We start from the raw sequence: 283,522 nt of genomic DNA on the forward strand, positions 1-283,522 counted from the left end.
CTGTCTGTCTCTACCACAAAACTTGTCTTCATCTCTGTGCCAACCTACGGACTGCCCTACATGGCCCACAGCAGGTGCTCAGCAGGAAGAAGCCTCCATGGGAACCCCAAAGCCAACCAAAGTCTGGGAAGACCGTACTCCCAGAACCAATGCCCTGATACTTAAGTTGATCACAGGAACTGTAGCGGGTCAGCAGAGGGAGGGGCTCTTTGCTGTGTCCCACTGTGGGGGATGGGCTCTTCCTTTCTGCCTGTCACTGTTCCCAGTCCAGACACAGGCTCACTTCATCCTCTCACCCCCACACACTGACCTCTGTGCCCTGGGATGTCACCGAGGGGTCAATGGGCCATGGAGCTCCCAATGGCCAGGGATGCCAAGCATGCCAAGCCAGAACTCTTCACCCCAGTTCCCCAGGATTCTTGCCTTTCACAAGAGCAGCTCTGCAGTGGGTGTGTTTGCAGTGGAGACTCCTCCCCCAGGACAGCTGGGTGGGGAGATGAGTGAGAGTAAGACCTGGGGGCACCTCCCCTCACAGAACTCCAGTCACAGCAGACTGCTTGTCATTCCCTCAACACTTCCTGCCCTTTCCAGACTCTGTGTTTGCTCACTCTGGTTTTGGGGGTGCCCTTCCCCATTTCTGCCTAATTAAACCCTACTCATTCTTCAAGGTCCAGCCCAAATACCTACATCTCTTTCAGGAAACCTACATCCTAAAAGAGCTCCTCCCCCTTACCCCACACTCCTCATCATAGCCTCTGTTGTAATTTAGGACACAGGGTCTCACCCCAACACTGCACAAAGGTGACATGGATCAAAGATCATGCCTGAGAGTCAGGGAGATTGAGGTTTGATTCCTGCATCAGTCAACTGTCAGCCCTATAATCTTGGACAAGTTGCTTGGCTTTCTTAAGCCTCCTTGTAAAATGGGGTGGTGGTGGGGGGGAATAGGACAGTTCTGAAAAGTAAATGAGCTAATGCTCATTAAGCCATCAGCATCATGCTTTGCACACATGCAGCTCTTAATATATGTTAGTTGTTATTACTGTCTCTGGATCTCCTCTACCTTTAGACCCACCCTGCAGTATGCCAGTCAAGGCCTTGACCAGCTCGATATGTGAAAGGGGAATATTATTGGACCAAGTCTTGCAAGTTCCAGATGTGAAGAGGCTTCCTCCTGAGAGAAGTGGAGATGCTGAAAAGAGACTGGAATTTCTGACAACCAGAGATCCCAAGAAAGGAAAAGGATGAGAGACCATGACTGTTGGTCAGATGGGATGTAGAGGTGAAGATGGAGGGTTATCACCCAATGAAATGGCAGTGCTTTCGTCAGGGGGAGAAATCTTTTCTTTACCCTCTTATGTTCAGTATCTGGAAGCCTGTGAATTAAACTAACAAAAGACAGATTAACAGGAGAAAAGGCAAAAATTTTATTAATATTTACCTGCATTGGAGTTTACAGAAAAGAAGTGAAACTCAGATAAGACCCAGGATTAGATTAGGGGTCTTATGTGCCCTTCTAACAAAGTAAAGAGGGCTTAGGGCCAAAGGGCAATACATTGTGGGGAAGTGACTAGGAAATATATGGGGGAACTATTTTAGGAAGAGAAGGGCTATTTTAGGAAGGTCTGTTTATGCAAACTCATCTTGGTGTTGACTCCCCATCTTTAATTATGCCCTGCTTTCAGGCTGTTAAGGGGAAGGCACAGAACTCTTCCTGCATCTATTGCTTCTCTATTGCCTTCAGCTCAAAATCATGCTCATGCCAAAGTGGCATATTTTGGAATGGCATACTCTGATCCCCTTCACTTTGCCTTACTCAACTGCCAGAAACAAAAATCTAGCAAAGCCTCCTTCTGCAGCCATAAAGAACCTCCACTCAGATCTAGCTCCAAGGGTGCTTCTCACACCCAAGGAGCCACAGCACCCAGTCTGTGTTCCTACATTCCCATCCCTTCAGGGCATCCAAAAAGGAAGCTCAGAGAAGACACTCCAAGGCCAGGAAGGAAGCCACAAAAGAAGGAAAGCTGGGCCTTGGGTGATTAAACCCCAATTCCCTGACAAGAGTCTATGCCTTTGGGGGTCCTGCTGAGCCACACTGTGTTCTCTGAGAAATGTCCTCCACTAATAGACCTGGGACCCTGTAATTACTTTAGTAGTGTGTAGCTCTGTTTCCTTTACCCAGCTGGTAGGCCTGGGATTGTGCCTCAACCCAGAAAAGCCAATCTAGAACCTGTGCATGGACAATCAGATTTCCTGTGAATTTGGTAATAGGATGGGAGATCATTTAAGGTGAAGTCGCTAGACCTGTAAGGTCATGCACAAGAAGGTGGCCTGCAGAGAGAATAAAGTAGATGGTTCAAGATGTCTAGGCCTTCAACTGAGAGCAGTCAAGACTGGTTCCTGACTCACCAATCTCAGTACTGCAAGGCCTGGCTGAATTTCCTGGGATTGGAGTACATGACATTTCCCTTTTACTAAGCAATTCCAATGTTTCTGTTAGCCAAAAGATCCTTGACTAAGACACTGACTTTCTTTGACTCCATGTCTTCTTATCCAAGGTCCCTCAGACCAGAGATACAGACCCAGAGCTCTGGCTTCCATCTTGGAGTTCAGAGCTTGAATAGTGAGTCTCCCAGGAGCAGCCCCATCCAGAATTCAGCCCAAAATTGGAAGGAGAGCCAGCACCATCACTCACCTGCTCCAGAACACCTGGTACCCACAGATCCCCTCCTGGAGGAGATAACAGTAATAGTTACTATCTATTGAGTATTCATCCTGTATCAGATGCTGTACCAAGTATCATTTCCAGTCCTCAAAAGAACACTGATTGTTTTTTTAATTGGTTTTAAGTACTTTCACTATTATCTAAGTTATATATACATGGAGAGCAAAACAAGCATAAATTCCTCATGTTTACAAGCTTTTCTAGAAATAGGAAGCCAAAAACTTGCCAACCAAAACCATTAAAATTGATATAAACAATTGAGGTCCAGCTGTTAAGAGTCCTGGGCTGCCCTTCACCAAAATGGTAGCTCATGAATGGTCAGGGAAAGGTCTTGAAAAAATACTCATAACCTGGCACAGAGCAAGTGCTTGCTAAAGGTTTGTTGAATGAATGAATGAATGAATGAATGAATGAATGAATGAATAGGTGAGTATGAAGATAGTCATTTAAAAGACAGTCTGCTCTACCCCCGACCACGGAGAAGCCTGCAATTCAGCACTCACTATTTACCACTGCAGCCAGTGGCCCTTCCTTCCTTGTTACCCAGGAGCTAGTCTAATGGCAGTCACCATTCTGCTCAGTCAGGATACAATTAAAAGCTGCAGTCCAGCCACTGTGCCCCCACCCCAGGTCTTGGCTCTGGGCCCTGGGCTCGGGGAGTGGTCTGGTTGTTTACCAGAAATTTGGACCTTCTTCAGAGAAAAGCACAGATGACCTATTAGTCTAATTCAAGCACTTAGCAAGGAATGACTGCACCATTCACACCCCCAGCCCCAGGCTAATGGAGCCAAAGCAAATGGAGAGGCTTTGCCAGCTCAGAGATCTTCCTGGGAAGGGAGGAAGGGGAAGGTCCCACCCAGTGCCCCACTGAAGTTTGCAGGGAGACACGCTGGCTGAGCATTTCCTGGGGGCAGGGTGGGCTGTGGGGATACAAAATGTATAAGGAGAGGCTTCCCTATCCCACCCACACTCTGGCAGCAACTCTGCTCATCCTATCCCCAGTCACCTCCTCACTACCTTAAAACTTCGTTGGGAGAAAAATGAGAAGACAATCAAATACCCATTGATGTAGAACTGGTTAAATAAACTATGTATGAAGGAATAAGCATCCATTCAAGTCATGTTCTGCTGCTGATAAAAAGGATGATGTACTCATGCATGCTGAAAGATATCTGTGACTTACACAAGGATACCTCATTTACATAAAATTATACATACCCACTGATTCTCATGTGCACAGAGATGCAGAGAGCATTTGGCAGTTTGCAAGTAGGAATTTAAAGATTTTACTTTCTTCTTTATAATTGTCTGTATCGCCCAAATCTTCTACAAAAACCACTTACTATAATTGCTACCTTTTTTCAGTTCTTACTAGGTGTCAGTCCCAATGCTTTTACATGGGTTATCTCATTCCTCCTGAAGTGGGTTCTATGCTTTTTCACGTTACAGATGTAGATAATGAGGTCTAGAAAAGTTGAGCCCGAGGTCATATAGCTAGTAACCGACAAAGTCAAATGTTGTTGGAGGATCCAATGAATTAATGCATATAGTAGGGGCTAGATAAATGAGGGTTATTATTATAATTATTGTACAGCACTCATCACACTACCTCATTCTTCTTGTCTACTCCCCTGCTCTGGTGTGTGAAAGACTTGAAAACAGGATCTGAATTATGACTTCAGAATCTTCTACATCCAGCATAGTGTCTTGCACAGCCAGCACTCAGGAGATGCTTTGGAAAGAGTGAGTGAGTGAATTAATAGATAAATGTCCACAGCTCTATAAATATATTTTCCCAACTACTTTGTTTCCTTATCCCAACAGGATTACAAATGAGATCAAGGACCAGTCTCTCCTTTCCTCTGGCCCCCATTATGGTCTGGAGCAAACCAAACACAAGCAGGTGCTCAATAAATGCTTTGGTTGACTAAGGACACTCCCCTCTCAGCTGCTGTGGCAGATCCAGACAGTATCCTAGAAATGGCTGGATCCGGGACAGATACAAGGTCCACAGCCTCCCATAAGTGATTTGTTCTTCCAGCTCCATGTCAAGTACACAGAGAGGTTGAGAAACTTGCCTGGAAGTCACACAGCAATTGGTGGCAGGGTTGCTGTCTCACCTGGCCTCTACTCTTGTATCTGTAACACTCCTAATTCTGTATAAATTCACAATGTGAGAAAATGGGAAAGGAGCAAAGTTTTTAAGTCAAATGTTTAATCATGATCCAAGGGGATGGGGGTACTTCAGGACAGGAGCAGGAAGAAAGCAAGACCCAAATGCTCTGGCTCCTGATGCTCAAATGCTCTGCAGGATCCCCGGGTAGGGCAGGCAGCAGGTTCCCATCTGCCCTATTTAGAGGAGGAGACAAGGGGGTAGGAGTCTTGCCCCAGCCTTCCTCACAATGGGGAATGTCTTTCTAGGCTGCCTCAGAACATCCAGCCCTGCCTACCTGGAGAATGCAATAGAGAATGGCTGATTTGTTAGAGCCTGGGTGATTCTCGTGGGCAGGAGGAAGGGATTAGAAGAGAGCTTAGTAGAGGTGGTCTCCACCAGAAGATGACTAAACCACAGTCACCAAGTCCTAAGAAAGGGCAGCCTGAGTCAGAAGCAGAGGGAATGAGAACTTAGCTAGTCAGTTTCTACTATGGCCCCATCTGGAGTCAGCTGGATATGTGGGGTGCAGTCAGGGTCGCCATGTTGTTTACCGCACAGGACTCCTTCTGGATGCTGCTCTTTCCTTAGCCCTTGCAGGCTGCAGGTCAACTGGGTGTGGTTGAGGGGAAAGGGGCCCAAGGGAAGTCCAGCTACCAGAGGCTCAGGAGCAGAATCAAGGAAAGCGTACAGGAGAAAAGAGACGGCACCCACGGCTGTGGCCTCAGAGCAGGGTTTTTGTTCTGTAGAAGAAATGGAATGGAGTCAGCTCCACCCCCTTCACCACCTTGGCCTCAGTCAAGGCCTTGTCTCCCTCCCCTGAGGTATCCATTAGAGGTCTATAGTATTCATGAGGTCACCCCCTCTGTCCCCTTCTCTGGGTTTCTCCCAGCTAGTCCAGTAAAGGTTAAGAGGTGTGTAATAGAGGAGGCCCTACCTGGTGTTCCATCACGGAAAAGGTAGAGTCCGCCCAGTCCTGGGAGAAGAGTTGGCTGTGAAAACGCATCTTAGCTGCAATGGCCTCCACTGAGAAGAGGAGAGAAGGTAGAATGGAAGCAGGCAGATGACAGAGATTTCTCAGGCTCCCACGGAAGGTAAGGGAATGTCTCAGGGACCCTGACATATAGCAGGGCAGGTGGGAGTGGGCTATTGTCTCATTCTGCTTGCTTGTTCCTTGAGTTGGAGAGTGTCCCTGGGGCCAAGACAGGTAGAACAGGCAGCCTGGGGGGGTAATTCAGGGAGTGGGAGAAGGAAGAAAGGCCAAGACTTCGGGGGATGTAAACCTATGCTGAGGAGGGGGCAGGAGATGTCTGCAGGAGATGGATGGAACCAGGATGGACCCAGAGCTGACCCTTTTCCTCTCCTGGGATCCAGCTGACAGAACCATGGGGGCTGGGAGCAGGTGGAACGTACTCACTGAGGCAGGGATTGTGGGAGAAGGACTCTTCCAGCTGCTCACACTCATCCTGCAGGTTGCCGCTGCCTCGGCAGGTGCAGCTTAAGGCAATACTGGTGTTGACACTGCTGACAAAATTGGGAGTCATGGCAGTCCCTGTGGGGTGAAGAGAGGATTGTCAGGGCCTTGGCCAACCCAAACTTCAGTCCCCACTCTCTGACACCTGTCTCAGGAGTGCTCCATCTCCAGAGCATTCTCCATGGCCCTCAGCCTCACCAATCAGCCCCACGTATGCTCGCAGACATCTGGAATGTTCTGTTGCACAGGTCCCTAGGATGTCCAGAGGATGGCAGTGGGTCTGAAAATCGACCAGGCGAGATCTGGAAGAAGGGAAATTTTAAGAGTCCTCATTGAGGGTCTGGCCTGCAGGCTTCCCCCTTGATACCCCTTTAGCGGACATACCCGTCTTCATGCCAAATCCTCCTCTGGTTTCAGGCCTGGCCCAGGGCTTCCCCCTCAGTGAAGCCTGTTCCTGTCACGATTAAATGCACTGTCGCCCCATCCATCAAAGCAGACCACTTTGAATTTGGGCTCCATAATACCTAGCTATGAGATTTCAGGCAGCTTCTTTAACCTTAGTTTTCTCAACTGTGAATAGAAATGAAAACAGTACTGGGAACCTGCGTGGCTCAGTTGACTGAGCGTCTGACTCTTGATTTCGGCTCAGGTCATGATCTCAGGGTCATGGGATCGAGCCCTGCGTTGGGCTCAGCACAGAGTCTCCTCTTCCCTCTCCCTCTGCTCCTCCCCCTGTTCTTTCTCTCTCTGTGTGTGTCTCAAATAACTAAGTAAAATCCTTAAAAAAAAAAAAAAAAGAAAGGAAGAAATGAAAACCGTAGTTCCAAGTGGGTTTTTGTGAGGATGAAATAAGAGATTGCATATACAGCATTTAGCATAGTGGTTGGTACATGCGAAGTGTTCGTTATATGTCAGATATTGTTATTATTCACACTGATCCTATAATAGGTAAAGCTGGTTATCTTCAGGTGATAGAATTACAAGTATGTTTTTCTGTACATACTTCTGCAGTTTTCCTTACATTTTGCCTTTTGTTAGATGGGTGGTTTACTTCTCTGTCACCCGCCCCCCAAATGCAAATTCCTCGAAGGGAAGGACAGTGTCTTAGCCATCTATCCGGGCACTTGCTACGTAACAGTAGCAGCTACGAACGTAAGAGGCAGTGTAGCCAAGCGGTTAGGCCAGACTTCATTCCAAACCTCATTAAGCAACCCGACTTATTACCTGGATGAACCTCAACAAGCTATTTAAACTTTCTCTGCTGTGGTTTCTTCTTTGTAAAGTGAAGATGATAAAAAACGACAATACCAGCTATCTTACAGGGTTCTTGTAAGGTTTACATGAGTTAATACATAGTATCTAAAACAGTACCTAGTCCATAGTAAGTACTCAGTAAGTGTTGGTGTACCGATGATTGAGAGCTTTTGTGTAACACTTTAGAGAAGAAGGAAGTGGGGCTCAGAGAGGTTAGGTAACTTGCTCAAGGTTACATAGAAATAAGGGCTAGAACCAGGCTGCAAAACAAGGTGGGGTGACTCTCATTGTCAGCAAATGCTACTTGAATGGGTGATAACTTCAATTTGGTGAGTGTTTTGTCCTGAGGAGGCAGAGGAAAGCCAGATCGGAATTTCTGGAGAATATGTATCAAACATCTTACAGATCATCACATACTTTGATTTGGTATTGGCATTTGTAGCAACACGTCCTAAGTAATAATTAGATTTGTGCGCAAAAATGAACAAGAGTGAGGGATGCCTGGGTGGCTCTGTCAGTTAAGCGTCTGCCTTTGGATGGGGCCACGATCCGAGGATCCTGGGATCGAGTCCCGCATCAGGCACCTTGCTCGGCGGGGAGCCTGCTTCTCCTTCTGCCTGCCACTACCACTGCTTGTGCTCTCTCTCTGTCTCTCTGACAAATAAATAAATAAAATCTTAAAAAAAAATGAACGAGTGATATTTATTGTAGCATTATTTATAGCAATAAAGAAAGCAACCTAAATATCCAACAATAGAGGAAGGATTAAATAAAGTATGGGGCATCCATAAAACGGAATACAATGTAGGCATTTAAAAATCAAGTTGTGGAAGGACAGTAAAAGACAAAATAAGCACCACCATTTATTGAGCACTTACTCTGCACCAGTAAGCTAAGCATCTACATAAATTATGCAATTTAACGCTCACCAGAATCCCATGAGATCTGTATTATTATCCCAGTTTTTACAGAGGACTAAGAGGAACGTTAGGTTAAGCGATGCAGTTTTAGGCTAAAGTGATGGGCTCAAAGTCACACAGCCCCAGGCTTTAAATTCACATCTGTCTGACTTCGGAGCCAGTGGTCACCACTATCCCATACTGCCTCCAGAGAAAAACGCCCATGAGATATGCACATAAGTGGGGGCGGGGCGGGGGGAAGCAAGGTACAAATATATTTCTAGAATATCGTTTGGTTTATCTGTATACAGAAAAGACTGGAAGGAAACCCTCTCCAAAGGATGTGGATTATCTTCAGGTGAGGGATTCTGAGTGCTATTTTATATGTTTTGATATTTTCTGAAGTTTTTACACAAAGTCTTTACACAAAGCTTTTTGAGAAAAGGGTTTCAGAAAATTCTGAAGGGAGCTACGGGGTGAAGTCATTCCACGGTCCCTGGGCGGCAAACCCGGCCCCGCACAGGCAGGCGGCCATCGGAGAAGGAGCGCTGTGCACGGCGCCCTCGCCCACCCTGCCCGCCCACACCCGGCACCTGCACCTGCACAGCGGGTCGGAGACGCAGACGCGCCGCAGCTCCAGGCAGTTGGGGGCCTCGGACGGCAGCGCGCAGCTGGGGGCGATGGTGTTGTGCCTGCGTTGCCCGCAGCCCTGGTCGGCGGGTGCGCACGGGCACAAGAGCAGGCCCTGAGCGTGGGGCTCCGACGCCTTCTCAAAGAAGGCACGGAGCTGCCGGAGGCAGGTGGGGCGTTGGCAGCGGGACCCCGAGCACGCCTCCACATAGGCCTTGCGCAGCCGGTCACACTTGTCATTAAGAGTGCACAGCATGGCGAACTTGAGGCAGAGGTCTGAGTCTGGGGGGGAGAAGGGCACCAAGTCACCAGTCGTCTCTGCAAACGGGCAGCCCAGTGTTGCTAGGAACCCCTGCAGCCCTCCGATTTAACATGGACGGTGGTGGGGATAGGAGGAAAGTGACGACTACCCTGAATACCGCCACTGCTAATCCGTGGCTTTCCCACTACCCATAAATTGTATCTGTTATTTGTGAGCTTCCCTCATCCTACTCCTCAGTTTGCCTAGGTGTAAAACAAAACAAAACAACAAAAACAACAAAATAATAATAAATAAAAGAAATAGAAGCTATCTATCATCTGTCTATCGCGCTCATTTACCTAGAATTGAAGCGGCCAGAAAGCTCAACTGAAACGCCTTCTTCCTCAGTTGTATGCAGTGAGTGAAATTTCATGGTAGAAATCATTAGCTAGAGGCCCCCTAACATTCTAAAGCACTTTCTGAACCATCAGAAACAGATGCAACCGAATTCTACCTAGAATATCTGTTTTGTTTTGCATCTATTCTGCCCAGTTTTAATAACACCTGTTTTTAATGACTGATGTATGCATAAAAGCTCCCCATACTCTGAGTCTTGGGAAATTATGGTGCTATTACTATTAACAGAATATTCTAGCAGTCAGAACAATGGAGTGACTGGAACAGGTTATTCCCAGATTCCTTGTAACTAAGAGTTTATGTATAAATCTCTATGCTTTTCTCTGAAAATTCTATTTCCAATATATAGGACTGATTGTACAACAAAGCTCACATCTTTCTCAAAAAGCAAGTGCATGTGTGTGTGCTCCTTCCCAATTAACACAACAGCCCCAATGTCCTGAAAAACATGCATTTATTTATTTATTTATTTATTTATTTATTTATTTGTGTGTGTGTGTGTGTGTGTGCAAAATGGTGATTTTATTAAAGCATGGGGACAGGACCCATGGACAGAAAGAGCTGCCAAAACATGCATTTTAATCCTTGCCAGACAGATGGCTCCCACCCTGAGTCACCCCTGAGGAGTCACATTCTCTCTCACCATATTCCCAGTCCAACACCTCGCCCATCCCATTAGAATGGTTTGAAAACAAGCAATTTCCTAGTCTTCAGGGACAAAAAGCTACTTTCCTGGCTGCCTCGAATAAGGGTAAATACTTCATTTCAGCATATTTTTTTCTGGGACTACTGCCACTCCATCAGACCCTTTGTAGAGACCCATCTTTTGGAACCCTAATGGGCTCTCTTCAAATGCCTCCCTAATACCTAGTGCTCTTTGTTGACTCATAAGACCACACCATGCCCACAGCTCAGACTCCCACCCTGACACAATGCTTCTTTAGTTACCTGGCAGACTAGAACTCTCCCCCAACATGCCCTCTGGTTTGTGTTCCCCACCAGCCACTCTTCCTTCAGGGTCCAGGCCCACCCCTCATGCCCCAGCCTCAGCTTGCCCTCCATACCTGGTTTGAGCATGTTCAGTTTGCTGAGATTCATTTTCCAGGGTTTTCTGGTCACTGTATCTTCATAGGGGGAGACATCCAGTTCAAAGTCACCTAGAGACAAGGTGACAAGAATCCTGAGGACCGGGCTGGGGGGTGGGAGCAGGAGGGGCTGAGGCTGCTGGGTCAGCCCTCAAAGCCCTGTGGAAAAAAGGAAAAGGCACAGTCTCTACCGAACTAGCTGCAAGCAGTTAGAGGTGAGAAAAAAAAGCAAGGCCATAAAGGTATGGGCTGGGCTCAATGAATACCACGAGTTTAATGATAAGAATAATAAAGCTAATATTTGTTGAGTACACTGTGCACTGGGCACCACGGCATCAGTAAAAAAGAAGAAAAAATTCAATCTCAGTCCTCCTAGAAGCCTTTGGGTAGGTAAGAAGAAACAGGCTGAGAGAGGTTAAGTCACTTGCTCAGGCTCACAGAGGCTAAAAAGTGGAGCTGGGACTTGAAACCTGGACTATCTGATTCCAGAGTTTCCACTCCTAACCACTAGACATATGGCCTGTGGGTACAGAAGCAGGCAAGGGGACTCTGTCTTGTTGTCTCTTACTGTTGAGGAAGGGGCAGTAGTAGACTCTGTTCTAGACCTGACCACCTAGCTATGGAGACACATCGCATGCTGAGGACGTGGCTTTGAGTCCCGGTCCCAAACTGAACCAGACTGGGAAAAGCAGAGAACTCTGGAAGAGACAATGATCTCAGAGGTAACATACTTTTCCCAGTCACTCGCAGGGTGCTGTGGGCTCCTTAAGGAGACATAATAGGTCTTATAAAGTCACTGCATAGCTCATAGACATGGTAGGTACTCAATAAATGTTGGGTAATAAATCTTGTTGGAAGAGAGAGGTGAGAGGATGCAAGGTGTCACCCAATATGCCTTTGAGAATGCATCTTCAGGAGGGAAGAAATATGGATGATGTCAAGCAGATAAGAAAGGATGGTCTGGATATTTGGGAAGACCTGAAAGACTTTTCTCAAGGGAAAAGTTGGGAAGGCAAGAGGATCCAGGGAGAAGTCTCTGGGGAAGCTCTCAAAGAGAACTGATTAGGACGAGGAGTGGAGGGCGCCTGGGTGGCTCAGTTGGTTAAGCGACTGCCTTCGGCTCAGGTCATGATCCCGGAGTCCCGGGATCGAGTCCCACATCGGGCTCCCTGCTCGGCAGGGGGTCTGCTTCCCCCTCTGCCCTCTTCCCTCTCGTGCTGTCTCTCATTCTCTCTCTCTCAAATAAATAAATAAAATCTTTAAAAAAAAAAAAAAAAAAGGACGAGGAGTGGAAAACAAGGAACAAAAAGTGTGGTAAATTGTATTACTGTTTCCAGTTACATGCTAGCTACCCACCCTGTGGGAGAATTATACACCACCACCCCCACCACCCCTTGCCATGTGACTTTCAGGCCCCCTATGAAAGGAGTATACTTCTACACCCTACTGTAAGGATTACCCATGTGACTTGCTCTGGCCTGTGGACTGTAAGCTAAACTGACATAAATCACATCTGAGCAGAAGCTTTACGAACCATTACATTATCCTGCTGCTGTTCTTTTCCCTCTACCAGCCTGGGTCCTAGAAAGAGGAAGACAGGTAGAGCAAAGACAAAGCTAACTCAAGGAACCCCACAGCAGATGTGTAATGAGCAAAAATGAAAATTTTGTTGTGGAAGGCCAGATATGTGGGGGTTGGTTGGTTTTTACTGCAGCATAACCTAGCAAATTCTTATTAAAAATGTAACTGGTATCTAGAAATGATTGCAGCAATAACAGCAAAGAATCTAAAATGTGTGGTTTTGGCTTTGGAACTGGGCAGTGAGTGGATGGTGAATAAGCTGTTCCTGGGATATGAAAAATAGCAGTCCTCAATATGCAGTGGCAACGCATTTGGTAAAATTGTTGCCCTGCAATAACTTGGAAGAAAGATGTACTGAATGACATTGTGCTTTAAGGGAAAGAAGCTGAGAAGCAGAAGGTTCTAGTATGTCTTGATCGCTATTGGCTGCATTTTGCAAGGTCTACAAGAAAGACAAAAGCTCAGAGAAATGGCCAGTTTGCAAATAGGGAGGAAAAAGAAAAGAAACAATCCAGAAATTTGAGGATTTGTAGGATTAAGATATGCAACTGTTTTTCATATTCAAATAGTAAAAGATAAAATTGGAAGATGCTTTGTGTAATAAGGTCGATTACAACTCAGCCTTAGGGCAAAGACCAATTCAATGATATGGCTATCATGCCCTTTGCGGAGATCTCTCATTGATTAAGATGGTATCAATAAATCCTGCCAGTTAGACAAATATGCTCAGAGACAAAAGACTAGGGTAGTGACTCTCCCACAGAAGCCTGGTAAGAGCAAGATACTTCTTTTTTTTTTTTTTTTTTAAAGATTTTATTTATTTGACAGAGAGAGAGAGAGACAGTGAGAGAGGGAACACAAGCAGGGGGAGTGGGAGAGGTAGAAGCAGGCTTCCCGCTGAGCAGGGAGCCCGATGCGGGACTCGATCCCAGGACCCTGGGATCATGACCTGAGCTGAAGGCAGACGCTTAACGACTGAGCCACCCAGGTGCCCCGAGCAAGATACTTCTAATTAGGTCTAGATAGAGACACATATCTTGAAAAGAATTATTGGGAAGGCTACTGGCACATGGGGTGACAGGAACCAAAGATATAAAAAGCAATTAAGTTTTGAGAGAGTTGTACTGCTAAGAGCCACCAGCCTGGATTCAAATAGACTCTACTGGAGTCTGAAAATGTTCCCAACATTCCTCAGGTAGCAAGCAAGCTGAGAATGCTGTTCACTCCTCAAGGAAGTGGGAGTCTCCAATATCCTTAGACATGGCCAAAGAAAATAATGGGAAAGGAAGGACCTGCCAGGGGTAGGGGGGCTGGGCCAAGAGCCCTGGTAAACAACAGATAAAGCAACTCTCCTAAGGAGCAAAAGCAGAGCCTTATTAAAGAGCAGTGCCGGGACCCCTGGGTGGCTCAGTCGGTTAAGTGTCTGCCTTCGGCTCAGGTCATTATCCCAGGGTCCTGGGATCGAGTCCCCCATCAGGCTCCTTGCTCAGCGGGGAGCCTGCTTCTCCCTCTGCCTGCAGCTTCCCTAGCTTGTGCGCTCGCTGTCTCTCTCTCTCTGACAAATAAATAAACAAAACCTTAAAGAGCAGTGCCCACTACCAAGGGAAGATGGCCCTTACAATGTTTATGTAGTAGGACATCAGAACAACTATGAGCAATGTCTGCTGTGTGCCTCCCATTCCTCCCCTTCCTGAGAGTGTTGTGTTCTCCTGTCCCTGTTCCACTGTTGTATACAGAATATATATTGGAGGCAGATGACCTGTCCTTTTTGTCCATAGGTAGATAGATCAAGAAGAGTCATATCCAGACCTGACAGAAATTATCACAAGATCCTAGACTGGGAACCTGATGTACTGCTTGGATAGAACACTTAGGGTATCTTCCTTAGAAAGTGGGTTGATAGGCACCTGACTGGCTCAGGTAGAAGAGCATGCAACTCTCTTGATCTTGGGGTTGTGAGTTTGAGCCCCAAATTGGGTGTAGAGATTACTTAAAAATAAAAAATCTGAAAGAAAGAAAAGAAAAGAAGGAAGGGGGTTGATATATTTTGCTTGTGGAAGAGAGAGAAATGAGTATTTTAACCAAATAGTGGACTATGGTAGCTTGTATATTATCTCCGACTATTTTTGCCCTCCCTGTAAGATTATATATCCTCACTTATTGCCATGTGATTTTCAGGGTCTCTTGTGGGAGGAGTATACTTCCCCCTCACCAGGGATGTCAGGCTTGGTCATGGGATCTGCTTTGTTCATGGAATGTGAGCATAAGTATTTCATGTAACATCTGTGTAGAAGCTTTTAAAGGCATCACATACTTCTGTCATTGCTTATTTCCCTCTGCCAGGAGAAAAGAACTTCCCAGATGGAGGCGGTACCTTCAGCCTGGATTCAAAAATGAAGAGGACACATGACACAGCTAACACAGAATATGAGCAAGAACTAAACTTTTGTTTTACAAGTCACTGTTTTGTTATTGCAGCATAGTCCAGTAAAAACTGGCTAATACAGAAAGGTAGACACCTTTCTGGAAAGAGTAAGAGGAAGCTCTTCTCTCTTTGGCTATTCCAGTGTCTTCTCTTACTACCTTCTGTCTGGTTAATGAGTATCCTTTCTGTTAAAGGCAGGACCAGGACGCTGCCTCCCAGTCTCTCTGACCTTATGGATTACATTGTATTTGGAATCTGTGAATGGGTTAAGATCATTTCCCTCCACATCCTGTCCATACGCTTCTTCTGTTCCAGGAGCTGCCCAGGTTGGGCCTCAGCCTGGGTCAGATTTCTGCCAAGAGGCAGTTACATGTGACCAGGTAAGAAAGGGGGAAGTAGGGAGAAGAGAGGGCAGTGTTGTGGGTGCCCAGAAAGATATTGCCAAGTCTTCCCTCTACTTCTTACTGATGTCAAATGCAGAGCTTCATTACCACCCTAGTCAGAATCTACCCATCTGGCCTATATTCTGCAGGATTAAACAACAACCCACAAGAGCCATCTTCCTTAGCTGAGTCCACTCTATAATGGGGGCCTCACCAAGGCTGCGGGCAAGGTGAACGGTCCAATAGATGTCCAGGCAGGCAACTTGGTTCTTCATGCGGCGGTGGCATGTACAGCTCATCAGAGAGCTATTCCTGAGGTGCTGTGCTGCCTCCCTGCACTCCTCAGGGGCCAAAAGCTCCTGTGAAGGTGATGGGGTGCTTACACTAGAGGTGCAGGAATTCAGGTGGTGGTAGGCAGCATTGCAAATAGGATCGACCTGGCACTTCCTCCTGGCCTGGATACAGCTGTTCACCAGCCGGCCCTCGGTGGGGAGGGGGTCTGTTGTGGAGGAAGAGAGACCAGGTGAGGCTCACATGAGGTCAGAGTAGCTGCCTGGGAGTAACAAGTTGTAAGGTAGAGTAGGGGGGATTCAAGACCAAACCTTGGGCAGGAAAGTCTTGGGGTGGCACAAAGGCCTTTAGGAATAAGTGGGGAGAAAAGCCCCGCAGGAGTAAAGAATCTGTAGCTGTCACAATTTGGACAGAACAGATCAGGTCCAAGAAGAGGCAGGTTTGAAGAGAGGCTTCTCAGCCCCCTGGGAGAAGGGAGACTGTTGTTTGAAGCTGAGCCTCATGACCCTGCCAGGCACAGAGAAGAGGGCCCTTGGCAGAGCAATGCATGGGCAGGGCTAGTATAACCAGAGAGTTGACCGTGTGCATGGTAGTGCTAAATGACACTTAACAACAACTCTGAAGCTTCCATTAAAAGTCACTTAAAAATACCTTCCAGGGGGAAAGGGTCAGTGTTGGAGTTGGGGAGCTTTTGCTGATTCTGTCACTCAAGAATACTAAGGTTGGTTATAAGTCAGCCCTTGTGGAAGACCCTACAACCTAGAACTTAGCATCCCTATCAAAGGGTACCAGAATGCCATCATGTCATCAGTTTTGCAAGGCAAAACTTCTGGGAATCATTTTTAATTCTTCTCTTTCCTGTTTAATCCAACAAGTCCTGTCAACTCCACAATATATCAGGAATCTGTCCACTTCTCTCACCTATCACTGCCTCCTTAGCTCAAACCACCATCAACTCCTGTCAGAACTACTTCCAAGACTTTTTATTGGTCTCCCTGATTCCATCTTCCAAATTCATTCTCCCATACCATTCAGCCATCTTTCTGTTTTGTTTTGTCTTCCAGCTTTATTGAGATAAAATTGACATACAACATTGTGTAAGTTTTAGGTATGCAATGTGATGATTTGATTCCTGTATGTACTGTGAGGTGATTGACCCAATAAGATTAGTTAATACATCCTTCACCTCACGTAACTACCATTTTGTTGTTTGCAGCCACCTTTTTTTTTTTTTTTTAAATTTTATTTATTTATTTGAGAGAGAGAATGAGAAAGAGCACATGAGAGGGGGAAGGGTCAGAAGGAGAAGCAGACTCCCCGCCAAGCAGGGAGCCCGATGCGGGACTCGATCCCGGGACTCCAGGATCATGACTCGAGCCGAAGGCAGTCGCTTAACCGACTGAGCCACCCAGGCGCCCTGCAGCCACCTTTTTTAATGAAAAATTTTTAGGCTGGAAATCATTTTCATTGAGGTGAAATTCATGCAACATAAAATTAACCAGCTTAAAGGGCATAACTAAGTGGCATTCAGTATACTCACATGTTGTTCAACCATCACATCTACCTAACTCCAATATATTCTCATTACCCCAAAAGGAAAGCCCACAGCCATTAAACGGTCACTCTCCATTTCCCTCCCCCCTAGTCTCCGGCAACCACTAATCTACCTTCTGTCTCTACAGATTTACCCATTCTAGATATTTTATACAAGTGGAATCATAAAATACATCATCTTTTGTATCTGGCTTCTTTCACCTAACATACTGCTTTTTATGGTTCATCCACATGGTAGCATATATCAGTACTTCACTTTTTTACGGATGAGTAATATTTCATTGTATGGATATACCATGTTTTGTTTATCTATACACCAGTTGATGAACATTTGGGATGTTTCCATGTTTTAGTTAATGTGAATAGGGCTTCTGTGAGCATTCATGTACAAGTATTTGCTTGAATTCTGTATAAAATTCTTTTAGATATATATTTACGTGTGGAGTTGCTGGGTCATATGGTAATTCTATGTTTAACTTTTTGAGGAACCACCAAATTGTTTTCCACAGTGGCTACACCATTTGTCATTCTCATTAGCATTGTACAAAGGTTCCAATTTCTCCACAAACTTGCCAACTCTTGTTATTTTCTGATTTGTGTGTTTTGTTTTTTTTTTAACCAGCCATCCTTACAGGTGTGAGCTGGCTGGCATATCATTGCGGTTTCCATTAGCATTTCCCTTAAACTTATGATGTTGAGCATATTTTCATGTGCTTGTTTATCATTTGTATATCATGTTTGGTAATAATTTTTCACTGAAGGGCGCCTGGGTGGCTCAGTTGGTTAAGTGACTGCCTTCGGCTCAGGTCATGATCCTGGTGTCCCGGGATCGAGTCCCGCATCGGGCTCCCTGCTCGGCAGGGAGTCTGCTTCTCCCTCTGACCCTCCTCCCTCTCATGCTCTCTGTCTCTCATTCTCTCTGTCTCAAATAAATAAATAAAATCTTTAAAAAAAAAATAATAATAATTTTTCATTGAAGCACAACATACATAAACATGCATTAATCAAAATGTACAGTACAATGAATTTCAAATTGAGTAGACTGTGTAACCAGACCTCAGATAAAGGACCAGAACATTACCAGCTCCCCAGATGCCCTCTGCCAGTCACCAACCGCTCCAAAGGAAATCAATGTCTTGATTTTCTAACATTAGAGATTAGTTTTGTTTGTTTTTCAGTCATACAATATGTGCTTTTGGTGTCTGGGTTTCTTTTGCTCAATATTATGTTTATGAAGTTCACCCACACTATTTTTTTTAAAGATTTTATTTATTTATTTATTTATTTATTTATTTGAGGGAGAGAGAGAGAAAGCATGTGCGTGCACAAGCAGGGGGAGTGGCAGGCAGAGGGAGAAGCAGGCTCCCCGCTGAGCAAGGGGCCCGATGTGGGACTCAATCCCAGACACCCTGGGATCATGACCTGAGCGGAAGGCAGACGCTTAATGACTGAGCCACCCAGGCATCCCCACCCACACTATTAAGTATGGTTGTAACTACCTTATTTCTATTTTTCTTGCTGTGTATCATTCCATTATGTGAATATAACATAATTCTACATTACATGGGATCATCTCTTAAATATTGTAAATGAGATTATCTCATTTCTCTGCTTAAATTTTTCCAACAGGTTCCAATGCACTTAGATTCGGATCTAGTTTATGCACCCTGTTCCCTGCTCACTTATCTAACCTTACCTCCTAGCCCTCTCTTCCTCTCCCACTTCCTTCCACCCACACCAGCCTTTTTTCTGTTGCCACTGAACCAGACAAGCCTGTGTCAACCTTAGCATTTTTGCCCTAGCCTTTCTGTTTGGAATGCTCTTCCCCCTGATCTTCACGTGGCTGGCCCCTTCTAATAATTCACTTTTGAGCCTAAATGTCACTGCAGAAAGACCATCCCCAACAAACCAATTGAAAATAACCCCCTAGCTACTCTACCACATCATTACTCCAAAACTCTGCATAGCACTTTTTTTTTTTTTTTTTTAAGATTTTATTTATTTATTTGACAGAGAGAGACACAGCGAGAGAGGGAACACAAGCAGGGGGAGTGGGAGAGGGAGAAGCAGGCTTCCCGCGGAGCAGGGAGCCCGATGCGGGGCTCGATCCCAGGACCCTGGGATCATGACCTGAGCCGAAGGCAGACGCTTAACGACTGAGCCACCCAAGCGCCCCTGCATAGCACTTTTCATTACTTGATTTTTTAACTTGATTTTTTATTATCTCTCCGTCTAGACTTCCACATCTATCTTATCACTACTCTATTGCCAGTGCCTAGAACAGTGCTTGTTTTTTATGAGCTCCTCCTGTTTAAGAAATAACCAAATAACAGAGAAATTCTGCCACCTCTGTAATTTCCCTGAGCCCCTTCCCTCTACTTAAAATCAAAGTGCCCGGGTGCGCAGGTGGCTCAGTCAGTTAAGTGTCTGCCTTTGGCTCAGGTCAGGATCCCAGGGTCTTGGGATTGAGCCTCACATTGGGCTCCCTGCTGGGGGGAGGCAGAGCCTGCTTCTCCCTCTCCTTGTGCCCCTCCCCACTGCCTGTGCTCTCCCTTTCTCTCAAATGAATAAATAAAATCCTAAAAAAAAAAAAAAATCGAAGTGCCAAAATTAGGAGGAATCTGAGTTTAGTCAGTCCAACCTTCTCTTCCAATCAAATGATAATCAAGTAGATTGCTTATTAAAATGCAGATTTCTGACCCCATCCCAGAACTACTGAATCAGTCTCTGGTGATAATGCCTGGGAATCTGAGTTTTAGCAAGTTCACTGGAAAATATGATGCACCCTGAGAACTGGTCACATCCAATGCACAAACAAAGGCAGGATCAGTAGTATTGATTACACCTTTTGCTTCAGGCTCCAGTAAGCTTCAGCATGGCATTGTCACTCTTTTTATTTAAATTTTGATATTTTGCTCACCATGGATTTTGGGGGGGAGCACTGATTTTGATTTTTAGTATATGTGCTGCTGAAGCGAGCACTGATTTTGATTTTTTAAAAATACTGCATTGAGGGGCACCTGGCTGGCTCAGATGGTGGAGCCCCATGTTGGATGCAGAGATTACTTAAAAAAAAAAAAAAACAACTAAAAACTCTTTTAAAAAATACTGCATTAAAATATTCTTTATCTTGACTACTGTTTCTTTGCAACCCCTTCATTCATTCACCTTAGTCCCAGTCCTGCCTTCACTTTCTGGACCTTAGTTGCCCAAATGTAAGGTGAGGGATTGGATTAAACCAGTGTTTCTCAAAGGAGGGCTAGGGAAGAGACAGGTTAGGCTCCTTTAAGGGGTGTATCAGAATTTCCAAAGGTAATGGGTGGTTCAAAAAAACACATTTGATCATTATATATGTGGAAGATGAAAAAAGCTTTTAAATTTCAAAAACAGATTTAGGGAAGGCATGAGATATTTATCTTTACCAAAAGGGAAACAGGGATTTCAGCAGTTTGAGAAATACTAAATGTTTAAGAGGTTACTTCTGGTAGGTACCCAGTAAGTGCCTAATGAAAGAAATGTAACAAGTATAAGTCTCATTGCTTAAACTGGACTAAATATTGAGTCCCAACAATTTTCAAAAGTAAACCTCTCTTATTTCATAGCTGATAGTTCACTGAATCTGAACAGTGGTGGATTTAGGAGCAATTGCAGCTAAACAAAAGAAAAGTAGGGGCAATGTTAAATTTTATCATAACAGGGGGGAACCTGCTACACTTAACTGGTTAATGAGGAAGGTGTTTAATGTTTACCCCTGATCTTGATGTGCAGCTATACTGTTAGGGCTAATGAAATTTTTTGGGCAGTCAAATCAGACTGGCGATACCTTGCTGCCCTGATTTACTGATGGAGTTAATCTGGACAGACCAGCGTTTCCCTTCCATATCTGTTTTACAGTCAAGATTGTATTTCTGCAGTACCACTTTGTGGACCGAGGTGATGGGTCCATGTGTGATCTCTGCCTCAGGATTTCCTCCACTCAGGTTCTGTGCAGGAGTCCTACAATAAGATTCCATGCACCCATCCCACTCCCAAAGGTCATGGGCATATTCCCTGGGATCATGGCTCCCAGGCTACCCATCCCGGCGGAATGGCAATGGCAGACCTTGAACTATATATTCCACAAAATACCTATTGTGTATCTATAATAGGGCAAGGCACTGTGCTGAGCCATCTTCCCCTATAGCAAGTCTTCTGCTCCAATTAAAACAATAAAAATATGTCCTGAAAGGGTAGGGGGTGGGAGTAGGTTGGTGACGAGAAATATTCCCAAATAATGATGTTAGCAAATTTTAGCAGCAGTTTACAACCCTAATTTGTGACAAGTCGGTTTCAACAAAAATTTCTCTTTCTTCATCCGTACCTAGAGTCCACTTCCCCAGTCCTTACAGGGAGTGGAAGGCTTGAAGCCCATGTGGAGCAAATGGCAGTCCTGCTTCTGATTCTTCCCGCCTTCTAGAGATGCTCTCGTGGAAGTAGCCTGGCTTTTTGCAACTGTTCTGTCTGTGCAGATCCCCTCAAAAGAGGTGCGTCTGGACTGGGCGCGGGGGGTGGGGGGTGGGGGAAGAGGAGATGCTTGGGTGTCCTGGCCATGGCTAGCACTCCATCTATAATAGTTCAAAAACTGTATTAGGCATGGAAGGCATCCCCTTCCCGGCACCCTGGGCTTCCTTCCTCGGTCAGATGGACACCTGTGACCGGCGCCCCGCCTACGCTCCTCTCCCCTCCCCCGAACGCCCTGGCCAAACCGGCCCGCTTACGCACAGACGACACTCACCGGCTCCGAGCGGCAGCGGTACCAGCAGCAGGAGCAGGAGCACGGGCGGCAGCGTTCGCGGGTGCGGAGGACGCGCCATGGCTCGGTCCGCACGCCGGCCGGCCCCCTCCGAGACGCTGTGCCAGCGCCGGGCGCCGCGCTCCCCCTCGCTCCTCGCGCCGAGGCTCTGCGCGCGGGGCTCTGGACCGCCGCCGCCCCCCGCCGCCTCCCGCCCCTCCTCGAGCTGAGCCGACACTCGCCCACCAGGGTCCTGGGCGCCGCCCTCCAACTCCGAAGCGCACGGACGCACCACACCGCTGCTTCTACTCTCTGGAGAAGGCGGCGGGGGTGGGGGCGAGCGAGGTCAGGCGCCGCGGCTTCCGCGTGCAAGAGGGTGCTCTACCCGAGCCTGCCCACCTGCGGTCCGCTGCCCACTTCCCTCTGGGAGAATTCTGCCCAAGACAATTGTGGCAGCTGCCGCTGGAGAGCCGCCATCTGGGGGGTCCAAGGAATTATCAAAAAAAGCGCCATTTCTCACTTGCTGGACCCCCACCCCCTCCAGGAACCACAAGTGAAATCTTGTAGCAAAAGTTGAATAAACCAGCACGAGGGCAGTTTCAGTTTGGTATTTATTTTTCCTCTTAGAATTTGCACATCCATGCCTCCATTTCCCCTTGAAGTAACTTCAAGGGTAAGCTAGGGCTGTTATCATTAACTCCATGATTCTGCAAAGATAGGTCCCGGACAGGTGAAATGGCTGTGCTGAGGGCAATTCTGGGGCCAGATCCCAGGACTTATGCCAGACTAGCTTCCTCCAAAAGTCAGTGTCACGAGGGAGCGTGGAAGGATTAAACTCTCCTCGGATTAGGGAATTACCTGGAGGAACACAGGATCGCTGAGGAAGATGGCTAGAAAGGCCACTTAGGAGTCTCCTCATCTTTTTATTTTTATTTATTTATTTATTTTAAAGATTTTATTTATTTATTTGACAGAGAGAGAGAGACAGCGAGAGAGGGAACACAAGCAGGGGGAGTGGGAGAGGGAGAAGCAGGCTTCCGGCAGACGCTTAACGACTGAGCCACCCAGGCGCCCCTCTCCTCATCTTTTTAGGTGATGTTTCAGAAAACAACCTACTCTACTAAGATTAAACAGCGAGGTAGAAACACAGCTGTGCCCAAAGCCCAGGATTTCTACCCACAAGGTAAGGGTATTTGTTGGGCATAGGGTTGATTCCCACGTGCTCCCAGGGTAAAAACAGAGACACAATGACTTGGAAGAACAACTAAGTGCTTAGAAAGAGATAGGATGATGAAAAAAGTGGAGGGTTTCACCCCCTATCCCTGCAGCCCAAGCCCTTTCCTCACTTGTACAGAGGCCTGGCAGAGGGCCAGGAGGAGGGTATTGAGAAGTGCAGTATAAACCTCTGAGATTTATTGGCTGCTGCTTCTGAATATGGCCATCCTACTATGGCCTCTGGGGGGCATTTGCCGATGTAATCAGCCCAGAAAGAGAGTCATTCCAGCCAGGGGTGTAAATCACCCTTCACAAAGCTGGGAGAGAGACATGTGGCCCTAGATAAGGAAGGAGAAATGTGGCCTCTTGTGCCCTTTCCTCCCTTCTCCTGCCCAAGGGGAGCTAGTTCCTGAACTGTAATGCACTTTAAATGGAGTTTGTTCTTCGTTTTAATCTCTATCTGCCCTGCCAGTCTTCCAGGAGAGCTGTGAAAGTGAACATCTGGCTCCTCAGCTTTTGTACAGGGCCTGTTTTCCCCAGCTCCGCACTACCTCCCTATGCCTTCTCCTCCAGTAAGGTCAGAAAGCTGTAGTTGGGCACAGAAAGCCCCCACTGTCCACTCCACTCTGGCAACGATTTCAAAATGGGATTTAAAAGCAAAGGGTAACTTGGGGAGCCTGGGTGGCTCAGTCGGTTAAGCGTCTGCCTTCAGCTCAGGTCACAATCCCAAAGTCCTGGAATTGAGCCCCATGTTGGGCTCTCTGCTCAGCGTGGAGTCTGCTTTTCCCTCTCCCTCTGCCGCTCCCCCTACTTCTGCTCTCTCTCACACACATAAATGAATAAAATCTTAAAAAAAAAAAAAAAAAAAGCAAAGGGAAACAATTTCAAAATTTTATTTATTTATTTGAGAGAGAGAGAGAGAGAGAGAGAACGCATGGCAGGGGGAGAGAGAAACTCAAGCAGACTCAGTGAGCACGGAGCCCGACTTGGGACTTGATCTCACAGCACCGAGATCAGCCCTGAACCAAAACCAAGAGTCAGACACCTAACCAACTGTGCCACCAAGGCGCCCCAAATGGCAACCATTTCAGATGGTTGGGATGCTAGGAAACAGCTGAGAGACCTATGAATCAACAGAGGTTGGGGTGGAGGTAGTTAAGAGGTATCACCTTTGCTCTTCCCCTCTTTCAGCAACCAAGCCCAATCAAGTTTGGGTGGGAGGATAGGCTGGGAAAAGGCATGTGTTCAGGATGCATACTCTAAGTGTCTATTCCGTGCCATCCCCATGGAATGGACCAGGAAGGCAGGAACAAAGTCAGACTGCTAGGCTAAGAGCAATGCTCAATTCCACCTGTAATAGGCAGAATTCTCACCTTTTTGTGAGAATGAGATGCTGGAGTGTCTTTCTATCTGGGCACTGGAGTAGAAAGCCTGACATCACCGAGCCTTGGATGACGATTGGAAACCAAAGGTAGGGGAGGGATGAGGAAGCCTCTGTAAATAATTATGACTCCAACACTTATATTGCCAGCTCTTCCAGCACACCCTCTCCCCACCAACCATGTCCCCTGTGACTGCCAACACCTGCTAGATAAGCAGTCTTGTCTTTGGGAACCTTGTGGATAATGACAAATGAGCCTGTCCTTTCTACAAAGATGATGCTATTCAGCCATCATTCAATAAGGTCTTTTGAGACTGATTATGGGTTCAACTTTGAACCAGGTGCAAAAATGATTAAGAGACAAACCCTGCCCTGGGAGACTTTGCAATCCACTGATTGGGCTCAACAGTCTAAAAACCTTGTATCTTACTCCACTTTCATTTGTAATCATGTTTTTCTGCCTTCTATCAAGCCTTCTCTCACTGAAAGCTTTAATTCCTCCTGCTACCCTCACTTAGGATATTAGCAGTGTGCTGAATAGTCAAGAACACAAGCTTTGCGTCTGCCTTTGGCTGAGGTCATGATCCCAGGGTCCTGGTATCGAGTCCTGCATCGGGCTCCTTGCTCAGCAGAGAGCCTGCTTCTCCCTCTGCCACTCCCCCTGCTTGTGTTCCCTCACTCGCTATGTCTCTCTCTGTCAAATAAATAAATAAAATCTTTAAAAAAAAAAAAAAGAACACAAGCTTTGGGGCGCCTGGGTGGCTCAGTCATTAAGCGTCTGCCTTCAGCTCGGGTCATGATCCCAGGGTGCTGGGATCGAGCCCCACGTTGGGCTCCCTGCTCTGCGGGAGGCTTGCTTCTCCCTCTCTCACTCCCCCTGCTTGTGTTCCCTCTCTCACTGTGTCGCTGTCAAATAAATAAAATCTTAAAAAAAAAAAAAAAAGAACACAAGCTTTATAGACTGCCTGGATTCAACTGCCATTTCCAACAAAGCCTGGATGACCTTGGGCACAGCACTTAATTTTTCTGTGCTTCAGTTTCTTCATGAGTAAAATTAATAACAGTATCTACTTCATATAACAGTTGTGAGGATTATTTAAGTATATTGAGTACAGAGTTTAGCATAGTGCCTGGCACAGAGCATGCACTGAATAAATGTTATCATTCCAGGTAGCGTGCAGGAGTTAATTTTTCTGCGAACTTGGCCTGCCGCCACCACCAGACTTGCTGCTTTGGAGCTGGAGGCTACAGTACTTCTTTTCTTTGCAGTGGGCCAGACTGCGTATAGGGATGGGAAAAAAGGGAATCATTCTCTACCTTGCCAGTCTTTTGAGGGAAGGGACAGTTTCATAACTGAATACCTGTGGTACTTAGAATTGAGAACCCCAGATATATGTTTAAAGGAACTGGTGTTTCCTCAACATTTGCCTGAACTGAATGGGGAAAGGGAATCTTCCATACCTCCCCCCACTTTATACTCCTGATGAGGAAAGGAAAATGCTCCTCCCTTCTCTATGGCAGAGGTCAGCCAGGTCCTGGACTAGGACTGAAAACCATGTTTTTAGAAAGAACGGTTTCCAATCTTCATTTCTTGACTTTATGATAAACAAATACAGTCAGTGTTAGTGTAGAGCTAACCCGCTATATGCTTCATGCCAAGGTCTCCAGCCTGGGGTCTTAACACTTAGCCTCACCTGCCAACCCCAAGCAACAACCTTATAGCCCTGACTTCTTAAGAATCTATAATTGAGGGCGCCTGGGTGGCTCAGTTGGTTAATCGACTGCCTTCGGCTCAGGTCATGATCCTGGAGTCCCGGGATCGAGTCCCGCATCGGGCTCCCTGCTTGGCGGGGGGTCTGCTTCTCCCTCTGCCCTCTTCCCTCTTGTGCTCTCTGTCTCTCATTCTCTCTCTCTCAAATAAATAAATAAAATCTTAAAAAAAATAAAGAATCCATAATTGAGGATCTTACATATTTAAAGTCTAATACAGTGTCAACTCTAGAAAGGCACACTGTTCTTTGATGAGGATTTGGTAACAGCAAATCCATTCAGGGTATAGACACTGGAGCCATACTGTCTAGGTTCAAACCCCAACTCCACTGTTCATTAGCTGTGTGATCTTAAACAAGCTACTTAATCCCTCTGTGTCTCAATACCTTTATCTGTAAAATGTGCAAAATAATAAGTACCTGCCTCACAGAATTGTTGTGAAAATTAAATTAGTTTATACATATAAAATGAGTTCATAAAAAGACTTGCATATAGTAAGCACCTGAAAAATGTTAGCTACCATTATTACTCCTAAAAATAACATGAATCAGGGCGCCTGAGTGGCTCAGTTGGTTAAGCGACTGCCTTGGGCTCAGGTCATGATCCTGGAGTCCCAGGATTGAGTCCCGGATCGGGCTCCCTGCTCAGCGGGGGGTCTGCTTCTCTCTCTGACCTTCCCCCCTCTCCTGATCGCTCTCTCATTCTCTCTCAAATAAATAAAATCTTCAAAAAAAAAAAAAAAAAACATGAATCAAATCGCATGGCACCTATGCAATGGGAGGATATTATAAGAAATGATATAGGCAAATGGTGCCTTTTAGGCAAATACAATTTTTTTCACAAAGTAGATAAACTAATTAAGCCCTAGTTTTTGTTTTGCAACTCAGAATTTCCACTTAATTAAGATTACTGAAATGTGAACATGTGTACCAGTCTCTTCCTTGGGGGTAGGGAGGGTTGGTTCTACTTTTCTGGGGAAAATGATCAGGAAATGACCCACTAGGTTAGGCAGTGAGTCCTGGGACCCCCCTCCTCATACTTGGAGGTGGAGGTGCATCAAACATTTTCCTCCTCAGGCCACCAGGAGTACCTGTTTGGCAGGTAAGTATGTGGGGGTGGGACAGAGGAGCAGCATCTCCCCCTCAGCCATCTGCACCTACTGTGGAAACAGCTTTTCGCTCCTTTCACTCTGAGCTCAAGGGCTTGGGGAGAAGGCCAGGTAGCTTCCCTCTGGACAGAGGCAAGAGCAGACAGTGGAGGCGGCGGGTCCCAGAAGCTGTGTTAAAGAATGCAGCAGTGCCCTCTGCTGGGAGGCACACGCGCAGCACTCCAGGAGAAGAGCCCTGGCCAACCTTGCAAACATCAGTCCAGCAACAGCCCTTCTTCCCTCCCACTCACTGAAAAAAGGTGTCCCTGCTCCAGAACTCGGGAAGAGGTCATTTTTATTTCTATTCTGTCTCATCCAGGTGTCAGAGATCTTTGTCCTTTTCTAGTCCTGGGCTAGCATTCCCACTAGGTTAATGTGGGAGAGTGACAATGTTTAGTCAATTCCACTGCCACCCCAGGCCATAGGGCTGTATCTCACTACGAAGACGAAAACCTACTTGTCTAAAGAGCTCTAAGAATGGAAAGCCTGGGATAGTGCCGAAGAATGCACTTTAAAAGGTCTTCCTAAAAAAAACAAGTAAATAAAAGGTCTTCCTTAAGTCTAACAGCTCGTTTGCTACTTTTCTATCCTTTTATTCCTACCTTCAGACAGAACATATCTCTACTTCCAACTATCCCAAGTCATCTCTGTGAGATGTAAAATGAAGTCAAGGAAAGAGTTGGGAAATGGGAAAAGTCAAAATTCCATTGAGGTTGTAGATAAGGAATCTTTTAAAGCCCAACTCACCTATAACCTGATTTAGAGATGCCAATCACCTTGGTTTTCTGCGCCTAGTTATCACAGAGTGCTGAGTGTGGGGCACACTTTTAAGGTATCCCATACTTGGAATGGTCCAGGAAAGGAAAGCTGAGATACCGCTAAAGAATATAACTTGAAAGGTTTTCCTTAAGGGGCGCCTGGGTGGCTCAATTGGTTAAGTGAGCCCTGCCTCGGGCTCTGAACTGGGCAGGGAGATTCTTTCTCTCTCTCCCTCTCCCCACTACCCCACCCCTTGCTAAAAAAAAGAAGAAAAAAAAGCTTTTCCTTAATTCCAGAGCAGTGGTTTTCAAGCCTCAGCATGCATCAGAATCACCTGAAAGGGAAAAATTTTAAAACCCCAAATTCTGAGCCCTCAGAGGTTTTGATTTAGTGGGTCTGCTGTGAGGCCTGAAAATTTACATTTCAAACAAGTTCAGATGATCCCTATGGTCTAGGGCCCAAATCTGAGAACCACTGGTCTAGAGAAAAGCACCTTGGCCTCAGCTATAAATCAAGATTGTTACACCTTTGTCTGAAGGAGACTAATTTGGTGATCTCTTTCTCATAAAGATCTTCTAGGAGTAGACTGGGCTCACAATCAAATCTCTCATTCTGTAGTGTTTATTTTCCCATTTAAGAAAAAGAGAAAGAAGGAAACAAAGAAGGCAAGTATAGAGAAAGAAGATGGGCAACTCTTTGCACAGGCAGAAGACCAGGGAAAGCGCTGGCTGGCTTGTGAGAAGACAAGTCTAAATGGGAAGAGAATGCAAACACTTCCCAAAGCAACAAATCCCCATATAACTCAAGGCTACAGCCTTCTAGAGCCAGCTCCAGGACTCAGTCACCAGCCAGCAGCTCTGCTAAAACCAACACCCAGGCCTGGAATTTCATTAGCTTGGCATCTTGTTGGTTTGCAGACATCTTTTAACAATCTTGGGTTTAGCCACATACAACATGGCCTCTTTCTGCTCAGCATTTCTACAGTGTCTTTTGGTGACTCCTAGACAGCCAACCACTGACCCACTATCATGGGCTCACATCCTTCACCAGTAAGGCAATCTGCTCCTGCAGCTGCCGCTCTCCTTCCCATGCTTTGCTCTGGCTTCGACACTTCAGCAGCTCAGCCTTATGGTCTTGATGATGCATAGGGCAGTAGCTCTGTGGTTCGCACAGCTCCTGAAAGGTAGGGGACAAAGTAAGGGATACTCTAGTCTCCAGAACTCCCTACGAGGTATAATAGAGATGCTGCTGGTGGTAGCTAAGAAGGAGCAGTAGTTTCCTCTCAGAGGGCTTTGCAGGCCATGGAAGTTGCATGCTCAAGTTGGCTCCCCCCAAACCTGAGCTCTCCTGTTGCCCCATATGCCCCATCCTTTACCGTATATTCTGGAAAGAAGTCTTTGTAGCCCCCTTTGAGGATATATAGTTCTGGATAGTACAATGCAGGATACTGGTTCAGAGCCCTGTCCTCTTCTCTCAGAGAGCGGCACCTTTAGAGAAAACCCAGAGGTGGGTGGGTGGAAAGAAGCAAAGTCAGGATTCCATGTGCCATTCACTGGGGAGGGGAAGGAAGAAAAAAAGACTATGGGTAACCCAAAAGGACCTCCAGATCTGTCTTTGCAAAACAAGATTCAAGCAGTCACTCTTTCTCCTCCTCATTCCCAATCCTTTTTCCTTCACTGCTCCAAACTTTTAAATTGTAGAAACCTTTCTTTCTACCTCCCTAACCTTTAAACTACAATGGAAAGAATGCATTCATTCATTCCAGTCTCTGTCTGAACTGGTCTGGGAAGGTTCTCTGCTTTTAAGTCCCAATTCAAGGGCCATTTCTAACACCCACCCAAACCCATGTAGACACTCACATTCGGGGACCCCTCTCTGAGGAGAATTCACAGTGGAACACGATGATTATTCTTTTCTGGGTGTCCAGAGGGACAATGGGCTTCTTCAGAAAGAAGTCATACAGTTCTTCCTGACTGTACAAGTTTAAGGCTCCCTGTAGAAAAATTTCAGTATTTTCTTAAGGGGCTGTGGATAGTTCCAACACTTAGAAATAACTGGGATACCATCTTGGGATATTTGGGCCAGGAAGTCTAGACTGTAAGCACTTTCAGGGCATAAGATCTAATTATATCTCTGTGTCTATCCCCAAGGTCTACCATGAGCTTGGCATGTAGTAGGTACTCAATAAATGTTTGTAGATCTGACCCCCCCTAAATCTGCAGGAATCATTGTGAAGAATGTCTATGAGTGTCTGCAAAGTGCTTCTCAGTCTTTGGATTAATATTTTATTTCCAAGTAGGAGCCCTTGGCTCCAACAGAATAAAGGGAGATTGGTCTAGGAGGGAAAGGGAAAGTAAATTGCCCAAGGTATACAGAATTAGAACAGGAATGAGGACTTGCAGCCTTGATGCGCTCCAAAAGTAGAACCTCTGCCTTGGTTCTGGAGTTCATAGGACTTTTGTCCACATACTCTTCTCATTAAAGAGCTACCTCCAGCCCCTCCCCACTAATGTCCCCAATGTAACCTCACCTGGATGTGTCCTCCCAGGTACTCATATGGATAGCGGCAATCGATGATATAAAACTTCTCAATCAGACTCTGGAACTTCCCTGACAGTAAGGCAGCCACCTACACAGAAATGTTCCCTATCACTCTGGGAGACAAGAGTCAATCACACAATTCCTGATTTGCACTCCCTTTAGTCACCCAGGATTCCACTGTATGCCCAGTCTCCAGAGGTCCCCTATATTTGAAATGGGGCAATGATTCATCCCTACCGCTCATTCAAGAGGATAAAATATGAAATGGTCTTTCTGGAGCACCAAAATAGCTGGCATTGCCAAGACACCAGGGAAAAGCATATTCAAGGCACTCATCTGGAGGCAGGCATGGCTGCAATCAGCCCCTCAGGAGACACCCAAGGACTTCTGTAGTAGTACAGGTAGCAGCAAGTGATTCCGACTTTGCAAGAAGAAATGGGAAATGGTCCCATCATAAAGGAAGAAAGCAAGTCTGTCAGGAAAGGATATGGAAGGACAGGGTTGATATCCTTAAGCTACTTGTAGGAGTATACATTGATTCAACCTTTCTGGGGCGAACTTTGTAATGTAAATGTAATTATACTTTGACTCAGCAATTTCTTTCCCAACATCTTTAGTGAACAGAAAAGTATGCAAAGATGTGGCACAATAATATTCATCTTAGCCATTATTTTAGGTTATCAAATAACTTAAATATTAGTTAGCTTAAGTTATCCAATAATTTAAAAAGTTACAAATAACTTAAATGTTCAAAAATAAAGGGGCGCCTGGGTGGCTCAGTCGTTAAGTGTCTGCCTTGGGCTCAGGTCATGATCCCAGGGTCCTGGGATCGAGTCCCACATCAGGCTCCCTGCTCCGCGGGAAGCCTGCTTCTCCCTCTCCCACTCCCCCTGCTTGTGTTCCCTCTCTCACTGTGTCTCTCTCTGTCAAATAAATAAATAAATAGATGAAATCTTTAAAAAAAAAAAAAAGTGATGATGAAGGGACGCCTGGGTGGCTCAGTCGTTAAGCGTCTGCCTTCGGCTCAGGTCATGATCCCGGGGTCCTGGGATCGAGTCCCACATCAGGCTCCTTGCTCCGCGGGAAGTCTGCTTCTCCCTCTCCCACTCCCCCCGCTTGTGTTCCTGCTCTCGCTATCTCTCTCTCTGTCAAATAAATAAAGTCTTTAAAAAAAAATCTTTTTTCAAAAATAGGGGTTTGGTTAAATTCTACATGCCAATATAATAGAATATTATATAGTCATTAGAAGGATAATATAGATTTGTTTCACTGAGGTAGAAAGATGTTTACAATGTCTTGCTAATTTCAACACTACATGGTCATTACAATCCTATTTTTATCAAATATATTCCAGAATAAAATCTGGAAGGCCATAAGGAAAATATTACTAGTGGTTATCTCTGGTGGTGAGATTATGGGTAGGGGACCAAATAATTATTGCACAAACTAGGACACTTTTGAGAGTGAAAGAGAATACTATTAATAATTACCATGCGCTGAAAGGTGTCAATGGGATTGTAACACCTAAATCAGGATGTGAGATCGCCCAAACTGAGTGATTTTGACTTTTTTCCTTCCCTCCCTTCTTTCCTTGCTTTCTTTCTTCCATAACAATTATCTATCCTTTGTTTAATTAAAAACAAAGGCAAAAGAATGGGATAAATGGGAGTTCTTTAACACAGCTTCAGTTGAATGAGGAGCCTATGTGAGTGGACACAGTGAAATACAATGGAAGTAGGGATTTTAGGGACAGAACAGAACAGATGGTAGCTTATGTAACCAGGTACCATCTCCAGAAATCTGCTTACTGTTTCTGGGTTGACGTACTTCAGATCCTGGTGTCTCCCTGACACGGTTGGCAGCACACATACCTAGAAATACCCAAGAACTGAAATAACAGCAAGTTTTCTACACCCCAATTTGAGATCAAAGACCTATATGTTGTCCTTCTTTCCAAATGACCTTTAAAACCCCATGTGGGACGTGCCTGGGTTGAGTTTTTGACTCTTGATTTCAGCTCAGGTCATGATCTCAGGGTTGTGAGATTGAGCCTCGTGATGGGCTCCGCACTGGGCGTGGAGCCTGCTTAAGATTCTCTCTCTCCCTCTCCCTCTGCCACCACCCCGCCCCCTGCTCTCTCTCTCTCAAAAAAATAATAAATTAAAAATAAAAAATAAAACCCCAGATGCCTTCAAAAGAATCAATGGTCTCTATAATGCACATATGCAGCAATTCCATTTCTAAGAAGTGCTTCTAAGGAATGAATTAAGGACTTACACAAAGTTTTAGATTTAGCTGCAAATATGCCCATCTTGGTATTGTTCATAAGGAAAAATTGTAAACGTAAATATCCTACAAGAAATTATGAGCAGGGGTGCCTGGCTGGCTCAGTCAGTATAGCATGCAACTCCTGATTGTGGGGTTGAGTTCAAGCCCCAGAATGGGTGTGGAGATTATTTAAAAAATGTAAAAAATTTTTTTAAAAAATTATGGGCAGCCCAAAAAATGAAATACTGTACTATTAAAAATTATGAAATGGTGAAGCAGAACTGTTTATTGACATGAAAAGATGTTCCTGATACAGGGCGCCTGGGTGGCTCAGTTGGTTAAGCGACTGCCTTCGGCTCAGGTCATGATCCCAGAGTCCTGGGATCGAGTCCCACATCGGGCTCCCGGCTCAGCAGGGAGCCTGCTTCTCCCTCTGACCCTCTCCGCTCTCATGCTGTTTCTCTCTCCCTCTCTCAAGTAAATAAATAAATAAAATCTTCAAAAACAAAAATAAAAAACAAGATGTTCCTGATACATTAAATGATGGGGGGAAAAAAACAGTGGATCACAAAACAGTATAAACCATTTTTTGTGAAAGAACAAAAAAATGTATTTGGGTATGTGCATGTGTGTTTGTGAAAATACATAGAAAAAAGTCTGGAGGAATATGTACCAAGATGTTAAAAGCAATAATATTTTTAAAAGACTTGAGGTATATTTCATTTTGTACTTTTTCTGTAATGACCAAGTATTATTTACATAATTTTAATTTAAAAAGAAAAAAGTAAAAAGCCTCATACCTTCCCCAGTGCTCTGCATTTTCCCAGAATGAATAAGAAATACTTTCTCACTGGAAAGGCTTAGGGTCTAAATCCACCACCATAGCATCTTCAGTTTATCAAATAGTCCTTGGTGAGGATGCATAATTATACCTAGTGTCCTCTTCAAGCAAAGAAAAAAAGACTCAGATCCAAAATGACTCAATGGAATATAGGATGAATATAACCAAACTCACCTTGGAGAAATCACCAATCAGAGAGCCCTGGTTAGAATCTTCCTCCAGCATCTGAGTGATATTAATGTCACAGAGAGAGACTGTCTTCTTTAGACCTAAGCCCTAAGGATGACAAGATGCCCCCCACCGCCAATTTTCACGTTAAAGGTTTAAAAACCAGGAGAGGAAGGAGTGGAGACTTATTAAAAATACACACACCCTTTGGGGAAAAAAAATGCACAAAGATTTGGCTGTAAAAATGAATATCCCAGCAAGTTTATAGTAGAGAAAGATTACTAATAAATAACAGTCTTGGTTAAACAAATCATATTTCACATTATAGATTACTATTATGCAATAAAAAGTTAGGTTGTAGATTAATTTCATTGACATGAAAATAAGTTCATGATATCCTTAAGAAAGTGAGAAAACTCATACTTTGTAATATCACTTTAATAAAAGAAAAAAGCCTGCATCAAAGAGTCTAGAAAAACATATACCAAGTGTTGACAATAATTATCTCTGGCCTATGGGATTATGGGCATTTCACAATAGCTTCTTTTGTTTATGTATAAATTCTATACTATCATATGCTGATTTTATAAAAGAGTATTCAGATTTTTTTTTAAAGGAGGGGTAGGGAATGACAGCTAAATTTTTCAAAAGTTGCCTCCCACCAAACCAGTGTGCTCCATGATGCTGTTTCTGTCAGAATGCAGGTAAAACAGCTGTAAATATCCTTACCATTCCCAGTTTCCTTGTGTCCTCTCAAATCTTATAAAAGAAGGTTGGGAAGACAAGTATGCCAACATCATTTCCAAAAGTGTAATATAACAGATATTTATTGTTAAATATTTTATATATGGGTACAGATGTAAAAAAGACAAGAAAGACATAAAGAACAAGGAGATAAAAGTAAAAGTAATGAGAAAGAAGACAAGATATCCTAAAGCAATCCTCATACCAAAAAAGCAGAGAACACAATGAGATAGAGGATTAAAAAGACTCTCAAAAAATTCTTACCTTCCTGAGCTCTTTGTGGCTAGAATAATACTTTTTTTCTTTATCTGGTACTGGGTTGTCCTTGAATTTTACCACCTGCTTCAGTCTTGGCCTGTTCAAATTCTCTGGCAATGAAGGAGAGCGATACAAGGAGCTTCTATTCAGAGATGCCTGTATGGGAATATGAACCCCATATGTTCTTATTCCTCTAAGTGTGTCTGCAGGCCAGCAGCACGAACATCTCCTGCAAACTTGTTGGAAATGAAGAATCCTAGATGTTGAGCCTCACCCCAGACCTATTGATTTAAAATCTGCATTTTAGCAAGCTGCACCAGTGATTTCTAGCAACAATCAAGTTTGAAAGGCAAAACCCTAGGTAAGCAACCACTCTTCCCCTCCTCATTAACATCTTTCTCCTCAGAGTGCATGCTGTTCCATCTCCCCAAGATGTATTAAATCTAGCCAAACCAAATTCACCGCCTGACCATCTTATATGTACCAATTCTTGTAGGAGAAAGCAAATGCAAGCTCAGTTCCTCCAGTCAAGTGAAAACCAAACAAACCTAATCCCACAGTTTCTCTATGGGATCCTAAGACTCTGACAATCAAGATTTAAGGACCCCAGCAAAATTGAAGATGACAAACCAAAAAGGTCAGCCTACGTAAAAAAATACTAAGCAGCAAGAGTATGTGTCACTTTTTTGGGGTAGTAGTTTCTTTGAGGAAGAAAGAAAAAAAGCAACTCAGCTTTCTTATAAAGTGGGTTGTTAATGGGAAAGAAAAATAGCAAAATAAGCATCATGCAAGGGAAAAGGGAACACCAGAATCTAGTATCAGGATGACCATTATAGGATTGATATTATGAAGCGCATCAGGAAAAAATGGATTAAATACCACGAAGAACTGGCCTTGGAAGTTAGTAACTCAGACTAAAGTGCAAGAAGATGGACTACTGTCTCCCTGAAAGCCATGATTTGAGTGTTATAAACAGAAGCAGGGAGATAGAGTAAACGACCTCTGATAACAACTTTCAACTAATCTAAGATTCTTTTTTTAATTTTAATTTTAGTTATCTCTATATCCAACGTGGAGCTTGAACTCATGACCCCAAGATCAAGAGTCCCATGCTCTATTGACTGAGCCAGTCAGAGACCCTTCACCTAATCCAAGATTCTTATCCTCTATTCCCAGATACCTTCTACCTCTGCCCTACACGAAAGGCAGAAGTTCCTACTTTATACACTCACCTCGCTAACTACTATGGATTGATAGGGGGGCTAGATAATAAGAGAGCCTAACTAGAAAACAAGTAGATGGTCAATGGTTTCTGGGAGAATAAAATAAAAACATCAATATTTTACTTTATAATAACTATATTTATTACAGTGTTTGTCACATCTGTGGTCCCATCTAAGGGAAACTCCACTGTTCCTGGTACCAGCCGAAGGTACAGTTCACATTTTTTTTTTTTTAAGATTTTATTTATTTATTTGACAGAGAGAGAGACCACAAGCAGGGCGAGTGGAAGAGGGAGAAGCAGGCTTCCCGCCAAGCAGGGAGCCCGATGTAGGGCTCGATCCCAGGACCCTGGGATCATGACCTGAGCCGAAGGCAGATGCTTAACAACTGAGCCACCCAGGCGCCCTGGTACAGTTCACATTTTACATACCAATATTTTACACCTACCTGTCCCCTTGGATCCCTGCCAGTCAACTCCCTATGTCCTCACAACCCTAGAGCCACTGACTGGCCCAGAGTGCTGTTTTGACATATCCATTTAGTAGACTAGAACATTTAAAAATAATCTGGGCCAATTAAGTTCTCTCTCCTGGGAATCTAACTTAGAAAATGACAAAATAATTAGGCAGCAACAGAAGCCAAAACTTAAAAGGAAAAGCTAAAAGATACGGTCAAGGCCATGACACCAGTGATGAATGCATGGATGAACCAAAGTTATAGTGGCAGAAGAGATGTGGTGAAAGATTGAGGAACAGGCTAGCCAGACTTCTTGACAGACTTCCCTTCATATAACTTCAATTTTGCCCTAAGAAGAAGGCAGGAAGAAGCCAGATCAGAATTTCAAATTTGATGGCCTTAGTGCAAACTTTGTTTCTCTTAACCAAAAGAGCTGCTCTAGAACACACCAAATTACTAAGCTAAGGGCTCATTCTATTTTATTTTATTATTTTTTAGAAGATTTATTTATTATTTTAGATGGGGGGAGGGTCAGAGGGAAAGGGAGAGAGAGAATCACAAGCAGACTCCCTGCTGAGTGAGGAGCCAGATGCAGGGTTCAATCCCGGGCTGGACCTCATGACCCCGAGATCACGACCTGAGCCAAAATCAAGAGTCAGACACTCAACTGACTGAGCCATCCAGGCACCTCTAAGGGCTCATTGTAAAGAGTCTGGAATGAATTAGCTACTAAGGAAAACATTTCCATTTTTTAGTATTATATCTAAGAAATCTTTACCTAACCCACGGTCACAGAAATTTTCTCCTATGTTTTGTTCTTCAGATGTTTTATAGTTTTAAAATTCATATTCAGGTCTATTATATCCATTTTGTACTAATTTCTATATAAGGTATAAGGTATGGATTGAGGTTTTTGTTTTTCATATAGATTTTCAATTGCTCCGGCACAATTTGTTGAAAAGACTGTTTTCTCCATTTGATTGCTTTGTATCTTGGTCTAATTATCAACTGACCATATACGAATGAGTCTATTTCTCAAATCTCTGTTCTCTTGCATCAATGCTTTAGGTTTCTGGTAGCTATTATCATGGTGATAATGAAGCCGATAAACATCTTTATGGGTTTCATATGGTCTAAAGGCAAGAATCCAGAAATAAATGATAGGAGAAAACTACTTTAACAAACAGAAACAGCCACTACTGTCCTGACAGATTCTTTCTAAAACATTTATATAAAAACAAATGGCAACTTACTGCAAAGAGCATACGTGTTTGGTCATGAAGGGATGATGATAGTGAGGATACTGTAGCTTTGTCTAGTCACAAGTTTCGCAGTTCTCAGAAGCTGGGGTGGGGGGAACCCAGGACCAGCTGGCTTAGATTGCATTCAACATCTACCCATTAGAGACTTTCCTTCTTTAAGGAATCAATCAACATTTTCAATATCTGGGAGTTTTAAGCATTGAAAAGGCCAGGAAGAAGAAAAGGAAACTTGCTAAGCTCAGTTCTACCTGCAGATTTTATAAAAAGGTTTAAATGAATAATCATTGTTTTGTAAACTGAAGAGACATCACCATTTCCTCATGGCCTACACACTCTTCAACACACGTAGACTTGCATCTGTTTGTACCACTCTACCGCTCTTGTCAAGGTTCTCAACAATCTTCATGTCACCGTATCTGAGTTGCTTCTTTAGACATCTATTTTTCTGAACTTCATAGTGGCTTCCACTGACTTGGCTACTGCCTTCTTACTTGGCTTCAATGGCACCTCCTAGTTTAGTTTAGTGCTAGTGCAGGCAACCCCTTAACTAAAAGAACCATGATGATTCTACCTCTCTGTTGCTCCTTCTCAGTCTTCTTTGTTGGGCCTCCTCACCTACCAAACCTCTAATAGATGTTGGATTCATCCGGGTTAGGTCCTGGCCCTTTTTTATCCCCTCACTTTTGTCTTACATGATTTTTTCTACCTGTGAATTCAGATTTTCCCTCTATACAGATGACTCTCAAATATTTATTTCCAACCAAAACTTCTGCTCTTATTTCCAGATTTCCATATCCACATACTTGACTGACAATTTCTGAGTACCTACTAGGTGACAGAGCAGTGAATAAGGGAGTGGAAGAAACAAATATATGTACTATGAGCTTTTATGTAGTGGCATGTTCTATAGGTAAAAAATAGAGGAGAATGAAAAGATAGGAGACATATTTGGGTGGAAAGCTTGTCAGGAAAGGCCGTTCTGATAAGATGACATATGTGGAGAAATGAGACTAAATTGAGGGAAAAAATCCTGTTTTGCCTAGGGGAAGAATGTTCCAGGCTGAAGGAACAACAAATGCAAAGGCCCTGGTGAGAATAGCAAGGCCAGTAACGGCCACATTTGGTATGGTACCATTTTTAGAAAGCTCAAAAACTAACTGAAGCAATACCACAAACCAACTAGACCTAACAGACATCAAAAGAACACTGTACCCAACAATAGAATGTACATTCTTCTCAAATACACATGAAATATTCTCCAGGATAGATCATACACACTAGGTCATAAAACAAGCCTCAGTAAATTTTAAAGGACTGAAATCATACAAAGTATGTTCTCTGACCACAATGGATTCATCAGAAGTTAATAACAGAAAAAAAATCTGGAAAACTCGGTTAGGTGGAAATTAAGCAACACAATCCAAAATAACCATTGGGTCAACAAAGATCTTAAGGGAAATTGGAAAATACTTTTGGATGAATACAAATGAAGACACGGCACAGCAAAATTCATGTAAGGATAAAGCTAGAGTAGTGTTTAAGTGAAAATTTACAGCTATAGGGGCGCCTGGGTGGCTCAGTCATTAAGCGTCTGCTTTTGACTCAGGTCGTGGTCCCAGGGTCCTGGGATGGAGCCCCACATTGGGCTCCCTGCTCGACAGGAAGCCTGCTTCTCCCTCTCCCACTCCCCCTGCTTCTCCCTCTCCCACTCCCCCTGCTTGTGTTCCCTCTTTCACTGTGTCTCTCTCTGTCAAATAAATAAAATCTTGAAAAAAGAAAAGAAAAAAAAATTTACAGCTGTAAAGGGCCATAACAGAAAAAAGAACGATCTCAAGACAATGACCTAACATTCCATCAAAAAAGACTAAATCCAAAGCAAGCAGAACCAAGGAAATAAAGATTACAGCAAAAACTCAATGAAGTAAAGAACAGAAAAACAAAAGAGAAAACAACAGAACGAAACCTGATTCTTTGAAAAGATCAACAAAATTGATAAACTTTTAGCTAGACTAACCAAGAAAAAAAGAGAGAAGACTCAAATTACTAAAATTAGGAATAAAAGAGGGAACATTACTAGCAATTTTTCAGAAATAAAAAGGATCATGGGGGATACTATGAACAACTATATACCAATGAATAAGAAAACTCAGATTAAATGGGCAGATTCCTGAGAAGACAAAAACCACTGAAACTGACTCAAGAGGGAACAGAAAATCTCGGGCGCCTGGGTGGCTCAGTTGGTTAAGCAACTGCCTTCGGCTCAGGTCATGATCCTGGAGTCCCTGGATCGAGTCCCGCATCGGGCTCCCTGCTCGGCAGGGAGTCTGCTTCTCCCTCTGACTCTCCCCCCTCTCATGTGCTCTCTCTCATTCTCTCTCTCTCAAATAAATAAATAAAAAATCTTTAAAAAAAAAAAAAAGAGGGAACAGAAAATCTGACCAGACCTACAAAAAGTAGAGACTGAATTAGTAATTTAAAAACTTCCCACAAAGAAAAGCCCAGGTCCTGATGGCTTTACTGGTGAATTTGGGCTAACATTAAAGGAACAAAAACAAAAAACAAAAAAAACCACACCAATTCCATACAAATTCTTCCAGAAAATTTAAAAAGAGAGAATTCTTTCCAAATGATGAAAGACATTACAAGGAAAACAAAACACTAAAGATCAATATCTCTCATGAAAAGAAATACAAAAATCCTCAATAAAATTTCAGTAAATCAAATTCAACAACATATAAAAAGGAAAATACATCATAACCAACTAATGTTATCATAGGAATGCAAGGGTGTTTTAACATTGTAAGATCAATGTAATTGACCATATTAATAGGTTAAAAAAAAGAAAACTCACATGATAATCTCAATAGATGCAGAAAAAGCACTTGACAAAATCTATTATCTGTTCCTGCTAAAATCTCTTAACAAACTGAGACTAGAAGGGAACTTCTTCAGCCTGACAAAGAGCATCTCAAGGAAGCCATCACTAGAGGTGCCTGGGTGGCTCAGTTGGTTAAGCAGCTGACTTGATCTCAGCTCAGGTTTTGATCTCAGGGTTATGAGTTTGAGCCCCGCGTTGGGCTCCATGCTGGGTGTGGAGCCTACTTTGGAGAGGAAAAAAAAAAAGAGGGGGCACCTGGGTGGCTCAGTTGGTTGAGCATCTGACTCTTGGTTTCAGCTTGGGTCATGATCTCAGGATTGTGTGGGGCTCCCTGCTTAGCATGGAGTCTGCTTGAGATTCTTCTTCTTCTTCTTTTTTTTAATGATTTTTATTTATTTGTCAGAGAAAGAGAGCACAAGCAGGGGAAGTGGCAGGCAGAGGGAGAAGCAGGCTCTCCTGCTGAGCAAGGAGCCCGATGTGGGACTCAGTCCCAGAATCCTGGGATCATGACCTGAGCTAAAGACAGACACCTAACCGACTAAGCCACCCAGGCATCCTATCTCCTTGAGATTCTTTCTCTCTCCCTTCTCTGCTCCTCCCCCTACTTGCACTCTTTCACTTTCTTTCTCTCTCTCAAATAAATAAATAAAATCTTTTTTTTTTTTAAGATTTTATTTATTTATTTGAGAGAGAGAGAATGAGAGAGAGTGAGTACATGAGAGGGGGGAAGGTCAGAGGGAGAAGCAGACTCCCTGCTGAGCAGGGAGCCCGATGCGGGACTCGATCCAGGGACTCCAGGATCATGACCTGAGCCGAAGGCAGTCGCTCAACCAACTGAGCCACCCAGGCGCCCTAAATAAATAAAATCTTAAAAAAAAACAAAAAACAAAACTCATAACTAACATCATACTCAATGGAGAAAAACTGGATGCTTTTCCCAAAAGATCAGGTACAAGGCAAAGTGTTCTCAATAATTGTTAAGATCGCAAAGGAGTCCTGATACCAAAGAATTGGAGAAGTATTAATCTAGGAGAAAGGGGAAAACTGAGAGCAGAAGAAGGAGAAAAAGAAAGCAGATTACCCCAGGAGCAGACAAGAGGAGATGCTTCCATGTGACTCAGGGGTTTTGCAAAACCTTTACAATGACCTACAAGGCCCTACATGACCTGTCCTTCTGTTACCTACTCTCTGGCCTCATCTACCACTGTGCACCTGCTCACTCTGCTCCAGCCACACTGGCCTTTTTGCTGTTCCATGAACATGCCATGCACACCCCACTTCAGAAGCACTGCATTTGATCTTTCTTCTGCCTAGAAAAATTCATCCCTTCTGATAACTGTTTGGTTCCCTCACTGCTTCAGATGTCTGTTCAAACAGCTGCAAGGTGTTCTCTAATCTATACAACCTATCCAAAATATCAATTCCCACTCTACACCAGCCCAATCCAGGTATTCCCTATTCTCTTTACCCTGCTTTTTTTACCATAGTATTTTACCAACTGTCATATTATAAATGTATTTGTTTCTTTATCTGTTTCCTCCTGACTAGAATGTAAGCTCTACAAGAGAACGGACTTTACTGCGTTGTTGTGTTCAGTACTGTATCTCCAGCATTCCTGAATGAAGGAATGAATGAACAGGAGGAAGTGCAGAGGGAGAGGGAGCTTCAGATAGGAGGAGGGACACTTATGCAGTATAACAAGAGAAATGGCAGTTATAAGGGTATGAGAGCAGATATGATGCTCTATTTGGTGAGAGAAGAAGGTAGTTTTCTTCTGACTGCTTCTGTTTTCCCTTTGAAATAAAAACACTTCAAATTCAACATGTCTAAAGTCATCCTTGATCCTATCCTTCCTTTACAACCTGTCTCTTCTGTATCCAAAATACCTTCTGAATTCATCCATTTCTGTCTCTGTAGCCACCTTAGTCCAGGCTATGACCAACCCTCCCTGAGACTACACAAGAGCTTCCTATCCTACTCCAACCTGCTTCCAACAAACCCCCACATTCGAACTCTTAATCCTCTCTAATCCTTTCTTTATCCAGCAACAAGCATGGTCTTCATAAAACAAACGAGGTCCTATTATTCCCCTGCTGAATATCTTCTAACGGCTTCCCAACGCACTTAGAATAAAATCCACACACTCACCATAGCCCTAAGGCCCTGCATGATCTGTCTCCTGCTTGCCTCTTCCGTCCCACCTCAGGCAACTCTCCCCCTCCCTCACAATGGCTTCTCAGTTCCTTGTACACACCAGGATCTACTCAACCTTGGGACCTTTGCACCTACAATATTCCCTCCTCATGGAATGCTCTTGTCTCTAGTCATGTCATGTATGACCAACTCATCCAAGTTTGTCTGGGACTTTCCCAGTTTTAGCACTGAAAGTTCCAGGTTATAGGTGCCTCCTCAATGGCAGGCAAACTGGGACAGTTTATCAACCTGTTCTCAACTAAATATCTCTTGCTCAAGGAGGCCTTTCCTATTTATTCCCATTTATTTATTTATTTTTAAGGATTTTATTTATTTGTCAGAGAGAAAGAGAGAGAGCACAAGCAGGGGGAGTGGCAGGCAGAGCAGGCAGAAGGAGAAGCAGGCTCCCCACTGAGCAGGGAGCCCGATGCATTATTCAATCCCAGGACCCTGGGATCATGACCTAGGCCGAAGGCAGACACTTAACTGACGGAGCCACCCAGGCGTCCCTATTTATTCCCATTTAAAGGTCCCCTTCTATTAGTATTTATCTCAGTCCCCTTTTTGTTTCCTTCATTACACTTAGACAATTTGCAATAATTAAATTATCTTGTCTCTTATAGCAGTCATTTGCAATTTGGCTAAAATTGGAGATTTAGTAAAATCTCAAATTCAGTGGGAGGCAGCCCTGCCTCCTAATAAGGAGGCCAAAGGGGGACAGATATTCCCTTTTCCATTTTCTTATAATCAACCAGATATTCCTGACTGGACTTTGAAAATCGAAGAATAACACAAAGCACAGGGTTGGCTGAGTCTTTTTTATGGTTGCAGCATCACAGTAGAGAATATAATAAGTGGTAGCAAATGGTCCTGAGCAATACAGTCCAGCAGCAGGTTGGATTACCTTCTGGGGTAGGGGGCCAGTAATGGTGACACTGAGAATCCAGCCAGTAGGTGGTGACATCCCAAGCACAATGACCCCACAGCAGCATTTGGCCAGGCCTTACCTTGTTTTCCAGGCTTCCTGGTAATTCTGAATTCCTCAGTACCCTCCAGAAAAATCCCTTTTCTGCCTGAGGTAACTAGAAATTGGTTTCTTTTATTTGCAACCAAGAACTCTAACTAGAACATCTATTAACCTGACAAACCTGAGTTTGTTGTTGTTGTCGATGTCTCCAGAATATGAACTCCGAGAGGTCATAAACCTAGTCTGTATTGTTCACCATTGTATTACCACTGCCTAACACAGGGCCTGACATTTAACAGGTACTCAATAAATATTTTTTAAATGAATGCATCAGAAATCACTAAGGTTATACAAATCTCCTTGCTTTATCAGGTATCTATTTCCATTTAGCATCAAAGAGATAAACCCAATAACAAAAATCCCTACTCCTTTTCTATTCTTTTTTTTTTTTTTTTTAAAGATTTTATTTATTTGACAGAGAGAGAGAGAGCACAAGTAGGCAGAACAGCAGGGAGAGGGAGAGGAAGAAGCAAGCTCTCCACTGAGCAGGGAGCCTGACGTGGGGCTCGATCCCAGGACCCTGGGATCATGACCTGAGCCGAAGGCAGCCGCTTAACCGACTGAGCCACCCAGGCGCCCCTCCTTTTCTATTCTAAAATCTACTGCTCTGCATAGTCTTATACAGTGTGCCCTCAACTGAAAATAATGCTATAAGAGTCACAATGCATTAAAATGAGCACATAAGGGGACTTAATATTTTTTAAACACCAAAAAAATACCTCAAAAAAAAACCTCACAGCCAGAACAAACAAAATTTCCAGATTATTTCCTGGGGTCAGTCTATTTTAAACCTACTCTTCTATACTGTCTATATCATGCAACTCAGAATGATGTTTCTAAGATGATGAAAGACCTTCACTAAGGAAAGATTCAATCAGGTCCTCTGTACTGTACTTATTGTTTCATAAAAGATATTAAACACATTAGATAAATTCTCAACAATAAAATTGAAAACAAATATCTTTCTTTTTAATCAACATTAAATTTAATTACTAGTTAATACTAGTTGAGACTTAACTGTATCAGCTACATTTTAGAAATATGAACACTAACATATATTTTTTTTTCTTTTTTTAAAGATTTTATTTATTTATTTGAGAGGAGAGAATGAGAGAGAGAGAACACATGAGAGGGGATAGGGTCAGAGGGCAAAGCAGACTCCCTGCCAAGCAGGGAGCCCGATGCGGGACTCGATCCAGGGACTCCAGGATCATGACCTGAGCCGAAGGCAGTCGCTTAACCAACTGAGCCACCCAGGCGCCCCACTAACATATATTTTTAAGAGCCCCGCTGAATGTTCACTTTACATTGCTTTTTTTTTTTCCTACAGAAGGCCTAGCAACCTTTCCCCATGCTAACTATCCCTAAACTTGCTGTTTTTCCACAGATCTACCCTCCATTATCAGCGAGTCCTCAAAAATGTTTGTCTCAGGAAGGTCACTGTCAATTCTCCCTTGTCTCTTTCAGATTATATCTTGGTTCTCTTTTTTCCCACAAACCAATGACATTAAAATAGGATTTAATATTGCATTATATAGCAGGGTGCATCAAAATCACTTGGAGGGGTTGTTAAAACAGACTGGTGGGTCCCGCCCTCACAGTTCTGATTCAGAAGGTCTGGGATGCGGCCCAGAAATTTGCACTGCTGAGAAATTCCTACCTGATAATGATGGTGCTGATCCAGGGACCATACTTTATAGAGGGTTCTAGATCTGACTACCCATTATAGTAAAACCAATGACACATGGTTATCTGCATTAGTTAAAACTCAAAAAAATTAAAACCTCAGCTTCTCAGTGGCACTAGCCACATGTTAAGCGCTCAAAAGCCATGTAGTGGTTACTGTATTGGACAGATATAAAGCATTTCCACTATCTCAGAAAGTTTTACATAATAGCCGTGTTCTAGATCACATATTTACCATCCTTCCTAACACTTCAATCCATTCAAACTCTGGGTATTCAACCTTACCAAACCTACACAAAAAGCAAATGTTGGGACGCCTGGGTGGCTCAGTCAGTTCAGTATCCAACTCTTGATTTTGGCTCAGGTCATGATCTTGGGGTTCTGGGATTGAGCCCTTGTCAGGCTCTAAGCTTGGTGCAGAGTCTGCTTGGGATTCTCTCTCCCTCTCCCTCTGCCCCTCCCCCTGCTTGCTCCCTCTTTCTCTCTCTCTAACAAATAAATAAAATATTAAAAAAAAGAAAAAGCAAATGTCATTATTACATGTTCCTGGGACAATTTTTACCTCCCAAGCATATTCAGCAAAAGACACCATGATAATGGGGCGCCTGGATGGTTCAGTTGGCTAAGCCGCTGCCTTCGGCTCAGGTCATGATCCCAGAGTCCTGGGATCAAGCCCCGCATCAGGCTCCTTGCTCAGAAGCCTGCTTCTCCCTCTCCCACTCCCCCTACTTGTGTTCCCTCTCTCGCTGTCTCTCTGTCAAATAAATAAATAAAATCTTAAAAAAAAAAAAAAAAGACACCATGATACTGCTAAAAACACCAGCTCAGGAGTCAGGCAGATCTCAGCTTAAATCCTGACTCTGCCAATGGCTAACTTTGTGACCTTGAGTAAGAGCCTTTAACCCATGGTCTGATGTTCTCCTCCTAAAAGGGGATAATACTAAAGAAAAAAAGGGGAGAGAAGAAAGAAAATAAAAGGGCAACATACTCCTATTTCAGGATTGACATAAAAATTAAATGCGATGATGGATATAAATAGCTCAGCACACAGTGCCCAGTACAAGTAGTCAATAAGCGGAACCGATTATTACCTGCCTCTCATTTTTCTTTTCTACTCTTGTCTCCCAAGACACTACTCAAAACACTAAAACCCAGACTACTTCTTTCCCCACACTCATACCATGTTCTGAAAACTGAAAACCCTTCAGAGAGGGACTTCATAACTTCTCAAATACTTGCACTAAGCTTCTCCTGCACTCCACATTAGCCTCTCAATAAGCAGGGACAAAAGAAAGAAAGAAAAAATAAAAAATCTGGGCGCCTGGGTGGCTCAGTCGTTAAGCGTCTGCCTTCGGCTCACGTCATGATCCCAGGGTCCTGGGATCGAGCCCCGCATCGGGCTCCCTGCTCCGCGGGAAGCCTGCTTTCCCTCTCCCACTCCCCCTGCTTGTGTTCCCTCTCTCACTGTGTCTCTCTGTCAAATAAATAAAATCTAAAAAAAAAAAAAAAAATCTGCAATCCTCCTCTATTACTCTACCACCAAGAATTCAAACTTGGCATATCCTCAAACTACAATTACCCCTAGCTCTCCAAAATTTCTAAACCAGATACTTCCTCCTCGGCAACTTTCAACCATATTGCCGTTCTCACTTTACCGAGTCTACCCAGTGAGACATTGGGCTCCTTATCCAGGCTTTGATTCATCATCATCTACTTTTCGGCTACTTTCTTTTTTTTTAAGATTTTGTTTATTTATTTGTCAGAGCGAGAGAGCACAAGCAGGGGGAGCAGCAGAGGGAGAGGGAGAAGCAGGCTCTCCGCTGAGCAGGGAGCCCGATGTGGGGCTCGATCCCAGGACCCTGGGATCACGTCCTGAGCCGAAGGCAGCCGCTTAACCGACTGAGCCACCCAGGCGTCCCACTCTCTGCTACTCTCACCATCACCTATGCTAACTCAACCCCATACGACTTTTTCATCTGCCAGTGGCACCTCCAATCCTCACCTAATCATCCCTGGAGTTCCAAAGTTTCCAATCTTGCTTCGAGACAACAGCACACTATGCCATGCAGATCTATCACATAAAACCTTACGAATGTCATTTTATTAGCCTTTTAATAATTTCCTCTGTGGTTTCCAAAAGTTGATTATAACCTTCTCCAAACTCTTCAAGACTGTCACCTAACACTCTCCTCTGAGTCATCAGATTACTGCAACTTCCACTTTGCTAAGGACATCAAGGCCATCAAGCATCCCTTCTCTACCAGTCTTTGTAACACCACACATTTTGGTCCTTATACTACAGTAATTAAGAACTTATACTACACTACATTATAATAATAAAGCATTAGTAATTGGCAAGTATTGTTCTAAATGCTTATGTACAATTAACTCATTTAATGCTCACACCAACCTTATGAAATAGTTATCAAAACCTTTTATTTTTTGTAGATTAACAAAGTGAAGCATGTGGGACGCCTGGGTGGCTCAGTCAGTTAAGCATCTGCCTTCCTCTCAGGTCATGATCCCAGGGTCCTGGGATTGAGTAAGGCACAGGGCTCCTTGCTCAGCAGGGAGCCTGCTTCTCCCTCTGCCTGCCACTCCCCCTGCTTGTGTGCTCTCTCACTCTCTCTGACAAATAAATAAATAAAATCTTAAAAAAAATAAAAAGAAAGAAAGAAAGTGAAGCATAGGGAAATCATAGGACTTTACCCATATTGTTAAAGAGCCAAGTTACAGAAGTCTGGATCCATCTGTTGCTTTCTAGACCAATATGTTCCATGGACTCCCATGCTCTTGACTTTTCCATGTAATCCCACATAATCTCAAAGTCACCCTTCAATAGGGGCTAGGAATGGTGATCAGACAGGGTTAGCCTTAGCTGTTACGATTTAATATTTTTTCAAGGAAAATATATTCAAGTATGATTTGTGAAAAAAAAATGTATAAAATGACTTACTACAAAGGTATAGTAATCAAAACTATAGTACTGATATAAAGACAGACATACAGACCCATGGAATAGAATAGAGCCCAGAAATAAATTCTCAGGTACATGGTCAAGTGATTTTTTTTTTTTTTAAGTAGGCTCCACGCCCTGCACAGAGTCCAACATGGGGCTTGAACTCACGACCCTAAGATCAAGACCTGAGCTGCGATCAAGAGTCCAACACTTAACCAACTGAACTACCCAGGTGGTCGAATGATTTTTGATAAGGATGCCAAGACCAGTCAATGAGGAAAAGACAGTCTTTTGAACAAATGGTGCTGGGATAAATGAATATTCACATGCAAAAGAATGAAACTGGACCCTTACCTAAAACCACACAGAAAAATTAACTCAAAGTTAACTCAAAACTCAAATTTAAGAGCTAAAACTATAAAACTCTTCAAAGAGTTTGTTTGCGGTGACGAAAAAGTTCTAGAGATGGATAAGCACAATCATAACAACATGATCTTGATTTGATGCCACTGAACCATACACTTTTAAAAATGGTTAAAATGGTAAATTTTATGTATATTGTATTTTACCACAATAAAGAATAAATAAATTGGGCGCCTGGGTGGCTCAGTCATTAAGCGTCTGCCTTCGGCTCAGGTCATGATCCCAGGGTCCTGGGATCGAGTCCCACATCGGGCTCCCTGCTCGGCGGGAAGCCTGCTTCTCCCTCTCCCACTCCCCCTGCTTGTGTTCCTGCTCTCGCTATCTCTCTCTCTGTCAAATAAATAAATAAAAATTTTTTAAAAAGAATAAATTAATTTATATATAAAATCAATAAATATAAAAAACATATTATAATTATAAAATAAATTAATTAATAAATTTATTATATAAATTAATAAATATATAAAATTTATAAATTAATAAATTTCTTTATAAATTAATAAATTTATAAAATTAATAAATATATTAAACTTATAAAATTAATAAATATATAAAACTGACCCCTCTGTTCATGTCCTAGCTCTCTCCTTTCTGATTCCTGAATGATGTCATTCCGAGTCTATCTACTTCATTATCAGTCTCCTCACAGGCTATCACTCCTTCTCTACAAGCTCTTACTCTCTGCCTTTAAACTTGGAGCCTTCATTTTCTCTTCTATGCAGATGGTCCCAAAATGTACATTTCCAGTCCTGATGGCTCCACTCCTCATTCAGGATTTCCACTTAAATTTCCTGTTAACGCCTCTAACTCAAATATCCAAAAGAAAACTTATTCCCTTTGAATTACTCCTTTTGAAATTCATTGTAATGTCAGCACTGCTCCAGTTACTCAAGTTAAAGTTAAAAGCAGCACCCTACTAAACTTCTAGGTCGTTTTTCATACCACTCTGTCATCCATAGCACTTTTGACAATCTGTCATTATCTTGGGTATTGGTTTGCTTACTTACATGCTCTATCTTCTAGACTAGAAAAAATATAAATACAAGCTCCATGAAAGTTAGGAATCTTGTCCATCTTAATCACAACTCTGTCCTCAGTTCTGGTATAGCACCTGGCACATATCAGTCTCAACAAATATTTACCAAATGTTGTTACAGCTTACATTTGTTTTTATTAACAATAATAAAGTATGCGGAATACTATAAATTGCATTTAATACTTAATCATATTCACAAAAATCCTACTGAGGAAGTATTTCTCATTATTATGCTCTGTTTTATAAATGAGAAATGAGTTTTATACTGGTTAAGTGTCTTTCTCATGCTCATAACACTAAATAAGAGAATAAGGACTAGAATCCAAGGACTCAACTATATCACATTTGCCTGTTTAATCAACAAATTTAAAAAACACACTCCTACACATATTTGTTTCAAAGAAATGAAGTTGATTCGGAAATGCCAAAAACCTCAGAATCTCTCTTTGGCATATCAGTACATGGCTAATAAGCCACAGGCTTCAGGTATGCCTCCCAGGGACACAGAGAGGATATAATGTAAAATAGCTGAAAAATCACGCTAGGTATGTTCCATCCATTACTATTACTCTGGGGGCATAACTTATACTGAATTACATTGATAGTGATGTCCTCAAACTACTAACTGGAACCTTCTCACCCAGCAGTAGTAAGAATCCCATGGTTACCAGATACCCTATCAGTCAGGTAGCCCTTGGATAGTATAGAGACCATGTCTTCTTGATCTCTGTAGACCTACCACTTAGCCCAGTGGCTAAAACCCAGGAGATGCACAATATTGTTTATTCAAGAATGAAGGAATATGGGAAATGCAAAGATATCAGACAGTACCTTACCTTGGGCTCTTCCTGATCGTCCAGCGAAAACTCCATCAATTCATTGGAAATCTCCTCTGCTTGATCTTCTAGTTCTGGATTTTTATCCAATTTTGGAAGTGTAGTAATGGGGCTGCCCAGATACTTCATTTCACTTTCCAAAAAGTTTCCATTGTCCTGTCAATTATATGGACAATATTAATAACTATTCAGGACCCCTTACCTTCCATATACAAAAATTAATTCAAAATGAATCAAAGACCTAAACATAAAAGCTAAACCTGTAAAACTCTTAGAAGAGAACAGTGGAAAAAGTTCATAATATTGGATTTGGCAATGATCTCATTAATAATACACAAAAGCATGGACAACAGAAGAAAAAAATGGACAAATTGGACTTACCAAATTAAAAACTGTGCACCAAAAAATACCACCAAGAAAGTAAAAAGACAATGTACAAAATGGGAGAAAATATTGACAAGTCATATACCTGATGAGGGATTAATACCCAGAATACATAAAACACTCATACAGTGTAACACCAAAAAAACGAAAGATTTAAAAATGGTGCAGCAGAGGGAAGTCTGGGTGGCTCAGTCAGTTAAGCGTCTGCCTTCAGCTCAGGTAATGATCCAGGGTCCTGGGATCAAGTCCTGCATTGGGCTCCTTGCTCAGCAGGGAGCTTGCTTCTCCCTCTGCCTGACGCCACCCCTACTTGTGCTCTCTCTCTCTGTTTCTGACAAATAAGTAAATAAATAATCTTAAAAAAAAAAAATGGTGCAGCTGATATGGATAACAGTATAGTGGTTCCCCCTCAAATTAAATATAGCATTATCTTATAATCCACCAATTCCATTTCTGGGTATATACTCCAAAGAATTGAAAGCAAGGATTCGAACAGATATTTGTATACCAATATTCATGGTAACATTATTTGCAATGGGAAGAGGTGGAAACAATCCAAATGTCCATCAACAAGTTAATGGATAAACAGAACGTTATACCACTAAGTGTCCAAAAGTCAAATTCAGAGAGACAGAAAAAAGACTAGATGTTACCAGGAGCTGGAGGGAGGGAGGAATGGGGGAGTTATTTTTTAATGGGTAGAGAGCTTCTGTTCTAAATGATGAAAAAAAAATGGAAATGAATAGTGGTGATGGTTGCACAACATTGTGAATGTATTTAATGCCTCTGGGTTGTACACTTAAAAATGGTTAAAATGGCAAATTTTATGTTATGTATACCTTACCACATTAAAAGACACACACACACACACACACATATACACAGGAAACTATTCAGTAATTTACCATGCTCCAAGTCTTCCTTTTCTCCAAGAAATCAAAAATCTGAAACATGGTCAACCTAATCTACTTATGATGAGCTATGTTAAAATGACTTTTCCCTAGGATTGAGATAGAAATGACTTTTCCCTAGGATTGAGATTAGACCCTAAATCCCTGGAGTTATCTTGAATCCACTGTCTATTAAAAGCAAGTGAGTGCCTGGGTAACTTAAGACTCCAGTAGCTAAATGGACAAAAGACACAGTCATTTACTAGGTAAAATATATATGGCTAATATTCACATGAAATCACTACTAATTGTTTTTTTTTTTTTTTTAAGATTTTATTTATTTATTTGACAGAGAAAGACACAGCGAGAGAGGGAACACAAACGGGGAGTGGGAGAGGGAGAAGCAGACTCCCTGCCGAGCAGGGAGCCCGATGCGGGACTCGATCCTGGGACTCCAGGATCATGACCTGAGCCGAAGGCAGTCGCTTAACCAACTGAGCCACCCAGGCGCCCGCTACTAATTGTTTTTAACATAAAACATTTACCAATCTAATTAGCAGTTAAAAAAATAGTAACATTTATCCAAAGACCTATAGATTGATCATGAATATGTAAATTCCTACAACATTTTTGGAAAGGAATCTCACTATATGTAACAAAAATCTTAAAAATATACACTTTAACCTCGTAATTATAATTCTTGGTACTAATCCTAAAGAAAATATTTTGAAATATAGGTAAAGATTGATGCTCAAGAATTACATAATAGCATTATTTGTAAAAGCAAAATCTGGGTGCCACTAAGTGTCCAAAAATAGGGAAATAGATTGTAAAGAATTGAGGTAAAATGTTAATAGCAGTTTTCCCTCTATGAGGTAGCTATCTCCTTTTTTATATTCCTATATTCCTATATTTTAAAACCATTTTCACAATGGGCACATAGTACTTTTAAAAACTGGGAGGAGGGCGCCTGGGTGGCTCAGTTGGTTAAGCGACTGCCTTCGGCTCAGGTCAAGATCCTGGAGTCCCGGGATCCAGTCCCGCATCGGGCTCCCTGCTCAGCGGGGTGTCTGCTTCTCCCTCTGACCCTCTTCCCTCTCGTGCTCTCTGTCTCTCATTCTCTCTCTCTCAAATAAATAAATAAAAAATCTTAAAAAAAAAAAAAAACTGGGAGGAGACACAGAAGGAATAAAGATTAAAACAGAAAAATTTTAAATGCCTAAGATTTTTTTTTCCTCCTTAAATTTAAACAAATAAAAAGATCAGGGGACATGTCTCCTCCCTTTTCTGGAGTTACTTCTCCAACCCCTTTTCTCACCCAAGCCTGCTTAGAAAAATTCAAAGGGTTGTAAATGCAGATCTGCCACCCTATAATCCACAACGCCTCAGCAGACCCTTGATGAGGATGTTTGGTGACTCACCAGTAGAGAAAGGGGAGACATGTAAGGCCCCCGTGGTCTCTTTCGAAACTTCAGGGTCCTGGGTACCCACCACTCCAAGGACTTCAAAGTGTTGTTCTCCTGCATAAGAGAAACTACATTGGCTGGAGGAAGACAAGCATCAGCAAGCCCTGCCAAACACATTTCATCAGATGAAGCCATGAATAACCCTCACAAAACACATTAAGTGTAATCAAGGTTGATCCTATATCCTGATACAAATTATGGTTTGAATTTGACGTATGATATGTAGATTTGCTTTGGAGGATACTAATTTTACAATCACAAGTAAAGGAAGGGAGGAAGAGGGGAGCCTGAGTGGGGAGGGGATGGTGAGATTTTTAAAAAGTTATCAGAAGGAAAAAAAAAGTTATCAGAAGGACAGTATCAAATCAAGAAAGCTGATTAGAACAGCCAAAAACATGGGTATAACTTAGTGTGAGAAAAGAACAGAAGCTATCTTTTATAAACACTGACCTGGGGGAAAGGAAGGGAGGCAGGAAATAGAAAAAGATGGCTAGAAAAGAGAATTAGTTGAAGGGATTATTTAGATAATTATCTTAGTGATTAGGTGGCTCTAAGGAGCCCAGTTCAACTTAGAACTGATGGAGGGGGGCGCCTGGGTGGCTCAGTCCATAAGCATATGACTCTTGGTTTCGGCTCAGGTCAGGAGGATCTCAAGGTCGTGGGACTGAGCCCTGCCTCAGGCTCTGCACTCAGCAGGGAGTCTGCTTGGGGATTCTCTCCCTTTCCCTCTGCCCCTTCCCCACCCTTTCTCTTTCTCTCTCTAAAATACTTTAAAAAAAACCAAAAAACAAAAAACTGATGGAGGGCCTGAGGCTCAGAGAAAAAGGCCCATGGCTTTCTCAGAATTCTAAGAAGCTGGACTAAGGGAGAAATAAGAAATAAAGTAGACCCATACATGAAGCCATGCAAAGAGTATATTAACAACTTATGTACATTACCTTTATTTGTTTAAAAAAAAAAAAAAGTTCTAAATTCCCAAACTACAGTAACAAATTTTTTGTCCTTAAACGAATCAACTGAACATGGGTAATAATGACGACCTGCAGTGGAAGACTTGGAGCTAGGTTTCTGTTCTAGGGTCAAACCTTAAAGAAAAAAAAACAAACCATAAAGAATTTTTTGCCTAGGGGCGCCTGTGTGTCTCAGTTGGTTAAGCCTCTGCCTTCAGCTCAGGTCATAGGGCTCCCTGCTCAGTGGGGAGTCTGCTTCTCCCTCCCCCTCTGTCCTTCCCCCCTGTTCATTCTCTCTCTCTCTCTCAAATAAATAAATAAAATCTTAAAAAAAAGAATTTTTGCCTATAGTGATGCAGTTTGCTTGTCTGCACACTGAGGCATAAGGGTTCTAGGTCTCATAATGATACTGATGAGTTGCCCTCACAGGAAGAAAAGTGCTAATGAATCTAGGTTTCTGTTTACCACTCACATTTTCTTTATTTGTGGATGAGCTACATATTGCATCTTTCTTCCTGTTGCCATGGTCCAAAGCATTTGGAGTGCTACAACGCAGCTGTGCCTACAAGAGAACGTTTTCTGAGAAAATCCAGCATCCTTGAGCCACAGGTGAGCTGGAAAGCCTCTGTCTCCCACCTGAGAAACAAACCCAAACCCAAGAAAGAGATGCTACTCACTGGGCTGCATTTTGTAAGGTGCTGTTGATGATTCCTGCAGACCAAAAAAACTGCCAGTCAGTTAACCCAAATACTGTTTGGTTATTTGTCAGTGGCTTGGGGCATCCCAACTTTTCCTTTCTTCCATGCAAGGAACCCTATACCTAGTTGATGTGTCTCTTTCAGTAACAATATGTAGGGTGCTCTCTGGTAAATATGAAGATGTTGAGTGACATCCTGGAGATAAGGCCCTCATTTCTTGTGCATAACCATATATACAGATATACATCAAAGATGATGAGTTTGTCCTACATCTTATGTAGACACAATTGACTAATTTTCCAGCTTTGGCTATTAGGAGCTTATATTTATTTTTTATGAATTACTATCCTTCCTGCCAGGATTTTATCCAGTCTACATGGGTTAGGACATTTTAAGCAAGTCAAAGAAACTAAAGCAATCCAAAGTGAAATTTTCACATGTATTATTAAAAACAATCATGGAGGGGCACCTGGCTGGTTCAGTCACTGGAGCATGTGACTCTTGATCTCCAGGTTGTGAGTTCAAGCCCCAGGTTGGGTGTAGAGATGACTTAAAAATAAAATCTTGGGGCACCTGGGTGGCTCAGTCGTTAAGCGTCTGCCTTCGGCTCAGGTCATGATCCCAGGGTCCTGGGATAGAGCCCCGCATCAGCTCCCTGCTTGGCGGGAAGCCTGCTTCTCCCTCTCCCACTCCCCCTGCTTGTGTTCCTGCTCTCACTATCTCTCTCTGTCAAATAAATAAAATCTTTAAAAAAATAAAAAATAAATATAAAATCTTTTTTAAAAAATAATTAAATAAAAATTTAAAAAGTCACGGAATGCTTTCACTAGTGCACCGTAGTGGCACCTAATTCACCTAAATATCGAAGAACAAAGTTCTAAGAAGATTAAAACAGTCAAATGGAAACCTTACAATAAGCCTAAGAAGTTAAGAAGTTGAATTAAAATTACTTTTCAGGGCAACCCTGTTGGGACCCCTCTCACTCTTGAGAGCTTTTTTGTATCTTCACTTAATAAACTTCTTTTGCTTCGCTCACACACACAAATTACTTTTCATTCCTTGAGGATTCCCCAGTTGAACATTTTAGATCTCCAACAAAGAATCCCCATGTATAATAATACTAAACATTATAAAATGCTTGGCATGTGCTAAATTTCATCCTTACGAGAGCAGTTATGAGAAGTATTAGTATTATTTCCATTGTTATTTATTACAAATGAAGCAACTGAGGTCCACTGAAGTTACGAAACTTCTTCAGAGTCACAGCTGGGCAAACAGTAAGCCGATGGAATCTAGATACTCTAACATAGCCCTACTCACATGCAGGTAACAGCCGATGCCTAAATGTAATATGCCATTTTCTTTCATTTTTAAAATATAATATGGATTGTATGTAATGGTTAAAATGAACTATTTAGATCTGGGAAACTTAAAAAAACCTTTCAAAGGAAGGATCTAGGCTTTCAAGTTCACTTAACCCAAAGCAAAAGGTTCAATATTCTACAGAGTCTGCATAGGATAAAAATCTCTGTGCCAGTGCTGAAAAGGCTTTAACGTGGGGTTCATTTAGCAAAAGAACTTACATCCCAGTTAAATGTATTTCCTGAGGTCCTTTAGAATCCAAATGACCTGTAATCAGATATGAAGAGTTATTCTTATTCATGCATCCTGTCTTTCCTTCTGGTTTTCTTCATTTCTTAATTTCAAAAGCTGATGTTTTGAACACAAAGGCTCTTGATAGGTACTAAGTTTATGGTACGAGGTACAAGTTCATGAAAACTTAAGAATTTACAAAGAAAAAAATGCTGGGAAACAGTGCCCTAGCCTAAACAACAGAGATTTTTTTTCATGAGTAGAAAATAATGTTTATCATTCAGGAAATCCGAAAGTAGAACAAATACTAAAATGGTTGACTAGTTACTCCTTTTGGACTCAGACCCTACAAAAACACAAGAATTAGTTAGCAAATATTTATGTTTGTTTCTTTGCCTTTATTGAGATTAGAGTAGGGCATAAAACGTCTCATTTTAACTATGGCTTTCATTCCTACCATCAGTTAGTCAACAAAATATTCCTTCCTGTCTAAACTTTTCAAATGCAAAGTGACCCCTATTAATGATATTACATTTCTCTTCTTGGCTTATCATTCTCAAAAATCCACTAGGTACTCACAGAATTCCAACTTCAAGGATCTCTACCTACTTTTACCACCTTCCATATCTATCCAACTACCCTGTCTTCTCCCTTGAAAGCTGTTCTTTCCTTTGAGGCCTTTACCTCCCTTCTCCTTACCAATGTCATCAGTGTCTGCAGAAGTGGTAAGTTGATTGGCAGACATCTCTCCACCACCGCTAAGATTCGAAAGATCAAGGCAACATTTTGGGGTTCCTCTATTGAGACATAATAGTACATCAAGATTCCTATTAGGTTGTAATATCCTTAAAAGGCAAAGATCACATTATCCTCTTCATCTGAAACACCCCTCAACAGTCATTCACACAATCTAAACAGTGTCCAAATAAATCTAGTTGCTTTTTGGCAATATTTCAGAGTAGGCTGAGAAAAATCTCCCACTTTTCTCTACTCCAATAATTTGCATGTCATTTCCTCCTCACCAACATAGTAAGACAAGTAATTTTTTTTAAATTGAGGAACAAGGATTATTGGCTGAAATCAGTCTTGACCCCACATCTTCTCCCCTGCACTGTGAGCACACAGATTTGATTTCTCCTTGGAGTCTCTAGTACTTCTGAGGTCTATAACTCTCCAACTTTGTTTGCTAGCTGAGGCATCAGAGCATGGCATGACCAGAATTTAAAGAATAACAGTAACACTAATATTAATACTAATAAAACAACCAACTCATATAACCCAATAGAGTTTTCGAAGACTTCTCCCAGACATCACATTATTTGATTCCCACAAGATCGTAGTAAGATAGGAAGAGATTATTACTTCTTTGTCACAAAAAAGAAACCTGAGACTCAAGGGTCATATGGTTAATGCAGGGCAGGGTTTAAAATTTCACCCCTGATCTTTGAGTCAGGATAATTTTCAAAAAAAACCAAAGACTTAAAAAAAAAAAAAAGACTGGGGCGCCTGTGTGGTTCAGTTGGTTAAGCGTCTGCCTTCGGCTCAGGTCATGATCCCAGGGTCCTGGGATGAGCCCCGCCTCAGCCTCCCTGCTCAGCGGGGAGCCTGCTTCTCCATCTCCCTGCTGCTCCCCCTGCTTGTGCTCTGTCAAATAAATAAAATCTTAAAAAAAAAAAAAAAAAAAAACCCCAAAGGCTATTCATAAAAGCAAAGGAGATAAGGTGTGAAAAGTGAATTTACCCAGACAAAACGCTTAGGTTTGCAGAATCACCAAAGAGTTTGTTCACTGGAGTTCTAGGGAGATCTGGACAGGTGGTAAAGGAAGTGTCTCTCTCCAGAAGCAGGTTTAATATCTTCCTCCGACTGGATCTAAAACTGGGTCCTGAGCTGAGGCGTCCCTCCTCTCCTGCGGATGAAATGGATTCTGCTGACATGGCCTCCGAAACCTAAGGAAGGAAGGAAAGAAAAGAAAGAAAAGAAAAGGAAAGGAAAGGGAAGGAAGAAAGAAAAAAAAACCTAGCTAAGAGGTGAACATCATCTACATAAGCACCTCACAGGCTGCCCAGTTTTCATAAGCTCCTCCACCCTTCCCAGCAGTGGCCCAGCGGCTCATATTGGAGGAGGGGCATCCCAATTCCAACCGATGAATCCCAGGTCGGCCTGAAGATGAAATCGCACGTGCCCCAAGCGGCTTGGCCTTTTCCTCGGAGCCTGGACTTAACTAGAGGTAAAAGTAAGACTTTTTTTCCCCCAGGTCAGGTCTACAACCCAACGTGGGGCTCGAACTCACGGCCCCCAAATCAACAGTCCCACGTTCCATCGACTGAGCCAGCCAGGCGCCCCAAACCCAAGACTTTAAAAAAGGAATGAAAAGAGGCTTTCACTTGTTCGGGGGCTACACAGCTCGTGACTCATGGCAAGGAAGGAATTCAGGTCTCTTAACTCGCGACAATAACTATTTAGGTCCCCTGAAGTTCTGTTTGTGAGACCCCGACCGGACTATGAGGGGACGCTGGGGTCTCAGATTCCGGTGGAGAAGGCCCTGCGCTTACCTCAGGAGAAACGGAAGTGGGAAATCAGTCACAAGCAAAGACTTAATCAAAATTAAAAGAAATCTGAGGAAAGGAGTCAATTAACCAGACTACAATTCTGCTTCTAGACAGGATAGGTTCGGGTCGAGGTTTGCGCTTCTCTCAGGAGAGGGTCGAAGTTATAGCCTCGGTGCAAGAATATCAACAGTCACAGGTCCTGGCAATTCAAACCTTCCGCCTTCCCAGTAAACCTATCCCATTCCCCTCAAAGCTGCGCCAGCCAATCTGCGCGCGCCCGCCCAGAGCCCCCCCACCCCCACCCCATAGCCAATCGTTTGGCTCTACATCACCAGGCGTGAGCTTGCTTTGGCAGGAACACAATTTGCCCCGCCCCTCAGACAGAGCAGGATGCCCATTGGCCCATCAGCGTTCAGCGAGCCCCGAGGTAAGCCCCGCCCTCCTGGGTGCTTGGCACACCATTGGCTCTTCCTCTGACCAATCGCCACAGCCTTCCCGGGCTCTCCCTTCCCTCAGCCCCTCCAACCCCGGGAGATTTAAACTGCAATTCGTGAGCGATTATCACTCTTTAGGATAATATCTGGGGAGATTTGTTTGGATGCAGGGTGTTTTAAACGTTTCTCTTTCCTTGCTTCTTTCTTGTGTCGTTACGTGGGTCTTTTCCTCTTCGTTTTACTTGACTTCAGTTGGAAATGGAGCCTTCTCCACTGGTATGGCAGATGTTGAGACGAGACAGGTGTGTGTACTTATGCTGAGCAGCTCTGGCCCCTTCTAAGAGCGTTCCTTGTTCGGTGTTCCTTTTACAGCGCAGCATCTCTTAGACGCTAGGTTATGTAGGATAAAGGAAATTTCTTTTGAGGGAAAGCGGGGGAATTGAATCATCTCTTGGCATAATCCTTATCACAGTCCAAAGGATTACAATCTTCGGTCGTTTATGGAAATTTGGACACTGATGAAGTGATATTTAAAATTATTTTTTCCCCCTAAAGTTTATTTATTTATTTTTGTAATCTCTACACCCAATGTGGGGTTCAAACTCAGGATCCCAAGATCAAGAGTCCCATGGTCTTCTGACTTAGCCAGTCAGGAACCCCAAGAATTTATTCTTTTATTTTAATGTTGAAGATTTTAATAGTCATGTGGAGGTAGTAGTGGGCATAGATGAAACAAGATTTGCCATGAGTATTAGCTGATGGGTAACTGGGGATCCATGATATCACTGCTCTCAAAGTTTAACATGCATTCTAATCATCTGGAGATCTTGTTAAAATGCAGGTTCTGATTCAGTAAGTCTGGGTTGGGGCCCAAGATTCTGCACTTCTAACAAGCTTGCAACTGATGCTGATGTGGCTGGTCCCAGGACCATACTTTGAGTAGCAAAACATTATGCTGTGTTCTTCTCTGTATTTTTCCATAATAATAAAAAAAACTTCAAAATAACCTGGAAGCTCTTTAAAATGCAGGCCCTCAAAATGATGATTCATTAAGTTGAGAGTGGGACCTAGGAATTATCAAGGCTCCCAGGGCTACTCATGCTGATGTCTTGCAGACCACTCTGGGAAACAAATCAGAAATGCAACCTTTATCTTTGAGAAACAGTTAAGTCAGAAATACAATCTTTATCTGGTGTCCACATCTTGGTGGTGGTACAGTGTAGTCAGCTAGGTTTTATCCTAACACCCCTTTCATCTGTAGAATCTGCTTCCCCAGAAAGGAAGTGTGTGAAGAACCTTTGTACTCTGGGATTGAGACGGTGAGTGTGGGAGTCAGCACAGAGCCCTGCCATGCCAGGTGAGTTTGAAAACCAGACTGGGGGTTAAGGGAATGTGTGTGGGATGAGTTGGTTTCTGCTTTGATAACCATAATCACACTTCATGGGGCCACTGTATACTTCCCCTGCAGGTGGGAGGTAGAGACAGATGAAATTGTTCTACAGCGGCGGCAAAAACAGATAGATTATGGCAAGCGCACACCTGGTTACCAGTGTTTTCTGCAGCAGGTCCCCAAGTGAGTGCAGCTGTGGGTGGTCACAACAACAGTGTCATCCAAGTGGCTTTGGTTTAATGTAGGGTGATGGAAAGATACTAGAATCTGAGTGCTCTCACAAATTTGCATCATTACTACAACTAATTCTCCTGCAATGTAGCCCCAAAAATAAATTTTCAAGATTTTTTTTTCAAATGGAACAAATCATACTTGGCCCATGAGAGTTTTTAAAGTTCTATTCAGTTTGCTTTGAAGTTTTTTCTTTCTAACCATTTTTACCTCATACGTCCAGCTGACTTCGCTAATTAGAACATACTTGCCTAATTACATGTTTCCATGCATACATGCAACCTAAATGTATAAAAAGGTAGTATGTATCTTAAAGGGATGTCAGATACTGTCTTTATATCTATCTTGACTTCTAAGAGAGTTGGAATATCTAAATTACCTTTCCCAGAAGAATATTAGGAATTTAGGAAGTTTAGTGCTAATCCCATCGGAAGATTTCTTTTTCTTTTTTTTTAAGATTTTATTTATTTGGGCGCCTGGGTGGCTCAGATGGTTAAGCGTCTGCCTTCGGCTCAGGTCATGATCCCAGGGTCCTGGGATCGAGTCCTGCATCGGGCTCTCTGCTCCTTGGGAGCCTGCTTCTCCCTCTGCCTCTCTCTCTCTGTCTCTCATGAATAAATAAATAAAATCTTTTAAAAAAATTAAAAAAAAATTAAAAAAAAGATTTTATTTATTTGACAGAGAGAGACACAGCAAGAGAGGGAACACAAGCAGGAGGAGTGGGAGAGGGAGAAGCAGGCTTCCCGCAGAGCAGGGAGCCCGATGTGGGGCTCGATCCCAGGACCCTGGGATCATGACCTGAGCTGAAGGCAGACGCTTAATGACTGAGCTACCCAGGCGCCCCTGAAGATTTATTTTTTCTTATTGAATTGAGGGCATTGGTCCTACCTGACTCTCAGGAAATCCCTGAGCCTCCGAATTCACTGTGATAAACAATGAGCTGTGCCCATTTATCTTGACCTGAGTCTTACACATATTTGTCATTGCCAGGGCAAAGCGACAGCCAGGACTTCACCCTCAAACACCAAACAAGAAGAGGAGGTACAGCCGTCGCTCCTGGGATGCCCAGATCAGGCAGTGGAGAAGAGCCCTACATTCTTGGGACCCCCCCCAGCCAGCCCCTGCAGGGCAGGGTTCTGAGGGGTATGTGCATTATTTTTGGTTCCTTGTTTGAATGGTGGACTGAGCCCCACCTCTCCTCACTTTGTAGAGATTTAGCTTTTACTGGCTGAAAAGGGAGAGTCTGAATGAGATGCATGTTCCTCTGACTCTGCTGCCTTCCTAGGCAGGGAATGGAGCTTCTCTTAGAGCCAATGGGTTCCACCCATTTGGATGACCTCCTGGATGACTGGTTCCAGGTCCTGGAACCCTCAGTGAATCTGGATGGAGACCAGAAGGGAGCCCAGGTAGTATCTTCTTCTAAAACCCACTGGAGCAGGGTTAGAGATGGGGTCTGACCCATGAGGAAAAAATTAGGATGGGGTTCAAGGTAGCAGTTGAAGAAAAAAAGAAGAAAAATGGGGCAGCAGGAAAAAATAGGACATGAATAAAAAAATCTGAGAACTGAAGGTGGCATAAGGAGATTTAATTGTAGTTGGTAATGGTGGGAAAGTTGGGCTGCATTGGAGGTTATTTTATACTTGATGAAAGGGGTATAATCTTCCTTGGAAATGAGGCCTCGAAACCTAACATGAAGGGTTTTGGGGTTTTTTTTTAAGTCTATTTATTTCAATGTTTTGCAAATGAGCCAATGCTAACTTATTATTCTCAATCACTGAACTTTATTAACTATGGTTAATAATAAAATGAGTATCACCAAGTGGTGAAGATCACGGGCTTTAGAGCCTCAAGGACTGCTTTGTAATATTACCTTGGCCCACCACATGGGCAGTCACTTAATCTCTCTGACCATTTCATCTGTCAAATAGGGAGATTTGTCTCATTTGATGATTCTAAGCAAAAAATGAGAATACATATTTAAAGTATGTAGCACAGTGCCTGGCACATAATAAGTGCTCCACAACAGCAATTATTGGAAACCATGTCTCCTATACTTCAATGGCCCCTGCCGCCTCTTTTGCCAAGGGATTTGAAATGTGCAAGGAAATGTGCAGTGCGTCTTCCCTCCACTACCATTTTCTTGATAAACAGCTCACTTTGCCTCTACTCTTCTTTTTCAGTTTGCAGACTTGGGGCTCCTGCCTACTCCCTTCCCTGGCTCTGTGAGGAAGATCCCCACCACTGGTTCTACTTTCTAGCTGATCACAGTTATATATCTGTCCCAGATTTGAGTGGGGCACAAAATATTTAGAGAAAACAGACGTCTTTCAAGGGACGTGTTGCTAAGTGTAACGGTGAAGATTACTTGCATTACTGCTACTTCCCAATCGATTAAAAAAAAATAATAAATCTAAAACTGCCCTTTAAAGAGATCACAACACGAAGGCATTGTTTAAAACTTTTCCCCATTTTTGCCTGCTTTCCTAAACCTTCTTTGATAGCTGAGACTCAAATTTACGTAAGAGCCAGTAACCATTTAGCTGTTCCCCAACCTCTTCCCTACTAACGTCTACGTTCAGTCTTTTCAAAAAAGACCTAAACTTTGGCTGAGGTGGGAGGTGGTAGTAGTGGTGGAAATTTAATAAACGGTGGCATCCTCTTCCTGAAGAGGAAATACATAGCTTATCAACATCTCTTACCTAGCTGACTGTTTCCTTCCTCCCTCCCTTTCTGTCTTAAGGAAAGTGGTCCAGCTGTAACCACCATACTCCCCCCTCCCCCCCCCACCCCCGCAAGCAACTGAACCGCCTATGATGTCATAATCACAACCCCATTACCTCATCCTGCTGGGGGGTGGGGGTGCGTAGAGGAAGGAGGAGGCGTGAACAGTCCTGGGCCCTCCTCAGCTTTACAAAGTGTTTTGAGTGAGGGCTAATTACAGAACCAATTGGAACGGCCCCGCAACCGTTACAAGTCCTGGGTTTATAAGGTTCGAGGCGATCCGGCAGCTAGAAGAGGGGCTCCTGAGACTCAGAGCAGGCCCTAATCTGCTCTTGGACTACATTTCCCAGAAGCCTTCACGCCTTGGACGGGTCCTCTGCTGGCGGAAGGGGGATTCCTTCTGAGAGGCGGCCGTAGAGGGCGGGACAGGAGAGCAGGTAAGAGGAACTTTGGCTATTTCTGTTACGCGGCCCGAATCGAGTGGGGGGCCGTACTTGGGCCGATGTTGGAACCGAGGGCGAGGGGAATGGCTTTGTTTACCTTCGTCCGACACGGTCTCCCCCGCGGGTTTGGAGATGTGCCGCCAACTGGGCCCGTCCACCTTCTGCAATATTTTGGAGGGGGTGACTCGATAGTGAAGAAACCACGTTCACCCCTAAATCAAACAGCCTGGCTCCTTCCCGACAGCACTTTTCAAAAAAGACTTTGAGAGAGAAACGACGCGGGGTTCGAGCCTCCGCGGGCGGTTCAGGGCGATTCTGCGAACCAGAGCGATGCCCCCACTCTCCTTAGGGGCCCGTTGGTTCGCGCCGGCGCCTTTTAAGGGCACCGTGGGGCGAACGGAGCGCTCAGAGCTGCTCCGGCCGCGGCCCTGGGAGCTGGAGGAGCCGCGGTAGGTGGCGAGGGCAGGTGGCGCTGGGGCCTCGGGGCGGGCACCTCGACCGTCCCTCCCTCCTTCCCTCTTTCCCTTCCCCCAGCCCGGCCGCGCGCGCGGCACGGCCTCTCTGGACGCCTCCGCAGGGAGAGCACGGGACCCGGTGGGGGAGGGGTTGGCGGAGTGCTAAGTCCCAGACCCTCTCCATCCCCTGCGTCCTGAGTTCGCTTCCCGCGGCCAGATGATGGAAGCTGATTGGGAAGAGGCGAAAGACAGCCCCCTTGAGCGAGCCCTGGTGCCCCCCTAGGGGCTAGCGGACGCCCCATGCCCCACCCCGCAGGGACAGGCAGGGCAACCGAGGGAGAGGTTGAAGACTGGAGGGGGGCCTAGCCTTTCGCTTCTTCATCGGGGTGGGGGGAGGGGTGCTCCCCACTTGTCACCCCTGTCCCCGCCAGAGCCATATGGAGGAAGAGCAGTCAGGTCCCCACTTACCTGTTCATGCACCTCCCTGCCTCCCACATGTTTTTCTTTAGTGTCCCCCAGAGGTGTGGGGCTGGGACGTGGGGGGAAGGTCCCCAGGGGATTTGTGACTCTCCTCCCCCTTGGTCTGACTTGATCCTAGGTTCTCCAGGTTTCAGCACAACCTCAGCATCCCTGAAACCCGAATGTCAGGGGCTCCTGCCATCCAATAGGAGATGGGGTGGGGGTCCAGTCTTTATTTTAGGGGGCTGATGGTGGAGGGAAAGCCTGGATAGAGAATTGGGCCTGGTGGGGCCGTGGGGAGGGCCTAACGGCCTGCTGCTCTGTGAAGGGCTGAGTCCTGTGCCAGTTGTTAAGCTGAGAAGTTTTAACTTGTTTAGTGAACGTTCAGGGCTGTCTCTGCCCCTCAGATATACAAAATGGAAGGGGAAGGAAGGCGGCAAGAGAGGGTTGCTTACACTTTTTTCTATGCCTGCCTGAGAAAGAGGAGGCCCCTCGCGGAGCTGGTTTGCCTTCTTTTGTGTCCTGGTTTGATTCCTTATGGCTTCCGTTCTGTTCCCCCTCTCAGCCTGGCCTGTTTTAGGAAACTCAGGCTGAGAGTATCAGTTGCGTGGTGGTAGTTGCATTGTTCCAATTACCGCCGTGTGTGGCCACATCCCAACAATTAAAATGCAGAAAAACACAAAATCACTCTCTTCACTTGATCCCAGAGAGGGCTGGGAGTTTGCTGTTTGGCCACATGCCTCATGAAAAGCTTGAAAGAGTTTGCTTCACTCCCTGCTCTTCATGGCTGGTCAGCCTGAGGCCTGGGATCTCTGGGGTGAAAAGCCTGCAGTTAGGTTCTGTCTCTAGTTGATCTTTTGGGGCAGAGTTAAGAAACCAAGAGCAGAAGTGATATAAGCTTTAGCTTTTCCCACAAGAACATAGGGGAAGCTGCTGAAGGGAGCTCTCAGGAAGCTGGAACTTTGTTCAGGGTGGTAATAATAATTATGCATGAAAATAATAGTTAACTGTAATGATGATGGACTTCTCCTACAGCGTCCAAAAAACTGCAGATACGTCTACATGTATGTAGTTCTTTGCTCTTCCTTACCTACCTCTCTCTGAGGTGGGAACGGGGTAGAGATGATTCTTTCTGCAAAAGTAGAAAGTGATCTGCCTCCGAGGTCACAGGAGAGCCGTTTTGGGCTTCCCTAGGTGTTCAGGTGAGGGAGGTTGGCATCCAGCCAAATAGATACACCCAATTGCCTTATTTATCTTAATGATATTATCACTTGTGGCATTCTTAGGCTGTGTAGAGCAACAAACAGGAGGGTTTGAGAAACAGCAGTCTATGTGGACTCCTGATTTGTACAGGCTGGATGGTACGCTTTTTGTATTTTGATATTTCGTGTTACAGTGTCCCCATGACAGATTAATAAGAGATTTATTCTGCCCATTTTACATGTACGTTAACTAAGGCCAAGAAAGGTCAAGTTATTTCCCAGAACTGTCATAGCAAATTGGAGCAAGACTTAGATTTCTTGAATGCTTGCTGTATCTATTAGAGAATGCTACATATACCCTCTGATGAGCTGTCTGCCTGCTGGTCATTTCTGGGAATAGGCAGAACCATATGGAAACACTAGGTTATCCTCCCCTACTCCATTGAGTAAGGCCCCTCAGGCAATTGTGTGGGCTTGAAGCCTGTTCTCTGATAGAATTAGTTTGCTTATGCTGAAATTGACCATGAGAAGGAGTCTTGATTAATTGAATCCATGGTCTTTGAGTAAGATCAGGCTAAAAACTTAGTTGAATGAAGTCATACAGTTGTTGTTTTTAACATGTATAGAGTTAAAATGTAATTGGAAAAATCCTGGTACCACTTCTCTATCTTCTTACCATCTTATAAGAGAATATATACAGTATCTGTTGGAAAACAATAATATATCAAACATTCAAGCTAGGAGAGAACATAAACTTTGTTTACTTTGATTGGTCTGAAGCAAAAAGGATTCCTACAACCAGTGCTCCTCCCTGTTCCCTGTTACTATTTCTGTAGTTTAGGAAAAGGGTACCTCTCTGTTTCTGTTTGGAAGATAAAATATTGGGGTAATCAGGATGGAAGTAACCATTTGGGCATCCCTCTCTCACTTGAGCTGTTTTTTAATTGGTGCTGGTACACTGGGTAGACAAAGCACAGCATGAACCAGGTTAGGAGTGGCAAATAGGTTTCAACATGCTTGCTAACTCCAGTTCATTTTACTGGTTAACTGGAGTGCGAAGTTCAGGATGTTTCTGAGGCTGTGTTTAGGCTTAGCAGGAAAGAGCTGTGATCAATTAATGATGTCTGCCAGAGGCCTGGCATAGGGATGCTGTGGTATGTGTGCCATGCATTTTCCACCTTTGGGCCAGGTACATTTCTAATATCACTTGGGGCTGGTCCCTCTGTAATTGGCAGACTCAGCAGGCATGACTGGAGAGGGAAGTCCCAATGGTGCTAGAATGGTGCTGCAGTGGCAGAAGACGGCTCACGAGTGAGGTCTGGAAGAACGACAGGGAAGACATCCATCATTTGCTCCAAAGTGTGCAAGTCAGATCCTGGGGAGAATCATGATAACCCTGATCACTGAACAGCTACAGAAGCAGACTCTGGATGAGCTGAAATGCACACGCTTCAGCATCAGTCTGGTAAAAGACCAGTCTTCCTGCTTCTCTACGACCCCCTCCCCCTTTTTTCTGAGGCTGTTTGTTGCTACTACTTTACCCATGTCCTGTGCCGTATGAGTCATGGTACTTGTACTGGAAGAGCTCAAAGGCTCAAAACCCAGCCCAAAAGGAAGGGGGCAGGTATTTTTCCATTGATAGAGAAGGGACACCAAAACTTGGGTGGAGAAGGGTTTGTAGATGTTGGAAGATGTGGATTATTTTACTCACTAACTTTGGGAAGACAAGAGAACATTTAGGAGTCCCTCACATCCCTATAGCCCATGAATTCCAGGGGTGAGCTGAAGAGGGCTTCCTGGAAATCCGTGTCCTGAACCTGAATCATGATGGATATTCTCTCTCTTTTAGCCTCTGCCTGATCATGCAGACATCTCCGACTGTGGGAACCCTTTCCAGCTTGTGTCTGGTAAGGCATTGTGTGTGGGTCTGTGTGTCTGCCCATGCTTCCATCCACACCTTTCTTGCACTGGTTTCCAGTGACCCCGGCTAGCTAGTCTACCTCCACAACTTTCTTGCCAGGGTCACCTGTTGAGATTGACGCTCGTCTCCATTTTACTGCCCCAGTGTGGAAGTTACTTGTTTAGTTGGCTCTCCCTCGAACCTTGATGGGACTTTGATAATCTGGTTTTGTTTGTTTGTTTTTATTTTTTTGCCCCCCAATGTGATTTTTTTTAAATAGGTAGTATGTTCATGTAGTTAAAAAATTTTTAAATAGTAAAAAGTTTACAGTGAGGAAAATCTCCTTTCTCCATCTCCCACCACCTCCCTAAAAGCAGCTCTGGTTATTACTCTGTCTATCCATCTAGAGTTTATCTGTAAGTATGTATTTTTTATTCTTGCAAAAGGTTGCATACTATATATATTATTTGCACTTTTTTTTAAACTTAATTATAATATAGCTAGAAGATCTTTCCATATCGGTGTGTTAATTTGAGTATTTCTTTGTGGATGGCCAGACACAAAGGAACATGAATAGTCTTAGGGTTTCCGAAGCACAGGTTCCACCGTCAAAGGCCTTCCCTACCCTGTTTGCACTCTCTAGTAATAAAAATGATCCTGCTTGATTACCTCTTATTCCTTGGCAGCCCTAACTCCTGTCTTGGTGCTGGTGACACATAGGAAGGGGAAGAACTAAGGAAGAAGAGCATGGACCTGCTTTTCACAACTTGGGGCTGGTGGGTAAGGGAGCAGAGTAGTGTTAGGTGGAGTGAGGGATGAGCAGGGCACGCGTGCATTTACTTCTCTTGAATTGGTCTGCCTTTGAGAGGGAGTGGCAGGCAGTATATGAGACTATTTTCAGTTTCCCGTGCTTCCTCATAATGGAGGCAGTATCATATAGTGGTTGAGACCTAGCCTTAGCATCAGACAGACCTGGGTTTGACTCCTCCTTTGGTCTTTCATTCCTACATGACTTTGGACAAATTATTGGACTTCTGTCATCTTTGAGTGAAATGGGGATAATGAGGTTTTGGGGAAACCTCACCTAAAGTGCTCATTACATTGTGTGGTAAATAGTGAGCCCTTAAAAATACATTAGCCGTTATTAATACTATTTTTATTATGAATGCTTTCCAGAAGGTGCTTCCTGGAGGGGCCTGCCCCACTGTTCCTGTGCTGAGTTCCAGGACAGCCTCAACCTCAGCTACCACCCCTCAGGCTTGAGCCTGCACCTCAGACCACCCAGCCCGGGAAGTTCCCCACAGGAGCAGCCCCTCTCCCAAGTCCTAAGCCCTGAGCCCCCAGACCCAGAGAAGCTTCCTGTGCCCCCTGCCCCTCCATCCAAGAGGCACTGCCGCTCACTCTCAGTGCCCGTGGACCTGTCTCGCTGGCAGCCGGTGTGGCGGCCCGCCCCCTCCAAGCTGTGGACTCCCATCAAGCACCGGGGCAGTGGTGGAGGGGGTGGGCCGCAGGTGCCTCACCAGAGCCCCCCAAAGCGGGTCTCCAGCCTCAGGTTCCTCCAAGCTCCCAGTGCCTCTTCTCAATGTGCCCCGGCCCACAGACCCTACAGTCCCCCTTTCTTCAGCCTGGCCCTAGCCCAAGATTCCTCTCGACCCTGTGCCACCTCCCCACAAAGTGGCTCCTGGGAGAGTGATGCTGAGTCCCTGTCACCTTGCCCACCCCAGCGCCGCTTCTCCCTGTCACCCAGCCTGGGCCCGCAGGCAAGCCGCTTCTTGCCCTCTGCCCGGAGCTCCCCTGCATCCTCCCCAGAGCTGCCCTGGCGACCTCGAGGCCTCCGCAATCTTCCCCGAAGCCGCTCACAACCCTGTGATCTGGATGCCCGCAAAGCTGGAGTCAAGCGGCGCCACGAGGAGGACCCCCGGCGGCTGCGGCCTTCTTTGGACTTTGACAAGATGAATCAGGTGGGACCAGTAGGACTAGGGAAGCTTGGTTGGGAGGGGGGAGACTTCCATTTTCCCTGAGAGCTGTCCTCTAGTTCCATGCACTCCTGGCAGGTGCCTTTCTTTTTTATTTAAAAAAAATTTTTGGGGGGGCGCCTGGGTGGCTCAGATGGTTAAGCGTCTGCCTTCGGCTCAGGTCATGATCCCAGGGTCCTGGGATCGAGTCCCTCATCGGGCTCCCTGCTCCTTGGGAGCCTGCTTCTCCCTCTGCCTCTCTCTCTCTCTCTCTGTCTCTCATGAATAAATAAATAAAAAAATCTTTAAAAAAAAAAAAATTTTTTTTTTTTTAATTTTTAAGTAGGCTCCACACCCAGCATGGAGCCCAACACGGGGCTTGAACTCAGGACCCTGAGATCAAGACCTGAGGCGAGATCAAGAGTCGGACACTTAACCGACTTAGCCACCCAGGTGCCCCTGGCACATTCTTTTCTGTCTGAGCTTTCGCTAGGATGATTTACTATCCTGGTTGCCCAGGACTGTACCCATTTTAGCACTCAAAGTTCATGTCCTGTGTCACTCCTTGGGCCTGGGGGAGGTTCTAGAGAAACTGAGGTGAGACCCATATTAAATCTCCCAACAGGGATTCCTGATTGTTCTGCTAAAGGCACTTTCTCTCCACTCTGAGGATGCATAAGCCATAAAAGTCCCATCAGCAGTGTCCTGCCCCTTCTTGACCTCAGGGCTCGTTTTGCCACTTGTCCTTCATTGCTTCCCCTGGGTCTGTGAGGGCTTAAGCAAAAACGGGTTGCTGCATCATTCACGTTCAGCAAATGTGGTTTGACTTGCCCGTGTGAGTACAGCTGTTGTATGCCCTTGCCCACTTTTTTCATACTCTTCCTTCTAGTCCACTGGGTCACAAACCTCTTTGAGAATCTACGTGCTTATTCATAGTCATTCCTGCAACGAGTCAGCAAATGTTACTGAATACCTGCTCTGTACCAGGCTGTGACTAGGCACTTGAAATATTGTGAAACATACAGACAATATTCCTGCCCACATGAAGCTTATAAATGAGCTCCTAATCTTGAATCTGATAGAAACTATGGACTCTTTTGTTAGAGAATTTGGAGAAATTATAAATTTTCCAAATGTTAGGGAGTTCACATACCTTACCCTAAAGCCTAGGATGCCTGCCTGCAAGAGTAACCAAGAGGGACACTTGGGCTCAGGGTTTTGTGGAAGTTGGTATCTTTTTTTGCAGTCTTAACTTTGTTGTTTGTTTGACAGAAACCATACTCAGGAGGTCTCTGTCTCCAAGAAGCAGCCCGGGAAGGCAGCAGCATCTCTCCACCGTGGTTCATGGCCTGTAGCCCCCCACCCCTCTCTGCTTCCTGCAGCCCCATTGGGGGTTCCTCCCAGGTGCTGAGTGAAAGCGAAGAGGAGGAGGAAGGGGCCGTGCGGTGGGGGCGGCAGGCACTGAGCAAGCGGACACTGTGCCAGCAGGACTTTGGGGACCTGGACTTGAATCTAATTGAGGAGAACTAAAACTGAGAGGCTACTTCCTGGGGCCACACAGACTGACTCTCTATGGCTACTAACAAGTGTCGAGGCCCCAAGGCCGGGGGCCCAGCCTGGGAATGGGGGTGAGTGGAGGGCTCCGACTCAGGGCAGCCGGAAATCTTCTCGCTCCAGGAAGCTCGACCATGCCAAGAGACTGGCCGGGACAAGATAAACGGAGCTGGTGGCGGGAGGGACAGCCCCAGAGCAGACCCTTCCCATGGCGGCCCTGAGTGTGAGTATCCCTGCCACCGAGAAAGCAATGGGCAGGGAAGGAAGGGGTCTGCTGACCCCAGCTCGGGGAATTTCACTAGCCCCTTTGCTTCAAAGGGCACTTGTGTCTTAGAATTTGGCCAGGGTGGGGGGTTCATTCAGCCTCCTCGGAGAAATTGTGTGAGAGTGTGTGCGTGTGTGGGAGTGTACTTGGGGAAAGGTGTGTTTGTGTAGCCTTAGGGAAGGAAGGCAGTTGCTCCTTAACAGCAGAGCATCATGATACCCCCAGGATCTTGAATTTTCATGGGATCGCAGGCTTATTCAAAGAGTCAAGAGGTGGGCATCAAGTTTTTCTTTTTTCTAAGTAGCTCTGGAACCAGGCTTATAATCCATAAGCCCCTCTGGTTCTCCAGAGGATTCTCTTTGGGGTATGGCAGGGTCTTTTAAGTGCTGTGACCCCAGCTAATGATCTTTTTCTTAGGCCCATCCCCTCCCCTAGGTAGATCTAATATTGGGACTGGAGAGGGCTCTTTACATTGATTCTGAGCTGGCCTTTTTTCCTCATTAGATTGCCTAGGCTGTATACAACTTGCCTTTGTCTCTAAGTAGATATAAGCGCATGTGGGCAACTGAGGCAGAGTTGGAGGGGGTCCATCTTCCTCTTTCCCTCTCTACCGATGGGACTTCCCCCCACACACACACTCTCTGAGCTTCAAGGGTCAAGAACATGGAGGGAAGGCCGTGTATTGGTCCCCATTATCTGAGGCCCACCTGCTGCAGAAGTGGCATTCGGTGCCCAGTAAGCATGGGTAAGCTCATCCCAGCACTGCCCTTTGGAAGCAGACTATAGGGAAACCTGTTGTTAAAAGATCCAGTCCTAACCTCTTTTCTGACCTGCTTGAGAAAGTGGAAAGGGATGTCAGCATTTACCAGTTTGCTTGTCTTCCATTCCTGCCAGGAAATGTTTATTTGCCTCTAATTGGACCTGAGAGACCTCAGGGAGGTTGGGGCTCACTGAGGGGTTGGCTGAGGATGTGTAAAGCAAAGGCTATGAGAAGCAGCTGGGAGTTTGTTGTTGTTGGATTGAATTTCCCTTTTTTTTTTTTTTTTTTGTTTCTCACCCATAACTTGAGCCAGGGCAGCAGGTCCCAGTGGCTGCAGTGGTGGGTTTAATGGCTGCCGGACCCTTAGGCCTGGCACCAGTGGAGATACATACTGAAGCAGCTGCCAAATAGCTTGTGAGGCTTTATCCAGCTTTGGTTGACCCTGCACAACTGAATTGGACCTGCCATTCTGGTTTATTGGAGGAAGGGCATTCTCTTCAATTTCCAGGGTGTCTTAGGATCCAATTCCTCATGTTAGGGAAGAACACCAAAGCCCACACGTTTTCTTCCTCATGGAATTGAACCTGTTATTTTCTTGGCTTCCCACATGTTGGATAGGAGTGTCACCGAGGCTGCAGTCTCCTCCCCTCCACTCCTGAGGAGGTGGCCATTTATACTTGAGCCTCTGGCTCTAAAGGTTCTACCCTTCCGAGGCTCTTCCCCTTCTCCTGCTAGTTACCAGGTATTATCAGTGCGCTACCAGGTCTGTAGGGGTCTGAAAGAGGCTCTCTGGAGAATCCAGGGAAACTGTGAGCCCAGCAGTTGCCCATCCTTGGTTTCATCCCTCCCTTGGCTCTAATCTTTCTTTAGGCCATAATTTCCCTGGTGCCAGCTTTTTTTTCTCCTGGGGCATCCTTATCCCTGGGCTCTCTGCTGCATATTGGCTGTGCCAGCTTCCAGTAGGCCACTGGCAAGGCCAGTGGGGTCTCTGCAAGCCCTAAGCTGAAGAAGTGAGGGCAGTAATTCTGCCTCTGCCGTGGCTTCCCCAAAGCCCCTGGGGGTGCGAGCCTTAGGGGAGAGGGTCTACTGATACCATATTTGAATTCTATTACTTTAAGATCTGGAAAGTTAAACTAGTTGAAACTGTCATCTTGCTTCCCAATCTAAGCACCCATGACCCTGGGACAAGCCTTTTCAAGAAGTGGTTCATTTTGCTTTACACAGTAGATCTGTTCCAACAGTTCTGTGTAAGCCAAATGCTATTTTGCGATGCATTTGGACTGCTGACCATTTAAAAGCAGCCTGTGTGATTGCTTCTTTTGTAAAGCAAGCAACCTCCCTCTACTTTAGCTGTTTTGACTATTCGGATTTTCACATATTGGGCTTACCCAGAGTGGAGCACACCTTTACAGGGCTGTGGTTGACGCTGGGTAGACATCTGCATCTGTGTTGTGTGTGTGGTGTGGCTGACCAGTAGGTGAGTATTCCTGCGTGTGTGAGTGAAGCCACTCCCAGGCTGGTGCTCTCCTCCTGTGCCCGGTGACTGCCCAGTGGCAGCTCCAGCTGCCCTTCACTCCCACCTGCTGCCAAAGTCCCTGTGCTAATGGGATTACAAATACAAAAAGTGGAAAAAAATTTTTCGTAAACTTTGTTTTATATTAAAGAAATCCATAAGTCTGTGTGTGTTAAACATGAGGTCCTGCCTCTGTGGCTGTGTTTGAAAAAATAAAGTTTTATTAGAATAATTCCTTTTCCCAAGCAATCTTGTGTACTCTAGTGTCTTCTTCCCTTCTCCACAAAGAAAGGCAAGGAGGAAGCAGGGAGAAGGCCACCTAACTCCAATAGCCCCTTCCTCTAGGGCATGGCTGGGCCTTCACCCTTTGAGGGCGGTATCTGGTCCCTAGGCCCTTCACAGCCATGGCAGTCATATCCTGTGGCCCAGGCTTGCGTTAAGGCCTTGGTTATTTCTGGCAGTCTGATTTGGTCTTTGTTGCCCTGGTACCTATGTCCTCTTCCTACGGTCACTCTTCCAGCAAGTTGAAGTCAAGTATTTATACATTCTAGCTCCCTGAGAAATGTTTGATGACCCAGTCAGGAACTTGTCTAGATTGGTTTGTGGGCTTTAGGAAGTGGGGAGAAAGCAGGCCGAGAGATTTGACTGGGAATCTTTTCCTTTTTTAAGAGTTTTCACATTTTATACCCTGGAGAGATGGAGATTTAGTCATCAGAATTCAGATTCCAAAGACCTAGGCAATTTCTCCATTCTAAAAATACCGCTTTTGGAAAATTATCCTAACAGCAGAGCTTCTCTTTTGCCCTAGAAGTTGGTGTTTTCCATAATGCTTCAATTTGGGATGTTCGTGTGTTCAGGGAAGCTTTGTGGTTCACTCTCTTTAGACATTGCTATTCCACCCTTTTCCCTATGTTAGCATTCTTCCAGTTTGTGTGGGTGAAATGTAGTTGCTTAGAGATCCAGGCAGGAAGGAGCCTCTGTCCCTAAGGCATAGCCTTTCTTTACCATTTGTGGTGCTGACTTGCCAGGCGCAAGAAGAGTCAAGTTGCTTAGCCTCCGTCCCAGTTTCCTGCTTCAAATTTGTGGCACTCATCTTTGAATACCAATGAAGTGTGCAGGAGGACAGGATTGGTTTGATAACCTGGAGCAGGAACCTTTGAGGGGATGAAAATACACTCCAAAAAGAGTGGGGGTTGTCACCTGCCCCACAAACAAAGGAGGGGCTTTGAGGAGGGGGGGGCTTTGGCATGTGGTTAAAGAAGGCTCAGTATCAGAAATCTTTTCTTTCTTTAAAACTGCTGCTGTTTCATTTCACCTACTGTTTGAGCAAGGGTAAAGTTTGAACATCCAAATTGACTTTCCTTTTTTTCCTTTATGTTCATTCTGTTGTTGCTATTAGATTTTTATACTGTTTATTTTCTGTGAGGCTAAGTGAGATTTCATTTTCCGTTCATGAAGTGTGCTAGTACAGGAAAGAATGTAAACTCCATGAGGACAGGGGTTTTGTTCAGTGTTGCATCCCCAGCATGTTGAAAAGTTACTGGCACATGGAAAGGGCCTGCCATATTTGTTGAATGAATTTCTCATCTTTGCCTTCCCATCCCTGAATTTAGGCACATTTCTGTCTCTGGTGCTGAGAAGCCAGCTTTGGAACACTAGGGCAATAATTAGAGCTCCATTCAGGAGAAAATCCCAACAGTGAATTTTGGTAGAAAACCTGCAAGGCAGCCAGCCAGGTTTTAGGAATTCACCCTTGTTCTCCTCTTAATAACTGACAGTTTGTGGGCCGTGTGCTTTAAGAGATGTCTCTTGGCCCAGAAAAGCATTCTGATTCAGGCCTCAGGTTGGCTTATGTGAGATGGAAGTTCCAAGGAATAAAGAGAGAAAAAGTTCAAGGAAATGTTTCCTTGGTGCTCCACAAGGTTAGTTCTAGAATGACTTCCCAAAGGTTTCATACTTAGTCTAAAGTCAGTAGTTGCTGCCTGCTCCCCCTTGGAGCCTTAGACGTTTGCTGCAAGAAAAGTATGTCAAGGGTAAAGAAAAGGTATGGACAGGAGTTAACTGGGTATACACATAAGTCTTAGAGAAAGAACCGGCTACTGCTCTGTCTATAGGGCAGATCATTGAAAGAAATGGTCACTTTTAGGATAACAATCAGGGATTATTTCTAGACCCTTTGTCTATGTGGTTTGTGTCTACTTCCATATATACTCATTCTGCATCCGTAAGACCATGCAACCTGTGCTAATCTGATACTATCGATGTTAATGATTGAGGTTTCCCAGTGCCTGGTGTGCAAGACCATCTAGGCCAAAATTTCAGTATCTCCCCTTCTCTACGGTCCCTTTTCCATCAGGAGTTATCAATCTCTCACACCTATATTAAATGAATTGAGATAAGAGTGGTGGGGTTTTCTTTGCCCCCACTCCCACTACTTCCATGGTAAGATGAGGTGCTATTGAACCAGAGAAGAGAATCTCTTTATTGCTGGTCTCATCCCAATTCCCCTCAAAGTTTAACTGAGAAACACCTGTACTTAAAACATTGGCAGACTTGGAAAGGGAAGAAGTTCCATGGGTTTAAGTCAAAATACCAGGATTTTGGAAGCACATGGGCCTTCACCCAGTGGAAAGAATGGTATTGTAACATCCACTGGATGTAGCACAATGGTCAATTGGAAAGGAACCTATGACGTACTGGTAGTATAGAATAGGATGGTACTATGTTATGGGCCAGTGAGAAGAAAGATATTGTGTCCCATGGGCCAATGGGGAGAGTTTCCTAAAAGATAGTGACAGGAATGGTAAGGGCATGTTTTCAGGACAGGAAATCAATAGATATTGGGGCGCTAACTGCTTAGCTCAAAACGCCAACTCTAGGTACCTTGCCCCTCAAGCCCCGCCCACCCCAGTAAAAGTCTTTGGTGTCTGAGGCAGGTAAGCCAAAGCCTTCTCACATATGGGACCCCCCCAGAAGGAAGGTTGGGACCAGGATGGTGCCATGAAGACTGAAGGACCCGCCCACTTCCCCACCCCAGCCGAAACTGCAATTCCCCTCCCTGCCGCAGGGGGCACTGCAGGCCCCGGGGAGGTTGGGGCGGAGCGCTGCAAGGGGCCCGGAGCTGCCGCCCCGCTCCAGAGCGCGGGGGGCGCTGTGCGGGGCCCGGGCTGCGGCTCCGCTCCCGGCCACGGGGGGCGCTGCGCGGCGCCGGTGGTTGGTGGTGGCTGTTGGGGGGGGTGGGGGGGAGCGCGGCCGCGGGTGGTGCGGAGGGAGGCCTTGCGGGCGGATCGGGCGCTCAGCGGCAGAGGTGGTGGGAGGCGGCCGGCGGGAGCGCGGGTCTGGCCGGCCCTGGCGATGGCGGACGCGGCGGCCTCCCCGGTGGGCAAGCGGCTGCTGCTTCTGTTCGCGGATACCGCGGCCTCCTCCTCGGCCTCGGTCCCCGCGGCGGCGGCGGCGGCGGCGGCGGGCGGAGATCCGGGGCCTGCGCTGCGCACTCGGGCCTGGCGGGCCGGCACGGTGCGGGCCATGAGCGGGGCGGTGCCCCAGGACCTAGCGGTGAGTGGCGGCCGAGGCGGGCACTTGAGGCCGGGGCTGCGGGGCCTGCGGGCGGCCTCCCCGGGGGCCTTTGTGAGGGGGCGGTGGGGTGGGGGTGACCCCGTTCCGCGCCCCCAGATCTCCTTAGCGCCCCCCACTGGCTCCTCAGCACCCCGAGCTCTGGCCGGCATGGCTTCCGCGTCGGGGTGCGCGCCCCGGTTTCCCCCGGGGGGCAGCCAGGGCGCCAGGAGCTGCCGCTTCCACCCGGGAGGCCCCGCCTCCTGAGAGACCCCTTTCTCAGCGTCCCCCCCCCAACACGCCTTGGGAGCAGGCTCCTGAACCCTGGGTTCCTCGGCCCCTCGGAGTTCGGCTGGTGCTGTCGCTGCCTCCTGAAAGACGCGGACCTGTAGTTCCCAGCCTCCCTGGAAACCTGCGCCCTGCTCCCTTCCTCCCGGAGCCCCGAGTGGGGCGGGAATGTGGGCAATTGTGGGAGGCACAGAGGCTGCAGTTGGAGCTGCTCGGGGCTTTTTTATCTGGCAGTTACTTCCTCCTTGTCTGAGCCTGGCTCGGCCTGGCGGTCTCCAGAAAGGCCAGCTCTCGGGACTCTCTTCGGGCTCCTTTCTCTTTGAGCTTCTGGGTGACAGGAGCTGCAGTTGTGGCTGTTTTTGCTAAGTTTGAGATGTGTCTTAGCGGGCTAATGGGGCTGCTGCTAGGTGGTGCTTTTTTGCTCCCAGCTCGGCTACTCCCTCAACCCTGGGAGAGGTTTTGTTTTGAAACTTTGTGTTGGAGCTTGGGCGCTTTTGGAATACTTGCCTTGGTATATTTTGTGATTAAAGTTGTTCGGTAAAATAGAACTTAACTACTATTTGGGATCATGTTGTGTTATTTTTGTTAATGTGGCGGCAAAATACTGTCTTTGAGCTTTGCAAGCCTCTTTAGTTCCTCATTCTGATAGCGGCCCTAGCTTCTCTGTTAAGATACTATGAAAATAGGGAGATTCTTTTGGAATGTAATACATCAGCAGGCAGAAGGCAAATTTTCGTGATGAACTTGCTCCTGCAGATATTTTATTTGCTATAAATTGGAATGATTTTTTCAGATTTGATATTGTAGGTTTCTGATACTCATTTTTCTATCTATTGATTGGTGGTGTAAGCTTTCCCCCCCTCCCCCTTATCAAGCTTTATGGGTTGTTTGGCTTGCGGTTGGCTTAGCCTTTGCTTCTGCTATTTGAGTTCACATTCTTTGATCTTTCTCTATGCTAAATAAGAAAAGGCTGCTTGGGCATTTATGAGGCTTCAGTGGGGCGAATTTGTAAAAAGATACCAGGAATACAAGGGGACGAGGATGATGATTAAGGAGAGGATTTGGATTTAAATTCTTCTGTGCTTTCTTCAAAAGACTGCTTTCTAGGTTGGGGTGGGGGAGAGGTGTCTCTCTCAGAGCCCATAATTTACCCCCGAAATGCAAAACATAATGAAGATCCATCATTATATGCATACTTTGACCTAAGGCCTAGCCTGCCCTAGCTTTTCAGTCGGAATTTTATATTCTAGTTGTTTCCTCCATCAGATGAATTGCTAATGAGCTCTGCACCTGAAATGGCTACCCATTCACTTTGTTGTTTGCTGGGTTCCCTAAGGGCAGAGGTTTTTGAAGCTCACTGAAATGCTGGACACCTACTAAGCTAAATACTGAATAATTTTACCACTGGGCTCATTGAATTGGTTTCTCAGACCAAGTAAAAAGTTGCAGTGATTCTTGGAAATTAAAGCCAAGCGTACATTAGAACTGTGTTGAGGTCTTGCATGGAGCTGTATACATAAAAAGCAAAGGCGGATTAGGGTTTTGAGAATAAACAAGCTTGTCCTGTATGTTTATCAAGGGACATAGATGAGAAACAACCACAACAAAACTCAGAGCCTTTAGAATTTTTCACCAGCTTGCAAAATTGCTCAAGAATTGCAGTTGCTATGTTGAGGTTCTATTAATGACAATGACTAATCTAGGATGAGAACTGGCCGTTTGTTTTTCTTTTTCATTAAAGAGATTTCCTTTGGACCCTAGACATGTGGGCCTTACCAATTTGCACCACACACCGTAGTAAACACAACCGTCTTCCAATCAAAAGTGTTCTTCCTGTATTCAAGGGTGGAGTTTTCAAGCAGCTGGCCTGTGATTGGGCAGATTTTCATTCAGTTGGTTTAAGATGTTTTCAGGCATGCTTGGTTTTGAGTAATGCATAGCAGGGCGCCCCCTGTTAAGGATGAGTAATTGAGGGTTGGATGAATGAGTTTTTGAAGTGATTGAAAACACTTCTCAGTTTTAGGCTCCATTAATACCCTCTTTCTAAATACTTTTTAATCCTGAATGTTTCAAAATGTAGCCCTGCTCCATTTAATGAACCCTTTTCTGGAAAACAATACCAAAGCCATGTACTACCTTAAAATGAAATATGAAAAAAGAAAAGTCAGGATCCTGTTGATTGGGAGTTTTGTTGATAAGGGTTTGATAGTGGGCATCTTCATCAAAGCTATGCTAACAAATAACTACTGAGATTTTTAGATGTAATAGGGAAAAAACCTCCCCGTCCCCCATGGAATAGTAGCTTTATTTGTATTTCTAATAGGCTTGTTTAAAAAAAAAGTCTTGTTGAAAGATTACTTTAATGGATTTTTATGCATTTCTTTCTGACTCTTAAGTCTGTCCTCTTTGTGTTCTAAATCATTATTGGTTCATATGAGTTGCAGAGACCTTGGGACCTTCATATATGTAGGGACAGTAGGTAAGACACACAGACCAAAAAAAACATGGGTTTTCCTTCCCTTTTTTTGTTTTTTTTTTTATTGCTAAAAAGCAAGACTTCTGTTTTGTGAAATGTCAAATAACCAAAAGTACACAGGAAAAGCCAACAATCTTTCACAGGCCTCCACTTGCAAAAGAAGGCTTTGCTCATCTTTCTTAATACTAGTACAAAAAATGTAAAAACATTCATCTATATACAAAGGGTTGCCTTTTTCTTAATCACATGTATCACACTGCACAATATCTGCAGCCTGCTCCCCCCCCTTATTAAGTAAGGACTCTGTTTTTTTAAGATTTTATTTTTAAGTAATCTCTATACCCAACCTGGGGCTCAAACTTAGAACCCCGAGATCAAGAGTTGCAGGCTCTACCCACTGAGCCAGCCAGCTGCCCCTCTCTTTATTTCCATTCAGCATTATACCATGGGCATCGATACCTATAGATCTTACTCATCCTTTTAGGTAACTACATTGTATTTCATAGAATGGATGTACCATCATTTGTTCAATCATTCCTCCTTATGCTGTTAAAAGTTATTGAAAAAAAATTTTGGTACTACAAATAATGCTGTGGTTAATAAACCTGGGCATATATCTTGTGTAATCATGGTTTTATTTCTGTAGTTTAGACATTCAGGAGTGGGTTAGGAGCTACAGGAGTATATGCATCTTTTATTTTATTAGGTAATGCCAGGTTGTTTTCCAGTGAGGTGATAGCATTTCATACTCCCACCAGCAGTGCGTGCATGCGGTGCTTTCCCTTTTTACCTTTGCCATCATGGTGTCATTGGTCTTTGTCATTTTTGGCAATCCAATGGGTGAAAAATAATATAGCATTTTCATGACTGCTGGCTTTTTTTCTATGTTTATTGGCTCTTTGTATTTTTTTAATGAGTTTTATGCCTATCTTTTGCCCATTTGAAAAAAGGAGTTGTCTTATCGCTCTGTACAAGTTCTGTGCATTTTCAGGATATAAACCCTTTTACTTCACAAGTGTGTTGCAGTTATTTTCTCTTGTCTTTTGACTTGATGAGTTGTTTTGCCATATAGAAAAACAAAAATGTTTATATCATCAGATCTCTTGGACTTTTCCTCATGGCTTCTGGGTTGCTTGGGGATAGCTCCCCTGTCTTGAGCCTATATAAATGTTGTTCAGTTTTTCTTTATTTTTACCTTGAGATCTTTGATCCACCTGGAATATTTTTGCAAACGGCATGTGAGGTGGGGGATCTAACTTGCTTCCTACTGAGTGATCAATGGTGGCAGCACCAATTTTATTAAGTAAACTGCCCTTTTCTTGCTGTTTCTTATAATTAAATGATGCCTTTAGTAGCATTGATTTGTTTTGAATGTGTATCGTAGCTATCACAGCTATCCAGAACTTGGAAGAGGAGTGAAAGCATATCTGCCTTATTTTTTTTATCCCTTGATCTTTCATCTTTATCTGGCGGAAAGGTGGACTCTAAAGTGCTCCTTTCCTTTGATTCCAGATAATGTAATAATTGTAGCAGTGTCCAGGCTAGTACCATGTTTCTTCTATCTGGGAGTCTTCCAAGAGGAATGAAAGCATATCTGTATCTGCCTTATTTTTTTTACGTCCTCCTCCCACCTTTCCTCCTTGTCTCAGGTTAGGTGGACTTTAAAATACCTCCCTACTTTGTTTGTAGGTAATGTAATGATTATAATCAGGTCCAGGACAGTACCATATTTCCAGTCCACAATCTCAACCTGTGTTCACACAAACCTAGAACTTCAGTCCTAATCGAAATGGGAGTTTATGGATTTTAATGACTATCCTTAAGTGTCCTTTTCTTATAATTCCAGAAGTTCAATAAAAATCTGCATGATACATGATACGCGGTTTATTAAAGTAAATAGAATATGGTTTTGTGGATCGATGTAAGGTTTAGAGAACTTTAAATAAAAGTGAGATTGTACAAATATGTAATGTTTAAGTGTGAGCCCCTCTAACCGCACTTTTCATTTTAATTCTCTTAGAGCAGGAGGTCTGTTTTTGAGACAGTGAGCCATCCTTGAGTTTTTCAGGCACTCAGGTGCTTCATATTCTTTTTTTTTAAGTTTGTCTTGTATGTATGTGTATAATTGTTAATAGTTGCCTCTTTGTGTTTGCATTGTTTATTTTAGAGCTGTGTAGTATATCCACCAGTGATCACATACACTGGTCATTTTGTCCATCCAGCATCCTCTCCTACTTTACTACACAATCAGATCTTTCCTCTTAATTACCCATTTGTTTCTAAGAGTTCCTTCACTAATTCCCCACCTGCCAAGGGCTCATTCCCTCCTTCAGTGCTCACTTGCCGAGTTCTCATTTCCAACTTGTTATGGTTGATTCAGTTCCCCACTTCCCTTCCCCTAAATGGTGGGTAAGTATCATGGCCTTTTCTGTTAGTGATTTTCTCAACAGCTGGAGTTGATTCCTGTAGGCTTTGCTTCCACAGGCCTGGGGGACACAACACCTGTTGCTGCTTCTCAATTTTCCACTGCCTTTGACAGGTTGGTGGTTTTTAAGCCCTCCCTACCCGTCTCCCCTAACTGCCAGAGTGTCTTTTACCCTTGTTCTACAGATGGGTAAAACCTGACTGATTGTTAAGTAGTGACTCATCTAGTATGACCTCTCTCAGTTTTGCAAGAGCAAAAACTCCATTTGTGTGTGTGTGTTCAGGAGTAATCAGGCTCTAGGGAACTGATTCTCACTAACCAAACTCTCTGGAGACTGATTTGTAAATCGTCATATAAGGTTATTAATTTACAGTGGGAGATAATACCTATCCAGAGATCTGCACAGAGCCCCCTCCTGGTCTACTCAAGACCAAATTACAGATAAGACGGACCCTTGGTGTGCAAAGAATCGAATGAGGGAAAGTGGGTGTTGCCAAAAGGATATTTATAGCAAGTATCCCTGATTCAGTGATCTTGCACTTTAATACTTTCTGGCTTCTGCTTTGTTTCCCCTTAACCCCTTTGCTTTTAATGTTAACCATTGAAATCCTATAAAGAGAAGAGAAAGCCTGTGCATTCCAGGTTCTACCACCTCTGTAAAGCCTTTCTGAATCCCCAGCATGTTATTTTTTTTTCTTTGCTACTTTAGTACTTTGTTATATGCCTCTTTTGGAATATTAATCACAGTTTTTCTTCTTATAGATATATAACAAGATGTATAGCTTATCTCCCCTACTAAATTGTAAGTTCCCTCAAGAACAGAACATGCCTTTTTCTGTTGTTATTTTAAGAGGCCTTCTCTGACTACCATATCTTAAAAAGAATATTTAGAGCCGGTATTAGATTGTTAACTTTCACATCTGATTTATTATGGAATTTCTACTCTCTGGCCTCCTGTTATAAGGTGTTTATAATTGATCTTGAATTTTTTTGTTACATATTTCTGTTGACACGGACTCAGTACTAATTTTTTGGTCTTGAGATTAATGGAATCTTACTTGGGACTCCAGTCCGAAGTCCACTGTCCACTGGTTTTTGTGACTTACATCTGGCTTATTAGATTAGAAGCATTAGATGTTTTATTTTTGTGATTCTCAGGTAATGCATGCCTGTGATACAGAATGAAGAAATTATTTTGATGATAATTTTAAAAGTAGCCCCTGTATGTCACAACCGATTAGAAACTGCTGTTTGTTTTGATACATATTCATCTGACCTCTTTTTTAGAATTGTTAAAAGTCGAATTCATACTGTATTTTCAATTTTGTGTTTTGCTTTTTTACTTAATGTAGCAATTTTCCTGTGTTACTGAAAACTTGTGTATGGGCTATTTTAATTTTCTTGGTGCTTTTCTTTATTTTCCACAGGTAACATGTATTGTTCTCATAACTGAAAGGAAGACAATAAAATGCTCTCTAAGAAAAATCTTACAATTTTTATTGGCTGGATAATTTATTTAACTGTTCCTCTTTCATTGAATATTGAAATTGTTTCAGATTTTAGCCTTTATCAATTACGCCGTGATGAGCATTTTTGTGAATAAAGCCTATCCTGGATTATTGCCAGGAGTGTTATTATGGAGACAGAGTGTGCACATATTTAAGATTCTTGATAGATAACATTTTTTTTTCTTTTTTTAATATCATACCAATTTATAATCAGACCAGTAGTGTGAGTTTCTTAAGGAATGCAAGTTTATCAGGAGCCTAAAGTCTGCTAGGCCTTTTATGCTTTTATTTCATTTAATCCTCAGACAATCCTTTGAGATACTTACTGTCCCTATTTATAGGCAAAGGAAGTGAGTCGCAAAGAGGCTAAAGTGACTTGCCCTGGGCTACACTGCTAAGAAATGAGGAAGTTGGGATGCAAATCCAGATCTTTGTGATTCCACAGCCCCTAAAAGCGCTATATATGTATATGCTTGAGTTTTTATTCAGGTTATCCCTATAGTACTCAAGTACTTAACATTTAACTTATTGTGGATGTTATAAGGGGGGCGGTGAGGTGGTGAATAAGGTTAATTGTTAGAAAGCTATCTCTTGAGCAGAGGAACCACATAGAGAAATTTGTTTTTTGTTTTAAAACTGCTGTCTTCTGGATATGCATCATTCCCCATCTTGGCTATCGAGATATCCCACAGTTTTGTAAAATCATTTGAAATAGACTTTGCATTTTGTTTAGAATCATTAAAAAAACAAAATTCAGCTGGTAGATTTTATAGATCTTATTGGCTTTTTTCAACAATACCTGAATCAGGCACCAAACCCTTGTGGCTGATAGAAAGGAACTCCAGAGAGCTGTGCAAAATGAAAGACATTTATAGGCAAAAGGACGTCGGACAAGGAGATTATTCTAGCAAAGAGCTGATTGTTTCAGACAGGGCCACTTTCCTTGGGGGACAGTAGGGGTCTATCAGGCTGATTACATCACTAGTAGTGACCAGGTAATTCCAGATTTACTGGTTTAAGATTCCATTCCTGGGAGATTTGTGATTTGATGACTTGGGCTTAGCACAAGTGACTCCATCTTGGACCTGTTGTCCTTTTTGAACAGAATGTAGGTAGGAAAATTGGAAAAGAAAATTTAGGGACCTTGGGAGTTGAGTTAGTCTTCCATTTCCCTTACTCTCAGTCATCACCATATCCTGTTACTATTACCTCTGTAGTTTCTCAAACTTTTCCCTTCATACAGCCTTTGGGGTTAGGCCTTTTTCATCTCTTTCCTGAATTATGGCTTTGTAATAGGTCTCCCTGCCTTCAGTTTCTTCTCTCTGTAATTAATCTTCCACCCTGTTCCCAAAGTTAATGCTTTCGTTTTTAAAAAGTATTAATTATTTAAGCATTTTTATGAATACATATTTTTTTTAAAGAAGAAGGAACATTTACTGATTAAGGCTAAAATACTATTACCTCTTTTGTCTCAATCCTTCTATTCCCTCACTGCCCCCCAAAATCTGCAACCAGCTTTTTTTTTTTTTTTAAAGATATTATTTATTTGAGAGAGGAAACAGTCAGGGGGAGGGGCAGAGGGACAAGCAGACTCCTGCTGAGCTGGGAGCCTGACACAGGGCTTGATCCTAGGACCCCAAGGCCACTACCCACGCTGAAGTCAGACACTCAACCAACTGAGACACCCAGACGCCCCTGAAGCCGGCTTTTTTGCGTATAATACACCTTGGAGATTTTTCCTTGTTAAGTGTTTTAGATGTATCTCTTTTTTTTGAAGATTTTATTTATTTATTTGACAGAGAGAGACAGCAAGAAAGGGAACACAAGCAGGAAGAGTGGGAGAGGGAGAAGCAGGTTTCCTGCCAAGCAGGGAGCCCCATGTGGGGCTCGATCCCAGGATCCCGGAACCATGACCTGAGTCGAAGGCAGCCGCTTAACCAGCTGAGCCACCCAGGTGCCCCTAGATGTATCTCATTTTTTAAAAACTTCTCAATACTACTTCATGGTATGAGTAAAGTGTGTTTAGACATTCATCTAATTATAAAATACTTTGTAATTTCTATTTTGATTTTCTATTTTAAACTGAGCATTGAGAAGTTTTTCCCCAGATGGCACTATCTTTATAAAACATTTTACGATGTCTTCCCCCTCCCCCTTTAAAACTATCAGTGGCTCCCCCAGTGCCGGTATCAGGGAACATAAACCCACATGGGTCCAGGGTACCAGGCTTATGAAAATAGCTAGGTGAAAGACCAGAGGGTATAGTGGAGATTGGCACCTGGAGACTGCAGACACTGCCTAAAGATGTTCGATGCACATTAAAAACAAACCAACAACAACAACAACAAAACATTCTGCTGGCCAAACAAGACACCTTTGCCACCAGATTTCAATTCATCATGCATTAACATGCCAATCAGAGCCCTTACAGCTTACTTACTGACTGGTAGCTCTGGCTGCTGCCTGGAACACTCAGTCTGCTTTTATGTTTCTCTTCCTTTGTACCTGCTGGAAAGTCTTCTCTCCTTTCCCTACCAGAATGCTTGTCTTTTAAGACCCAGCATGGGTACTACTGTCTCTTCTGTGAAACTGTTCTAGTTTCTCAAGGCAGATGCCTTTTCTGGCCTAATATAGCATGTTCACATCTTTGTTACTGCCCTTATTACATAGCTCTGTAATCATTCCTATACCTCTGTTGACTTCTCTGGGGTGTGAGTCCCTGCTGTCAATTGCTAGCTTTATTCACCTTGATATTCTTGACCCCAGTAAATGCTATACATTAACATAAGAGGTGTTCTGTTTTTGTTGAGAGTGAATAAATGAATAATTTTATTAATTGTAGGAAGAATGGCCTTAGGGAGAACCAGAATCCAAACTGATGATTAAACAGTAAACATGAGGGCGCCTGGGTGGCTCAGATGGTTAAGCGTCTGCCTTCAGCTCAGGTCATGATCCCAGGGTCCTGGGATCGAGTCCCGCGTCAGGCTCCCTCCTTGGGAGCCTGCTTCTCCCTCTGCCTCTCTGTCTCTCATGAATAAATAAATAAAATCTTTAAAAAAATAAATAAATAAAAATAAACATGAAAGCTTATATTACTCAGATTACTACTGATGTTATCAAACTTAAGAGAAATTGATTTTATTAAAGAATTTCTTTGATTTTAATGTCACTAAAATAAATGTAAATCACTTAGATACTGTAAAAGGAATTTTGAAATAAAAGCAAGAGTATTGCCACTAACTTAACTAACGAAATATTTTACATCCAGTCCTTGGATTTTAGCTGTAGCATGTGTAGTTCTACTTGCTGCTTCTATTCTAATAATAGAAATTTTAAAAAGATTTTAAATAATCAACTCAAAACTGTTTTAGTCTTGTTCTGTTCAGATATTCAACCTGCCTTGGTCATCTCTGACTCAGTCCAACCACAATCATTGATTTTTTTAGTTTGTATCCCTTCCTCCTGTTCTGTGACCTAGCCACTACCATTTTAAGAGTTCATGTTCTAGGTACTTTAGTCTGAAATGATTCTTTATATGTTCTACCTTTTTCCATTACTCTAGCTAGGAAGTAAAGCACAGTGCTAGGGCCAGAAATAAGCCTCACTGTTCAGAGAATATGTTTACATATATCCACATTCCATAAAGACTTACTTATTTTGGAGAGAAAGCAAGTGAGCGAGTGAGTGGTGGGGAGGGGCAGAGGGAGAGGGAATCCCAAACAGACTCCACACTGACCACAGAGCCCTATCTCACCACCGGGGACTCAATCTCAGGACTCTGAGATCAGGATCTGAGGTGAAACCAAGAGTTGGACGCTTAACCGACTGCACCACCCAGGCGCCCCTCCATATTGCTCTTAAAACAAATTCATATTGTTAGCCTTGAGGTATATAGCTTGACCCCAGAACATACAGCACTGTTGTTGTCAAAGTAAACACTTTATTCCATATATGTCCTTTGCCCAGGTGGGTTGAGAGATAATTTCCCTTAAATTAAGTAAGAGCTGGCTTTCCAATAATTGAACTTTTCCTTGATGTTTTCAGATACGTGATAATAGGATTCCTGAATATTAACTTTTTGAATGTTGAAGTTCTTTTGTACAAAGAGTATAAAAATTGTTACAGCTGTAGTACAATTATTTCTTTTAGTGTTGTTCTTGTATTTGTGTGTTACTATAACTCATAATTTTGTGACTCATGGGTTGATTTTTAATGTGGTTGGCAGATTAGAACTGCAGCATGGCACCTGGCTGTCATTTGCCATGGAGCCTCAACCTCTGGTTTTCTGAGTGATGCCCAGTACAGACTGTCACTCAGGGTCAGACTCAGCCACGGCATTAAATACTTCATGCTTCTTTACATGCCATGCAAGGTCTTGAGTGTCTTTTAGCCGCCACCTCCTCCTGACATCAGTTATGTAATGGTACCACTCTGGTTCAAAATCCAAGCCACTGTTGCATTTTCCTTTGCCCTTTTATCCAGCCAGTCATCAAGCTTGGTGATAGAACTCATGGATTCTCCTAAACACAAGTTATTTTTTTTCCTGGTCTCACTGCTCCCACTCTGAGTCATCGAAGAACACCCCCTGTTACCTTCCCCAACTCCAGTCCATCTATATCCACTGGTAGGTAGGCGAATATCCTTAAAGCCAACTGCTCTGTTCATAGCTTGACCTCAGTTAGAAACCTTTTAATGGCACTTGTGTGAATGCATGCACACACAAGCACAGTCACCCCTCCCATTGGCAGCTGGATGAAGCCCCAATTTTTATCCCAATATGCAAGGTCTTCCATCTTGACTCTTAGTTTTTTTAGCATCATCTCCTACTCTTTTCTCCACAGGCTGCTTATATAGCTCCTGGCCATCCTAGAACTTGATTGGGACTTTTTTTTTTTTTTTTTGGTCTCAGCCCATGTAAGTCCCTCTGGACCCCTGAGGTGATCTCTCCTGCCTCTTTATTTTACTTTATTTCTCTTTGTTTTGTGGCATATTATTGCCTAAGTAGTGCTTTGCAATTGACCAAAGTGCTTTTGAATCCATTACTTTATTTAAATTTTACAACCTCTGTATGAGGGAAGTAAGACCGGTGTGTCGTATCACAAGGGAGGAAGCCAATGCTTGAGGAGGGAAGAGTGACTTGTCCAGTGTTGCAGTTCATAGAGTGGAGCTAATGCTCAAATCCAAGCCTCCTAGAACATAAACTCCAACCTTTGTTTATTTATGCTGTTACTACCTTCCTTGGTGCCTGAGTCTGCATGTAAGTGTAAGTTTGATTATCTCTTCCCAGTTGTCTGCAAGATATTTGAAGTTGTGTTTTATTCCCTTGGAACATATATGTATATGAGTGAGCCCATTCATATATTAAATATATTGCAGTTCAGTGTTCTCTTTCTCTAAAAAATCATGCTTCTGCTTTCTGAGCCTCGTTTCCCCTTTGTTTGTGTGTGTTTAAGTAGAAGTGAAGCTTACTTGTTATAATAAAACTGGAGCTTTATATAATGAATTTAATTTCTGGGATAACTTTTCAGCAATGCACTCCACATCCACAAGTGTATATTGTCTGTGAAGAGATTAAGCCTAATGCTAGACTACTGAGAAGTGATTTCACACTTTTCAAGTATAAGTGTCCTGAAATTTCATACAATTGTACCTATAATTTTGTATGTTGACTGGATGAGAACATGTATACCAACAAAAGCTGATGCGAAATCAGTAACAATTTTAATGGATTTAAATTTTATTCATTATATCATCAACATATATATTTTAAAGATTTTATTTATTATTTATTTATTTATTTATTCATTATTTGAGATAGATAGGGAGAGCACAGAGGAAGAGTGAGAGCCTGGTGTGGGATTTGATCCCAGGACCCTGAGATCATGACCTGAGCTGAAGGCAGACACTTAACCGACTGAGCCACCCAGTTGCCCTCATCAACATATATTTTAAAAATAATAGTACATACATATACAACACGTGTAGTACTCTATAGGAAATGCGTGGTGCCCCTAGTACTTAAAAATCTTGGTAACTCCATGGTTCCTAGTTGGGAGTCACTCAGGGATTCTGGCTTTGCCCTACATTACTCATTGTTGCCTTAGGAAGTTTCTTGTGAGAAATTTCCTACACTGCCAAGGGGTTGGAAAAGCATTGCTTCCCTGCGTAATGGCTTTGTTTTCCTTTTAGACAGTGGGAGGGGCACCTGGCTGGTTTCATGGGTAGAACATGTGACTCTTGATCTCCAGGTCATGGGTTTGAGCCCCACGTTGGGGGTAGAGTTTAATTAAAAAAAAAAAAAAAGATGTAGATGGTGGGACCTATGCAGCTGACTTCCCATTTTCAAATTGGCCTTTAAGAAGCTTAGAGCCAAAAACATCAGTCAGTCATATAGCTGTATAGATCCTTAGGGCCAGCTTAAGTTTTCCATCTTATACTTCGATAGTGACTTAGTGTTATAGTTTGCTTGGTCTTGATTTTTTTTCATTTATATTTTATCATTTTATTGCATGTGTTTCCCAAAAGCAAACTAAAATTCTGTGAAAATGAATAAACACTCTAGCCCTTCTATGACCAGCTTTATTTTAGGTCCTGGGTCTATCTATTCTAAATACTGATACCTATTTGCATATGTCTTACTCTTTATGCTGCATGTGAAACATGCTCAGAAGTCAGAATTTATATGGAAAAGCCAAACCTAAGCATACTATTAGAAAAATGTAGTTTCATTTAATATGAATCACTTTCAAAAACTTCTTACACTGTCTACTAAACCATGTCTCAAAAAGTAGAATGTCTCTTGTGGGAGGAAGCAAAGCTTTGTTGATGATGATAGCATGCCTCTCCTAACAGATTTGAGATCACTCCTGGTAGGGGTAATTTTTTTTTTAATTAAATAAATTTTTAAATTAAATAAAATCCACACGCAGGACTGGGAGGGCAACTTCTTTTTTCAGTGTTTATCCTTTTGAATTTTGTGCCATGTGCGTATATCACCTATTCAAAAAAATTTATCAAAGAAGTTCATAGTCCTTTTCAGTAGAATTGTAAAAAATTTCTCTCCAGCCTAATAGACTATGAGCTCTTTGAGACCAGGAAATGTGCTAGATTTCTCTCTGTTATTTCTGAACCTAGTCCAGTTCTTTATACATAGTAAGTCCCCAGCTGGTGTGCATAGATGTAAATTGGAAACCAAGAGTTACAAATTTCAATAAGATCACAGCCAAAAATTCTTGACTGTGGATGTGCCCCCTTAACTCTGCTACCCTTTTCAGAGTGAAGCTGAGCACAGCTTCCTTGCTCTGAAGTAAGATTGATTTTTATTGAAATTCATTAAAAGAACTTAAAAGTAGAATTTTTCCTAGTCACGGATTATGTTTGTTCAATTATTACAGTGTGCATTTTTCCAGATGTGACCTCCAAACTCCTTTTCATCTCTTTTTGCAGATCTTTGTAGAATTTGATGGCTGTAACTGGAAGCAACACTCCTGGGTTAAAGTTCATGCTGAAGAAGTTATTGTGCTTCTGCTGGAAGGGTCTCTGGTATGGGCACCCCGGAAGGACCCAGTCCTTGTCCAGGGCACTCGAGTCTCAATCACACAGTGGCCAGCCCTGGTGAGTGATTTATTGGCTAGGAACATATTTGGGCTTTACTCCTATATTATAACTGTAACTATGGTATTTATCCATTAGCTGAACTCTTTAGAACTCCCAAAACTCCGCGCTTATCCCTAATATACCTTTGTTCTGAAGTTACTAAAGCAAAAATTGGGAGATCTTTTCTCCTGTGTCTTCTGAAACTTACTTTGTTTTATTGAAGTATGATTAACATACAGTGTTTATGTTAGTTTTAGCTGTACAATATAATGATTCAACAATCCTATATATTACTCAGTGCCCATCGTGATAAGTATACTCTCAATCATCTTTATTTCATCCCTGCCCCCACCTACCTCCCCTCTGGCGACCACCAGTTTGTTCTCTGTATTAAAGGGTTTTTTGGGGGTGCCTGGGTGGCTCAGTCATTAAGCATCTGCCTTTGGTTCAGGTCATGATCCCTGGGTCCTGGGATCGAGCCCCGCATCAGGCTCCCTGCTCCGCGGGAAGCCTGCCTCTCCCTCTCCCACTCCTCCTGCTGTGTACCCTCTCTCGCTGTGTTTCTCTCTGTCAAATAAATAAATAAATAAAATCTTTAAAAAAAAAATTTATAAAGGGTTTTTTTGTCTCTTTTTGCTTTGTTCATTTTGTTTCTTAAATTCCACATATGTGTGAAATCATACGGTATTTGTTTTCCTTTGTTTGACTTATTTCACTTAGCATTATACCCACTGAGTCCATTCATGTGGTTGAAAATGGCAAGATCTCATTCTTTTTTATGGATGAATAATACTCCCATTTTGTGTGTGTGTGTGTGTGTGTGTGTTTTCTTTATCCATTTATCTGTGAATGGACACTTATTGCTTCTATATCTTGCCTATTGTACATGACCCTGCAAGAAACAGGAGTGCATGTATCTTTTCAAATTAGTGTTTATGTTTTCTGGGTAAGTACCTAGTAGTAGAATTAATGAATCATCTGGTAATTGTATTTTTAATTTTTTGAGGACGTTTCCATTTCCCACAGTAGCTGTACCAATTTACATTCCCACCAACAGGGCAGGAGGATTCCTTTTTCTCCACATCCTCACCAACACTTGTTATTTCTAGTCTTACTGATACTATCCATTCTGACAGGTGTGAGGTGGTATCTGATTGTGGTTTTGTGCATTTCCCTGATGAGGAGTGCTGTTGAGCATCTTCTCATGTGTCTGTTGGCCATCTCTATGTCTTCTTTGGAAGAAGGTCTGTTCAGGTCCTCTACCCATTTTTAATTGGATTATTTGGGCATTTTTATGGTGTTATGTGTTTTTTATATTAACCCCTTATGGGATGTATCATTCTCCAAATACCTTTTCCCATGGAGTACGTTGCCGTGTCATTTTGCTGATATTTTCCTTTGCTATGCAAAGGCTTTTTATTTTGGCATAGTCCTGATAGTTTATTTTTACTTTTGTTTTTCCTTGCCTGAGGAGACATATCAAGAAAAATGTTTTTATGGCCAGTCAATGAAATTACTGCCTTAAATATGTGTTAAAATAAAATATGTTTTATTTTATGGTTTCAGGTTTTAACATTTAGGTGTTTAATCCATTTTTTTTAAGATTTTATTTATTTATTTGAGAGAGCATATGAGATGGGGGAGGGTCAGAGGGCAAAGCTGACTCCCTGCCCAGCAGGGAGCCCGATGCGGGACTCGATCCAGGGACTCCAGGATCATGACCTGAGCCAAAGGCAGTCGCTCAACCAACTGAGCCACCCAGGCACCCTAGGTGTTTAATCCATTTTGAGTTTATTTTTATATGGGTGTAAGAGAATGATCTAGTTTTATTCTTTTGCATGTAGCTGTCCCAACAATATTTGTTGAAGAAACTATCTTTTCCTCATTGTATATTCTTGTGTCCTTTGTCATAGATTAATTGACCATATAAGCTATAAGCATGGGTTTATTTCTGGACTCTTTATTCAGTTCAGTTGATCTTTGTGTCTAATTTTGTGCCAGTACTGAAACTTTTTATATTAGGTAATATTTGATACTTTTGTTTCTAAAGAATTTTTCACCTTTAGTGTCTTCTCATAGTAAGGTTATGAAACAATGTAATCCTTAAAGTCTTTTCTTTCCGGAAGAACTCATTATTTTCCCCCCCAGCTAGATAAAATTGACATACAACCTTGTGCAAGTTTGTGAACAACATGGTAATTTGATATACGTATATACTGTGAAATGATTGCCACACAGTAAGGTTAGGTAATATATCCACTGGTTCACATAGTTAATATTTGGTGTATGTGTGATCAGAACTTTTAAAATTTACTTTCTTAGCAACTTTCAAATATACATTATTGTTAACTTCAGTCACTATGCTTTACATTAGGCCCCTCACAACTTATAACTGAAGTTTGTACCCTTTGACCACCTTTACCCATTTCACATTCCCTCTGACCCATGGGAATCACCAGTCTCCACTGTATCTCTCAGTTCTTTTTTTTTTTTTTTTTTTGTAGCTTCCATATGTAAATGAGATTCTGTCTTTTTTTTTTTTTTTTTTTTTTGTCAGAGAGCGAGCCAGCACAAGCAGGGGTAGCAGCAGGCAGAGGCAGAGGGAGAAGCAGACTCCCCACTGAGCAGGGAGCCCGATGCGGGGCTCGATCCCAGGACCCTGGGATCATGACCTGAGCCGAAAGCAGACACTTAACCAGCTGAGCCACCCAGGCGCCCCGAGATTATATCTTATTTGTTGTTCTCTGTCTGACTGATTTCACTTGGTAAAATGCTCTCAAGTTTCATCTGTGTTGTTGTAAGTGGTGGGCTTTCCTCCTTTTTTATGGCTGAATGGTATTCCTGTGTGTGCACATACCACATCATTTTCCTTATCCGTCATCTGTCACTGGATGCTTAGGTCGTTTCCATATCTTGGCTGTTGTGAATAATGATGCAGTGAATGGGGTGCAGATTTTCTTTTGAGATGGTGATTTCATTTTCTTCAGATATATTCCCAGAATTGGTATTGCAGCATCATATGGTAGTTCTATTTTTAATTTTTTGAGGATCCTCCATGCTGTTTTCCATAGTGACTGCACCAGTTTACCCTCAACTGTGCACAAGGGTTCCCTTTTCTCTGCCTCCTTGCCAGCCCTTTTTATTTTTTGTCTTTGATGATAGCTCTTGTAACAGGTGTGGAGTGATGTCTCCTTGTGGTATTTATTTGCATTTCCCTAATGATTAGTGATGTTCAGTCCCCCTCCCCACTTTTTTAGAGAGAGGGTGCACATGGAAGTGCAGAGGGGGCAGAGGGAGAGAGAATCTCAAGCACACAACACTCCGGGCTCAGCACAGAGCCCAGTGCAGTGCTTGATCTCAACAACCCTGAGATCATGACTTGAGCCAAAATCAAGAGTCAGACACTTAACTGACTGAGCCACTCAGGCGCCCCTGTTCAGCCCCTTTTTATGTACCTATGGGCCATTTGTGTATTTTCTTTGGATAAATGTCTGTTTGGGTGATTTGCCCAGTTTTTAAATTAGATTGTTTTTGCTTTTGAATTGTATGAGGTCCTTATATATTTTAGATATTAACCCTTTACCTAATATATGATTTCTCCCATTCCTTATATTGCCTTTTAATTTTCTTGGTCATTTCTTTTTGCTATGCGTAAGCTATTTAGTTTGTTTATTTTTGCTTTTGTTGTTTGTGCTTAGTTTTTTTTTAGTAAGTTTTGTTTTCTGAAGTCTGACAGAATAGTGGTGTAAGTTTAATTCTGAGAGTATCCATTGTTTATATCCTGATAGCAAAGTAAAGCATAAATGTCCACTTTTTTAAAAAAAATCTAATTCTCCTGTGCCTAACCAGAGTAAATAAATAATACTCAAACCAAATATTTTTTACCTATTGATTATACACAGCATCATTTACTGGACTGTCTTTTTGTTTGTTTTTTAAATTTTTATTTATTTATTTGACAGAGAGAACAAGAGAGGGAACACAAGCACACAGAGAGAGAGGAGAAGCAGGCTCTGAGCAGGGAGCCCGATGTGCGGGCAATGCAGGGCTCAATCCCAGGACGCTGGGATCATGACCTGAGCTGAAGGCAGACGCTTAAAGACTGAGCCATCCAGGCGCCCCTTTTTGTTTGTTCTTAAGGCCACTTCCAATTGAACTTTTAGAAGAAGCTCAAATGGACATGGGCCTCTGGGTGACTTTTGTAGGCTGTTTATCAAGCAGCAATATGAATTTACCGATGAACATTTATACCAGTGATTATTTTACAAATCTAACAAAGATTTCAGGAGTTCTAGAGACAATAATGGTATAAGTCTTTATTCTGGGAATTTACTGTAATTTAGCCCTCTTGAAGCCTGACAAGATTTGTCAGATCCCTAGAGGGATTGAGGAATTTCTCATTCTTTGTGTCCTTTTTAGCTGTAAATAAGACTATTGAGCTGACTTTCTGGTCTAGTTTGCTTCCTAGTATTATTTGTGGGGTAGATGCTGGGTTGGGAATGTTTTTAAGAACTTACACTTTAGCTTATCTGTATTTACTGGAGTGAAATATATTAATAATGGATATTTTCTCTAAAGTTAGAGATGTGGTTGAATTGTTATCTATTTTCTTTTCCAAGTTCTAATCAATTTGTCCTTTCTCTTTCACAGACTTTCACTCCCCTGGTAGATAAACTTGGTTTGGGTTCTGTGGTTCCAGTTGAATATCTTCTGGATCGAGAGCTGCGTTTCCTGTCAGATGCTAATGGATTACATCTGTTTCAGGTACTTAACACTTGTTCTACTTCTTTTTTTAAATTAAATTAAATTAAATTTATTTATTTTTTAAAGATTCTGTTTATTCATCTGACAGAGAGACACAGGGAGAGAGGGAACACAAGCAGGAAGTGGGAGAGGGAGAAGCAGGCTTCCCGCTGAGCAGGGAGCCCGATGTGGGGTTCAATCCCAGGACCCTGGGATCATGACCTGAGCCGAAGGCAGACGCTTAACAACTGAGCCACCCAGGCGCCCCAAAACTTGTTCTAGTTCTAAACTTATTTTTCTCCTTGCTAGTTTTTTGTTGAATATAAATATGTTCCCCCTTTTAGCATTGAAAGAAGTACTTCCTCCCAATAATTCCCTGTGCCTTTTATTATAATTTTTTAAAAAGATGTTATTTATTCATATATTGAGGGAGAGAGCACAGGCAGGGGGAGCATCAGCCAGAGGGAGAAGCAGACTCCCCGCTGAGCAGGGAGCATGATGTGGGGCTTAATCCCAGAACCCTGAGATCATGACCTAAGCCAAAGGCAGACGCTTAACCGACTGAGCCGCCCAGGCATCCCTCCCTGTGCCTTTTAAAGTTTCTCTGCTACCTTGGAAGTTTATTCATTAGCTGAGGCTTGTTTCCTCTCCTGCACACCCCACCCTACCCTGAAACCACTTAAGACCTAGGAGCACAGGGGCGCCTGCCTTCAGCTCCTGTCATGATCTCGGGGTCCTGGGATCGAGCCCCATGTGAGGCTCCCTGCTTGGTGGAGAGCCTGCTTCCCCCTCTCCCTCTGCTACTCCCCCTGCTTGTGCTCTCTCTCTATCAAATAAATAAAAAGGCATTTTTTTAAAAAAGATTTTATTTATTTATTTGACAGAGACACAGCGAGAGAGGGAACACAAGCAGAGGGAGTGGGAGAGGGAGAAGCAGGCTTCCCACAGAGTAGGGAGCTGGATGTGGAGCTCAATCCCAGGACTCTGGGATCATGACCTGAGTCTAAGGCAGACGCCTAACGACTAAGCTACCCAGGCACCCCTGTTAAATAAATAAATAAAATCTTTAAAAAAAAAAGACTTAAGATCACAATTCTAAGGGTCTTCTCAGAAGGTGGCTTCCCAGAGGTGGCTCCTTGTATAACTAAAGGGTGCCTATATACTTAGGTCAGTGGCAGAGAAGCTGGAAGTTTGGGCTGATTCCAAGCAGCATTAACTATTGGAGAGCTTAGGGCGCCTGGGTGGCTCAGTTGGTTAAGCGACTGCCTGGAGTCCTGGGGTCGAGTCCCACATCGGGCTCCCTGCTCATCGGGGAGTCTGCTTCTCCCTCTGACCCTACCCTCTCTCGTGCTCTCTCTTTCTCCTTCTCTCTCAAGTAAATAAATAAAATCTTTTAAAAAAAAGATATTGAAGAGCTTAAGTTTATCTCTACTTAAAAAGAAAAGGGATAAGTTAGTAGTTTAAACAAACTAGCATCCGAGTTAGAGTTTCAGAATTTATGGGTGGTAATATTTATTTCTCACTTGTAAGGTTTACTGTCTGAAGGTTAAAAATTAGGAGACTTCTTTTTTTTTTTTTTTTTAAGATTTTATTTATTTATTAGAGAGAGAGAATGAGATAGAGAGCATGAGAGGGGGGAGGGTCAGAGGGAGAAGCAGACTCCCTGCTGAGCAGGGAGCCCAATGCGGGACTCGATCCAGGGACTCCAGGATCATGACCTGAGCCGAAGGCAGTCGCTGAACCAACTGAGCCACCCAGGCGCCCCAGAAATTAGGAGACTTCTAAGAGTTTTGCTGTCTTATTGAATCAGCCAAGGACAGTATTTCCTTAACTGTGTTGTGTGAAATATTAATGATGATTTCTTTGTTGATATGTCTTCCTTCCTCTTTAGACTTCACTTCCTCTCACCACCCTTGCTTTATTCATCTTTGCCATACTAGTGCTTCTGTGAGTACGCACTCAGTAAATGGATAAATACCAAAATATGCCAAAAGAGTTACATGGAATAAGATATTTTGTGATCAGATATGTATGAGAAACACTGACCAAAACAAATTTTTTTCTTCCATGTTTTCTCAGAGCCTTTAATATACTACTGTGTATAGAAAGATAGAGTAGATAATATTTCCTAAATCTAACTGATCCTAGCATCATTATTTTTTGCAGAACATCTCATGAGACTAGAGTTTTACAGAACATTCTTGGGCCATGCTGGCGTAGAGCTCCTCGAGGGTATGATTTTTCTAATCTGGTTAGATACTATTGCTTTCATTTTAATATTTGGTTGTTTTCTTCTTTTATCTTTACCAGATGGGAACAGATAGCCAAAACCAGATTCTTTTGGAACATGCTGCACTGAGAGATACAGTTAATGCTTTGATCAGTGACCAGAAGCTACAAGAGATATTCAGCCGAGGTAAGAACAGGTAGTCTTCTGTCCTTGAATCCTGAATCAGGTATGTGATCAGTGTTGAAAGTGATTGAATGGGGAAGACACCATGCAACTCTAAACATTTGTCCTGCTTTTTGTGGGGAGAGTCAAGAGTGTGCAGTTGGCTAGATCTCTAGAATAGTTTGGAAAAATAGGATCTCAGACCACTGTTTTCCTCTTTAATTACATTTCATAATATCCAATTTTGTTGTGAGTTTTGTTCTGTTGGGTTTTTTTCCCATTTCTTAAATATTAAGGACGAACCTTGGGGGCGCCTGGGTGGCTCAGTCGGTTAAGCATCTGACTCTTGATCTCAGGGTCATGAGTTCAGGCCCTGTACTGGGCTCCACTTGGAAAGAAAAAAAGGACAGACCTTGTACTAGACACAGTGTTAAGGTAGTAGAGCTAGAAAATCTCTGCCCTTATTGGGCTCAGTGTCTGTGAGGTTCTCGAGGAGTAAAGACTATTAACATAAATAACATCTTAGAGTGCAAGTACGTTCATAAAAGAAGGTGTCCACAGACTCCTTCACATTAACAACATGTTATTTTTTTAAGAATGATAAGAAAAGAATTATTAGCTTTTTCCAGTTCAGATACAGATTTGCCCAAGATTCCACATTATTAAAGAATAGACTATTTATCCTTCCCTTCATATTGTACATCTGTTCTTCTTCCATTCTGAACCTCTTGAAAATTGTGATTTTCAGTGAAATAGAGTCTTTGATTCTCTTTTGTCAAACTGTATCTGAATGGGTAAAGGTAAGTAAACTGGTTTATTGGGAGAAGGAGAGTATCAGGATAAAGTGATGTTTAATAATCAAGGAGAAATGGAGGCAGAAGGGATGTGAGGTAAAATTGATAGCAGAGAGAGGAAAATTGAGTGGACAGAGTGAGAGGTGGAGATGTATGGGAGTATGTATAGAAAAATTGAGGAAACAATTATTGTTGTGAAAGATAATAATTTAAAATCAGTAATGATTTAACTATATAGTCTCAAATATACGAGATATGGAGAAGAGAGAAACTGTCCTTCAAGAGAAACTGTTCTTCTTGGAGGGACAGTTGAAATTGCAGGGTAACATTACCTGCTGATAAAGTAATATCTTTAAAACTCTGTGTTCCTAGGAAGACAGGTGCTATATTTGTTCAGACTATTATTAGTGCAGAGGCTAGAAACCTCATAAATTGAACTCTCCACCTACTGTTACTGAAAGTCAGCCGAGTGTAAATGATTATCTATCATTCCTATGGTCACTTAACATAATAGTATACTCAACTTACTGGCCTTCTGGTTTTTATATGTATGTCAGATCAGATATGTCTGATAGATTTTTTTACTACCTGTAGTTTTTATTTGTAAGTTTTCTTTCTCTTTCCTGTATTACTTCTGCAACTGGAAGATTGAGATAAGATGAAATCAGATCTGGGAAATGCTAAGGAATCTCCAAATAAACAGAATTTACAAAGATCACTAGGAAAAACTGTCTTTTGTTTTTGAATTGCTGAGTATGGTAAATCTGAAATTGCTCATTTATTCATCTCCTTACAAGTTGGAAAGGCTAAATATTTACACCATATAGTTTTCCTTATACTTTCAGAAACAGTCATGAACTATAGCTCAGCCAAACATATTCAGTACTGACTAATCTCTTCTTTAGGTCCCTACAGTGTCCAAGGTCACAGGGTCAAAGTATACCAGCCAGAGGGGGAAGAAAGTTGGCTCTATGGTGTTGTAAGCCATCAAGACTCCATCACCCGTCTTATGGAGGTCTCTGTAACTGAGGTGAGGTTTTGGCTTATTTCCTCTAAGATTCATCCATCCCCTTACAGAGGGTTGTGTAGAGAAAGGGAGCACTTGTCTATGTATTAGAAGACTTGGGGTCTAGCTCTGGCTCTTTCACGTAATGACTGTATGACCTTGAGAAAGGCCATTCAACTTCCTTAACCTCATTGTTCTCATCTGTAAATTAAGAGATATTTTGGTACTCCGCCAGCCCCACCTCAGCACTGTTTTGGGAACTGAGATAATATATTGGAAAGTACTTTGAAATCTGTAAAACATTAACATAAAAATATGAAGTGGTATTGTCCTTATTTTATCATATCAATAAAGGTTAGTAGTTTAAAATCTAGTCAATGAGCATTTGCTTCTGTAATACTTAAACCACTCCCCTATAGATGCTAAAAAAAAATGTGTCGTTTCTAATGAAGTAAATATAAATAAAGCACTGCATCTAGAGCTACCTGGAGAATTGTCTAGGAAAAACAACAGATGAGTGTTTTGAGACAAACAGAAATGTATTTGTGCTGTCTTTGAATTGGTTTCAGATTTGCCCTTAGCAGTCACATGTAATGTAAGCATAAATGATTTTACTTAATTCCTTTTTGAGTTTTCAAAAATATTACTAATTAATCTTCATTTTAAAATGTCAGAAATACATATAAATAAAGTAGATATTGGAGGCCACCCCTTCTCCTAGGCAGATATCACTCCCCTCATTGGTAACCACCATTAATAGTTTGGTATGTATTCCATATTCTTTGAAATATCTTGTGTGTGTGTGTGTTGTAATATTTGCATGTTATAAATTTATGTGATAAGTATATGAGCCATACTTTATTAATAAATGCAATTATGTGATACATATAGTTATGTAATTTACCTTTTTTTTTTTTAAAGATTTTATTTATTTATTTGAGACAGAGAGAATGAGGGAGAGAGAGCACATGAGAGGGGGGAGGGTCAGAGGGAGAAGCAGGCTCCCTGCCAAGCAGGGAGCCCGATGCAGGACTCGATCCAGGGACTCCAGGATCATGACCTGAGCCGAAGACAGTCGCTTAACCAACTGAGCCACCCAGGCGCCCTATAATTTACCTTTTTTACTTAGCTGTAGATTATCAACATCTTTCTGTGTAGATATACATAAATATTTGCCTCATCCTTTTAAAATAGATGCATGCTGTTCCACTGAATGGGTATATTATAATTAATTTAATCTAAAATTGATGGACATTTGAGTCATTGCCAGTATTTTCAGTAATACAAATAATGCTGCAGTGAATATCCTTGAACATAGATTATTATACACTACTTCACATATTGGAATAAATTTCTAGGTATATAATTGCTAGATCAAAGGATATGCACATTAAATGACAGGGTGTCAAATCATCTGCTCCCCAGTGTTTTTATTGTTTATTGATAGAGTGGTTCTTTTAATGATTTTTTGGTTCTGTAGGTTTTTACTTTCTGATATGTACAAAATAGGAAGATGTTAGAGATGCAGAATTTGAAATTAATGTCTCTAAAAGAGACACTTGGGCATTGAACTCAATTCTTTCATTCATCAATTTAACAAATATTTGAGTGCTTATAGTATTCCTGACCTTTTTTGGATGTTGTTATTCTGGCAGTGAATGAGATAGTAGAGAACCCTGCTTTTGTGGAGCTTTCATTCCATTAGGGGAGTAGGAACAAAGAGATAATTACATGGATTAGAAGAATACATAATTATGTCTTTGGACAAGGCTTAAGTCTTTTTTTCTCCCCTTTTTCATATTTTCTGCTATCCTTCTTCTACTCTAGAGTGGTGAGATCAAGTCCGTAGATCCCAGACTGATCCATGTGATGCTGATGGATAATTCAACTACTCAGAGCGAGGTACAGTAGTCAACTGAGTCTCTGAGCAGACTCATGATCTTTCTTTATCTTGTTAAGCAGATTCCTCATGCTTGTGTTATCCATGGATGCCCTTCAGGTTTCCACTCTGGCCACTGTACATTTCTTGCTCTCTCCAAGTCTTGTCTAGTTAAGGGAATATAGTCTCAAGAAGGAAATATAGTTGGAACAAACCCTTTTAATCATGGCTTTGTTACCCAACCATTTTAGAACTCTATGGCCTAACTATTTCTTCTTACATCCTTTCAGGACAGGTATATTTGGTATATTTGAAAGATACAGTAGACAGTTAAAGCTGTAATAAGCAGTAGTAATATTTATAACCTACCTAGTAATAAGAAATGGAGAAGCTGCATCCTTTTTCTTTCCATTAAGTGGTAGTGAGCTCCAAGAAGTCTGAAATTTTGTATTCCAAGAAGAAATAAACAGGTACCTAGTTCAGTGCTCAGCACACAGTGGATTACTCCATAATTACTGTGAATCAGGCCAGCTCTTGGTTCATTCAGAATTATCATAACCCAAAAAAGGATACATAGTAAACCAGTGCCTGAACCAATCAAGGAATGCCATGTGAATTTTTTTTCACTAAGACATTGACAAGACAGCCATCTAGCCACATGTTTTTCATAGTCTCTTAGCATCTCTGTAATATTGCTGTCTTGGCTACTTCTGCTAAGGATATGGTTCTTCTCATCTTTATCCAGTCATTCTTGCCTTGATAAAACAAAATCAAGTTAGGAAAAGAAGAATCAGGGTTAAATTTAATAGCTCTTTACTATAAATTATATTGCCACAAGTAAGATAAGTCTCTTGACTATTTGCATGACTGAAAATACCTTTTACTTTGATGGTGTGTTGGGCCCCTTTTTATTCCCTTCCTTACTTCATTCATTCATTAAGTACCTCTTAAATGCCATGCACTATTCCACTGGTCAGATATAACTGGAGAGTACTGGTCTCCATGTCTTATGCTGTCTACTCACATGTGAGTAGCTCACTGGAAGTAGGACATACATTTAAGTTATTGCTCAGGGAGGTTGCAATGAGCCAAGCTGGATGCATAAGAGGTGAAATCTGTGGTTTTCAGAAGCAGATTACCAAAAGTATGGAGGAAACAGAAGTAAATCTTGAGCTTTGTTAAGAGCTATAGAAGAAAATTAAGGGGAGAAAGATGGAAATGAAAGCAGCAAAAAAAAAAGAGAGAGAATAGAGAAACTAGAACTGGCAAGAAGAAATATAAAATTTGAAAAAGTTGCAGTTACAATAGCTATAATGTTACAACAAAATACAGATCTATACAAAGAAGCTATAAATATTCAAGGGCAGTAAGATTAGTTTAATGAAGTTGGTAAATATTAATGGCTGCATAACTGTGTGTCACTAGCTTATTGCCACCCCGACACATGTTATCTGAGTAAAACTATCTGAAAGATATCTGAATAAAGCTTAAAAAAAATAAAAGACATTGCTTCATAGTGGGATACCATTCTAATAATGTTCTAGATAAAAGTTCTTGCAGCACAAAGATTGCTTGAGAGAATGGTAGCTGAGTTCCAAGCCCCCTTCCCCACAAGGAGGAGTTTATTTAGAGATAGGAATTGTGTCTTCTAATCTTTTAAGGTTGCTTGGCCTCTCAATTAAGGCACAAGTCAGATTTCATGAGATAGGCTGAAATTATTGGAAGAGCTAAGGGAGTTGGCTGTTTGGTCTATGGTAGCCTGCCTTTTTTGCTTTCCTTTGTCTAATACTTTGAAATAAGTTCTGGAGATTGTTTGTCTATTTATAAAAGTGTCCACAAGAGCAATCCAAACCTGCCTGTGTTGGACTCACTTTCCCTTTGGTCACAGACTCACAAATGTTAGTCTTCCTATTGTTAAGTTGTCACCAGTTTTTTAGTGACTTCTGGATAGAGGAGATTTTATATTTCAATACTTGAAATGCCAGTTTCAGTCAAATAAAGAGAAAATTATGAAATAAAGCAGATTTTTTTTTCATTGAGGGGCAAATGAGCTCCCATTCTAGCACTAGCAGTCTTCTTTGTGAATGAAATTCCACAGATTTTTCAAACCCTCAAAAAAGTCCATTTGAGGAAGCCTTTTATTTAAGGGAAGTTTTGCCGAGTGAGTTAATCTCTCGTAACCATTATCTTGAATACATGTGTAAATTGAGTCACAGGAAGATTGGAGCTTTCTGACTAAGGGGATGTCTTAGAGCTGGCGTTGGAATGTAGCAATCTGCCTGCTTTGATTATCTGCTTCTAGAGATGGGAAAGAGCTAACGGTTTATGGTTTTCACAGGATGGAAGGTTCCTTATAATAAATCTTTTTTGAATTTTGTTTTGTAGGGGGGTACGTTAAAAGCAGTAAAATCTTCCAAAGGAAAGAAGAAGAGAGAGAGCATAGAGGGGAAAGATGGCCGGAGGAGGAAAAGTGCTTCGGACTCTGGGTGTGACCCTGCATCAAAGAAATTAAAAGGAGACAGGGGTGAAGTAGACAGTAATGGGAGCGATGGAGGTGAGGCGAGCCGAGGGCCCTGGAAAGGAGGGAATGCCAGTGGAGAGCCAGGGCTGGATCAGAGAGCCAAGCAGCCACCGACTACATTTGTCCCCCAGATTAACCGCAACATTCGCTTTGCCACTTACACCAAAGAAAACGGCAGGACTCTGGTGGTGCAGGATGAGCCTGTAGGTGGGGACACACCTGTACCTTTCACTCCATATTCTACAGCCACAGGTCAAACACCTTTGGCCCCAGAGGTGGGTGGAGCCGAAAACAAAGAGGCAGGAAAAACACTGGAACAAGTTGGCCAGGGCCTGGTGGCTTCAGCAGCTGTGGTCAGTGCCGCCAGCTCCACCCCAACCACGGTGAGGATCTCAGACACTGGCCTTGCAGCAGGGACTGGGCCCGACAAACAGAAAGGCAGCCGGTTACAGGCCCCAGGAGAGGTGAGTTGTTTCAGGGGCAGATTTGCAAGATTTGGGCTCATTCTTTTACCCTACTCTAATGTTAACACATTAAACAGCATCTAAAATGCCACAGGGAAGGAGTATTTCTGAGATGTGCTTAAATTATACTCTGAATAGTCCTTTACTGCTCGTTGGGCAAATGTGTATATTTTGATAACTTTATTAGCTCTTAAAAGTCACCTGAACAATTGCACTAATCAAAAGCTGATTATAAAACCCAATTTAATGAGATACTCAAAGAGATCTGATGGGGAATCTTTTTAATTCAATTATCTGTTTAGTTCACATAGTGGTTGAGCCTCTACCAGGCCTATGAGAGGCAAGGTTAATGAATTACAGTGTTGTAACAGTGAACGCTATAATTAAGGCTATGTGAAAGCGACTATTACCATCCCCTGTTTTTAGTTCATCTTCTTCTATGATATTTTCCTTTGAGGCTAGGCTTCTTTCCATGATTTGATATGGCTATAAAAGTTTTTTTTTTTTCTAACTTACTCTTTTTAAGCCTTAACTGGAAAGTTTGATGTAATTAATCACAGTAGTATCCAACTTAACTATGTTCTTTATCCGATACACATGTTCATTGCTGAAATGGAACTTCTGTTAAATATGAGTTAACACCAAGTTGGCTCCCCAGTCGAATTTGAAGCAATATCAAAATCATTTCTTACAGTCTTTTGACTCTTTTTTTTTTTTTTTTAAGATTTTATTTATTTATTTGACAGAGAGAGACACAGCGAGAGAGGGAACACAAGCAGGGGGAGTGGGAGAGGGAGAAGCAGGCTCCCCGCAGAGCAGGGAGCCCGATGCAGGACTCGATCCCAGGACCCTGGGATCATGACCTGAGCTGGAGGCAGTCGCTTAACCAACTGAGCCACCCAGGCGCCCAGTCTTTTGACTCTTATTTTGGTCACCAAAGAATGATTTATGATGCTAGTCACTTTTTTCTTCAGACTGGCTGTTTCCTCAAGTTGGAATATGAAATACAAAGAAAAAATATAAATGATTTTTTTAATTATATATAGGAAACTACTGTGTGCTAAGTACTGTATATTATAAACAAAGAATTGAAATCCCTATTTGAAGGAGCTCAGTGCTTAAGATGGAATCATTTTAGGTATAACAGTGCCAGGTAAAACATGGCATATACATTTCATCTGAGTTCTTCCCCTCCTAGGAGATGCAGTTTGTGAATCCTTAGTGGGGAAGGAGGTGAAAGGTCCAGGCAGAAGAGGAAAAGGCCTATAAGTGCAAATTTCACACTGTTCATGGTTTGTCCTCTGTTAGTTGACCAGCATTCCCAAGATAATTAGGTGAAGATCTTATGTGGATTTCCACTGTGTATAAGTCATCATATTGCTCAAATTAACTAAAATCCAGTTCATGTCAAAGGCAGTGTAGATGTAAAGGGGGATTACAAAGTACACCACATTTTATATGCTGCAGGAGGAGACACACTGAATGCTGTTATTCTTGGGGTAGCAAAGCTGAATAGAGGAAATGTGGATTCAGAGGGCATTTTCGAAACAGGTTGGAGAAGTTTCTGTGACTGTATCAGTGATTTTGGTAATGTGTCAGCCTAAGTACTGTCCTGGGATCTGATTTAAAAGTATAAAAATGGATGTTGCCACTATGATGTCAAATCTTAAAATAGGGACACAGCCCCCAGGAAACGTCTTGCCCTAAAAATTAAGTTGAAACCAGTTTGTCATCAGTTTCTTATAAAAAAAGGATTTAAAATTTAATCATTTGAAGGAAAATGAAAGGCCATCCAAATTATTTTTCATTCATGTGTATATTTATTTTTAAAGGGTAACTTTAGTAGTGAAACCTGAGCTACCCATGCTGGATTGTTGGGAGTCCTGCAGGTGTCAAGGCTCCTGGCCAAAGTCTGCTAATGAAACAACAGCCAGGGGCGCCTGGGTGGCTCAGTTGGTTAAGTGTCTGCCTTTGGCACAGGTCATGATTCTGGGGTCCTGGGATCAGGGCCCATGTCCGGCTCCATGCTCAGCCTGGAGTCTGCTTCTCCCTCTCCCTCTGCCCCTTCCCCCACTTGTGCTCTCTCTCTGTCTTTCTCACTTTCTCTCTCTGAAGTACATAAATAAAGTAAAAAAAAAAGAGAGAGAGAGAGAAACAACAGCCAACCCTTAGGGCTGTGTCTTTCTATTCTCTTCTTTTTTGTTGGGACGGGGTTTAAGTCAGTAGTTGTTGATTAGTGGGAAGGAAAAGAAAAAGAATAATGGGGGGCCTGGCTGGCTCAGTCAGTAGAGCAAGTGAGTCTTGATCTCTGAGCCCCACCTTAGGTGTCGAGTTTACCTTTAAATAAACAACAAACAAGGGCGCCTGGGTGGCTCAGTCATTAAACGTCTGCCTTCGGCTCAGGTCATGGATCCCAGAGTCCTGGGATCGAGCCCCACATCGGGCTCCCTGCTCGGCGGGAAGCCTGCTCTCCCTCTCCCACTCCTGCTGCTTGTGTTCCTGCTCTCGCTATCTCTGTCTCTGTCAAATAAATAAATAAAATCTTTCAAAATAAATAAATAAATAAACAACAAACAAGTGAACTTCAGGTTAAAAACAATAGCCATTTCCTTTATCTGGACTAATTTTTTTAATTGTGGAAAGTAACCATTCAATTTACTATTTTAACTATTTAAAGTGTTATATAATACTGTGGTATTTAGTACATCCACAGTGTTGTGCAACCATCAGCACTTCCTAGTTACAAAAATTTTCATCACCCCAGAAGCAAGCCATTGATACCCATTAAGCAGTCCTGGAATAATTTTTGTTACCAATGTTTTAAAAATGAATGTTTAGAAATAGCATACTCTACTACCTGAAAGTTGATTTTAAGTGTTCAGACCTGCCTATGGAGGTTTCTCTTCGCATATATACGGATGTGTAATATATATGAAAGGGATTCTGCCCCTCTTTACACACACACCCTTTATTCACATGCAGAAGTTAACATTTTCAAGGTGAAAAAAATGAAAGGTTTTTGTTTTTTAAGATTTTATTCATTTATTTGACAGAGAGACACAGCGAGAGAAGGAACACAAGCAGGGGGAGTGGTGGGGGGTGGGGGAAGCAGGCTTCCCGCCGAGCAGGTAGCCCCATGTGGGGCTCGATCCCAGAACTCTGGGACCATGACCTGAGCCGAAGGCAGATGCTTGATGATTGAGCCACCCTGGAGCCCCAGAAACTGTTTTTTCACTGTCCAATTTGTTAGACTGAATACTTAAGTTTGGTGGGTGTATGAGTATCTACACTTTTCCTCTTTGGAGGCTTGTTAGATCCTAATGATAACAAAAGGGTTCAGTGATGAATGTGCTTTCTTTCCCCCTGCCACCTCCCTTTTTTTTTTTTTTTTTAATGTAGGCTCCATGCCCAGCGTGGAGCCCAGTGCGGGGCTTGAACTCATGACGCTGAGATCAAGCCCTGAGCCAAGCGGCACTTGGGTGGCTCAGTCGCGGTAAGTGTTTGCCTTAGACTCAGGTCATGATCCCAGGGTCCTGGGATCGAGCCCCACATCGGGCTCCCTGCTCGGCAGGAAGCCTGCTTCTCCGTCTCCCACTCCCCCTGCTTGTGTTCCCTCTCTCGCTGTCTCTCTCTGTCAAATAAATAAATAAAATCTGAGCCAAGATCAAGATTTGGACACCTAACTGACTGCGCCACCCAGGCGCCCCATGAGTGTGCTTTCTATAATTTAACGTCTTTAGGGCTAACTTTATTTTATTTATTTATTTTTTTTAAAGATTTTATTTATTTATTTGACAGAGAGAGACACAGCGACAGAGGTAACACAAGCAGGGGGAGTGGGGGAGGGAGAAGCAGGCTTTCTGCGGAATAGGGAGCCCGATGCGGGGCTCGATCCCAGGACCCTGGGATCATGACCTGAGCTGAAGGCAGATGCTTAACAACTGAGCCACCCAGGCGCCCCAGGGCTAACTTTAATTGGAACAGATGTTCAACTTTTAGGTTGACTTGGGCTCATAAATAAATGGCCAAATTCTAAAATCATCCATCTGGGGGAATTTCAGACTAATACAGAGAATATTTTTCCTTAATGTACAGTGGGCTTGTCATGGGACTGAAGTCACTTTTCTAAGATGGGCAGTTAGTTTAAATAAATCAAAACTTTTAAATCAAAACTTTGAAAATAGCTGAGGTCATTGAAGTAGATTAATATTACAGGGCCACTAAATTCATTTCACAGTAAAAGCTGCTGTCTGTCTGTTCAGGAACCCTTTTCTCCCAATTCCTGGTAGAGTCTTTTCCAAATAGAAACTAAGAAGCCTACACAGCCTCCTAGTGCTATGATAGCCAGTTGGCCAATAACCAAGGGAGTGGCAGGATGAATGACATCCTGCTATCTCTAGCTCACCGTGTTAAAGATGCCCTCTGTGTGGTCTGTGGCAGGTTTCTTCCTTAATGCCTAATGCTTCCTTAATGTGAGCTGTACTTAGAAGAGCAGGGTTTTTCTTTTTTTTTTTTAAGATTTTATTTATTTATTTTCACAGAGAGAGAGAGAGAGCAGGAACACAAGCAGGGGCAGAGGGAGAGGGAGAAGCAGGCTCCCCACTGAGCAGGGAGCCTGATGTGGGGCTGATCCCAGGACCTGGGATTATGACCTAAGCCAAAGGCAGATGCTTAACGACGGAGCCACCCAGGTGACCCTGTAAGGGCAGTTTTCATGGAATTGTAGGAGAGAAAAGTTGATTTGACCCACAAGAAGCATTGGCCTAAGTCCAGAAAAGAGGTTGTCAAGAGAAAGCAGCATCATTAACTCGGGCTGTCTTCTTTTCAGAATTCAAGAACTACTGTTCTGGCCTCTTCTGGATTTGGAGCATCTCTCCCAAGTTCATCACAACCTTTGACTTTTGGAAGTGGAAGGAGCCAGTCCAATGGGGTTCTAGCCACAGAGAACAAACCTTTGGGCTTCTCTTTTGGCTGTAGCTCTGCACCAGAGTCTCAGAAAGACTCTGATCTCTCCAAAAACTTGTTTTTTCAATGCATGTCCCAAACTTTACCCACCAGTAACTACTTCACTACCGTTTCAGAGAGTTTGGCTGATGATTCCTCCAGTCGAGACTCATTCAAACAAAGCCTTGAGAGCCTGTGTAAAGGCAGATCCACTCTCGGCGCAGACACTAAATCAGGCTCTAAGGCTGGCAGCTCTGTGGATCGGAAGGTGCCAACAGAGTCCATGCCCACCCTCACACCAGCCTTCCCACGGAGCCTCCTAAATGCCCGCACCCCGGAGAGTCATGAAAATCTATTTTTACAGCCCCCTAAACTGTCCCGAGAAGAGCCCTCTAACCCTTTCCTTGCATTTGTGGAGAAAGTTGAACATAGCCCTTTCAGCAGCTTTGCATCTCAGGCATCAGGTAGCTCTTCCTCTGCTACCACTGTCACCTCGAAGGCCGCACCCAGCTGGCCCGAGGCTCACTCCTCTACAGATTCAACATCTTTAGCAAAGAAGAAAACCCTCTTCATCACAACTGACTCCTCTAAACTGGTGTCTGGTGTTCTGGGCTCAGCTCTTACCACCGGAGGTCCGAGCCTCTCTGCCATGGGGAATGGCCGCTCCAGCTCGCCCAACAGCAGCCTCACCCAGCCCATTGAGATGCCTACTCTCTCCTCCAGCCCCACAGAGGAGAGGCCAACTGTGGGGCCTGGGCAGCAGGACAATCCCCTCCTCAAAACCTTTAGTAACGTCTTTGGCAGGCACTCAGGCAGCTTTCTGTCCTCCCCAGCAGATTTTTCACAGGAGAACAAAGCTCCTTTTGAAGCTGTGAAAAGGTTCTCACTGGATGAGCGAAGCTTGGCTTGCAGACAGGACTCGGACTCCAGTACCAACAGTGACCTGTCAGATTTGAGCGATTCTGAGGAGCAGCTGCAGGCCAAGACTGGCCTGAAGGGGATTCCAGAGCACCTAATGGGGAAGTTGGGCCCCAATGGGGAGCGAAGTGCTGAGCTATTGCTGGGCAAAGGCAAAGGGAAGCAGGCCCCAAAGGGCCGGCCGCGGACCGCCCCCCTGAAAGGTGATCTTGCTGGGGTTATCCATTGGCTTGGCTCTGGCACTAGCCTTGAATGCCTGCCTGTTGTGCTGTTGGGCAGCAGAAGCCCTTTCTTTGATGGAAAGTTCTATAATCATGTAGAATAACATGCCCAGAAGGGCCCAGTAGAGGCCCCTCATCAGACCTTTTGGTTCAGGGCAGGATTGCATCTAACCCAGCAGCATTACTAAAGAGGGATATCTACCTGTGTAATAATTCCACAGACAAGAACCCTTGATACTCCTTTTGCACAGGAGCTCTTCCTGGTGTTTTTCTCATCCCTTTCTACTTCTCTTTGGCCCATCCTCTTTAATTTACTTTAGAGGAGTTACTGAGTACTGGACTCTGTTCTCACATAGCAGCCTTTCATAGACTTACTTAAGCAAAAAGAATCACCCCTCAAATTTGCTTCTCTCTGTTACATATATAAAGTTTTAACACCTCTTCCAAAAGCCATTAACTCCTGTGCTGTGAGGTTATGGTCCAGAATTGTGTAAGGGCAAGTATCTAAGAGAAAGGTGAATGGTAAAAGTAACTGTTGTCTTTAGTAACTGGTATCCCATGGGGGCACAGGAGTTGTTGATTAGTAGAACAGTTATATCCCCGGAGGCCTGAGGCAAGTGGCTACCTTCTGCCTTCTTGGGTTTTCCTCACCCATGCCAGAGTTGTTTGCTCATAATGGGACACTTCCCACAAATTCTCTCCATGGTCCTTAGCTTCCAGTTGAAGCCTCTTTGCTCCCTCCCTTTCTGTCAAGGATGGACCTGATAGGCACAAGCCCAGCCATGGCAAGGAGGAATGAGCCAGGTCAGGACAAGAATGCATCCCCAGGTGGGTCATGTTATAGGGTCTCATTAATACCAGTCATGACCAACCGTTTCTCCCCCTTCCCTTGCCACAGTTGGCCAGTCAGTGCTGAAAGATGTGAGCAAGGTGAAGAAGCTGAAGCAGTCTGGAGAGCCCTTCCTGCAGGATGGGTCCTGCATCAACGTAGCCCCTCATCTGCACAAGTGTCGGGAGTGCCGCCTGGAGCGGTATCGGAAGTTTAAAGAACAGGAGCAAGATGATTCTACTGTGGCCTGCCGCTTCTTTCACTTCCGGAGGTACCCACACCCGTCTCCGTCTCCTTCCCAGTTTCCATTTCTCACTCTTTCTCTGAACCTCACACCTTTTCCTTGTTTTCCTTAACCCCTTTGCGCTGAGGCTCTGCCATAGGGGCCACTCAGGTGTTTGGATTGTGAAGTGACTTGTGGCTTTGTCCCAGGGAATTGAAGGTGAACAGTGTCAGCTGCTGGCCCCTGAGCTTCGTTGAGTTATTCCTAACTTGGGTTCCATTTGAAACCAGTCATATAAGCAGAAGGATGCCATGTTGTAGTATGGATCTGCCTGACCACTTTTCGGTGCTAAAGTAACTTGAGTCTCTGAGAGAAGGGGAAGGAAGATTAGGAGATAATGGCAAGTGTCTTTGAAATAGAGATAACTGACAAATCCGGGGAAGGTCCCCGGCTTTTACCAAACAGCTGGTATTTAGTCACTTTCCTTCTGCTTGATAAACTTAGAATTTCTTCTAAATGATCTTTCGGGAATTCTTCATTTTTAAAATAAATCCAAATGGTTTATCCATGTAGTGTGGATCACTCATTCAGCAGATATTTACTGAGCACTTACTGTGTGCCAGCCACTGTTGTGGGCACTGAGGGTTAAACAGTATAAAACCATAAAGATCAGCCCTTAGAGGTTTGCTGAGGAGTCAGACTATAAATAAGGAAAAAAGATTAAATACATGGCATGTTAGCTGATAATAACTATGAGCAAAATAAAGACAGGAAAGAGGATTGAAGTAAGGGGAGTTAAGAGAGGCTACAGTTTAAATAGGATGATTTTAGCGGCGCCTGGGTGGCTCAGTCGTTAAGCGTCTGCCTTCAGCTCAGGTCATGATCCCAGGATCCTGGGATCGAGCCCCGCGTCGGGCTCCCTGCTCTGCAGGAAGCCTGCTTCTCCCTCTCCCACTCCCCCTCCTTGTGTTCCCTCTCTTGCTGTGTCTCTCTCTGTCAAATAAATAAATAAAATCTTAAAAAATAAATAAATAGGATGATTTTAGAAAGTGAGATTTGAGTAAAGACCTGAAGGAGGTGAAGGAGTGGTCCACACATTTTTCTGGGAGACAAGCATTCCAGGTAGAGGGCACAAAGAGCAACTGTCCGAGGCTGGAATATTCCTGATGTGTTTGTGGAGCTAGGGTGGCTAAAGGAGAGAGTGGGGGCGGGGAGTTGAGGTCACAGAGTTAACAATGGGTCTATATTTTAAAGGAATACTCTAAGGGCCTTGGCTTTTGTGCTGAAAGAGAAGTCATTGAAGGTTTTGAGCTGATGAGGGACACTGAGGAATGTTTTAAAGGATCGCTGTAATTGCCTTCTTGAGAATAGATTATATTGAGGCAAAGGTAGAAACACAGAGAAATAAGGAGGCTGTTGGAATTACCCAGGTGAGAAATGATGGTGGCCTAGTGATGGAAGTGATGAGTCTGGTTGGATTAAGGATATATTTTGAGTGGGTCCCTGGGTGGCTCAGTCTGTTAAGTGTCTGCCTTCGGCTCAGGTTATGATCCCAGGATCATGAGATCAAGCCTCACGTTTGGCTCCCTGCTTATCAGGGAGCCTGATTCTCCCTCTCCCTCTGCCTGCCACTCCCCCTGCTTGTGCTTGCTCTCTCCCTCTCTCTCTCTCTTTGTCAAATAAGTAAAAATCTTTAAAAAAAGAAAAAAAAAGATATATTTTGAAGGGAGTACTCATATGATTTTCTGGTGGGTTAAATGAGGAGTATGAAAGAAGGAATGGAGTCAAAGATGATTCTACAGCTTTTGACCTATTACCGATAAGATTTCTCAGGGAGAAGCAGGTTTGGGGACAAAAATGGGAACTTTTAATTTGGGCTTGTTAAATTTGAGATGCCTATTAGATTTCTAGATGGAGATGTTGAAAGGGCAGCTGGAAACTCGGCTCTGGAGTTGAAGGGGGATGTCCAGGCAGGAGGTTAAAAATTTGAATATCACCAGGTATTTAAAGCTGTGTGTCGGGGCGCCTAGGTGGCTCAGTCGGTTAAGCGTCTGTCTTCAGCTCAGGTCATGATCCCAGGGTCCTGGGATTGAGCCCCATGTCCGGCTCCCTGGTTGGTGGGGAGCCTGCTTCTCCCTCTCCCACTCCTCCTGCTTGTGTTCTCTCTCTCTCTCTGTCAAATAAATAAATAAAATCTTAAAAAAAAAAAAAATAAAGCTGTGTGTCTACTTGAGATCATGGAAGGAGTCCAGGTGTAGATAGAGAAGAGAGCATTCCTAGGACCAATCAATCCTGGTGTTCTCCAACATTGAGAGACTGGAAAGGTGAGGAGGAGCTAGTAAAGGAGGTTGAGAAGAAAAAGCCAGTAAGGTGTCCTGGAAGGCAAGTGAAGAAAGCATTTCCAGGAAGGAATAATGAACTGTGGCAAATACTGGGGATTGGGTCAGGTCAGATGAGGACTGAAAGTGACCATTGGGTTTAATGGGGGGAACGACCTTGTCAAAAACAGTTTTGGTGTGTTGGTGAGGGAAAGCCTGGTAGGATTGGATGAAGAGAAAATTAAAGGGAAGAGGAAGTGGTGACAGTCAGTATAGACAACTCTCAAGAAATGCTGCTCTTAAAAACAAATAAATGCAGGAGGGTGTGGGATTGAGAGGATTTTTGAGATAGAAATGTTTTAGAGGATTTTTGAGCTAGCAAGTTTACAAGAATGATTCAGTAGGGAGGAAAACAGATGATGTAGAAAAGAGAATATGTGGTGTGATGCCTGTGTAAGAGGATAGGATGTAGAGCATAGGTGGAGAGAGAGGTCTTGGCTGGGAACTAGTTCATTCCTAGCAGCAGCAGGTCGGATGGAACATGGGCCCAGTTGCAGGAAGGCGTGGTAGTATGGTGGAGGGAACTTGTGGGGCATCTGTTCTGGCTCTTTGTATTTTCTCAGTGGAATACATAGCAAGGTCCTCATGGGGAGAATTATACTAGAGGTTAGAAAAGAAGTGAGGATCTGAAACAGGCATCTAGGAGCGTGACTGTGCACCAGGAAACTTGTGACTGGGAAGCAACATGAAGGGCTTACCTGACGATAGGTAGATACGAATTTCAAGTATGGCTGAGCCACTGAGTGTGGCTGGTTTCCTCTGGTCACGTTCAGTGGTGTGGGTGCACAGGTGGAACAGGAGGATGGACAAACTGAAAGGCATTTCTGAGGACAGCTTTTTTTTTTTTTTAATAGATTTTATTTATTTATTTGTCAGAGTGCAAGCAGGGGGAGCGGCAGGCAGAGGGAGAAGCAGGCTCCCCACTGAGCAAGGAGCCTGATGTGGGGCTTAATCCCAGAACCCTGGGATCATGACTTGAGCTGAAGGCAGACACTTAACTGACTGAGCCACCCAGGCATCCCCTGAGGACAGCTTTTTAAAGAACGCAGACATACTAACTGTTCACAAGTCTTTCTGCTAGTGCAGAGAATACATACTGTGTTGGTCAAATAGGGTGGAAATGTTTTGGGGTTTTTTTGTTTTTAAGTATGTCTACACCCAGTTTGGGGATTGGACTTATAACCCCAAGATCAAGAGTTGGATGCCCTTCCAACTGAGCCAGCCAGGTGCCCTCCAGGGTGAAAATTCTTAATGCACGCTGATTGCTTTTAAGTCCCTTTAATGTTTCTAGCTCCTAGGGTTTTCGATGTGTATTAGTTTGCATGGCTGATGCCTTTTACCATGTATTTGACTATCTACCTTCCCATCTCAGGTTGATCTTCACTCGGAAGGGGGTACTCCGTGTAGAGGGGTTTCTGAGTCCCCAGCAAAGTGACCCTGATGCCATGAACCTGTGGATTCCCTCTTCCTCCCTAGCAGAAGGGATAGACCTAGAAACCTCAAAATACATCCTGGCCAACGTTGGGGACCAGTTCTGCCAGCTCGTGATGTCCGAGAAGGAGGCCATGATGATGGTGGAGCCACACCGTAAGACACCCTCTTGCTTGTTTTCCAGGCACTCCTGCTTGAGAACTTTCATTTTCTGTTGCTTAAAGGAGGAATGTGTTGTGTCAAATAGGGTGGAAATGTTTTGGGTGGCAGAGTAGCAGAGTGGCAGATGGCATTTTCTCTGGATGAATTAAGACTGATAAGACTTTTCTTTATAGCAAACTAAGTAGCTGAGGCCCTAACTGTATCCAGCAGACTTTATTGCTTCCTTGATCCCTGTCTGGGTTTGGGTCACTCTGAATATTTTCAGTTTCCTTTGAACCAATTTGTATTAGTGATATTATATGGTTTGTGAATAGATGAAGTGCCACTGGGTACCGTGTTTCACACCTAGAACCCACCATTATTCAGACATTTATGATATTTCATGTCTGTGGAATAAAGTACCCAAGGAAAATTCTACTATGAAATTACTCCCTACGTTTCAGGTGAAGAATCCTCTTACTTCAAACTCCCCCAAATCGAAATTTTACAGTATCTTAAGTAACAACATGGGGCATTTATTTTCATTGACACTTTTTCAGAAATATTAGCAATTCCATCCATTTTCTTTCTCTTAACATTTATAGAAACACTAACTTCTTACATCTTTGAGTTTTATTGCTGGACAAAACAGTGCACGTAGCAGTCAGTGGATCTGGGGTCTTTTGCTGTTACTCACGATGATCAGTGTCAACAATATTCCTCTTCCTCTTTTCCACCAGAGAAAGTGGCATGGAAGCGAGCAGTGCGTGGTGTACGGGAGATGTGTGACGTATGTGAAACAACTCTCTTCAACATCCACTGGGTTTGTCGCAAATGTGGATTTGGGGTCTGCCTTGACTGTTACAGGCTCAGAAAAAGCCGTCCACGCAGTGGTGAGCAAATATTGTCCTGTTCAGTTCTAAAGGTAACCTGTCATTGGAGGTATGGGACTTGAAGCCAGAATGGGTTTGTGCCCCCTCTTGAACTGCTTAGCTTCCCTCATTTTTGTTGCATCGTGAGGCCTTAACAGTTGCCAATATTCCACCTGACTGGGTAGGCTAAAAGAAGCCAAGAAGGGTTATTCTTCACCTTCCCTTGTTGTGTTTTTCTTTTTTTTAATAACATTTTTATTGAGATATAATTCACCCTTTTAAAATGTACAATTCAAAAGTTTTTAGTATCTTCTCAAGGTTGTGCAACCATTTTCACTATCAGATTTCACTGTGGTCGCTCCAAAAAGAAATGATGTATGCATTAGCAGTAGCTCTGTTTCTCCCTCTGCTCAGCCCTTGGTAACCATTAATCTACTTACTGTCTCATCTCTGTAGATTTACCTGTTCTGTACATGTCCTGTAAATGGAATCATACAGTATTTGGCCTTCTTTGACCTCTTGCACTTCAGCATACTGTTTTAAAGCTTCATCCACGTTATAGCATGTATCATTAACTCATTCTTTTGTATTGCCAAATAATACTCCATTGTATGGATATACTACATTTTGTTCATCCATTCAGTAGTCGATGGACAAGTAGGTTGTTTCCATTTTGAGCTATTATGAAAAGTACCACTATGAACATTTGTGTACAGGTTTTTTGTATGAGCATAGGTTTTCAGTTCTTTCGAGTATATGCTTAGAGTGGAATTGATGGGCTATATGGCAGTTCTGTGTTTAACCCTTTCAGGAACTGTCGAATTGTATTCCAAAGTAACAAGGGTTCCAGTTTTTCCCCTTTGCCAACACTTATTACTGTCTGCCTTTTTGGTTACAGCCATCATAGTGGCTAGGAAGGACTCCCTATCTCATTATGTGATTTTGATTTGCATTTCCCTGATGACTAATGGTGTTGAGCATCTTTTCATGTGCTTATTGGCTCTCTTAATTGGTTTATTTTTGGAAAAATGACTATTCAGATCTTTGCTTCCTTTTGTCCTTGCTTTATCTTACTACTTATCTGAAAACTTTCTTGCCCCTTAACCTCCTTATTTGGAGATTCTATGCAACCATTGGAACACAGTGGTTTAGAGCTTATGCTACTGTGATCTGAAACCTACTTTCACATCTTATTACACCAACTGTGGTATCTTGGGCTAATTTCTTAATCCCTCAGAGTCTCAATTTCCTTACCTATAAAACAAAGGTAATATGAGTACTTCTCTCATAGTATTGTTGTGAGGATTAAATGAGATATTGTATTTAAAGTGGTTATCACAGGGCCTGACATCCACTACGTACTCTGTGTTATGTAGCTGTTAGATCTTCTACTTCTGCCCATGAAAGATTAACTTCCACAGGAATTGCCCTCCTGCCATAAACAAGAAAACCAGACTAAATATATGAAACCATGGTTTTAGACATTGGACAGCAGGCAGTATGAGCCTGTGATCTCTAAGAGCAGGGAAGAACCAAGGCAAATCCTACAATTTCACCAGTTTCCTGCCTGCAGGCAATTTCCAGGCTGCAGTAGAGGGAAGAGCAACTAAAACATCTGGCAATCTCACTGAGCTGAGACAGAGATCAGAGTCTGAGAAGAGTAAGGCAGTGTGCTGAAGACATTAGAGCTTCACAGAGAGAACACCAGAGGTCTGCAGAGAGGTCACCTCAGTTTTTGGCTATATAGTGATCTGCACATATACGAGGTAAAACTCTGTGAGGTCCAAAAAGGAACCTCAGAAAGCAATTGACTTAATAATTTCCACAACTTACCATTTGTATTGCTACCAACCAGAGTGGAAAGATATTGGGTAGAGTCCAGAAGAGTCATACTTTGACAGTGGGACTAATATAGTCCCAGAATAAAGGCTGCTCTGGAGATAACATAGTGTAAAGCAAGCCTTGGAAGGATCAAACTGATCTGCAGGCTACTCAGCTATGCACCAGACTAAAACCAAACACTCTTTAAAGGATTACAACAAAATCCAGTACTCTGAAGCATTAAAGTCAAAAAACTCTGCATTCAGTCGTGAATAATCAGGGGGCACCTGGCTGGCTCAGTCACTAGAGCATGCAGTTCTTGATCTCAGGGTCGTGAGTTTGAGCCCCACACTGGGGATAGAGTTGACTTAAAGAAAAATCAGGTATGAGTCTCTTTGGTAAATGCTGCTGGGAAAACTGGACAGCTACTTGCAAAGGAATGAAACCAGACCACTCTCTTACACCATACAGAAAAATAAACTCAAAATGTATTAATAATGTGAGACCCCAAACCATAAAACACCTGTAAGAAAACACAGGCAGTAATCTCTTGGGCACTGGCCTTAGCAACATTTTTCAGGATATGTCTTTTCAGGCAAGGGAAACAAAAAAATAAACTATTGGGACTATACCAAAATAAAAAGCTTTTCCACAGCAAAGGAAACTTCCGTCAACAAAACGAAAAGGCAGCCTTCTGAATGGAAGAAGATATTTGCAAGTGATATATCCAATAAAGGGTTAATATCCAAACTATATAGAAAACTTAACTCAAAAAAACCCTGTCTGGTTAAAAAATGGGCAGAGGACCTGCATAGACATTTTTTCAAAGAAGGCATACGGCTGGCCAACAGACACATGAAGACATGTTCCACGTTATTCTCATCAGGTAAATGCAGACCAAAACCACAATGAGATCCTACGTGTCAGAATGGCTAATATCAAAAAGACAAGAAATAACAAGTGTTGGGGAGGATGGAGAAAAAGGAACCCTCCATGCACTTGGTGGGAATGTAAATTGCTGTAGTCACTGTGGAAAACAGTATGGAGGTCTCTGAAAAAAATTAAACATGTAAATGTGATCTAGTAATTCCACTACTGGGTATTTACCCAAAGAAAATGGAAACACTAATTCAAAAAGATCACCCCACTGTTTACTGCATTGCTGTTTACAATAGGCAAGATATGGGAGCAACCCAAGTGTCCATCAGTAGATGAATGGATAAAGAAGAAGGGGAGGTAGTGTATACACATATACACCTACATACCCACAATGAAATACTACTCTGTCATAAAAAAGGACATCTTGCCAATTGCAACAACATGGTGGACTTACAGGGCATTGCACTAAGTGAAATAAGAGAAAGACAGATACCGTATTTTTCACTTATGTGTGGAATCTAAAAAACAAAACAGGGGCACCTGGCTGGCTCAATCAGTAGAGCGTGCAAGTCTTGATCTTGGGGACCTGAGTTCAAGCCCCACATTGGGCGTAGAGACTAAGAAAAAAAAATTTTTTTTTAAAGATTTTATTTATTTATTTGAGAGAGAATGAGATAGAGAGAGAGCATGAGGGGGGGGAGGGTCACTGGGAGAAGCAGACTCCCTGCTGAGCAAGGAGCCCGATGCGGGACTCGATCCCGGGACTCCAGGATCATGACCTGAGCCGAAGGCAGTCGCTTAACCAACTGAGCCACCCAGGCGCCCAAGAAAAAATTTTTTTAATTAAAAAATAATAAAGGGGTGCCTGGGTGGTTCAGTCAGTTAAGCGTCCGACTCTTGATTTCAGCTCAGGTCATGATCTCAGGATCATGAGATTGTGCCCCACGTCAGGCTCTACGCTGGGCTTGGAGACTGCTTAAGATTTTCTCTCCCTCTCGGGCACCTGGGTGGCTCAGTCGTTAAGCATCTGCCTTCGGCTCAGGCCATGATCCCAAGGGTCTGGGGTCAAGCCCTACATCGGGCTCCCTGCTCTGCGGGAAGCCTGCTTCTCCCCGTCCCACTCCCCCTGCTTGTGTTCCACCATGTCTCTTGCCAAATAAATAAAATCTTTAAAAAAAAAAAAGATTCTCTCCCCCTTCCCCCACCCCCCTCGCACGCTCTTGCTCTCTCTAAAAAATAATAATTAAAAAATAAATAAAAATAAAAACTAATATGAACAAATAAGTAAACTCATAAATAAATGCAGAGAACAGACTAGTGATTGCCTGAGGGGAAGCAGTGGGAGGTGAGCAAAATAGGTGAGAGGGGTTAAGAGGTACAGAGTTCCAGTGATAAAATAAATAAGTCACAGGGATGAAAAGTATGGCACGGGGAATATAGTAATTAATGTTGTAATAACACTGTATGGTGACAGATGGCAACTACATTTATCATGGTGAGCATTGAGTAATGTATAGAATTGTCAAATCACTATGTTGTAAACCTGAAACTGCTTCAGTATATCAATTATATGTCAACTATACTTCAGTAATAAAAAATTTTTAAATAAAAGCATAATCAGATATGTAAAAAAGCAGGATAATATGACCAATAATCTGGGGGAAAGAAACCATCAATAGAAACAAATCCAGAAATGACAGTGATGATAGAATTACTGTAAAAGGACCTTAAAGCTGCTATTATAAATGATATAAATATATTGAAAGACATAAAGGGAGACATGAACATGATGAGTAGAGAAACAAAATACATGAGAGACCCAAGTGAATCATATAGAGATGAAAAATACCTCAAAAAAAAATTACACTAGGTGGGATAATAGCAAATGAGACACTGCAGAAGAAGCTGAAGTTAGGCATAACAGTAGAAAACCAACACTAAGCACAGAGAGAAGAAAGACTTAAACTTTTATAAATTGAAGAGTGCCTTGTTGAAGTATATGAAATACCAGGCAGTCTACCAAACATATAATTGTTGGGAGTTCCAGAAAGAGAAACAGTGGGAAGGCAGATACAAAAAATACCTAAACAAATAGAGCCATAAATTTTCCAAATTTGATGAAAAAGCTATGAAACCACAAATCCAACAATCTCAAACAGAAGAAGCATTAAGAAAACCACCCAAAGCACATCATAACCCACCTAACTTAAAAGCAGTGATAAAGAGAAAATCTGAAAATCACAGGAAGGAAAAAAAAATACAACATATTATATACAAAGTAACAAAGATAAGAATGACAGCCAACTTGTCAGAAACCCTGTTTACCCGAAGACAATGGAACATCTGCAAGTCCTAAAAACAAACCTTTTAACCTGAAATTCATACCTACTGAAAATATCTTTCAAAAATGAGAGTGAAATAGTTTTTCAGACCAAGAAAAGCTGATAGAGATCATCCCCAGCAGATTCGCACTCAAAGGTAGTTTTATTCAGGGAAAACAATTGATACAGTAAGGGAATTCGGATTTACACAAAGGAATGAAAAACTTCCTATGTGATAAATATGTGAGTACATATAAAAGACTTTCTTAATCTTTTTAAAAGATAGCTGTTTAAAGGAAAAGTAGCAATGTAATGTGGGGTTGATTATATATGTAAAATTAAAATACATAGTAACAGCACAAAAGAAAGGGAAATGGAGGAATAGTTTCATAAGGGTCTCACACTGTGTGTGAAGAGTGGTATGATATTTGAAGATAGACTGTGCTAAGTTAGAGATACTACAAACCCTAGAGCAAACAATAACTAAGAGGTATATATAGCTAAATAAGCCAGAAGTAGAGACAAACTCAAATCATCAAAGCAGTTAATTCAAAAGACGGAGGAAAATGTAGCAAAAAATGGGACAAATAAACAGATGCACAGTGTATCTTGTATTCAGTTTTCTTGGGGTGGGTAGCATAATTACAAAAAAAAAAAAAAGGTCTAAAAAGGTCTTTGAGGGAGTGATAAAGAAATAAAGGTTGAAAAACACTGAACCTAGATAGATATAGGTAGGAACATCTTACATAATGCAAAAGACTGAATTTTTCTCCCTGAGATCAGGAGCAAAGCAAGGTGTCTACTTTTCATAACTTCTATTCAGCACTGAGTTGAAGTTACTAGTCCACATGAAGAAATAAAAGCATACCCCTCCTCCCCCAAAAAGGCATATAGACTGGAACAAAGTAAAATGTTTTTTTATTTCCTGGTGACATGATCATCTATATAGAAAATACCAAGTAGAGTGCCTGGCTGGCCCAGTCAGAAGAAGGTGTTACTCTTGATCTCAGGGTCATGGGTTCATGCCCCATGTTGGGTGTAGAGATTTGTTCTTTTTTTAACTTTGTAGTCTTTTTTTTTAATATTTTATTTTTAGGTAATCTCTACACCCGCTGTGGGGCTTACACTCACAACCCAAGTCAACTTCAGGAGTCATGTGTTCTACCGACTGAGCCAGCCAGGCACCCCAGATGTAGAGATTATTTGGCTGGGGGAAACTTCAAAAAAAAAAAAAAAAAAGCCAAGAAATCTACAAAAAAGCTATAAGAACTAAAATATGAGTTTAGCAAGATTGCAGGACAAACTCAACACAACAAAAATCAATTCTATTTCTGTATGGTGTCAACGAGTAATTTGAATTTTTAAATCAGTATTATTTCTGGTAGCATCAAAAAAACATGAATTGGGTAGGGATAAATTTAGTCAAAATGCAAAAAACACATACACTGAGAACTGCAACATATTGCTGAGAAAAATGAAAAAAGACTAAATAAATGCAGAGATGTGCCATATTCATGGAAAGAAGATTGTGTATTAAGATGTTACTTCTTCCAAATTAATCTATTACATGTAATTCAAATCAAAATCCCAGTAGACCTTTTTGTAGAAATTGACAAGCTGGTTCTAAAATTTATATGAAATTCAAAGGACTAGAATAATCAAAACAATTTTGAAAAGGCAGTTGGAGGATTTGAACTACTTCATTTTAAGAGTTATTATAAAGCTACAGGAATCAAGGCACTGTGGTAATACAATAGAACAGAGATAATACACACGTATATAATCAATTGATTAGTTGACAAAGGTGCCACAGTAATTCAGTGGGGAAAAGATAGTTCTTTCAACAAATGGTACTGGAATAATTGTGTATTCATACTCCAACTTAATTTTTACTCACTCCATATATTAAAAGTTAACTCTTAAGTAAATCATAGGCCTAAACATAAAAGCTAAAACTATAAAAACCTCTAAAAGGAAAAAGTAGAAGATCTTTGTGTCCTTGGATTGGATAAGTATTTTTTAGATAGGACACAAAAAGCAAAAGAAAAAATGCTATCAAATTTGAAAGTTTTTGCTCTTCAAAAACAGTCAAAAGGCAAGCCTTCCATATTTGTTAAAGGACTTGAATCCACCGTAAAGACCTCTTATAACTCAATAAGAAGACAACCCAATTTTTAAGTGAGCAAAAGATTTGAACAGATACTTTATCAAAGAAGATAGATGAATGGAAAATTAAAACCATAATGAAAAATCCCTAATATCCATTTGGAAGGCTAGAATTTTAGAAACTGACAGTACCAAGTGTTGCCAAGGATGTGGAGGAACTAGAACTCTTAAAATTGCTGGTAGGAATGCAAATTGGTACCGTCACTTTGGAAAACCTGGTATGGCCATTTCTTACAAATTTAAACATAAACGTACCATGTGACCCAGCATCCCCCTTCTAGGTATTTATGAGAGAAATGAAAGCGTGTCCACATAAAAGATTGTCCTTGGATGTTTATAGCAACTTTATTCATAATAGCCCCAAATTGGAAACAATCCAACTGTTCACCAGCTGTTGAATGAGGGGTTTTTGTTGTTTTTTTTAAAGTATATCCATACCATGGAAAAGTACTCAGCCATAAAAAGGAATGAATTACTGATACATGAACAATATGTATAAATCTCAAATCATGCTATCTGAAAGAAACCCAACACAAATGACTATATACTGTATGCTTCCAGTTATATGAAATTCTAGAAAAAGCAAAACATTAGTATTAGAAAGTTGATCAGTGGTGGCCAGAGGTTAAGAAAAGGCTTTTGACCACAAGCAAAGGACTTGAGGGAACATCAGGAAGAGAGATGGAAATGTTCTATATCATGATGGTGGTAGTGTTTATACAATTGTATACATTTGTCAAAATTCATTGAAGTGCACACTTTAAATTGTTAAATTTTTTGTATGTATATACAATAGATAACAATAAAACAATGAGCCAGATTTTTAAAAAGTTAGACGTTATCTTCTCTGGCCCATGAGAAAATTGGCCTTTAGGATCTGAAACTCTTACTCACTAAGGAGGATACATCTTGTGACCCTCGCAAAATAAATGAAGTCATTTCATTTCTGTTTCAGAGACAGAAGAGATGGGTGATGAAGAGGTTTTCTCCTGGTTGAAGTGTGCAAAGGGACAGTCCCATGAACCAGAGAATCTCATGCCCACACAGATCATCCCTGGCACAGGTTAAGGGAGTTCTTTTTTAAATTTGGTGAAACAGGGGTCCTGGCTGGCTCAGTTGGAGGAATGGTGGCTCTTGATTTCGGGGTTGTGAGTTTGAGCCCTACATTGGGTGTAGAGATTACTTAAATAAACATTTTTTAAAATATTAAAAATAAAAAATTTTGGTGGGGAAAAAAGTGTTTTTAATTTGAGTTATAATTCACACACCATAAAATCTGGTGAAATGGTTTATCTTGGCCTGATTTTCGTTACGCCTCCCCAGATTTTTCTGACCGTTTGAATCGTTAGATATCGGTTAGATTTTATGCAGCCAGTGCACACACTTTGCCTCATCTTTCTGGTTAGAGAAGTTGGTTGCTTTTCTACATAACATTGTACATTCCTGTGGTTGGCAGGATCAGAATAGAGAAAGTCCCACATGTTACCAGAAAGACTTTTGATTTTAGGTTTGTAAAAATCCAGCTGACGCTACTCAGACCTCTTGAATCCATGAAGAAGGCAGCTTAACAGTAGGAATGAATGGTCGTGTTTATGTCACAGTCCCAGCTTACTTCACTGATTCCTCCATAAGTCTGTTTCCAGCTTCCACACTTCCGATAACACATACACATTGAAGATGGTCAGTCTACTATCTGTATTCTCCTCTGCTGTGGCAGGAGCACTCTTTGGATCCTTATACCCCAGGGCTTCCAAGCAGAAGGGTTCCCTCAGTGCACTGATAGGATGCCTGCTCCATACTGATCTAAGCATTGATTGTAAATGTTCGCATTAAGTTTACATTGGTCTGGTTTTTTCCCCACGTTTAAGTTAGGTATAACTTAAAGCATATAAATCTCAAGTATACAATTCAAAATGTTTACATGCTCTCGAACATTGAGGAATCTAACCCTAGAGTTTCTCCAGCAGGTCACCTTGTTAATGTTTACTAGAAGAGGGAGTGTAGCTTAGTAGTTAAGAGTGCACAGAACTTCAGAGCTAGGTATACCTCAGTTAAACTATTAGTATTCCCATTTACCAACTATGTGTGCTTGAGCAAATGACGTAAACTTCTCTGAGTATCAGTTTCATCATCAAAAATTGAGAGTATGGGGCGCCTGGCTGGCTCAGTCGGTGCAGTGTGCGACTCTTGATCTTGGGGTTGTGAGTTTGAGCTTTATATTAGGTGTAGTGATTACTTAAAAAATACAATCTTTAGGGGTGCCTGGCTGGTTTAGTCAGTAAAACATGTGACTCTTAATCTCAGGGTCTTGAGGTCTGGGTGTGGAGCCTACTTAAAAAATAAATTTAGGAGCACCCAGGTGGCTCAGTCGGTTAAGTGTCTACCTTCGGCTCAGCTCATGATGCCAGGGTCCTGGGATCAAGCCTCTGCTCAGCAGGGAGCCTGCTTCTCCTACTCCCCCTGCTTGTGTGCGCTCTCTCTCTCTCTCTGTCAAATAAATAAAATCGTAAAAAAAAAATTTTTTTTTAATTAAAATATTTTTCAAAAAAAATTTAAGGGTAAAAGCTACTACCTCATTGAAATGTGGTAAGGGTTGAGGAAGATAATGTAAATGAGATCCTTAGCACAATACATGAAACGTTCTGAGGCTTTTGTTGTTGCTGTCTTTCTTCCAGCTCTTTACAATATTGGAGACATGGTACATGCTGCCCGGGGCAAGTGGGGAATAAAAGCAAACTGCCCTTGTATTAGTCGGCAGAACAAATCTGTATTGAGACCTGCTGTCACCAATGGGATGTCACAGGTAAAGTGGTATGTGTGGGTATAAGTGAGAGAAATTTCGCCTCTTAGTACCAGGAAATGCCCCATTTTCACCTGTGTTGTCCTAGGTTACTGTAGGATACCTGAGGAATTAGGGGATGGAGAAGTGTTTCTAGAGGGAGCCCCAAAAAAGCTACTCAAGGGATTTGAATTCCCTCTGCCTGGTATGAGTTTCTCTTCATCTTTAAAACCAGTTCAGGTTGGGTTGATAAATAGCACAAAGAAATTCTTTGCATCTTGTCAAGATTTATACTTCAGGGTCCTTGTGTAGGTGAGAAGTATAGAAAATGTTACTAGGAAGGCAGTCCTATCTGTGTGCATGGTCCCTGTCCTTGTCATGTTAGTTACTGAGGACAGAAATAAGAAGATTGGCCTGCTGAGCTGGGATCATTCTACCCTGAAAACAATGCCAGGCCTCCAGAGAGGCAGTGGTTTGCTCATTGCTCTGTCAGAGGTGGAGGTCATTCCGGTTCGATGGTAACTGTTTTGAACAAGAGGCTGTTTTAAAAACACACATGCAGGGCGCCTGGGTGGCTCAGTTGGTTAAGCGACTGCCTTTGGCTCAGGTCATGATCCTGGAGTCCCGGGATTGAGTCCCATATCGGGCTCCTTGCTTAGCAGGGGGTCTACTTCTCCCTCTGATCCTCCCCCCTCTCGTGTGCTCTCTCTCTCTCATTCTCTCTCAAATAAATAAATAAAATCTTTTAAAAAAATAAAAATAAAAACACACATGCACACGCACACACACACACCCCTACCTGCTTATATTTGGAGGGCTTTCCAAGAACACAACTAACATATGGTCAGTAGGAGGCACAGGAATTAAGGCTGATGAATCTCAAGATATATTTTCAGTAGACTCAGCATATTAGAGCAAATCATCTGGAAAATTCAGTAATAGAACAATAAACATTTATGGAGAATTTATGTGTGCCAAACACTATACCGAGCTCTTGGCATATACTATCTCATTTAATCCTCAGAACAGCTTTATGAGGTCACGTTCTAATCACCTGTTTGCCATTGCAGAAATTGAGCTTCAGGCATGCTACATAAATATAGTTTAATAACATTTTAAAATATATTGTATTATTTATTGTTATGTGCACTCTTCTTTCCACAGAACCAAGCATAGTTTCTGTCACATTGTAGGACTCCTTAAATATATGGTGAATGAATGAATGAATGAATGAATGAATGAATGAAGTAGCAGTTTATGGGACAATTTCATGTTGTTTTCCTAGACTTTTTCAGTATCAGCAGCCCTTACTATGTGTTTTTTTTTCCTATGCAAGGATAGCACTCTAACCGTTGGCCTTTTGTGCTTAGCTTCCTAGCATAAACCCTAGTGCCTCTTCTGGAAGTGAAAGCACCTTCTCAGGCGGAGGAGGACCTGCAGCAGTAACATCAGAGACCGACCATGTTCCAAGAGCCGACAGCACTGACGTCAGATCTGATGAGGCTCTGAAAGCAGAGAGTTCAACTTCAAATAGCAATAGTGAGCTAAAAGCCATCAGGCCCCCTTGCCCTGACACAGCTCCCCCCTCTTCGGCCCTGCACTGGTTGGCAGACTTAGCAACTCAGAAGGCTAAAGAGGAAACAAAAGGTGAGATAAACATAAGCCTCTGCCCTGTCTTTGGGTGGAACACTCAAGGTACTCCGGGATTCTTCAAACTCACACATTACCATCCACATTTATGAAACATGGTGCTTGCTTTCTCTTGCTAATCACATGAAATGAGGGAATCTCTTTCATTTTCTTTCTAGAAGTGGAGCTTTTTTTAAAAGGCACATGCCTGGGCTCTACCCCCAGACCTCTTTAGTCAGAATCAGTAGATTTTTAATAAGCTTCCAGGTGGTTCTGCTATGCAGCCAGGGTTGATTTTCAGTAGGCACAAAGAGTCACCTGGGGAATTGTTAAAAATGCAGATTCCTGTGCCCCACCAGAACTATTAAATGACAGTCTCTTAAGAGTACGATCAAGAATCTCCATTTCTAGTGATCACTCTAGGTGATTCCAGTACAAGTGTTCTGGAGACCCCATTGCAGAAACACTGTCTTAGCAAACGAGGGAGATGAAAGATGGATGGGAACAAGAGGAAGTTTGAAATCCAGATCTGGGAAAGGAAAGAAGTAGGAGAGCTTCTCCTTGGCCATGATCCTACTATAGTCCTACCTGGTCAGGCTTGACCCAGACAAACTGTATGTAGCTTACGAGGCAGGGAGGGGAAAGTCTCTCCTCCTTACCACTTGGCTAATATTTAGGAGTCACTTGCCTGCTGGATGTTCCTTATCATGCCTAATGCTATTCCCGGTTATGTCCTTACAGAAGCAGGGTCCCTGAGGTCGGTGCTCAGTAAAGAGTCTCATTCACCCTTTGGGCTGGACTCGTTCAACTCCACTGCAAAGGTCTCTCCGTTGACTCCAAAGCTTTTTAACAGTCTGTTACTGGGTCCCACTGCCTCCAACAACAAAACCGAAGGCTCTAGCCTTCGAGACCTCCTTCACTCCGGGCCCGGAAAGCTTCCTCAGACCCCCTTGGACACAGGCATACCCTTCCCCCCGGTCTTCTCTACATCCTCAGCAGTAAGTGTCTTTTCTACAACTCTAGCCTTTTCCAGTGAAGAGCCATCAGAGATCTGATAAGTGGGTTAGAGTGTATATGGGTAACTTGTATTCTGTACATTGTCTGTCCAGCTGACAAGATCTTTCTTTACATTGAGTTTGGGGAATGTTTGGGATCCTTTTAAATCGTGAGCTTTTTGTGCCATGTTAAGAAGTCAGTAGAAATTGAGACATTGTAATTTTCAGTCAGCAGAAATCACTATTTTCTTGACAATAATGGGCATTAATTTTTTTTTTTTTTAACCTAGGCGGTACATCCATGCCCCCTTCTCTTGGATATCTAATAGACACCTCAAACCTAACGCGTGTAAGACCACATTCCTGCCTCTTCTGCCCATAAGCCTGCTTCTCCTTTAGTTTCCTCTCTTGGTCATGGGCATCTGCATTTTTCCCATTGCTTGGCCAGAAATCTTGGAGTCGTCTCTCACATGTCATATCTAATCTGCCAGCACATCCTCAGTTTGATCTTTAAAATGGATTCAGAGTCCACCCATTTCTCATCAGCTCCACCACTTCCCATCTGGTCTGAGCCAACATCCTCCCTTTTCCTGCGTGTTTGTAGTAAACTCCTTATAGTTCCCCTTTATTTCTTCCCTTCTGCACTCTGTAGTCTGTTGTCAGCACAGCAGCTAGAGTGAGTCTTTTAAAATATAAGTGATCTCATTGCCATGATTTATGGCAGCTCTGCCTAAAGTCCTTCGAGGGCTTCCTATTTCTCTCATAGTGTAAACAGAGTCCTTTCAGTGGACCGGAAGGCTCCAGCCCTATCCGTGCGTCTTCCCCGCTCTTCCCTGGCTTCAGCTACCACTCTCCTTGTGCATGCTGCTCTGGCCACCCCCACCTTCTTGTTCTCTGAATGGGACCAGGCAGCCTCCCTCCTCAGAGCCTTTGCACTTGTCCTTTTCTTCCACCTGGAACGAACTTTCCCATGTAACCATAGGCTGGCTTCATCATCAGTTTCGTCTCCTCCCTCCTGAAATGTCACATCCTGTAAGCCTTCTTAAATCACCCTTTTTTAAAGTCCATCACACTCCCATTCTCCTCCATAACTGTCTTCCTGGCACTTCATGTTTTTTCCGTAGCATTCATCACCATGTTTGATTTCTTTTCTGTCTTACCTCTCCCTAAAGAATTTTTTTACTTTTATTCACTTCTGAATCACTAGTGCCACAGTTTGATACATAGTAGGTGTTTGTTAAGCATTTACTGAATGAAGGAATTCACAAGATACAAAATTTAAATGGTAGAGTGAGAAGTCTCCTTCCCATCGTCGTCTCCCAACTACCTGTTTTCCTTTCTGGAGGTCAGTCATCGTTTCAGGGGCTTACGGTGTGTGTGTATATATATATATACACACACATATAGAGTTTCTTCCCCCTTTTTTTACACACGTGTTCTACACCTTGCTTTTCTGCTTTCAGTTTGTATTATCTTCGAGATCATTTCAAGCAAGTACGTGAACATGCTTATCAAATTCTTTTTTATGATTAATGGCTGAAATTCGATGATCTGTGGGTGGTTGAGCCCTGTACGATGTGGATTATTTGTTTCTCTTTTGGATTCGAGACTTAAAAAATTACTTTTGGCTCTGTTTTATTTGTACATGCTCTGTCAGTTCTCCTTTTTCTTTTTTAGTTTTCCCAGGAAGTTACATGATTATATATACTCTGTACAAATAATGATTAGTGATATTTCAGGCATAGGAATAATCATGTTTACAAAAGCACTCTCAGTTCTGACATTACAGATGTCATTTTGATTTCTGAGCCTGAGCTTTCCCATCACCTGAAACATGTGAGAGATTCTCACTTGTGTGAGAAGCAGGGGAAGAATTGGGATTAGGAGACTTCTTATACCTTTCCAGTTGGATACTTTGGTTTACCCCTTTATTGGGCTATACTCCCTGGTTAAAAAAGGCACTGCCTTGATAAGTCTCTTTATTACTTAATTGAAATATTGTATCCCTTGGGCATGCTGGTGAGAAAAAAAAATTATAACCTTCAAAGTCAATGATCGTTTCCACTCAGCTACAGTATTCTGTGATCCCTGTGGTCTCCATGCAAATCCTTAATACCAGGCTGGATGCCAAAGATATTTCTTAGGTCTCCAGTCTCCTGAGGCAGAGGGGATCTTTCCGTACCTTTCTTTTATGAACGTGAAGCACAATATGGAGGACAGGAAAATTTAAGATCTTGACTTAATAGACCCCGCCCTTCAGTTACAAAAGCAGTTTCAGTAACTTCTATGAAACTTAATGAGGTAAATCAGAACTCCTTCTTGTGAAGACAGCTGGGAGGCAGTTTTGTGAATGCTCTTCTCATGGTGCCTCAGTCAGACTTACCTGATGGAATTGTGTGTGGCAGGGAGTGAAGAACAAGGCCAGCCTACCCAACTTCCTTGACCACATCATTGCCTCAGTGGTAGAAAATAAGAAAACCTCAGATGCTGCAAAGCGGGCCTGTAACTTGACTGATACCCAAAAGGAAGTGAAGGAGATGGTGATGGGGTTAAATGTGCTGGACCCCCATACCTCTCACTCCTGGCTCTGTGATGGCAGACTTCTGTGTCTTCATGACCCCAGCAACAAAAACAATTGGAAGATCTTCCGGGAGTGTTGGAAGCAAGGCCAGGTAAGTAAAAATAAGCAGTTACCTGGGCCGGCTGGCTGCTTATCCACCACAGCTGCCAGGAGAGTTTCATTTCTGTCTGGGAGACTTTTTGCCAGGGAGATTAAAACATAGTAAGTTCATCTTAGACAGCCTTGCTACTTCGATTTTTCTTGGGTTTAAAAAAAATCAGAAGATTCCTAAACATACACTGTGGTTCCTTCTATTTCTATATAATTCTTATATTTCTATATAGTGTGTAGCTCTGTGTTCTTAAAAGGGCGGTTGAAATGTCTGTGAAGTGGTGATCTGCTGTTAATGACACCTTTAGAGGAAAACCCTTAAGTGTGACATGGGGGTAAGGTGAAGGTGGGTGGAAGTGAGTGGTACTGTTCTAGGTAAACATTTCAAGGCCACACAAGTTTGAATGATAGTGTGATAACACTTGCTGATTTTTATGCTTTAGCAGGTGCTTGAGAAATGGGGAGGTTATGGAATTGTCTGGATAGTTTTTCATTCTAGATGCGAGGAAGTATTCTCAAAGGTGCATTTGTCAGCTTTTTGTTCTCTCAACGCAAAATAGTGGTAGATGCCAGAGCAACAGAAGTGATTTCTGTGGCATGCCTCCCAGGGTGAGAATCAAGAATAATGATGGAGTAGAAGTAGTTTCCATTTCCTGAAACTGCCATGTTCAAATCTTTAGCTTCTGAAACTGGGAAAGAACAGTAAATCATCATGAAGAAGAGGAGGTTGTCCCCAGGAAACCTCCTTTCTGTCCCTCAGCCCTGAGCTAAAAGTATTCCTAAATGGTTCTGATCAGGATATTTTTGTTTCCACAGCCAGTGCTGGTTTCAGGGGTACATAAAAAGCTCAAGTCTGAACTCTGGAAGCCAGAAGCCTTTAGCCAGGAATTTGGAGACCAGGATGTGGACTTGGTGAACTGCAGGAACTGTGCTATAATTTCCGATGTGAAAGTTCGGGATTTCTGGGATGGCTTCGAGATCATATGCAGTAAGTAGCTTTGATACTGGCAGACTGAGCATCTATACACCCAGCACTGCCCCTGGACTGAAATTAAATCTTCTTGGCACGTGGGGGCGGGGGGGGGGTGTTGGAACACATGTTCTGTCTTGGTGCCAACCAGGTAGCTCTCATGGCAATAACATGGCTCCCAGAATACACATGCTCCCATGGGTTGTGTGGAGCACTTTCACTGAGGAAGGGGGCTGGAATTCCTGTGAGATGGAAAAATATAGCATGTACTAAAGCAGTGGGTGAGGAAAACAAAGCGCACCTCGTCTGTTATGACAGGTTACAAGTCTGAAAATAAGAAGTTAGTCTCCTAAATCTTCTGGTCACTGGAAAATCAGGCAGGAGCCAAACTAGCAGATTATGGGAGTGCTTTCTATTTTCCAGAGCGATTAAGATCAGAAGATGGGCAGCCAATGGTGCTTAAACTCAAGGACTGGCCTCCTGGGGAAGATTTTCGGGACATGATGCCAACAAGGTTAGTGAACTACAGTGCGTCATCTTGAGACACTTCTGCCTTGCTGGAGCATCTCAAAGTAATTATAGAAAAGGGGACTTTGCCTCTTTGCTTTTTTCTCCTGTAACAAGCTAAGTCATCTTTCCTGATCTTTTATAGGTTTGAAGATCTGATGGAGAACCTTCCCTTGCCAGAATATACCAAACGAGATGGCAGGCTCAATCTGGCTTCTAGGCTACCCAGCTACTTTGTAAGGCCCGATCTGGGCCCCAAGATGTATAATGCCTACGGTATGAGGGAGAAGCACAAATTGCCCTTTTTGGATGCTACCATTCCCCATTTCACCTATAGAGGGAGATATTTAGTCAGGGTCATTTGTAGAGATAATGGAGGGCAAAGTGACAGATGCTAGAGAAGTTAACAGTGTCCATGATGGCTTAGAGTTTTGTTTGTTTTGTTTTATTTTGTTTTAGAAGGGGAGGGGCACATGGAGAGGGAGAGAGAATCTTAAGCAGGTTCCACGCCCAGCATGGAGTCCTTTGCAGGGCTTGATTTCATGACCCTGAGATCATGACCTGAGCCGAAATCAAGAGTCTGTTGCTTAACCGACTAAGCCATCCAGGCGACCCTTTGTTTTGTGTGTGTCTGTGTGTGTTTTAATTAATTAATTTGTTTATTTTTAAGAAGATTGATTTTAGAGAGAGAATAAGCAGGGGGAGGTGTAGAGGGAGAGGGAAGGAGAGAGAATCTCAGCTAGACTCCGTGCTGAGCATGGAACCCAACCCAGGCTGGATCTCACAACCCTGAGATTATGACCTGAGCTGAAACCAAGAGTTGGACACTTAACTGACTGTACCACCTAGGTGCCTCTGTTTGTTTTAAGATTTTATTTATTTGAGAGAGACAGAAACAGAGCATGATTGGCGGGGGAAGGAGGCAGAGGCAGAGGGAGAGGGAGAAGCAAACTCCCTGCTGAGCAGGGAACCCGACATGGCACTCAGTCCCAAGACCCTGGGATCATGACCTGAGCCGAAGGCAGATGCTTAACCAACTGAGCCCCCACCCAGGCGCCCCTTTATTTATTTATTTCTATTTATTTATTTATTTATTTTTAAGATTTTATTTATTTGAGAGAGAGAAAGACAGAGATAGCAAGAGAGAGCACAAGTGGGGAAGAGAGGGAGAAACAGGCTCCCCACTGAGCAGGGAGCCCAATGTGGGGCTCGATCCCAGGACCCTGGGATCATGAACTGAGCCGAAGGCACTTAACCGACTAAGACACCCAGGCACCCCTTTTTCTTTTCTCTTCTTTTCTTTCCTTTTTTTTTTGTAGATTTTATTTTATTTTATTTTTATTTATTTATTTATTTATTTTTATTTTAAAGATTTTTATTTATTTATTTGAGAGAGAGTGAGAGAGAGAAAGAGCACAAGAGGGGGGAGAGGGAGAAGCAGACTCCCTGCTGAGCAGGTAGCCTGATGCGGGACTCGATCCCGGGACTCCAGGATCATGACCTGAGCCGAAGGCAGTCGCTTAACCAACTGAGCCACCCAGGCGCCCTTATTTTTTTTTTTTTAAAGATTTTATTTATTTATTTATTTATTTGAGAGAGAGCACATGAGAGGGGGGAGGGTCAGAGGGAGAAGCAGACTCCCTGCCGAGCAGGGAGCCCGATGTGGGACTCGATCCAGGGACTCCAGGATCATGACCTGAGCCGAAGGCAGTCGCTTAACCAACTGAGCCACCCAGGCACCCTATTTTATTTTATTTTATTTTATTTTAAGATTTATTTATTTGACAGAGAGAGACACAGCGAGAGAGGGAACACAAGCAGGGGGAGTGGGAGAGGGGGAAGCAGGCTTCCCGCGGGGCAGGAAGCCCGATGCGGGGCTCGATCCCAGGACCCTGGGATCATGACCTGAGCCGAAGGCAGACGCTTAACGACTGAGCCACCCAGGCGCCCCTATTTGTTGTTTTGTTTTTTTTTTTAAGATTTTTTTTTACTTTTGGGTAATCTTTACACCCAACATGGGACTAACCTTAAAACCCTGAGATCAAGAGTCGCATGCACTACCAACTGAGCCAGCCAGGCACCCCAGATGGTTTTGAATGTGCTTGCTTTTGTCATATTGATTTGTGTCACATCTATAACTTGTGTATCTCCAGTAATTCGAAAGCTTCCTCTCAAATATTCTGTGCAAGAAGACATGATTCTTAGTTTTTGTTTTTGTTTTTTTTAAGATTTTATTTATTTATTTGACAGACACACAGCGAGAGAGGGAACACAAGCAGGGGGAGTGGGAGAGGGAGAAGCTGGCCTCCTGCTGAGCAGGGAGCCCAATGCGGGGCTTGATCCCAGAACCCTGGGATCATGACCTTAGCTGAAGGCATACGCTTAACGATTGAGCCACCCAGGCACCCCTGATTCTTAGTTTTTAAGAGACTTGATAAAATAACAGTGAAGAAGTCTGAGTACCATGCTACCCAGCTTGCTCTTTGTGGAGTCATAGTAAGGCCATAAATCACTATGAAAGCCAAGCTTCTATTGAATGTCAGTAATGCCTGTATCCATTTTGCTTTTAAAGGAGAGATTGTTTGGGGGGCGTGAATCGGTTCAATGGCCAAATCTAATGATAGTGTCAGCCAAGGTAGAAATCGATCTTAAAACACTAGAAAAGAGATGAGGAGAATGATTTCTTAATAAACAGACTTCACTCTCTCACTGTTACCCATTTAAGAACATCTTTGAGTATGTTTGCACTTATAGGGTCTTTGTGGATTTTTCATAGTATTGCCCTTTCACCCTGCATATCCTCCTTTTCCCTCAGGCTTGATAACTGCGGAAGATAGAAGAGTTGGCACAACGAACCTTCATTTAGATGTGTCTGATGCAGTTAACGTGATGGTGTATGTTGGGATCCCCATCGGGGAGGGTGCCCATGATGAAGGTATGATTTCTAGAAGCCACTACTTCAGGATGGTGAGGCTTGCTTGGCCTCTGTGTCTTCCTCCTCACTTATGGCCAGTGGCTTTTTCTTAACTTTGTACCAGACCTGATGCGTAGTAGGCACCCAGTGGATGTTGCTAGATGAAAGGAGGTTCTAGGAGAGAGGAGTGATACTTGTGTATCTTTGACCAGAGTCATTCTTTTTATGGGAATGCTCCCTTTTCCACTGAGTGTATAGCATCAGAAAGAGGAATGAAGAAGGAAGGGCCAACTGGCTCACTTGGTCCATCAGCCAGACCACCTGTGAGGTGACAGATGATAAGGCCAGCTCACTGGCACAGAATTGAAGCATCAAAGTGCTATTTTGCTGCATTTGCACTCCCTGCCATCTCAGTGTAAAATTAATATGTGTTAATTATGGACATTTTAGAAAACATAGAAAATTTTAAAGAAAAATAACTCAAAGTCTCACGGTTCAGGGATTATCAGTGTCATTATTATGGTATATTTGCTGCCACAATTTTGCTTTTAATGCTACACACCTGCAAATCCTTCGATTATGTTGTCCTTTAAGGGATTATAATAGACAAGCATTAGAAGCCTACCCTCTTAACTTGCCAGAGAAGCTTTACGTTTCATGACTTTAAATCCATAGAACCCTAGAGTTTGAAGAGGTCTTGAGAAAGTGTATGGAGTCTGTCTACTTACAGCAGGAAATGACCTGCAATTTGAACATAAGATGTGGCTACACAGTCTGAGCAGGAAATACGTTTTAAAAGAAAACGCTACCTCCAAAAAATACTGAGTTTCTATTAAGTAAGGAAGATTTAGGATTGTTCTTCCTGTGTATAGGAAGCTTAGACAAATATGAGTTTTGATTCTTTGATTCTGGTTTGTATTACTCCAGAGAGATGGAGAATAGTAGAGACTAAACTTGTTTGAATTGGACATTCGCTTTACTCAGAGGTACTGAAATGGCTGGTTACATTGAAAAGTAACTTTGCTCTTTTCAGAGGTACTCAAGACAATTGATGAGGGGGATGCTGATGAGGTGACAAAGCAGAGGATTCACGACGGAAAGGAGAAGCCTGGTGCTTTGTGGCACATCTATGCAGCCAAGGATGCAGAAAAGATCCGGGAATTGCTCCGAAAGGTATGCCCCTGGGTAGGCTCCCAGCTCCCAGATTAAGGGTCTGGGGTTGCTGCTGACACAGCCTGCTTAGGGTTTCTCCAGTGGAGTCTATTGGCTTTAAAGACCTGTACTTTTGGGGGCACCTGGGTAGCTTAATCGTTAGGCATCTGCCTTTGGCTCAGGTCATGGTCCCAGGGTCCTGGGATCGAGCCCCACATGGGGCTCCCTGCTCGGCGGGAAGCCTGCTTCTCCCTCTCCCACTCCCCCTGCTTGTGTTCCCTCTCTCACTGTGTCTATCTCTGTCAAATAAATAAATAAAAGCTTTAAATAAAAATAAAAATGAAGACCTGTCCTTTTTGTCAAAATGCCCTGAAGGCCTGAATCCACACCTGGAGGATGTTGAATAGAACAAAGCAAAAGATTTGGCCCACTAGGGACATTGTTTCAGCAAGCTGGATTTATGCTGTTATTTATGTATTGATTTTTCCATCTTTGGGTTTGGCTTCAGGTTGGAGAAGAGCAAGGCCAAGAGAATCCCCCTGATCATGACCCAATTCATGACCAAAGTTGGTACCTGGACCAGACCCTCCGTAAGCGACTCTATGAAGAGTATGGTGTGCAAGGCTGGGCCATCGTTCAGTTCCTGGGAGATGCTGTCTTCATACCTGCTGGAGCCCCACACCAGGTGGGTTCCACTTGGTTCCATGGGCTTCCCTATTTCTGATTTTCTTACTAATCTGGCAAGAGATATAAGGGGCTGGGTTTTTTTGGGGTTTGGTTTTGTTTTTTTTTTTAATTATGTTCAGTTAGCCACCATATAGTACATCATTAGTTTTTGATGTAATGTTCAACGATTCATTAGTTGCATATAACACCCAGTGTTCATCACAACACATGCCCTCCTTAATACCCATCACCCAGCTACCATATCCCCCCCACCCCCTTCCCTCAGAAGGACTGGCTGTTCTTAAACTGCAAGTTATTTTTTGCTTTTTACTTTTCTTCTGTGTAATTTTAAATGTACATTTAAAAAAAAATTTTTAAGATTGTATTTATTTATTTGAAGAGAGAGACACAGCAAGAAAGGGAACACAAGCAGGGGGAGTGGCAGAGGGAGGAGCAGGGAGCCCGATGCAGGGCTCGATCCCAGGACCCTGCCATCATGACCTGAGCCGAAGGCAGACGTTTAATGACTGAGCCACCCAGGCGCCCTTGTACATTTAAAAATTTTTAAATAAGGGAGACCATTTTTTAAAAAGTGAAAGTCGCAGCTCACCTACCTGTGCCATACCCCTATTCAGTCCCCTCATCCTGCCTTCTCCAGAGGTAGCCTACCGTTCACAGTTTGGTATGTATTTCTCCAGATTTTTTCTGTGTAGTTACTAACATCTTCATGTATAAATTTATCCTTGCATTTTTTCTGCATTTGTTTTTATGAAAATGGAATATTAGAAGTATTTCTCAAGTTTTGGGATTGTTTTTGTTTTTTAAACTATATCATAGATGTGCCTGGGTGGCTCAGTCGGTTAAGCATCTGCCTTCAGCTCAGGTCATGATCCAGAGTCCTGGGATTGAGTCCCGCATCAGGCTCCCTGCTGAGCAGGGAGCCTGCTGCTCCTTCTCCCTGCAGCTCCCCCTCTGCTCGTGCTCTCTCTGTCTCTCTCTCGCTGTCAAATAAATAAATAAAATCTTAAAAAAAAAAAAACTATATCACAGACATTTTCCAGGTGTTGCTGACTCTCTAATGGCTCTTCTTCCTCTGTACTTTTCTCCTCCCAGGTGCACAATCTATACAGTTGCATAAAAGTAGCAGAAGACTTTGTATCTCCAGAACACGTAAAGCACTGTTTCCGCCTGACACAGGAATTCAGGCATCTCTCTAACACTCATACAAACCATGAGGATAAACTGCAGGTAAATAACTCCTTCACCCCTGCTCTGTCTCCCCATCTCCTACTTGGCTACATACAAAGAACGCACATTCTGCATCAGTCCTCGTCACACTCACTTTTAGAGAATATTCACCTTTTAACGTAATCATTTCTGCCATCACCTTTTATTTCTCTGCCCCTGGGAGATACAGTGTTTAGTGCTGATAACTGACTAGACTGACTTTTCCCAGTCAGATGGCGAAAGCTCTGCGGCTGTGTGTTCCAAGCATGTTTCCAAGAAGGGCACTTTCCCAGAGCTGCTTCTCACGATACATTTCTGTACAGAATCAGTTCCTTAAAGTCCTGAGAGGACTGCAGTCCATGTCCCTAAGAATTATTGGGTGCTGCAGTAGCATTTAAAAAAAGAAAAGAAGAATCAGGAAGGAAGATTGCCCAGGCAGAACTTCAGCAATCCAAATACGCAGTCACTCTGCCTCCCGCCAGTAGATTCAGTCACCTTCAACCCTGATCTGATCTTTTTTGCTGTTCCTTTTTTAACATGTAGAACATTTTAACCATAAAAGTTCTTAGACAAAGTCCAATCATGGGGATAAACAGGTAACATTGATACTGTAGATAAAATGCAACCGCCATTTCAGACCTCACCGCCATTAGGTCTCTGTACTTGGGACATGTCAGCTCCAACACTCTCAGTCCTCTGTCACTGCTTTATTTTTTTCTGTAGTATTTATCACTAACATATTATGTATTTTACCTGTTGGTTTCTATCCCTAATAGAATATAAGCTATTTAAGCTCCACGAAGGCAGGGATTTTACTGTTTTATTCCCTGCTTTTCCCTAGCACAATATCTGATACATAGTAGGTACTCAGTAAATATTTGTTGAATTAGTACAAAAATTTAATAAGGAATAGCAAAAGGGGGCTTGTGTGCCCATCACTCAGTGTAAGAATTAAAGCATCCTATACATACAGATAAACAGCGTTAACACACAGGACACACAGAACAACTACATTATTGAACCTTCCGTGTACCCTTCCCCATTCTGTCTCCTTACTTTCCCTCCCCAGAAATTATCACTATCTGGGTTTAAAATTCTTTTTAGCCTGTTATTTTAGTGACTCTAAGTGTTCCTTCCTGCTTGATGTATAATATGTGTTCCTCTTAGACAATAAGAAAACACGTACAAGCACAAAGGGAAAAAATTTCCAATAATCTGACCTGCCCACTGTTGTTTTAGTGCATTCCTGTTAGTTCCAGGAGCTTAGGCAAGGTTCTTAACTACTGGACCTTGGTTTCCTCAGTTTCTCATGTGTAAAAATGGTGATAATAATAGAATTGACCTCCTAAGATTGTGGAAAGGATGAAATGAAAGTCCACGTAAAAAGCTTAGCGGTAGTGCCCAGCTCTTACTAAGCACATAGATGAAAGTGTGATTATATAGCCTTTCAAATGGATTTATCATTCTTTTTTGATTATATACCTTATATCCTCTGTGATTTGTAAATCATCTTTGGGATTGATTTGGGAAGTATGCAGTCCTGGCTGAGAGGTTTCCTCATTAACCAGTAGGCTTTATAGGCTGTGTAAAACATACATTTTTGTGGGGCTCCTGGGTGGCTCAGTCGGTTAAGCGTCTGCCTTCAGCTCAGGTTATGATCCTGGGGACCTGGGATCGAGCCCCGCATCAGGCTCCTTGCTCACTGGGGAGTCTGCTTCTCCCTCTGCTCTTCCCCCTGCGTGTGCTCGCTTGCGCACACGCACTCTCACTCTCTCTCTCTCAAATAAATAAAGTCTTTAAAAAAAAAAAAATACATTTTTGTTTGAGAATATAATATGGGGCTGTCATGGACTGACTGCTGATTGCTCTCTCCAGGTGAAGAACATCATTTATCACGCAGTGAAAGATGCTGTTGGCACCCTCAAGGCTCATGAATCCAAACTGGCAAGGTCTTAGGCATGGAGGAACTCCAGACTCCCCTGTGAAGCAGGTCTTTCACTCACAACACATACAGGGAACGGCGGGCTTCTCTGTTGGAGCAGAGGCCCTTCACTTGGAGCCGGTGTGGTCAGTATTACAAACTCTCCAGCCACTCTTTTCTACGCTGCCTCAACACTGAAGGTTGACACAGGAAAGTTGCACTGTTCACACACACAGTTTCAGACTCCAAGCCGAGGGTGCCACATCCCCATCCTGTGGTCTTTTGGGACTCTGAATTGCCTGAACGTTGCTGGGCTTTCCTGCACATTCTCGTGACTTGAGATCCGTGGAAACCGGGAATGTGGGCACACCTTTCTTTTCTTTTTTCTCTCGTGCCTAGTGAAGTGGGAATGTGTTTGGAGGTAGGGGGAATCCCATAACTGGTACAAGTAGGGGGTAATTGCTTAAACATGCCTGGAGGAAGCCTGACAGTGTCTCTGCACGTGACCTCTGACACAGCCCATCCCAGGAGACGGGGTGAAGCCATTCCCCACAATCTCTCCCGTGAACACTGGAGTCTTGCAGGACCCAGGGAGAACCCACTGCTTTTCCCAGGAGGCTCCAGGATTAGGAAATGTGTGTATTTAGTGAAAAATAGGTTTGTAGTGAAATAGTTACTATTTCATGAAAGTAGATATTTTTAGAATTTTTGAAATACCACAGTTGTTTTCCTGGATTATGAGGAAAGGCACATTACATTTAGTCTTCCTTTCGATAAAAATCTTTGAAGAAATATGATTTTTAGAAATCAACTGCCCATTATAGCACAAAATCAGCCAAAGCAGAATTGAAAAGGATTGGCTTTTTAGGATTCTTTTAGTTTTCTTCCCCTCCCATCTCAGTCCTTTCTTGAGGGAACAGCCAACTGAGAAAGAACTTTGTCATGTCTGAGCTGTGGTGTGTTTTATGAATATACACACCGGTGACACAAGAACCATTTTCACCTATTACCAGCGTTCCCTTGGGACTCCTCTTACACTTCCAAATGCAAAGGGAAGTTTGATTTCCTACATGAGGCTTTTTGGTTTTTTGGGTTTTTTGTCCAAAAATATTTTCAGCAAAACTTTCCAACTCCGTGGAGTTTTATTCAGAATTTATTTGAAAATGATGGAATTCATTGGCCCACAGATACGTTGGAAAATGTATCTATCTTCTTTCCAGCTGTTGTAGTGCCCTGCAGGCTTGTTTATATGTTCACAGTTACTTTTTTTTTTTTTTAATAAAAGTCATTTACTGTAGAATACTTTTAATTTCACTTTCTGTATTTTAATTTTGTTGAAGGGCTGATTGGGATTTCCATGTTCTTATTAAAAATCTAACAAATCTGTTTGGAGTGGACTAAATTCTTCCTGTGCCAGCCATTCTGAAAAGCGAAGGCAGGTTGAGTGCGGGTTGAAGGTGGAGGATGGTTCGTTTTCAGATCTTCATTACATTGCTGCTTCCAATTACCCTTTGCTTCCTGAATTGGTGCCTTTTTGAGAGAGGAAAGTGCCAGGTCATTGTGGTTTGTGGGCTTGGGGGTGTGAAGGGAAAAGGTCACTTGAGTTAGAAGGTGGGAGAAAAAATGGGTTTTCCATAGTTTATGATGTGTGAATGGAATGGGAAAGGTGAGGTCTTGACCTTCCTGGGGCAGTCAGGGGGGGGGGGTGGCGGATGGCATGAGCAAGGTTTTGGGCGGTCGGTGATGGGGTTCCTCAAAGCAGAAGGCCTGACTGCCCACATAGGAAACATTGTGGCCCTGGATCCACCTCAGAGTTGGTGGGGAAAGAGCCAAATGGGATTTTTTTTTTTTTAAATCAAGCAGTAATTAAAGTGGCTTGAGCAGTGAGGACAGACTACATTCCCATTAGAAAAGGCCTTTTGAAGAGGAAGTTGTAAAGAATAGCAAGAGGGGTCATCAGAGGCTGCTTCTCCAGACCCTGTTGGAAAACATCTTCCAAAGTATTTGAGCCTGGAAATACAATTATCAGGGTGGAAATAGACCATTGTGTGGTTCAAGGATACTGAGTTTGAATAGGACCATAACTGAAATACAGAGCTCGGAGCGTGTCCTTTCAGCCTGGTGGGCACGGGTCGAGGCTGTGATCACCAGAAGACTTACACCTCCACTTAAAGAATGCAGAAGCTTTGAAATGGGACAGGAAAGGAAAGCAATGGGGAGAAAAGGGGGTTGCAGAGGTTGGAGCTTTGTTGCTTTGGTGAAAATCAGGAGGCGGGCTAGCCTACATTCTGGATATAAATGTCTTCAGAATTAGGGCATACACTGCTGCCAGTGTTTGCTGATGGGGGTGGAACTGGAGCCCCTGGACCCATCTCCAACCTAGATGTCAGGCCTCCAACCCTTCTGTTTAAAGAGGGTCTGCCCCTGGTGTATTCCCCTTGAGAGCATGGGCTCATTCCCCTGCAAAGCTGAGCAAATGACAACCTTAAAAAAAAAAGCAGATCAGAGAGGGGATGGGTCCTCCAACTGGGGTGATTGGTGATGACCAAGAAGGGGTAAGGTGGACAGGTGCAGCTATACTTGACTTCAGGAGCTGTTGGGTGGGTGTCTTTACAGGGCCTGGAATGGGGGAGGACAGTTTGCTGGCCAGCAGTTGGGAAAAGTGGCCTGATTAAAGTAGACTTTATGGGTTACATCTTAGCAGCATGACTTAGTGGTTTTGGGACCTTGGCAAATTATTGAACTTCCCTAAGGGCCCCATTTCCTTATCTTCAAAATAAGGATAATTATAACCTCTGCCTTATGGAATGGTAGTGAGGATTCAGTGAAATAATGCGGGTAAAGCTCTTAACCTCAGGGCCTGGCAGTTAGTACGCACTCAGTAAGTCCTAGCTAGTATTCCTCAGCCTGGTGTGGACAAGGCAGGAGGAGGGCTAGGATGTCAGGATGGAACCTGAAGGCCTGTGAGGACCTCAGACCAGGGCTTGGAATGCAAGAAAGAGGAACAAGCGATTAGAGGAGGGCAGGGCGCTGAGGGTCAAAGGCGCATGCCCGGTGATAGCAGGTGCAGGGGGGCGCGCCGCCGCCGCCGCCGCCGGGGCCTCCCCTTTAAGAGCCGCCGCCGCCCACGGCCCGCCGCTGCGGCAGGGACCTCCCCTTTAACCGCGGCTGTTCGGCGCTCCGCGGCCCCCGCGGCGGCTGCTGCTGTGGCTGCTCTGCTTCTGCGGCTCCTGCTGCCGCTGCGGGCGCTCGACCTCCGGCACCTGCATCCTCGGCCGCGGTCCGGGTCCTCCCCGCCCCGCGCCCCGCCCGGCCCCGCCATGGTGTCCTGGATCATCTCTCGCCTGGTGGTGTGAGTGCGGCGGTGGCGGGGCGCGGCCGGCTGGGAGGGGGATGGGGACTAGGGATGGGGGTGAGGGGTGCTGAAGCCCTGGATGGACGCTCCGGGGCCTCGTACAACAGAGTCACCTAAAGGCACATCGTCCCTATTTGGGGTCTCCGGAGACAAGACATGGGGTATAGGACCCAGGACCGGAGGGGGGAATATTAGAAGAGCCATAGCACGGCCGGCTTCTCACACCTTTTATTTTTGATTTTCCTGTTCCTTCGCCCTCCTTCACCCTAGGGCTGGGCAGCACGGCCTGATTTATGAGGGGAGGTGGCATGTCCCCTCCCCCACGTAGCAGATCCCCGCTGGAGGGGCAACTCAGACCTGGGCCCTCATCTCCCTTCGAGGATAGGGCTAATGGAAGAGTGGAAAGCGAGGCAGGGCCTCGTCATTCCGTAGCTTAGGGCCATAGCTAGCAGCCTTGGCCGCCTCCCTCTTCCACTCTCAGGACACTGGAGTTGAGGGCACATGCTCTGGAGGCCCCCTCCCCCCGGGAGAACATCTGGGTACTGGGGAGCAGAGATGCTTGGAGGACAAAGTGTGGGAAGTAACCGGGTGAGGACGTGTGTGTTCAGCCTGGATTTGTGAAAGCCACAGAGGGGACAGCGTTAGGTGGCCTTCATTCCAGGCTGCCAGCCGCATTGTGGAGCTATGCCCCCCGCCCGGGCCCCAGGAGGGAAGCCTGCTCCCACACCCCACACATTGTCCTTGAGGATTCCACTCCCCACCCCACCTCCACAGGTCAGTTCGGAAGTATCCTGTCTCTCTGAGGCAGGTCCCTGTGAGCCCAGGCAATACCCACACATTGTCAAGGAGCCGGACCCGGCAGCGGCTCTGCATGGGCCTCAGCCAACCCCTGCCTCGGCTCAGGACCCTGCCCCTCAGCCTCCACTGTGGGGGGACTGACACCCCAGGATTCCCTCCCTCTTGCCTTCTTCCCTTCAGTGCTGGTATGTGCTTGTGTTCTGGCTCCCTCTAGACCCACCAGGGTCTCCCTTCTTCCTCCCCCATCCCATCCAGGGAATCCTGGGGCCTCATACCTCCCTCTGGCCTTGAGGGTGGCTGCTTCTCTCTTACCTGGATGAGTTCCCTGGGGGCATAATTCCTCTTATTCCCTCACCTGTGTGCTGTATGTGGTCTCTAATGGGATCGCTACCAGGTTGGACTCCAGCCAGGGCCTCAAGCCCAGCGCCCTCCCCCCGCCACTGAGCTTGGTCCCAAGGCTGCTTACCTGAGATATAAACCTTTTTGCTCTTCTAGGGACTCCTGCCCCTGTGCCCTCTGCTCCCCAGGTCCCCAGGGCCACAGCGGTGCTTCTGACTGCCACATAGAGTGCCCTCTTAGGCAGTGTCACATTCCCTTACAGACCTGGCCCTACCCAGCCCAGCTCTGAGACAGGGAAGTAGAGGTTAAGGGCAGATGGGTATGAATGAGCTGTATCCATAGAAGGAAGACACCTGTGGTGGTGACCAGACCCCTCCTAATCCCCATGATATGTTTATGCATAACCAATGTTCATGGCTAAAGAGACCACATTGGACCCTCTGGCCTCTGGGTCTTTCTTCACCTAAGGGCCTGGAGAAAACCGGAATGATAAAGGGGAAAAGGCATCACCTTTACCATCTGGGGGCTTCCATGCTTGTGTATCCCCAAGGCTGAACTACTTTGACCATAACCACTGATCTGAGTTCATCAGTCCAGCTGATGTGGCACTCTGGAGTTCTGTCCTTCTCCCCTTACCTACCCAGGGACTGACTGATGCAGAGCTGGGAGGGAGAGGCCACTGCTCTTGGCCGAGGGGACCAGTAACCCTGCCTGCCTCCCTAGGCTCATCTTTGGCACCTTGTACCCAGCCTATTCTTCCTACAAGGCCGTGAAGACAAAAAACGTGAAGGAATATGTGAGTTTGTGATACTTCATCTCCCACCCAACCCACATGGCAGAGATAGGGGAGGACCATGGGTCACGTTACAGACAGGAGTGACTTTGTACCGATGCCTCAGCACTAATGAGACCCTGCTTCCAGAAGGTTCCTTTGTGTTCCTTTTCCCCAGCCCTGGTGGGATCCACAGGCAAAGTTGAGATCCTGAGTGTCCCTTCCCCACCATAGCTGGCAAGTGCACACAGGCTCCTGGGTGTTCCCCTGAGGCCCCAGCTAACACTTGCCCTCTGTGCCTTCAGGTGAAATGGATGATGTACTGGATCGTCTTTGCTTTCTTCACTACAGCTGAGACACTCACGGATATCGTGCTTTCCTGGTGAGGTCCAGCATCCCTACCCTGCTCCCCAGGGCCCAGGGTTTAGACTATACCCCACCAGCCAAACCAAAGATTGAGAGCCGGGGTGGAGTCCCCCCACAGTTCCATGGGGTCCTGAATGTCCACCCTTCTCCACACAGGCCTGACTTGATCAGTAGAACAAGAGACCTAGCCCCCACCTTTCTTTCTGGTGGCAACCAAAGCACCACCATAGAATTCAGGCAGCCTGCTTCTGTCAGACTTGCTGTGTGACCTTGGGCAGGTTACAGCTTTGTAGGTCTCAGTTTCCCTGTTGGTAAAATAGGATTCAATCTTATAAACTTCCGATGCTGGTATTTCAAAGCACTACTAGACTATGTTACAAGCACTTGGAGGACAGAGAATGTCTTAATTGCTATATGTATATTCACAGCAGGAGCTCAAAAAATGTTTATCGGGTGAGCACACGCCTCTTGGAAGAGAGGACTAACACAGCATAGAACATTGTAAGACGAAGAGAAGAGAGTTTTATGGAGAGGTAGAGGACAAAAGATGATTGCCTTTGTAGATTGTAAAGGCCAGTGGCCTTTGAGAAAAACAGTTTTAGCAGAAGTTGAGTGGGGTCAGATTAGGAAAGAATAATAGGTTAGAAATTGAGGACAGTGAGCATAGATGCTTCTCGACACAAACAAAGGAAAAAGCTTTGTGAGGATGTAGGAGATGTGAAGGAGTCTGTGGCCTGAGGAGAAGGAGCCGGGGAATGGAGAGCAACGCTTAAAAGCAAGAGGCATGTCATGACAGCAAGGGATGGGAGTCTTCCTCATGGGGGGAGGGCAGGAGAGAAGGGGGTGAGGACCCAGGAGTGGACCCAGGACAGAGGAGTAGGAATCTTCTGTCAGAGTGAGAGGCCTGGAACTCGAAGAATGAAGTGTGCAGAGAGCCACTGCCGAGGGGGATTCCTGCTGGGGGCATTTCTTACCCGTCCCACTTGCAGTCTCAGCTGAGCCTCCCATTCTCCTGCAGATGAGAAATGCCCAGTCGCCCGAGCCACGTGGGGACCCCAGTGCACTAAGGGGTGGGGGGGCCAGCCAGGGTCTTGCCGGGGGTCAGCTCACCCCCTGACTCCCTATCCCAGGCTCTGCCACTCACCTCTGTCCCACCAACAGGTTCCCCTTCTACTTTGAGCTCAAGATCGCCTTTGTGATATGGCTTCTGTCCCCTTACACCAAGGGCTCCAGCGTGCTCTACCGCAAGTTCGTGCACCCGACACTGTCCAACAAGGAGAAGGTTTGCCCCCACTCTCAGCTGACTTCCTTGCCTGCCCCAGGCCGAGGCAGCCCAGGGCCTGCAGCCATGTGCATTCTTGGCTCTCCCTGTGGGTGCCCAGAACCTGAAGAGATCTGGCAGGGCCCTGGCCTCCTGGAGCAGGCCGTGCCTTTGTCCAGGTGTGAACAAGGGCAGGGCAAGGCCTGGCCCGCGGGGCCCACCCCTCACCTCCTGGTCCTTCCCCTCCGACCCCTCAGGAGATCGACGAGTACATCACACAGGCCCGAGACAAGAGCTATGAGACCATGATGAGGGTGGGCAAGAGGGGCCTGAACCTGGCCGCCAATGCTGCGGTCACAGCTGCTGCCAAGGTGAGATGGGGGGCAGACCCGGGCTCCCAGGACCCCACCTTGCTCGTTTCATGCCCCTGGCCAGGCCCCTTGGCGTCTAGCCTGTCCTTGGGGCTGTGATGGTTTGGGGCTTGTGCAACCCAGGGGTGCAGCCCCCAGCTATGTGATTCCCACTCTCCGGGCCAGTTTCCTCCTCTGTGCAAACGGCAGGTGCGGCCCCAGCCTGTCAATGCTGCTGTGGGACAGGGTGAGGACAATGTGGGGAAAGCGGCACGTGCTCCCTGGTGACCTCTATCTCCACCCCGCCCCTTCCTCCGGTTCTCCCGGTGCGTGGTGGTGACCCTAGGGCCAGGGGGTGCTCTCAGAGAAGCTCCGGAGCTTCAGCATGCAGGACCTGACCCTGATCCGGGACGAGGACGCACTGCCCCTGCAAGGCCCTGACAGCCGGCTCCGCGCCAGCCCTGGCAGCCTCCTGGACACCATTGAGGACTTGGGTACAGGCAGGGCCCTGGGCTGGGCACAGGGAGGGCGGGCAGGGCGGGGGTGGGGGGTACCACGAGGACATGGAGGCCAGGCGGGAGAGGCGCCAGACCTCTGTTCTCCTTTGCTCCCCCGCCAGGAGATGACCCTGCCCAGAGTTTAAGGTCTAGCATGAACCAGGCAGATCCCCGGACAGAGGCCTCTGAAGATGATATGGGAGACAAGGCCCCTAAGCGGGTCAAACTGGTCAAAAAAGTGCCCAAAGCTGAGGTGAGAGCCCAGGCCAGAGCTTGGGGACGGGGGAGGGGATGTGAGCCTCGGCTGATCCCTCTGACTTCCTCCCTCCTTCCTACAGCCGCTGGCTTCCAAGACACTGAAGACCCGGCCCAAGAAGAAGACCTCTGGCGGGGCTGACTTGGCTTGAGGTCCTGACCCGCCCTCCCCAGGCTGCAGAGCCCCCGCTCCACACTGTGCCAGTAGCCCAAGTGTCTCAGGCCCCAGGGCCCCTCCGATGGCTGCCTGCCCAGTGACCACTCCTCTGGAAGGTCTTGGAAAAGAGGAAGGAGGCCCTGCTGTGGGGGTGGAGGGTAGAGGCTGGAGGGGTTGCTGAGGACTGAGCCACCCAAGGAGGTGGGGGCTCCTTAGAGCCCAAATTGCTCTTCTCCCTGCTCCAGTCCTGCCCCCACCCACCCAGTGCCTTGCTGAAGACCATGGCCATCCTAACATGCCCCCACTGCTCTGTCTGGGGTGCGGGGTGGGGGGCAGGCACAGTCCAGAATGACCAGAGATGGGCCCGAAGGCACCTGGGAGACCAGGAGGGAGTGGGGAAGGCTTCAGAGAACCTGGCTGAGGGCTCCAGGCCACACCTGTGAATGGAGGGCAGGGCCTTAATGTGCATTTAAAGCACCAGGATGGCCAGGCCAGAGCTGCAGTTGGGGGCACTGGGTAGGGCTGTGTGCTACATGCCCCACTAAAAAGAAGTGGGGCTCCAGGGGGGGGGGTGTGTGTGCGCGCGTGTGTGTGTATTTCTGGGTCTAGGGCGGGGGGGATTGGGGGTAAAGGACTTTCCTGCCAGCAGCAACCACCCCCCACCGCAAGCCCCGGCTGGCCCTTCCCTGCTTTCAGCCCTCCTTCCTACTCTCGGACCCTCAGAGGACCCCAGCCCGCCCTGAGAGGATGGGATTCTGAGGGCCTCTTACCTCCTCCTCTGCCCTTGATACCCTTCCGCCCCCTCCCATTCCTGCCCTGCCCCTGTGCTGGGCTCCTCCACCCCTCAGGGCCCACTGCAGAGGCCCCTGCTGAGCCAGCTCCTTTCCTCCTCACCTGGGGGCTCATCTTCCTTTCCCCCAGAGCCCTCTTCCTGTGCCAAGCAAACTGGGCCCCATGTGAGCAGGCTCTTATGAGCCCAGGCTTTGCCCCACACTCTACCCCAGCTTCTGCTGTGGCTTCAGTCAGGGCCAGGAGGAGTGTGTGAAGAAGAAAAGAAATTTAGGAGCCAAAGGGCTTCCAATTCTGTGGAAAGAGGGTGCCTGTTGGACCTTTGGCACCAGATGAGCCAATAAACCAAATTCTGGCGCCTCATGTGTTTCGGCCTCTGTGCTTTGTTCTTGGCCTCCCAGGCCACATGTGAGAAGGAGCTCAAGTGAAAAGCAGGGCCCAGCTATAGGAGGGAGGGGGGAAGAGGTTGGACTGCGAGCCCCAGGAGTTCTGATCTCCAAGATACGAGATGGGCTTCAGCTGGTTCAGTCTGGGAAAATGGTTTGGAGGTTCAAGACACAGCCAGGGGAGGGGCACCCGGGGGGCTCCATTGGTGAAGCGGCCGACTCTTGATTTCAGTTCAGGCCCTAATCTCAGGATCCTGGGAGCAAGCCATGCTCAGCGGGGAGTCGGCTTCAGGATTCTCTCTCTCTCTCCTCTACCCCTCCTACTTCCCCTACTTGCACGCGTGCTCTCCCTCTCTCAAATAAATAAATAAATCTTAAAAAAAAAAAAAAAGATACAGCCAGGAGAGTAGGAGAGACCAGGACTTAAGGGCTAGGGACCCCAACCTCAAGGTTGTCTTGTCCCTCAGAATCCTGCCCAGAGACTTCCTCCCCCAGTGGACCTTCTGATACCTGATAGAATGTGCCAGTGTAAGCTCTAAGGACAAAGACCCCCAAGAGGTTCCCAGGGAAGAGAAGATAGGATTTGGGGGCCGCTGGGCAGGGCGGGGAGATTGGATGGCCACAGTGTCTAGAAAGGCCAAAGAATGTTGGAGGGGAGCTGTGAGCCAGAGACTCTGAAAGGAGGAAACAGGTAGGCTGAGGGAAGAGGTGGTGATGGGGAACCAGCCTCATGGTGCATGCCTGACCCTGGGACGGAAGGACCAAAGGCTGGGGCCACAGAGGCAGTGGCGCCGGGAGGGAAGGCTTGAGCCCTGGGCTGTTGGGCTGGGTTGGAGGAGAGAGGGAGGGAGGTTGCAGCCTATGGGGTCTGAGTCCTTGGGAGGTAGAGTCAAGGCCACTGGGGGCCAAGGGGCACAAGCCGCTGGGAATGAGACCTGCAAGGCAGTGCGCAGAAGGGAAAGGATGGCAGAGGGGCGGAGGCAGAATGGGAAGAGAAAAACAAAGGCAAAGGGGGGGGGGGGCGGTGAGGCAAGGAGGAGGAAGGGAGAAGGGAGAAGAGAAACAGCACAGCCTTGTGGAAGGAAAATGGAGGAGGCGGAGCATGGGCTGGGGCACAGGGTATGTGGGGGCCTGGCCCCAGGTCTGCAGAAAGTCTGCAGACTTCCCTGTCCCTTCCCTGGCATCACAGAGGTATGTCCTCCTGCCACACTTGCGCCCAACTGGCCAAGAACTTGAACTGTGGTCACAGTGGAGGTGAGGCGAGAAACGTCCTTTTCATCTTCCCTGGAATCCCCCGGTCGACAGACCTCGGAAGGTCATTCCTTTCACCACTGGCCTCTGAGCAAACTGGGCCCTTCCTCTCTCCGAAAGGAGAGGATGTGTCAGGGTAGAATTCAGGGGAGAGACTCCCTCATTCTAGAAAGATCTCCAGAGAGCAAGATGCTGCAGTCTCATGCTAGCAGCTACCATATGGTCAGGAAACCAGGTTAGACCCTCTCTAACCTAAATCCCCACAAACGCACACGTGCGTGCACACGCACACAGATACACACCCCCGCAGTGACCGGTGGCTAAGGAGGTCACTGCCAGTTTCCCCATGCCAGGCTCTCTGTGCACATCTGGGTTTTTCTGTGTCAACAGGAACATGCTCAGATTTCCAAGCTTCCTGGTCCGTTGCCATGGAAACATTGAGTCAGTCTCCTAGAACTCAGCTCAGGCCCCTGTGGTGCAGGGGAGGAGAGGAGAGGTGGAGGGTGACAATGAGATGGAGGGCAAGCCTCCTGGGAGGGGCTGGTGGGACACATTGGGGCTAGGTGACATCTTGCTCTATCTCATTCCTTGGGACCACCTGCCCTCTCCCATCTGCCTCAGTAGGCCTCTAGGCCAGGGCAGTGGGGAAGAGATGTCCGAACAGAGGCTAGAGCTAACGTGGAGGATGCTTGATCACTGCCTGGGTCCCCAGTGGGCATCAAGGGATATTAGCTTTTGAGTGGGAGCTGAGGTCTAGCCCTGTGTCCCATGCTCAAGCCGTCTTGGGGACACTTGAGGTCCCTGGATAGAATGTTCTCAGGACTGGAGCTGCTGCAGCTGGCTCCCCCTCCCTTTCTCGTGTGTGTCCCACACCCTGAGAACCTGCTTAAAATGGGATTTCCAGGCTGTGACGTCAGAGGGAAGCCAGCAGCTCCAGCCTGTACCAGCTCTTCCTTGATCAGCAGAGCTGAGGCCAGTCTTGCTCAGCCTGGAGGAAAGAGGGCTAGCAGAGGAGGGAGGGTTTCTGAGGGCTCTGGATCATGGTCCCCATATCAGTGGCTTCCATGAGAATAGGGAGAGACAGTAGTAGGGAGAGGCAGGCTAGAGCCACAGCTGGCTTCCTCACTGCCTTGAATTTCAGCCAGTTCGTGGCCATCTCCCTCCCAGATTTCTCTAGTTTTTCCTCTCTGTGCTGAGTCAGGCCTTCCTGGTGGAGGAGGGCACCTCAAGTATTAGAGCCATTTGGGTTCTGCCTGAGAACTTGTCCCCTATCTAGGCTGGAGGCCGGGAAGGGTCGGAGGGATGCCTGCAAGGAGCGAAAAGCCCACTAGGTGGCGCAGCCCACTCTCAGTGTGGGATTCCCCACCCCTGCAGGGGAGAATCTTCACGCAATCAGTCCGCCTAAGGGGCCTCATGCCCCCACTCCCTGGAGTTGGAGGTTCATGAAGAAAACATCCTTGCAGGGACACCTGGGTGGCTCAGTCGGTTAAGCATCTGCCTTCGGCTCAGGTCATGATCCCAGGGTCTTGGGATCAAGTCCCGCGTCGGGCTCCTTGCTCAGAAGGGAGCCTGCTTCTCCCTCTGCCTGCCGCTCCCCCTGCTTGTGCTGTCTCTCTCTCTCTCTGACAAATAAAATAAATAAATAAATAAATAAATAAAATTTTCAAAAAATATATATATTAAAAAAAAGAAAAGAAAAGAAAACATCCTTGCAGGTGCATGAAGCAGCTATGGATTCTCAAGCCATCACTTCCTAAGCCCAGCCTGTGTGCCCACCCCTGCACACTCCCCAGGGGATGGTCAGACCCAAAGGGCAGCTACTCTCCTTGGGTGAAGATCAGGCACCCTCCTGGGATCAAGGGAGTTGCCAAGCTGACTCTAGAAGGGCCCTTCAGCCCCAGGGACCCAACATGGGTTTCCGAAATGACATCTAGAGGGGCTGCTGGAGCTAATTTCAAGGTCAGGTGAGGAGGGGGACCCAAGAGGTAGCAAGGGGTAGGGAACTTGGGAGGGGCAGGCTAGGCCCAGAGGGAGGGAAGCTCACTTGGCTGCAGGAGTCTCTGGATATGATTTCCCTGATGGCCACAGTGGCAGTCCCAGGCCTGCCCCAGGTTTTCCTGTTCCCTGCCCCTTCCCTTAATTTCATCTGGGGCACTGTAGGATTAAAAAAGGAGAAAAAAGACCCTAATTTCCAAATGCTGCGATCCCAAGGTACTTTTGCAAGAGCCAAGGTTGGGGCTCCTTAGTGACCTACCTTTCCCTGACCTCTTTCCCAAAATGACCCCACCAACTCTGCATCCCTAATGAATTACCCTCTCCTTTTGTCCCAGCCAGATGAGTGATCAATAAATAATGCTGTTCACTTGAAATATTGATGGCAAGTTTTACACTAGCATCCCTTAGCTGTGCCTGTCATTGGGGAACTCGAGAGGTGACAGAGAAATTCATGGCCCCCCAGAGAGCTCTCTCCTGTCTCTGCCAACAGAGAGTCTGTCTTTGCCAAGGTTTCAACCTGTTCCCATCTCAGCCAGAATCATGACTCATTCCCATCAAGTAGGAAGAGGGAAGGTCCCCCAGAGACTCAGCCAGCAACCTCCAACCTGAGAAGAATCCGGTAAGCTAAACCAAGCAGAGACCCTTCTTGATACTTTTGCCTCAAGACAAAGTGATCCCATTTCCTCTGTTCCACGTCCATCTTGGACCTGAGTGGCGACTCAGACGGAGACCTGCACGTTCCCTGTCCCCCAGGTTGACTGTTTAGAGCATGAGCAGCAGGGACTCATGCTCCCAGGCTTCTCTGGCCCAAGTCACTGCCATCTGGTTTTATTCTCCCTGGAAGACGGGGAGGAGAGAAGAGGAGAAAGTGGAAACTCTTGAGCCCTCTTGAGCCCAATTCAGGCGGTGGCAGCGCCCTCCTCGGCAGAACCCAGGCACACTCAGATCTGTGTGCACGGTGCCTTCTGCCCAGGCCCTCTTGCTCTGCTCCACTCGGTCAGCTCCTGCATGCACTTCAAGTTTCGGCTTAGATGCCACGTCCCCACCGCATCCCATCCAGGTCCCTGGGGCATCCTGCTCTTCCTCCCGACACCTTCCCCCATTTGGTCATTGCCTAGTTCCCCCACCAGACTGAAAGCCAGAGCACAGGTGACGCATCTACCTGGTTCACCACTATTTCCCCAGCATCTAGCACACAATAAGCCCTTGGCACATTTCTGTGGAATGTTCGAAGGATGTCCCCGTAGCATTCTTCCACTCCTGAGAAAGCACCAGCTTTCAAGCCTCGGTGTCTCTCTGCGGAGCTCTTCGCCTGCACCTGGGGATGGGCGCCTGCCCTGAACAGCGGCAGCCCCAAGGAGCCGCCCTTGCTCTGACCCCCGCACCTCGCATGCTCATGCTCACTTGCTCTCCTTTCTCACACACACACACAGACGGGAGTCAGCATTCCAGCCACATTCAGTTCTCACTTTAATTCAAAAGCTAAATTGGGAAGAAGAGCAGCTTCACACTCCCAATTTAGCCCGGGAGAGAAAAAGGGAGACAGCCTGGATTTGCCAGGGAAAGGAGAAAGCTGGGTGGGGGGTGGGGGGGGGTGGCAAACATACCCAGAGCCCAAGGGAAGACAATGAAACCCTCACCACCCAGCTCCTAAAAATAAACCATCCATAGCTATGACCCCAGAGTGACCCCTATTAAGCCTCTTTCCCATACAAGCGCAGCCATTCGGGGCATTACCCCAGTCTAGGGCTGGGATTAGGGGAGGTGGAGGAGACTGTGGTTATTAAAACCGTGAAAAGAGGGAGATGCTGCTGCTTTGGTCACTGGTAGTACAGAATCGGGAAGTCCTTCTTAAATCTAACTTTAATCCTTCTTGCGATAGCTGATGGATGATGAATAAAAAGAATCCTTGGACGCCTGGGTGGCTCAGTCGGTTAAGCGTCTGCCTTTGGCTCAGGTCATGATTGCAGGATCCTGGGATCGAGTCCCACAACGGTCTCCTTCCTTGGCGGAAACCCTGCTTCTCCCTCTGCTGCTCCCCCTGCTTGTGCTCTCTCTCTCTCTCTCTCTGACAAATAAATAAAATAAAAATAAAAAAGGGGTCTTTAAAAAAAAACAAAACAGAGTCCGCAGATACTTGCCCACTAATATTCATAGCAGCATCAGTCACAATAGTCAAAAGGTGGAAACAGTCCAGGTGTCCATCAACAGATGAAAGGATGAACAGAATGTGGTGTATCCATACCATGCAATATTATTCAGCCTCAGGAAGAAATGAAATTCTGACACATGCTACAACATGGATGAACCTTGAAAACATTATGGTAAGTGATAAGGCAGTCAAAAAAGGACAAATATTATGATTCCACTAGATGAGGTACCTAGAATAGACAAATTCATCGAGACAGAAACTATACTAGAGGTTACTAGGGGCAGGTGCAAGGGGTCAGGATGGAGGATCCTTGTTTCATGGATACCGAGTATCTGTTTGGGATGATGAAAAAGTTCTGCTGATGGATGGTAGTGATGGTTGCACAACATTGTGAATATACTTAATGCCACTGAATTGTATAGTTAAAATGATTAAAATAGGGGCGCCTGGGTGGCTCAGTCATTAAGCGTCTGCCTTCAGCTCAGGTCATGATCCCGGGGTCCTGGGATCAAGCCCCACATCAGGCTCCCTGCTCAGTGGGGGGCCTGCTCCTCCCTCTCCCACTCCCCCTGCTTGTGTTCCCTCTCTCACTGTGTCTCTCTGTCAAATAAATAAATAAAATCTTTTAAAAAAAATAATTAAAATGGTGGGGTGCCTAGCTGCCTCGTCAGCAGAGCATGCGCCTCTTGATCTCCAGGTCCTCAGTTCAAGCCCCATGTTGAGCACAGAGTGTACTTTAAAAAAAAAAAAAAAAAAGGTTAAAAAAATGGTTAAAATGGTAAATATTATGGTATGTATATTTCATCACAATATTTTTTTAAAAAAAGACACTGAGCCCAATATCAGCTTGAAGACTCAGTCATTCTGCCATGATGGCTCTCTCTGAGGCTTGACCAGAGGGAAATCGAGTCCTAGAAGTTCCAAAGATCCCTTCCTTTGCTGACAGGAACAGAAGTGCTGCTTCTGCCTGGTGTACAAGGAACACCCCTCTGGGACATTCCTAAGGATAAAGATTTATTTATTTATTTATTTGAGAGAGAGAGAGAGAGAGAGAGAGATGGAGGGGGGGATGGGTAGAGCAGAGGGAGACAATGTTCAAGCAGACTCCCCGCTGAGTGAGCTCAACATGGGGCTCCATCTCACCACCCTGAGATCGCAACCTGAGCTGAAACCACCCAGGTGCCCCCATTCCTAAGGATCGGAGCTAACTCTTCCTACCTCTTATCTCTTCTTATCAGTATGATAATCTGGAGGGAAGCTCTTCTTCCTGGTTCTGTATTCCAGCTTCCTCTTCTGTCACTCATTTTAACTTTGCCCTAAACCGAATTCCCATATGGGTGGAGTAGATAAGGGGCTGGTTAGATAAGGAAAACAGACCTAAGACCCTTCCACCCAGCCTTTCTGACTGCCCTACTGCCACTGTACCAAGGGACAGGGATGCACCTTTGGGCTGAGCTGCCCGTCAGTAAATTTGGGTGTCTGGTGTTCTTGTTCTTGTTCTCTGCCTCTGACTGGGAGGCCCCTGGAGGGAGTGTGTAATATACCCTGTGCTGAAGCATCCAGACCTCCCTCTCTCTCCTGGACGACTGACTGCATGGTTCCCTGGCTGGCTTGCACCAGCACCCCGCACCCCGCCTCCTGCAAAATGGCCAGTTGGCTCTCTGACTGCCCCGAAGAATTTCAGCGGGTGGGAGCTCTATGAGCGGCTCCCACAATCACTGTGCTTTCCCCACGATAGCACATTTCACACTGTTGTGATTGCCTGTTTATTTGTCTGTCTCCCCCACCAGACCTAGAGGAGCAGATGTTTGATAAGTGTTGAAATGACCTGTTCACATGTCTCTCTGCCCTATTCCACTTGACTCCAGAACCCCTGGAGGGTGAAAGCTTTGCCCAGTTCATTCTGGGCTCCCAGAGAACATGTGGTTCTTGCCATGAGCTAGGTTTCAGCCGGAGTTTCTGAAGCCAGATTCTCCGATTGGACCCCTGGCTCCCCTACTGCCCAGCTCTCCGACCTTAATCGAGTCACCCGCCCTCTCTGAGCCCCCTTCCTCATTCACGAAATGGGGGTGAGAATGGTACCTACCTCACAAGGCATTGCGAAGACAAATGCCTGTCCGATGTTTAGCACAGAGCCTGTCACGTTGTAAATGTGTCTTGGGGGTGGGGTGGGGGTAGAGAATGCATTTAGAGATTAAGGAAGATCAGAAGAAACAAGCACCCACCACTGACTGCTGCATCCTGGTGTTTTGGGGTGGGTGGGTAAGGCCAGTGCCACAGCGGGGTAACCCCAGGGGCTGCCTGTCCCCTCCTTCCCTCCCCCTCCCACCAGGTCTGCGGAGTGCAAGCTCACCCACCATGAAGCCGAGCAGCCCCGGAGCTGGGCTGGGTGGTGGTGAGGGCCAGAAATAACGGGCCGTTGCTATTCCCGCTTTTCTAGGCTGGATGGGAACGCTGCCTCTCTCATCTAAAGGCTGCTCCAGGCTTCCTGCACATCAGTGGGCTCTTATGTAACGCTCCCCTCCCTCTGCCTGCCCGACGAGTTTCCAGAGATTTCTGCAGCCAGCTTTGCTGCACACTCAGCTGGGGGTGGGGGAGCAAAGAAGCCACCACAGGCCAGATTGTCCTCTAAGCCTAGGGTCCTGGCAGCCCCGGGCCTGGGACAGGGGCCACACAGCACAGCGTAAAGGGGCTGATGTCCAAGGACAGCAGCTTCTTCCAGCATCTGCTCATTAACTCTGGGGCAGAAAGGAACCGGAGAACCCCACCTGAGGGTTTACCCACTCCCTCTGCCCTTTATAGATGCTCTGTGCCACCTACCCAAGTTATTATGCCTCAGGGTTGGTTTGCCACTTCAGGCCCAACCTAACTGTGTCTGATGCGTGACCCCTTAGGCAGACTCTGAGGACAGCAACCCAGACACCGACTCTCTTGGGCAGGTCCCCCAACCTTGGCCAAATCCTCCACGATCTCTTCCTGCGGTTCCTGGATCCCATCGGAGCATGCCAGGTTCCCTCTTCAGAGCCAGGGGGCCCCCTCTGCCTCAGGCCTCAGCATCACTCTGCATGGGCCTGTCTCAGAATTACGCTTCTCCACCTGTCCTAGGACTCAGGGTTCTTCTCTGGCACCCAGTTTCCCCACCTGTAACTGGAGCACATGAGATGGCTTCACACCCCAAAACTGCGGGGTGATTTTCTCTTTCATCTTCCCTGGTCCTTCTTCAGGCCTTCAAGCCTCCTCTTCTCTCAGTGCACCTTCTGCCTCCTTCTCCCACCCACCCCCACCAGACCTGGCCTCTTCAGGTTTCTCCTCACCCCTCATGACCCGTCACAGGGTGGGAGCAGAGCTGTCCCCAGACCTATTGAAGGCCAGGCCCTCCATATTTCCGGCAGAGGCCATCAGCTATCGGAAAGAGTGACAGGCACCCCATATAGAACTGAAGGGAGAGTCACTTCCTGAGCCCCAGGCTGGGCCACCACTGTGGCAAACCACGATCTGAGCAGCACATGTGGGTGCTGACGTAGCCCGGGGCTGAGGAGGAGGAAGTGGCAATGGAAAAAGGGGCTTGTTTTCCTCTGAGAGGGGCAGCCTGCTCAGCCATGGGTCGAGTTTCTGAGACATGATGGTTCCCACTGGCTTTCACCTGGAGCCTCAGCTGCCATGGACAAGCTCCGTTCTGCTCTCAACTCTGCCCTCTACTCCTCTCCTGTTTGCAAGGAAAGTCAGAGTGTAGACGGCAGCTCAGACGGGCACACCCTGTGAGAGCCCTCTCATCTTTCCGAGGGCTTTGGGCACCAGCACCCAGGGGGCGAGGTGTGAGAGTCCCAGACTCATCCCTAATGCTCCTTCAAGTCCTGTAGATACCCGGGTCAGGGTGCAGTAGTGGTTCTGAGTCTTCCTTACCCCCAACCTTCCTTAAAGTCTTTCCTTCAGGCTCCAGGCTGGTTGTCCCATCAGGGTTGTTGGTCACAAATTAGGTACTCAAACCCCCAACTGAGATTTGGCTCCATGGGAGGGTTCTTTTCCTTCTGTCTCCTCCCCTTTCAGTGCCCCCAGTCACAGCAAACAGGAATGTGCCTTTGGCCAAAAGACAAACCAGAGGGATAACCGACTTGCTTCCAGCACTATCGCTGAGAAGGCAGGCCCTGAGCATAATCCTATCCAGGGAGGAGGCTCTCAGGCCCTTCTTCTCGCTGGTTTTCCAGTCACAGAGAGGGCTACAGTCTGGGCGGTGTGTAGGGGCTTTGAGCCAGCTCCTCTCACTGTTCCTGTGGAAGCTGCCTTCCAGGGCCATACAACCATGAAGGCAGAGTGGGGCTGAGAAGCTCCTCCTCTGTAGGAGCTGTAGAAGGCAGAACGAGGAAGATGAGGGTGGAGGGATGCAGTTTATCCCATCTCACAGCCCACACCTTAGCCGGAGGGCCTAGACTGATCACGGCCTTCTCCCTCCTGAGGCCTTTGCCCAGCTGTCCCCTTTGCCTAGAAGGCCCTCCCCACCACACTCCTCTATGCAGAGTTGGTTTCCTGTCATCCTTCATGTCTCTGCATAAATGTCACCTCCTCTGAGATGCCTTCCCTCACCTCTCCAGTATGTTACACTTACCATAATCAGAAATCATCCTTTTAATTTATGTAGCTGTTTACTTGGACACAAGTATCCCACCGAGTAGCAGCTTGGTCTATCCCCACTGAATGGCAATTTCCAGGAGGGCAAAACTACATCTGCCTTCTTCATTGCAAAATCCCCAAGACTTAGCACTGCCTTTGATACAAGAAGTGGCCAATAAGCCCTTTTTTTAAAAAATGAATGTTTTACTCAACCTTACCTCCTACTATCTCCCAGTTGGAACCCTCTCTGCTCCTGCCCATTTTTTTCAGACCGAGCACACAAGGACTGTCCTGGCCCACCTACTCTCAGCCCTGGCCTGCAACTGCCTCGCTTCCTCACCACAGAGTTTGGTCCTTCTCATGTTCTCTCTCCTCCAAACTCTCTTCGTCATCCCTGACCCCCTCCCTGGAATCTCTCCCTCCTTTTATCTTCTGTGTTCTTCAGCATAACTGACATTTGGTGGCTAACGGGGCTGCTTCCTATTCTCAATTCTCTTGCAACGTGGGATCCAGTCTTTCTTCCACCCAACTGTAAGCCCCTTAGAGGCAGGGGCCTCTACCGTAGACCTTTCCAGGCCTTGCCCATACAGTCTTCAGAAAAATTCTTTGTTGTTGTGGATAATGGGTGTATTAATCAGAAACTGCTGGGTTGTGAGTAACAGAAAGTGAAATGAGCCTATTTTATTAAATCAAAAAGGAATGCACTGGCCTTCATAACTAAAAAGCCCAGGTTGTATCAAAGACTCAGTCTCTGCATGTAGATACCTCTGTTTCCCTCTGCGTTGGCTTCATTTTCAGATAGGCTTTCCAGTCCTCATGGCAAGATAGCCTCCAGGCTTACATTCCATTGGTTTAGTACCACCAGGGAGAGAACTTTTTTAAGAGTTGCAGAAAAAATCCCAGAAGTGCTTCACACTGGCCTGGTTTGGGTCATGTGCCCATCCTGACTCAATCGTTGTGGCTAGGGACATGGAATGCTCGAGACTGGAGCATCCTAGATGGATGGCTAGGTGTGTGTGACATACCCACTCCTAGATCTGGGATAGGGTTATCTTCCTCCAACCACATGGACTGGATTGGTTCCCCAAAGGAAATTACTAACTAGGATCTATTATGAAAAGAAAGGGGAATTGCTATTACATATGCAAACCAAAGATACAGACAATAAGGATTTCCAGTGTCCACCTTCAGCAAGGACCTGAAGATACCTTAGGTCATTTGGCACATTAGAATCATAGGGGAATTGGTTTGCTCTGGCTGGGATTGGGAGATGTGCTCTGGGGGTGTGACACCTCCCCAGGGACAGAAGGAGAATCCTAGGACAAGGAACCCACTCAGTTCTGGCACTCACAAGCTCAGAAAAATTGTGACTCCAGTTGGTCTAGGGTTAAAATATTTTTCTTTTTGGGATGCCTGGGTGGCTCAGTTGGTTAAGCAGCTGCCTTCAGCTCAGGTCATGATCCCAGGGTCCTGGGATCAAGTCCCACATCAGGCTCCCTGCTAAGCAGGGAGCCTGCTTCTCCCTCTGCCTGCCACTCCTCCTGCTTGTGATCTTTCTCTCTCTCTGACAAATAAATAAATAAAATCTTAAAAAAAAAAATTTTTTTTTTTTTCTTTTTTTTCAGAGTTCTACAGGTGACTCTGTTATACCAGCAAGGTTGAAAAATTCTGCTCTGGGAAATGATGTTCTACTGCAGCAAGAAAGATTCAGATTAGCTCTTCTGGACAATGCCCCCTGTGTTTCTCCCTCTCTGAACAATTTTTCAGAAAAGGGTGACTGGAGTTTGCTTGGAGGCTGAAGATGGGTGGGTGAATTGTGGGTGATCCTGAGGGTCAAAAGCCCCTGAAAATAACAATAGTCACTGTTTATTGAATGGCAATTGCAAGGCAGGCAGTATGCTTTGGGACTTCAGAGACTCAGTCCCTGTAAGTTTCAGTGTTGTCACAACAATCCCTCCACGTGGGTTATCATTAACATTAGCTCTATTTTACAGTTGAAGAAAGAGAGACAGGAAAAGCCTGGCTAAGATAGCCCACCAGGGAGTGGCAAAATGGGCATTCCGACACAAGACCATCTGACCCTGACTGGCAGGAGGCCTCAAAGAGGTGCATCACTCATGCCCCTAAGGAAAAACACCGGTAGGCGGTGGGAGTGGGCCCCCCACCCCGCCCTAAGCTTTTGGGTTGGGGAGCTCAGACTTAAGAGTACAAGAGACAGGGTTCATTGCCGGATTCCTTAAATAGATTTTTATAAGAAAATGTGTGTGTGTGTGCCTGTGTGTGTGTGTGTGTGTGTGTGTGTGTAAGGGATACAGACGGATGAAGCCCCGGAAAGTTATGCCCCCTCCCCCAGTTTAAACCCCCTGACTCCTACCTGTTTGGGTTCAGCGACCCCAGCCCCGCCCCCTCAGCACCCTCCTTTCACACACCTACTTTCTGCTTTCTTTTTAAATTCAGAAAAACAGCACCTCCCCTCGATTCGCAGCTACAGCAGGAACCTTCCCCTCTTGGAATCCCTGTTTTCTTTGGGGTGCGCACTTGAATGCGGGGAGTGGTGATGGGACCGAGAGGGCTTCCCCGTCAAGTCCGGCTCCCGGGAGACCTGCAGAAACCGTTCCCGCCTACTCCCCCCGCCCCGTCTCCACCGCCCTTAGACTGGCTCCGGGAGGGGAGTGTTATACGGCCCGGAGTCTGGGCGCCTCGGCGGTGGCGGCTCCCCGGGTACTGCAGGGAGAGCCCAGGCTGCGGCGCCTGCTCAGTTCGTGCTCACTGCGTCTAAGGCTCCCCCGGCCTGGCTCCGCGCCCAGCACAGGAACAGGGAGGGGGAGCAGGAAGGCGGCGGAAGAGCCCACTCGGCCCGGGGCCCGAGGAACCGAGCTGGAGGGGGGACCTCCAGGGGGCAGCACCGGGCCGCTAAGCAGGTCCTCTCTGTGCCAGCCTAGGGGTCCCCGGCCAGCCCATAGGAAAGCCCCCTTTTCCGATTGTCGCACTGCCCGCCCCACATCCATTTGTTCTGGATAAAGGTGGGAAAGTCTCCCACCACAAGGACCGCCAGCTCCTGGTTGAGAAGCAGGTGGCCCACCACAACGCAAAGGGACTTCGGGGATCATCTGGCGATTAATTCGTAGCCTCAGTTTCCCCGATGACACCTGGAAAGGCATCGTGCCACTGGTCAAGGCCCGGGGGGTCAACGCTCCGCCTCTCCTGGGCGGCCTCTGCCCCGGCCAGCCCAGTCACTCCTCCCCTTAGCTCCCGCCCCGCTCCCACGGTCCCAGAGGTGGGCGGGAGGGCCCTGGATGACGGTGGCAGAACCCCGGCCCGACTCTCCCTCGCCCCCGCCCCGGGCCCGGGCTTCCCCAGTCCAGTCCCCGCTGGGGAGCCGCCTGAGCCGCGGTGCACCTAGCTCTACGCGCCCCGAGACCTCCACCTGGGCGTCCCCAGCTCTTGCGCACGTTCGGGCTCCCGGCTTGGAACCAGGGAGGAGGGAGGGAGCCAGGGAGCGGCAAGCAACGACCCGGAAACGCCATATAAGGAGCAGGAAGGATCCCCCGCCGGAACAACCCTTATTTGGGCAGCGCCTTATTTGGAACGGCTCGATATGGCCCGGCCGCTTCCGGCTCCGGGAGGAGGGAAGAAGGCGGAGGGAAGAGGCGGGGGCAAAGCTGGGAACGCCGGAGCAGCCTGAGTCCAGGAGTCCTCAGCTGAGGCCTGGGTCCTAAGCTTTCTCGAGGCCTGGGCGCCCAGTTACAGGAGTCGGCGCGGGGGCCGAGGTGAGGGGCCGCGGTGCCCACCGCTCTCGGATAGGGGGCTTCACGTCATTCCGGGTCCTCCTGGCCGGTCTTGCCATATTAGGGCTTCCTGCTTCCCATATATGGCCATGTACGTCACGACGGAGGCGGGCCCGTGGCGTTCCAGACCCTTCAAATAGAGGCGGATCCGGGGAGTCGCGAGAGATCCCAGCGCGCAGAACTTGGGGAGCCGCCGCCGCCGCCGCCAGCTACCGTCGCCGCCAGCTTCCGCCGCCGCAGGACCGGCCCCTGCCCCAGCCTCGGTAGCAGCGCCGCGTCCACACCGGCCGGCGGCGAGGGCGAGCCTGGAGGCCCCACCATCTCTCGCCACAGTGTCCCCCGCGTCCCGCATGTGACCGGCCAGCCCCCCGAGAGTGTGTCCCCCGCAGCCACGGCTCCGGGCTGCGCCCACCCGGCCCAGCACCAGCTCTCCAGCCCGCCCGTCCGGGATGGCCGCAACCAAGGCCGAGATGCAGCTGATGTCCCCGCTGCAGATCTCCGACCCGTTCGGCTCCTTTCCTCACTCGCCCACCATGGACAACTATCCTAAGCTGGAGGAGATGATGCTGCTGAGCAACGGGGCTCCCCAGTTCCTCGGTGCCGCCGGGGCCTCGGAGGGCAGCGGCGGTAACAGCAGCAGCAGCAGCGGGGGCAGTGGAGGTGGAGGGGGCGGCAGCAGCGGTAGCAGCAGCGGCGCCTTCAACCCTCAGGGGGAGGCGGGCGAGCAGCCCTACGAGCACCTGACCGCAGGTAAGCGGTGGCCTACGCCGAGGATTAGCCCCTTCGCCACCATCCTGGCGACCCGTCCTTCCCCACCGCCTTGCAGCGCCCCCTTCACCGCAGCAGCAGTGTTGCTGGACCTCAGGGATGCAAGTGGGGTTTCCCTTCGCTTCCTCAGGGTCATGTGTTAGAGGGATACCTGGGGACATCCACCCTCACCCTCACCCTCCTCGTCCCTAGCGGTGCGCAGAGGAGCTAGCTTCTGTTTTGGATGGAGAGCTCGGGCTGCGTGGGTGGGTGGAGAGGGGGGAGGGCTTGTTTTGAAGAGCAGGGCTGCGCCCCCCTTTCTCCAGACGGGCTTGCGTTGCCAGCCGCCTGTCCCCAAGGAAGGGCCGTGATCCGTGCCCAGGGATGTCCTGGCAGCCGGGGGCAAGGGGCGCGCACTAGCCGCGGCGGAAGGGGTGCTGGCGGGAATCCCTCCGTGGCGCAGCCGCCGCTGCGGAGCGCCGTGAGCTGCAGTGGAGGGGGATTCTCCGTGTTTGCGTCAGCTGTTGTTGAAATGGGCTCTGCCGCTGGAGCCGGTCCAGGAACATTGCAATCTGCTGCTATCAATTATTAACCAGCTCAGGAGTCAATGGTAGCCAGCCCGACCTCTTGCCTGGCAGCTCGGGCGCTTCTCGCCCCCCCAGGGATTGCTCTCCAGTAACCAGGCCTCCCCCTTCTCTCTCTCTCCTGCCAGAGTCTTTTCCTGATATCGCTCTGAATAACGAGAAGGTTCTGGTGGAGACAAGTTACCCCAGCCAAACCACCCGGCTGCCCCCCATCACCTACACTGGCCGCTTCTCTCTGGAGCCTGCACCCAACAGTGGCAACACCTTGTGGCCTGAGCCCCTCTTCAGCCTGGTCAGCGGCCTCGTGAGCATGACCAACCCACCGGCCACCTCATCTTCAGCACCATCTCCGGCAGCCTCCTCCTCCTCCTCCGCCTCTCAGAGCCCACCCCTGAGCTGCGCGGTCCAGTCCAATGACAGCAGCCCCATTTACTCAGCGGCACCGACGTTCCCCACACCTAACGCGGACATCTTCCCCGAGCCACAAAGCCAGGCCTTTCCAGGCTCCGCGGGCGCCGCGCTCCAGTACCCTCCTCCCGCCTACCCTGCTGCTAAGGGTGGCTTCCAGGTCCCCATGATCCCTGACTATCTGTTTCCGCAACAGCAGGGGGACCTGGGCCTGGGCACCCCAGACCAGAAGCCCTTCCAAGGCCTGGAGAGCCGAACCCAGCAGCCTTCCCTCACTCCACTGTCCACCATCAAGGCCTTTGCCACGCAGTCGGGCTCCCAGGACTTGAAGGCCCTCAACTCCACCTACCAGTCCCAGCTCATCAAACCCAGCCGCATGCGCAAGTACCCCAACCGGCCCAGCAAGACGCCCCCTCACGAACGCCCCTACGCATGCCCGGTGGAGTCCTGTGACCGCCGCTTCTCCCGCTCAGATGAGCTCACCCGCCACATTCGCATCCATACCGGCCAGAAGCCCTTCCAGTGTCGCATCTGCATGCGCAACTTCAGCCGCAGTGACCATCTCACCACCCACATCCGCACCCACACAGGCGAGAAGCCCTTCGCCTGCGACATCTGTGGGAGAAAGTTTGCCAGGAGCGATGAGCGCAAGAGGCATACCAAGATCCACTTAAGGCAGAAGGACAAAAAAGCAGACAAAGGTGTTGTGGCCTCTTCTGCCGCCACCTCCCTCTCTTCCTACCCGTCCCAGGTGGCTACCTCCTACACGTCCCCAGTTACTACCTCTTATCCCTCCCCAGCCACCACCTCATATCCATCACCTGTGCCCACCTCCTACTCCTCTCCCGGGTCCTCAACCTACCCATCCCCTGTGCACAGTGGCTTCCCCTCACCCTCAGTGGCCACCACATACTCCTCCGTTCCCCCTGCTTTCCCGGCCCAAGTCAGCAGCTTCCCTTCCTCAGCTGTCACCAACTCCTTCAGCGCCTCCACAGGGCTTTCGGACATGACAACAACCTTTTCTCCCAGGACAATTGAAATTTGCTAAAGGGAAAGGGGAAACAAGGGAAAAGGGAGAAAGAAACACAAGAGACTTAAGGGACAGGAGGAGGAGATGGCCACAGAAGGGGTTCCTCTTAGGTGAGATGGAGGTTCTCAGAGCCAAATCCTCCCCCTCTACTCCACCCAGCGTCGGAGGGGGAGGTCTGTTGGCCTGCAATCCTTTCTGCCCACTTGCCCTTCCTCCCCAGTTCCTACTCCCTTTGACTTCAGCTGCCTGAAACAGCCATGTCCAAGTTCTTCACCTCTATCCAAAGAACTTGATTTGCATGGATTTTGGATATATCATTTCAGTATCATCTCCATCGTATGCCTGACCCCCTGCTCCCTTCAATGCTAGAAAATCAAGTTGGCAAAAATGGGGTTGGGGCCCCTCAGAGCCCAGCCCTGCACCCTTGTACAGTGTCTGTGCCATGGATTTTGTTTTTCTTGGGGTACTCTTGATGTGAAGATAATTTGCATATTCTATTGTATTATTTGGAATTAGGTCCTCACTTTGGGGGGGAAAAAAAAAAGAAAAGCCAAGCGAACCAACGGTGATCCTTTATTTTGTGATGATGCTGTGACGATTACGTTTGAAGCTTTTTTTGAAACTGCAGTCCTTGGTATTGATCAGAGCATGTGTCAGAGTGATGTTCCGTTAACCTTTTTGTAAATATTGCCCGACTGTACTCTCACATGTGACAAAATATGGTTTGGTTTTTCTTCTTTTTTTTTTTGAAAGTGTTTTTTTTTTTGTCCTTTTGGTTTAAAAAGTTTCACGTCTCGGTGCCTTTTGTGTGATGCGCCTTGCTGACAGCTTGACATGTGCAATTGTGAGGGATGTGCTCACCTCTAGCCTTAAGGGGGGCAGGGAGTGATGACTCGGGGGAGGCTTTGGGAGCAAAATAAGGAAGAGGGCTGAGCTAAGCCTCGGTTCTCCAGAATGTAAGAAAACAAAATCTAAAACAAAATCTGAACTCTCAAAAGTCTATTTTTTTAACTGAAAATGTAAATTTATAAATATATTCAGGAGTTGGAATGTTGTAGTTACCTACTGAGTAGGCGGCGATTTTTGTATGTTATGAACATGCAGTTCATTATTTTGTGGTTTTATTTTACTTTGTATTTGTGTTTGCTTAAACAAAGTGACTGTTTGGCTTATAAACACATTGAATGCGCTTTATTGCCCATGGGATATGTGGTGTATATCCTTCAGAAAAATTAAAAGGAAAATAAAATAGCTGCAGTTGGGTGCGTGTTTCCTGGGCTGGAGGTGGGGGCCCTTTTGCCATCTCTTTTTTTCTTTTCTTTTTTTTTTTTTAAAGATTTTATTTATTTATTTGACAGAGAGACAGCGAGAGCAGGAACACAAGCAGGGGGAGTGGGAGAGGGAGAAGCAGGCTTCCTGCGGAGCAGGGAGCCCGATGCGGGGCTCGATTCCAGGACCCTGGGATCATGACCTGAGCCAAAGGCAGACTCTTAACAACTGAGCCACCCAGGCGCCCCTCTTTTTTTCTTTTTTTTTAAGATTTATTTATTGAGAGAGGGAGAGAGAGAGCATGGGGGGAGGGGCAGGGAAAGAGGGTCTTCAGCAGACTCCACATGCGGTTGGAGGCAGGGTTTGAGTTGGGGCTCCATCTCACCATGGGAGATCAGGACCTAAGCTGAAACCAAGGAGTCAGACGCTTAACCACTGTGCCACCCAGCACCCCCACCTTTTGCCATCTTTATTGAGGGCTTTGAGGGGCTTTTACAGAGACAGCGAAATTCTTTTTTTTTTAAGATTTTATTTTTAAGTAATCTCTGCACCCAACATGGGGCTCAAACTCACAACCGGGAGATCCAAGAGTCACATGCTCTACTGACTGAGCCATCCAGGCACCCCCAAGACAGGGAAATTCCACTCGGAGTCGTGTCTGCTGTGTGTCACTGGAGTGAATTCTTTTGAGAACTGTGTGTGGGTCTCTTCTTGATACTGGGCCTCAATCTGGCGGACTGCAGCCTTCTCTTGGTTAATTAAAGCTAAAGAAGGCCACAGGTAGAAGTGGAACATGAGTGCCCGGAGGCAGTGCTATTCTCATGGCCCCAAATGTTTGGCTGGCCCTGCCCCGCATTCTCTACCCAGGGTTGGGGAAAGCTATGTTCTTGGGAATCCCTGCTATATACACTTGGGGGAGATAAAGGGTGGCCACAGGGCTTTGGGAAGTAGTAACAAGGCTGGAGCTGACTCAGCCTCTCCTGCCCATCCTCCATGTCCCCAGAAACCTGAGGGCATCTAAGAAGCCTAGAAGAGGTGAGGGCCAGTTCTCAAGCCAAGAATCCTTCCAGGAAGAAATCTCATTACTTGCCAGCTGGAGCTGGGATCCTTGGGAGCTTCCAGGAATACAGGGCAGAGTGGGCAGGAGGCTGGCCTGGTATTTAAGTTTCCCTTCCAGACCAAGTCTGTCCCATTGTGTAGGAGGCCTGAGGTGCTAGGTTCCCTGGCCCCAGCTCCCTGATGGTGCACACTCACGGCTGGAGCAATTCTTAGGGGCCTATTAGCATCTGTCTACTCTGTGAGAGGCCTTGAGCTGGTCACAACAATGCAGATTGTCGGTTGAGGAGACAGAGATGTAAGCCAAAAATTGTAACATGGTGTTATGTTATATAATGTGGACAAGCATGGGACTCTATGAGAGCACGGGGAAGGATACCCAACCCACCCAGGAGCTTAGGAAAAGTGGAAAAACTGAGTTGGGAAGGGTAAGTAGGAGTCAGCTCAATTGACTTGCTTTGTATATGAGCCAGGGAGGGTGTTGGTGACTCTTTGCCTGGGAGAGTGAATGGATAGACTATTGAATGCAAGCACTACCTTCAGCCCTGACTTGAGCCTTTTATGAACTGGTCAGACACTACTGTCCATTGGGTATTTGGGTACAATAGATTTGATGTCCTGGACTTCCCAAGCCTTGGCTTCCCTCTCAACTTCTGATCCTCCCGTCAAGGACAGGGAAGTATCTTCTATACCCAGTATGGCTATCAGGCCTTGAGTGGGGTTGAGGTCTAACCTGCTCCACTCCTTCTCCCTCTGAGGGTCTCCCAGGTTACCCATCAACACTGCTCCTGGAACGTGTGCAATTCCAGCCATCTCCTGGCATTAGCCCAATTCTTTCTTTTCCATTCTAGCCCTCAACCACCAACACTGTTGATCTCTGGCCTTTCCCATGATACCAGACTCCTCAGCCCGGAGCACGAGGAACCAAGCCACCTTTTCTAGCTAAGGGCACATCCCCGTGAGCCTCCTGGCAAAATTGCCAGGTCCTGATGAGACAATATTTGTATTGACACACCTTTTCCCAGCCCCACCTACCCCTCCCCATCTCACTCTGGGCCCAGGAACACAAGTCCATGCCTGTTACACAGTCTTAATAATTTCTCACCACAGACTACCAAGGCGGTGGGGAGGGGGGGAGCAGCCCAAGGGGAGGGAGAACATGGCAAGAATAAAATAGGAAAGAAGGAGCAAAAAGACTCTGTTCCTTTAAAGCAGAAAATCTCCTATGTTATTATTACAATGCATCAGAATCAGATTCCCAGGCCCCCTTCCTAGGGCATCTTATTCTTGAGGTCTGGGATGGGGGCCTGGAATCTGGTCTTGATAACGACCACACCAGGCAATTCTGATGCAGAAGGCTTGTTGAGAAATTCTGCAAAGATTGCTAGCTAATTTTTATTAGTCCTGTCGCCAGGGTTCCTTTGGATTTTGCCACTAGAAACTCAAGTTTCTCTGCATAGCTGAAATAGAGCAAGACTCAAAAATTGCCCCATTTTACAGTCCTATAGTATTAAAAAAAAAAAAAAAGGAAAGTATTCATTTTAACTCCTGCTCCTGTGAGGGAAATCTGAAACCAAGGGCATAGGGCAGTGCTGATAAAAGCTCTATCATCATCAAGGCTGAGGTTTAGGAAAGGACCCAGATAGTGTTGAACAATTGACTGTTCCTGGCGACATTGTCTAGGGCTTCAGGGATGTGGAGGACGGAGAGGAGTGGGGTGGAAGAAGAGAGGGGGCAGGGAAACTTGGCCAGCCAAGGCTAGGTTTAGATTCTGAAGAAAAAAAAAGAACCAGGTTTTAAGGACCCTCGACCCTTCTTCCTAGTACCTGAGAGATACTCTTTTGAATCTCAGGAATGTTGAGCCTCATCTTTTTGGAAAGATTCTAAGCACTCAGAAAGACATAGCTTAGCCTGGTTGTCAGGCTGGGTTTTAGGTGTGCTTCCTTCTAGCTCCCTCTTCTTGGAACCTCCAACCCCAGGAAGAAATGGAGTCAGGAAGGGGTACTATAGGGGTGCTTGGGTGGCTCAGTCAGTTAAGCATCTGCCTTCGGCTCAGGTCATGATCCCAGGGCCCTGAGATCGAGTCCCATATCAGGCTTCTTGCCCTGCTGAGCAAGGAGCCTGCTTCTCCCTCTGCCTGCCGCTCCCCCTGCTTGTGCTCTCTCTCTCTCTCATTCTGACAAATAAATAAATAAATAAAATCTTAAAAAAAAAAAAAAGGAATGGGTATTATAGGGTCAGAGGTAGTTCCTGCAATATCCTCTGCTCTCCCCATCCCCGCTGTTTTCCTGGTTCAGCCACACTTGGTGTAGTTTGAGAGGGGAAGACTGAGCAGAGTGAGATCTCAGTGGTCCTAAGGGAAATGAGGCCAAGACTAAAAGAATCAGGCGTTGAGCAAATAAGGTTTCAACATTTTACCCGTAAGCCTCCAGGTGCTAATAAGACTTTTGTGCCCAAATAGCAAATCTAGACCTCCACTGTAGTGATTTTTCTTCCCAGATCCCTTTTCCCATTACTAGAACTTAGGAAAGCCTTTTGAGGCAAAGCTTACTGGAGAAGTTCTCTTAGGTTGGGGCGCCTGGGTGGCTCAGTTATTAAGCGTCTGCCTTCGGCTCGGGTCATGATCCCAGGGTCCTGGGATCGAGCCCCGCATCAGGCTCCTTGCTGGGCAGGAAGGCTGCTTCTCCCTCTCCCACTCTCCCTGCTTGTGTTTCTTCTTTGGCTGTCTCTCTCTCTGTCAAATAAATAAATAAAACCTTAAAAAAAAAAAGAAGAAGTTATCTTAGGTCAAATTGGCAGCTTGGCTCATTTGCAAGAAAATCTATTTCATCTCTCTTTTCGGGAGCTCTCTCCAACAAGCCCATTCTCCTCAGTGCTTAGGTTGTTTATTATTATTATTATAGCTTTAGTGAGGTACAACTAGTGTAGAATAAACTGTACAATTTGATGAATCTCGATATATGTGTTCACAGGTGAAACTGTAACCACGATTAAGATAATGAACATATCCATCACTGCCAAAAGTTTCCTTGTGCCCCTTGGAAATCTTCCCTTCTTCCATCCCTGTCCCTGGGGCAACCACTGATCTGCTTCCTCTCGCTATATAGATCGGTCTGCACTTTCTGGAGTTTCATATAAATTTAATAATTCAGTATGTACACCTTTTGGTCTGGTTTTTAACTTAGCATCATTATCTTGAGATGCATCCATGTTGTTGCTTGTATACATAGTTCACTCCTTTTTATTTCTAAGGAGTATTTCACTCTATGACTATAGCACAATTTCCTCACCCTTTTACCTGTGGATGGACATTGGGGCTGGTTCCCTTTGGGGCTATTATAAATAAAGCTGTTGTGAACATCTGAGTGTAAGTCTTTGTGTGGATGTGTTCCCATTTACTCCAAAGCTCCCCATTCTGGCTCCTTTTTCCCACCATGTCCCCATTTACTCACCTCCCTCTTGCTGGAAACAATAATCACCCATCTTCCCCCAAACTCACATAGTTAGGGACCAGCCTCCTAAAAGATCTGCTTCATTTAATTTTTCCTCATGTAAACAGAGCCAGCCCCTTCATCATTTTTATTGCCCTATTTCAAACGCCTTCCCACTTGTTTATACCTTCCTGGTAATGAGACATCTAAGGCTAAGCAAGGTATGCTATTGTTATTTATTCAGCTTGGCAAATGTACGTGAGTCCTTGGTGATACTTTTCTAAGGCACCTGGCCGTGGGTGGGCTATATACTGATGAGGCACTTCAACCTCAAACAGAGGAAGGGGCTAAGCTCAAATGGTGTGGGAGGCTGCCTTGGGATACAGGTCTTGAGAGGTTATCTGTCCACCTTATTACTATCACCTGTGGGCTCTTCCCTGGATAGGTTTTCTGGAACACAGGCCCCACTCACTCACTAGTTGTCAAAAACCTTATCCTACCGAATTCCCAACTCTCAGTTCTGAGGTAATGTTTTTTAAAAGATTTTACTTATTTATTTGAGAGAGAGGGAGAGAGAAAGCACGAGCAGGGGGAGAGGCAGAGGGAGAGAGAGATGCAGGCTCCCCGCCTAGCAGGGAGCCCGATGCGGGACTCTATTGCAGGACCCTGGGATCATGACCTGAGCCAAAGGCAGATGCTTAACCAGCTGAGCCACCCAGACACCCCAGTTCTGAGGTAATGTTGTAACTACAACTTCTCTCTCTGTTCTTTGGTGCAGGGAGCCTGGAACTGCAGGGCAGCCTGCGAGTGGAAAGGGCAGCTGAGGCTCTGTGTTCTCAACTGTGATAACCCGGCACTTGCCTGCCTGGGTGTAGGTCGGGTTGGGGTGAGGAGAGATGACTTTACTCCTTTCCAGACAGACAATAACAAGTGTTGGTGAGGATATGGAAGAATTGGAACCCTCCTACCTTGCTGGTGGACATGTAAAAATGTACCACTTTGGGAAATAGTTTAGCTGTTTCTTAGAGAGTTAAACACACATTCACCATATGACCCAGCAATTCCATTCCTGGGTATGTACCCAGGAGAAATGAAAACACGTTTGTACAAAGATATGAATATAAATGTTCATGGCAGCATTATTCAGAATAGCCCAAAGTGGAAACGATCCAGATGTCTATTCAGCCAGTGAATGGATAAACAAGATGTGGTGTATTCAAACAATGAAATACTATGTATTCAAACAATGAAATACTATGTATTCAAACAATGAAATACTATGTATTCAAACAATGAAAAACTATTCTGCAACAAGGAACAGAATACAATGTGTGCTCCAACATAGATAAACCTCAGAAACATTATGATTAAGAAGTTTTGTGCACACTGTATGCCTGCATTTTTATGAAGTGTCCAGAAAAAACAAATCTATAGAGACAGCAGATTAGTAGAGACTGGGGTAAGTGTAGGTATTGACTGCAAATCAGCTTGCTATTTTGAGGATGGTGGGAGTGTCCTAAAACTGGATTCGGTGTTCGAACAACTGTAAATTTACTAAAAGTCATTGAGTTGTACAAATGGATGAATTTCATGGTATATAAATTATACCTCAGGGCGCCTGGGTGGCTCAGATGGTTAAGCGTCTGCCTTCGGCTCAGGTCACGATCCCAGGGTCCTGGGATCGAGTCCCGCATCGGGCTCCCTGCTCCTTGGGAGCCTGCTTCTCCCTCTGCCTCTCTCCATCTCTGTCTCTTACAAATAAATAAATAAAATCTTTAAAAAAATAAAAATAAAAATAAAAAAAAATAAATTATACCTCAATAAAGCTATTTTTAAATTCCTGTACTTCAATAAATCTAGATTTTATTTTATTTTATTTTATTTTTTTAAAGATTTTATTTATTTATTTGAGACAGAGAGAATGAGATACAGAGAGCACGAGAGGGAGGAGGGTCAGAGGGAGAAGCAGACTCCCCGCCGAGCAGGGAGCCCGATGCGGGACTCGATCCTGGGACTCGATCCTGGGACTCCAGGATCATGACCTGAGCCGAAGGCAGTCGCTCAACCAACTGAGCCACCCAGGCGCCCCAATAAATCTAGATTTTAAAAATCTTTTCCTTCCCTGGTCTTTGAGTGCCCATTCTCTAGGTGGGCTACGCAATGTTAATTCTACCCTACAGATATGTCCTCCATCCTTTTCTTTCTTTTCTTTTTTTTTTCTTAAAGATTTTATTTATTTATTGGAGAGAGAGAGAGTGAGAGAGAACATGAGAGGGGAAAGGGTCAGAGGGAGAAGCAGACTCCCCACCGAGCAGGGAGCCCGACATGGGACTCGATCCTGGGACTTCAGGATCATGACCTGAGCCGAAGGCAGTCGCTTAACCAACTGAGCCACCCAGGCGCCCCTTTTCTTTTTTTTTTTAAGACTTTATTTATTTATTTGACAGAGAGAGACACAGCGAGAGAGGGAACACAAGCAGGGGGAGTGGCAGAGGGAGAAGCAGGCTTCCTGCAGGGAGCCTGATGTGGGGCTAGATCCCAGGACCCTGGGACCATGACCTGAGCTGAAGGCAGACACTTAACGACTGAGCCACCGAGGTGCCCCTATGTCCTCCATCCTTGAGGGTGAACCTCTTGGGTTCTCTCTCCTGCTAGCTGCCCTGGCCTGTGCTCTAACCAGACCCTCTGCTCAGAGGACATAGCCCTCTAAGATTGTGGTGCTGATTTGCAAGCTGGAGGCTGAAGAGCTGGCCCTAGGGTAGGAGGGGTGGAGGTCCTCCTGACTCTTGCTTAGGGATTCATTTTGAAGGAAGGGACTTTAAAAATCTGGGGAGGAAAATGGGTGGAAATGAGTCTATCCTGAAGTGTCTTCTCCTATCCCTGTGACCCACGTAAATCAGTCTGCCCACCTGGGTTAGAGTGCCTCCTCACTTTCCAAACAAATCCAGAAGTCAAGTTTCCACACAACCAGTAATGGGTGTCTTCCTCAGAGAAAATGATTTCAGCACTTTCCCAAACTCATTTCTCCTCAGAACCAACTTCTCACACCAGAACATTTTCAGATCCAATAACCAGACTCCTGAGAACCAAACTGTTCTCCTTTATTCAACAAATGAGTGGAGCATCTACTGTGGGTGAGTTGATCCAGGGGATTTGGAGGGGGTCTGGGAGAAAGAGAGAAAAATCCATCCCAGTCTGCCACTCACCTTTGAATCTATTTTTTTTAAAGATTGCATTTATTTATTTATCGTAGAGCGAGTGAGTGGGGGAGGGGAGGAGCAGAGGGAGAGGGACAAACAGGCTCTATGTGTGGCTCCATGCAGGGCTCGATCTCACGACCCTGAGATCATGACCTGAGCTGAAATCAAGAGTCACACGCTTAACTGACTGAGTCATGCAGGTGCCCCAACTCTGAATCTCTTTAGAGTCAACTATGAGTTTTCCCAAACTGGCTTCTCAGAGACAGTGAATCTCCTCTGGCTGCCTTATCACAACCAATTTTCACTCATCTCAACGCCAACATCTCCAACTGTGTTCTCAGAACCACCTATTTAGTACTCTCAGGTCCACTTGACTTGTAAACCTTCTCAAATCAGTGATAAGGCCAGCAGTACCTTGGGAGTATTAACCTCTCCTGCTGAGCAGGGAGCCCATATACTGTGTCTTTTAAAAAGGGGGGTAATTAAGAGGGTGCTTGGCTGGTTCAGTCAGTAAGGCATGTGACTTTTGATCTCAGGGTTGTGACTTTGAGCCCTACTTTGGGTGTAGAGATCACTTAAAAATAAAATCTTTTTAAAAAAGTAAAGAAAAAGAAAACCATTCTATTTATGAAAGTATAAGAAAAAAACAAGACTAAGCAAATAATTTCTAGAATCTGGTGTGATGTGGGGGTATTCATGAAGGCCCCCTGATAGAGTATTCTCTCTCCCTGCAGGGATCTGCCCCTTCAGTTGTAAGGTTTTACAGAAGAGTGCTTAAGAATAAAGAAAGATTTTCTAGAGACTCGGGGTTCTAGGTTCTTTGCCGCTGGGGCTAGCAGGATAGAAGCACCGGAGAACTGCTGCTGGCTTCTAAATTTGAGGGCTGTAGGTTTTTCTAAAAATCAGGAAGGATTGTAATTTTGTTAACTTGCTGAGCTTCCTCAACTATGTCTTAGAGAACTCTTGAGATCTTGACCCATCATTGAATTATCTCTATCCCCATTTCTAATATACAATTAAAACATGCCACTAGGCTCCAAGCCTTTCTCTTAAATTTCTTTCTTCTGGGGGTGCCTGGGTGGCTCAGTTGTTAAGCGTCTGCCTTCGGCTCAGGTCATGATCCCAGCGTCCCGGGATCGAGCCCCGCATCGGGCTCCCTGCTCAGCGGGAAGCCTGCTTCTCCCTCTCCCACTCCCCCTGCTTGTGTTCCCTCTCTTGCTGTGTCTCTCTCTGTCAAATAAATAAATAAAATCTTAAAAAAATAATTTCTTTCTTCTGCTTATTGCTGAGTTGATATTAACCAGGGGGTCTTGTTGGTTATTCTTGGATAGACTGTTTACTTTGTGGGGTCCCCACTTACTAGGCACATAAAAGGAAGAGCACAAGTCTGGGTAACTTTCTTGGGGCCACACTCAGCACTGGGCCATCCAAAGTGTATGCTGTTCCTTCAGCCCCAGTCTCTTATCCAAAAAACATTTTTTTAAAAGATTTTATTTATTTGAGAGAGAGAGCACGAGAGGGAAAATGGTCCGAGGGAGAAGCAGACTCAGGGGAGCCTGATGCGGGACTCGATCCTGGGACTCTGGGATCATCTCCTGAGCAAAAGGCAGTTGTTTAACCAACTGAGCCGCCCAGGCACTCTCTAAAAAGCATTTTAAAAATATCTGCTTTATGTTAGACCTTGAGCATGCAGAGATAAACAAGATAGAGTCTGGGGCAGCACAGAATTGGGTGTGAGAAAGATTTTGACATAAATAAGTACCTTACAGTGTGAAATATTAGGGGTGCGTATGGAACAGGGAATGACTAATTCTGTCAAGGAGAAGATGTAGGAAAAGGGTATGGAAGAAAGACTGGGAGTTCACAGAAGGATTTGCAGGCAAGGATTTAAAGGCAAGGAGGTCAGTGTGTTCAGAAACCAATGAATTAATGGTAGTGTGGCCAGGATGCAAGGAGAGGAAGGGCAGGGAACATGGCTGGAAAGGCAGGTTGGGACCAGATTTGGAAGCCTGTACTTTTCCTAGAGGCAACAAGGACTCAAGTGTTTTTAGGGGGAAGACCAACAACTTAGTATGACAGTGTTTCTGGGGTGTTTCAAAGGCCATACTACTTCCTGCCTCCCTGGGAGGGTCCTGGTTGCCCTTGTTCCACTTGCAATTTAGTTATTGCAATAATAACAGTAATAATAACAATGATTTGAGCTCGTCACTTGAGATTCTACACATGCTCTTTAATTTCAGCTTTTAATAAAGTATGAGTCATCTCAAGTCCAACTATTCGATTTCAGCCCATTTTTCTTCAAATCAGTTAGAACTTGTAAATATGCTCCAATTTAATGGGTAATCAAAGCCTCATATATATCTTTTAAGATTTTATTTATTTATTTATTTATTTATTTATTTATTTTTAAAGATTTTATTTATTTGTAAGAGAGAGAGCTGGGGAAAGAGGAAGAGTGAGAGGGAGAAGCAGACTCCATGCTGAGCAGGGAGCCCGATGTAGGACTCAATCCCAGGACCCTGGGATCATGACCTGAGCTAAAGGCAGACACTTAACCGATTGAGCCACCCAGACGCCCCGGGATTTTATTTTTTTAAGTAATCTCTACACCCAGTGTAGGGCTCGAACTCACGACCCCAAGATCAAGAGGTGCATGCTCTCCCGACTGAGCCACCCACATGTCCCACAAACCAGGTAACCGCTTTTCTCTTTCTGTGGATTTGCCTGTTCTGGACATTTCATATAAATGGAATCATATAATATGTAGCCTTTTCTATCTGGCTCTATTCACTTAGCATAATGTTTATAAGGTTCATCCGTGTTCCAGTATGCATCAGGACTTCATTCCATTTTGAGGCTGAATAATATTCCATTGTATGGATATACCACCTTTTTGTTTACCCATTCATCAGTTGATGGACATTTGGATTGGTTCCACTTTTAGCTATTACAAATAATGCTGCTGCTATGAACATATGTATAGATTTCTATGTGGACATGTTTTCACTTCTCTTGGGTGGTCTCTTTTTGTGATGTTAAAATTAATTGGTGCTTTCAAGTATTAATGGGATTAGAAAGTTCCTTTGGTCTTTCACCCAATAGAATCCCTGATGATCCTTGTCCAAATCCATTATCTCATAGAGGTTACAAAATGGTGATTTTATAATTCTGTCATTCCATTTCATTTGTTAGCCAGAATCTAACAATAAAGAATTTAGACTAAATGACATTTGTTAAGGGGTGCCTGGCTGGCTCAGTCAGTAGAGCATGTGACTCTTGATCTTGGGGTTATATGAGTTCGAGCCCCACGTTAGGAGTAGAGTTTACTTAATTAAAAAAAAAAATCATACTTGTTTAAAAAAAAGGGCAGGATAAATACTTGCCTGTTTTCTTTCTTTTATCAAATAATGATATTTTGTACTTTCCTATATGGAACCCTAATAAATTTTGGGTCCCTACATGGTCAAGGCTCTAGGTGGAGTCACAAATAGAGAATTATAATCCTGGAGCCAGAAAATAAAAATTTTATTCCAATCTCTACTTGAGGAATTATAGGGGATCCATTTAATGCCCCATAGTGATACTTCACAAAATTCCTACTTCTCCTTTTCCAGCCCATCTCTTTCCCTTCTCCTTCCCTTTCCTTGTTCTTTATTATATAGATCAATTTAGCCTCTCTGCCCCAATTTTTCCCTCTCCCAGCCTCTAGGGCTCTACATTTCATTCTCTCTCTCTAACCAGCTGCACCCCCTCCCCCTTCCCCAGCATTTCTGATTCTACATTAAAAAAGATCCAGGAACAGGGCTGGCAAAGACCAAACTCTTTTTTTTTTTTTTTTTTAGATTTTATTTATTCACTTGAGAGCGAGCGAGCACAGGAATGGTGGAAAGGGCAGAGGGAGAAGCAGGCTCCCCACTGAGCAGGGAGCCCGATGTGGGACTTGATCCCAGGACCCGGGGATCATGACCCAAGCCGAAGGCAAGACTGAGTGGCTTAACAGACTGAGCCACCCAGGCGCTCCAAGACCAAACTCTTTAAACTGGAAAGTGGGATTGGATTCTAAGCTGGAAAACTTTTTTATTTTTTTAAGATTTTATTTATTTATTCATGAGAGACAGAGAGAGAGAGAGAGAGAGGCAGAGGGAGAAGCAGGCTCCCAAGGAGCAGGGAGCCCGATGTGGGACTCGATCCCAGGACCCTGGGATCATGACCTGAGCCGAAGGCAGACGCTTAACCATCTGAGCCACCCAGGCGCCCTAAGCTGGAAAACTTTTGATGGATAGGTAAAATGAGAGAAAAAATGGAGGAACATTCACACTAATAAATCTTATTATCATCACATGTACTTTCTGCAATGAACATGCATAAAAAATACATGAATGGAATAGAAAATACATAAATAAAATGTTTTTAAACATCAAAGAGATGGTAGGGAAAGAAAGAAAGGAGCACTATCCTCTTTCACTTTCTGGTTCCCCTTTCTCTCTACATAGGCTGACTGCTACATCCTTGACTTGCTATTCCAGGGAAAGTGAAATGGAACCTTTCCTCTGACTCAGGGTTCCAAGTGTTTCCCACCCCCACAGCCCTGCAGCAGGGGTGGGAGCGGTGGAGTCTGTTCGTGTAACAAGGCAGAGGAGCCTCTGGGAGAGGCCACTGGGAGCCCGCCCAGCGGGGGAGGCTGCCACTCTGCGGTCTCCCTGATTGATTGCTGGGTTCTCTAGCCTCTTCTCCAAAAAGCACCTCCCTTGGGCGTTAAGGAGACCTCCCGAGGGCGGTTGGGTTTATACATTTTTGCGTCTCTTAGGGAAATGTCAAGGCATGTGGTGGGGGGCGGGTAGTGAAACCTTCTCAAGGTTTTCTCTTGCCTTGGGAATCTGGATTGGAGACGACCAGAGCCCCAAGACACTGGGCCCACGTGACCCAGGCCCATCTGTTGAGACCCTAGAAATAGTCTGGTGGCAAGTCTGAACTAAATCGAAGGAACACCCCTGGCCAGGTTCTCACCTGTGTGGTGAGCACTACAGAAATGTAGGTGTGGGCAGATATTCGTGGTCTCAGCCTATGTGAGCAGGAGCCCCTGAGGACGTGGAGAAGCCGTGGTGGAGGCAAGGCCAAGTAGTTAAGCCCATGTACTCTGGAGCCACAGAGTCAAATTCTAATCCTTCACTCTGCCACTCCCAGTACTTAGTGATCACAGACGAGTACCCTACTTTGTGAGCCTCAGTTTTCACCTGTAGAAAATGGGCATAATGGTTCCATCTCATTGGTTGGTGGTGAAGATTATATGAGATAATGTCTACAGAGTGCCTGGCCCACCCCCATTAACTGGGAGCTCTTGTTATGGAGGAGCCCACCAACTTCAGTTTCCTTATCTCTAAAACAGGGATAACAGCAGGATCTACCTGAGGGAAACGATTCAATAAGATAATAAACGAAGCCTGGTTGACACAATATTTATGTATAAATATTAACCATTAATACTATTAATACTTCCTTTGTTTTGCTTGAGGTCACTACCTGATAGTGCCCTTCTCCTACTGCTTTCTTCCTCACCCTGTTCCGGTTACCAGGACTCTTCTCATCTTTTTGGACAGAAGACATGCAGAAAGAAAAATGATCCAGGAGTCTCTCTCCGGCCTGAGACCTGCCTCTCCTCCCCTCCCACCACAGTCAAATCCAGGGCTTTCCCACTAATGTCTCTCTGGCAAAGCTCTTGCCCAAGGGTTCATTTTAGAGACTTCTATAATCTCAAGAGGATCAGTATTAATCTTCCCCACCTACAGGATGAGTGACAGCTTGAAGCCCAGTGCTTCCCAGCCAGGGAAACAAATGGAAGTTTCCTTTTTTTCTCGGTGTCTCTCTCCCCCTCCTTTTTGCGGGGGAGCTGAATGTGCTCACTCTGGAGGGACTGAGGGAAGCCGGGGCTGGCTCTAATGCAATTTTGCCTAGACGAAGCTGGCAGCTGGGAACCACTTTCCCTCAGCTTGCCCTCTGCCGGGGAAACTCCATGACGGAGACAAGGCATCTGGCAGAGGGAAGCCTCCAGTTTGAGGACGCGGCTGCTGCATTGCCACACAGGCCCATACGGGACCCCGCGACCATGGAGACTGATGCCAATGCCCATTTTGTTCCTGAGCACCTCCTAGAAGGACAGTGGCTTGGGACCCGGGGCGGGGGGGCGGGGGAGGATTTCTTTCTCAGTAGCAAGGTAGCAAATAAAAGGAACACACGACCTAGTATAAAGAGTGTGAGATTGGGAGTCTGAAGACCCTGGGTTCAAGTCCTGATGCCACCACTCCATGACCGTGTGATTTTTGGTCAAGTTGCATAAGATCTTTGCCCAAATTTTAATTTTCCCATTTGTGAAGTGAGTGTCCTAATACCTCTCTCATAGGGACTTGGGAAGAATCAGTTGAAATAATGTATGGGAAATTACAACACAGGATATGGTTAATAAATATTCATGTGTTCCACAGAGGGACTGAGGAGAAAGGAAATCACTGGATTCTGGAGGCTTTATGGTTTATCAGCTTATTCTACAGAATTAAGCACTGGGCGTCATGCCATTTTTTGGGTGCCTGGTTTTCGTGAAGATATGTGTTTATCATTCACCATGAGATCTGGAGAGGCTCCCTAAATATTCTGGGCCTCAGAACTGGTTTCTCTGGGCAGTGGAGGATCAACACGTAGGGCAGAAGGAACCTGTTCCTCAGAGATCCAGTCAGCATCTCCCTTAAGCCCTTTGCTGCCCTCCATGAACCAGACCTTCTTTTGTGCCACCAGCACCATGTCCCCATTCTGGGGGAAGCCAGAATGACACAGCTGCATATCACCCAATGATCTACAGTGCAGGGAAGGAGCTATGTCCCTGCTGGAACTGAAAACATCCTTGAGGGCTGCAACTTTTATAGGAAAGGTTACCATGCCAACGACAGCCTCCTTGCCCAACAAGGATGAAAGGAAACAAGGCCGTGGGTGACACACATCTATTGTGTGTGTCCACAAACTTGCCTGGAACCTCTTAGGGGCTGCTAACTGCAGCTCAGCAGGATGGGACTTGGACTGAGAGGCAGGAAGATTCAGGTTAGATCTAAGTGGGACTGCAGGAAAGGCAGAACTGACGAGGGCAGGGCAGGGGCAATAAGGGAGGATTGGGAAATATATTTATGAGATTGATACCCATCTCTCAATGAAATGTGTGGGTGTGGTACTGACAGTAGGCATAGGAGGGGATGGCGTCCTAGATACCAGATTCTGGCTGTGATGGGAACTTCAACTTCCTATAAGTTCTTTTTGCCCTTGCCGGACAGTCCAGGTCACCTATGTTCCGGGGTAGGTAGAGCAGAGCAGCAGTGGGGAGGACAGGTCATCTGGATGGTGGCTGAACTGAGAAAACGGAGCATTAGGGCCACACATACACACATACACATCCCGCTGGTAAAGGTATCAAATCTTGGCAATAAGGCCCCAGAGATGCCAAAGGAGGGACAAAAGAATGGCCAACTACTCAAGCCCTTCCTATTTTCTTTCTTTCTTTCTTTTTTTTGAGATTTATTTATTTGAGAGACAGAGAATGAGAGAGAGAGCACGCATGAGAAGGGGTAGGGTCAGAGGGAGAAGCAGACTCCTTGCTGAGCAGGGAGCCCGATGCGGGACTTGATCCTGAGACTCCAGGATCATGACCTGAGCGGACAGCAGTCGCTTAACCAACTGAGCCACCCAGGCAGCCATGCCCTTCTTCTTTTCTTCTCCCACCTCCCTGTTGGGAAAGTGCACAGAGAAAGTGACATCAATTAAGCATCTACTCCATGTCAGGCACTTTACACACACACACAGACTCCGCTGCATTTGATTATCACAAATCAGGAATGATTATCTCAATTTTACCCATGAGGAAATTAAGATTCAGGGAAGGTAAGTACCTTCCCAGCATCAACCGGTTGGTAAGGGGAGAAGCTGGGATTGGAACCCTATGTGAACCTCACAGACTCAAAGGGAAAACTAGACCTTAAAGTTGCCCTATTTTCTTCTGGAAAGATCTCTTCCAATGCCGGCACCTCCCATACAACCCTTCATCCAGGTCCCCAGGAGCTGGCTGGGGAGAGGCTTAAGGGACACAGGCAGCAGGTGACTGGAAAAACCGGCCCCCCTCCCCCACCCCTTCAACTGTTAGGGGGACAGAACTGCCAGTGAGGGCCGTGCTCGCTCGAGGAGGTGCTTAACGGGAGTCCCCGCATTTTGGTAGAGGAAACTGAGGGTCAGAGACGAAGCCGCTTTACCCAAGGTCACAGAGCGAGTGCTCGGCGCAACTGAGAGTCCAACTCATCTCGGCCAAGCGTCTAAGCCGGGCTGGATTCCCCCGCCGCGCCGCCCCCGACAGTCCCCCGCGGCTCCCCCATTCCCGTGGCCCGCGCCCGCGGAGGGGGTGGAGGAGGAGGGGGCCGCTGGGGACTCGGGCCGCGGCCGGGGAGGGGCCGGCAGGCCCGGCGCGCGGTGGGGGCGGCGCGGCGCGGCGCCGGAAGCGGCCTCCATTCCGGGCGCACGGCCCGCCCCCAGCCCGCCCCCCGGCCGCCCCTCGCCATGTTTGGCGCTTCCTCCCCGCGCCCTACAAGGCGCTTCCTCCCTGCGCGAGGCCCATACAAGGCGCTTCCTTCCCGGCGCGTCTGGCAGACGGCCCGCGGGCGGCTGTGGGCGGGAGCCGGCGGCCAGGGGACCCGCTGCCAAGGAGGGGGCGGCCGGCGGCGCTGGGAACGCGCGGCCTGGCCTCCTCGCTGCCGGGCCTGGCTGAGGTAAACGCGGACGGGCGGACTTGGGAGCCTGCCTGTAGGCAGCGTGCCGTCCCCCGTCCCCAGGAGGGCTGAGGTTCCCACCAGCCCCACCGGCTTCATTGTTTTGCTCCTCTGTTCTCCCCCACTTCTGAACACAGCACACCTTGCTGGAGAACCTCCGCGGCTCCCAGCCCAGGGCCTGAAGCTCAAACTCCTCACCCTGGCGTGAGGGCCCGCGGCTCCTCCCTCGCTGCTCCGCTTGTTGTTGCAAGCGGCTGTTTGGTGTTTGTCCTTTCCTCCCTCCTTGCTATTTCTTGCGTATCTTCCTGCCTTTGCTCGAGCTGTCGCTCCGCCTGGAATGCCCTTCCCACACCATTCTGGTGGAACTGCTACGCATCCTTTATTTGGTTGAGACATGTTGGCCATCTGGAAATCCTTCCCACCCCCAACTCCGAGGCATGTTATGTGTAATAACACAGTATTGTCCACCGTTTATTTATTGAGGCTGCTATTTGATCTCACTCATCTTTGCATTCCTGGTGCCTAGCGCAGTGAGAGTTCTATCTGGGTGAGGAGAAAGAGGGAAAGGACTCCGTTTTAGACCCCAGTGCCGTTTCACCATGGGTAAGGGTCCCTGAGTTTAGGTCTGGCTCCGAACACGCTGTGCTCCCTGTGGTGTGGAGTTTCTTGAGCCCCAGAACTCTACATAAATAGTTTGACTCTGCAGGGAAGGTTGGAGGGATGGTGTGGGGGGAGCCAGAGCTGGGGCAGGTGTACACCTGCAGTGGGGCTGAGGTCTGGAGCAGTGCCCCCACCACCCTGGATGGCCCCCGTTGTTCAGCCTGACAACTCTGGTTTATCCACTGCAGGAACCAGCAAGTCCTTACAGGCCTTCCCTGCAGCACCTCCAGGGACTTAAACCTGGCCCAGCCACGTGGTTACCCTGATCTGTCTGCCTGGTGATGAGCAAAGGTCAGAGAGAGGGACCAGACCTCAGCAGACCAAACCAGCAGCAGCTCCTGAACTCCCATCCCCCAGCTCTTCCAGAAGTGCAACATGTCATCAGCATACAGGCTTTCTTCTGGACGGACCGGTGAGCCCATGATTGTTCTGCCTCAGGTGAGGCAGGGAAAGAAAATTTCAGAGCTTGAGACTGAGTCAGGGAATATGCCCCAGAAGGGACTTCTAGCGCCAAGCAGCCTTTGGGCTTGATCCGTCACAGGCTTCCAGTTTCTTGGTTGTTCCCATGTGTATATGAGTGCGTGTGTGCTCGCTCACTCTCTCTCTCACACACACACACACACACGCTTATGCTCGCTCATGCTTGAACACACACACACACACACACACACACACTGAATAAGGCTAAAGGATAGTGAGCTTTGTTGGTCTCCCTGACTCCAGGTAGGCTGAGTGCCTGTGAACTGGATGCATGGAGAGGAGAGGATCTCTAAGGTCCAGGACGAGGGTTTAGGGCTTAGATTTTGGGGGAAAAAACCCAAAAAACAAGAACAAACTGGGTTTCAGGGCCTGAGCTGCATACCCAGGGCCTTAGATGCCTCTGGCCTTGTTTTCCCATGTAAGGCTGCAGGCCCCCAGCAGCCTCCTCTTCCCAACCACTGTCTAGGATTGTGGGTAATGTAGTCCAGAGGCCAGCTTCTCTGTGGTGCTGGTTCCTGCCCTCTCTTCCTCTCCTTCCCCCTGCCAGCCACCACCCACTTCTGCTCCAGGCTGAGGGCAGCACAGGGTGAGAAGGCGGAGCTTGCTTCTTGCAGGGCTGGGAGATCCCCTGCTGTAAACCAGCAAGCTATTTATAGCTGAACCTAGCAGAGGGGGAAGGCCTGAGAGAAGCCAGGGAGCTCCAGCAGCCTTCTCTCTAGCTACAGAATTTGCAGGAACCCCAGGCCTCTGCTGGGCAGGCCTTGTGTTCTATTCTGGGTGAAAGGGCTTTCAGCCTCAGAAAGCTCTATGAAGCAGTAGGGATCCTGGGCTGCTCACTGCTTTGAGAGAGGTAGATTACTACGGGGGCCCTAGGGCCTGGCTTTTGGCCCTCTCTAAGGTGGGAATATTTGGAACCTGGGAATTGATAAGCAGAAACTTTTTGCAGTATGATGGTTGCCTGGTATTTCTGTGCATTTTTGTTCTCGTTGTTTTCCTCTGCTTGCTTTCTCAACCAAGTTATATTATCTTTAAGCACAAGAACTAAACCTTCTCTTTTTTTTTTTTTTTAAAGATTTATTTATTTATTTGAGAGAGCGAGAATGAGAGAGAGTACATGAGAGGGGGGAGGGTCAGAGGGAGAAGCAGACTCCCTGCCGAGCAGGGGGAGCCCGATGTGGGACTCGATCCCAGGACTCCAGGATCATGACCTGAGCCGAAGGCAGTTGCTTAACCAACTGAGCCACCCAGGCGCCCTAAACCTTCTCTTGTCAGTGGCACCAACTCCCTCTTCATGCTGTAACAGGTGATCTTGCCAAAAAGAAAACCAAACCCTCCCTTACCAAGACTGGATTGGGTATGATTTTTAGTCCCCCCACCACCCAGTCCTCCCAGTGCCCTGTGCCTTTCTAATCAAAGCATCAAAGTTTTACTTGACTGGGTTCCTCACTAAATTAGGCACTCCTTGTTGACATGGATGCTGTCTCTCTTGTTGACAACGATAGCCCCCATTGCCTGGCATCATAAGCAATTATTGAATGAATATGAATGAATGAATGAATATGAACCTATGATAGCCAATACTGTTTGTGGAGTACTTGGCACATGCTTCAGTCTCACATTTAATCTCAGTGTTTTACAGGTTGGAAAACAGCTCCAGCCATGTAAGTATCTTTTACCAAGATCTTGATATGTGGTAGAGCAGTGATAGGAATTGGTGTCTGACTTCAGAGTAGTGCTTAGCCATGGCAAAAGGCTGCCCTTATGCTGGCACCCAGTAGGTACATCTGGCTCCCAAACAGCAAGATGGGTGAGATGGTTAGATGAGGTGGGCAGACATGGTTGAACTGGCCTCACCCCATGACACAGCTAGTGCAGCCAGCCAGGAGAGCTGCCAGGGAATCCTCCTGAGAAACTTAATGAGAAAGACCTGCTCTGATCTGCCAGAGGGGCAGTCCTGAGGCAGCGGCCATGGGCGCTGGAGATGGCAGACAGGCTCTGGAGGCTGAGCAGTGGTGTTTGGGGGCTCCTCATATGTTACCAGGAACCTCTTATTTCTGAATCCAGTAGATTTTTTAGTCCTCATCTAACTTCAGTAATTTTCAGCAGCATTTGACTTGTATGGGATCATCTCTTCTAGAAGCCCTCTTTTTCATGGCTTGATAAACAGTGTTCTACTTGGAAGTTAAGTGTTCCAGTGCTTCAAGACTCAGCCCCACACGCTCTTCTCAAATATGAAACAAATTTCAAAAATCTGAATTGTCATCCTCCTGCCTGAAACACCTGAGTGGCTTTTCATAATCTTCAGAATAAAATTTCAAGTTCTCAGCAAGGCCTTGAAGCTTAGCCTGTTCTGTGCTTGCTGGCCTCTCTTCTAGTTTCATCTTCGGTTGCACTCCTCCTTCATTCTCTGAGCTTCTTCCAAACTGCTTTTCACCTACCTCCTCAACTGTACTCTCCCCCACCTCCCAGGTGTTGGGATGCTCCTATTCTTTGCCTAGTTAACACCTCTTTGCTCAGTTCAAGCATCATTGTTTTTAGAAAAGCTTTCTCTGGGCTCTCTGGCCAGGTCAGACTTCTGTGCAACAGATTGTCATATGTGGTCCTCTCTCAAGTATTAATTGTAATAGGAATTTCACATTCCTTGGAGTGATCCACTAGCCTGGAAGCCCGCTGGGATGGCAGTTTTGTGTCTTTTGTTCCTGACTGTAATGTAGGGTCTAGGACAATGCTTGGCTGGGGGTAGGCACTTATTTTATGTTACAAATAGAACAAACACTTTATTTAACAAAACATCCTATGTTAAACTTGAAGGAGGTGAAAGAGAAGTTAAGGTTGAGTTAAATTATGTCCAAGGTCATGTAGTTAGTGAGTGGCAGAGTGGGACACAGTCATCTGGTTCCAGTCCCTGTGTTCTTAACTCCATGACCTGTGCTGCCTCCACTTTTTGAAAATAAAGCGAATGGGAAGAAGTGAAGAAGAAGGGTATCTGAGAGACAAAGGGACTCCCCGTCTCCACTCATGGAGATGCAAAGTTGGAGATTAAGAATGCAAGATTAGGGCCGCTTGGGTGGCTCAGTCGGTTAAGCATTCAACTCTTTGTTTTTAATTTTAAAATTAATTTTTTAAATTAACATACAATGTATTATTTGTTTCAGGGATACAGGTCTGTGTGATTCATCGGTCTTACACAATACACAGCACTCACCACAGCACATACCAAGCATTCAACTCTTGATTTCAGCTCAGGTCATAATCTCAGGGTCGTGAGATGGAGCCCTACGTCAGGCTCTGTGCTGGGTATGGAGCCTGCTTAAGATTCTTTCTCTCCTGGGCGCCTGGGTGGCTCAGTCGTTAAGTGTCTGCCTTCAGCTCAGGTCATGATCCCAGGGTCCTGGGATTGAGTCCCGCATCTGGCTCCCTGCTCCACGGGAAGTCTGCTTCTCCCTCTCCCACTCCCTGTGCTTGTGTTCCCTTTCTCGCTGTGTCTCTCTCTGTCAAATAAATAAATAATAAAATCTTAAAAAAATATATATATTCTTTCTCTTCCTCCCTCTCTCTCTCCACCCCCTCCCCTTCTTCTCTCTTAAAAAAGAAAAAAGAGTGAAAGATTAGGATGGTAGCTATGCTTGTAGTAAGCATAGTATAATTATAGAGTTGTCGAATCACTATGTTGTACATCGGAAGCTAATGTAACATTGTGTGTCAACTGTATTTCAGTTATAACAAAACATTAGAATAGAATAAACAGGTCTAGAGGGAAAAAAAAAGAATGAAAGATTACATTCTGCCAAAAGAGCTATACGAATGGCTACTAAGCACATGAAAAGATGCTCAACATTATTAGTCATCAGGGAAATGCAAATGAAAACCAGAATGACACCAGCAATGAACAATCCAAAAAGGAAATTAAGAAAGCAATTCTATTTATAGTAGCACTCAAAAGAATAAAATACCTAGGAATAAACTTAACCAAGGAAGTGAAAGTTCTGTACACAGTTGAAGGAAACTAAAGACCTAAATAAACGGAAAGACATACATATTTGTGGATTGGACGACTTAATATTGTTAATATGGCAATACTACAATCTACAGATTCAGTACAATCTGTATCAAAATTCCAGTGGTCTTTTTTGCAGAAATGAAAAAGCTAATCCTCAAATTCATATGGAATTACAAGGAGCTCTCCCAGTGCTTCAGTGTGTTCACCAACCTGGAAGTTCTCTGAACCCCATAATGTAGGGCTTTTAATGGGATCACCATTATGCAGACACCATTGATTAAATCATTGGCCATTGGTGATTAACTTAACCTCCAGACCTTCTCTCCTCCAAGTGGGGCTGAACGTTCCAAGACCTGATTAGGCCTTTCTGGCAACCTGGTGCCATTCTGAAGCTATGTAGGGGTACCCAGCCACACCAGTCATCTTATTAGTATATGAAATGCACTCTTATCACTGTGGAGATTCCAGGGGTTTTAGGAGCTGTGTGCCAGGAGCTGGGGACAGAGACCAAATATGTATTTCTTAATGTATCAGACTCCTCAACAATAAAAAGAAGCAAACATGCAACAATACGGACGTATCTAAAAAGTTCATTTAAAATGAAAGGAGCTAAATCAAAGTGTGACCATGTAAAAGACTACATATTGTACTAGTCTAGAAATACAGAGTTTCTAGGAAAGGCAAACTAGGGAGACAGCAGATAAGTGGTTGGCTAGGGCTGGGAGTGGAAGCAGGATTGATTGCAGAAGGGCACAAAAGCCTTTTGGGGCGATGGATGCTGGATTGTATTTGCACAACTGTACAAATTTATTCCAAAGAATCATTAAACTATACTTACAGTGGGTGAACTTTATAGTTTGTAAATTTTACCTCAATAAAGCTGTAAGTAAACAACAATAAAAACGATAGCAGGGTGAAAAAAATCAGTGTTCCGAAATCTAAGTGGCATCCTGGTCTTTGGATCAAGACAGGACCAACCCCTCTGCCTCTCCAAACTTCTCATCTCTCCAGGCTAACCCCCTGCTTACCAGGCAGGTCAGGCACTCCCAGATGAAGTAGGATCCACCCTGCCCATCGCTTCTCCTCTAACACTCTTCACTCTCATTCCTTGCTAACTGCCTCTGCTCCTGGAGGGCAGGGATAGTGCCTGCGTTGTTCACCACTGTATCCCAACATCTTGCACAGGCCCAGCACACAAGAAGTGTCTGTAAATGCTTAAATGAAAGAATAAGACCGGGGTGAACCCACATCTAATTTAAGGAATAGGGGTGGCAGTGGACTGTGTCTGGAAACAGCTGAGGAGACTGGGTTTCTGAGGGCTTCTACTCAGCTGCCCAGGGAGGAGCAAAGCCCCTTCCTTCTGTTCTACCTATCTTCAGAATCAGAGTTTGACAGGGTTACAAGGGAGGGCCTCTAGCCTTGAGCACAGAAATGCAACTTTATCTAAAGGAACTTCACCTCCTCTTCCCTAGGTGACTAGATGACATCCTGCCCTATTACCGATAGAGTCCTCTTCTGAAGGCCTTTCAGTGGGGGTTGTGTCATGAGGTGGTTGGTCCATCCCACCTCTTGGGGAGCCTGAGCTGAGAATGTACATGGCTCTGGACGGCCATGTAACATGCGGCAGGTGTCCCCACATCACACCCTGGTTATTTCCCCTTCTTAAACCCAGCTCCCATCTCCCATCTACCTTCCCCCATGTAGCAGAATATCCCTGAATCTTTGCCTTTACCTTAGAAGATCCTTGCCATTCCTCGGAGAGCCTCTCTCTGAAATTTCCACCCTCCTTTCCTGGTCTCCAGGCTTCACTGGGAAATGGGCGTGCCCTCTACGTTTCCTTTGTTTGGGGATGGAGAACTGAGCAGAAGGGACTGAGCCCAGGGTATCTCAGCAGAGTGGAAGAGCTGGAAGTCTGACAGGGAAACCTAGATTGGGCTAATTTGGAACCCTGGGGGCTGGAGAAGCAAGTTAATCTACCCACTCAAGCCAACCCTGACTCACAGGGAAGTGACTTCAAAACAGCTTTCATAACCCCACCTGGATGTTGGCCACGTTTCCCCTCCCAGCTCTGTCTTTGTGTCAAGCCACTCACTCTCTGATCCTCCCTTTTCTCATCCCTAACAAGGGGGAGAATGGAGTTTTGATGAAGAATAACAAGACGATCCATGTGTGAAAAGCAAAGAATTTGGAGCAGTAACATCAGGTGTTCATGTTGGCTTTGCTAATTTGCCGCACAAGCATGACAGGTCATTATGTTGTCTCTGGGCTTCAGCTTTCTTCTCTTTTTAATGAGGGGATTGGAGTAACAAGGTCCCCTTCAAATACTAATTCTGATTCCTTAAGAAGTGAAAGTATGGGGCAACAGAAGAGCTGTATAAGGGTGTGACTGTAGACAAAAGACTAGAGTGAGAATGGGCTCTAGGCTCCCAGGTACAGCTCTGCCTCCTTTCCATCATCCCTAGGGTTGCTCACTAAGCTAGGGGTCAAGGGCGCCCCAAGAAGCCCTGTACTTAACATGGCCTCATCTCATCCATCCAGCACCAGACCAACCCCAAAGCGATTTTTTAAAGAAGATTTTTTTTTTTTTTAAGTAATCTGTAGCGATTACACCTAATGTGGGGCTTGAACTTAACCCAGAGATCAAGAGTTGCATGTTCTACTGACTGAGCCAGTCAGGTCCCCCCAACCCCACAGTCATTTTATCTCTGAGGCATGTGATAGCAGCTCCTCTCTTGGCCCTGCCTCTGCTCTCTTCTTTCCAATCTGGGCCCAACTCCCAAGCACAGTCCCTCGGCCCCACTGGCTGACTGGATAAGGATTTCTCCTGAGCTGTAAACGCTGTGGCAGAACTAACTTCTAAATGATGACCGCTGAGTCAAACCCAAATCTTGAGTGAAAACCAAACTTGACTGAAGAATTAAACCAAAGTTTTGTTTTAAATACCTTGTAAACTAGTTCAAACCTATACTCATTATCACACTGTTCTAGGATGTTCATGATGATTCTAAACTGTTAAAGATAGTTAAATAATGCTGTTTTACTTCTCTATTTCTGAAATTTCATAATTTTCCTTAATGAATAGGTCTTATTATAAACCCTTGATACTTCAATGTATATTTTCTAAGAGAAAGGATATTCTCTTACATAACCACAGTAGAGTTATCAAATTCAGGAGATTTAACATTGATACAGTACTTTTATCTAGAGTCCACATTCCAATTCATTTATTTTATTTTATTTTTTTAAAGATTTTATTTATTTGACAGAGAGACACCGAGAGAGGGAACACAAGCAGGGGGAGTGGGAGAGGGAGAAGCAGGCTTCCCGCGGAGCAGAGAGCTCGACGCGGAGAAACTCCATTTTGTGTGTACATTCTTCTTTGAAGACGTTGAATCAGTTATAGGGATCTTCTACAGAGTCCAAGGAAGCTCCTTTTATCCATCCTCCATTGTGGTTGAGCTGGGTTGACCAGTCAAAACTTGTATGTGTTGGGGGAAGGATAGAATTGCTAGATGGGTGCCTTCCAGATGAATCTGAGCTGTTGGTTGTCCCTGAAAGCACAAGGGTTGGTGAGGTGAGTCCACTTATCTTCTTAGCAGTACCAGCAATTGTTCTCTCCCTTCTTGAGCGAGGAATGACCTGCATTTAAGTTGGCTTTGTAACCAAATAGACTTGTCTTTGAGTTCCAGATTTTGTCACTTAGTAGCTTATGAACTTGGATGGGCAGATATAAAACAGTATCCACCTCACTGTTTTTCTAAGGATTAAATGAGATGATGCTTGTGACACAGCACTTGTGTCTGGTAACTATTCAACCCATTTTGGTGATTGTAGTTATATTACAAATGGGTAGCTCAAAGCCCAGATTGAGCCTCCTGGGTTCTCCTTGATATTCAGTCATCCCTACATCCTTTAGTAGTTTGCCCTCTCCATTTCTCGAAATTTTAAGGGTAATCAAGCTGTCCCAGGCACCTCTTAATGCTTATCAGAAATCTCCCCACCAGAAGCAACAGATTTATTCCACAGCCAGTATCCTTAACTCTAGCACCACCTCGTGGTTGCCAGTGCAAACTCATCCTGGCTACTTCCGGAGTACCAAGGTTGGTAGTGCAGGACCATCAGAGCAGCTCCCATCTGAACCCTTGCAAAGTGCCAGGCACTATATTATGCATTTCACATGCTTACTAAATTTAATTCTTAATCCTTATGGAGTAGGCATTATTACAGGTAGGGAAATTGCTGTTCAGAGACATTAAAATAATTTGCCAAAGTGTCACTGACAGCCAAGATTTCTATCCCAGTCACAAGACAGATTTGTTCACCATGATACTACCCTGATAGCATTAAGGCTGGAAAGGTTTAGATTCACAGACTTCCTTACCCTGGTGGGGAAACTGAGGAATAGGGACTTACCTGAAATCAGAAGGCCAACTCATGCAGAGCCAGAACCAAAGGTGTTTGTCCTAAGAGGTGACTCTTTGACCTGGGTTTTTTTTGTTTTGTTTTTTAAGATTTATTTATTTGACAGAGATATAGCGAGAGAGGGAACACAAGCAGGGGGAGTGGGAGAGGGAGAAGCAGGCTTCCCATTGAGCAGGGAGCCCGATGCAGGGCTCGATCCCAGGACCCTGGGATCACGAACTGAGCCGAAGGCAGACGCTTACCTGACTAAGCCACCCAGGCACCTCTGACCTGGGCTCTAAACTAAGCCCCACAATGAGCCTGCCAAGCAATTTTAGATTATACCTAGAACAGCATTCCCAGACAGGGTTTAGAGTTGATTATGAAAGAACCCTGGAGGTGAATTGTTTTCACGTGTACCTCTAGTTCCTGTTGTTCAGCTATGTCCTCAGCAACTTTGGCATCCAATGCTTCTAAACCCCTTGGCTGGTCATTTCCTATGTCCCTGGAGGCAGAGTCCTATCAGGGTGGGACTTGGCAGGTGGAGTCCCAGCAGGCACTCACTCAAATTGGCAACAAGGGAGAAGCTGGCATGAGGCTTAAATTCCACCTTGGCACTCAGCCTGAATCCAGTGTGCCGGTCTGGGAGCGTCACGGCATGAGAACCGAAGCCAGAGAACAAAAGATGGCAAGCGCTGCAGGCCCAGACAGGCAAACACAACAGCCCACATACCCAGCACTAGTGTGTGGCCTTCCAACTTTTGACTTCAAACAGCACGTAGGGATGCCATTAGGAGGAAAATTATATACCTCCACCATGCACAGGCAAGTCTGCCCCTTCCCAGAGGGTGACTGGGTTTCATCAAGGCTATCTAAATCTGGCAGCATTACTGGTCAATTTTGTGAGATAGATTTCCTTAAATAGGGAGAAAGGAAATCATGCATCACACCTTGGTTTTTTAACTAGGCTCCCGAAAACACCAAATAGGAACTCTAAGTACTTCAATCTTTGAGAAAAGCAAATGAAAATTTGCAAACGAAATTCTCTTCTCTTGACCCAACCTGAAAGGCTTGCTCTTGGATGAGGTTATTACTCTCCTACCCAGTATACCAGGTATGAGAGAACAAGGAGGCTTAGCTTCTGCTCTTCCATCTGGACCACCCAAAGGTAACCAGATGTAGAAAAAGGATCAACTGTGGAATTAGGCCTGGGGTAAAACCTGGTTTCACCACTGCAGAGCTGCTGCTTCATCTCCTCTGGCCTGTTTCATCTAAAATGGGCACACCCTCTACCTCCATGAAATCTTGAGTTACATGGGATAACATACTCGAAACAGCTTTTTAAAGAAGGGGCAGGTTTCCCTTTGGTGCACATGTGGAATCGGGGAAGCTACAAATTAGTCTCGCCCCAGCAACGTGAACCTCCTTCTGATGTTGATTTTGGGATCATGACCTCAGGCATCTTTTGCATGTATCTTTCCATAGGCAAATGTAACAAAGACAACTAAAATCTAAGGCTTGAAAAGTTATGAGCTAATTACTAAATTTAACACACGCCTTGGAGAGCTCACTCACACTCTCTCCGTGGTTCAGACCTCGCCAGGGAACAATCCTAAAGAATCTCAAGCACACAAAGTGTATTCTTAAATATGGTTTAATACTCTTCTCCATTTCTGTACATCACAACACCAAGATTTCGCTGCTTAGGATCTCTCTGTAGAGGCTATAGAGAACGCAAAGGCTACGGTTTTCACCCCCTCTTATTTACGTGTTTGTATGTGTAAGTGTAATACATATCAGTATATATTGATACACACATCAATATATAATGCAATATATATCACCAAAGAGAACACATTGATTAAAGAAATACAAAAATTTGGCATCATTTCCAAACTTAAATAGTAAAAATAAAAACTACAAAAGGAGCTGCATACCCTAAATGTATCATGTGAAACAACAAGCATATTCAAAAATGTAAATTTACATCCAATTGCTCTGGTCTTGTCATATCACATTAGACCCATTTACAATGGCAAAACCCTAAGGTACTGCTGTGAAGAGAGCATGTTTGCTCGCTCTTGGGTGTTCTGCAAACAAACAGCAGAGCCCAAAGCAAAAGCCTGTTCCGGTGAAGCCTCCCACGTTGGTGAATACCAAAGAATTGACTCTTCTCACTGGGGGTTGAGACATCAGGTTATACATTGAAAGACAGTCAGTTGGACCTTAGAGTACAGTGTGAGAACCAGAAGCTTTACAGTTAAGACATACTCCCTTCATTCAAGTGAAACAGGATTATTGGAACGATAGGCAGGTCTGCAACCTGGGAACAAGGAGCTGGTTCAGACCAATAAAGCTACGAGTGACTGAGTCAAGTCAGTGAAGAACAGCAGTCAGGCACTAAAGTGTTAAAAGTACCCAATTTGAAAACCAAATGCACCCCACTACCCTGTCAGTGTGGGAATAATACCAATTGACTTTTAAAACCTTTGGTCCTTCAAAGTCCATTTGGTATACTTTTTTTCATTGCTACCACTGGGCACATCCTATACACTTTATTCACTGTCACCACCTCGGGCACACCATGACCTTGCATGTCAGCTAGGGTCAAGTCCCACTTAGAGCCCAGCTGTGAAGCATAAGCTTCAGGTTTTCAGGCCCACTTTTGGATCCACCATAGTTAAGTCCTTGGTGCCAGAAGCTGTGTCCCATCCCTTCCCACCCCTGCCCTCCCTACCCCCCTCCCATAATTTCTCATATGAGAGGTGCTTGTAAGTCCCATATTTGAAACAGATGCTCCAACCCCACCAGGAGGTCAGGGGTTTATAATTACATGCACAGTCATACATGTCAGTCGTTCCTGTGAAAAACCTTGCAGTTCATTTTTAAAAAAATCAAAACATTCACATAATCTCATGCCATCCAACATAAGGAAAACACGACCACCTCCCTTTTACCAAGGACAGACCCAAGCAAAATAAAATATTCCTTAAATTTCTTTGTGTCCACTTAAATTGCATGTTTTATTTCTCCCAATCCCAGCAATAGCACAGAAGCCCCATCATATCCATCCCAAACTGGTTTCTAGTAGGCTAAGATTATGGGGACCCCTGTCAATGCAAGTGATGCTAAGGGTTCCCAAACCCCGGGCACAAATGCGCCTGCAAAACAGATGGAAGGAAACTGTGCAGTTGGCCCAAATGCTTCATGTCAGTTTGACTTTGCAATGCAGTTTGCATCCTTGAAACTGACAGGCTGGAGGGGGAGGAGTAGTGTGAGGGAGTGAAGTTGAAATTGCCTCCTATTAGCTCACCCTTTCAACATTAAACAGAGACCGAGAGAGAAATGGTTCCAACATTTCACCGCCTGTATTTCTTCTTATGCAGTCTAAGCTGAGAATGCCATGTAAATGGGTCACTGCGAAATGCAGCAATTTAATTTTTCTCCAATCAAAATAAGAAACAAACCAGTATGATCTCATTTCTATTAACTTTTGAAGGTTTACAGCAGTTAAAGTATTTTTGATTCTATGTATGAAGGTTAAAAAAATCATTTTTTTTTTTTTCATAAAATACAAGAGCAACCAATTTCACCATCGAGTAAAAGTAAAAACTGGGATTCTTTTTTAAATTAGTCCAAAGTGGCATTTTAGGAACTTAGTTGTATGCTGCTGCGCTGACACCATGACAAACCAAAGTGTAGGGTTGGGTCTGGTTTTGTTTCGGTTTTCTTTTCAATATCCAATGCTCATGGATTAAGTTCTGGAAATGTTCCAATTGTAAGGCAGGGATCTGTTTGGATTCCACCATGGGTATGCTCCTTGGGTTGGATGCTGGAGGGTGAGGCACGTTTTGCCGGACCCATGTCGACTACCTAGTAGTCATCAAGGTCAAAAAATTCATCATCTCCTCCTTGGTATTCCATTCCCTGGAAATCTACTCGGTACCGCAAGATACCTGGGGAAGCAAATCAAAGAGTAAATCACCTGTGTTTGTGGGATGGGGAAGGTTCACTTCAATAAGGAATTTGTAGAATTATAGAAAACAAAGAGATGGTAAGAAAAAATGGTCCTAACCATGGGGTGCCTGGGTAGAACAGTCGGATGGGCATCCGACTCTTGGTTTTGGCTCGGGTCAGGTTGTGATCTCCAGGTGGTGGATTGAGCCCTGTGTCAGGCTCTGCGCTCAGCACAGAGTCTGCCTGGGTTTGTCTTTCCATTTCCTTCTGCCCCTCCCCACCATGTACACACACTCTCCTCTCTCTCAGATAAACAAATCTTTAAAAATGGTCCCAACCAAGGAAGCTGCAACCATGTGTTGCCTCAACCTCCTGCCTTGGTGGAGGATATGCACACCTTTGCCTGAAGTAACTTGACTTTGGGATAGCCAGGAAAAGCTTTGGCTTGAGACCCTGGCGTTAAGTTTATTTTCCTTACTTGCTACTCACCTCCAATTCCACCAAATCCTTTCACAAACTGGGACCCTTCTTGTGACTTATCTGTGACAATTTCCAACGTAGCTCCAAATTTTTTATAGTTGTTAGCAAACCATTCCAGCAGGGGCATGCTCTCAATCAGCTCATGTTCTTGTCCTGTCTACAAGGGTGGCCATGAAGATACAGAAAAAAATGGGATCAGGATATATCAAGACTTAGCAACCCTATCCTCCCCATCCGTTGTCATTCTCATTCTTCCTTTCATTAAGTGGGTGTACAACTTTCTATATGAATTATGGTTTCTAGTGACATAATTCTAACAGCACAGAAGTTCTATTTCAAGTAACATTCCTCCTCAGGCTCTGGTTCAGTGATGAAATGTCAACAAACACTTAGAAGTTTTTCAACTTCTGGTCCTGTTGCTGTTTCTAAAGTCCGGCTGTTGTAAAGTGTCTCCAGGCAGCACTCATTTAACAACCCAGAAGAGACACACCAGAACAGCTTTAGGAGTAGCCTTGTAAAAAAACAAAGTCCTTCAACTCCCAATTTGAGGAAGCTACTACCCTTAAGGGATCTGTGCTGGGCAGGGGACACTTGAAGCTGCAGTGATGCATTTAAACTAAACCTGCAGAAGGTGTTTCAGTGTAACAGCTGATCAAGTAAGTGAAGAAAGCACAGATTCACAGTGCAGAAGAGGCACTAGTCAGTCAAATCTTCTCTACTATTTCAAGAATGAGAATGCTTGACTACTAAAAATAATGAACCACCGTAACCATGGCATGGCCTCCTTCCTTGGAGTCAGACTGGTATGTAGCAGGTAAGAGGTGATCACCTCCTGTTACCCCCCACCACCCCAAGTGCCAACAGTATGAAATTTGGTTTCCCAAGGCAGACACTCTATGCTGCCAATGCTCTAACATGGATTTATGCTTCCTCGCATGTATCAGCAAACCAGGAAAACAACCACATACCTCTTTGTCTGTGAAATGAGACTTATCCTTCTCTTGTTCTGGAGTTAGATAGAGAATTTTCTCCTCTGTAGTATTGGGGAAAAAATGTGTTAACCTGGTTCTCATATACTAACAGATATAAGTCTCACAAGGTAAGTCAGGTTAGATCAAAGGGCTTATGAACTCCTATCAACCTGCTTTTCATAAACATATTAGTCCGCATGCACTGTCTACCAAATACGCTGCTCCTACCATACGTAAACGCCAAGGACATTCAAGATAGAGTTCTTGTCCTCAGGAAATTTAACAGTCTTAAGCAGACACTTATCAGTTCAAGCAAAACAATTTATGCAGACTGAAGCCACCTCCCCCAAATCTTCACCTCAGGTTTCCAGAACACAGAGGTCACTAACAAAAAGCAATCTTATTTTGTTTTCTAATTCTCATACCTTCTGTGCCTTGGCAATGAAGAACATATCTCATTATATCCAGATTTTCATAGACTATTAGAATCTCTACAGCTCCCATTTCTAAAGCCTTTAGTGTATCTTCAACTCCAAAACAGTACTTGCCCGTGTCCTGGCTGATTTCATCAAAGTATCGTCCTGTGATTAGGAACAGGTCCGTTAAGTACATATAGTAAAGTTTCCTTGGTAGATACAGACTTTCTTGCTCAAAATCCAAGAGAAAAAAAATCAACTCAAAAATGAGTTAAGTGCCCCAAATCAGTGAAAAACCATACCATTCTAGTTGAGGCTCCAGAATTCCCTCAAGAGGTTAAGGGCTGGGCCAAATACAGTCATTTGGAAAAGTATGTGTGCTCCATTAAATCAGAAACAAAGCCCAATAATGGCCAGATTAATCTCTAATTTGGGCTCTCTATTCACCACTCTATTACAAAGGATAGTATGCAAAATGAGACTGAAGTTTGGTTCCTATTGCCAAAGGGTAAAAACAGAAATATAAGCACATTTATTAGAACTCATGACTAAAGGAAGATTAATGATTCCACTGAGGAAGTTTTTAATACAAATGCTAAATCTTCCTCTTTTACCTTTTCAGCATCTTGTTACATACATATAATCATGTGCACACAAATACACAAAAAACTTTTCACAGAATAAGTAAACAAACTGCATTTCACTGATACCTATTAATTTCTTCTCTTGAATGAATTTCACGTTGGAGAGAACTTCAGTAGATAACTCAATAGCTTGGTTGAATCCATTTTCACCACCATAGGAAATATCAACTAATTTTAAAACTTTTGATTGCAACCTCTGACATACACACACATTAAAAAAAAAAGGAAAAAGCATCATTAGAACTTCAAAACACCTTTACCAAGACCACTACTTCTTAATGGCATGCAAAGCTCAGCATTATGAACACTGAAGTCTAAGGGGAAGAATACAGGGAAAGAACCCAATTTATTCATGAGCAGATCTCAGTGAGCAACGCTGTCAAGGGTAAACTTCCCCAGCCAATTGTATCACACATTCAATTAGACCTGTAAGAGTCCATCTCATTAATCACCAACAAGACTAAGTTTCTTATTAAGGAAACAGGGGACTGTTAGTCCCTGCCATATAAGCCATATAAGTTTGTAGTGTACAACTCCACTTTTTTGGCTGAAACTTCTACCATAATGCTACTCCCTCTCCAGTAGAGCACCTCGGGAATAGTTTTATGTCTGAGCCCATGTCATAAACCAAAAGATCTTTCTGGATTAAATGCTTCAGGCTAATCAGCTCTGTCATATTGCTGACAGTTTCACTGCTTTATTTACCTCCAGGAATAAATCAGAAAAGACCAGAAAAACTTTTAGCCCCTAGTTTCTTTGAAATCACACTCCATTTGGAGGCCAATTATGGCAATCCGCTAAACTAGGAGCTGCCACAGGACCATAACGATTCTGTATAAAAATGGTTGGGGCACCTCAGTTGGTTGCTCTCCTGTGCTCTCTCGGTCTCTCTCAAATAAATAAATAAAAAATAAATTAAAATGGTTGGTTTTGAAAAAGAAAAAAGACCCAGCAAAGTATGGGGGAATGTTTCTTTTCTTTCTTTTTTTTTTTTAAAGAACTTAGGGATCATGAACTGAGTTGAAGGCAGACACTTAACCAATTCAGCCACCCAGGCACCCCTGAGGGAATGCTTCTTAAACACTCCGAATTCTGCCAGTTCAGAGCTAGGTTGTTTTTTGTTTTTTAAAGTTAGGTTTTTAAACAGGAAATATATCACTTGAAAACCAAAAAAGATGTGTACATCCCAGTACTCAGTGGACCCACTTATTCCCACCTAGCAACTTAACAGAGCACCGACTTCACACTTACCTGATCAAACATATCAGATTGACTTAGTTCAGTTTTAAAGTCAGCTGATCCAGCTAAAACAAGACCAGCCACATTCACTTTGTCCCCAGAAATAAACAGCTGTACAGCAGTCTCAGCTACTTTCCGAACATAGTTATGTCGCTTTTCCATTCTTAAACGAGCAAAACGCAAGGCTGATTGACCTCCTCTACCTTTGACACAAAAAGTGGGGGGAGAAAGGACAATCATTAAAAAGTACAAAATAATTTGCTAATTAAAAACTAAATAATCATGCATTTACCCAACAAAAGGACAAAGAGAAAAATTACTATTTCCTTAACCAAATGTTTGGCATAAACTGACACGCATTTTTAGAGAGTAACTACTAATTATTTTATCAAAAGAAGAGCCACAGGCACCAAGGAGTCATGAGTCATTTCATGATGCTTCTCCCATCCTCTGGATTTATTCCCCTCCATTATACAGTTGACCCCCCTCTTAAAGGAAGAAGGAAGAAAAAAAAAGGTTTATTTTTTTAAAGTAATCTCTACTCCCAAAGTGGGCTTGAACTCACAACCCAGAGATGAAGAGTTGCATGCTCACCAAATGAGCCAGTCAGGCACCCCTACAGTGGACCCTTAAATAATAAAGGTTTGAATTGTGTAGGTCCACTTATATATGAATTTTTTTCAATAAATACAAGTACAGTTCTGTAAATATATTTTCTTTCATATGATTTTAATAACATTTTCTTGTCTCTAACTTATTTTAAGAATACAGTACAAAATACAATATAACATACTAATGTGTTAATCGACTGTTTATGTTAATGGCTTCCCAGCAACAGGTTATTAGTAGGTAAGTTTTTTGGGAGTCAAAAGTTATATGCAGATTTTCAGTAAAAGTTATGTGCAGCTGAGTCGGTGCCCCTAACCTCCATGCTATTCAAAGGTCAAGTGCACTATTTATTTTCTTACTGCTAGACACAAAAGAAAATGGGCTCATAGTCTCTTCCTGCGTTACCATGTTTCTTTGGGAGATCCACAGTGAATTTGTGCAGGACTTCTCTCGTGTTTCCTTGGAGTGTGCCAAAAAGTGCACCACTACCATCTATTACAATGAAGCCAAACTTGCTGTCATCTGAAAGTAGTGCTGTTAGAGCCTGGAAAGCAAATGTAAGTACCACACAATAAATCCCAAAGCTTTTCCAAGGTCAAGACAAAATCCAAAAGGACAGATATAAGCGCTTTCACCCCACCCAAGATGGTATGAATACTTAGAGAGAAAAGCCATTTTATGGAATAATTTAGACTTCAGCTATAAATATGTAACCCATATGTACAATTTTGAACCAGATGCAGGAAAAAACCAACAATATTGATGTGAAGCCTTTCAACAAACCTGACCTGGACACATGAATACAAAGCCACCAGAGATATAGGGTTCAGATCCATTCTAGTCCTTGATTTGATTCAGAGTGATGACAATCCATGGAACATAATATTCAAATTAAAAGTCTAACCTCAAAGGGGGAAAAAAAAAAAAAGAAACTAACCTCCAAAAGCTTTCTGTACAACCCCAGCTTCAACAGGCAGTATTCATTATAGCAAAGAGTATCTTGTAAATCAACTCTAGAGTAGGAATACATGAGTAAAAAACCCAGAAAAAAGGTCTATAAAAAGATCTAGTTTTGAAATGTTTCATTTAACTCCTATGTCTTAAGCCTCCTTAATGATATCAGGATATAAAACTCAATCTTATTTTAAAGGTATTATTATAGCTAAATGATTTAGCTTTTTTAGGTTTTTGTGGAGGAAACCCCTCCTTCTGGGTTAGCATATAATTATAACCCAATAGTTTTGCCTCCTGAAAGAGCAAATATTTAAACAGTCCTGGGAACCCATATAGATGGGTGAGTTTCCATGATGGGAGTCTGCGCACTGGTAAATGACTAATTGCTAGGGGCCAGGCTTTTTTGGAGCTAAGAAATACCCATTCCATTTTGACTAAGGAAGAAAATTTCCTTTAAGAATTGACCAGAAAGCAGATTAATCATTAAGAATCAATCTTTAACCATACCATGTCTGATAATTAGCATTAAGCCATGAATGTTACACACATTACATCACAATCTGTTAAGTAGTTTGATTGATTTTAGGTTTTCAAAAATTCTTCTCATCCGGGAATACTTACCCCTCATAAGAATGTGTATTTATCCTATTAAACAGGACATAAATTGTGTGGTGCAATATGTCACACCCATATCTAGTTATCAACCTATCAATTAAAAGCCAAAATAAACAAAGCTAGCAAGATTAAATAGTACTTTGGAAGACTTAAGGTTTAGAAATATGAATGAAGCCAGCTTAATAAGTAAGTTAAAGCTAGAAAACACGAGTACCAGGTACCATTTAAATTAACAAGACTCAAAATCTGCTTTCATGGAACTAGATACAGGTAAGTGGGACTGGATAAGACCGTCCCAATGAAGCTTTTGCCAGAGGAGGCTGGCAAGATAGCCAAAGAGAACAGTCTCAACCATCTATGCAACAAACCAAGATCCAACTGGAACTGGACTTCCTGTCAAGTTAGCAGAAATCATCCATTGTAAACTGTGTCGACAAATGTCAGTTCTAATTCCACTGTAGAGGTTTTTCCCTAGGTCGATGAAAAGCAAAAGACTGAACTAGGAGCCAGCTGTGAATTCCTGATTGTTCTACTGTTGACTGATTTAGGTCACTCTAATGAGGCTTCCTCTCCACCCTTAAATTTTACCTTATGGCAGCTCTGTCACTCAAAAGTTTCACGGGGGAAAAAAAAGCTCTTACAGTCCTCAAGATTTTAAAATTTGTGAGCTGAAAACTAAGGGTGCTAGAAATACAGCCAAGTATCATGGGTATATAGAGAGAGATGGAGATCTGGTTAGGCAGTTATGTCCTCACCTCTAACCAGTTCTCCAAACACTCAGTTTAGCACTTTTTTTTTTTTTTTTTTAAGATTTTATTTATTTATTTGACAGAGAGCTAGTGAGAGAGGGAACACAAGCAGCAGGAGTGGGAGAGGGAGAAGCAGGCTTCCCGCTGAGCAGGGAGCCCAATGCGGGGCCTGATCCCAGGACTCTCGGATCATGACCTGAGCCGAAGGCAGACGCTTAACGACTGAGCCACCCAGGCGCCCCTCAGTTTAGCACTTTCCTCAAACATGCTGAATGATTATGTCACTGTGTCATGATAAATGTGAAGTCTTTTGGGGCGCCTGGGTGGCTCAGTTGGTTAAGCGGCTGCCTTCGGCTCAGGTCATGATCCTGGAGTCCCGGGATCGAGTCCCGCATCGGGCTCCCTGCTCAGCAGGGAGTCTGCTTCTCCCTCTGACCCTCCCCTCTCTCATGCTCTCTCTATCTCATTCTCTCTCTCAAATAAATAAATAAAATCTTTAAAAAAAAAAAAAAAAGTGAAGTCTTTTATTTTTTGAAAACAGCCAGCCTTGTGGTACAGTGACTTAGAAAACAGTCTGGCAATTCTTCAAAAGGTTAAATAGTTACCACATTGCCCAGAAATTCCATTCCTAAGCATATACATGCCTCTCCCCAAGAAAACATACGGTCACCCAAAAATTCATACATGTGTGTTCAGAGCATTATTCCTAATAGCCAAACAGTGGAAACATTACAAATGCCCATCAACTGATGAACAGAAAAATAAAATGCGGCCAAGTATCATTTGGTAATAAAAAGGGATGAAGTACTGATGCTAAGTTAAAGAAAACAGTAAAGAGCCACCCACTGTATGAAATGCCCAACCTAAGCGAATCTAGAAAGACAGTATAGATCAGTCATAGCCTAGAGCAGAGAGATCTTGGGGATGGGAATGAGGCGAGGATTGGTAATAACTGCTAATGGGTATGCAGTTTCTTTCTGGAATGATGACAGTATTCTGCGCTTGAACTTCTTACCTCTGTATGGAATTTGTTGTCACACAAATACAATGACGTATTAATTGGTTTGAAAGGTTCAAAGTCAATGTTGACTTTCTTTTCTTTTCCTTCTTCTGTAACAATTGTACCACAGTAAACAACCAGGCCATTTGGAGGTACTGCAAAAAACACAATTTCTCTACTTAAATCCACAGTTAATTTTCCTCAATTAATAGAAAATATTCCAACAGTCTACTGTCCCTGCTCCTTATTTTGAATTATTTTTCAAGATTTTACTTTTCAGTAATCTCTATATCCAGCATGGGGCTCGAACTTACAACCTGGAGATCAAGAATCACATGCTCTACTGACTGAACCAGCCAGGTGCCCCATGTCTCTGGCTCCTTTAAATATTAATTTAAATAAAGCAGAAATATTTGTAAATCTCTCCTGCAGAATTCTCTCCCTAATTTTGAAAATTCTTGAGATGTTTTAAAAGGGAGGATTTAGGTTTTTAAGTAACTACTACTTTAAAGAAAAGTAACTTAAAAAAAAAGGGTTAAATTCCAAGGCCAAAGGGACATTGCTAATAGATGTCTGAAAAAAACCATTAGTAACCAAAAGCATCATGGCAGGATCAAAATGGAAAATATAACCAAGACAAAGTAGAGGAGGAAAATGTTCAAGATTACCTTTGTTATAAAGTTTGAGTCTTTGTTGTACAGACGTAATGGCTCCCAGGACTGAAAGGCGGTTTACTCGTGACTTAATGTTAGATGCAGTTCCAAACTCATCTGCTAACATTTTTGCCACTCGTGAAATCTGGTCTTTGGGAGGAATGATCAATGATATCATGCTTGTGCCATTGCTGTGGAAGAAAGAATAACATTAGAGGTTCAAGTACCACGTAAGTGAAGAGTGAAGAGTTTAAATTCATGCTTACCATTGTAAAGTGAGCTAATGAAATTCCCCTAAAATAGAAACTGATCACTCCCTAGGTGACCAGGAAGGTAGGAACTACACCAGTGTAATCAAAGTATGCCGGGTAGGGAAGAGTGTTCAAAATACGGTAGGTACTCAAGTATTTGTATTTAAATTAAAGGTTTTATTTATTTATTTGAGAGAGAGAACATACAAGTAGGGGAGAAGGATAAGCAGATGCCCCACTGAGTGGGGAACCTGACGCCGGACTCCATCCCAGGACCATGAGATCATGACCTGAGCCGAAGTCAGACACTTAACCAACTGAGCCACCCAGGTGCTCCAGTACTCAATTATTTGAATGAATCTTAGCTATGTAAAGAAAAAGACAGCACTTTAAGGGATGCTCAGGAAACACCTCATTCTTCAAGGGCAAACTGAGAAGCTTTCATAAGCGGGGTGACGACAGGCTGGAATTTGACAGAGTCCACGGCAGAGGTCTGGAATCTGGTGGTTCTTTCAGTGGAAGAAGCCGTCACAGGATGATGCACAAGTCTTTACAAAGTCTATGTGAAAGAACAACTGATTATCACCCCCTTTCAATTCCAGGCTCACCATGAAAATTTATAATCATTAATTTAGCACCCTAAGTAATCTGATAATGGGAAAGGAGTGTGGAATTCACACAAATAATCCCAATTAGGAAATCACACACACACTCTAGGTGTATCTCTAAATGTACTTTACATATTGATCACTTTTGATTTTGAGAAGATATATACACACACAGCATACACTGAGGACCTGGTCAATTCGGGTGCTCAAATTCCAGCTTCCAGAACTGAAAACGAGGACCAAATTGTGAACTATAGAGGGCACTACTACCAAGGCCCTGCCATATGGGAAGACCCTTTTGAGCAGCCACCAACCTCTATTTAACCTTGATACTGATGCCAACATCATCTTTTTTAGCTACATTATCTAAAGATACTTAACAGTATCTCATTTCAGTATTTCTAGTTCTACCTGGAGCACACACAAAACTGCATTATCAAAACGTAACTCATCACTGATCATTAGGATAATGCAAATCAAAACACAAAACCACTTCACACCCATTAAAATAGTTACTATCAAGAAACAAAATAACGTGTTGGCAAAGATGTGGAGATATGAGAACCCAACGCCTTGCTGGTAGTAATGTTAAATCATACAGCCATTACGGACAACAGCATGGCAGTTGTTCCATAATAAAACATAGAATCACCATATGATCTAGCAATTCCACTTCTGGGTCTGTCCTCCAAAGAGTGAAAGCTGGGAACCAAACAGACACTTGTGCACTAATGCTTATAGTACCAACGTTCACAACAGCCAAAAGACAGAACTCAGAAGTCCATCTATCCATCTGATGGATGAATAACAACACAAAAAAGTGCCATAGGGATAAAGTGGGATATTATTCAGTCTTAAAGGAAATTCTGACACATGCTACAGTATGTATGAGCCTTGAACAATTTATGCTAAGGGAAATAAGCCAGATATAAAAATCATACAATACGATTCCACTTATATGAGGTATCTATAGTAGTCAAATTCACAGAGACAGAAAGAACAGTGGTTGCTGGGGGGGTGGGCGGGGAATAGGGTGTTTGTTGTTTAGTACGGTTTCAGTTTTACAAGATAGAGTTCTGGAGACTGGTTGCCTAACAATGTGAGTATTTTTAACACTACTAAATTGTATGCTTAAAATGGCTAAGATGGTTAAATTTTACGCTGTGTGTACTCTGCCACAATACAATAGTTAAAAGGTTCCTGTCAGTTGTATTCCTTAAGATACTATTCTCATCTGACTCTCTTCTTCAGTTTAGGAAATGCCAATATAATTAACTCTTAATACTCAAACAGGATGGAAAACTTACTATTTAAAATATTAGATTATCGGGATGCCTGGGTGACTCAGTCGGTTAAGTGCCTTTGGATCAGGTCATGATCCCGGGGTCCTGCGATGGAATCCCACATCAGACTCCTTGCTTGGCCTTGCTTGGCGGGGGTGGAGGCTGTGCCGGGGCCTGCTTCTCCCTCTGCCTGCCGCGCCCCGCCCCCAACCGCTTGTGTGCTAACAAAATCAGTAAATAAAATCCTTAAAATAAAACAGATTTTTTTTTTTTTTAAAGATTTTATTTTTTGACAGCGAGACAGCGAGAGAGGGAACACAAGCAGGGGGAGTGGGAGAGGGAGAAGCAGGCTTCCCGCCGAGCAGGGAGCCCGACGCGGGGCTCGATCCCAGGACCCTGAGATCATGACCTGAGCTGAAGGCAGACGCTTAACGACTGAGCCACCCAGGCGCCCCTAAAACAACAGATTATCTAGATCACATGGACTTCATCAAAATTAAAAACTTTTGTGCTTCAAAGGACACCATCAAGAAAGTAAAAAGACAACTCACAGAATGGGAGAAAATATTTGCTAATCATCTAAGGTTCAACAGTTACCACATGATCCAGCCAATCCATCCATAGTATACCATCCTAGGTATATGCTCAAGAGAAATGAAAACATATGTACACACAAAAACTCGTGTTCACTGAGGCATTAGTAACAGGAGTCAAAAAAAACCCCTATGTCGGGGCTTCTGGGTGGCTCAGTCGTTGGGCGTCTGCCTTCGGCTCAGGTCATGATCCCAGAGTCCTGGGATCGAGTCCCACATCCGGCTCCCTCCTCGGAGGAGAAGCCTGCCTCTCCCTCTCCCACTCCTGCTGCTTGTGTTCCTGCTCTCGCTATCTCTGTCTCTGTCAAATAAATAAATAAAATCTTAAAAAAAAAAAACAAAAATCCCTATGTCCAACTAATAAACAGGTAACAAAATGTAGTATAATCATATAATGGAATATTATTTAGCAATAAAAAGGAATGGAGTATGGACATTTTACATTATACCAAGTAAATGCAGTCACAAAACCCCACATATTTTATGGTGTCATTTATATGAAATGTGCAGAACAGGACTGCCAAGGTGGAATGGGGAATGACTAGTAATGGGCATGGGGGAGGGAATGGGGGGAAGGTCTTTCTGGGTTGATAAAAATGTTCTAAAATTAGATAGTGGTGATTGTTGCAGAACCCTTGAAAAACCAGTAAACTATGTCCTTTAAAAAAGGGGATAATTGGGGCGCCTGGGTAGCTCAGTTGGTTAAGCGACTGCCTTCGGCTCAGGTCATGATCCTGGAGTCGCTGGATGGAGTCCCGCGTAGGGCTCCCTGCTCAGCAGGGAGTCTGCTTCTCCCTCTGACCCTTCCTCCTCTCATGTGCTGTCTTTCTCACTCTCTCTCTAATAAATAAATAAAATCTTTAAAAAAAAGGGGGGGGTAATTAAGAGGGTGCCTGGCTAGCTCAGTCAGCAGAGCATGTACCTCTTAATATTGGGGTTGTAGGTTCAAGCCCCACACTGGGTGTAGGGATTACTTAAATTCTTCTAAACAACAACAGCAGCAAAACCCCAACCTGCCCCCAAATGAGGGGGGCTGTAATTAGGGGTGCCTGGCTGGCTCAGTTGGTGGAGCATGTGACTCTTGATCTCAGAGCTGTGAGTTTGGGCTCCATGCTGGGCATAGAGCTTACTTGAAAAACAGATAAACAAGGGCTCCTGGGTGGCTCAGTTGGTTAAGCCTCTGCCTTCATTCGGCTCAGGTCATGATCCCAGGGTCCTGGGATCGAGTCCCACATCGGGCTCCCTGCTCGGCAGGAAGCCTACTTCTCCCTCTCCCACTCCCCCTGCTTGTGTTCCTGCTCTCGCTCTCTCTGTAAAATAAATAAAATCTTAAAAAAAAAAAAATCTACGGTAAAGACTCAGAACAGGATACTCCTTTTAAAATCTCATCTTAAAAAAAAAAATAATAAAATAAAATAAAAATCTCTTCGTCTTTTAACCTGACAGCCTACTAGAAAAGCCAAAGGTTTTTCTGAGAAATGTTAATTTGTGTTTACTAAATTAACAATAAATTGTTAATTTTATGCTTAAAAAACTTAGTTGTATGAGCAGAATGAGTGCCAATATGAACAGAATCAACTTTATAAACACACATATATACAAAATTAATAGCCCCAAATCTAAGAGCTTCAGTATAAATTGAGCCAATTTATATTATACATGTAACTATATTTTATACAGTAAAATTAATTTCACAGATTTGTTTTTTTCCTCAGTATTAGTGGTAAAAAGGGACCTCATTTACACAAGACCCTGCCCTTTCACAAAGTTTTCTCCTAGTGGTAAATCCTACAGGTTCTCTTGTCAGACAGGTTTTATCTATAAGCAGACAAGCTGCCTATCTAGCCCTTCCAACTATCAAAATAGTTAACTCTCAGGTTATCAGTTTATTTTGTATCTCTGAAACTGGCACTGTTTCTGTTGGGTTTCTATTCAAAACCCAGAAGGCCAGTTCGTAACTTTTGTGATACTCTCCTCAATACACGCTGATCAATGACAGCATACGGTATAAAGTATGCTATGGGCTCTGCTGCCACCCCTTGGGTAGGGGAGCAAGTATTCTAGCCAAACCAGAGAATCAAGCCGACTTATGAAGAGCAGCTTCACTTGGCATCACAAACAATCAAAATGACCACAAAGCAAAGCTGTGTCAAAACAATCCCTTGCTCATGCACACACAAACACATATTAAGTCAGGTGTATCACTCTCATTTTAATGTTCACAGTAGAACTACAAAAAGGAACTTTTCTAAATCAGGACAAGGCATCTAGAAATAAAAAATTCTACATACTATACTACCTGTGACCATGTTCCATTTTCTGAACTAGATAGAAAAAGAATTCCCAAATGAAACAAACTGGTATCTCCTATTACAAAAAAAGAAAAATGGTCTTTACAGTCAGTGAGTTCGCTGGATCCTATTTTTAAGCAACCAACTGTAACAAACTGCTATTCTTCCAATAATTTATCTTGCTAGGCTTCTAAAAAGGAATTTCCAAAGAACCTTTCTGATAATTTTTTCTGGAGTTATGTCAAACTTCAAGAAGAGTTTGCTCTGGGAGGGGCTGAAGACATTAGGCAAGTAAATTTAACTTCAAACATGGTCTCTATTTTAACTGCTACCTACCTGTGTCTACACAGGGGCTGTCAATTTATGCACATGCACAATATGAAAATACAGAAGAATGTAAGACAGATATATTTTAATCCCGACTTTACTAGCTTGTGCTTGTTTTCAGATTAACAATTCTCAAGAGAACATATTTCTCTACCCTACCAGCTCTTGGAATCTTTAGGGACCAAAGGAGTTATTTCTCAAAAGGACTCAGTTTTTAAAAGGTGACGTGCTCTGATTTACAGAGTAGTTTCCTAGGAGATGGAACTAGCAAAGAGGCAATCAGTAGGGAATGGAATGAGAAGGGGCTCTAAGGATAGCAGGGTTGTGAAGCGCACTTAGCTCGGGAAGCAAACAGGCACCAAACCCCAAAGATGGAAAGTTTTGAGGCTAAAGATGTTGGGACAAATTCAGTGAACCCAAAATGCCTGAAGGAAATCCTTAAAGCAAGATAATCAAGCAGAGGACAAAGCACTGACCTTAAGATAAGCAGCTACTTACTTTCCACTGCAGATAGGTTAAGCAGATAAGCATTCATTAAGCAACTTTGCTGTATAGCACCAAAGCTGGACAACCAACCTTACACTAAGATCCATGTAACATCCTAGAGAGTGCAAAGTAGTGAAGACACCTGAGAAGAAAATCTTGCCACATTTCTACTTAAGTAATTCAGAAATGTAGGCTTGCCAAAAAAAAAAAAAAGGTAGCTAAGTTGCTAAATCTGAAACACTACCTGGAAGTTAGTTTTGGCCTCTTACTCCTTTTGAATTTTTTTTTTTTTAAGATTTTATTTATTCATCTGACAGAGAGAGAGACAGCAAGAGGGAACACAAGCAGGGGGAGTGGGAGAAGGAGAAGCAGGCTTCCCGCTGAGCAGGGAGCATGATGTGGGGCTCGATCCCAGGACCCTGGGATCATGACCTGAGCCGAAGGCAGACGCTTAACGACTGAGCCACCCAGGTGCCCCACTCCTTTTGAATTTTGATTAATACTCAAAAAAGTACCTTTCACTAGTTTCCCTTAATGCCTCTTTCTATTCACTTGGGATGGTGGTGGTGGATACACCTTAAGTTTTTAAATTCACTGTTATTAAGTGGATGGACGGCCTCTACCTTAGAAATTTAAAGACTACTTTATAATACCTGATTTTTTTTTTTATGTTGGGTTTAACAGAAGCAGATTAAAGTTTTTCCAGAAAAGTTTCCAAACAAAATAAACACTCATTTACCCCCAAGGCAAGCCAATCAAGGTTGTTAGACCAGTTTGTGTAAACACCAAAATAAAATCAAGGAAGCTGAATATTTCATTTTAAAGTAACCCAAACAACCTACCGGGAAGTGAAGCTTTCACCAAGGAGTTGCTGGACACATATGCAAACTACATCCTTTTTAAATTTTAACATTTTTCATCTACTGTTCTGCTTTGTCACTATATCCTTTTTCCAAAATCAAAAGGCTCTCATTCAAGAGTCAGTGAATTATGAGGTACAGCAATGATTCACAAGCAGGCTGTAAAAACTGGGCAAAGCAAGATAAAGCATACATCAATGTGGCACATAAGGCTTCCCAGGGCCTCTGCTCTTGGATTCCTTCTTGTTCTCACCGTATTTGGGGTACTTTCCCTTATCAAACAAGGGTTCATCAATGCTTCCAGAGGACTAACTTTTGAGCAACAAAATAGCTGGGAGACAGAAAGAAGTAGTTGTAAATAGATTAAATGAGGACAGTAAATAAAACTAGACAAAACTCAGGAAGGAAGAGAATTTAAATAAAGAGCTGACAGCTTTTCCTTCCTTCAGTTTCAAACAAACTTTGAAGTTTCTCTCCCTAAAAAGGGAGGTTATGATAGTGCCACCAGTTATTCATCCAAGGTTTCATGAACCCTGAGCATTATGGACAGGGAAACATGTATAAGGTCACCCGAAGTGTCAGGACTGAAATGCCTGTAAGGTAGAAAATGCATGGTAATCAGAGCAAAGCCTGGACTATGCGGAGTGTGTAACTTTAGGTCTCACATAGTTGCAGCCTTTGGAAGGAAACGTGCCTTCTGCCGAATGACAGGCAAAGAAAATCTAGGACTTGTAAAGATTTTATCAAGGATCATCGATAATGCTCAAGAACACTTTAGAAAGATAGCTGAAAAAAAAAAAAAAGTGGTTCACACAAGGTTGTCCACTGACAACCACTATTTGCATGCGAACCCTGAATCCTTGAGAACTTTCTAAAAGAGCAAAAGAAAAAAAATAAACGCTCATATACAAAAAAATCTCCCCTTCCTCTATTCTGATTCAATGGCTCTTGAATAGGGACAATGAGGGTAGTGGTGATTATAAGATTTTCAGAAAGACATTTTTCAGAAAGCCTGATACAAATACAATTATATCAATTCTGATGTGTAATTAGGGCTGACAGTCACTGGGTCCGGCTTGCTTTCTGCGACTCTAAGCATGATCTCTTGGCCAGCTGAAGCCTGAGATTCCATGACCTCATCCCCACCTAGAGAAGACAAACTGAGCCCACCTGCTGTAGATAAGCTGCTGTCATTTACCCTAGCAGCAATATAACCACAATGAATTGTCCAACTTTTCCAGGACAGAACACCCACTTCGCACCAAATGCCTGCCACCCATCTCATCACCCCTACTTAGCAGAATTACTTTCAGTTTAGGACCAGGAAGTAGACTGCCTACTATACTCTTTGTTGGGATTTAGAGGGTATGCTCCTCAAGGAGCTTTCATCCCAATGTTTGATAACTGGGCTTGTGCCTAGGATTTGGGTGGCCAGGATTCCCACCATCCCCTTTTCAAGCTCAAAAACCTCAACTTAAATCTCAAATCATTTCTGGGAATTGCTAAGCTAGCCAGATTATATGGATCACCAGCTGTAAATCAGTAAGTTCCTCTCCAATTTCTACTGCCTCTGTCCATGTATATTTTTAAAGATTTTATCTATATGAGAGAGAGAGAGGGAGAGGAAAGAGTGCGAGCGCATGCACATGAGCAGGGGGAGGAGCAGAGGGAGAGAAGAGGGAGAAGTAGACTCCCCACTGAGCACAGAGCCCAGAGATCAGAGATCAGACCTGAGCAGAAGTCAGATGCTTAAATGACTGAGCCACACAGGCACCTCTGTCCATATTTTTTATTCACCACAAGGTTTCTGTTTTTCTTTTTTCTTTTTTTAAAGATTTTATTTATTTATTTGTGTGAGAGAGAATGAGAGAGAGAGCACATGAGGGGGGGAGGGTCAGAGGGAGAAGCAGACTCCCTGCCGAGCAGGGAGCCCGATGTGGGACTCGATCCAGGGACTCCGGGATCATGACCTGAGCCGAAGGCAGTCGCTTAACCAACTGAGCCACCCAGGCGCCCTGTTTTTCTTTTACTAAACATGCAAAACTAAGTTTAAAGTTTGAGACTACAGCAATCTTTTTGATATGGGTTTAATATGGGAACAGTGTAGGAGGTTTGTTAGGAGCACAGATTCTTATTTTTTTTTAAATAAGATTTTTTTAAAGAAGATTTTATTTATTTATTTTGACAGAGAGACAGAGAGAGGGAACACAAGCAGGGGGAGTGGGAGAGGGAGAAGCAGGCTTCCCGCCAAGCAGGGAGCCCCATGTGGGACTCCATCCCAGGACCCTGGGATCATGACCTGAGCCGAAGACAGACGCTTAATGACTGAGCCACTCAGGCGCTCCCCTAAATAAGATTTTTAAAAAAATTTTAAGTAATCTCTACGCCCAGCGAGGGGCTCGAACCCATGATCCCGACATCAAGAGTCACATGCTCTTCTGAGCCATCCAGGCACCCCAGGAGCACAGATTTATACAACAGATTTAGGTTCATGTCATGTCTTATCTGCATAACCTACAGCAACTTACATAAATGAATCTCTTTGGGCCTCAGTTTCTACTTTCTTCACAAGGTCATGAGGATCCTGTAATGTATGTCAAGTGCCTAGCATGGATAGCAAATATTAAGGGGTCACTAAAAGGTAACAAGATGGAACTCTAGGTCCTTGTACCCTACCCCTCTGCTCTTTAATAGCATAGTCAGAAAGAATTAACATCACAGCACAGCTAAAAGGGACGGGGAAGTACTTTAGATGGTGATAAGTCTGTTAGAATCTGAGTTAAGTCCAGAGATAAAAGGTGACTCTGTGGTAGGTGGTAATTGCCTTTCTTGGATTAAAGGTTTTACCAAATCTTCCAAAAGAACAAATGAACCAAACCCAAAATGCAGTTCAAAATATGATCAGAACACTAGAAATGGTTTTGTAATTTATCATAAGGGAGAAATCCAGAAATCCATTCCCCTCTGAAACTTTAAAAAATTTTATTATATAAAAGCTTAAACAGCTTCATCCTACAGCTGTGGCATGGGTTCACATTATTTTGATATAACCTAGAGTCAGTCACTACTTCTGTCTGGTTATCAGTCACTTCAAAGATCTGACCCCATTTTCTCTTCCACCAAGTATCGAAAACTGAAATAACACACTGCTTACACTATGTCTATATAAGCTTAAGGGCACAAATCATTTTAGCACATGAATTTGATGAATAAACAAACGGTTAATTCCTAACATCAGAAATAAGATCTTCTCTATATAGTCTTTTTTTTTTTTTAAGATTTTATTTATTTCACAGAGAGAGACCCAGCGAGAGAGGGAACACAAGTAGGGGGAGTGGGAGAGGGAGAAGCAGGCTTCCCGCTGAGCAGGGAGCCTGATGCGGGGCTCAATCCCAGGACCCTGGGATCATGACCTGAGCTGAAGGCAGACACTTAACCATCTGAGCCACCCAGGCGCCCCTCTATATAGTCTCTTCTATGTCAACACCAGAGGTTTATTCTAAACTACCATATAAAATACCAATTAAAAATTTGCTAGTTTTGGAGAGGAACTAAACACTTACCTAGAAGTGACTGACTACCCAGCTTCACCTCTGCCAAAACCCCCAAACCATAGTCTTTAATATAACAAAACCAATACTTCCAAAGTGTCCTCTTTTGCTACCCTTAATTTTGTTCATCCTCAACTTGATGCCCTGCCCCCCATCATCTCTGATGCTGGTTGGAGGTGGAGGGGGCTGCTTCTTATAAAGAGCTTGCAGAATACGAAACTAGGAGGGAGGATTCTGTTACTGTTCAAAAGGCTAGACAGAGTTACTTGAAATTGGTTTATGCAATTGACCTTAGGGTCAGATGCCATTACCAGATGGGCCAAAGTCCAAGATCTGAACATACTGAGACATTAAAGCAGCCTCTATCATAGAGAACAGAATAACTCACCTGTTCCAGCAAAAATTTCCAGCAGGAAGTTTACAAAGGTTCATTTTAGTATTTTATCCTCAACAGTACTAGGATTACTTAGTTATCCAAAACAAAAATGTATATATCTGGTGTATTTACTTTTTCTACAATCACAGGCATTTACTTTGTCTTGAAAAATCATAGGGGTGCCTGGGTGGTTCAATTGGTTAAGTGCCTGACTCTTGTTTTCAGCTCAAATCATGATCTCAGGGATGTGCGATCAAGCCCTGCATCAGGCTCCACAGTGGGTGTGGAGCCTGCCTAAGATTCTCTCTCTCCCTCTGCTCTAAAAAAATAAGTAAATAAAAAATAAAAATAAATTTAAAAAATTATAACAACTTCACAAAGTTAACCTACTGGAATGTCCCACCAGGGAGCAGCAGAAGCTGTAAACTTTCTCTAGTATTCTTACATCAAGGCAAAGCCTAGAGATATCAATCACAACCAGCTTTAGGGACCAGTGTTCTACATGGGATCCTATAAATGAGAAAGTTCATCTAATGTTTCTTTACCACAATGCAAGTACTTTTCTTTTTTTTTTTTTTTAAAGATTTTATTTAGTAGGGAGAGAGAGGAAGCACAAACAGGGGGAGCAGCAGGCAGAGGGAGAAGCAGGCTCTTTGCTGAGCAGGCAGCCCGATGCGGGACTCGATCCCAGGACCCCGAGACCATGACCCGAGCCGAAGGCAGACGCTTAACCGACTGAGCCACCCAGGCGTCCCGCAAGTACTTTTCAAATAAAACAAAACCCACTGCCTTCCTGTTACTGTTGTAATACACAGAATGAGCTTCTGGGGAAGGATTTAAAAGCAAGTTGTTTCCCTCACCAGTGATGCTCATTAAGAGTAAATATGTTTGGTACCCAAGTTCTTCCTTGGGTAGATTTGCAAAAAAAAGCATGCCTGTTTTCCTTTTATCTTTGCTCCTGCGCCCAGCACACCTGCTCCCCCTAGTAAAATGCAAACCTCCTTGGACAAGAGTCCTCCTTTCAAAAGGGAATGGGAGATATTTCTACTTAGCAGAAGAAATACTAATCAAAGAACAAGGCAGTGTTGTATAATAGGATCACAGCCTCTGAAACTAGAAAAGTGGGAACAGAAAATCTAGCACTGCCCCTTACTAGGTTGTGGTATCACGCAAGCTACCTAACCTTTCTGTATTTCAATTTCTTCATCCATGAAATGGCCGTAGTAGTTTCCTCACAGAGCTGTTGTGAGGAGTCAAAATGTATGCTATTCAACTCACCTTCAGAATACTAGTTTTATTACTTCATTAAAACACACCTCAGTCATGAACCTCTAACACTGTCTTTCCTGAGGCTCCTCCTTGCTTAAGTGGAGTCATCAAGGCCAGAAGATGCCAGAGAATGGGGGTAGCCAAGAAAGGAAGAAAACTCTTTTTTAGTAAAAAGCTAAAAATATCCAGAGGTATTAAGGAATTCCTGTTTGGGGATCAGCACATTTTCATTACTTGCAAACTAAAGTTTATTTAGGTTGAAAGGCAAATTGTTGGGACTGTCTTCAGCTCTCTCATGCCAACTTTGTGAACACGGCACACATGCACAAATGCTCTGCGCTATTTCAATACCCTGACAGCTCACCAACCATCAACCAACACAAAGCTCTTGGATCTAATTTTAGGCTAACTGGCTTTCAATCAAGAATGAATTTCAATTACAATTTCAAAGCTGAAGATCAGTTACAGCTCCACTCCACCACTGTATCAAAGATACTGTATCAGCCAAATACTACTACTGCCCTAGGTAACATTCTACAACAATACTTGCCTCCTCTAGGAAATTTGCCCAAGCAGTTACACAATCTCTTTCGGTTTTTGAAAATGTCCAACACCCCATTCAAGACCCTGATCATCTGCTTATACCATGTCCTGCTTCAACATGTACTGTGTTATTCTGTAATTACTAACATGGTTCTGGAAATGGTTCATATCATCAATCCATGGTTGTGTGTCAGACCATGCTCTCACTGTATTACACATTTCTTCCAAATGTCCAGTGCCCAACTTAGAGCAGATGTTTGATGAAGCTTGTAAGTTGACTGGTTAGTAGTAAAAATGCATTTGTGGGCTTCATTTTTCATATACCTAGATGTGAGTGGGGGGGAAAATGTAACTTGAAGGCCCCAAATATGGTAGGGAAAAGACAATCTTTTGTTTTGACTAGGACCATTCTTCTTTAAAGGAGACCTTAGAGGATCAAATGAAAATGTGAAAACAGAAGAGCAATATCCCCAATATCCCCAAGTGATCTGCATGACAAGAGGCAGTTGTCAGGCATCTGAAAATGTCAAGTCCTCTGAAACGGATAGGAAGGATGGTGACAAAAGACAAAGCATACACTGGATGAAAACTTCACATCTGAAAATTGCTGTTAAAGATATGGAACAACTTGGAGGGTAAAATAAAAAGAACAAAGCAAACACATGAATACTTATAAGGCACCCATTACATACAAATTAAGTAGACAAAAGAGAAAGGGATGGATTAAAGCACAGAAAATGTGATCAATGTATAATGTATAAGAATCAAATCTATTTTCATCTTTATATCTATGAAAATGATAATGAAATTATGGCTCTTAAACTCAATTATGTTTGGGGGAGGTGAGAAAAAAGCAAAAAATAAAATTACTTAATTTTCATTCACTTATATTCAAAGGAAGAAAAGGTTTCTGTTCAGAATGTGACAAAAATAAGAAAAAAAGGGAAGTTTCCATCTTAAGACAGCAGGCAAGCATTTAGAGTGTGTCCACCCAGTGGCTTAAGATAAAGCTGTTACCAAAGGGAGCCTTCATGCTCTTTGAGGAATGTGCCCACAAGAAACCTAATTTCCAACCTGTTGGAAAGAAGAAACTTGAACCCCTCTAATCCCTTCTCCCCCTTATTAAGGTAAGAGGCTGCTGAAGAATTAAGAGATACCTATAGAATGTATCCTATGAGAAGGTTCTATTCTGAGATCCCTAGAGAATTCACTGGGCTCTGAAGAAATTTCTGCTCGTGTTCTCAGTTGGACAGTTCCAGCTGTGGGTCTAGGGAAAAGATGCAAATTTTTCCTTCTGAATCTTCAAATAGGATCTAAGACCATTCAACCCTGATGCCAAACTTATTTTAAGGTTTCTCACAACAGAACATCCAGCACAAGGGGCCACAATAGGCACACCCTTAACCCCAGCTCTAAGAAAAAGGGCCCTCTGCTAAAAGGGTCCAACTGGTCTGTGTGTGGCAGGGGGAGGGTAGGTTGGACAGACCTATAACCCACACGGCATTTGGCCTTAAATGTTTGTTTGTTTTTTTTTTTTAAGATTTTTATTTATTTATTTGACAGAGACAGAGGTAGTGAGAGCAGGAACACAAGCAGGGGGAGTGGGTAGGGGGGAGCAGACTCCCTGCCGAGCAGGGAGCCCGATGTGGGACTCGATCCCAGGACCCTGGGATCATGACCTGAGCTGAAGGCAGCCACTTAACCGACTGAGCCACCCAGGCGCCCCTGGCCTTAAATGTTATTCTAATTAGGTACTCATGCTTACCTACGAGTGTGTCCACAGTAAGCCTTCCTTTCTTGGAAGGATAAGTATATCTACTTTTATAATGAAAAGTCTGTCAAGAGTTGAAATTCAAAGATAGTAATTGTTCATTAGGTTCACAGTGCAGAGAACACTATTCCTGAATACAACAGCTGTTAGAACTAGTTCTGGTTGAGGAAGGCAACCTATGACACTTGGGAGTTGCCTCAAGGACACTACCACACCCTATCAAATATATTCTCTCCGCTTCTTCCCCCTATCTTTCTCTTCTCATGGCTCAGACCTACTGGTGGCACCTGTATCACGACCTCTTAGTGAGAGGCCACCAAGACCTCTGTCTGTAGTTGTACTCTGGTCTACATCTCTTCTCAAGAAACTAAAAACATTCTAATTCTTGACTTTTCTTGGGGGTGGGGGGTTTTGCGAAGAAGAGAATGAAAACAACAACAACAAAAACCAACTCTCTTTAAAAGCCTGAATATTCTGGTATCACTTCAGTTATAAGCAGCCCTTTAAGGTATGGAGAACTTAAGTAAAAATGAAAGTACCTAAAACTCATGGCTTTGAGAACATTCCATGTATCATTTAAGTGAATGTTCTATTAACCAACAATTTTTACTTGGGGAAGGTATTCAAACACATTTAATATACTTTAATCGATTCAAGTCATATTAATAGACTGTCCATATTATTTGTCTAGAAGGTTAAAAAGAGCCTATTCAACAATCTCACAAAACTACTTTTTTTTTTTTTTTTTTAAGTAGGCTCCACACTAGGGTGTGGAGCCCTACACAGGGCTTCAACTCATGACCCTGAGATCAAGAGCCGGACACTTAACCAACTGAGCCACCCAGGTGCCCTTCACAAAATTACTTTTAATCCAACATGATGTGAGGAATCTTGTGGAGATTTAAAAAAATGGTTATGTGGTATAAGAAATGTATTTGTCCATGGCTTTTGACAAAGCTTCTAAAGCCCTAGAATTTTCTGGGTGATGGAAGGGTTTTGTGACTCATAAGAAGTCTCTGTGAGGTTATGAAAATAAAGTGACTTAGGGTAAGGCCACTGGGGTCACCAAAAAGACCAGGTAACTGAGGATTGGAACTTTCAGCTCCACCCACAGACCTCTGGGAAAGGTTTGTGGTGTGGAAGGAGGGAGAATCTGCAGATTAATTTCTATAAAGTCTTGAACAAGATTTAATGAACTTCTGGGTTGGTAAACCCAGGAAATATGCCCCAGTTCCACAGGAACAGAAGCTCCTGTACTCAGATGTTTCTGGACCTCACCCTATGTACTCTTCATTTGTATCCTTTATAAAAAAGACAGTCAATGTAAGTGAAGTGTTTCCCTAAGTTCTGTGGGCCATTCTAGCAAATTATTAAGTCCCCAATTTTAAGCCTGTAGGTCAGAAATAGGGGAGGCCCAGACTTACCACAATGGGAGCAATCTTGTGGGACTGAGCACTTTATGGGATCAGATGCTGACTTTATGTAGTGCCAGAATTAGATTAAATTGTAGGACACCCAGCTGTTGTCCGCTAAGAATTAGAGAACTGCTTGGTGTGGGGAGCCCCAACCCCCCCCCCAGTCTGGTATCAGAACTACTTAGAGTAGAGGAGAAAAGAAGCTATATATTTCAGGGGAGGAAAGGCAGTCATGTATAGCTAGGTTACTTCTATTTCCTTCAAAGTCAATATCTACAAGTTCTTTTTAACTGAACAGTAAGATTTAAAAATGCCCAAAGACCACCACAGAAAACCCCAATAAAGTTTACAAACTGTGCAGATCTTCAAAGATGGGTTATCTGACTAAGCCTTCATTATTTTTGAAATATACAAGGTTCCCTGGTCAAGATAAATCAAAAAAAATATTCTAACACTCACAGATGCAACTTAGCCCAAATTAACCTTATCTGTCTGTCACATTTATCACTGTCCTTCGCTACAACAGGCTCTGGCAATGATTTTATTACTTGAAAACTATAAATCTTCCAGCCTTCTATCTGGGGCTACTTCTTGCTGGTTCAGAAAACATTAGTAGGAAAAAAACAACCAAAATTTCCCACTCACCTTTCTTGTAAAATACATTCACCTGCTTTAGTTCCTTATCCAAAATACCCACAACCACAGTTCCATTCACATGGCTCTAGTTCCAGTTCTGGTTTAGGTACACATTTGTCCTCGTTAAGCCAACGGTGAAGAATGTACCAGGACAATCATAAACCAGGAAGAACTTCCACTAACTTTAAGAGGGACTTATGTATACCAAAAGAAGTGGCAGGTTATTTTGTTAACACACAAAGAAACTAACATTCAACCAGATTTATATGAAACTAAATAAGTATGTTCCACAAACTTAAATTTAAGTCATATGTGTAACACTTCTTTCAGCTCAGAAAATTAAGTGTGATGTGGGCTACAAAAAGACTCCATCAAGTTCCCTATTTTAGCCATTTTGGCTCTTATAAATGCTCTTCCACAGACATGACAACATTAAGATAGTCTGTTATAGGGGCACCTGGGTGGCTCAGTTGGTCGAGCATCTGATTCTTGGTTTCAGCTCAGGTCATGATCTCAGGGTTGTGAGACTTAGCCGAGCCTCATGTTGGGCTCCATGCTCAGTGGTGAGTTTGCTTCTCTCTCTAAATAAATAAGTAAAATTTTAAAAATAAAATAAAGTAAGTCTGTTGTCGCTTAGATTACAATTTGAGTCATTCCAGCCTTGTATTTTCGGAAAACATAAAGTATATTCATTGCACTGTGTAACACACCGGTTCAAGTCCTAGGCTGTGCTACACTTCAGATACCAAGTTATTTAACCTCTCAGCCTCATGTGCTATCAAAAGGTGGCAATACGGGCGCCTGGGTGGCTCAGTTGGTTAAGCGACTGCCTTCGGCTCAGGTCATGATCCTGGAGTCCCGGGATCGAGTCCCGCATCGGGCTCCCTGCTCGGCAGGGAGTCTGCTTCTCCCTCTGACCCTCCTCCCTCTCATGCTCTCTGTCTCTCATTCTGTCTCAAATAAATAAATAAAATCTTAAAAAAAAAAAAAAAAAAAAAAAAGGTGGCAATACTTCCTGTGAGAATTAAATCAAATAGTGTATTGCTTAACACAGTGTCTATAATATACTAAGCACCCAATAATTACTGTGCTTAGAAACTTTACTCTGTTCAGATGTACTTAATTACTGAGCCCATTTTGCAGTGGTTCCCTTTTTAAGCTACATTTGGGTGATATTATCAAGAGATAATCATAAACTGACTCTCTGTGTAGTAACAGCATTCCCTTCTAGTGCTTGATGAAGGAAGCTTATTCTCAGATTTGTTCCTAGCCGTGTTACCTAGCTACTTGAAACTTTCAAGCTTCTAGAGGCCTTATCCCTTTGATTAGCAAAGTTCAGTAAAGTTTAAAGCACACTAAAATTGAGGTTCTTATATACAACTTTTCTTCTAAGTGATGGGGTTAGTTTGGACATTTTAGACAAGGATCAAAATTACTCTTATCCCAGCATACCTTATAGTTATTGTTAAAAACAAACCAATCTGATTTTCATGCCCAGAACTCTACACTGCTAGGAGGGCAAAAAACAAAACCGAACAAACCAAAAGACCAAAAAACCCCCAAACAAACCAAAAACAAAACAAAAAAACACCTTTATTTCAAAAACAATTCTATTAATCCACTACTAAGTTTCACTTCGTGCTAATAACCATGCTTGAACACATCAGTTTTCTCCTTAAACCCAAAGGCTACACCCCCAAACACCAGTACGCATAGATTCATTTTGTCATCCAGTCTGTCTTTAAAGATCATTACATTTCTCCTTAAAATATTTTAGCATTAGGCAAAGAAAATATTTCTCACCATATACTACGATAATCTGAGTCTGACTTTAATACAATTCAGCCATGAACATGCAATCTTCCTATTCCCTAAAAGAAACTGGTAAGTACTGGGAAACTTCTGAGCCAAACTAAATACAGTTGTGGCTCCTTACTGATACCCAGAGATGGCAAAGATTTAAAATTTTCATGGGATCAAGATGCAACCAAATCCTGAATAAAAGCAAAGCAGGACATGATTATCAACCATATTATTTGTTTAAATGAAGACTACTCTCAGCTATTTTAGACAGCTTAATCCTTGTCCAAAATGTCCAAACTAACCCCATCACTTAGAAGAAAAGTTGTATATAAGAACCTCAATTTTAGTGTGCTTTAAACTTTACTGAACTTTGCTAATCAAAGGGATAAGGCCTCTAGAAGCTTGAAAGGGGAGCTTGAAAGTTTCAAGTAGCTAGGTAACACAGCTAGGAACAAATCTGAGAATAAGCTTCCTTCATCAAGCACTAGAAGGGAATGCTGTTACTACACACAGTTATTTTTAACGTTACTACGCTCAGACAATAGGCAAATTATAGTTGTAAATTCACATTTTAGACTTTTTCAGAGTATATAATGTATGCAGATTCTAATGTGTGAAACTGCCCCCAAACTAAAGTGTTAAGAGAACAAATCTACAGATCACATCCAACTTTAAAACGCTGCAACAACAATCCATAAAAGTCATACTCAATTGAAAGTAACACAACAGAATATCCTAGTGAAACAAATCTAATTCCTGATAGTGCATCATACATAATGGGTCATGACCTGTACTACCCCTCCTGTATAATATGCTCACACTTGGGAGAATAATTATTCAATCTACCATGTGGCAAAAACCCATCTGTGTTCAAATTTCTATAAGATTATTAAATAGGTCTGAATATTTTATTAAATTCAAAGAAACAAACTTAAGAAATAAAAAATAAGCTGCCACCTTCAGTTTGTACTAGGGAAAGAGCAAAAGCCCAAGTCACTGAACTGAGAGCCAAACTTTCAGAAGCTTCATTTCAAGCAGAACTGTCACTAATTTAATAAGAACCAAAACACAACGACAAAACCAATCTACTAACTCTAGGCCTTCCATGTTAACTAAGCACACCTTATTTCATATAGTAACAATTAAAAGCCTGATTAATTCTATCACTGCAAATCAACCAATGAAGGACAAACCTGGGCTGGAAATCAGAATGTCCAATTCCTGTGTTGAAAACAAACTTTCAACATGGCCTGGAGCAAGGAACTCTGCTATTCTAAGAATGCTCAGACATACAAATATGTAATGTTCCAAACGCTTTTTTTGGGGGGGGGGGGAAGGGGGTCACTTCCTGTAAGCAAAAAGTTCCTATAACTGGGAAAGGAACAAAACAAATAAACTAAGAAAATGGGAATACCTGTGACACACCTTCTCCAAACGAGTAATTCTTTTTTAACTTAAAAATAAAAAAGCATATACAGCCAGTTTCAATCTAACCTTCCCATAGTGCACATCCATAAAATTTACAAAAGGAGACGCAAAGCCCACCTAATTCAGTTCTAAATTTCAACAAGCGTTAGTACATCAGGCACCTCATCCCTGAAAGTTCCAGAGAGATGCCGAAAAGGACCCCGTAGTTAACAGTTCACATCAACGGCCCCATAACCCGGTTTCTCCTGTATATACAGATGCGGATTCGTCCACCAAAATCTCCTCTCTACCACACCCCGCACACGTTGGCGTTTTCATCTCATAGGTGGATACCTCAACAGCTAACACCAGGAAGCTCCGGGGTAATTGGAGGACTTGGGGGAAGTCATCTCGGAAGAGGTGGAAGACCCAGAGATATCATGGAAAGTCAGAAAGAGGTGGTCCCTGACCACCTCTCCTTCGTGTCCCATCCAAACTTCACCGACCCGGGTCTCAGAAGACCGGGAGGGGGAGGCCATTTTAATGAGACCTGGCTGAGAAACATCAAAGAGAGGAAATCAGGGAAGGGCGTTCGGAAAGGAAGGCCGAGCCCTTTCCCCCAACAGCACCCGAGCAGGGTGGCAGCACCTGGAGCTCGAAGAGGGAGGTGCTGGATTCAAGGGCCTGGAAAGATTCAAAAGTAGCAATGGCCTTCCACGAGGGGGTCAACTGGTCCGAGCCCCGGGAGCGGGGCCCCTTACCCCGAGGCAGGGGAAGGACCCCTTCTCCGGCCAACCGCGCAGACCCTTGCCCCTGAGTCGGGGGCAACTACCCAGAGTTGCCCAGAGATCCAGAAGGCGGGAGTTGACTATTGCCTGGTTCTCCTCATCCGGCCATGCGGCGCGGGGGCGGCCATCCTGAGGGGTCCGGGAACCAAGAGGGCACGGGGGGGCCGGACGCGGCGCTCACCCGCGGGCCGCCTCCAAGCTCTTGATGAGCTTCTTGATCTTCCAGATCTCCACGTTCCTGTCGGCAGCACTGGGGTCGTCCGCCATCTTCTCGCCTCCTCCTCCCTAGAGCGGCCCGGCGGGGCCCGGAGACACCAAGACCACAGAGTTAGCGCCGCCGCTGGGGCAGAGCGGCCCCCTTCCTTGCCACCCCCAAGAGGCCCTCTTCTTCCCGCCCCGCGCGGCCCGCCGCGGCGGTCGCTGGCCTTTTCCTCCCTTGGCTTACCTAAGGGCCCAGTCCTGGGCGGCAGCGGCTGCTCCTCCCCGGCGGCGGCTCCGCGGCGGCGGCTCTGACGTAGGACACCGGTTCCCTCTCTCCAGGCAGCTGCATGTGTTGCAATCCGCTCACATGGGGCCTGTGACATCACTTCCTCCGCCAGAGGCTGAGTGGAAGTCGGCGGGCGGAAGGGAGGGGGCCTGTGCGGAAGAGAGGAAGCTCTGCGCGCGCCGCGACTTGCCATTGGCTGTCCGCGCCGCGGCCTACAATGAGCTCGCTGATTGGCCGCAGCTGGAGCCGCGCTGCCTTGTGAGGTAGGGCCCGGGGCGGGGAAGTACCGCCTTCCTTCCGGTCCGGCTAGCGGAGTGGAGGAAGCGGGCGGAAGCCGGTGGCTCTCGCGAGGATTTTTTCAGCGACCCGCCAGCCTCCCATGGGGGTGTTTTTTAAAGGGCGAGGCGCAGGGGTCGTCTCTTTGCCGTCCCTCTTTGGTGAATGGAATGGGCATCTGAAAATCTACGACTCGCGGCTAGACGATTGGGCCGGAACACACAATTTGAATTGCGCCTGAGGAGTCTTAAAGAAACGCCTCAAGCTTCGTGGCTTCATAGCGGCCAAAGTGCTCCGGCCGACGTGCGTCACTGTTGCGCGGACTAGTGTTCAGGCTCCCAGCCCGAAATTTTCTTCTGGTGGTCCGGGACCCCGCCACCCGCAAGGGCAAAAGAGGCGCGTTACGTCTCGCCTCAGCGCTCACATGGGTTCATTTTGGACCTGGAGTTTTGTGGGGACGGGAGGGGAAAGCAGGGGCTGCGGGAGATTGGAAACCTTGAGGTATTTGAGCCCACGAATGGTTTAGTCTGAGCTTTTGAGAGTGGAGGTGGGGAGAGTGTTGAAGCAAATGGGCAGCTATATAAGTTGGAACTTTATCTTTTTGAGTTAGAATTTTTAGTTGACTCTCTTCACCTCAGTTGGATTTGTTCAAATATTTGGGCCCAAACTGTGCTAGATTCGGTTTTCCCGAGGATGCTGAGGTGAACTGGATATAACAGTGCCTACTTAGTGGAGCTCTCAGTTTCGTTGGGTTTATAACCATTTGTGATTGTGTACTTTTGTATAATAATTGCATAAATACGTAGGTATTCTGGAATGCTGTGAGAGTGTAATAAAAGGGCCTAATTTTGAAATGAGACCCAAAGAATGAGTAGGGGTTTTGTCAGAAGAGAGCATAACACATTAAAAAAAAAAAAAAAAAAGTGTGTGCTTAAAAAGCCAGTACGCGGGAACAAGGTCAGGAATGGCTGAAGTAGCTTGAGGAGGAGACAGAGGACAGATCATTTAGAGCCTTGAAAGCCAGGTTTAGGAGTTTGACTTCTTTTAAGAACAATGGACAGCTTAAAGGGTTTATAGAGGTAGGGAAATGACATGAATGTATAGTTATGTTTTTAAGGAGATGGTTCTGTTTGGATTGGACAGAGCAAAAGTGGAAGCTGAGAGATCGTTTTGGCTGCTGCAGTCATTCATGTGAGAGATAATTATAGCTTAGACTAGGGTGATGATAGTGCAGATGGAAGTCAGTGATATACAGGGGGTTAGAACGAATAGGACTGGATGATGGATTGGATGTGGAGAAAGCAAGAATGTTCCCAGAGCATGGAAATGGTTACATTTACTGAGATGGGAAAAATGAGCAGGTTTTGAGGGATGATTGGAAATTTCCTCTTGGGCCTATTAAGTTTGAGACATGGAAGTGGTGATGTCAGTCAGGCAGTTGCATTTACGTGCGCTTTGAGTCCTTTTTGCATGTTATCTCAACTTTGCTCACACCTTTGAGATGGGAGTATTATCCCCATTTCATAAGTAGGGAAACTGAGGCAAAGAAAGGTGAAAGGGACTTGCTCAGAGTCACACAGCTAGTTTATGGCTTCCAGACTCCATGTTCAGTGTCCAGTGCATTTTATCATGCAGCAACCCATTACCTCTGTTACCATAAGGTAAGGACACATTTCCTACAGGGTAAGTCTCTCCCCCAGCAAATGAATTCCCAGGGTGGAATCTCTTCTTTAGTTACCATTTTGTAATTCATGGGATGTGTTCATTCATTACACAGTACTTACTGTACTTCTTTGTGCCATCACTGTGCTTAGCAATGGACCTTCTTAAAGTAAATAATCATAAACGCTTACTGACTGGATGTGTACCATGTCCCAGGCTTTTCCCTACTTCATTTCTCTTGCCCCAATTCCTGCTTTCTTCACTTGGTTGCCTTGATCTACATCTCTTCATTTTTATGTTTATAGCATTGCTTCAGGTCCATGTTTCATGGCTTTATAGGCTTTCTGGACCACCTCACAGGCTTGCTTTTATATGTGATTCATCCTGAAGTAAGATGGTGACATCTCAGAATTGCTGTTTGTCAGCATTTGAATCATTCAAACTTGGTAATTACTGAGAAATATAACTTGTTTCTTAGAACATTCTAATCCCAGATAGTTACACTGTAGCTCCCAAAGCTTACTTGCCTAGTTGCTGTAAATTCATCATCTCTTAGAATTGAAAACCAGTGTCTTACATGCAAATCCTGGCATTGATTTCTAGCAGAAGAGATTTGAAAGGAATAGAACAGGGAGATGCTATTTCCTTCAGCAAGGAGGAGGCTTTATAAATGCAACCATGACCGTCAGTTTCCAGGAAGAACCTCCTGTGACATAAGAGTGATACAGATTTTTTTCAAAATGACATATGATGAGTGTAGAATATATAACCTCTCTTGGCACAGCTTGTCCTTTTCTGAAAAATGAAGGATTTGTACTTGACCTCAGAACTTCTCCAGGTCTAATGTTAGGTAATAAAGTTAAATATTGGGGGCGCCTGGGTGGCTCAGTCTTAAGTGTCTGCCTTCGGCTCAGGTCATGATCCCAGGGCCCTGGGATCGAGCCCCTCAAGCCCTGCATCAGGCTCCCTGCTCAGCGAGAAGCCTACTTCTTCCTCTCCCACTCCCCCTGCTTGTGTTCCCTCTCTCGCCGTGTTTCTATCAAATAAATAAAATCTTCAAAAACAATAAAAATAAAGTTAAATATTGGGGTATAGATAACATCCCTAGTTAATGGGTGGAGGTGGGGGAGGGAAGGAGGATTGTTTTGATGTTGAAAATACCAATAGCAACTTGAGAACACAGTGCTGTTAGGTACAGAATGAAATTATTGGTTGCTGATGCGTGGGCCAGTTTTAAGAGCCAAAGTAAAGAAAGCAGGGGAGGAATGGTTGTGGAAAGATTTCCTAAGGGCTGTACCCTTTGACTCTTTGGGAAGTCGATGGGGTTGTTAAAGGAAATATCTCTGGAGCTAGGCAGCCTTAGGGTTGAACCGTGACTTTGCTCCTTACATTGGGTCGGGCAAGGCACTTAAATCTTGCAGAATTTGTGTTTTTATCATAAAATGGGGATACTGCCTATTTTGTGGGACTCTTGTCAGATTAAATAAGTTGTGTGAAGTGCCTGGTACTATTTATAGCACCCATGTCAATAGTGAATGCTAATTCTCTTTTTAGTTTCTTCTAATTTGTTCTGTCCTCTTCCACTGTTTTCGGTACCCATCTGTTGACCTGCTACACTAGTTGTAGCAGAAAATTGAAGGTGAGAGCCTAAAGGTAGAGCAGATCCAAATTACAATTCCTAGGGATTTTTTTTCCTGGTGGAAAGAGGGAGCCGGTAAAATGGTCTGTGGGATTTTTACCCTGTTTCAGTGGCTGGTGTGTTAATGTTAGAAATTTGGAACTTTTCACAGCTGGAGTTTAAGAGATTGGGTATTTATGTGGGGAGGGTTGTGTGGGTGCCAAGGAACAATTGTGGTTTAGGCCTAGAAATTGGACCTTGGGCTGGTCAGCATCTAATAGTCATTGGATAATGCCTGCCTTTACTGTCACTGTGGCCATGAGATCAATTACAAGTGTCTTGTTGCTTGTGGCAGGATTTTTATGTGAATTGTTTTTTTGTTTTGTTTTGTTTTTTAATGTAAAGATTTGTTTTATTTTCTACTGGGGGTAGAAGGAGGATAAATACACTTGATCTTAGCCAAAAGGCCGAGAAGCGATTAGAAGGAAGATAAATAGAACTGTTTTCCAATTTGCTCTCCACTGTATACACACATACCCACACGCATACATACACATACACACACCAAAAATACCCCAACAAAAAAAACAGAAAACTGAGAATCAAACACCAAAACACCCTCGAACTGCACCAATACTTCGTATTTTGACCAAAAGAATAGATCCTGGGAGGAAGTGCAAAATGCAAAATCAAATGACCGAGAAATGCTGAACAAACAGCATTATTATTTTTTTTTTTAAGATTTTATTTATTTATTTGAGAGAGAGAGAATGAGAGAGAAAGCACATGAGAGGGGGGAGGGTCAGAGGGAGAAGCAGACTCCCCGCTGAGCAGGAAGCCTGATGCGGGACTCGATCCCGGGACTCCAGGATCATGACCTGAGCTGAAGGCAGCCGCTCAACCAACTGAGCCACCCAGGCGCCCAACAGCATTATTAATAAACAAAATATTTATATTACTGAACTAGTAACAGTTGATGTTCTCCATGTCTGTAAAGCTTTGGAACCACATAGCTGATTTGTTAAATCTAGTCCATGCCAGCTTCCAAACTCCAGAAAAAATTTTAGTTAGCTTCATTCTTTGATACTTCATCAAAATTTTCTACGAGATATGGAACATCATCATCCTCTTCATCAGTGTCTTCTGGTTTTGGTGCTTTGCTCTCCAACACTTGCCAGGGGAACGGTTCAGCTAACTTCCTAAGACTTGTTAAGCTGTCAGCACCAAGCTCACTTAATATTCCAGGAAGCGTTTCTGTGATTAGTTTGGCTTCTGCATGACCAGTAATTGCAAAGGTGTTAGCAGAAAGGGAAGCTTGGACTTTGGGATTGTTGAAATGAATAACTGTTTCATCATCTTTAATCATGTTCACATCTTCAATACCAGCTATATTATTCACAGCCATTTTTTTTTTAGAGAATTCTGAAGTTTTTTGTCATCAGCTATAGCTGTTCTGTGTACTACCACTTTCTTTCTGCGAGCTGTGCCCTTGCCCCCATCTGGACCTGAGCCTGAAGTTTGGCTAACTTTTCTTGATTCATGCTGTTGGTAAATCTGAAGCAGGGAGGGTCCTCCAACAACAGCATTCGGCAAGAGCAAGATTGTGATTTTTTTTAAATGGAAACTATTCCTGGGCTGCAGTAAACTTTTTGAAGCCTCAGCATTGTGTTTGTATTAGCTATCACAAGGGTCTCCAACTAGATACACTTACTCCTCTTTGTTCCTTCTCCACGTTAGCATTCAACATTCTTGTCAATTTGCCCAGCTTGGAGTTGCCTATTATATACTAGGGTCCTATGGTTATAGATAGAAAAGCAGGAATCTCCTGATGATGTTTAATAGCTTTTTTTTTTTTAAGATTTTATTTATTTTTTGACAGAGAGACAGCGAGAGAGGGAATACAAGCGGGGAAGTGGGAGAGGGAGAAGCAGGCTTCCCACTGAGCAGGGAGCCCGATGTGGGGCTCAATCCCAGGACCCTGGGTTCATGATCCAAGCTGAAGGCAGACGCCCAGCAACTGAGCCACCCAGGGGCCCCATGATGTTTAATAGCTTAAGGAGGCGGCCTTTTTTGCTACTGTCTAGGTAAGCAGTCTGGGCATCATTTCTGTGTTTGTGGGTATCCTGGTCAGGTAAGATTGGGACTTAGGTATGATTCCCTTTGGGATATCCTTAATGTATATTAGCTTCTAACTAGTGTTGTAAACGCAATACTAGAATTTGGAGATCTCAGTTCTGTGTTCATGGCTTTTTATTTACCGTAATAAACTTCCTAATAAATCCTTGCCAGACTTAAAAAAAATTATTTATATACACTATATTAGTATAATAAATGATTTTTTTCCTAGGTATCTTAATAGTTGTATGTTTTTCCTGTCTCTGATCCATAAGAGTTCCATATAAGATTTTATTAAAAAAAAACAAAAACCAATGTGCCTAAAAACAGTTACAAATAATCCCTGGGTTAGACTGTCTGTGAAGTGGGGCATCTGGGTGGCTCAGTCGGGGTTAAGCATCTGACTCTTGATTTCAGCTCAGGTCATGATCTCAGGGTTGTGAGATTGAGCCCCACATTGGGCTCCATGCTTAGCATCGAGTCTCCCTTTGCTCCTCCCTCCCCCATTTGCATGCGTGCTCGCTCTCTCCGCCCCCCCCAAATAAATAAATGTTAAAAAAAAAAAACCTGAAGTGCCAATCATTTCATGAAGTAGGTGAAGATCAATAACGGAATGTCTGGTCTGCCCTCAAGTTCCTGGATGTACTTAAGCATAATGAATTTGAAGAATGGAGTTCCATAGATTGCATCCTTAAATACATGAAGAAATCTTACAATAAGTAAAAGCCAATGAAGAAGACCTAAGCTATAGTGGTGTAGTGTAAAACTCAAAAGATTTGTGTAAATTGACATAAGACAGCGTTGCTTAACTGGAGTACAATGTGTGAGAGTGACTTGAAATGGTCAGAGTGAAGTACCATTTACTCCCCTGTAGACACACGGAGTATAATACAACCCTTTAATGGGAGGGGGGACTACAACTAAGGAATTACAGCAGTTTCTTCTCTAAATGACCAAATATCTGTACATGAATTTGTAATCTTGTTAAATTAAGCAAATATTGACCATTATATGCTTTACCCTATAATGATTTCCAACTGTAAAAAGAAATGCACATAGAGAACACTCACTCTTTCTCTTCTAGAATTTTCTTTTTTTTTTAGAATCCCTGTTACAAGGAGCACTCACCAGATGATGTACATCTTCCCGTAACAAGAAAGAATAATTAGCAAGGTGAGATTGAGCCATGCCCTTGGATCATTTGGGGAGAAGATAAGTAAGTGCTCAATGTTCCCAGTGGTGCCTTTTTTTGACTCAGTGGACAATTGTAGAATAGTGAGACAGATGATAATCTTTTAGTTCAATTTCATACATACATACTGGAGACCAGTTTTCTAATACCGGGATATGTGCTGATACACTTTAGATATAGTGCAGTTCTTAAATTTACAGTCTTTTTTTTTTTTTTTAAGATTTTATTTATTTGACAGAGAGAGACACAGAGAGGGAACACAAGTAGGGGGAGTGGGAGAGGGAAAAGCAGGTTTCCTGATGAGCAGGGAGCCCAACGCGGGGCTGGAGCCCGACGCGGGGCTGGAGCCCGACGCGGGGCTCGATCCCAGGACTCTGGGATCCTGACTTGAGCCGAAGGCAGATGCTTAACGACTGAGCCACCCAGGTGCCCCAAATTTAGTCTTTTTTAAGGGGAAAAAGAACAAAGGAATGTTAAATACATAACCATATAAAAAGAGAAGTAGCTGTTTATAGGACTGAGGCAGATATGAACAAGATGAACCTGGAACACCTTTTTATATGAGTAAGAAAGGAATTTTTTTTTTTTTTAAAGATTTTATTTATTTATTTGAGAGAGAATGAGAGAGAGCACATGAGAGGGGGGAGGGTCAGAGGGAGAAGCAGACTCGCCGCCGAGCAGGGAGCCCGATGCGGGACTCGATCCCGGGACTCCAGGATCATGACCTGAGCCGAAGGCAGTCGCTTAACCAACTGAGCCACCCAGGCGCCCCAGTAAGAAAGGAAATTAACAAAAACTACTAGGGTCTTTTTTTTTTCTTGTATAAGTACTTGTAACATCCTAATAGACTTTTCTTTATTGAGGTATAATTGACATATAACATTTTATTTTCAGATGTATAACATAATGATTGAATATTTTTATATATTGTGAAATGATCACCATAGTAAGTCTAGTTAACATCTGTCAATGTATGTAGTTTCCAGTTTTTTTTTCTTGTGATGAGAACTTTAAGATTTACTCTTAGCAACTTTCAAATATGCAATAATTATTGATTATAGCCACCATGCTGTACATTTCATCCCTAATACTTACTTTATAATTGGAAGCTTATAAAACTTTTGACCTCCATCACCTATTTCATCCACCCCCATCCTCCCCATCCCCCCATTTCCTCCCTTGCCTCTGGCAACCAGCAGTTTGTCCTCTCTATGTATGAGCTTGGGATTTTTGGGGGGGTTTTGTTGTTTTTTAAAATATTTTATTTTTCAGAGAGAGCACAAGCAGGGGGAGTGGCAGACAGAGGGAGAAGGATGTGGGACTTGATCCCAGGACCCTGGGATCATGATCTGAGCTGAAGGCGGACATTTAACCAACTGAGCCACCCAGGCGTCCCTGTTTTTTTAAAGATTTCATATATAAGTGAGATCATATGGTATTTGCCTTTCTCTGACTTATTTCACTTAGCATAATGCCGTCAGGGTCATCCATGTTATCACAAATGGCAAGATTTCATTCTTTTCTATGACCTTTGAGTATTTTTTTATTTATTGGGGTGCCTGGGTGGCTCAGTCATTAGGCGTCTGCCTTCAGCTCAGGTCATGATCCCAGGATCCTGGGATCGAGCCCCGCGTCGGGCTCCCTGCTCACCAGGAAACCTGCTTCTCCCTCTCCCACTCCCCCTGCTTGTGTTCCCTCTCTGTCTCTATGTCAAATAAATAAATAAAATCTTTAAAAAAAGATTTTATTTATTTATTTGATAGAACAAGCAGGCAGAGTGGCAGGCAGAGGGAGAGAGAGAAGCAGGCTCCCCGCTGAGCAGGGAGCCTGAAGCGGGACTCAGTCCCCGGATTCTGGGATCGTGACCTGAGCCAAAGGCAGACACTTGAACCAACTGAGCCACCCAGGTGCCCCTGGAGTATTCTGTGTGTGTGTGTGTGTATGTGTACATGCTCATGTATCACATATCTTATCTGTTCATCCATCAGTGGACACCTAGGTTGTTTCCATATCTTGGCTATTGTAAACAATGCTGCAGTGAATATGGGGATGCACATACCTTTTTTTTTTTTTTTTTTTTTTTAAGAGTGCATACGCTGGGTGGGGCTGGGGACAGGGGCAGAGGGAAGGAGAGAGAATCTTAAGCAGGCTTCTCACCCGTAGTGAAGCCTGATACAGGGCTCCATTTTACAACCCTGAGATCATGACCTGAGTGGAAATCAAGAGTCCGATGCTTAACTGACTGAGCCACGCAGGCATCCCTCTTGTTCTTTTGATATTAGCCATTCTGACAAGTATGAGGTTAATAGCCCATTGTTTTTGATTTGCATTTCCCTAATGAGTGATATTGAACACCTTTTTGTGTACCTGTTGGCCATCTCTTTGTCATTGGAAAAATGTCTATTCAGATCCTCTGCCCATTTTTGGATTGGATTGGATTGCGTTTTTTTGCTATTGAGTTGTATGAATTAATATATTTTGGTGGTTGCGCCTGGGTGGCTCAGTCGTTAAGCGTCTGCCTTCGGCTCGGGTCATGATCCCAGAGTCCTGGGATCGAGTCCCACATCGGGCTCCCTGCTCCGTGGGGGGCCTGCTTCTCCCTCTCCCACTCCCCCTGCTTGTGTTCCCTCTCTCGCTGTGTCTCTCTCTCTCAAACAAAATCTTTAAAAAAAAAGTATATATATATATATATATATATATATATTTTGGTGGTTTTTTGAATATATTTTGAATATTAAACCCTTTTCAAATATATTATTTATAAATATTTTATATCATTCAATAGGTTGCCTTTTCATTTATTTCCTTTGCTGTGCATTAGCTTTCCAGTTTAATATAGTTCCACTTGGTTTGTTTTTTGTTGTTGTTGTTGACTTTGTTTTTGGTGTCAAATCCAAAGATCATCACCAAGACAGATGTCAAGGAGCTTATGGCCTTTATTTTCTTTTGGGAATTTTACAGTTTCACGCCTTACATACAAGCTTTTAATCCATTTGGTGTTGATTTTTGTGTATGGTGTAAGATAGTGGCACAGTTTCATTCTTTTGCATTTGGCTGTCCAGTTTTCCCAACACCATTAATTGACGACTGTTCTCGACTACTGGGGTCTTATCAAAAGAACTTAAGAGCCAATAGGAAGAGTTTCCACAGGCTAAAAATAGAACAATTTGAGCATCATGAAGAACTACAGTGAATTGAAACACAAAATTAGTTAAAATCTCTGAGCTCACAGCGACACCTAAGAAACCTCATTGGTCTCATCTTTGAATACTACAACAAAACCAACTCATTCTTAAAACCAGTACATAATCCTTTTCTGTATGAACTGTACCTCAGGGTAACTAGGTACTTATGAGGGGAAGTTTCTCACTACAGAGGTATTCCAACTAAAAAGTGAAGATAGGATAGTATTACCTTTTTTTTTTAAAGATTTTTTATTTATTTATTTGACAGAGAAAGACACAGCGAGAGAGGGAACACAAACGGGGAGTGGGAGAGGGAGAAGCAGACTCCCTGCCGAGCAGGGAGCCCGATGCGGGACTAGATCCCGGGACTCCAGGATCATGACCCGAGCCGAAGGCAGTCGCTTAACCAACTGTGCCACCCAGGCGCCCAGGATAGTATTACTTTTTATTTTTAAAGATTTTATTAGAAGAGAGAGCCCCTGCATGAGAGCCAGGGGAGGGGCAAGGGAAAGAGAGAATCCCAAGCTGACTCGCTAACCATGGAGCCCGATGCAGGGCTTGATCCCATGACCCCAAGATCATGACCTGAGCCAAAACCAAGTTGTACACTTGACTGAGCCACCCAGGTGCTCCAGGATAGTATTACTTTTGATGAAGTCAGAGATCAGGTAATGATCTCATCAGTGGCTGCTAATATCACCTAAGAGCCAACCAGAATTATGTACCCTCTGATGGAAGTACACACCACCCATTCTTGTCAAGAAACTGAACTTGAATCAGATCAGTTGGGGATGGAAGAACGTGTTAAATGACATCACAGGAATGCAATCAGTGAAATATAGTATGTAGGATATTATAGGATTGGTGGCCCAGTTTCTTTAACAAATAAATTGCAGGGCGCCTGGATGGCTCAGTTGGTTAAGCGTCCGACTGTTGAATGTGGCTCAGGTCATGATTTTGGGGTCATAGGATTGAGCTCCGCGTTGCCTCTGTGTTCAGTGGGGAGGCTGCTTGAGATTCCCTCTCCCTCTGCCCCTCTCCCCATAAAATATCTTTATATTGGGGCGCCTGGGTGGCTCAGTTGGTTAAGCAACTGCCTTCGGCTCAGGTCATGATCCCGGAGTCCCGGGATCGAGTCCCGCATCGGGCTCCCTGCTCAGCAGGGAGTCTGCTTCTGCCTCTGACCCTCCTCCCTCTCATGCTCTCTGTCTCTCATTCTCTCTCTCGCAAATAAATAAAATCTTAAAAAAATAAAATAAAATATCTTTATAAATAGAAAGCAAAGCAGGGAAATGTATAGTCTGACTCTTAGAGAACATACCAACCAATATAGGATGTGGCCTTTATTTGGTTCCTGGCTCTTTAACAATTGAAAAAGTTGTGAAACGGGTGCTTGACTGGTTTAGTTGGTAGAGCTTCCGAGTCTTGATCGCGGGCTTGTAAGTTCAAGCCCCACATTGGGTATAGAGATTACTTAAATAAGATCTTAAAGTTGTGAAATGGGAAAATTTGGACATTTGTTTGCTATTAAGGAGTTGCTCATGTTTATGTGATCATGATAGTTATATTTTATAGAATAATCCTTTTAGAAATATAGAAATGTTAGAGTAAAATGAGTGTAACAGCCAGTGTGGTTAAGGTTTCATGGAGAGTGTAGACCAAGGATGCTTAAGAAATACGAAGGTATGGGCGCCTGGGTGGCTCAGTTGGTTAAGCGACTGCCTTCAGCTCAGGTCATGATCCTGGAGCCCCGGGATCCAGTCCCGCATCGGGCTCCCTGCTCGGCAGGGAGTCTGCTTCTCCCTCTGACCCTCCCCCCTCTCATGCTCTCTCTACCTCATTCTCTCTCGCAAATAAAGAAATAAAATTAAAAAAAAAAAATGAAGGTAAAACTGAGCTGGCAAATGGCAAGGGGGACAGGGAGCAGGAGAGTAGGACTCGAATTTAAGCTAGACCAATAGAGTGAGTTTCCATTTAGGAAAGCTATGGTCTTAACCCTTTTTTGGTCACAGATTCCTTGAAGAAATTAGTAAAAGTAGTGGACCATTTTTTCAGAAAAACTAATAACTATCTTGCATTATCTAATTAGTGTTTTATGGACCTCCTGAAATCACTCATGTGGACTCGCTGTTCATGTTACTCCAAATCTCCACCTGCTAGGTCAGGGGCTCCAAGAACCTGTTTAAGTGCCTGTAATTTAGGTCAAACTTTTTTTTTTTTTCGCTTTTAAGTAGGCCCTACACCCAGTGTGGGGCACAAACTCATGACCCCCAGATTGAGTTGCATGTTTTACCACTGAGCCAGCCCGATGCACCTAGGTAAAACACATTACTTTCCTGTTTCCTGATTGCAGACTTGAAGCTCAAAGTTATTAAAGGCTGATTCTGCTGCCGTGTTCTCTTCAGGGTCAAGATTTCTGCTTACTGGGGCACCTGGGTGGCCCAGTCCGTTAAAAGTGTAACTGATTTTGTCTCAGGTCATGATCTCAGGATTCTGAGATCCAGCCCAGCGTTGGGCTTTGCGCTGGATGTGGAGCCTGCTTAAGATTCTCTCTCCCTCTGCCCCTCCCCCCAAGCTTCTGCTTTGTGACCTGCTGCGGGTTTGATGATGGTGCATTGTATTAGGTTTAACCATATCAAATTGCTGACATTGTTTTTAACCTACAGAAATGGCTGTTTCAATGGTTCTTTTTGTAATTGCTAAATTACTTCCATGCTGTACAGATTGAGTAATGTAGGTCACCCTATAGTTCCTCCATCTAAAGCTTTTACAGATCTCATTGTTCCAATACTAGAGGAAAGGAGACATAGCTCTTAGAAAGCAGCCTTAGGACTGGAAAATGGAGTCACCGTGGTATCTGAAAATAGTGAAGGGCCTTTGCTTGAAGCAGTGCATTTTCAAGGTCAGGTTTGTCTCAACTTCTAAGCTCATGTACCTTCTGTAAGAATTTGCTTTTAACTTTACGGTTTCTTCTTGCTATAGAATCTCTAATGTAAATGTTATACTTAAAATTAAGCCACCATAATAGATTACTTATGAAAAGTATCTTCAAAATGAAGTATGGAGCAGAGCATCTTATTCTCCCTGGTAATTGATACATTGAAAGAGCACCTATCTTGTATTTCTACCAGTAATATGTACCTAACTCTGAACTCAAGGAAATCAGGTGAATCCAAAGGGCCATTCTGTAAATGAAATGGCCTGTACTCTTCAAGAGAAGTCAGTGTCCTATGCCTGAGTCACTCACTCAGGTCATGATCCTAGTGTCTTGGGATCGAGTCCCACATTGGGCTCCTTGCTCAGCGGGGAGCCTGTTTCTTCCTCTGCCTGCTGCTTCTCCTGCTTGTGCTTGCTTTCTGACAAGATTAAAAAAAAAAAACACAACTATTCTTACCTAAAAGGACACAAATGCCATGTCGTCTTTTTTTTTAAAGATTTGAGAGGGGGTGTGCATGCCCAAGAGCAGGGGGTGAGTGGGCAGAGGGAAAGATCTCAGACTCCCCACTTTGTGCAGAGCCTGCCAGACTTGGGCCTTGATCCCACAACCCTGAAAGCATGACCTGAGCCTAAAATCAAGAGTCAGGATTCTTAACCAAGCCACCCAAGCACCCTGAAATGCCACATACAGTTTTTGATTATGCACTACATCACCAGAATGGCAAGGGTGTCATTTTAAGTGGGGAAAACTACTTGGAAAAACCCAATGAGTAAATTATACTTGGTAGTAGGAGTGGAGAAGGTGGTTCTGGATGTACTTTGACAGTGGCTAAGATTTGTTGACTTTTTTTTTGTTTAGGCAACTGTTAAGAGGTCTATTTACTCTTAACTGGAAAGACTACTTAGGAAGGGAAACCAGAAGTTCCTTTTGGGCCCTATGAAGCAGTTGTCCACAAAAGGAAGACTGTATCTGAAGAATAAAGAACTTTGTCTTTCAAGGTTCTTTGCGCCATTTATCATTTTTACTGGTAGGTACCTTAAATGCTGCTCTGTGTTCACTACACATGGGGTAGCGTGAGACAGTATCTCTCAGTACCTTTCCAAGCAGCTCTTTAACCTGATGCCAACTTTGATAAAAAGCTACTAGTTCTTAATGAGGTGCTTTAGAAGTCCTTGAGGGGCTTATCAATGATTAGGAGACTTGAGGCATTCAGTGGGCAAGGGCTGACCAGAGATGCTAAGTACCACAAAATAATCTTTCACAAGAATTACTGCACATCCCACAAGGTTCTCAAGTATTGATGTAGCTGAAAACTTGAGCCTAGAATTTATTTTTCATATCAATCTCCAGAAGTGTTTACATGGGTGTTAAGGAACATTTAATTTTCCAGGAATGTAATTATTGTGTAAACAATCTCCTTCACATTAGAGCAATATATTGACTTAATTATACATCAATTTCATTTCTAGATCTCACAAAATAAAGGAGGCATTACACTGATGGGGGTCTAAGCCCATGTTCCTGACAGATTCCTTTGCGCATGGTATAGGACAGTAATCCATGAAAGGGGTTGGGAGAGGGGGGAATCTATTGGAAAACTTCTGGGAAATAATTCTTCACACTTAATATAGGAAAGATATTCACCCTTCTGCTTCTGAAGGTTTCAGCATTTAATTAGAACTACACCAGAGGATATAGGACAAGGCAACTCACTCAGGATTAAACAGGAGAAATGTAGAATCAATTCCTGATGGACTGTCCTTGGTAATGTTTTCATCATACCAGCCCTTAAAAATCCTGAATTTATATTTGAGCCAGTGTTAGAAAATCATGTATTCCACCTGAACAACTTTAGGTCAGAGAATGGGAAGTATGACTCATATCCTATTCCTGAAGCTAAATCTCAGAGCCTCACTCCTCAAAACAAGAGATCAAGATGCTTTTCATATTTATTTAAAAAAGAAAAAAAACCAGAATGGATCAAAAAACAAAAAACAAGGACACAAGTGCTCCGACACAAGACATAAGATAGCTAGAAAAATATGCCTTAGGAAAGTTAGGGAGCCCTATTACCTTATTTTAAAGCTGTACCTAACAGCTATTTTTCCATTGATCTAGCTACTCCTGCCCTACCTCCCAACATGGCACAGCAAGGCCTTAGTTGAAGAATCCCTTATACATACAGGCTGGTATAGTAGTTCTCAATTAACTAGAATAGGATCCCATCCCCATATGATCTCATTCCAGGTCTATAGCTGACTACCTTCATTATTATGTTTAGAGACGGTTTCAGCTCTTGAAAATATGGCTACTAAAGCACAAAACATTGTTTTAATAATAATGAATAAATCATCTCCCCCCGCCCCGCCCTTTACATGCAGCTGAAAAATGACTGACAGAGTACTATGAACTTTGTATGGTTGAAATTCTCATTAAATGATCATTAGCTAACTGTCACTAAATTTACATATTAAAGAAATTATATATAGAATACTGCAAAAACACAGTAAAAGACTGAAGTTTGCCCATTTCTGCTCAGGAAGTCCCTTCACTCCCAAGCATCATATTTCGACTCCAAAGTTTATTGTTATTACTGTTTTTCCTCCTTTTGATCTTCCTTTTGTTCCCCAGTGCCAGAACTTCCAGAGCCTTCTCGCTCAGATGCCATCTGTTAAGAAAATATTTGAAAGCAACTCATTTAATGTTAAGGCTGACAGTTTGATAAACTATTGAGGAGGCATATCCAGCCTTTTCCACTCTCCCTCCCTCCTTGTACACTATTGGTGGCTTCTGTGCATCCCTCCCTTGACTGCTATCACCCTCCCTCCCAACGCGGAGTCAAGAAGGCAGGAAGAGTATTTCCAACTCCAATACCCCCAGTTCTATAAATGGCCATGTAGAGTGCCATCAGTGATGCAGTAATCAACAATTCTATTAAGATCAAGTTAGGGGTAAATTCATTGAGCAACACGCCCTTCAGCCCTTGTACCTTTTTGTATGCCATTTCGAAGAGCTTCAGTGATGCTTGCTGAAGGGAAGATGCTGCCTGCCTTATGTTTTCTCCTGTTTCACTGTCTTTGCGAGCCAGAAGTTCCCTCATTTTGGAAATCTCTTCTTTTAGCTTGTTGCACTTAAAAACAAAACCAAACTCTTTTTCTGGGTTTCTTATCCCTCATTTTGTGTAGCAGTAATACTCAGAAACATTAAGAAACAAATTCCTATCACTGGCAGAACTCATCAAATTTTATCTCTATTTCCTTATTTATAAAATGGCCCCAAATGAAAGTTTGTGTGAAAAATGGAAATAAAAAGCCTTTGAGAAACAAAAAATACCACTGAATTCCTATCAAGAAAAACTTCAGGGACACTTGGGTGGCTCAGTCGGTTAAGCATCTGCCTTTGGCTCAGATTATGGTCCCAGGGTCCTGGGATTCAGCCACACATTGGGGGGGGGGGGGGGGGGGAGTCCCTGCTCAGCAGGGAGTCTGCTTCTCCCTCTCCCTCTGATTTTCCCCGCTGCTTGTGCTCTCAAATAAATAAAATCTTAGAAAGAAAAAAAAAACCACTTCATTGACATTGGTGACAATGCCTAATTTCATTAACTATTTTAATAAGAGCACTCACTTCATCAGCAGGCAATTGGTCCTTAAATTCTTCCATTTTTGTTTCTGTGTCATGAATGATTCCTTCAGCCATATTAACAGCTTCAACTCGTTCCTAAAAGAAATTAGAAATTTAGTATGAAGACTTCCCAATCAACCAGTTGGCTGAATGTCCCCATGGAGCTAGACAACATTATAAGTGATGCATATAGTTACAAAGTTGAAACAAATTACTGTGGTCTGAAATAGTCTAGGAGATCTATAAGGGGTTTCAGCTGGATTGGAGCACGTAAGAATTCTGATATGGAAAGACTTAAAATAAGAAAGGCATTCCACACAAAAGTTATGAGCAAAGAGAGGAAGGACGGATTCATGTGTCAATGATACATGTCCAAACTCCCATCACCTTCCAGATGCAAGAGGCAGAAAGTAGTTACCTTCTTTCTCCGGTCTTCTTCAGCATACTTTTCTGCATTTTTAACCATATTTTCAATATCATCTTTGCTTAACCCACCAGAAGACTGGATCACAACTACAGTGAGAAAGAAAGGCATCTTGTTACGGTTATTTTTTACTGTTATAAAATTACCTGCTTCTTATTCTATGGTATTAAGAAAAAAAATACACCTGTTCAGAGTAACCAATTTTGATATGTAACATACAGAAAAATACCCTGTTGTCCTATAGTAAAAAGAAGGAAACCAAGGGTCTGAAATAACACAGACCAACTGACCTGCCTGTCTACCAAAACTTCAATAATCCAGAAGCCCAGTGCTTGCCCATTTGGGGTAATAAACACCACACCTGTTAATGTGAATCTGCCAACCAAGGAGAAAAGGGACAAAGAGAACTCATCCTCCACTAAGACTGGGGGTAACCTAGAAGGTCTACTTCTCAAACAGAGGAACTTCAATGAGGTCCCTCGCCTCACTCTTAAAGTCTGATAAATAAGAGCACTTACTCTGCTGCTCACGTCCTGTACCCTTATCTTTGGCTGAAACATGTACAATCCCATTGGCATCAATGTCAAATGTAACTTCAATCTGAGGGACTCCACGAGGGGCTGGAGGAATTCCAATCTAAAATAAATACACAGAGTTAAAGCTCCTCTCATAAGAGGTCCAGTGTTCTATTTCCAAACCTCTACAGTATTCTGGGTGAACAAGTAACTTGTTCCTGGGAGGAACAAAAAACAATTAAAATGGGGCGCCTGGGTGGCTCAGTCGTTAAGCGTCTGCCTTCGGCTCAGGTCATGATCCCAGGGTCCTGGGATCGAGTCCCACATCGGGCTCCCTGCTCAGCAGGAAGCCTGCTTCTCCCTCTCCCACTCCCCCTGCCTGTGTTCCTGCTCTATCTCGCTCTCTGTCAAATAAATAAAATCTTTAAAAAAAACCAAACAATTAAAATGTATAAAAACACAAATCACAAATTTATAGTAAGGGTAGTAATTTCATTGCTACCTGAAATAAAAAGGGCTCATGCCAGTAAAGGTTCACTACAGCAAGTAACCATAATGACTTTATGTACCTGAGGACCCAGTGAATGAGAGGAAAAGTCTCCATCACTGTTCATCTCACCAAGAACCAATAAACAATGCTGAGTAGGAGCCAATATCAAAGATCTTAAATAGTAATTGGGAATTTTTCTTAACATTCTTAACATTGTTATGAATATTTTCCTGGCTCTTGTATTTATCAATTTCTTAATGAAATTCCTAAGGCATCAGGAACAAGCAAGACTTTCAGGTAAAAATTGAAGCCATGGGTATCCAGCTGCAGAATTTGTACACTGAACTAAGGTAACACAGACTGTTTTAGCAGTAAAACTGTGTTTTAGCAGTTTTTTGGTAATATCATTAATATCATTAGCAGTTTTTGGTAATATCATTAAGTATTAAAATATAGTCTAACTGCATATTAAAAGGAATGACAAGTACAATATCCAGAATTCCTGATACCTACCAAAGTAAACTGGCCAAGAAGTTTGTTGTCTCCAGCCATTTCTCTCTCACCCTGACACACTTTAATCTCCACTTGAGTCTGACCATCAGCAGCTGTAGAAAACACCTAGGGAGAAAGAAACTCCCCGGGTTGGCAGTCTGATTAGGCTACTTCCCTTTATACAAAGTGCAAGTCAAAGAAAGAAATTCCCACCTCAACACTTCAGAATCCCAACGCACATGGTGTTCAGAACAAAGGCTTATGTCTTTGCAGGGGACAAGAGCAGGATTAGCAGTCAAAGGGCATACAATAGCTATTGTTTCAGCTAAACAAATGCACTATACAAAGATGCAGCATTAGCAAATACAGTGTCAAAAGAAGGAGCTAAAAAACTGAGATCTTGAAACATGCTCATCTGAAGAAACAGGTCAGAGACATGTCATGGGAAGTCACCACAGTTCTCTTCAGAGCGATGTGTTGGCAATACATCACTGAAGAAACAGCAATATCCATTTGGTATTAACAGCTGTTCAGAAAAACATCAAAATTGGGAAAGGCAGGAAGTAATTCTTAATCTAAGACTGAGTGAGCCCCTGTCGAAGTAGCCCTGCTTGGTATCTAAGGAACCCCATCATTCACCCACAAAACAAGTACACTCTCCTAATCTTGGCCAGGTTCTTTTTACTGTCTTTCAGAACAGAAGAGTACAGGGAATTTAGTCCCAAATGATGAGGCTCCTTTTGCGAAGTTATTTTAACCCCGTGAAGGAGACTACTGATACCCTACCTCCAATCATCACTGCTGGGTGACAGATAAAGAGAACTTTTTCAGGAACGGTAACAAAAAGAGAGAACAAAACACAAGATTCTTAGCACACACATTCAACTAGTATAGACTCCCAAGACAAAAAGCGAAGTTTTTCAGGAAAAGCTCACAAAAAGGGGTGCAATCATGTCCCTCACAGATCCTCGTATCTCTGTGACAATGGAGGAGTAGGTGATTCTTACCTGGCTTTTCTTGGTTGGAATAGTGGTGTTTCTGTTGATGAGTTTGGTAAAAACACCTCCCAGAGTCTCAATACCCAGAGACAGGGGAGTGACATCCAGGAGCAGCACATCTGTGACATCACCAGCTAACACACCGCCCTGAATGGCAGCTCCGATGGCCACAGCCTCATCAGGATTTACAGCTTTGCTTGGGGCTCGGCCAAAGAGATCCTGTACAGTCTGCTGAACCTGAACCATCAAAAAAAAGAAAGAGAACCTGTCACTATCTACTAAGGGAAACTACCCAAGAAGGGAAAAGTGTGTTCCAAAATCACAGCAAATCTCAGGACAAGCTGCTTCAGATCCAAGAATATTCACTCAAATTACTATTTCATATCTGAGTTTTCCTTAATGACCTAAATGTGTCAAGTGGGTAATACTCACTTTACTTATCATTCATAGCCCTTTTAAGATATGAGAAGAATCTGCCTAAGTTTTGTTACTGGGTTTCCCATACAACACATTAAATTGGAAGTAGAGGATAAAGGGGTGCTTAGATGGCACAGCTGGTTGAGCGCCAAACTTCTGATTTCCTCAGACTCTTGGTTTCGGCTCAGGTCATGACCTTAGGGTTCTGGGATCAGCTGCACTGGGCTCTACACTTGACACAGAGTCTGCTTGTCCCTCCCTGTTTCTCCCCCAGCTCACATGCTCACTCAAATAAACAAAATCTTATTTAAAAAAAAAAAGCAGTAGGGGGTGCATGGGGTGTTCGGGTGGCTCAATTGGTTAAGCGCCTAACTCTTGATCTCAGCACAGGTCTTGAGCTCAGGATCATGAGTTCAAGCCCCATGTTGGGCTCCACGCTGAGCATGGAGTCTACTTAAAAAACCACCCCCCCCACCCCAAAAAAGAAGAAACAGAGGATGTAAGACACGAGGCTTTAAATATAGTCCAACTCCTTCAGCTCAACTAAAAACCAACTTAAAAGCAGCAGTGCTTAATTCAATAATTCAACACTGGTGCTAATGTGAGGCATGTTCTTCCTGCTTATTTTACTAATAATGCTAGGAAAAACTGCTACTTAAATAGCATCTGGGATAATTTGTTAGCCCAAAGATCTCTTCCTTGTCCAAAGCTGCTTTTTTCTCCACATTTATCTGTGCATATTCTCCTAAGCCCAGAAACCCCAAAGGAAAAATTACTATTAAAGCCCAAGAAAATTCTATTCAAGCTATACAACAAGAATTGCATCTTCAACAGGTTCTGTGCTCAGTCATTAGTTTTCCACACACCTGTCTTATCAGAATGATGTGTTGATAAATAAAATGCATCACTGCACAAATCTTTGTTGAAGAGATGCAGTTAGAAACCCCAAACACCATGGTGCAAAGACATTCTTATCCAAAATTGCCTCTAGAGCTAGACAGTACCAAGGTTTTAAGCCATCTCTGATCTCAAACTGTTTCATTCCTAAAAATACTCCCAAAAATGAAGTACAGGATCCTTCATGCTACCGCCCCAAAGACATTCTGCCCTTCCCAATCCTTTTCCTGATACCTCTTAATTTAAAAAAGAGGCTAAAAAAGAATTCTAGTGAGGGCACAAACTCATCCCCCTTTCAGGTCACTGTGGCAGGAACGCCACATATTCATGTCTCTACACAAACCATTTGTCCAGAGAAAACATTATGTGCTTGCCCTCTCTACTTTCCCATGCCAAGGATTCGATGGATCCATACCTTGGGCATCCTAGTCATGCCACCAACAAGAATCACTTCTCCTATGTCACTCTTGCTGACCTCTGCATCTTGCATGGCTTTTTGGCATGGGGCGATGGTTCTCCTGATTAGATCAGTGACAATCCCTTCAAACTGAGCCCGGGTCAGCTTCATATTCAAATGCTTGGGTCCAGAAGCATCCATCGTAAGATATGGCAAATTAATGTCAGTCTGCAAAGAAAGCAGGGAGAGCAATAGTGGTGAAGTTTCTTTATTATTTCAAGTAAAATAAGACCATACTCCCACCATTAGGAAGACTTCCAAAGTTACAGGGAAAGTGGGACCCACTTTAAATGAACAGCCACCAAAGACCATTCAAGCTGTTCTCTTTCCAAAGGCAAAAAATTTAGAATGTGTTTGTTATTAACAATGAAGAATGTAGAGATGCCTAGGTGGCTCAGTCGGTTAAGTGTCTGCCTTTGGCTCAGGTCATGATCCCAGGGTCCTGGGATAGAGCCCCGCATCGGGCTCCCTGCTCAGTGGGGAGCCTGCTTCTCCCTCTCCCTCTGCTGCTCCCCCTGCTTGTGCTCTCTCACTTTCTCTGTCAAATAAATAAAAATCCTCACATGGACACTGTATTAATGTAATTCTCTATGCTGTATGTAGTTAATGACAATTTGGACAACTCCAGCACTCTCAACCCTCTGAAACCAGTTTGTGACCAAGTTTTGTCCCTTCTCTCTCAAATTCAACACAGCACCTCACACTCTAGTCCAAGTCCACAATAGCTTCCCAAGGTTCTCCCACTTTCCACTTAAGCTGCCTCTGCCACAGGACCTCTCCTAACCCATTAACAAATCTCTATTCTACTTCTGACAGAGCACTTTTCATAAGCCCCATATGACCATATTACTGCCCCTAAATTAAGTTTTCACCGGGGTGCCTGGTTGGCTCAGGAGGCAACATGTGTCTCTTGATCTCAGGGTCATGAGTTTGAGCCCCATGTTGGGTGTAGAGATTACTCATAAAAAGTTTTCATTGGTTTATACTCACACTTTTCGGGACAGACCCAAATCCCAAATCTTTAATGCTTCTATTCTCATATTCCACTTTCCCTGCATGTCTGCTCTCAAACGCACCAGCCCTTTCTCAGATCTTCACCCCAGAGCCTTGTATTTACTGGACCCTTTATCTTTCTCTGATCAACTCCTCTTTCAGAAGCTCTCCTTGTTAGGTCAAACACCTTTATCAGTTTTCTCTTACAATTATAAATCTAACTTTGCTCTTTTACCACATTAACAACTTTATTTTTTTTAAGATTTTATTTGCACACACAAGCAGGGGGAAAGGGAGAAGCAGACTCCCCACTGAGCAGGGAGCCGGATGCGGGGCTCGATCCCAGGACCCTGGTTATCATGACCTAAGGCAAAGGCAGACAACCAACTGAGCCACCCATGCACCCCAGTAACTTTAGAGTACTATTTAAGACATATTCTAACCATGTATCAATTTAGGAATCTTCACAACTCTAAGGGAGAAAGCACTATTATCCTCATTTTAGAGCAACAAACAGAAATGTTAAATAATTTATTAAGGCCACACAGCTTTAAGTGATGAAAAAGGACTTGAATCCCAGCATTCTGTCTACAGGGCCACTCTTAACCTCTCACATTACTTCTGGCTTGACAGTTATTAATATGATGCCCTAGTTAATATCTATCTCTTCAGGGTGCGTGGGTGGCTCAGTTGGTTGAGCATCTGACTCTTGATTTCGGCTCATGATCTTAGTCGTGGAATGGAGCCCTGCACCGGGCTTCGCGCTCAGCGGGGAATCTGCTTGGGTGGGATTCTCTCTCTCCCTCTGCCCCTCCACCACGTGCTCTCTAAAATAAATAAATCTTAAAAAAAAAACCCCAAAAAACTCTAAACCACACGGTAAACCCCATGAAGGTGATGCTTCAAGAAATTTATTCTACAGATTTATTTTTTAAACATTTTATTTATCTATGTGAGAGAGAGAGAGAGAGAGATGGTGAGAGAGGGAACACAAGCAGGGAGATCAGGAGAGGGAGAAGCAGGCTTCCCGCTGAGCAGGGATCCCAATGCAGGGCTCAATCCCAGGACCCTGGGATCATGACCTGAGCCGAAGGCAGATGCGTAACGACTGAGCCACCCAGGCGCCCCTATTCTACAGATTTATAATTATACATGCACAAACATTAATGTGCAAGAATGCTCAACACTTTACCAGCAAAATGCCAGAAAGCAATCCAAATGCCTATCAATAAGAACCACACTAAAAACAACCAACCTCATCTTCCAAAGCAGTGTTACATATTCCAACTCTAATCCTAACCATCATATGTTGCAAAGTTCTGCCACTCTGTAATACCAGGGACAAAGCAACACCATCATCATGGATGACTATATAACTTTGTCACTCCTCATAGCTACTTTAAAAAACTTTAAAATCCAGGTCTGGGAAAAAAAAAAAAAATCCAGGTATTCCCACACTGGATAACCCATTGTGTACGATCAAATTAACAACTAAAGTAGTCACAGGCTCTGGCTTTCCTGCTGCCACCTGAGATCCCAGAGACAGATCTCCGGCCTTCCATCTTGTTGCCTCTCTGACCCAGACCTAACATGCTTTATATAGTTCTATTCTTTGTGGTTAAGGCAAAGTGAAGCTTCACTTCTCGAAAAGAACTGGAACAACACAGGCTGAGCACTTCAACAGGTGCCAAGCAACTCTGATGCTAACAGAGAGAAATGTACACAAGTGTATATACCCCAGCCTTCAGCCAGGTTTCATGCTCACTTTCTGGACTGCTGATCCAAATAATTAAATGAGACAATATGAGACTCACCTGAAGGGCTGTCTGAAGTGAAGAGAGCAGCAGTTCTTAGAGGCTATTATTTCTAGGATAGTGATTCTAATTTTGTATGCTAGTTACTAGTCTAGATCTTAAAATCAGTACCTTTAAATTAAGGCAAATAAAATGTATTCAATGTCATTCAGATCTTATTTTTTGGCTCTGGTATGTAGAACCTCTTATTTGGGTGGTTAACAAATTCCAGCTCATCCTTAAAAAAGTAATGCTCCTTTGTTCATGGAAAGACTTTTACCCCAACCAGCAAAGTATAAAAAGATTAGATGGATATCACACCAATTAGAGCATGCTATTCAAATAAACTAAGGCTGAAAACATCAAGGCTGTTGGGATTTGTCCACATCCTACCTGCACAGATGAGGAGAGTTCACACTTAGCCTTCTCAGCAGCTTCCCGAACTCTCTGAAGTGCCATGTTGTCTTTGGTTAAATCAACCCCCGTCTACAAAATGAAAACACACAATACCCACATGAGCAAGGTGATGAATACTATTTCAAGATACAGTGATGATGTTTAACCAACATAAAACAGATCCATACCTTTATAAACAAACATGAATCACTTACTGCCCTTAAAAATCTGTAAGGAAAAGAAACCTTATTCTGTAAAAGCTAGCTGTGCCTGAAGTCAGAGGGCTGAACCCAATCAGTTCTTTCCAGTTATTGGGTTCTGACTCAAAACAGGAGTTCCCAGAATTCCTTTGCCAATATTATACAGAGTATCATATCCTTTTTAATCTGTTTATTCCCAAGCTGAAGCTACGATAACCAGAATATTTCAGTCCACCTGTGGAACTGAAATGCAATTATTTAAGTGTTCTAGTCAATGTTCTATTAAGGACAAAAAATCATAAAGCAAACAGCCATCTGAACAAAGACATTCTCAACATCCCAATGTCTACATATTAACTATACTGGTAACCAACCTCTCTCTTGAACTCCTTCACAATGTGTCGTAGCAAGGCCTGGTCAAAGTCCTCACCACCTAAGAACGTATCTCCATTGGTGGACTTCACCTCAAATACACCTTTCTGAATTTCCAGAATAGAAATATCAAAAGTTCCACCACCTAAATCATATACAGCAATGCTAGAAAGAAAGAAAAGAAGACCTTAAAGAATAACACCTGCTGCAAAGGTATAAATTTTAATAACCAAACCAACATAAACTTATGATTCCCCTGAAGTATAAATAATGAAATTGGATCACTGCCTAAGTGGCAAGTGTGTTAATACATAGCCCTAATACTTGTAAATACAGAGTTGAAACACGTTTTTAAAAGCAAAATTGACAGGACTCAATCACTTTTTTTTTTTTTAAGCAGTCTCCACGACCAACTTGGGCTTGAACTCACAATCCTGAGATCAAGAGTTGCATGGTCTACTGACTCGGCCAGCCAGATGCCCCCAACCACTCTTTTGAATAAATACTTGCCAATATGCATACCAAGGTAAAAAAAAAAAAAAAAAAAACCCACAGCCCAGTACTTTCATGGTTCCATGAACTGAGTCTCACAAATCTGGGTGGAGTTTACTGCACAAACTTACATTTTGTCTTCTGATTTGTCTAGACCATAGGCCAGAGCAGCAGCTGTGGGTTCATTAATTACCCGAAGCACATTTAGTCCAGATATCTGGCCAGCATCCTTAGTGGCCTAAAAGAAAAGAAAAAAGCATTTTCCACCCTGTGTCCCAAGTACATTAATTTCCTGAATGAGAACACCAACCGAACTCACCTGTCTCTGAGAGTCATTGAAATAAGCCGGAACAGTGATCACAGCATTTTTTGCTGTATGCCCCAAGTAATTTTCTGGAAAAGAATTAAAGAATGAAAAATAATCATGCCACTCTGTCAGATGAAATAATTAACAGAATTACTCACATAGGCTAAGAACATGTGTCATCCTCTTAAGAGTCACAGACAACACTCTTCAGTTTCTTCGCATGTGACCTAACACACAGAGAGACCTTGTAGAAAACACTCCAATTAAAGATAGTGGTTGAAAACCCAAGATCTCACATTTAACATTATAGTGACGATGCACCAGGTATGACGACCTATTCTTAGACTTAAAACAGCCACCAGTTTCTCCAAATGGGAAGTTTTAAGTTTTACTTAACAGAGCCCAAAGATTAATATGTAGTCTTTCGGCTTCAGTATAGAATACCACCCCTCTATATTGGAAAAGATAAACCATCATTAGGAAAAGTATGAAGATAAATCATTATGTAGGGAATGTGTGAGGATAACAGTTTTGCCATTTCTAGGTTTTCTGTATAGGACCCATCACAGACTCATCCGAGGGACACCGGGGTATGTAAGTGAGGAACCATCCAGTTCTTCAAACTTTCCCAGATAGGAACTAAAACTTTCTCACCTGCAGTCTCTTTCATCTTCATCAACACAAATGCTCCAATCTGACTTGGAGAATAGAGTTTTCCATGAGCTTCAACCCAGGCATCTCCATTAGAGGCACGGACAATTTTAAAGGGCACATTTTTACTGAAACACACAAAAATTATGTTTGAAAAAATGTGCCCGTGCAACCTACCATACACCACGAATGTCCATCCTCCATCCCAAGAGATACGTGGCCAACAAATGAAAACTTCAGGAATCCATTTAATGAAAAGCTTTAGAAACCGATCACTAACATGTAAAAACATCCTGGTGAAACCTGAACATTCTTTACTTCCTGAACAAAAGATTTATGCCCCTGCTTTGGCAATGCTTAGCAAGTTACCAATGACCCAGCAAGTCCATTACCGGAGAGAAATGAAAACATAGATCCTTATAAAAGCCTGTACACAAGTGTTTATGGCAGTATTCTTTCAAGTTTATTTTTAGTAATCTCTACACCCAACACGGAGTTTGAACCCAAGACCCTTAGAGACCAAGAGTCGTATGTTGTTTTGACTGAGCTAGCCAGGCACCCTATGGCAGTACTCTTAACAGCCCCCAGATGCCCATTAACTGACAAATGAATAAACAGAATGTAGTATATGGCTGACCCTAAACATGAGTTCTAAATGCACTGGTTCATTTATACGCAGATATTTTTGGGTAAATACAATGCTACAAAGATATTTCCTGTTCCTTACGACTTTTTTGTTTTTACTCTAATGTACTTTATAACATACAAAATGGGTGTTAATTGACTGCATATGTCATCAGTAAGGTTTCTGGTCAACAGTAGGCTATGAGTAGCTAACTTTCTGGGTAATCAAAATTTATACACAGATGTTCAAGAGAATGAGGCGAGGCTCGGCACCACAATCCCATGTTGTTTAAGGGTCAACAGCATATCCATACAATGAATGTTATCTGGCCATAAAAAGGAATGTACTGATAATGTTTTAACACGGACAAACTCTGAAAACCTAGCTGATCAGCACATGATGGGGCTTATGCCACCATCTACCTTGTAAGTTTAACACCAATTTACATGGTCCATAAAAGACTAGCTAAATCTTCCCGTCATGTCAGTACATAGCAAAGACCTATTATGTGAAGACAGAAGAATGTTTTTTTGAAGGAAATACCCTTTTGGTAGGGGCAGGACATGCCCCCATGGACAACGTATAAAATTACTAAGGTAAGATGCTGTAAGAATCTTGCTGAAAAGATTCTTTTGCGTGGTCTCTGGAAGTAACTATGCTTTTCCTATTACTCACATATCTTTCTGTACTTCAGAGTCATCATATCGCCGGCCAATGAGACGCTTGGTGGCATAGAATGTGTTGTTTGGGTTGGTGACAGCCTGTCGCTTGGCCGGCATGCCAACAAGTCGCTCACCATCTGCTGTAAAGGCCACAACTGAAGGGGTGGTTCTGGCACCTTCAGCATTCTCTAACACCTAAAACTCCCAAAGTAAAACAGAGAATGAGGTTCCAGTCATCACCACCAGTCTTTTTTATCAATCATTTTAAGACACAAAACAAATGCTCAAGAACAGTACTAATGGGCATGCTTTTCTGCTCTGTGAATGCTGACATAGTAACTACTATTTGAGGTACACGTTTCAAGTATTTTTATTACTTTTTTAAAAAGGTTTTATTTATTTGAGAGAGAGATACACACACACACAGCTGACGGCAGAACCGACATGCGGCTCAATCTCACAACCCTGACACCATGACGTGAGCTGAAATCAAGAGCTGGACACTTAACCAACTGAGTCACCCAGGCGCCCCTAAAGTATTTTTAGTCCTTCACTTTGAAACAAGTTATAACTAAAAACAAAACAAAAAAATGGAAAAATAAATATAAATCAGATCTTTCATACTAAGATACTGGAACAAGGTACTCTTTCCACCGGAATGGGAAATTAAGTCTACTTCTAGGGGCACCTGGGTGGCTCAGTTGGTTAAGTGTCTGCCTTCTGCTCAGGTCATGATCCCAGGGTCCTGGGACTGAGTCCCGCATCGGGCTCCTTGCTCAGCGGGAGCCTGCTTCTCCCCCTGCTTGTGCTAAAAAAAAAAAAAAAAAAAAAAAAAAAAGTCCTTTATCTAAGCCAAAGGGCACAGAATTCCAGATTGGGTACTAACTACTACTATATGATCCAGAGCTTCCAAACATACTCACCTTTGCTTGTTTACCTTCCATAACTGCCACACAGGAGTTCGTAGTACCCAAATCAATACCAACAACTGCTCCCTTGATTGCTTCTGAGCTGAAAGACATTTAAAATAATGCTATAGTTAATGTTACCTTAATAGTGGTCTCCAGAACCATTGCAGGAATACATAAGAATACTTATGTGTAAGTAGTTGTGCATTAAATAACCTATAAATTAAAAGAATGTGTCCCTTTCTCCTTCATGGAAGAGTTAATCACAAGTTTAGAGACCACTACTCTAGGGTTTAATATTTATTCTCTCTCAAAGGAAACGAAGTTACACTTACGCATAGTCCCGTCTTGAAACAATTCTAAAAGCCTCGTGACTAAGGCCATTCCACCCATCCTAAAAAAAATAAAATAAAAATGCATCAACAAACATGAAAACTTGAGCTCGTTCCCAGCATTCTTCTGAAGAACACAAAGTCTGAACTTTCATTCTGGTAACCGTATACTGAAAAGATGGAAGTCTTATATATCAGACGTATTGTGGTACTTAAATAGAAGACAAATTTAATTGAATACGAATTTTCGAAGATGGAAAAAAAAACATTTAAGTGTCTTTAATTACATCATGACAGAGTTTCTCAACCTTAGCACTACTGATTTTTGAACCAAATCTTTGTTGTGGGAGGCTGTTCTGAGCATTGTAGGATGTTTAACAGCATCCTCAGCCTCCAGTGTCAGAAGCCAGTAGGCCCCCCAAATTGTTAACAAATTATCTCCAGACATTACCAGATATCCCCTTGGAAGGCAAAATTGTTCCCAGTTGAGAATCACTGCCTTACAAAATACTACTTGGACACTTCTTAATTTCATACTCAGCAGCAATGTACAGGTATCTAAACCTTACTAGGCTGTGCTCGCAGCTGCAAATCTAAATCGTTCAGAGACAATTCCCAACCTAGCCAAGCTAACACCTTAAGGGAACCAGGAATGGAAATCTTGGGCAGTCAGTTTAGAAAAAAAATTGGGGGAGTGGCCTCAAACCAGGATTAAACCTAATCTCAGGATACTTCCAAGCCTTCTTTTTAACCCCATGTTGAGTGCAGAGGGACACCAGGTCCTGTTCTCCAAAGACATGTTCGGTCTTACACGATAATGAGCAACTAACTCCATGGCCATTTTCTGATCTGCTTATTTTTTCTGAAATTACAAGAAAGGACAATCTTACGCGAAAGATTCCTGGGGAACTACAGACAAATGTTCTTGGCTTTCACTTTACGAAGATACTTTCCTTCTTTCTTTTCATCATAATAACGAGGTCTTCGCGCACACACTATTTTAGAGGAGAACAATGGCCCTACGACTTGTAGATTTAAGTGAAACCTACAATAGCGGTTCCCTCCCAACTAAAACTGCGTTCCTCGCCCCCCAAGGCCAAAACCGTGCCATCAGCCACGGAACAGACTATCAGGACCACTATCCGCTACTTCCTAGAATAAAACTATACGCTCTTAAGAGGTGTGACTCAGCAGAGTCCGAGACATGGACGCAAAACCCTGAGTTAGGCCTTGCAACGGCAGCTCTGATTAATGAAGGCTAGTTATGCTCTTCCCATCCTGATCTGTGCCGGCGAATTCTGTGTCTGAAGGGCGAGGCCCGCCGCACGAGGTCAAGGCCGTGAGCCCCTCGGAGAAGACCCAGCCGTTCCTTACCTTGTGGCGGGCGGCTGTGGGGCCCCGGGAGGTTGCGGCGCCGACAAGACGAGCTGCCGCGGCTCGGCTAGCACTTATCATGGCGGTTAGATGGTAGAACTACGAAGCGGCAAACGCGCTCGGCGGCCAGGAGCTGCGCAGCGCGGCTGTAGTAGCGCTTCTGGAAACCTCCAACCACGTGGGGTGGCGGGCGGGGGTTAGTTGCTGCGACCTGGAGGACCACTCTTCCGCTGAGGCGCCGCCCGCGCTGCCTGACCAGAGACTACCTGACAGCCACTCCCGGAGTTAGGACATATAGCTAAGAGGCATCGCAGCATGATGGCCGGAAAAAGCGTGTCCTTTCGTTCCGGCTGCAACAAGACTGGACTCAGTGAGTGGAGACGGGGCTAACAGAGGTATAAAGGCATCACTTACGACAGCCCCGGTCCTCGGAGGCAGGAAAGACTCAAGGTCACACGGATGAATCACGAACCGATTACAGTGTCCTTGCGTCAGGTGCGTGAGAGGAGGGGCCTGCTGCGCCTGCGCAGCTGGCATCCTGTTGCGCGCCTAAGGCGCATGTGCGCAGGGAGAGGCGGAAACCGGGGGTGGAATCTAACTACAGCACTCATTGGATGCCCCAGCTCACGTGAGTTTGGCCCGTGTTGTAGCCCGGGGCGCGCCCCGGCGCGTGCACCATCCACGAGCGTTGACGTTTTCCTCGCTCCAATTTCTGGAGAAGGGCGCCATCTTACTCTGGGCCTTTGTTCAATGAAAATTCCTGGCTCAGAATGTTTGTTGCTCTGCTCTGTCTGTTGTTCGTCGTTTGGTTGCCTTTTGCGGTAATTTGAACTGCACCTGGATGTGCAGACCTCAGACTAATTCATGCTGTTTACCACAGGGATCTCTGGGTTCTAACTACTAGAGCAGCCTTTCCTTCATACAGTGTGTTGGGTTGAGTTAGGCTAATTATCGTGCAGACCCTCAAGAGAAAGAGATACCTGAGGCTTTTAGCCACCCCCGCCGCCGCTGTGCTGGGCCTCACTGAAGCTCCTCCGGCCCATCTCAAACCTTGTGTCGCTTTCCGGGGGCGGAGGCTGTGTGACCACTTTCGGTTTTTCAAAGAGAATTTGCTGATGAAACAAATAGGTACTGGAGTGCCTACCGTGTGTCAGACACGATTTTAAGTGGTGGGAATATAGTGAAAGCAAAGCGTGAATTCACTGATGAGATGACAGTGAGATTGTGCTTGATTTTGAAGGTGAAGCAACTTGTCCTTAGAGTGCTGTTTTGAAAGAGATGCTCCCCTCTTCAGGGATCACGACTGTGTGAAGAATTCTGAAGGAAATGTCGGGGGAAGTTTGGGAGGGAAAGACGGTAACTAAAGAGTTTACATTGTGAGGGGGATGGAAGTGGGAGTAAGAAAATAAACAGAAATGTTACACATAACATTGGTTGTAGGTGAAACAGTCTAAAAAAAATGTCACCCCACACTCTTACCTAAGTAAGTCTTATCTCTTATGTTATTATTCTTACTAGTTTGCTTAATACTCTTTCGTTTCTCTTGTTTTTTAATTCCCTCAGAGGTAGACTTTAATGAGGCCATCAAAGTTACAGGCTAATGACCCCTATTTGTAGAGATTTATATTTTAAAACAATATACTGATGGAAAAGAACACAGAGAGGAACGACAAATAGTATTAAACGTTGAAGCAAAATAGAAATGGATAATTTTACTTTTTTTTTTTTTGAGGAACGAGAATTTAATGTCGGGGAAGGAGGATGCTTAGGGTGCAGCCTCTGGCAGGGGGACCCCCTGGCCCTGGTCTTGGGCCAGCAGACGCAGAAGCAGGGAGTGCAGGGCCCGACAGAAAGGTGTGTAGCCCAGGCGGCTCAGATGCAGGTCATCATACATGTCATGGTGACTTATGGTACCGTCTGAGGGCACAAAGCCGGGGTCGGCATCCAGGAAGTGGGCCCGTGGGTGGCCAGCCAGTGCTGCTCGCACCAGCTCGTTCACCCGTCGGTTTTTCTCACGAAGTGGGTTAGGGTGCTGGCCCCTCGGAAGCAGGCCCTTGTGTTGTGTATGACAGGGAGGGAGGAGTTGGAGTGGAATAATTGGCGTACCTATAGTCTCCTCAGTTCCTTTTTTTTTTTTTTAAAGATTTTATTTATTTATTTGAGAGAGAGAAAGAGAGAGAGAGCACATGAGAGGGGGGAGGGTCAGAGGGAGAAGCAGACTCCCCGCCGAGCAGGGAGCCCGATGCGGGACTCGATCCAGGGACTCCAGGATCATGACCTGAGCCGAAGGCAGTCGCTTAACCAACTGAGCCACCCAGGCGCCCCTCCTCAGTTCCTTCTTAACTGGTTCTCTTAAGAGGTTGGTTTTTTTTTTTTTTCCTTGTTGTATACACCTGAAATCCACAAAGTATTAGTCAAAAGAAACCTGGAATCAAATCGTGTTAGCTACAGGGTGTCTGAGACCATTATTCTGTGGATGATAGAGGTTCCTGGTTGTTTTCCCCAAGAGCCTGGCAAATACTCGCCATGACCACAAGGGGGATGTGGTGAGCTCCAGATAATTCAAAGCTGGAGCCTGAGAATGGGGCTGTATTGTATTTGCCAGTGTGAAGGACAGGTTTCTGGCTGCTTTGCCAATTAACATGGCCTACAGCCTGAAGGCTTGAAGAAATGAGCCTGAGTCTAAAAAGAAATAGGGTGCAAATGAATAAGAATGGACAGTTAGATCCACAGCCAGGTGGTATGATTCTTCACCATACGGCAACAGTACTGTATTTCATTTCTCTGTTGTCATCTCAGTATCACACTGGAAAGGAAAAGGAGCTGGTACATAATTTACATGTGGGTAAATGTTTATCAGACAGAATAGGCAGCTATCCAATATCTGTGCATACTGTATCTTAAATTATATTCTAATTGGTATGTTAGCATATTTGAAGACTGGAAACTAGTTTCAATTTTTATTTATTTTTGTATTTTTAAATTTAAATTCAATTAACACATGATGTATTATTTATTTCAGGGGTACAGGTCTGTGACTAGTTTCAATTTTTAAATATTTAACTCCCAGCAATTAATAGGAATTGTTATTAGATAGTAATCACTAATGCTTGTTAAATGTTTACTTAAATGCCACATACTATCCTAAATGCTTTATATACATTGTGTAATGCACCCTTCCCACAGTGGTTTCAAGTAAAATACTATCAATATTCCCATTTTGCAGATGGGGAAACTGAGGTTTAGAGTGGCTGATGTGTTACATGGCTCACATAACAATTGAATGGTAAAGCCAGAATTTGGAGCTTTGCTGTGAACCAGTAGGCCCAGCTGCCAAAATGGGTCTCTTCTTTTACCTCCACGTATATAGAGAAGTTGAGTTTTATAATACTGGCCTAATTCATTATTAACAGCATATTTTAAGCAGTGGAATAAAAGAGGAATACTTAAAGAAATTTTTATGTTTAGTTTGCAGTTTATTGATTGAACTATAAAGTTCAATCTGTAATAGAACTCATAGAAGCAAGTTTATATTTTAAAGCAAAGTGTCTTTAAACTGGTGACTCAGATGATGTTTTATTCACTTTTCCCAAAGATGAATATCCTGCTGTGACACCTTCCATCTTCATGAAATAAAAATGTGGCATACTTTTGTCACTTTTGTTCTCCTTGTCAACTTTTGTCACTTTTGTTCTCCTTAGAATTTTTTGTTCACTTTTGTTCTCCGTAGAATTTTTTTTTCACTTTTGTTCTCCTTGGAATTTTTCATGTACCTGCAGATTTCAGGCGCCAGCTCCCACTTTTCCATGTTGGCATTAGTTACACTATTTTGGAGTATATTACATGTTGTCACTCCACTCAAGTTTGATTCAACAGAGCCTGCCCCAGTGAAGTGTAGGAAGTATTATGTCAGGTAATGTCTCTGTCCCCACGGGTGGTGACAATTCGTAGGTTTCATTTTATTTCGAATGCCTGGGTAACCTACCAACCTGCCTTCCTTCCAAAAAGAGAAGAGAGAAATAGAGGATGACCCTGAAAGAAAAGTAAGGCAGCAGTAAATCAAAATCAGATGTACTTTCATTAGATAGGACATTTACATTCCATTGATACTGAAGTCTCATTGCACAGGGTAAAAATCAGTCAACCTCACTCTGGATTTTCAGTCAGCTTTGGAAAACAGTTGGCTTTTGGATAGATGAAGGACCAATGTATGAAGTCCCTATCTGGGGTGGGGGTGGGGGGGAGAGCCGACAGAAGCAGAAATTTGCCCTTCATGAAGATCAATTTAATAGTTAATTTTTAAGGAAATAGGAGCCTTTTCTGAATTTTCTAGTTTAAAGGGCCAGAATTTTAATTTATTCTTAATTATCATGGTATAGTAGAAGGAACCCTGAGCTAGAAGTTGAATCTGAACATGGGTTCTAGAAACACAGAAAGGACCTTAAGATACCATTTAAAGTCTAACCTTTCATTTAATAGACGAAGAACAGAAAGATTAAGTGAGTTGCCTGAAGTCACAGGGACAATGTTAGCTTCAGCTCTATAGCCTTCCTTTTTACTTGGTATGCTTTTTAGAAATCACCCACATGAGGGGCACCTAGGTGGCTCAGTCGGTTAAACATCTAGCTTTTGGTTTCAGCTCATATCATGATCTCATAGTTGTGAGATCCGACTCTGTGCTGGGCATGGAACCTGCTTAAGATTCTCTCTATCCCTCTGTCCCTCTCCCCGCAGTCACCCCTATGATTTCAAATTAAATGTTCAATCAGTACAGGCCCTTTTTCAAATGCTCACAGACAACTCTGGCTCATACATTCTCATATCTCATCCTCAATACCTTGAAGTACATAATTAGTGAAATTACGTCCACTATTTTTTCCTTTTGCCTGGATTACAGGCTCTCTATGTGAGGGGCTATTGGTTCCCTACCCCTGCTCCCCAGCCATCAGGAGACGAGGTGCTCAGGTTTCCTTAGGTGATGAAGGTTTCACTGAAAGCTAGTTGGGGGGAGTATAGGCATTGTTTCAATATCCATAGAGCCAGACTTCTGGAAGAACAAGGAGGGTGTCCTCCTTTGGTCAGGCCCCAGCAGGACCTAACCTATAGCAAACATTTATTGGTCTTCACTTCAGAAACGGGCTTCTGATTGATGTTCCCATCTGCACTGATTCTGCCCTTTCCGTAGCTCAGCTTCTTTATGCCTGCTTTTTCCATTGTGCTGGTTCCCAAACTTCAGAAGGCATCAGACTGGGAAGCTGTAAGCATTCCACTCCTAGAGATTCAGGTCCTGTAGGTCTGAGGTAGCTCCTGGAATCTGCGTGTTTAAGTTCCACAGGACATTCTGATGGCGGTAGGGTGGGGTTTAAGGATCACACCCCAGGCACCATGGTATCCTCTGGTCTCCAAACTTTTGTGTCACACATTCCTATTAGAAAAATATTTGAGGGGCAACTGGGTGGCTCAGTCAGCTAAGCGTCTGCCCTTCGGCTCAGGTCATGATCCCAGGGTTCTGCTCAGCGGGGAGCCTGCTTCTTCCTCTTCCTCTCCCTGCTGCTCCCCCTGCTTGTGCTCTCTCTGTCAGATTAATAAATAAAATCTTTAAAAAATATATTTGAGCACACGCTTCCATTATGTATATATTTATGTCTTTGTAAACGTACACGTCTATAATACTATTATGTTAAACATATATCAAATAGAAAATAAAAGTAGAAAAGAAAAAAAATATAAATACATGTGAATTTTTTCTTCCTGTACCCCAGTGAATCCCTGGGGCTGCTTGCACCACCCTGGCTACCTTTCCACGTGGTTGGTTCGTAGAGAGTACCTTTGTTGTGCAAAGGCACGGAAAAGTGCCCAATTGTCTCAAGGGTCACTGGGTCTGTTAATAGACCTTTGATTTAGGTGCCAATTCTTTCTTTTATTTAATCAGCAGTTGAGGTGGGGTGGGGGTGGTGGATGTGTGTGTGACATGATGTGAAACAAGCTGGTTTACCTGGGAGGAGCCCTGTGACCTTTCTCTGGGGGAAAGGGGAATCTGTGAACATGGTAGCTGCTATGAACTGTTTCTGAGCCTGGCAAAGTGCAAAGCTAACTTTCAGAGGCTGTGGATGCTGCTGCTGTGGGTATATGCTCTCTGCATCTTTGTTTGGCTTCCTAGAAGGAAGTTGGCTCTGCCCTGGGCTGTTGTGTATGTGTGTTTGTGTGTATGGTGCTTGCCCACTTCTCTCTTGTTCCATTTATAGCATGACTCCCTGGCTTGAGCTTGGGAGGTGGCTTTCAGGATTACAGGCAGCCACCAGAACACCAGTGCCTCAAGCTCTTGGAGAACAGCACCTGGGTTTGAGTAGTCAAGCATCTACAGGAAGCTTAATGAAGAGTATTAACTGAGTCTCTGAGCTCAAATGTAGTTGTTCGGTGTGCATCTCCTCTGCTCTTGGATACACTCCCAGTGGCCAAAGAGGCTTTACTTTAATTGATATATTTGTGGTTCTTTGATACTGGTCTCTTACCCTAGGGCACCATTTTGTGTGAAGAGCATCATTTCCATGAGTTAGAACAACTGCATTGGGACGAACAGACATAAGGTGGTATTAGACCTGGACAAATCCAAAGTTAGAACTGGACAAATCCCAGACACATTTCAACAATGAAGTAGCTTAATAACTATTAAAGTTGGGGGCACCTGGGTGGCTTAGTGGTCAGGCATCTTGCCTTTGGCTCAGGTCATGGTCCTAGGGTCCTGGGATCGAGCCCCACATCGGGCTCCCTGCTCCGCGGGAAGCCTGCTTCTCCCTCTCCCACTCCCCCTGCTTGTGTTCCCTCTCTCGCTGGTCTCTCTCTGTCAAATAAATAAATAAAATCTTAAAAAAAAAACCCAAAACTATTAAAGTTGGAAATGGGTTCCCCACATTCCTTTTTTCCAAGTAATTTTCTTACCCCTTCTTGGAGACTCTTCATGTTTTCAGCTTGCTTCTGTTGCCTCAGGGATTTGAGTGCTGGTGTTCTCTACTCTCAGAGGCCAGGAAGGGTGGAACACTGTTGAGAGATCTCTGCAGAGGAGAGAGGGACGGGGTACTTCTTGCATTCAGGGCAGTTAGCAGTCATTTATATATCTCTATTTCCTGCTGATGGAGATCTTTGTTTAGAATTTCATTGTTTTTCACTCACTTTATACTATAGAAAATCCTCAAGCTAGAAACACCATTTTCCCCTTCACTTTGCCTTTTTCCTGTCAGCATGTATGCTTACCATTTTTTTATTTTCTGCTCTTTATACTTATCTTGTCTAAAGATACCTGCTTGTCAACCTGGTCCCATATACTTGTCATTTTTAATGGGTATCTATATAATCTTATTCTTTCTTGAGATTCATAAGTTTATTCCACTGAATCCTTTGTGCTCCCACTTTTTTGCCGGGTGTGGGGGGAGATTTGCTACACTTCTAAAATATCTCTGAAAACAAGCTGCGTTTCAGAACCTGCACCAACATTTGCTTTTTTTCACTTTGAGAGTGCAGGCAGATAGCCACTGGGCACACCAAGGTGTTAATTCTCTTCTCTGAAGTCCATGGCTGTAGGTCTGGCTGGGCTATTGAGACTTCTCACCAAATCTCAGCAAGTGATCTCAGACACCAAACTGGGGAAAAATTAGGCTGACAGACTGCTTGATATTTCCAAAGAGTCATTTAGGTTCTGTCTATTACTGCAGTGTTCAAAATGTAGACATAGTTCAGTGCTGTGATTAAAGTGACTTTCACCGTTAGCCTCTTTGTTCCTGTAAGATATAGTGGTGAGCTATGGCCAGTTCATCATTTGGGGGTGTGATGGTTAGCTAAAGCTATTTTTCTCCAAAGGGCCGGTTATTTTTTTTAGTTTCTCTTCAACACTTCAGCTTTAGTAGGAAGGAGCCATAAATTCTGTGACACAGCTGCCTCCTTATCTGTCTTGGGAGTTATAGACTGCACACATAAGACAATTCATGTACCTCTGCATAATGAGGTAAGTTTTATAAATCATAAATCTTCACTTAACATGCAGGTGGTGTTGGGTGCCAGGTTTAGAAAAACTGATGTAGTTGCCAAGTTCATGAATGTCCTAAATCATTCATGCTAAGGTAGCCCAGAATCATGCTGTCCTCTGAGGGAGACCAATTTCAAGGTGGTTGTTAAACATAAAAATGTGAGGCTCGATGATTGTATTTCAAAATCAAATGCACTTTTTATTGGAAGGGTAAAACCAGATTACCTTTCTTTTTTTAGTTGAAGTCAGTTTTCTAAGATCCTCCCTTCACTCTCAAAAAATCTGTCAATAATAATATCTTTTCTTCCCTGATTCCTGAATTCTATCAGAAAAACATCGCAAAAACATTCCCTGTTGATTTGCAATCCAGATCTTTAATGTGCTGAAAATGAGATTCAGATGTTTCAATAAATCTTCAGACACATTATTAGGAACAAACTCTCTGAAGTTCTGTGGGGGTGTTTTCTTCTTGTGCTGTGTTTCACATGAAGTTACCATGGATGGTAGGCAAGCATAGCCCTCTTTCACACTGGCTTTGTCTTCAGGGCCAAAGATGGGGAAGGAGTAGGGCCTAAAGAGAGAGGAGCGCCTGGGTGGCTCAGCCGGTTAAGCGTCTCCCTTCGGCTCAGGTCATGATCCCGGCGTCCTGGGATCGAGCCCTGAGTCAAACTCCTTGCTCAGCGGGGAGTCTGCTTCTCCCTCTCCCTCTGCTGCTCCCCCTGGTTGTGCTCTTTCTCTCTCTCTCTGTCAAATAAATAAATGGAAACTTAAAAAAAAAAAAATGTCTTCAAAGAGAAAAATGAAGTTTGGTCTCAGGTTATTAGGTTCTCTACAGGTAGTTAAGTGTCCATATCCCTTTATGTCGTATCCAGCCCAGGGCCGTACACCAGATGATATGTGACTCTCTTTGGTGTATCTCACAAGTCTTTTGGGGATGAATATGTTAATAGTACCCCTCCTGTCCATCATGTGGGTCGCCTGCCGTTGGTTAAAGATTGTAGGGTCCAGTTCTAGGCAGAACATCATTTTCACTTAATGCAATTGAATTTTCTTCTTTTGATGTAATAATCCCACTTAGCCTGTGAGTCTCAATTCTGAGGCTTAGAAATAGGTCCTAACTTAGCAATGAATTTGCAAAATCACGTATGTGATCTTTGTAATTGGATTAATCTTGTGAAAATACTGGGGGGCTCATTCTTCCGAGTTCTTTTTCATCCCCTTCTCACTGGCCCCCACTGCAAGCTCTCTCCTTATGCCTCCACGCCTTGTGTAGACCTTTCTACTACCTGGAGTGCTCTTCTTTTCCTTATCAAAATGTTGAGCTCCTACTCATCCTGTAAAACCCACTTAAATCTCACCTCTCTGTAGAACCTTCTCTGGCTTCCTGAAGCAGAGCTTGTCACTTAAGCCTTCTAGAACATTTAGCCAGTTCTCCTATGACATGCACAATGGGCAGCATGTCCATCTCTTACGCTAGATTGTGAGCATCTCAAAGACAAGAACAGAGTTATATTAATCTACATGTTGCTGGCACCCACCATATCTGACACAAAGTAGAAACTCAGTGACTAAATCTCATATTTTTTTTATTACCAGAGCGCTAGCATACAGCCTTGGGAGAGCACAAAGCTTTTTTAAGTTGCATTTCATCATAATTTATGGATGCTAAGACTAACTCATAAAGCATTTACTTGAGTCCCCTATAGGAATGCCTACGGGTAGAGAGTGACAGAGGCAAGGAGAAACTTCTTGCATTCTCAATGTGCCCTGGGATTTTCTGTAGATTCTAGGCAGATCAAGTGCTTTTCTTTATTCTTGCATAATTATCTCTAGGACTTTTATGTCTTTGTCTTTTCATTGCAATCATTCTATTCTAGGTGTCATCCCTTCACACTTGAACTGCAGCGCTTAGAGCAGGTATGACTCTCAGTTTACAAATTCATGTGTGGGGGAAGTATCACATTTATTTATAATCTTAAAAAAGGATACACTCCAATTATATGCTCCTATCCCATCTGACTGGTGGGAAATTTAATATCACCTATTTCTCGTCTTCACGTTTGAATTGTGGTTCCAGGATCTTATATTTTGCCATGAGATTAGAGAGGGCTTTGAGTTGCTGGTTACCGCTAGATACCCACTGTCCTGTCATTTGGGGTGTCCCTTCAGGTCCAGGGACTGTATCTGTTCTTCATGCTTGACTCACATGATTCTTGTGAGGCTCTGAATCCTGCAGCCTCGGGTCCTGTCTCCTAATTGCATCCTGTGGCCAGTCTTCTCTAGGGTCGTTCCCTCCTCAGGTGCTTCCAGGGAGGAAGGCTTAGGTCCCCTTGTTCCAGGTCCTACAAACGCATCTTCATCTGCAACCCAAGGGAATCTCTTTCTAGTCTGCCCGGAGCACTTCCCTGCATCACGCTGCTCTCCGGCCAGTCTCTTCAAGCTCTTGCTGTTATCTTACTGATATACGGTAATCTTAATGGTTTTATAAATCCCAAGCCCCTATCGCTGCAATCAAACTTTTATCTCTTTTTCTTTAAATTTCAATGAGAGGTTAAGGGAAATGTCTGTAATCCAGTTCTTTTAGGAAAAAAAAAATGGAGAGAAGAAAAACTAAAAGTTATCAAATCCTGCCATATGCTGATCTGAAACTGGCTTCCTTGCCTTCTTTTTCCTTTTCTCCATTCAAATTATTTTGCATATTCCAATCACAAGAGTTATTCTAAAGCTCTTGCCCAAAAACTCTCAGTGTCTTCCCACTATCTGCAGAATAAAATCAAAGCCTCAAGCTCTTTATTCTACCATTAAGGCTTTCCATGATTTTCTTCACCTTTCAAATCTGACTTCCCATTACTCCTTTATCAGAAGTCCCTGGCCTAACCCTGTCCTCCTAACCCCATGCCTCCCATCCCTCCCTCAACACACCACACACGCTTTCCCACCTCCTCACCACACCTGACTTTGATGTGACACCCAGATTGAGTGTCAGCTCCTTTTTTTTTTTTTTTAAAGATTTTATTTATTTATTTGACAGAGACTTAGTGAGAGAGGGAACACAAGCAGGGGGAGTGGGAGAGGGAGAAGCAGGCTTCCCGCAGAGTGGGGAGCCTGAAGCGGGGCTAGATCCCAGGATCCTGGGATCATAACCTGAGCCAAAGGCAGATGCTTAATGACTGAGCCACCCAGGCGCCCCTAGTGTCAACTCCTTCAGAGGGCTTGGGGGTAAGCTCGTGATCGAGTTCCACAGTGATTCTGCAGTGATCTATTTTTCCATAATGCCTAGGTTTTTTTTCTGTCTATCCATTTGGTACCTGAGGTTATGGTTTATCTTCTGGGGCATGTTTTTACCTTCCTCATCTAGATTTATGAGCCTCTCAAGTACAGAAAGCTCCACTTTCCTATATCCTGAGCCACCACGGGGCTCTTCATAGTGTGGAGAGCTTACTAAATGCTGATTAGTGATGATGATGGCAAGGCACGGGACCCCTCCTGAGCACACCCAGCCCTGCCATATAGTGAGAAGCAGGAAAATGAAGGGAAAAGGGGGGGCCAAGTTTCACTCCTGCCATAGAAGCATGAAGGTTTCATTGCTTTGTACCACCTAGGAGTAGCCTCCACGTCCTGTGTCTGGCACAAGAAGAATCATTCACGCTAACAGTGATGAACAAATTCCAGTATTAGAGTGAATGGGCCAGAGCTCCTCCGGGTGGTGGACACTCTGGCTTTGCCGTCCTTTGGCTTCTCTCCAGGCTGCCTTGCCTGGCCCTCCACAATAGGTTTCTCTGTCGTGAATGCAAACTAGCCAAACTCTCTTGAACAAACCAACCTCCCTGACACCTGCTCAAAGTAATTCTCCACCCACCAAGCTGTGGTTAATAAACATGAATGGTTGCCATCCGGTTCACTTTGGCTGATGCTGTGAGGGTGTCTTCACACAAATAGGCAGGCTGATGGACCTGGCAGCTCCACCTCATTCTTTGGAGACAGAGAAATGGAGCCAAGAACACTCCTGCCTTAACCCTTGGGGCTCCATGGGTATTTCACTCGCTCCCTTATTTTTTTTTTTTTTAAAGATTTTTATTTATTTGAGACAGAGAGAATGAGATACAGAGAGCATGAGAGGGAGGAGGGTCAGAGGGAGAAGCAGACTCCCTGCCGAGCAGGGAGCCCGATGCGGGACTCGATCCCGGGACTCCAGGACCATGACCTGAGCCGAAGGCAGTCGCTTAACCAACTGAGCCACCCAGGTGCCCTCACTCGCTCCCTTATATCAGTCTCCGGCAACCCCCATGCCAAGCCCTTTCTGGCCTCCATTCATTCATATTGATCCAGGGGTAGGGAAGGGGCAGACAGGATTCTAGCATCATCTGGTTGGTTGGACTAGATAACCTTTAAATTTCCTCCAATCCTCCAAATCTTTGATTCTATAATTCTCACTTGTTTTGTTCTGAATCAACATCTAAAATCCCCAGGTTCCTGCTCATCCCTTCAATCTCCTCACCTTGGCCTCTTCCCTGCTTCATAGATAGTCACTCTAGCCACACAGGCCTTCTTTCAGTTCCTTGGATGTATTGCTTCTGCCTTCCCATTTGCCCTTTCTTCTCACTAGGTTTTTCTTCTCCCCACCAGCTGTCTCTCTAACCCTACGTAGTTTTTTGAGCCCATTTGAAATGTTATTGGTGTAGGCAAGCTTCTCAAACCCCCACTAGATGAGGTTCCTAATGCCCAGACCTGTCCTGTGTATTATTATGTCCTTTTTAATAAGGACTTGTTTAGTGTTTATTTTCTCTGGCATTTTGAAAGCTCAGTGTGTGTGCAAGCAATGTGTCTTTTTTGTTCAAAATTTTATTACCAGAAGTTAGCCCAATGCCTGACATCTAGTAACTGTTCAGTAAACACTCATTGACTGGCCAGTTCTGCTTCCCATCTCAATCACGTATCTCCCCTGCTGTTCATTCATGTACTCGTTTCTGTTATTTACATATTTATGCTTGTCTTTTTTTTTTTTAAAGAGTTTATTTATTTGACAGAGAGAGACACAGCGAGAGAGGGAACACAAGCAGAGAGAGGGAACACAAGCAGAGAGAGGGGGAGAGGGAGAAGCAGGCTTCCTGTGGAGCAGAGAGCCCAATGCGGGGCTCGATCCCAGGACCCCAGGATCATGACCCGAGCCGAAGGCAGACGCTTAACGACTGAGCCACCCAGGCGCCCCGCTTGTCTGTTTAATGTTAGCTGTTTTAAGTTGTACTTTCCTGGAGGGCAGAGAATCCATGTATGTATAATTTTCTTTGCATGTGGGTGTATGTATCTCATCCACCTGGGACTCTAGGGGAAAATTGAGAAGATAAATGTTACCATGGAAGAGACTGTGAAACTGTCCAGATGACTTCTGACCCCCTGTATTATTCCTGAGGATGGGCAGGGTGTGGGGTGGGACTGCGGGACAGCACAGGAAATTTTAGGACACTGTTAAAAGTAGTTTCCCTCAGGGGTGCCTGGCTGGCTCATTCAGGAGAGCATGTGACTCTTGATCTCAGGGCTGTGAGTTCAAGACCTTGTTAAAAACAAAACAAAGGAAAGTAGCTTCCCTCAGAACTGTGGTATATCCTGCAGGGTGGAGGAAAGGAATAGGGGATGCTTTGGGAAATTAGGAGGAAATGGAGAAGTGAGCAGAACTTGAACCCATAGGTCTCATTTTCCACAAGGACATTGGAGTGCCGTTAAGCCAAAGAGAACTATTAGTCCTGACAATAGCTCCTCTTGTTATGACCCCCTTGGTGGTGTTTTCATTACTTTTAAAAATAGAGGTTGAAGAACAACTTTTACAATTGTGACTGGAACAATGACAAGCAGGACTCATGAGGTGTAATCATAAAAGAAACTTTGTTTTTGGCTCCCACTCTTACTTCAAATCTGCTCGATAGTGATGGTCCAAACTCTGCTCCTGGACAAATGCTTTTCTTGCAGGTTCAGGAAGACCTACAGTGATTTTATGTAGTAAAACATACCTCAATTAGGTACTTAACATGTTCAGCTTAGGTATTATCTGTGTTTCCATATTTCTTGAAGATTAATCGATTTGTCCTTCCCTATCTGGGGCTTGCAGCAAGTGAAGAGAGGGGGTGTGGTCCTTGTTTTTTTCCTGAAATGTCTGACCCATCAGGACTAGAGCAAGGAAGTAAGAGGTGGCAGAAAATATTGTACTTAGCTAATGTTGTGGAAGCGGGCTTTTTTTTAAAGCCAGGAGGAGCCGATGTTTACATCTGGCTTTTTTTCTGGGGCACTCTTGTGGGTTCTTCAAAGATCTGAACTCCCCTCCATACACATGCACCCACACTTGACCTGGGCAAATACATTCTCCTCTGTCAGCTGCTTTCTTCCTCGAGAGCCTAATAATTCAACAGTCCATTTTCGGTTTCTCCATGAGAAATAGGTTCTTTGCTCACACAAGCCCTGAGACTTTGGGCAGATCCCAATACTCCCGAGCGGCTGCTATAGCATATACAGTGGTCCCTGTATTTCTTGGGCTGGAGTCAGAAATAAGTCCACTCTGCCCTTTTAACTGTAGAAGGCACCTATCACGTTCTCTGAGAGGTCTCCCCTTGAAGCCCTTCTCATTCAGCTTGTGGTGAAATGCAAGTACCCTCTTTCTCTGGAGGGGGTACCCACAGCACACCAAGACTTCACACCAAATAAATCCTTTTCAAAGACTCTATCTTGATATCCAACAACTTTTTTACTCAAGATAGGGGTGAAGGTTTTAGAGTTTCGTAACTTTTTCAACTGTTTTCTGTGAACATTTTGCTGGCGCCTCACTTTCCTGTGATGTGGATGCTACAAGTCTCTGTTGAAACTTCCAAATACATAACACCGTGTAGGCATTTCAAGAACCAAGTAATTAACTTCTGAGTAGTGGTAGGTAATATCATTTTCTCTTTCTCTCTTCTATTGAGGAAGTTTAGTTGCCCCTCATCTATAAAATGGACCCCCATCTTTTCCCTGCCTCACAGTAAGGATAGATAAATTAGAAATTGTGAGGACAGAGATGATTCTGGATGGACCACAGGCCATGGGGGATAGTCAAATAATCTGCAGAAGCAACATTTTTCATACACAAGGCAAGTAGAGATGAAGGGCTTGATGGAAAGAAGAAAAGAAAATGCCCAATTTCATCAGTGTTTTTCTAAACTCCATCCTAACCCCTCCCACCCCTGCCTTGGCTTGGAGCTGTCTTCTTGTTATATGCAGGTCCCTGTTACAGCCCCAAAGCAATGCTTGCTCCAAGCAGAGCCAGCTCCTGTTAGATCAGTAGTCCTTGGCTCTGTGTTTTCCAGCTGCATTTGTGTCTCTTTCTGTGGGTTTAAGTTTGGAAGGGTAGATGTCATCCCTTTTGACAAAATGGCTGAATATCTTTACTCCATCATGATGAAAAGACATCTTGGTCTCCTGGTTCAGAGCCAGAGCCTGCCTTGCAGGAAATTCAAAGGCTGCAATCTAGAGCTGCTGTCAAGCCAGCAGATGGAGTTGCGGTCCTTTTCTGTGCGCCTCTGGGCCCCCCTGGGCTGGTATGCCCAGTGAGGCTGGACCCAGCTCTGTGGCCAGGAGGGACAGGGAAATGAACACAAATAATGGCACCCCATTGCCATAACTGTTTGTCTGCAGAGGAGTTTGGTAATATATGATCCTGGGAAAGTTGCTTTCATGCGCCTCTCTGGAATTACTGCAGAAGCAGTTGTAAGAAGTGAGTGCTTGTGTGCCTGAGATAACTGTAGGGCATAAGAGAAGGGAAGATGTAGAGATGTCAGAATGAAGTCCCTGGCAGTAGGAGAATATGGCACAGTCCTCTCATCCTGGAACACCTTGGGGAGGAGCCACGAATACAACCAGTGGTTCTTGGTAGGAAAGGGCAGCCTTCAAAGGAGAGTTCAAACAATGAAGCTGAATTACTGTCTGCCAAACTCTTCTGTCTGAACCTCAAGCACTGGCGTCCGTCTTACTAGAATCTGCAGATTGCTAAAGGAATTTACTGTGGAGCCAGTAGTAGAATCTGAGCTTCCCTGAGATTAGTTTTTCCTATTTTCTAAGAACCCACCACACAGGGGCGCCTGGGTGGCTCAGTTGGTTAAGCGACTGCCTTTGGCTCGGGTCATGATCCTGGAGTCCCGGGATCGAGTCCCACATCGGGCTTCCTGCTCAGCAGGGAGTCTGCTTCTCCCTCTGACCCTCCTCCCTCTCATGCTCTCTGTCTCTCATTGTCTCTCTCGCAAATAAATAAAATCTTAAAAAAAAAAAAAAAAGAACCCACCACACAGCTGTATGTATGGCAGCTCTTAATAAATAATGGAGGCATGAATGGCGTGCTCTCATTGAGATCTCTTTTCTGCCCTCTAGGACTCCTTCTGTGAAATGGAGAGTCCTCCCCACCTCCTCCCATGAATGGAAAAGGGCTCCAAAATGGAAGATGGGCAGTGGATGGATTCCTGCTCTCCAGGGCAAGGCCTGGGATGCTCCCTGCTGACTTCCTCTATTTAAGTAATCCAAATCCAGAAGTAGGAGTGGATTGGGGAACTAAACAGGATAGCCTCCATAACCCAAGGCCTAATCGCTGCAGACTGCCCAGAGGAAAAGCAGCTTCCTAGCTGGTTCTTTGAGCAATCCTGAAGTGAGGGCAATCGGAGGTGCTTGGGTTCTTAGCCGTGGAGTAGGTGGCAGTCTGTTCTTCGTTGGGAATCCAGAGGTGTCTGGCAAGTTTCTTGGCCACAGACCTCCCTGGAGCCCAGAGCTCTTTGAAGGGAAGAAAAGGTTCTAGGAAGAAGGGAGCTGATGCTCTTGATGAGAAAGTCAGAAGGGAAGAAAATGAGACTAACGAGGGCTGAAGAGAACTGTCTGTGACTGAAGAGAATGTTAATGGCTCTGCTTGGAAGCTTCAAAGCCTAAACTGGATAGGATGGCACACAGATGCCTCTGCTGTCACCTACAGAATACTTACCAAGGACTGAGGCTTGCAAACAGTCACAGACTGACTTTCCCGGGACAGGAAGCAGCGGAGACCTAGAAAAGAAGCTGTTGGGAGATTAGCCCGTCAAGGCTCAGCCCATCAGGGTTTAACTTTTCTGCATCAGTCCATTGATTGATGGGGTTCTGGAAGAACTTGGGTACAAGGGAAATGGCTCTTCTGGAACAAATCTGGCTAACAGTTGTCTCTTTTCCCTGTTTACAAAGTGGTAGCTGCTATGGACTGAATTGTGTCCCCCTGAAATTCAGATGATTAAAGCCCTAACCCCCAATGTCATGGCATTTGGAGAAGGGCCTGTGGGAGATATTTAGGTTTAGATGAGGTTACGAGTCTGGGACCCTCATAATGGAAATAGTGCCCTTATAAGAGGAGACATCAGAGGGCTTGCCTTGTGAGCGCACAGCAAGAAGGTGGCCACGTGCAAGCTGGGAAGAAAGCCCTTGTAAGAACTCAGCCACTCTGGTACCCTGACCTCAGACTTCCAGCCTCCAGAACTGTGAGAAAATAAATTTAAGCCACCCAGTCCATGGTAATTTGTTATGTCAGCCAGAGCTGATTAATACAGTAGCCCTAGTGGGCTGTTGGTATCTTGCCCAAATCCCCTTTACCACGTCAATGTATCCATGTCTCCAACTGCTGTATTGGGTTCCAGTAGGTCACAGAAAATTGCTCTTGGTGGATGGGAGACCCCATCTGTACCCCCTATAGCTTTCAGCCAAGGAGGTAGGAAGTCCAGCCCCTTTACCTCAAGGAAAGATCAATTCTTTGGTGCTATTCATGCTCCTGAGCTCCCCTGTGGGATCAGGCTGAGGCCAAACACAAAGCTGCAACTACATTCTTCTTTCCTGCCATCTCCTGCTTCCTTCATTCTCTTTCTCCTGAGGGCACACCTCAATACATCATATGACCTGAATCCTGTCTCAGGCTCTGCTTCCAACTTAAGACAGCACCTCTCCCAAGTGGTAGAGTACTGAGTAACCCAAATGACTGTGAGGATAGTGATAATGATTAATGCCCCATGATTATGAGCACTGGGAACAACACCCCCTATTCCTCTGTCCAAAAAGTCTAGATGAATAAAGGTCCACGAGAGAGGATGAGGATGTGTTCTAGCAATCAATAGACAGCTTCTTCAACAGGCATCTGGCAGACGGTGGCACTTTCCTTGCCATCGAGGGTTTAAATAGCCTTGTTAACATACAACCACAGAAAAACAAAAACAAAAACAAAAACAAAAACAAAAACATACAACCACAGGCTGAGGTTCCATGGGTTTAACCAATTATGGAAGCATCTTGACTGCAGGAACCCTTGAGCCGTGACTAGACAGTGTGGTCAGTTGGGCAGGTCCGTGCTCTGTTTGGGAGAGAGCCAGCCTCCGCACCCCCCCGGGCAGGGTCCCAAGTTGTCTGAGAGGAGAAAGTCAGCACCTGCCCAGGGAACTGCCTACTGTGATGGGGGTGCTTCAGGTGCTCAGGTCCTGCTATGTTCTGCTCAATCTGCTGGCTTCTTCATGTTGCTGTTTTTGTGCTTGGGAGATTCTTTTTCACTCTTTTGATAATCGTTCTCTTTGGTTTCCCTCTTTCTTCCTTTTCTACTCCCTGCTTTCTTCTCTGAGTCCAGGTTTCATCATGGACTCAGAGATGTGGAACTGGCTCCATCTTGGGAGGATGAGGGTGGATTCTTACATTCTTCCAAGGAAGCCTCTGTGAGACAACGCCTTAACTGCTTTCCGTTACCTCTTAGAGCTTAACCTCCTTCACAGTGATGGTGAGGATAGAAAGGACGGAGTAGGCAAAGGAACAGAGAACTCTCTCTGACATGTCACTGGGTCCTGGAATGCCACTGACATATCTTGGCCCATCTATTTTGATAGTGGCCACAGGAAAATGTGAGAGCACAGTAAATCCTCCAGCTATTCTCAATGATTTAGGAACATGCCTCAAATACTTAGTTGACTCACTATTTTTATTTATTTTATTTGACAGAGAGAGAGCACAAGCAGGGAGAGCAGCAGGCAGAGGGAGAGGGAGAAGCAGGCTCCCCGTGGAGCAGGGAGCCCGATGGGATCATGGGATCATGACCTGAGCCGAAGGCAGACGCTTAACTCACTGAGCCACCCAGGTGCCCCTTGACTCACTATTTTTAGAATGAGAGTGGTTCCTGGGGGCACCTGTGTGGCTCAGTCGGTGGGGCGGCTTTGACAGAGATGTCAAATAAATAAATTAAAAAAAAAAAAGTTTTTTTAAAGATTTTGTTTGTTGGGCACCTGGGTGGCTCAGTTGGTTGAGTGACTGCCTTCGGCCCAGGTCATGATCCTGGAGTCCCGGGATCGAGTCCCACATCGGGCTCCCTGCTCGGCGGGGAGTCTGCTTCTCCCTCTGACCCTCCTCCCTCTCATGCTCTCTGTCTCTCATTCTCTCTCTCTCAAATAAATAAAATCTTAAAAAAAAAAAAGATTTTGTTTGTTTGTCAGAGAAAGAGAGCACAAGCAGGGGGAGTAGCAGGCAGAGGGAGAGGGAGAAGCAGGCTCCCCACTGAGCAAGGAGCCCAATGTGGGTCTCGATCCCAAGATCCTGGGATCATGACCTGAGCCAAAGGCAGACGCTTAACCAACAGAGCCACCCAGGTGTCCCCCCCAAAAAAACCTTTAAGATTCATTCAGGTTTTTTTTAAAGATTTTATTTATTTATTTGACAGAGAGAGACATAGCAAAAGAGGAAACACAAGCAGGGGGAGTGGGAGAGGGAGAAGCAGGCTTCCTGCGGAGCAGGGAGCCCGATGTGGGGCTCGATCCCAGAACTCTGGGATCATGACCTGAGCCGAAGGCAGACGCTTAATGACTGAGCCACCCAGGCGCCCCTTATTTATTTATTTTTGGGAGACAGCATGAGCACGTGCGTGTGTTTGGGCACAAGAAGAGGGGGTGGGGCGGCAGAGGGAGAAGCAGACTCCCCGCTGAGCAGGGAGCCAGAGATGTGGGACTCCATCCCAGGACTCTTGGTTATGACCTGAGCTGAAGACAGATGTTTAACCGAATGAGCCACCCAGGCTCCCAAAAAAAGAAAACAAAAACTTTAGAATGAGAGTGGTTCCTGATTCTTGTTCTCAAGAGATCTGGGATCTTGTGTTTAGATCTGGAGGTGAAAAGGGGAATTTTGGACAACTCTTACCCATTTCCATAACTTTTCTCCTGATGTATTTTGTGGGAGGTAGTTATAAAGCTGAGGTAGTTTAAGGACCTTATATCAGACCACTGAAAGGCAACTGTTTTCTTCCCAAACATCTCCAGGGAAGAGCAGACTTGCTTCAGGAAAACTAAATCCATGAGTTCAAATGATGCATCAAGGTGTAGACTACTTCCTGGGGCGCCTGGGTGGCTCAGTTGGTTAAGCGTCTGCCTTCGGCTCAGGTCATGATCCCAGGGTCCTGGGATCGAGCCCTGCGTCGGGCTCCCTGCTCAGCGGGGAGCCTGCTTCTCCTTCTCCTTCTGCCTGCCTCTCTGCCTACTTGTGCTCTATCTCTCTGTCAAATAAATAAACTATATATATATATTTTAAAGATTTTATTTATTTATTTGAGAGAGAGAGAATGAGAGAGAGAGTGAGCATGAGAGGAGGGAGGGTCAGAGGGAGAAGCAGACCCCCTGCCGAGCAGGGAGCCCGATGCGGGATCCCGGGACTCCAGGATCACGATCTGAGCCAAAGGCAGTCACTTAACCAACTGAGCCACCCAGGTGCCCTCAAATAAATAAAATATTTAAAAAAAAAAAAAGGTGTAGACTACTTTCATCATTTAGCTTTGCTTGCTGCTGCATTGCTTCATTCTTAGGCAGGCTTTCTACACGTGGCAGCCAGATGGCCACCAGTAGCCCCAAACCAGTAGAACCCACCATTCCAGAGGGAGAAAGCATGTATCTTTTCCCATTGCTCCTGCAAAAACACAGAGAAAACTGTGATTGGTATGGTTTGAGTCATATGTCCTTCTCTGAACCAGTTGCTGCAAAGTAATCTAATGGGCTATAAGTCTGGCTCGTGTCCTTACCTCTGAAGTTGTAGGGAGCATCTTGTCCCTCCAGAACCATGTGGTCTTAGAATAACTAGGGAATGGGAGAAACTGATTCCCTAAGGACGTGTCCATTACAGTGTGCATAGTCTATTCTCCTCTTTAACTTTAGAGTACATCTAGCTCATTCAAATGAAATTTCTTACAAAACACAGATTATAGGTTCAGCAGTTAATTGTGAATGGCACTTTCTAGACCCAGGTGTGAAGAAAGGCAAGCTCAGCTCAAGAAAGGCTCAAATCAGTCTAGCTGCTTTGAGGAGCCTCTGGTCACAGTGTCCGGGGAATCAGGTGGGGATGTCAGAGAACCACAAGGAAGAGGCAGTCTTGCCATGAATCCAAGCGCTATGCCAGGAGGAGCAGCCTGGCACATGGTGGCACTGAGTTAATATTTGTGGAATGGATGCTCTGAGAATTGTAGGTCAAGGATAAAGCTGGGAGAAGCAGGAAGAACCAAGAGCTGAAGCAGACTCTTGTGGGAAGCAAGGGTTCCACCCTTGACCAAGTTGTGTTCCCATAATTTGCCAGATTGTACATAGCTGATATTCTAGGATTTTGCCCTACTCTAATTAAAGTTGTTTTGTTGTCTTTACTTTAAACAACTGGTAAAATGTATGACTTTCTAATAACTGAAGATGGAGGACAAGGCAGGTACCAGGTAGCACTGACAGTGGGTGCTGGTCTCAGGTCCAAAGTCTTCAGAAACAGGCAGTGTTTTCTTGAGAGTGGCTTTTAGACTTTTCGACATTGTAGTAAATTGTCACAATTGTAGACAAATGTCAAAGAAAGTTTCCACAATTGGGGCTTTTTAAGCAACATTTTCTTGGATATGAGTGGACTTTGGGAGATGTGTGCTGACTTACCCCCTTCTCTCCGTCCTCTCTCCCACATCTCCATGCACTACTTGAGGAGCCTCTGGTCACAGTGTCCGGGGAATCAGGTGGGGATGCCAACTCCCGGTGGCTGGTAGACAGGAAGGCATCAGGGTGTAGTCCAGGGAAATGTGTGGGCTCTCAGACCGGGAGTTGGCATTCAGTGACCTGGCTGAGGCACAATGTGGAAATTAAAAGATAAAAACCTGAGATATGTGATGGGGGCTATAGTTTGGAATAAATGTGTTCAGGCCCTCTGCCCAGTCAGCCTAACATTCTGGCAGCTGCTGCATTTAATAGACGACTCCATTACACCTCCTTGTATGGAGGGAGAGAGAGAGGGAGAGTTGAGTGTGATTGTGTGTTGGGAGAAATGTAAAAAGCTCGGAGCCTTCCTCCAGCTCCCTTGGGGGAACTTTGTATGGTTGCCTTAGTCTGTGTGCTATCATGGGCTTTGACAGCTGAGGTGGAGCTGGGAAGGGTAGTAATTGGGGTAGGGTAGAATGAGGGCTCACACCACTTAACCTTCGCATCCCCACAGCACAGGGAGGATGAGAAAGAATCTATCCTGCTCTCCCCCTACTGTAATGAAGAGGTCCTGGAATTAAGAGGATGGAAACATAAGGGATTTGGGGGTGGGTGCCCTCTGAGAGATTCTGTGATAAAGCTGGTAGATGAAGAAAAGTGAGGGCAGAGATGAAGTGAGTCCCAGGTTTCAGAAGCTGGTTCCTGAGTGAGAAGAAAATGGTTCCCACTGTAGGAGGAGAGGAGGGACAGATCTAAAAAGGAAAACAAAGGAAGCAGAAAGCCGTCTTCTCCCCGACGGTGCTTAGGTTGGCCTCTCTGGAGGCTAGAGAAGGGTGATATGCCTCTTACCATGGCTAACGAATGAGACGCAGAATCTATCAGATAATCGAAGTGTCTGACTTCCTGAGTCCCTGGTATACAGAACACAAAGAGTAGTAACAAGAAACCACGTTTCCACGGAGGGATTTTCAGCCTTAGGATCTTGCTACTCCAGCCTTTTAGCTGCTGTCAGACCACATCAGGGCAGAATATTAAACCCAACCATATCACAGCTGCTGGAGAGTTCCCCAGAGGAGAGTGTGCGATAAGAGGGAGCAGAGCAGCTCTGATCCAAGACTCTACTTCTGGCATCCCTGAATGCCATCACCAGCTCACCTGCTCTCAAAAATCATTTCCAGAGCCAGAGCTAGGTATTTTGGGGTCCTGCCTACCCACAAATCCACAGAACCAAGTGTGACCTGCCCAGAGACAAATTCTCTGTCAGATCAAAGCCATGCTTCTTGAGTATGTGAGCCTGACCTTGAGTCTTGGATTGGGGTGGAGGCCAGATTAGAGGGTATAGTGAACAGGCCCCTAGCTTAGAGGTCAAAAGTGCTGGGTACAGGGCCTGATTCTACTCCACGTAGCTGTGTGAGCTTGGGCTATTATTTCACTTTTTTAAACTTTAGGGTTTTTTTGTAATCTCTAAAATGGGAATAGTAATACCTTCTTCAAAGGCTATTATCAAAATCAAGTAATGTGCATAAAAGCACTTTGTAAAATGCTGTGTTGGTGGAAGGAATTATTTCCCCATTCCTTCATTCTGCCTTCCAAATCCAAAGGCCTCTCCTTGGAATGTGTGAAAGCTTTTGAGTTCAAGGTAAGCCCTGGAAAGATATGTGTGTGGTGAGGGCAAGGAGAGGTGAAGGGAGAGTAAAAGATGCAGTGGTGTCTCCTGAGTCACGGAGGATGTGACATGAGATTCTTACCCGTACAGTAAGAGTCTATAAACACCTATTGAGTTGGTACCTGGGGCATAATAAGAAATACGTATTTGATCGTTGTCCCCATTTCCTGACAAAAGCTCCTAAAACCCTTATAATTTCCTGAGTGATGAGGCAGCATCTTTTGTTTCTGACAAAAGAGCTCCTAAATCCATTTGAATTTTCAG

At 44.2% G+C, this 283,522-nt stretch overlaps 10 protein-coding genes, 1 long non-coding RNA gene and 1 other non-coding gene across 25 annotated transcripts; 6 read left to right on the forward strand and 6 right to left on the reverse strand.

The window, feature by feature from the left end:
• Nucleotides 1–4,641: 4,641 nt before the first annotated feature.
• On the reverse strand, nt 4,642–21,984 carry GFRA3 (GDNF family receptor alpha 3). Its single transcript, XM_064595588.1, has 8 exons — nt 21,880–21,984; nt 15,481–15,765; nt 10,857–10,949; nt 9,104–9,416; nt 6,550–6,653; nt 6,295–6,429; nt 5,815–5,903; nt 4,642–5,620 (listed from the first exon to the last, which is right to left on the reverse strand). Exons 1-8 carry the CDS (start codon nt 21,962–21,964, stop codon nt 5,531–5,533), a joined length of 1,194 nt encoding a protein of 397 aa, XP_064451658.1. The 5' UTR covers nt 21,965–21,984; the 3' UTR covers nt 4,642–5,530.
• A 981-nt stretch (nt 21,985–22,965) lies between these two features.
• Nucleotides 22,966–64,940, reverse strand: CDC25C (cell division cycle 25C). Of its 7 annotated transcripts, none has more exons than XM_064595960.1 (15): nt 64,801–64,940; nt 58,676–58,881; nt 57,635–57,732; nt 56,926–56,971; nt 55,322–55,355; nt 55,117–55,206; nt 53,650–53,748; nt 50,955–51,110; nt 34,981–35,130; nt 33,979–34,080; nt 32,504–32,566; nt 30,685–30,783; nt 30,014–30,147; nt 29,530–29,641; nt 22,966–29,330 (listed from the first exon to the last, which is right to left on the reverse strand). In XM_064595960.1, exons 2-15 carry the CDS (start codon nt 58,867–58,869, stop codon nt 29,181–29,183), a joined length of 1,527 nt encoding a protein of 508 aa, XP_064452030.1. In that variant the 5' UTR covers nt 58,870–58,881; nt 64,801–64,940; the 3' UTR covers nt 22,966–29,180. The 7 variants fall into 7 exon arrangements, with proteins under 7 accessions (XP_064452030.1, XP_064452029.1, XP_064452033.1 ...); XM_064595959.1 differs by lacking the exon at nt 64,801–64,940 and adding an exon at nt 64,377–64,492; XM_064595963.1 differs by lacking the exon at nt 64,801–64,940 and adding an exon at nt 59,488–59,726 and having other exon boundaries at nt 58,676–58,841.
• LOC135365349 (oocyte-specific histone RNA stem-loop-binding protein 2-like) lies at nt 60,043–63,098 on the forward strand. Its single transcript, XM_064595967.1, has 5 exons — nt 60,043–60,220; nt 61,180–61,275; nt 61,387–61,491; nt 62,530–62,682; nt 62,825–63,098. The coding sequence occupies exons 1-5, from the start codon at nt 60,177–60,179 to the stop codon at nt 62,994–62,996; spliced, it is 570 nt and encodes a 189-aa protein (XP_064452037.1). The 5' UTR covers nt 60,043–60,176; the 3' UTR covers nt 62,997–63,098.
• FAM53C (family with sequence similarity 53 member C) lies at nt 64,566–74,998 on the forward strand. 2 transcript variants are annotated; one of them, XM_064595966.1, is made up of 5 exons: nt 64,566–64,697; nt 68,055–68,284; nt 68,669–68,726; nt 69,896–70,680; nt 71,947–74,998. In XM_064595966.1, the coding sequence occupies exons 2-5, from the start codon at nt 68,207–68,209 to the stop codon at nt 72,202–72,204; spliced, it is 1,179 nt and encodes a 392-aa protein (XP_064452036.1). In that variant the 5' UTR covers nt 64,566–64,697; nt 68,055–68,206; the 3' UTR covers nt 72,205–74,998. The 2 variants fall into 2 exon arrangements, with proteins under 2 accessions (XP_064452036.1, XP_045749121.1); XM_045893165.2 differs by lacking the exon at nt 64,566–64,697 and adding an exon at nt 65,019–65,152.
• Nucleotides 74,999–78,012: 3,014 nt separating this feature from the next.
• On the forward strand, nt 78,013–144,369 carry KDM3B (lysine demethylase 3B). Of its 4 annotated transcripts, XM_045893178.2 has the most exons (24): nt 78,013–78,321; nt 92,462–92,629; nt 97,262–97,375; nt 99,665–99,770; nt 101,446–101,570; nt 103,374–103,448; nt 105,811–106,410; nt 111,239–112,475; nt 113,392–113,593; nt 117,296–117,510; nt 118,236–118,388; nt 126,510–126,617; nt 128,230–128,357; nt 129,704–129,980; nt 130,704–130,960; nt 133,363–133,629; nt 134,445–134,616; nt 135,022–135,112; nt 135,251–135,381; nt 137,921–138,040; nt 139,053–139,192; nt 139,680–139,856; nt 140,951–141,085; nt 142,940–144,369. In XM_045893178.2, the coding sequence occupies exons 1-24, from the start codon at nt 78,121–78,123 to the stop codon at nt 143,018–143,020; spliced, it is 5,280 nt and encodes a 1,759-aa protein (XP_045749134.1). In that variant the 5' UTR covers nt 78,013–78,120; the 3' UTR covers nt 143,021–144,369. The 4 variants fall into 4 exon arrangements, with proteins under 4 accessions (XP_045749134.1, XP_064452026.1, XP_045749152.1 ...); XM_064595956.1 differs by lacking the exon at nt 126,510–126,617; XM_045893196.2 differs by lacking the exon at nt 105,811–106,410.
• Nucleotides 144,370–144,706: 337 nt separating this feature from the next.
• Nucleotides 144,707–152,289, forward strand: REEP2 (receptor accessory protein 2). 2 transcript variants are annotated; one of them, XM_045893218.3, is made up of 8 exons: nt 144,707–146,337; nt 148,201–148,273; nt 148,555–148,631; nt 149,777–149,897; nt 150,134–150,247; nt 150,579–150,720; nt 150,846–150,976; nt 151,062–152,289. In XM_045893218.3, the coding sequence occupies exons 1-8, from the start codon at nt 146,033–146,035 to the stop codon at nt 151,128–151,130; spliced, it is 1,032 nt and encodes a 343-aa protein (XP_045749174.2). In that variant the 5' UTR covers nt 144,707–146,032; the 3' UTR covers nt 151,131–152,289. The 2 variants fall into 2 exon arrangements, with proteins under 2 accessions (XP_045749174.2, XP_045749166.2); XM_045893210.3 differs by having other exon boundaries at nt 144,712–146,337; nt 150,573–150,720.
• A 3,009-nt stretch (nt 152,290–155,298) lies between these two features.
• Nucleotides 155,299–164,639, forward strand: LOC135365350 (uncharacterized). Its single transcript, XR_010413019.1, has 3 exons — nt 155,299–156,175; nt 163,942–164,121; nt 164,311–164,639. It is a non-coding gene; the product is annotated as an uncharacterized LOC135365350 (long non-coding RNA).
• A 1,353-nt stretch (nt 164,640–165,992) lies between these two features.
• EGR1 (early growth response 1) lies at nt 165,993–173,417 on the forward strand. Its single transcript, XM_045893230.3, has 2 exons — nt 165,993–166,854; nt 167,564–173,417. Exons 1-2 carry the CDS (start codon nt 166,554–166,556, stop codon nt 168,889–168,891), a joined length of 1,629 nt encoding a protein of 542 aa, XP_045749186.1. The 5' UTR covers nt 165,993–166,553; the 3' UTR covers nt 168,892–173,417.
• A 24,383-nt stretch (nt 173,418–197,800) lies between these two features.
• On the reverse strand, nt 197,801–229,310 carry ETF1 (eukaryotic translation termination factor 1). 3 transcript variants are annotated; one of them, XM_045893252.3, is made up of 12 exons: nt 229,153–229,271; nt 228,889–228,992; nt 209,112–209,259; nt 208,465–208,640; nt 207,812–207,951; nt 204,884–205,022; nt 203,882–204,072; nt 202,697–202,826; nt 201,996–202,151; nt 201,568–201,632; nt 200,609–200,756; nt 197,801–200,118 (listed from the first exon to the last, which is right to left on the reverse strand). In XM_045893252.3, the coding sequence occupies exons 3-12, from the start codon at nt 209,114–209,116 to the stop codon at nt 200,036–200,038; spliced, it is 1,233 nt and encodes a 410-aa protein (XP_045749208.1). In that variant the 5' UTR covers nt 209,117–209,259; nt 228,889–228,992; nt 229,153–229,271; the 3' UTR covers nt 197,801–200,035. The 3 variants fall into 3 exon arrangements, with proteins under 3 accessions (XP_045749208.1, XP_064452038.1, XP_045749199.1); XM_064595968.1 differs by having other exon boundaries at nt 209,089–209,259; XM_045893243.3 differs by lacking the exon at nt 209,112–209,259 and having other exon boundaries at nt 229,153–229,310.
• Nucleotides 229,311–233,719: 4,409 nt separating this feature from the next.
• LOC123852540 (transcription factor BTF3 homolog 4-like) lies at nt 233,720–234,899 on the reverse strand. The gene has a single exon (XM_054511703.2). The coding sequence runs from the start codon at nt 234,153–234,155 to the stop codon at nt 233,814–233,816; it is 342 nt and encodes a 113-aa protein (XP_054367678.1). The 5' UTR covers nt 234,156–234,899; the 3' UTR covers nt 233,720–233,813.
• Nucleotides 234,900–244,111: 9,212 nt separating this feature from the next.
• On the reverse strand, nt 244,112–259,991 carry HSPA9 (heat shock protein family A (Hsp70) member 9). The gene is made up of 17 exons (XM_045893263.3): nt 259,597–259,991; nt 258,226–258,284; nt 257,906–257,993; nt 256,996–257,177; nt 255,699–255,823; nt 255,057–255,130; nt 254,869–254,975; nt 254,248–254,410; nt 253,671–253,763; nt 250,450–250,659; nt 248,730–248,957; nt 247,744–247,848; nt 246,744–246,861; nt 246,220–246,314; nt 245,805–245,897; nt 245,170–245,310; nt 244,112–244,848 (listed from the first exon to the last, which is right to left on the reverse strand). Exons 1-17 carry the CDS (start codon nt 259,675–259,677, stop codon nt 244,771–244,773), a joined length of 2,040 nt encoding a protein of 679 aa, XP_045749219.1. The 5' UTR covers nt 259,678–259,991; the 3' UTR covers nt 244,112–244,770.
• Nucleotides 249,976–250,050, reverse strand: LOC123836714 (small nucleolar RNA SNORD63). The gene has a single exon (XR_006789042.1). It is a non-coding gene; the product is annotated as a small nucleolar RNA SNORD63 (small nucleolar RNA).
• Nucleotides 259,992–283,522: the final 23,531 nt, after the last annotated feature.

The sequence above is a fragment of the Mirounga angustirostris genome, unplaced genomic scaffold, assembly GCF_029215605.1.
Source record: "Mirounga angustirostris isolate CCGP_5_RB_7025 unplaced genomic scaffold, mMirAng1.0.hap1 SCAF_7, whole genome shotgun sequence".
NCBI lineage: Eukaryota > Metazoa > Chordata > Mammalia > Carnivora > Phocidae > Mirounga > Mirounga angustirostris.

What these genes read in the sequence shown, in the direction of transcription:
- KDM3B (XM_045893178.2), top strand. Translation starts at nt 78,121, where the DNA reads ATGGCGGACGCGGCGGCCTCCCCGGTGGGCAAGCGGCTGCTGCTTCTG. An exon ending in CGCTTCTTTCACTTCCGGAG is followed by an intron (nt 113,594 to 117,295) that starts GTACCCACACCC and finishes TTCCCATCTCAG; the next exon opens with GTTGATCTTCACTCGGAAGG. An exon ending in CTGCTGGAGCCCCACACCAG is followed by an intron (nt 139,857 to 140,950) that starts GTGGGTTCCACT and finishes TTCTCCTCCCAG; the next exon opens with GTGCACAATCTATACAGTTG.
- LOC123852540 (XM_054511703.2), bottom strand. Translation starts at nt 234,155, where the DNA reads ATGGCTGTGAATAATATAGCTGGTATTGAAGATGTGAACATGATTAAA.
- FAM53C (XM_064595966.1), top strand. Translation starts at nt 68,207, where the DNA reads ATGATAACCCTGATCACTGAACAGCTACAGAAGCAGACTCTGGATGAG. An exon ending in CACGCTTCAGCATCAGTCTG is followed by an intron (nt 68,285 to 68,668) that starts GTAAAAGACCAG and finishes TCTCTCTTTTAG; the next exon opens with CCTCTGCCTGATCATGCAGA. An exon ending in CCCTTTCCAGCTTGTGTCTG is followed by an intron (nt 68,727 to 69,895) that starts GTAAGGCATTGT and finishes AATGCTTTCCAG; the next exon opens with AAGGTGCTTCCTGGAGGGGC.
- ETF1 (XM_045893243.3), bottom strand. Translation starts at nt 228,974, where the DNA reads ATGGCGGACGACCCCAGTGCTGCCGACAGGAACGTGGAGATCTGGAAG. An exon ending in AGCTTGGAGGCGGCCCGCGG is followed by an intron (nt 208,641 to 228,888) that starts GTGAGCGCCGCG and finishes TTTCTTCCACAG; the next exon opens with CAATGGCACAAGCATGATAT. An exon ending in ACAACAAATTCCATACAGAG is followed by an intron (nt 205,023 to 207,811) that starts GTAAGAAGTTCA and finishes TTTGCTTTCCAG; the next exon opens with GCTCTAACAGCACTACTTTC.
- LOC135365349 (XM_064595967.1), top strand. Translation starts at nt 60,177, where the DNA reads ATGGAGCCTTCTCCACTGGTATGGCAGATGTTGAGACGAGACAG. An exon ending in CAGATGTTGAGACGAGACAG is followed by an intron (nt 60,221 to 61,179) that starts GTGTGTGTACTT and finishes TTTCATCTGTAG; the next exon opens with AATCTGCTTCCCCAGAAAGG. An exon ending in TTTCTGCAGCAGGTCCCCAA is followed by an intron (nt 61,492 to 62,529) that starts GTGAGTGCAGCT and finishes TGTCATTGCCAG; the next exon opens with GGCAAAGCGACAGCCAGGAC.
- EGR1 (XM_045893230.3), top strand. Translation starts at nt 166,554, where the DNA reads ATGGCCGCAACCAAGGCCGAGATGCAGCTGATGTCCCCGCTGCAGATC. An exon ending in CTACGAGCACCTGACCGCAG is followed by an intron (nt 166,855 to 167,563) that starts GTAAGCGGTGGC and finishes CTCTCCTGCCAG; the next exon opens with AGTCTTTTCCTGATATCGCT.
- CDC25C (XM_064595960.1), bottom strand. Translation starts at nt 58,869, where the DNA reads ATGTCAGCAGAATCCATTTCATCCGCAGGAGAGGAGGGACGCCTCAGC. An exon ending in TGCAGACACTGATGACATTG is followed by an intron (nt 56,972 to 57,634) that starts GTAAGGAGAAGG and finishes ATCTGATTACAG; the next exon opens with GTCATTTGGATTCTAAAGGA. An exon ending in ACCTTACAAAATGCAGCCCA is followed by an intron (nt 55,207 to 55,321) that starts GTGAGTAGCATC and finishes GTTCTCTTGTAG; the next exon opens with GCACAGCTGCGTTGTAGCAC.
- GFRA3 (XM_064595588.1), bottom strand. Translation starts at nt 21,964, where the DNA reads ATGGCGCGTCCTCCGCACCCGCGAACGCTGCCGCCCGTGCTCCTGCTC. An exon ending in ACTGAACATGCTCAAACCAG is followed by an intron (nt 9,417 to 10,856) that starts GTATGGAGGGCA and finishes TCTCCCCCCCAG; the next exon opens with ACTCAGACCTCTGCCTCAAG. An exon ending in TTTCCGTGATGGAACACCAG is followed by an intron (nt 5,621 to 5,814) that starts GTAGGGCCTCCT and finishes TTTCTTCTACAG; the next exon opens with AACAAAAACCCTGCTCTGAG.
- REEP2 (XM_045893210.3), top strand. Translation starts at nt 146,033, where the DNA reads ATGCCCGGTGATAGCAGGTGCAGGGGGGCGCGCCGCCGCCGCCGCCGC. An exon ending in CAAAAAACGTGAAGGAATAT is followed by an intron (nt 148,274 to 148,554) that starts GTGAGTTTGTGA and finishes CTGTGCCTTCAG; the next exon opens with GTGAAATGGATGATGTACTG. An exon ending in CGGTCACAGCTGCTGCCAAG is followed by an intron (nt 150,248 to 150,572) that starts GTGAGATGGGGG and finishes TGGTGACCCTAG; the next exon opens with GGCCAGGGGGTGCTCTCAGA.
- HSPA9 (XM_045893263.3), bottom strand. Translation starts at nt 259,677, where the DNA reads ATGATAAGTGCTAGCCGAGCCGCGGCAGCTCGTCTTGTCGGCGCCGCA. An exon ending in TCTGAAGTACAGAAAGATAT is followed by an intron (nt 255,824 to 256,995) that starts GTGAGTAATAGG and finishes TGTGTGTTTCAG; the next exon opens with TAAAAATGTGCCCTTTAAAA. An exon ending in ACCAATTGCCTGCTGATGAA is followed by an intron (nt 245,311 to 245,804) that starts GTGAGTGCTCTT and finishes TTTGTTTTTAAG; the next exon opens with TGCAACAAGCTAAAAGAAGA.